This window comes from Eleutherodactylus coqui, chromosome 7, assembly GCF_035609145.1.
Source record: "Eleutherodactylus coqui strain aEleCoq1 chromosome 7, aEleCoq1.hap1, whole genome shotgun sequence".
In the NCBI taxonomy this organism is placed as follows: Eukaryota; Metazoa; Chordata; class Amphibia; order Anura; family Eleutherodactylidae; genus Eleutherodactylus; species Eleutherodactylus coqui.
The window spans coordinates 184,598,931-184,852,677 of NC_089843.1; the positions used below are offsets into that span (position 1 = coordinate 184,598,931).

At 44.5% G+C, this 253,747-nt stretch overlaps 4 protein-coding genes and 1 long non-coding RNA gene across 8 annotated transcripts; 1 reads left to right on the forward strand and 4 right to left on the reverse strand.

Annotated features, from left to right (window-relative positions):
- Positions 1–7,960: 7,960 nt before the first annotated feature.
- EREG (epiregulin) lies at positions 7,961–34,262 on the reverse strand. Its single transcript, XM_066574082.1, has 5 exons — positions 33,985–34,262; positions 18,286–18,369; positions 16,053–16,176; positions 14,750–14,896; positions 7,961–12,245 (listed from the first exon to the last, which is right to left on the reverse strand). The coding sequence occupies exons 1-5, from the start codon at positions 34,025–34,027 to the stop codon at positions 12,188–12,190; spliced, it is 456 nt and encodes a 151-aa protein (XP_066430179.1). The 5' UTR covers positions 34,028–34,262; the 3' UTR covers positions 7,961–12,187.
- A 49,650-nt stretch (positions 34,263–83,912) lies between these two features.
- On the reverse strand, positions 83,913–91,199 carry LOC136573638 (uncharacterized). Of its 2 annotated transcripts, XM_066574904.1 has the most exons (4): positions 91,096–91,199; positions 86,560–86,642; positions 86,322–86,468; positions 83,913–84,927 (listed from the first exon to the last, which is right to left on the reverse strand). In XM_066574904.1, exons 1-4 carry the CDS (start codon positions 91,096–91,098, stop codon positions 84,381–84,383), a joined length of 780 nt encoding a protein of 259 aa, XP_066431001.1. In that variant the 5' UTR covers positions 91,099–91,199; the 3' UTR covers positions 83,913–84,380. The 2 variants fall into 2 exon arrangements, with proteins under 2 accessions (XP_066431001.1, XP_066431000.1); XM_066574903.1 differs by lacking the exon at positions 91,096–91,199 and having other exon boundaries at positions 86,560–86,895.
- A 1,137-nt stretch (positions 91,200–92,336) lies between these two features.
- Positions 92,337–101,657, forward strand: LOC136573000 (uncharacterized). Its single transcript, XR_010785836.1, has 3 exons — positions 92,337–92,994; positions 93,451–93,643; positions 101,471–101,657. It is a non-coding gene; the product is annotated as an uncharacterized lncRNA (long non-coding RNA).
- A 299-nt stretch (positions 101,658–101,956) lies between these two features.
- Positions 101,957–171,735, reverse strand: MTHFD2L (methylenetetrahydrofolate dehydrogenase (NADP+ dependent) 2 like). The gene is made up of 8 exons (XM_066574084.1): positions 171,517–171,735; positions 156,502–156,698; positions 155,385–155,507; positions 139,861–140,013; positions 136,532–136,639; positions 124,831–124,923; positions 115,431–115,556; positions 101,957–102,274 (listed from the first exon to the last, which is right to left on the reverse strand). The coding sequence occupies exons 1-8, from the start codon at positions 171,732–171,734 to the stop codon at positions 102,162–102,164; spliced, it is 1,131 nt and encodes a 376-aa protein (XP_066430181.1). The 5' UTR covers position 171,735; the 3' UTR covers positions 101,957–102,161.
- Positions 171,736–183,797: 12,062 nt separating this feature from the next.
- On the reverse strand, positions 183,798–221,238 carry G3BP2 (G3BP stress granule assembly factor 2). Of its 3 annotated transcripts, XM_066574085.1 has the most exons (12): positions 220,999–221,238; positions 213,555–213,673; positions 211,233–211,314; positions 208,860–209,033; positions 200,715–200,805; positions 200,500–200,602; positions 199,560–199,740; positions 196,863–196,964; positions 196,540–196,642; positions 195,737–195,865; positions 194,146–194,264; positions 183,798–186,643 (listed from the first exon to the last, which is right to left on the reverse strand). In XM_066574085.1, exons 2-12 carry the CDS (start codon positions 213,647–213,649, stop codon positions 186,374–186,376), a joined length of 1,449 nt encoding a protein of 482 aa, XP_066430182.1. In that variant the 5' UTR covers positions 213,650–213,673; positions 220,999–221,238; the 3' UTR covers positions 183,798–186,373. The 3 variants fall into 2 exon arrangements, 1 of the variants encoding a protein (XP_066430182.1); XR_010785837.1 differs by lacking the exons at positions 194,146–194,264; positions 195,737–195,865; positions 196,540–196,642; ... (6 more) ...; positions 213,555–213,673; positions 220,999–221,238 and adding an exon at positions 188,148–193,923 and having other exon boundaries at positions 186,525–186,643.
- Between the last annotated feature and the right edge of the window lie 32,509 nt (positions 221,239–253,747).

Genomic DNA, 253,747 nt, shown 5'->3' on the forward strand with positions numbered 1-253,747 from the left:
AACCATGGGAGAAGACCCGCGGTGCATCGTGGGTGAAGATCCCGACGGCCATCTTGGTGAAGGAAGAAGAAGGAAGAAGGAAGACGTCGCAGAGCGGGGATTCGGGTAAGTAATAAAAAATTTTTTTTTAACACATCCTTTGGGGTTGTCCTGCGCCGAACGGGGGGCCTATGAAAAAAACCCCAAAACGTTTCGGCGTGAGACAACCCCTTTAACGCAACATTTTTTCATCAAACGTTGCGCAGATACAAGCACCTTTACACTTGTATAAGTGACTAGTCAGGCAGCACAACTAATACTGGGGAAAATTTTTGAATAATTGCACACCCTAAGCGGGAAAATGCTGTAAAACTTATTAGTCGTGCTCAGTGAAATACTGAAGCTTCATCCTCTTTTTTGCATTCTGCCCAAATGCCATGTTTTTCTGGCATACAAAGATTGATTAATCTGCCCTAAATTTGGATACTAAGGGCGTCTTCACACTGGCGTTTTTCTCTTGTATTTTCTTTCGTGCGAATTTGCTGCGTTTTTTTTTACGAGAAAGTCAATAGGACTTTCTAATGTTAAAAACGCATTGCGATTTTTGATGCGATGCGTTTTTCACATTAGAAAGTTCCGTTGACTTTCCCGTTAAAAAAAGACAAAATCGTGTGAATAAAACGCGCAAGAAAAATGCAAGTGCGCAGGAGCCTCCAGTGATTCACCCTCAATATCGCTCTCGCAAACCTTCTAAAAAACCCTGGATGCTAGGGGAGAAGATTGTGATCCCCTGTGCATCTGCATCAAATAGCAGCAGTGCCGGCCCCATGGAAAACATAAGGAGAACATTGCGATCTCCTGCCGCTGCTGTGACACAGCAGCAGGGAATTTCTTCATCCCCTCGGGGAGACCCCTCATCACTGAACACTGTGACAACAGCGGCGTGGTGTTCAGTGATGGGGGGACTCCCAGCGAGGATGTAGGAATCCCCTGCCGCTGTGTCACAGCAGCGGCAGGAGATCGCGATGTTCTCTCTATGTTTTCAATGGGACTGGTGCTGCTTCCGGCCCCATTGAAAACAAGTTGAAACCCCTGGATGGAGGAATTGCCTGCTGCAGCTGTCACAGATGCAGCAGAGGATCACAATCTTCTCCCAATGCTTTCAATAGGGCCGGCGCTGCTGCTGCCAGCCCCATTGAAAACAATGAGGGATATCGCAGAAAGATTTTTTTTTTCCTCATAGCATCGCAGGAGTGAAAACATTAAAATTCATTAGTTTCATAATCATGCGTTTTCACTCACTCTCACAGCGCCCTAAGAAAAACATACGGGGCTGAAGTGGGTACAGAAATGGGCAAACAAAATTATAAATGGAATTGGTGAAGTGTGGTACCAAGGCCAGTACAAAGATCTGCCTAGAGATCAAGAGCAATGAGACTATAAAATTCTCTGTATGTTGTCATAGTTAATGTCAGTGGTCTGGATATGTTTCTATAAAGACATACATACTACAGGATATTTGTATTGGATTTTTTAGATGGTCAGTTGACCTACGTGGAATCTTCTGACATACTTAGAGTCAATAGACTACATAGGGGGGTGTTTTTTTTTTTACTTTTTTTGCATCGACATTGTATTGGGTGTTTTTTCCACCTTGCTGACTGCATTATTACTGTATGTGTTATATTTAACAAAGGAATAATGCCCATGCCCATAATTAACTCTAAAATTCTGACCGCTTCCAAATGGTCCTTACAGATTTTTTACTTGCAAAATGGGTATGAGTGCAACTCCCGTGCCCCAGTATATCTGCTTGTCCTGCTAGCTCCAACTTACCCAGACCTACCCGGCTAGCTGTCATTGCTCTTTATTTGGCTGGGCATGACCAGATCACTGTAGTATAGATCCAACTAGTTGCTAAGATTATGGGTCTCTTAAAAGTTAAACTTGCCACAACAATGACACAGAAGTCTTTTTTTTCAAAGTGAGCTATGATGAAATGGTCCTCAACTTAAAGTGGTTTTCTGGTCCGACCTCAGCGTATTTGCGGCGCTGACAGCATGCGCCCGCTCAGCTGATCGGTTGGGGTCCGGCGGATAGGTCATCAGTAGTATTTTCCCTGGAAAACCCCTTTAACCACTGAGGGGGTGGATTGACTGGAGACAGATGTCATGCAGTGGCTTAGTGGCTAGCACTGTTGCTTTGCTACATTGGGGTTCTCAGTAGAGATGAGCGAACGTGCTCGGCCACGCCCCTTTTTCGCCCGAGTACCGCGATTTTCGAGTACTTCCGTACTCGGGCGAAAAAATTCGGGGGGCGCCGTGGCGGCACGGGGGTTAGCAGTGGGGAGTGGGGGTGAGAGGGAGAGAGAGAGGGCTCCCCCCTGTTCCCCGCTGCTACCCCCCGCGCCGCCACGCCTCTCCCTCCCCCCCCGGCGCCCCCCGAATCTTTTCATCCGAGTACTGAAGTACTCGAAAATGGCGGTACTCGTCCGAGTAATTACTCAAAACGAGTACGTTCGCTCATCTCTAGTTCTCAGTTCAAATCTGAACAAGACCATCGCCTAGAGTGGAATTCGTATGTTCTCCGCGTTTCTGTAGGTTTCCTCTCACACTCCAAAAACATACCAATTGGCTAACTTGGAATTCAAATTATAGGCTTCACTGGGGACATAAATTGATATAAGTGACAGCAATCTCTGTACAGTGCTGTGCAATAGGTAAGCGCTACGTAAAGGAGTTAAATAAATGATATTAAAACAGCAGTCTAATTGAGTCACTGACTGTTTTACATCAAGATGCTAAGGCTGGGTTCACACAGGGCGGATTTGCCGCGGTTTTGCCGCGCGGAATTTTGCCGCGGCAAATCCGCCCGCGGCCGCTAATCTCAGGATTAGCCAGCCATGTGGACGAGATTTCTCAGAAATCTCGTCCACACGAGACGGCCAATCCGCTGCAGTAAGTCCGGCTGAAACCGCGGCTGCGGCCGCTGCAGCCGCTGCAGCCGCGGTTTCAAAAGATGCAGCATGTCTATTTACTTTTCTTTTTTGTTTATTTTCGTCGCGGCCGCGCTCTCCTCTATGGAGTGCCGGCCGCAACGGAAAAGCGAGCGGCCGGGCCGCTTCAAAGCCGCCGCGGCTTTTTCCACGGCGGTTCTCCCGGCGGAAATCTCGCAGTTTTTGCTGCGGCCAAATACGCCCTGTGTGAACCCAGCCTAAAGCATCAGCATCAGAGGTTTGCCAGAGTTGATTATTTCATCCCTTCTTGGTCATAGCCAAGACTCTGTATGCCACTACTGCCCAATCATACCATACCATACCTTTACAAATACAGGTTACTCTCAAGCCCTTGATGGCCTGCCTACATACCCATGGGGCTCCATGTAGATGGTGCTTTTCCTTTGGGTTACCAGTAAAGCTCAAAAGCTTGCCATCTGATGTCTGCACTCTGAACTGGGTATAAAAATTAAGCCTGGATAACAAATGACAGCAGCACACACATGCATTAGGAATGTACACACTATGTACAACCATATAGACTTATTGTAAAAAGAAAATGAAACACCTAGAAGGAGTTGTCAGAATTGAATGAACCTTCCTATGTGTGACTGTTACATTGATATACTTGCCTTGTAAGTAAGTGATTACAATACCAGAGCAAAAGGAGAGCTTATTGTGCAAAACTGACACCTTGTAGGGAGGCTCTAGTACCCTGTGATACCACCTCTATCTTGGATACAAGATGTGATACGGGCAGGCATGGAGGCTCTAGTACCCTGTTGTACCGCCTCTAGCTTGGATACAAGATGTGATACTTGCAGGCATGGAGGCTATAGAAACAGAGGTGACAGTGGGTGGGTGTCAAAGGCAGTAAACATAATGGGTGCCATGAGACCAAATGTCCTGCAGCCTAGCACCTGGAAATAGTTCCGACTGACACAGGGGCCGGTAACGATGGTGATACCGTCTCTGGATGGCAGACAATGAAACAGTTGGAGCTGCTGTCAAGGGCGTCCAGAGACAGCTGCTTTGTGTGTGTGCCACCACACTTCCACTAGTCCTAAACCTCCTAACAGTCTCGTCACAACAGCCGAGGTGGCGGCAATTCACCGATATGTACATTTACTACATACAGGTATATGTGCACTGGCTACATGTGTGCAGACATAAATCCTCACTACATACATGTATCAATATCACACTTCTGTGCAGAGCAGTATTTGCCTCTAAGCATTGGAAGTGCTTCCTATAGGAAGTGACATAAGGAAACAGAAAAAAATACATATAATTTGTTCAAACCCTCATCCTTTGCCTTTCATCGGGCATGCAATTAACCCCTTAGTGACGGAGCTTTTTGCTTTTTTCCATTTTCGTTTTTTCCTCCTCCCTTTTAAAAAATCATAGCTCGTTTATTTATCCATCGACGACGCTGTATGAGGGCTTGTTTTTTGCAGGATGAGTTGTATTTTTCAATGGCACTATTTATTGTACCATATAATGTACTGAAAAACTGTTACAAAATTCTAAGCGAAGAGAAATGGGGAAAAAAATGACATTCCATCATCTTTCGGTGCATCCTGTTTCTACGGCGCACAAACTGCAACAAAAATGACCCAATAACTTTATTCTACGGGTCAGTACAATTAGTACGATACCAAGCTTATATAGCTTTTTTTTTTGCTGTACTACTTGTATTTTTTTTTAAGATATTTAATTTTTTAAAATTATTTTCTGTGTTCATTTTCTGCGCACAATAACTTTTTTATTTTCTGTCGACATAGCTATGTAAGGGCTCATTTTGTGCAATATGTACTGTCGTTTCCGTTGGTACCATTTTTGCATACAATAGACTTTTTGATTGCTTTTTATTACATTTTTTCTCGGAGATAGGGTGACCAAAAAAGTGCATTTCGGGCGTTCTTTATTTTTTTTTCGGACTACGTTCACTGTGCAGGGTAAATAATACATTACTTTGATAAATCAGACTTTCACGGACGCAGCGATACCAAACACTGGCACAGCTCTCACCGTGGGGGGTCATTCAGGGGATTTAAATGCCGCTGTCAGAATTGACAGCGGCATTTAAAGGGTTAAAAGCCGCGATCGGCCGAACAGCCGATTGCGGCTATTGCCCACAGGTGTCATCTGTAATAAACAGCTGACGCACACGCTGTATGGAGGGAGATAGCGGCGCTATCTCCCTCCATACACGTCCTGCAACAGCAGGACGTAAAAACACTATTTTTTTTTTCAATTATCACAATTAGATATTAGAAAAAACTTCCTGATAGTGAGGGTGATCAATGAGTGGAACAGGTTACCACAGGAGGTGGCGAGCTCTCCTTTAATGGAAGTGTTCAAATAAAGTCTGGACAAATATCTGTCTGGGATGATTTAGTGAATCCTGCATTGAGCAGGAGCTTGGACCAGATGACCCTGGAGGTTCCTTCCAACTCTACCATTCTATGATCCTTCTCCTACTGAATGGACTCTATGTTACAGTGAGCATCAGGAGCTGGGACCTCCATTTCCTCATCCCCCTGAGTACACATTGTCCACATGCACTGACCCATCCTCATCTTCCTCTTTGGAGGAAAAAATGGTTGGGCATCAGTGCATTCAATGTCTTGGTCTTTTCTCTTTGGTTGTTTGGACTATCAAGTTGACCTACATGACACTGAATGATCAAACAGCTCCTCAGACTGATATGTTTAGTTTGCTTCGGAGGGTGTAGGGGATTTGTCATGGGGTGAAGGAGAAGGAGGATGCTCATGTCCGACTGGTGCAGAGTGCTTTGTGCCTACAATGCAAGGAAGAGGAAGTGGTGGTACTTTAGGCATGCTGTGTCATCCATTCTACAACCTACTCTATATGCTGCAGATGTAACGCATAGGCAAAACCACATCTGATGAATAGCAGTGGGCTTGCCTCACCTCCTGCAGAACATGGAGATTTGCTGCAGTGGGAGCCGCTTGAAGTGCCAACTGGGCCTTTCCTCTACAACCTCCACCAGCACAACTACCGACATGTCCCCTACCTCTTGCATTCTTAATATTTCATTTTTATTTTTTTGGTTTACTTTTTGGTGTGTTGTTATGTAACTTTTCAGTTAACTGTTAGCCACAAAAGGCCTGCAAATAATTTGTAGTGGTCTGACTCATGACTGAACAATGTCTGAGGCCACTGACACACACCAAGTGTATTTGCTGTTTTCCAGTTTTCTTTTTGTTTTATATTAGCAAAAAACATCACTGCTATCTAAATAAGCTGCAATCCCTGAGCAGCATGATTTGTGAGAACAGAAGGCCACAGACTATGGCCTCATGCAGATGGCTGGGTCAGATCCCACTGTGAGAAGTCTCACATAGGGATGCGAGCTGTGGCCCTGCAGTGACCCCCGCGGCTCAACTACTCTGGTGTCTCCTCCACTCTGCTATGTGCTGGCGTCCACCCAGCCAGCATATGCGCAGAGGGGAGCCAGCACGTCAGAGGTGATGTTTCTGTGTGGGCCTCTGTGAGGCTCGCACAGAAATAGGACATGCTGCAATTTGTTTACTGCACGAGTTTTCACACGGTCAAATCGCGTCTGCCTACATAGGATTACATTAACTAATGCAATCCTATGGCAGCGTGCACAGGCGGAAATTCTGCGCGAAGTCCAGTCGTGGAATTTCCGCCCGTGTGCATTTATCCTATAGCTTATATCTTTGTGAACTGTACCTGTTCGGCCAGTGTAATTAAATTGCCCTCACCCCACTGCTAGGTGCATATAGTCTGCAAATAGTAAGTAGTGGCTGGACTGGTGACTTTGAATGACATCTGAGGCCACAAACAGTGGACTGCAATATTCCCCATGCCGAAGTGTAGTTTGTCTGTCTGCTTTGCTGTGTTGAGAGGCTGTAGCAGTAGCCATCAGAAATTGTGAGCCTTTTACCTGTCTCTATCTACATTCTGTTCAGATTATACTTCATTGAAGTCTGTAATTTTATGCTTTCTTCTCTAAATTACCAGCTACAATGACATGATAGAGAATGTTCCACTGTAACTAAGTTTACGTGCTCATCCAACTTCGTATGCATTTCTTTATTGTCTGAATAAAAATGAAATTGTTTAAAAAAAAAAGAAATTGTGAGCCTGAGGTCCGGCGCGGACCAGTCTGGGCCTGTCAGAAGGTATGACAGAGGAGGATGCCCTCTAGATAACCCAGACGGGGAATAGTGACAGACACCCTGTGGGTTGTGAACCCCGGAATTGTTGTATGTTCCACAAGTGTTTGCTGTGTACAAAATAAAAGCTGTGAGATGCCAAAATTTGAAGTGATTCAGTGGTACTGAGTCTCTATGCACATGGTGTCAACCATCCTGAATGGGAAAGATGATGATCCTGTAAGTGAGTAACCCCTGGGTTGATACAATGGCTAGATCTTGTGATACAGGCGTCCAATGAAACTGCTACCCATGGGAAAAATGAAGGACACATTTGGTGATATCATTAAGATGACCTGGCTGTTGATTAGTTGCACACTGACCTCTGTAGGTATTATGCAAAATTCTATTTTCTCACAATTTTTGCCAAAAATTGTGTCAGACTCACCCAAATTCGATTTGGCAAAGATCAGGTTGATTTTTATCACCTGCCGATATCCTCACATGATTCTGTTGATAGAAAACTTATCTGAAAAAGTATAACTAATCTGAGCATTTTTTTTTCTCTCACTAACTGCATGTATTTGATAGCCCCCCTTCATCACCTATCCTTGTTTGTTTCTTATATCCCTCCACTCCATCCTTTCCACACATTTGCATATTTCAATGCAGAGCCAACCAGCCACCCAGTAGCAAGTCCTCAATTGTGAATGGCATCCTAGGTGGCCACCTACCCCACCAAGCGCTCAACTTGCCCCTTATCAGTATTTAAATTGTAATTGGAAAATGTTATTTGCTCTAAGACAACAGAGACATGAAAAATATCACCGACAAGATGTAACAGACAAACATCTTTATTTGGTTGTAGCAGTCTCAGTTTTCAGTGAGCATCTCACACTAATGTAAAAGGCATTTTACGACAAAAAGGTAATTGTGTAACTGATACACTTAGAGATGGCATTGTATAGAAATGATAATACCAATCAGTTAAAATAAAGGAAATCTCCACTGTGAAAAACTTTTCCTCTGTCGCTCCGTATCAGCAGTTCTGATGCGTTCACTGTGTAGTTAATTAGGTTGAAAATCCCATATTTATATATGATTGTTTCCCAAAGAAAAGAGACATAATGGCAGTTGTTAAGAATAGTGTAAACCAGGTTCACACAGCGCAGTTGGTATTGTAGCCTTTTGTTCAAAACAAGGCATTAATATAAGAACAGGGAAAGTGTGAGTTTTAGCTTTATCCCAGGAGTGCATAACATGTGACCAGGGAGCCACATGGGGCCCAAAATGCCATTCTGTGTAGCCCCAATCACCTGGACACAGAAATATCTATGAATGGCGGCTCACATGTAGTTTCCATGTCAGGTTGAAGAGGAGTGGCACATAGTACTTGTCCATTGCTGTTGACCTGCTAAGAGTGCACTGTGTAGGCATGCCTGGGTCCCCTATATATTAGGTCAAGTACTAAAGGTGCACTGTGTAGTCATGTCTAGCTCCTCTATATATTAGGACAAGTACTAAGGGTGCACTGTGTAGTCATGTCCGGGTCCCCTATATATTAGGAGAAGTACTAAGCGTGCACTGTGTAGTCATGTCTGGGTCGACTATATATTAGGACAAGTATTAAGGGCACTCCAGAAAGGAGTATATGAGTTAGAGGCATTGTATATACATGCAGCTCTCTCCATTATAGTTTATAGGACTTCTGAAATTACCTCACCATCCATCGTCTAATATAGAGAGAGCCACGTGCATGGTCTCTTCCTCTTCGGGGTGCTGTCCTTAGTGTATTATGGTATATACCTAGGATATACTATAAATATCTCAGATGGGAATACACTTGCGGCCCTTGGAAGTGGTTCAATATGAAAATGTGGATCTCAGACCAGAAAAAGTTGTGAACCCTTGCTTTATCTCATTTCTACTTTTAGGATCTGGGGAGAGTAAACATGGCCAGAAAAAAAAATTCAACCTCAAAGCAGAATAGTTATAGCTGCTCCTCAGCAAAGGTCAATATTTTATATAAGTTAACCAACCCTAAATTACTAAAATTCACAGAGATGTCAATGATCTCTATCGTGTTGCCATAAATATGTTGTATTATTACTAACATTTAAGGCAGCTCCATAGAAATTATTGATGTTTCTGAGAATGAGAGTAATAAAGCTTATGACTGCTGAGGATACTTTATACGGCATGTATGTGTAGATATCCTTTAAGTGGTTATCTTTATTACAGTGGAGCATTTGTAATGTCACTAGGTGTAGAAACAGATGTAATGACAATTGTAACCCATCTTAAATGAATATTTAAGACATCTATGACCAGCATTCACCAGCAGTTATGTACACATAAGCCAGTATTACTTTAACACATTACATATCTGTTAGCTGAATGCTCTGTTTGCCAACAGTTATCTCTTCAAAGCCCCTCTTAAACGTGAAAGCTCTGACTAGCCAGCCTGCTGACTATTTTTTAGAAAGGGGAGGAGATATTCTACTGTCAGACAGCCTTTCAGGGCTGAATTTCTAGGGTAATAAAAGAATGCCGACTCGTTTTGCCTGTATCCAGACTTTCACCACCAGCCTATGTTAACGGAATCCCCTAGAAACTGATACAAAATTAATCAAAATGGATCCATGATATTTATCATAGAGCCTGTAAAACTTACAATGCCAGTATGAACAATCTAAGACCGACATGTACACAGGAAATAGTTCATAGTAGATCAGGGTAGCAAAGCTAAAATGTTTTTTTGGCATCATTGCAATATTACAATGTTTTAGCTTTGATTTTCAACAGGACTAGAGGTAAATCTATTCAGTGCAGGATTGGGTTTACTTGGGCCCACCAGAGCATTAGATTCTGATCTCCATCCACTGTAAATAAAAAAAACTGTGCACCTCTATATTTAATTGCTTCATACTGATCCTAGTGGTAAGCGATTGTACTTAAGGTCAGATCCAAATACAATTGCCTTCTGCTACAAGCCATTATTGTTTCAGAACTTGGGCCCACCAGAGGCTTTTGCAAAACTCTTGATCTCAACCTTGATCTAACTACGTCAGTTGTCATAATTCACAAAAACACATTGAGAAATTCAGTTCTACTACATCGGTATACATAATGCCACCACAACCCAAAACTTGATAGACTGCAAGAAATGTAGCTTATCCTCATTATAGTCTTAAAAAGTCCAATGAGAATTCAAGTACAGTTAGTTACACTACATTTGATATCAAGATATCAGACAGTATTACATATGTTTAGACTACTTATTGATAAATGTCCGATTAGGGCATGATAAAAAGATAGAGTGGGGTCCTATGCTTGGCACTTCCTCAGTTAGGTCAGGTCCATAGTCAATTGAGTGAGTGAACAGTCATAAGAATGCTTGTTCACTATCACTGTTCTGAGCAAACATGGCAACCATCAGCTCGTTTGACTGCAGATCGTGTCTTTTATACAGGCAAAAAAATCATCCCTTTTTGGCAGCACACCTTTTAGTATGAACAGGGGATGTGCTCCCGACAATATGCAAACTGTATGAGGACAACGTATGGGATAAACGATCATTCAGTCCCTTAATCATGATGATTGTTTCATTTAAATCTGCATGCTATTATCATCGATCAGTGTTCTTCACCAGGCATTAAATCTATTAGTATAAAAGGACGGTTAGCTAAAAGCATAAAACCGCTTAAATGGGTTTTGTCATTTAAAAAATAAAAAAAATCAATACTAATGTATTCCTGCCTGGGCAGTCTTCTTACCGCATCTTCTTGCTGATCTTCTCCAGTCCCCCGGGTCAACTCACCGCAAGCTGGGCGGATCCTCTTCTTGTTATAATGCATCCATTCTTGGCATTCTTCTTCCGGCAGGTCAGTGTAGTTTATGTCAGGAAGGAATGCCGATCTATTGCTGAGACTGCGCATTCACACTGTCTCGACACGGGAGTTCATATACTATTGCCGAGAGACAGCACACATGCGCAGTCTCGGCAATAACTCGATACTCCCTGCTATGCTATGAACGCTATGTCACTAGTGATGTAGCATACATTGCCCTGCAGGAAGGAGAATGCCGGTAATGGACGCTTCATTATCGGAAGACGAAGACTCAGCTGGCTTGAGGTGAGGTGATCCAGGGAACTGCAAAAGAGAAGAAAAGATCGGCGTGGAGAAGATCTGGTAAGAAGGCTGCCTGGGGAGGAATAGATAAGTATAGATTTTTTGTTTTCTAATGACAGAACCCCTTTAATTCCTGGAAGACCATAGATGTCAGCAAGCACCATGGTATAAAGTACTTTCACCAGAGATGATATACTAAAACTTAGCCAAAACTGTGGTTTCTCCTATGACCACAGCAAATCACTTCTCTCAGGGAGTTTAAATATGGGGTCCTCCAAACTGGAAGCCACCTTAAATCCTTTCATACAAACAGTACTTAATTAAATTCTATTTTATTGTAAGTTAATTTTAAAAAAAGCTAACGATGGAATTCATTTCACAGTACTGCATTCTTGACAGACAGCGGCGCAGTGATAGCCTTCTAAGATTTTGCTATGGAAGCAGTAAGAATGGAGGCACACGGCCTACATGAAGATATAGGCAAATAATCATTATCAGACTAATTATACCAGATCTAAACAATAAGTTAAAGATGGAACAGATTTTCCATATTTCTGTACAATTTTAAGAAATCACAGCATGATATGAATATCCATAACGGTAGTTACACTACCTCTCCAAAATTACAAAAATATTTTTTTTTAAATAAATTTACAAAAAAAAGTACATAAATATTTTTAGAAAATGTGGCATACAAAATCTTTACTACAAAATACATGTATGTTCTAGAAGTGTTGGTCACAAATAATATATACAATATTAACACTACCTTTTAAATAACACATTCATGGTTGACCTGCAGTGCACAATAGATACTAAAGACATAAATAATGAACATTAGAGCTGAATGCTTCCATCAAGGTCCTCGCAAACACTGCAAACGCTTGAGTTTTTTCTGCGACTCTTGTGGAAATCAACGATCCCTATATATTTTATGTACTGACTTCTTTGTATTTCTGGTTGGACTGGCTTGATTTCTTAAGTGCATACCTACAAAGGAAGAAGAAACACATTAAGCATTGGTAGCTGGATAAACCAGGAGAAGCTAGCTAAAAGGCTCTACTACAACTCTCAATAGGTTTCTTAGAGACCCTAACCTCTAGTTGTCCATTTTACACAGGATGATGAGGATATTGGAATATTTGGACTTTCTGAATTGACCATGCTGCATCGGAGCATGCTATGGGTGAATGGGGTTCTGGCTGAGTGAGTGAAGTCACTATCATAGAAGAATTGTCATTTAAATTCACTGACTATATTATCCGCTAAACATTTAGCCCTCATCCCCCCCCCCCCCCAACGCACAAAGTACACTACAGAGGGAGCTCCCTCCCTCTGTTCTGCTTTACAGGTCTCCGCCAGGCTGCTCTCGACAGCTATTTGAAGGTGTGTATCTGCAAGCCAATCCTAAACCCTGGCTGTTCCCTGTAGCTCTGGCCAGCTAGCCCATATCTCTACCGGCAACTCTGGTGGAGACAAGATGCTCCAGTACCGTTTTGACTGCTCTATTTTTTTCTTTCTTCAGTTACCAACATTACTTTTGCTGCTTTTTCCCATGATGTATAGGGGTATTTTTTTTGTATTTTTTAAAACTTTATTTTAATAGAAGTAAAAAGCTTAAAAAATATTTTTTTAGAAAATGTATAGTTGTTTATTTTTAAAATTAGTATATTTATGCTAAAATAAAGTATGGGAACGGGTTCCTCATTTTGTTTAGTACATTTTGATATATAGATTGTCTAGTTTTAGATTACAGGGCGCATATGGCAACGGTTTTGGTTGGCAGTGGGTCGTTTTCTTTTTTATATATATATTTTTATTATATTCTGACCTCTTTTTTTTTTACTTATTTGTGTAACTATTTTTTCTAACATCAATGTCCCCAATGATATCATATGTGACCTCTGGGGGTCTTTCACATGGTCTTTTTTTTCTACTTCACACTGTAGCTGGGGCATCTATAGGAGCCCCAGTTACAGGGGAAAACATCCCCTATAGTGACATCAGTCTCTAACAGAGCAGATCAGGGTCTGCTAGGACCCTGCAGCTCTGCTGTGACAGAGGACACCCGAGGATCACATAACTAACACTTCCACTTCCACTTTTTAGTACATAGTGTTCATTGACCACTATGTACCTGGGAAAGGAGAGGGCAGAGACAGTTAAAAAACGCTTCTACGTTCTCCTCCAGGGTCTCAGCTGTGTCTGACATACGAGGACCTGACCTCCTCATGCTTGATTGCAGGAGCAGAGGTTTTAATCCTGCGCTGTATTTTTGCTATTAGCCAGGATTAAAGCCGAAGACCAAGCGGCGTAAATATACAGTGCTTGGTCCTTAAAAAGTTAAAGAGGTTTTGTCATTAAAAAACACTTTAGCCAAAAGTAACTTTCTCTTATAAAGAATGTGCATAGCAACTTAAAGTCTTTATTATAGAGGTCTTTCTTATCAAAATACCAATGACCACCTGTCCATTTGTGCATGTGTGAGTGAGTTACATGCTCCGCCCCTGAACACATGACAGTGATGTCATCAAATGTCCTTCATCCAAAGTGAGTGTGTTACGTGCTACCCCCCTGATCACAAGGTGGTGACATCATCACAGGTCTTGTACACGCCTGGCTACTCTCCGGCTAGGTGTTTGTTAGTATTCCATAGCAACTGAGTCCACAGGGTTTGTAAGGGATGGAATATTAACAAGTACCTACAGTAGCCATGTGCTTACAGGACCTGTGATGATTTCACCGTCATGTCATCAGTTACTTGTGTGGGAGGAGTCCAGGGGTCACATAACAAGGGGGTGATCACTGTGTGCAGGACTCTGCTATGCTGCTTTTGATCCCTTTTGTATGAAGAATGTATGTAGCAGAGCTGTATGTGACGTGCATGTAGAAGAGTTGTGTGGGATGTACATGTAGCAGAGCTGGGTGGCCCATGGCGCCACCAGAAACACTGGTAATTTATAATTTCCTAATAATTACTAGTAATAATATGTGTTTTAAAGATGCACAGTACTGAGATTGCAAAGAAAAAATGCCAGCTAATTGGCACAACAAGTAAATATCCGAAGGAGAGAATCAGTGAGGACTGGATTTAAAGTAGTCTTAAAGTCTCATGCACACAGAAATGACATGTAAACGATCTGCATTAGTGTTCTTCAGTAAGGACCTGTATTGCACTTGGTGAGCCGCCATGTGATGCTTTATTGAGGCACCAAATCCTATACTAGTAGCAGTATGTCTATGGAAGAATACCTTCATAATACACTTCCAAAAATTCTGAGGAACCCCTAGGAGCCTCCATGGAAAAGTGGACGCACAGAGAGATCAAGTATGAATCCATAGGATTTTTTTAAAATCTGAGACTAACTAATCTCTTAACTACTTTAAGAAAAGAACATGGCATTCCTGCATTAAAAAATACAAAGTTGCTGTAATAAATGTATGTTGTTCATTATCCAATTAAATGGCGTGATAATAACATTAACACCACTTACCATTTGTATGCAAAAAACACTACTAGTAGAAGTGCTAGAAGAAGCATTGATGTTAGAAAGATAGTGAGGGCCAACTGTTGCTCATTCATTGTATTCCTCACAATATCTGAGTCAGTACAGCGAAGACCCATATAACCACCATCACACCTGAGGAGCAAAACATACTTATTAGCTGAGATGCAAATCCTTGAATGCAATAAGTACTTATTAATATCACCATCAATATTTTAATTTTGTTAAGTGAGAACAGAAGAAAATTACGCTATGATTTATCTGAAATTAGATGAGGTGGTGATTATGGGGGCAAACTTTTTCTCTACTTGCTTTGTAGTGTTTTTAATAGGATTAACAGATAGCCTTAAAGTGTTGGTTAATTTTAATGGCCAGTCTTTTTGTTCTCCATTGAGATAAGCTGCTGCCAGAGGTGTCTAGTACCAATTTAAGGCCCATTTACATGCAAAGACAATCTTTCAAACAATTGAAAGATTGACAATTTTAGTGATCCTTTTGCATAAACTGCTAATGGACACTAATGTCCATTAGCAGTTAATTACCTTCTATTACATGTAAATGAGCCTCCAACAGCTGTTTGCAAATCCCAGCATGTGGTCTAGACTTTGCCCTCAGCTGCATGGTCGTCGCATGGATTTTAAGCTCACCAAAAAATTATCATTCAACCGAAGAGTGAAAGATGGAAGCATTTACACGCAACGATTATCACTCAAAAGTTATCGTTTGAACGAATTTTGAGCAATAATAGTCACGTGTAAATAGGCCTTTACTCCTCTCTGCCTATTGAAAAGACATAAACAATTGTCTGACCACAGGATTTTGATGCTCTCATCAGTGAAAAGAAGGTGATACCAATGGCGGATCTGCCAATTCTGGTTTTCTTTGGCAAATGTCAATTGAGCTGCATGATGCTGGACTGCGAGTACAGCTCTAATTATAAGACATCCGTAACTCATGCCACACTCATGGAATCTGTTTCTAACACTGTGGTCAGAAAAATGTAGACCAGTAAGTAGCCAGCTGGTGGTCATTTTCTAGGCCTCTGACAGTGCTCCTTATCATTCTCCTCACACATAGGAGCCAATACCAGTCTTATTCAGATACTGATCTTAAATCAGATACCGGTCTTAATGATTGAAACCTTGCAATTATCTATGCTTCCTGCCTGGACAAATTGATATCCCTGATATTTAAGTGATTTGGGGTTCTACTGTGAAGCATTACATTAATATATATATACATATGAACCCTATGAACCTCGAGCTAAAGTCTCTAGGCTAGTAATACATACCTGCAGTAGTGTTCGTCCATATCTAACAGGTACAAGCATTGACCATTCACACAGTATTTACTTATTTCTTTTGCACACTTTACTATTCTCATGGCTGTCACATTCGGTTTTGCAGTTGCATGAACTATAAACAAAGCAAAAAAAAAAGTAAAATACCTGCAAGTTATATAAGTGTGTGTATCCATATGACATATCATATATTTCTAACGACAACTAGAAAAGCAAAAACACTAATATGGGTATCAGTCTAAGTAAGCCTAATACACTGTTCTGTTATGTGGTGAAAATAATGATTTTCAATGCTTTATTGCAAAAATAATCTTTTTCGATGTGCAGAACTACACGTATTGTCATATGTGCTCATTTAAATTATTGTTCCCTTTTTAGACATCATTTTTATTATATTTACAATTTATAACATTCTGGTCACAAATGTAATACGTTTCCTTTCAGTAAAGCCGGGTTCACATCTATGCTGGAACCTCAATTCGGAAAGTTCTATCGTAGATCCGGCGCACAATATTTGAAGAAATAGCGCTGTATGCAACGCTTTTTTCCAGTAAAAAGCTGGGCACCAGACAGAAATCGAACGGATCCCATTATAGTCAATGGAATATGTTCCGTGCTCTTCGGTTCCATCATAAGGTCCATCATCGGTCAGGGGATGCCCCTTTCCTGCTCCCTGAATGGAGCAGGAAAACGGAACCCACAGCCACAGATATGGAAGCAGCCTATACCACTCTATCCTAAAGGGCTTTTATTGGTTTAGATCAGGGGTGGGCAATTAATTTTCCCATGGGGCCACATGAGAAATTGGAATGGTTTTAGAGGGCCAGACCAACATACGAAGGCTCCATGCACATTGCCTTAATGGGGCCGTATTCCAGCCGCCTGATTTGCGGCCAGAATACGGCCGCCATTGAAAATGAATGGCGCTGTAATACGGCGCGGTGAACACCCGGTGTTTCACCCCGTTTTACGGCGCGGCCCCCGTGTCTGCCAATGGAGAGGAGAGCGGTAAGGAGCACTCCCATCTCCACTCAGAAGTTACAGTGGCATCACTTAGGGCTCATGTCCACGGGGAAAAGAAGAATTAAAATCCGCAGCGGATTTTAACTCTTCTCCCGCGCGCGGATCCGCACCCCATAGGGATGCATTGACCACCCGCGGGTAGATAAATACCCGCGGATCGTCAATAAAAGTGATTTTAAAAAAAATGGAGCATGAAAAAATCTGGACCATGCTCCATTTTCATGCGGGTCTCCCGCGGGGACGGCTCCCGCGGGCTTCTATTGAAGCCTATGGAAGCCGTCCGGATCCGCGGGACACAAAAATCACATTTTACTTACCCGCTCCGGTTCTTCTCTTCGGCGCCGCGCCATCCTCTCTCAGCCGCGGCCGGATCATTTTGCTTCGGCCCGGCGCATGCGCGGGGCACGTCACCGACGTCATCGTGCACATCCGCCGAGCCGAAGAATGAAGATCCGGCCGCGACGAGAGAAGATGAAAGAGGAGAGAAGAAACGGAGCGGATGGGAGGTGAGTTTATTGTCATTTATTTGTATTTTCAGCGCTCATGTCCGCGGGGCAGGAGGGACCCGCTGCAGATTCTACATGTAGAATCCGTAGCGGGCCCGATTTTCCCCGTGGACATGAGCACCGGACTCATTGGTGAGTCACCAGGACACTCTTTGCGGGCCGGTCCGAGCTATTCAGCGGGCCGGATGTGGCCCGCGGGCCGTGCTTTGCCCAGGTCTGGTTTAGATAGCAGTTCACGAAAGGCAACCTGATTGCAAGCATGTCAGTGCTATGAGCTACAACAACCTACTGCTTTCTGCGTAAGGGGCCACGAGGACACGGTTTTTGTCATGTTTAAAACCAATATGCCTCAACCCTCTTAGCTTCAATATCTACCATAGCCGGAAAGCGCCCATAAACGTTTGATCTCCAGCATATCCAGCCAAAGTTGTCAGGTTTGGTCTACTGTTATCTTATTTTCTTGGCCAGCATCCTCTAGAGCTGTGAGCAGTGCTGGACTCCGCATTGGCTATGTATTCCCTAATAGTACACACTACAAGAAGTTGTCCATAGCGGATCATTTACTGTTCACCTGATCTCTATACTGACTATTATATATATATATATATATATATATATATATATAATAGTTGGGTTCATAGGTTAGAAGCCTGTGTACAATAACTTATCATGATTTAATATAAGACATATCTTACTTGAAACACTTGTACAGTTCTCTCCAGGTTTGCATGAAGGGGCAACTGTTGTTTCACACCACACAGTCTGTAGAATGTGAAAACCTATAAGAAATAGAAAGAAAAACCTTCACATTACTTTTAGCTGATGGAATATAAATATAAAAAGGGAGAGTATGTTTACTATAGTGGACAGTGGCAAAAAATAACCCGCCAGAGTGTTGTAGAGCATTGCAGCATCTCTTGGGTACATGGAGAACATGGCTGTGTCTGGTATTAGCATTTAGCCCCCTTCACATAAGCTTATGAGTTTTTGCGCATGCGTGAATGCTGCATATTTGTGGAATGAACAAGGCTTTTTTTGCATGTGCATTGGCGTATTTTACTGTACTTTTTGCACCCGCAAGGCATGTTCATTTGTGCACGGCAGACAAAGACGCACCGATCAAAAAGACAGCTGAGGGGCACCCTAATAACTATGTATAAATATATCAGGAAAGAATACAGAGATCTCTCCCATCATCTGTTCATACCCAGGAATGTAACTATAACAAGGGGGTGCCCTCTACGTCTAGAGTAAAGAAGGTTTCATCACCAACACAGAAGGGGGTTCTTTACTGTAAGAGCAGTGAGACTATGGAACTCTCTGCCTGAGGACGTGGGGATGGCAAACTCGATATAAGAGTTTAAGATTGTTATTATCATTAATTACTGCAGAAGGGTCGGTGATCTGGAGATTATTCTTATTGCCTGATTGGAGTCAGGAATGAATTTTTTCCCTTAAATAAGTAAAACTGGCTTCTACCTAATTGGAGGTTTTTTTTTGCCTTCTTCTGGATCAACATTGGAGGAAATAGGCTGAACTGGATGGACATATGTCTTTTTTTCAGCCTTACAAACTATGTTACAGAGTTCCAGATGTGTTCTTCTTGCATAATTAAGCAGGAAAAAAATATGCGAATGTGAACGAATCCATTGGAATCAATGGCCTCTATTCTTTGCGTATTGCACATGCAATCTTTGTGTGTGCAAATACGCACACATGTGTGAATGGGCCTGAATGTAGATAAGCTGCAATGCCAGAGAGAGCCCAGTAACCAGAGTGGCGCCATTTCTAGTAATAAAAACAACAGGTCCCTTTTTTTCAATTTTAGACAACCTCTTGATAATTTAACTTTTTATTACATTTTAAAGCATGGTAAGAACTTTTATAGTGACCATAAAAAAGGTCAGGTAGAATTCAAGATCATGAATGCACCTGCATGCCATTGCTGAAGTGTCAACCTTATGGCATCAAATACTTTGTAGTTATTTGCAAAGTAAATTTGACTCTAATCGGAAGCCTGGTGTGAGCCCATAATGTTTGACAAATTCAATATTTGTCCTTGTCGTATATGTGTAGTCCTAAGGCTGCGGGAGTGCCACTGCAGTTATCACATCCACAGCTTCCCGGTATCCAACAAGCTCAAAAAACAAACAGAGCTGCAAATTCTCTAGAAAGAAGGGTGTTAGTGGGTTTATAGCAAATATGAGGAAATCGGACAAGCAAACACGAGTTCAAACATGTCTTAACATACTTCTTATTAGCATGCAAATGATGATCTTCCTATGCTGAAACATCTGGCTGCCCCAGGTGTCTTGAAGAACTCTTTGCCTTTACATATCTAATTACAGTACATTGCATGGAATAGTGATTCTGACTGTACATTATACTCTCACTGCACATTATACAGACTGGAAGGAACTGCTTGCATAACTTCATTAGTCAGTCTGTTTCCTTGAATAATCCTCCTTGCCGTAGTATGAAGAAACCTTTTGAATATTACTGCCAAAAATCCAAGGAGGACGCCTGAATGCTAACTTGCAATTTGTAATTCTGAATGCTAAATGTCCAATGCTTTTCCTGCTGACTTACTGTATCCATAGAGAATATTCCTGTATTGCATTTCAAATTTTAATGACAGAGTTTTTTTGGGCACAAAACCATTGATGACCGGATCACCGGATATCCCTGTCGATCGACTGATATGAAGGAGACGCGGCTGGTTGAAGACTCAAAACACCATCCACTATAAAGTGGTCTGGTGTAGTGCTGTAGCTCTTTCCCATTGTGTTCAATAGGAAAGAGCTGCAGTACCGTACTAGGCCACTACACAATTGATGGTGTTTTGAGTCTTTTGGCCAGCCGCAGCCCCTTCACATCAGCTGATCGATCGATGTGTTGAGTGTTGATGGACAAAGCTTCTACTGATGACCTGTCCTGAAGATAGGCAATCAATAGTTTTGTACTGGGAAATCAATTTAGTCTTATATATTTCCACCCTGTGATCTATTTAGCTGAAACTGACAATAAATCAAATTCTATTTTATTTTATAAACGTCCACCAATGGTCAAATTTAGTAGGAATATTGAGAAAATCCATATTATCTTATATGATACATTTTCATCTCTTAGTAACTTGTTCTCAATGTGACAAATGTCATTATTGAATAAGTTTACTTTATATTATTTAATACCTGAGCAATGCAAGTAATATGAATACTTACGGCCATCAGAGTGCAAAATAGTGCCAATGTTTTGGCAAGCTGAAGTCCAAGTCTGCTTAGTCCAAAGCAAACATTGGCTCCATGCTTTGTAACCAATAACATACTCTCCATAGTTACAATGCAAGATGTTTATCAGTACTTTTGTTTGCTCATGTATTAATATTAAGGCAAAGATTTCCTTTGCATACTTTCGAAAGCCTGCCCAGTATTTGTACATGGAATACCTTTGGGCAAGAGAATTGTCATCAGCAATTGTTGGATTATAATAAATGTATTTTCTTTACATAATGCTAGAGAATAAAAAATCCAGGATGTTTTCAAAGTCCTGGGTTCAGGTCTATAATCACCTGGAAACTCACCCATAGACTTTAGTGATCAAATGTTCACAGGAATGTTCGGTTGGCATATGTTCTTGCCGGTATGGTATAAGTCATATTTAACTATGTATATATCTGGATCATACGCTTGGCATGGACGTGCGTAGACGTGGTATGAACCCAGCCTTATGTGCTATGGGCGTTACTCAACACTACATATTTACTATGGTCTCTACATTCTGATGGAAACAGAACTTTGCTCTATTTCCATTGCCCCTAATGTACACTAGGCTTTTCAAGTTCATGCTTCATTGCAGTGTTAGCTTTGGTTTTCCCACAATTCATCATTGGATAATATGGCAGTTAAAAAAAAAGCTATTTTAGTCATGGAAAGTGATTGAACAAGGTAGCATGAAGGTAACACTGCTGCAAGCTACTGTAGCACAGGGGTCATGGGGTAAATTTGATCGGTTGATTACCAACTCCATGAAGTTAACATTTTCTCTCAATGTTTGTAGAGTTTTCCCACAGTAGACAGTCATACAGCTAAAGGTGCTTTTGTCATTGCGGAATGGCCGCGAGTCAGATGGCATCCATTGACTGCAATGGAAGCTGTCCAAGCGGAATCCTCACTGAAATAGAGCATGCTTCCTCTGTAAGTGGAAATCGCGATTGATTTCCGCTTGTGTACAGGAAAAACCGCTTTCCCATAGCATGCTATGGGCAGTATTTGCTGCAGAATTCAGAGGTCCAAGTCAAAATTGCTGATATTTATATGCTTATGGTTGGCTGGTTTTTGAAAGGGCTTGTTGACATCAGCATTATGGGGTTCCATTTTCCTGTTCCATTCAGGAAACAGAAAAATGGCACTTCCTGGCTGAATGAAAAAAATCTTATGATCGAACCAAACAGCCACGAATGGCCCCTCATTGACTATAATGGAGTCCATTCAATTTTTAACCTGCAGCCCAGTATTTTTATGTAGTTTACAAGACAAAATGGCGCACTTTTTTGTAGTATTTTGTCCTGTTTTCTAGCGGAAATCAGAGATGAAGGTTCCTTTTGGGACCTCCAACCCTCATGTAAACAAACCCTAAATAAGTTAGAACTCCTGATATTAAAGCTTGATAAGATTGTAGAGTTTGGTCCTGCATAGAGTAATTTATTCATTGAAGGGGTTGTCTAAATTTCAAAAAGGGGTGTGTATTTTTTCCAATACAGCGCTAGTCTTTTCATTAGACTGAGGACTTCAACAGATGGGCATGTTTTAGTCCTATTATCACAGCCGCAAACCAGGATGCAACAAAACCATTGATTTCAATTAATTCTTAATAGTAAGCACTAGAAAAGATTAGACTTGCCCTATCTTTCTCACGCGTAGTATTAACTACGTGCGAGAAGATAGGACAGGCCCTGTCTTTACGCTTTTTTTTCTCAAACTTATGTGCCATACCACGGAGTTTGAATAGTCCAAAAAAGAAACCGGTTCATGCTCTAATACGCTTCATATCGGTAAGCATATTACTGCATGCACCATGTGTTTTTGCCCTTAATCTGGTATTGCAGTTCAACTTCATTAACTTGAATGTCCATATATAAAATGATGCTGTATTTCTGATATCGGACGACCCCCTTAAATATTAACTAAGGCTCCTTTCATACAAGTGTAGTATAGGTGCACTTCTGCAGTTGTATTATGCATGGGTGTCCCTGCCTGACTACAGGTCTACTAAAACAAACTCATAGCATCATAAGGATTAATGATACTATAAGTTTGGGTAGGCTCAGCTGAGACACATCCTTGATACCAGCACAAATATGTGCATATATATTACGACCGTGTGAATGCAGCCGTAGCTGGAGAATTGACTGGAAGTCTTCAGCAAAAAACAAAGCAAATACATATTTTCATTGACATTGAAGGTATTATGAAGGTAATGATTGTAGTTCATATAACTAAAATGACAAAGGGGCTGAAGTGACTGCGGTATATAACTCATGATTACATAACATTATAAGAAAAGCAAGTGTTAGCTGCTGCACCCGGCTGACATGATAGTAGTAGTGTCAGCATTTTCACAAGCCTACATGTAATGGGTGAGATCAAAGTTTTCACCCAACCCTGTTTTGTTTCACCTTCTTGGAGTTGTCAGCACTTTGAAGCTTTAGACTATGAGAATTAGATAGCCGTCATAAATGACTTAGCACACACCTCCACCCGTCCTGCATGCTATATGACTGAGAGTCAAACCGCACGAATGCAGCTTTCTGCATCTTTATAGCAGTTTTCTCTTGAAGAACAAGAGCATGTCTATGTCAGAGTCAGTTGCTAATTAAACAACTATTATTTTTATTACTTATGTTAAAGCATCATTAATTCCAGGCCGCTGTATATATGAAGGGGTATAAGTGCACAACATGAGACAGAAACAAGTACAAAAATGTGAACTAAATGAGTGACAGACTGGTGCAGAGGGAGAGAGGACCCGGGCCCAGGAGCCCTAGGAGGCCCATAAGTACTCTCTTTTCCATATAGGAAGCCCAGTACAATATGAATAAAGCATTATAGTTGGGCGGCCTGTTACAGATTTTGTATTGGTGCCCAGGAACTTCAAGTTATTCCTCAAGGTATTGGTAGAGGTACAGGGGGGAAACTGAGCTGAACTTTTGCACCCGGGCCCCTGAGCCTTTAGTTACGCCCCTGACTCTGCCCATGACTTCATAACTATAAACCTTCTCTTTATACAAGCAAATAGATCTTGATTATACTGTAGAACTACATGATTGATTCGGCTTATTCACAATTATTATTTTTTGGGCTAGAGGAACTTGGGACACCTGATACTTGATACATTAAAGATCTATCCAAAAGTCACTTCTATGTGGAGTTTAAGTTTGCTGGAACTTAAGGTCCTGTTGGGTTGGGCCCTATTTGGGTGTGTCAGAATTTGGGCCCTTAGAATATTATGTGGCAGACCAGTCCAGCCCTGAATAGCACTCATATAAAACTGCATCTACTGCATCGATTAACAAAACTCTCAGGAATAATTTAGATTGGACTACAAAAAATAACCTAAATCTAATATGGCTATATCAAGTCTATTTAACTTTTTGGTCCACTATAGATAAGACTAGAGATCACTGTATTAAGCATCTGACATTATTTGTGTAAAAAGGTAATCAGTCCTACTACCTCTCACCACCAATGTGGTGGCATATCAGGTCATAACCAGAAGCTTCAATGACTTGGAATGCTCAAAGGGGTTTTCCAGGGACAATACTACTGATGACCTATTCTCAGGATAGGTCATCATTAGTTGGTTGGCTGGGGTCCATCGCTCGGGACCCCGACCGATCAACTGAGCGGGCGCATGCTGTCAGCGCCGCAAATACACAGAGGTCGGAGCAGAAGCAGCGGAAGTTTCCACGCCGACCTATGTGTAGTGGCCGGTGCTTATAACTGCAGTCACGGCTCTCATTGAAAAATATACACACACACAAACACATATAATTAGTAATCACTACTGCCTCACAATTAAGAAATTGACCTTAAAGGGGTTGTCTCGCGAAAGCAAGTGGGGTTAAGCACTTCTGTATGGCCATATTAATGCACTTTGTAATATACATCGTGCATTAAATATGAGCCATACAGAAGTTATTCACTTACCCACTCCGTTGCTGGCGTCCCCGTCTCCATGGCTCCGTCTAATTTCAGCATCTAATCGCCCGATTAGACGCGCTTGCGCAGAAGGGTCTTCTGCCTTCTGGTCGGTCCGGGCTTGAGCGGTGTTCTGGCTCCACCCCCTTCTACGCGTCATCGTGTAGCTCCGCCCCGTCACGTGTGCCGATTCCAGCCAATCAGGAGGCTGGAATCGGCAATGGACCGCACAGAGCCCACGGTGCACCATGGGAGAAGACCCGCGGTGCATCGTGGGTGAAGATCCCGGCAGCCATCTTGGAGGAAAAGAAGGAAGAAGTTGCAGAGAGGGGATTCGGGTAAGTAAATTTTTTTTTTTTAATTTCAACACATCCCTTGGGTTTGTCCTGCGCTGAACGGAGGTCCTATGCAAAAAAAAAAACCCTTATCGGCGCAGGACAACCCCTTTAAGTAAGACAGCTACGAATACACTCCATTAGATTATGCACTTTCATTTCCAGTTGGCTGTGGGCAATGAATGACTGACACAATGCATCAACAGTTACTGCAGCCGGTTACATCATGTTTCCCAGCAATGCAGAATAGAGCACTTACTGAACACCATCTTCTAAGTGGAATGCCATTCACAAAAGTACAGCAAACACTCATGTGGTTTTGTGGAATGTGATTACAATAGCAGAGTATTACAGTTATTAGCACAACTATAGAGATAGCACTGATAGGACAAATCTGAAAATAGCTGTTCTTATTGTCTCTGCTGCTCTAAATCACCCTATAAGTACAAACACGGTGACGATGACGATGAGAAAAGCATTGGAAAGAGCGATGATTGTTAGTTGTTATAACTACAGCCTGGCACAGTGCGGCATTATATTAATGAGAAATATACAGCACGACTCTATAGGGGTGGAGGTGCTTAGTCAACAAAAGTTCTAGTCAACATAGAAAAAGTAGTTAAAGGAGATGTCCCGAGGCAGCAAGTGGGTCTATACACTTCTGTATGGCCATAATAATGCACTTTGTAATGTACATTGTGCATTAATTATGAGCCATACAGAAGTTATAAAAAGTTTTTTACTTACCTGCTCCGTTGCTAGCGTCCTCGTTCCCATGGAGCCGACTAATTTTTGGCCTCCGATGGCCAAATTAGCCGCGCTTGCGCAGTCCGGGTCTTCAGCAGTCTTCTATGGAGCCGCTCGTGCCAGAGAGCGGCTCCGTGTAGCTCCGCCCCGTCACGTGCCGATTCCAGCCAATCAGGAGGCTGGAATCGGCAGTGGACCGCACAGAAGAGCTGCGGTCCACGGAGGCAGAGGATCCCGGCGGCCATCTTCAGAAGGTGAGTATGAAGACGCCGGACCGCCGGGATTCAGGTAAGCGCTGTGCGGGTGGTTTTTTTAACCCCTGCATCGGGGTTGTCTCGCGCCGAACGGGGGGGGGGTTTTAAAAAAAAAAAACCCGTTTCGGCGCGGGACATCTCCTTTAAGAAAAAATCCAAGGCCATTTATCAAGTCGAATGTGATAAGTCTAGTTTAAGGGGGAGTTTAGACATGATGGAAGTATCTCAACAAAAATCCATGTCCATTTACAATGCAATGGATATGGACGAGCGTTTCAAAATAAAATATGTGAGTAACTCAGGGAATGCAGAAAATTCTCTCTTTCTCTCTCTCTCTCTCTCTACTGAAACTCCACTACTGCTGCCAATTCTTTCTGATAATCGGTGGCAATGGGACCAAGCTGAATATATTGCTGCTGGCCTATCTTAAAGTCCCATTTTGGACGTTCATGAAATATGCACAACATATTCCATAAATGTCTGACAGATGTGGATCGCAGCTCTGAGACCCTTACCTATCACTAGAACAGGGTCTCCTGGCCCCGTCCTAACTCACCGCTGCAGACACTGGCTGCTGGAATTTCAGAAACAGCTGAAATGTCTGTTCTACACTGTTTCTGTGATTGAGAATTATAGAAACAGAAAGTTACATTGTTTCCCCAACTTGGAAGTTGGGTTTTTATGCTGTTTTTGTAGCGCCTCTTCACTTCTATGGGAGTTACAAAAACAGCACAGAACAGCCAGTTTAACTGTGTCCATATTCTCATCCACTTCTGGCTGTGGTGAATGGGATGGTATTCCCATATCAACAATGTTTGGCTAAAATGAGAATACCCCTTTAAGAATAGCCCATCAATGTAATATCCTGGGGGTTAAATTGGCCCTAGTATGTTTGTGAGGTAGGGGAACCATATAGTAAGCCTCAATGAGTTGAAGACTGATGTATGTGTTTAAAATCTATATTCTACATCATGGAACATGCTGGCATAGTAGAGGCAAAGGGGAATAATCAGTGTGACTCTGCTATATATAATATGTATACCATTGTAAAAACATACCGTATTCTAAACATGGCTGTCCCCAATCTGTATTCTATTTATATATTCATAATAATAATTACCTAGATAGTTTTGGAGATCTTCTATTTATGATCGTGTTACTACTGTGATGTGCATAGCTTTTGAATGTGACGCAACATTGCTTTTTATAACACAAATGTGATGTCAGAAGTGAAAAGGTGAAGCGGGTTAATAATAAGCTAAAAGAAAACTGACCTTGGACACTGCTTGTGTAGCCTAGTTAACAGGAGTGCTGCTCTGGTAGTATTTAATGATCCTTACTCTGCACTTTGTACATCATGGCTGATTGCTTATCTTAACATTAAAATTAGAAATGAACTCACAGTCATGAATACTGACTCTAAACCTGGGCATACATGTTAGATAGCTGTCAACCAAACAATATATCCTACCAACCAGGGGTGTAACTATAGGGGATGCAGTTGCACCTGGGTCCAGGAGACTTAGGGGGCCCATAAGGCCTCTCTTCTCCATATAGGGAGCCCAGTACTATGAATAAAGCATTATAGATAGGGGGGCCCTAATTACAGGTTTTGCATTGGGGCCAGGAGCTTCAAGTTACGCCTCTCCTCCCAACTTTCCATACAGATGCACGCTCAACTCCGCCGAGTGTACATTTATGTTCTGAATAGGGCGAGGGCTGTAAGCCATTGCCAGACACCTTTGGAGGCTGCTTATCTCCCATGAGAAAAAAAAGAATAGTGCATAGTAAACTCCAGCTGTCTGATTTTTCTCTTCCCCAAAATCTCATTGGAGGAGAGCCAGCAGGGGCCCCTGTACACATTTATATGGTCAGTCAACATTGTATGGCCAATTTCACATAAGAGGCCATAAATATACAATACTCTATGCTAGAGGTGATCAACCATCTACAGGTGCTTTTACACAGGACGACCTGTCGGGCAACAGATACCCAACAAGTTGTCCCAGCGATAATTGTTCCTGTGCTTTTACACAAGAACGAGCATTGCTGACTCCAATGACTGAATGGAGGCGGAGTGGGCCAGGGATCATTCTGGCTCGCCTGCCTCCATTCAAAGTAAGCATTCAGTCGTTCATAAGTGAACAACTGCCTGTTTACACGGAACGATACATGGTTCAATTTTCTGCATGCAGAAACTGAACAACAAACAAGAAGTGAAAAACATCTCATTCTTCGTTCAGTCGGCGCATGCATTTACACTGGACGATTACCGGTCATATCCTCGCTGGATTGCGGGAATCCGAAGTTAATCATTTAGTGCAAAAGCAGATTAACTAATGAAAGGTATGAGTGAAGATAATTACTTGCAGGCCTCTTTAAAACAGCCTGAAGGTCAATGATGACTTTTAGAAGTTTTTTTTTACAGGCTGTACTTTATCCCATATTTAGTACTACTTCCACCACATGAAGCCTATAGTACAACCATCTATGCAATGCTCTTCATGTAGATACCTGTTTATGTATGTATAAGGCAGCACAAACTGCAATATACAGTGCACTCCTTACATGCAAATTGTGAAATAGAGAAAATGAGGTCATAACATGGTTATTTGTTGAGATTTCTGCTCATATGTGAATACAAAAGCCACCAGAAAAACAGAAACTATGGTAGCTCATATTTAATGTGGGTTTGGTTAGAAATGTAATTTGCAACCTATAATTATGAACATCAGTGTCCAAAAATGTAGCCAGGTTTAGTAATCTGGCTCATTCTGGATCTCAGACATTTTTGTGTTTAACCCTTTTCCTTTGTATTAATGGGTGGGATAGGTAAATTTGCTCTTAGTCAACTAACATTTCCAAATACCTGCCTGGTATGAGAGATATAGTTCAACAGCAGCTACAACAGGATGTTGCCTGTGTTTGTTCTAGTAGAAACTCAAAAATGCTGTTTGTTCTAGTAGAAACTCAAAAATGCTCCGTCCTACGGAGAAGACTCAGGTTCCCATCCAATTGCTGGTAACTTAGCTCCAGTTCAATTAGTTTTATTATACTGAGGAATGTGAGATAAACAGGGCACTCCTGAATATTGCCTACCTGCAGTCCAGCTAGATCAGATTACAAACATTTTCTTCATTGTGTCCTAATCTATAAAAGCATTAATTTTGAATTCAACCTTCAAATTTCTTTTGCGGCTGATCAGTCATTAACCCCTTAAGGACATGGCCTATTTTGGGAGTGGTGGAGCGGAACTTAGCTCGCCCCTGTCCCGCCCCCTCCCATTGCAAACAGTGGCAAGGGGCGGAGAGAGCTCAATGCACTAGCTCCTGGCCCATCCTGTCTCCCCTTGCAGAGAGGGGCAGTGTATATCAGTCGGACGTGAAAACCCGACCGATATACAATCGGTTAAATAGGTCTTTCATTATGCAGCATGAATTACACAATCCATTTTTTCTGCGGGCCGCTACGATTACAACAATACTAAAATTCTTATATTTTATTTAGGTTTTTCCACTTTTTTGCGACAAAACCCCTTTTTTTGGAAATCTTTTTTTTTTCTACATCGCTGCATTCAAAGTCCTGTAACTTTTTTTATTTTTCCATTTACAGAGCTCTGTGAGGGGTTATTTTTTGCGAGACAAGCTGTAGTTTTTATTGGTACCATTTTGGTTACATACGGCTTTTTTGATCACTTTTATTGCGTTTTTTTGGGAGGCAATATGCTAAAAATTTGCATTTTGCCTCAGTTTTTTAGCGTTTTTTTTTACACTTTTTGCCGTGCAGGATAAAAAGCATGTGCAACTTACTGTACACGTCGTTCCTGACACGACATTTTTTTATGCTAATAAGAGAAAAAGCACCTAATAAGGATTTCTTTACATAGTTTTTTTTACATTTTTCTTTTTTGTACATTATTTTTATCTTTTTTTACACCATTTGTGTCCCTGTGGGGGACTTGCAGCATAGTACCGATGATCGCTATGATTAGGCATTGCAGGACTTCTTTTCTGCAATGCCTTATCACTAGTTACAGCGATCACAGGCACTGGCAATACAGGACGCTGGTATCTGGCGATTATATCACGAGGGCCCGATGACATCACAGAGGGAGCGCACTTCCTCTGGGAACCCTTCCCATGCCGCGATCTACATAGATCGCGGCAGGGAAGAGGTTAACAGCGGGGTCGCATCTCTGATGCACCCCCGCTGTAGCAGTGGGAGGCCGGCTGTCACTAAGAGCCGGCTCCCGCTGCTGGATAGTGCAAGATTGCCTACAATCTTGTGCTATCCCCAGGATGTAAGTTTACGCCCTGTTGCAGGAAGTTCCCCGCTGCCAGAACGTCAGCTGACACCCTGGAGCGAGAAGGGGTTAAAAGTGGCAATTTCCTCCAATGTTATGTTCACACTAACCATTATGAAAATGCTAAAGTCCCTTAGGCTGCTTTCATATCTGCGTTATGAACTTCTATTTGGAGGTTCCATCTTAGATCCAGCACAAAATACAAGAAGAAAAATTATGCATGTAGGACTATTTCATCCGGTAAAATGTCGGACAGCTGAATGAAGAATAAATGGACACTATTAAAGTCAATGGGGTCCATTTGGCGTCATTTGATTCCATTATAAAACTGATCTGTTTTGCCAGGAAAATCCATAATGGATGGTGAAAACGGAACAGCCGAATGCAGCCTTTGAACTAGATCTTTGCGAGTTATTGCGGTCATTGATATTTGACTCCCTCATACTTGTCCATGATAAAAGCAGGACATGTCAGGTTTGGATGCAGTGCCCCCATACATGTCTTCTTCAGGCCATAATCAACCTCAATTGGGTCATCAATGATGTCTTAAGTCTCACTGCTAAAGCTTTTCTTAGGCCTTCTAACTAATGACTTAACGTGCCACTTTATCTAGTAATGATATTCTGTACGGAATCCATATACCATAAAATGTATACAATATATACTCTTGAATAGTGAAACAGCGCCATCAAGAATGAATATATTATTTTCTATTTAGAAACATGAGCTTTGCCACTGGTTCTCTTTAAGGCCTCTTTCCTAGGTGACTTGGTGGATTATGGGCCCTAGAGTTTTTAATACCCTGTTAAATTTTTACATCTGCAAACCTTATGCTATGTCCCTCTCTGTAGATTATTTAACTGCTTGATGTCATGTATAGTATACATATGGCATGGGTTTAAGGTTACTGCTCGTGTGGAGCAGAGTGTTAAGGCAGCAGAAATGCAGTCCTAAGCTCTCGCTCACGACCTGAAGGTTGCGAGTTCCATTCCCGCATGGTTCAGGTTGACTTAGTCTTCCATCCTTCCAAGGTCAGTAAATTGAGTACCCACCCTGGTGGTGGTGGTGGTGGTGGTGGGGTAATAAGTAAAATAAATTACCTGAAAGCAATGCGGAATAAGTTGGCACTATACAAATAACAAAACCCCAATCCACCCACTCCCCTTGAGTGATCAGTTGGCTGAATGTTGGGTCGCTAACCCTGGGGAGATGGCAGAAGGGGGGAAAACGTCTGTTCTCAAGTATACAGCACTCAATGAGCAATGTATAAATGTGCATAGAATAGAGGCACCCCTGCCTCTACCCATCCAAGATGGTATTGTGATTGATCACATGACCACTGGGATGCTGATAGGAGGAGGCTGCTGCTGGGTCTAACACAGCCCTAGCAGTGACTAGAATTTCTCTACAAGTGTCTCCAGTCTGTGTCACAGATCCATCCAATGATAACCCTTCTATCATTAGGGTTATTCTGCTGCTATCATGAAGTCGAACAATGGATATACAAACAAAGATGTAAACAAAACCTAAATTATATAAGAAATACATATAAAATGCCCCTAAAAAAGACCCCACCACCACCAATCATTGTCGTGATGCTGGCTCAAACCAAATTACCTTAAAATAGATGTATATATATATATATATCAAAATTAACAGAATACAAATAAATGCAAGTAAATATTTTACTTTTAAGGTCGCTCATTATGATTACCATAAAAATTAAGTAGAATGTAAAATCAGGCTTTTTTTACTATTTCTTAAAAGTATAAGCCTAAATATGATGAAAAAATGGCTAAACTGCGTCTGGTCCTAAAGACCAACAAAAGTGTCCTAATGCTTTTGTTGCTACTATATGCATGAGAATTATGGAAAGTTGAGACAATTTCAGACCAAAAAAAAGTTCTAGTTCAGACAGTTGCAATTCAGCTACAGTTTTGGGGTCCAGACTGCTGTGACCACCCAGAACTTAGGGTGATCCAAGTACAATTACCACTGCCTATAATAGGTGGCTGAGAGCATTTTATTACGGGGTGATTTTGCTGTATTCTTATATTCTCAGGTTTTCTATTCCACAAGGAAAATTGTGGGTGTTTACAGAAATTAACATGGGTAATCAGTATGGGAAAAAAGACCTATCAAATATGTGGAGATCATACAAACTCTATGCAGGTATTATCCAGGTTTCATTCACACCCAGGGCCAAAGTGCATGACTAGAGTGCTAACCACCGAGCCACCATACTGTCTGAAATGTATGGAATTTATAGCAGTTGGGGATAGATAGACTGGTTATTTCAAGGTTATTTTCGAGAATTATATAGTTAATCAAAGAAAATTGTTGCTTAAAGATGCTCCTAATAAAGCAGGGAGTGAAACAAGAGATAATTAATCTGTTTACATGCTCATATGTCAGTGCGCTCACCAAAACTAGTCATCTACTTGTTCCCACACTCAGAAGATCATACTGGAGTCCCTGTCAAGTAGTTTCAGTGACAGTGCTCTACCATCGTTACTGGATTAGCAGATTATGATGTCATTATTATGAAACTGATCATTGAATTACGGATAGAATATTATGCAGTATTGTAAAAGTAGAGGTGGCCATACACATTGTAGAGCTGTCAGACAAGAAACTGCTTGGACGACAGCTATTAGCCTTGGCCAATACTGTATGTTATGTCTATAGGTATATGATGGGGGACCCCTCTAGCACCAGTCACTCTTGAAAAACTGAAAAAGTCCAACACAAAAAAGTGCAGATTGTATGTATATATATATATATATATATATATATATATATATATATATATATATATATATATATATATATATATATATATATATATATATATATATATATATATATATATATATATATTAATATTAGAATAATGTGAATATTTATGTTATTATATAAATATTTTAGAATATAATTATTATATTATTTTTATTGTATATAAGTGATTGCAAACTCGTTTGTAATCGTTTAAATTCCAATGGAATTTCAAAGAGGACATTTTGAACCCCCAAAATGACATTAATGAAAAGTATAAAGAGAGAGAGAAATAGGAAATGTATGGAAGTATCAGAGTAGCGGTGCTGCTCTACTTATCAATGACAGAAGCGCCACTAATTCTTTTATACATTTATTATTTGATATACTTGACCTGACTCCTTATGCCCTACCTGGGTCAAGGCTGCAGCTGCCCCATTGCATCCCCCATTTAGCGCTCCAAGGCTTTTTCCTGTTTTTTTCGTAATATCTATGCTATGGAAGTGTTTTTTCTTAATTCATTTTCAGATAGAAGTGGTATCCGTAGTAACACAATACATTCATATTGAGTCCTCAAACATACATTCAATATATTAATATGAAATTGTGTTATGTGAATCAGTAGACTGGAAGCTGAAAGAGTATTAAGGTATATTTTACGGGATTGGAAATTTACATGTCTATAATGGTGCAATTCTAAATGAATGTACTTTGTAATAGGAATATAGTTCACTGTAGTATGTGGGGAATAGTATATATAAAGAGAATAATAATTTATACTCACATAAGAAAACCAGTGAGCTGGAAATCCTTCTCCAACAATTCATGCTGGTAGGTGGTCCTGAGAAGTAGGAGAACTTTTGATCTTCAAGCTTAGTGTCAAGCTCTTCTTGAATGGTACTGGCAGGCTTTGGAGAACCTGGAGTATTCCTGCGGTACTCAGAGGAGTGACTAATAGGGCTTAGTGTTCAGGCAGGTTTCCCTCTCACTTTGGAATGCTACTCTTAATTCTTCAGCTCTACTGTGACCTCTGAGCCAGCAAGTCATTTATATAACCAGTCCTGCTAGATAACTGGCTTGGCTCAATTTCCACTGCAGACGTACAATACAGGAGGAGGAGATTTTTTTCTCCCACTCATTCCAATTTTTTTTTTCTTCAGCCCACCAGCCGGAAGTTATTTTCTTTAACCTAAGAAAATCATCTGATGACATGCAGTAAATTTGTATAATGGGATTGGTGGTTACAAATAAAAGTAGTGTAGGAAAAGTTTTTCATTCTCTCTTTATTACCTTCACTCCCATCCAGGCGGAGGGCTCACCTACTGAATCTCACTCCCTAATTAACTCTTCCCAATTCCAAATTCTCTAAAAAAAATAATAGTTTATTTAAAGAAGCACTCCAGCTTTTTTTTAACATGTATAGCCTATTATTAAAGTAGATCTTTCAGCTTATATGCTGCCCAATGCAATATATATATATTATAGTTACATGCCTCTACTACTAGTAGCCAAAATGGCACAAAAAATGTTGTGCTGTTTGGCTACTTAGGGCTCTCTCACATGAGCTTACACCACAGGCTTATCTCTCGTGTGGGGAACACGAAAAAGTATGCAATGCATTGAGTACCAACAGATTCTCATACACTATCTTGGCATGGGTACTGGTGCATCTTATCTCCACCAGAACTGTGGATGGAGACATGGGTTGGCCTGGCTCTTTGATAGAGGACTGTCCCCACCTGTGGATTGGCTGCAGCGTTCTGTGCTCCGCTGCCATCCAACGCTATAACTGTGCACTCGGCCTCAGCGGCAGTGCAGGAGGACTGGAGCACAGTGCCACCCATACTCACAATGCTGGAGCCACAACACCAAGGGAGAGCGCACAGGAGACGGGAGGGAAACTGCTGGTACTACGGCAGCAAAAGTCAGAGCAGCCGGCAGGGGGAAACTTACAGCAGACAGGAGGGTAACGGAGGCAGAGAGCATACCTGCATCAGTCAATCTACTGGTGGGGGCATCTCCTGGCCCTTCCCTTTATCAGCCAATCCACTGCTGGGGGCATCAGCTGTCAGTAAGTCAGGCCAACCCATGTCTCCACCCCTAGTTCTGGTGGAGACAAGATGCACCAGTACCCTTGGCATGTATGCACAAGTAATATGCACCAAGACATTCTTTTTTGCACGCACATTTCCTTTGCTGTGTGAAAGAAGCACCTTTTGAAAGTAATGTAGATTTTGTTACCATGTGTGTAACACATGGTATGAAACGCTTTTTTTTCCTGTTTACGGAGAGCACCTAGATGGTGAGTGAGGAGACTTAAAAGGCCATTTACGCTCCTCTAGGTAATATGCAAATAAGGAAGATGGAGAGGTATTGTTCCATCACCCTTATTTGCATAATACGTGGTATAAAACGCTTGTGTGAGAGAGCCCTTACAGGGCTGAAAGAATACACTAGGCACATAGTTTATGAGTCCAGTACATGGGGCAGCGTATAAAGAGGACAGATCCGCTTTTAAAGATAAATGTTTATAGCTGTTTTAGTACCATTTATGGGTTGTCTGCCATCTGCGCTCCTTCTTCCTCTCATGTGATTCTTCTAATGCAGTTTCACATACAACCCTGTAACCTACATTTTCCATTATGCCTCTGGCTTTGCAGAGAGGGTGTGGTCAGTCTCCTCCCTACACTGCACTTGTCCTATCTATAGTAGTCCATGATAGATCATAGTAACATAGTGTGTAAGGCTGAAAAAGACACATGTTCATCTAGTTCAGCCTATTAACCCCCAATGTTGATCCAGAGGAAGGGAAAAAATGAGGTAGAAGCCAGTTTTCCTCATTTTAGGGGGAAAAAATTCCTTCCTGACTCCAATCTTGCACTCAGGCCAACAGAACCCCTTGAGAAAGCAGGTGGTGAAGCGCACGTCGGTGCTCAGGAACGCACTACTGGTATATCTGTACTCCTGCTTTTTCTTTATGCGTATTGGATTGAATGTTTACAGGGTGGAATTTAGCTCTGCCCCCAGCCCTCCTATTGCAAACAGTGGCGAGGGGCGGAGAAGGGGTGGGAGCTCAGTGTACTATCTCCCGTCCCACCTCCTCCCCTTGCAGAGAGGGGCAGCGTATATCGGCACGTCTGAATAAGCCCTAAAACGGAGAACTGAGTACCCATTTATTTGCATTGGCGCCTTCAGACTTGCGTTTTTCACGTTTTTACATTTAAAAAAAAATTTGCAGCATGTCCTGTTTTGTTCTGTATTACGGCCCAAAATAGCCAATCACAGTCAATGGGACTGCGCAAATCCTGCATGCGTATTAACTGTGCATTTGAACGTAAAATCAATGGAAACTGCTTGCTTTTTTTGGCGAGCGTGAAGAATGCCAAAAAAAAACCCCACAACCAGAGCCAGATGAAAACTTCATACGCTTGTATGAATAATCCCTTAGAAGAGTTTTCAAAATTCCATTCATACAGTGCAGTCAGGATTTTTGGATTTTGTCATGCCCTTTCCACATTAAGGATTTTCTGTTGTTTTTTCCCCCTGTTATATGTTTACATTTACATGTATTAAAGTGGGGCGTTGTTGTGTTTCCCCATACAGTGGGTGGCCAGGAGCGCCACTGTTCTGGGAATGTAAAACCAGTGCTGCAGCCCCTTCATTATAAGGATTGGCGGACAAACACCCTCCAATCATAAAGGGATGCCATATCCTGGCGATAAGGGTGCATTCCCACGAACGTATATCGGCTCTGTTTTCACGTCGAGCCGATATACGTTGTCCTCGTGTGCAGGGGGGGGAGGATGGAAGAGCCAGGAGCAGGAACTGAGCTCCCGCCCCCTCTCTGCCTCCTCTCTCTGTCCCTCTGCACAATTTGCAATGGGGAGAGGTGGGCCATGGGTGGGGCTAATTCTCTGAATTTAGCCCCGCCCCCGCCTCTGCCCATTGCAAATAGTGCAGAGGGGCAGAGAGGAGGCAGAGAGGGGGCGGGAGCTCAGTTCCTGCTCCTGGCTCTTCCATCCCCCCCCCCCCCTGCACACGAGGACAACGTATATCGGCTCGGCGTGAAAACCGAGCCAATATACATTCGTCTGAATGCAGTCTAAATGAATGAAATGAAAAATGCCATTAATTACCAATTATGTCGAAAATAATATATTTTTACTCTCTAAGTTGCTGCTGGAGACATAATATAAGGAGCACATCTTACTTCACTGTAATTCCAAAATTTTCTAGTTTACATTGTTCTTCTTGTGAATGGTCAAGTATTCTTGTTCTTAAGTAGTTTCCACAAAGTTGATCTTACTCATAATTAGTTTTATTCTATTTAATTTCCCTTTTAATCTATAGCATAAAACCCAACAAATAAGGATCTTGATGAGGCTTTCCCCAGCTGGTCAGCACACAAATTGCATTCAACCTTGAAAAGAGATTGAGTGTTCTTTCACACGGGCGACAGCGATTTTACGTTTGCCCGCCAGCAACATTAAAATGTGTGAACAGGCGCACAAAGCTAACGTTTGTGCGCCCGTTCAGACAGCCATGGACCAGCGCATATACGCCGAGCCCACTATGCTGTTGGGCAGGGGGAGACAGTTTAGCTCTGTTGAGCTGTCTCCCCCTTCCCTCCCTGGCTCTCAGCAAGGGGAGGAGGTGGGATGGGGTGGGAGCTAGTGCGCTAAGTTCCCAGCCAGCAATGGGAGGGGGCAGGAGCTTACCAACTAGCCCCTCCCCCTCCCATTGCAAACAACCAGCAAGGGACGGAGAGGAGGAGAGAAAGGGTAAGGAATTTAGCAATCATGCTGCTAAACTCCCTCCCACCTCCCCTCTCCGGCAGCTGTCGTATTTCATCCGGGAAAGATAGTTCCAGGACTATCTTTCCTGCCCATCGTAAAAGCACTATATTGGCCGACTGGGCTCTTTTACGCCGTGGGAATACGCCTGTGTGATCTGATGCATTGGAATCCAATGCATCAGATGGTAGCATATATCGGCCGGACTTGAAAACGGCAGCTGATATACGCTTGTGTGAATAATCCCTCAGGTAAATAGAGGAAGAGGGATAGTTACAAGGGGAGGGGGAAACAGACAAATGACAGGAAGGTACAGGATGCAAGGTAAAGAGCTTTGGCGTGAGCTGAAACATAGGCCTTACCAAAACTTGGAGTAGCAGAAAGCACTTGCTCAGGGCTCTTTCACATGAGCTCTTTCTATATCAGCCCGTTTTCATGGCCGGCCAATATACGCTGTCCATCTGATGCATTAGTTTACAATACATCAGTTCAGATGGGTATTTTGCCACTGCATAAAAAGGCCTGGCTGGCCAAGATAGCGCGTAAGGTGAGCATTTCAGCCGGGCGATTTTATTTCGTCCAGGAAAGATAGTTCAGGAATTATCTTCCTGGCCGGAATGCGGCTGCTGCCATAGACTCCTATGGGGGCCTATGGGAGCTGCCAGAGAAGGGAGGTGGGAGTTTGGCAGCGTGTCCGCTAAACTCCTACCCCTTCCCTCCTCCTCTCCGCCCCTTGCAATGGGAGGGGGTGAGACGGGGCAGGAGCTAGTTGCGGAGCTCCTGCCCGGCCCCTCCAATTGTTGGCAGCCGACAAGGGAAAGAGAGGGGGCAGGAGCTTTGCACACTAGCTCCCGCCCCATCCACTTGCCAAGAGTCGGTATGTTATCTTGGGCTCGGCGTATGCTCGCCAGATCCTGGCCGTCTGAACGGACGCACAAACGGGAGGTGCAGACTTGACTTGGTCACGGCTGCCTCTCGTTCATGTGATTTTCGGTTGCGCTGTTGCCGTGACACGGCCGACCAAACATCACCTACGCTCGTGTGAAACAGCGCTCACAATGTAAAATCTTATATAAATTACCCTGATTATTGAATTACAAGGTCACCCCATGATCACAGAGATCCCTTGCTATAATAGCCAGGGTCAGAGAAAACTCTGATCCCTGTCATTTAACTCCCTAGATGCGCAGTCAGTAGTGACCATAGCATCTAGGTGGTTAAACAGATTGAGGAAGCTCCCCTGTCTCCATTGACCGTCAGCAAATGCAATCGCAGAATACTGATAGGTAACCTTGGCAGCCAGAGACCTAGGAAAGACCCCCAGGCATGCCACAGCTGAATAACTATTAGGCCGACCCTTCAGCACCACCTAATAGACTGCTTTGCAGTTTTAGATTCACTGGGAATAATTCTTTGCTATAAACAGTATCGCAAAGATCACATTGTGACGTCTCTAGTGGGTCTAAATAGATAACAAATTTATAAGAATTTTAATAAAAATGACAGTTAAAAGGTTTTATTTTGTAAAAGTGACATATGTGATATCACTGCATTCATCATGACCTGTAAAATTTCCACCATATGTCACGGTACAAAAACTACTAAACTAAGACCAACACTACCAAAAACAGCACTGCATGAGGGCCAAATAATCCCGCCGCACCATGATTACATATTAGCACCACATAGTGATTAGTAACATAATACTGATATTGAATAAAGACCACTACAAAGATCAATAATAACACTATACCAGGGTCAAATAATACCCACAGACTGTGAACATATAATACCACCATAGTGTTACTGCAAAAAAAAAAAAAAACACTTAACAAAGAGTATTGTTACCTCTACACAGTTCTACCTCTGACTATATGCGTAAATACTGTATGTTATATCCAGTGATCACAGATGACATCCTCTTACTGGAGTTTTTCACTTTTACTTTTCTTCTTCATCTGACCTAGACCACCATGACAACTTCTTCCAGTCAAACCTTGCCTCTGCTGAATCTGACCCATAGACATCTTTGATTCCTGAATTTTCCAGTGACTTGGCTTTGTTTTCCAAATGTCTACATAACCTCTCTATCCATAGTTCCCCAGCTAGTAATAATGTCACCCATGGTGGCCCACACAATAATAGTACCTCCTTTTTGTGCTCCTGTAAGTGCCAGTTTTAGGGCTAATGCCCACGGCCGGAATTTCACAGCGTTACACCACAGCTATTAGGTTCTGTCCGCAGCACCCTTGCAAGCACCAAAGCCTTTTCAATCTTTACATCTGAGCATGCTCCTATAAGCGCTCAGAATGCCTTACTATATATAGCAGCTGTTCAGAGTACCACCGGCTTTAACTCCCATTAACTTCAATGGGAGAAACCTGTAGTTCTTAGTAAAAACAGGATTGCGCTTACATATAATAATTAAAGAGGCTGTGGCACTTACAAGAGGGCTGTGGATCTTTCAATTAGCTGATCATGGGGACATGAGCAGCGGGCCCCACCTATCACATATAACCTTTTAAACGCTTTTGCCTCCCCTAAAAAATGGAATAAAAGTGATTAAAAAAGCTGTTTGTATCTCAAAAAATAAGCCCTCACAGAGCTCCATCCATGAAAAAATAAAAAAGTTATGGGACTTTGAATGCAATGATGTAAAAAAAAAAAAAAATATATATATATATATATATATATATATATATATATATATATATATATATATCCAAAAAAAACAATAAGAACCAAGTTACAAAAATAAAATAAATCCCTATTTGTATAAAAAAATTAAAATTCTGAAAAACCCACATATTTGGTATCATCATATCCATAGCGACTTGTACAATGAATTGAATGCTGCCATCCAATAGGTGGCACTGCAGAGGTATTTTTCCATCTCCCTTATTTGCTTGAACACATACTATTTATGTTTTAAAAAGTTATGGGACTTAATAATTTAAAAACTTAATGGTGAAAACCATAAAAAAAACACAAAGGAACTAAAATATGGAGGCAAAATACTTATTATGTTTATTTTGCCTCCCTAAAATAATGCAATAAAAATGATTAAAAAAAGGTACGTTCCCCAAAATATTACCAATGAAAACTGCAGCTCATCACACAAAACACAAGCACATGCAGAGCTCCGTCCATGGAAAAATAAAGCATTCATGGGACTTTGAATGCAACAATGTAAAAAAAAGGGTCTTTATTGTGCAAAACTGAAAAAACCTTAAAAAATGGTGTTGTTATAATTGTACCACCCCGCAGAAAAAATATGTTATGTCACTATGCGGCATGATTAAGAGCTTTTTTACACAAGCGTGTATCGGCCGAGTTTTCACGGCCGGCCGATATATGCTTCCATCTGAGTCCAAACTTTCCCTCTCCCTCACCGGCTCTCTTCTCCACTCCAAACAAACAAACGAAATGTAGTGGCAGCATAAAGCAAAAAAATATTTTTAAAAATTGAAAAGCTTTATTAATCCATGATCTTTAAAAACAGATAAGCAAGATACGTTTCGGCCAGATGTGGCCTTTCTCAAGTTTGAGGTTCGGACTCCTGTTGCGGCTTACATTGCTTCCACCTCAATTATGTAGGAGCTAATTGAGTGCCACTGTAACTCTCCATTTGTATGTCTCTCCTCCACTCTGGCGTTTGCAATGGGAGGGGGTGAGGCAGGGGTGGAGCTAAGCTCAGCTCTGCCCCGCTCACTCCCATTGCTGGCTGTGGACAAGGGGCGGGTAGAGGGGGGAGCTTAGCTCTGCCCCCGTCCCGCCAGCATCTATTGCAAACCGCTTGAAGGGGAGAAGAGAGACCAGTGAGAGAGAGGGAAGGGAGGGACTGCTCAGATAGAAATATATATCGGCTGGCCATGAAAATGCCGGCCGATATACACTCGTTTAAATAAGCCCTCACACTGTAAAAAAAAAAGACAAAATTTATGTTTTTTCTCCCTGCCCTCTAAAAAAATTAATATGTTTTACAATATATTACAGTTACCCCAAAATGGTACCAATAATAACTACAGTTCGCAATGTAAAAAACAAGCCCTCATACGGTCATGTCAACGTTATGGCTTTTGAAAAGTGAAGAAGAACATCCCCCCAAAAATTATTGTGCCCTTATGGCCAAAATAGGCTGTGTCCTTAAGGGGTTAATGATGAAGACATCTGATGACATCTTATCATAGGGATCTTGACTGTTTTTAGCTCTGTACTAGTTGTTATCTACTGTACATTACTTGTATTTTAGATGACTTATTTCCGTAATATACCACTTAAAGTGGTGCAATAATCAAAGTTCCAAAGAACAGAAGCGTGGCCATCATGTTGCCTCACCGACAGGTCATACGATCTTCCTAGCAAGGACGCTCACACAAAACATATTGCAAAGTCAGGATGTATTAGTTAGGCACGACAGAAGATGGAATGTAAACATGGAAGCGCTCCCGCCGGTTACCCAATCTGTAGCACTACACTGCAGCTGCGGGTGTTTACAACAAAATTTACATGCAAAACAACAATTTATACAACACAATAAAAAATGAAACTTTCCATGCCGAGTTTCCACTAGTCACCGGATATGACTTTCCAATGTCGTATTCTCCCAGTAGCGATTTATTTCTCAATATTTTAGTAAAATAAATGGCCAGGATGACACCATTGCTGGAGCAGAGGGCAGTACAACAAGCATTAGACCCAATATATCCGTGGGCAGCCCATTTATTTGAATGGGACAATGTAATGCTTCATATCTCCTGATACTGCAGGGATACTGAAAACGTGTTTCCAGGTTCACCCACAGATAAGTGAACACTGGGGATTCCAGCTATGGGAGACAGTGATCAGGGTGTTTTTGATGGGCCCTGCTCACAAAATTATTTATGTTTTTATTTATAGATTTAAAATCGAAATAGTTCACATTGAGTTTTATTTACTGCTTATATTGAATGCAGCATCTAAAAAACAACAGTAGTTTCAAGATTAGACTTTGTGACTAAGGTCTAATAATTGTACATAAAGTTGTTCTGCTTGCTGCTGCCCATTGAAGGCATCGAACAACAGGCCAAAAACTGATGGATATGGCTTCATACAGTTTGCAATAACTGTGCCGTGCCCCCAAAACCACAATGGTTTTTTTTACTTTGAATAAGATTTTTTAAAACTACATTGTTCTTCGACTTTACAAGTCACTGGTGAGACCAGCTATTGCAAACAGCAGAAAGAGGTTTATGTGTCCAAAATAAAATACAAGGCAACAAAATATAGTTTAATTGTTTTAGATTGTATTTTAATGGTATCTAAATCATGATGGGGAGGTATGTTGAGGTTGTATGCCATATGTGGCCATATGTTAGGGCATGTAGCCTGAAATGCATAGACTTTAGCTTCCATCTGTCTGCTGGTCTTCTTGTTCATAGCTGTGTGGATGCTATATACCATGAGGCTTTTTATGCTGCATTGAATAAAGAATGGATGTTTTATCTACACATCATGATGGATCTTTCTTTTCCCTTTATTGCATTTCTTGGATTCTTTGGATTCTAGCTTAGTTGAAGTGAGCAAGCTCAATCTCCGCTTTTCTTTAAACCGGCTGTTCTACTCTGCAGTAAATAGAAGTTATGTAAATAGTGTAGCACATCAACCTACACTGTTTCTGTAACGTCAGGGATATTGAAACAGCATAATTCACTGTACTACACTGTTCACATAACTTCTTTTCACTTCTATGGAAGTTACGGAAATAGCGTACAACAGTCTGCCTGGCTATTTCCATAACCACGGCCATCTTGGGTGAGCTGGGATGGGGTTTGGGAACAATTAAGGAGGTAAATGCAGGGGTCAGGGTCAAACCTTTGGGTGAGGGAGAGAGTGGGGAACAAAATGGTGGGTCAGGATGGCTCTACCGTCTTCTTTCATCACATCCCAAAACACGGTCTGCCCTGGCAGCACGTGAGGTGGAAAGCTAGCAGTTGCGCCAGCAGAGAAATGATAGCTTAACTGTTCACGTGATGCCAGTTCTCCTTTTCCAGTAACGGGTCGACGTAACCAATTAAATAGTCCACAGTGAAAACCGGAGGCACACGGTTTTTACTTGATATTTCCAACTTTGATTTTCCAAGTACATAACTGCAACAGTCTCAAGTACAATATTACTGGCACCTTTTCTTTTCACCATCTTCCAACACACTTGCGTTAGACAGACAGTCCTTTCCCGAGATACCGGTGTCATCAGTCCCAGTTATCTGATGCGTCGTTTTGGGGAGAGCCCTCCTGACATGGAGAGACAAACATGAACAGTCCTCTCTCACTCTTCACGCCCTTTCCTCGCTGACCTAGCAACATTTAAGGGGCAAAACACTCCCGTCAGACTTGTCCTATGATTTACAGTAGCAGTATCAGTACTGTCCCTCTACTCCGTAGTTAAGCAGGGGAGTGTGTAGCATTCTCCAACGACTCCTACTCCAAGAACTGATGCTTACCTCAGGTCCCCTGAGGGAATGCATCTCAAAGCTGAATGAGACGAGTCCATGCCTAACCCAGACGGAAGCGTCAGAGCCTCAGCCTCCTGCTCACACGTCTCCCTTCAATGACTATATGTTTCCTTCTCTTCTTGCCAACTAAACTCTGCCCCCAACCACTCCACCAATCACATCACACACAGCAGGAGAAACCCATATGAACACCACCAAGACTGGTGACACTAACACAAGACATTGACCTCAAAAGGTCACCTCCAATGACATAAAAACCAACAAGCACATAGACACAAACACAAAAAAATGCTCAAGGACAAATCCATATGGGTGGACAAGTACAGAACTAAAGGGTTCCTAACTCTAGGGCAACTACATAGGCAGGTGTCTCAAAGGTGAGACTCGCATTTATCAGGCATGCATGGCACAGTCTCTGGATATATCATGGGCGTATCCCTTTAAACATGATTACTGTTGAATGCGCAATCGTTTAGGTACCAGCTAGGGTTAGGGCCCTGGTTTGCCTTCTTAGTATTCACCCTTGAGTTTGTGGAGCATGCAAGTTTTATCTATGTGCATAACATTCATATATATTTATGGTTGTAGCAAATCATTGTGCTTGAAAGTAGAAAAACATTTATTATTTATTGGCATTTTGTTAAATTAAAAATTTTACACCCTGTCTCCTTAGTTTGGCATTAGTGGCCATCTACGCTATCCTTCAGCCCAGCCCTGCATTTCATAAGAGTCTGAAGATAAAGCTAGTTTCTTCCACTCTCAAGTATGGACCTGAAAAAGTGGCCGGTGGGCAATCAAAACATCCAGTGGGTTCCATGCTCCCTTAGGGCTAATGCCCACGAACGGATTTTCACGTAAATTCGTGGCAGAATTCCGCTGCTAATAGGTTTTATTGAACCTAAATGCTCAATGCGCACGTGCATGATTCTGCCGCGGATTTCCGCTGCGGGAAAAAAAATCACACATGTTCTAATTCACCACGTTTTTCCACCATGGGAGGTCTCCATTAATATAGTATTAATGGAGACCTCAGGATTACTGCAGCGGAATTACGCGATTGCTAGCGGGCACTCGCATTTTTAATCGCCATACTCCAGCGGCGGAAATCTACGGGCGTATCCCGCTCTGTCCGTGGGCATGAGGTCTTAGGGATCCTATTCAAATGTCCAAAATACCCCTTTATCTATGTTGTGTAATCCCGAAGACACCAACCTGTAGCCCCAGAATGCAAAGATGCCAACCCGTAGCCCCAGAATGCAAAGACGCCAACCCGTAGCCCCAGAATGCAAAGACGCCAACCTGTAGCCCAAGAATGCAAAGACGCCAACCCGTAACCCTAGATTGCAAAGACTTAACCCGTCGCCCCAGAATGCAAAGACACCAACCCGTAGCCCCAGAATGCAAAGACACCAACCCAAAACCCCAGAATGCTTTTTCGTGGTAGTTCTCTAGTGCTGTTTTGAACATCTTCTACCAACCTCTTATTCATAGTAGACATAAGGATTAATTTGAATGTGAATTTATTACATTTGCAAAATGATCCACCAGGCTTCCTGATGATCCATGTCTCTTTCAGTAATATTACTTCTGGACTGACATCATTTACATTTGCTTTTCTTAAGAAAACAAAAGTATTTCCCCAATTTCATCATGCGGAGTGAAACTTCCTTGTCTTTTCAGCCTCCAGCATTTTTATGTCATAAATGAATTTTAAGCGGGTTGTCAAAGAGACTCGTAGAAACACACTAGGCAGTAATTTTGGCAGTTTGTTTGCACAGCACTCTCTAAGTTAAAATGTCCCTACATTTTTAGGACAAAATTGTGTCCCCAGGACCAGAGGAGGGTGGGAATGTATTACCTGTTGTTCTTCTCAATTTTTCTTCTGACCAGCTGGTAAAAGGTCCAGTTTTTATCCATCCAAGATGTCCGATGCGTCTTTAGACTACCTAATCCCCATAACTGCATTGATAGTGTTAGACTGCCAATTCACTATAACTGCTCTCTGATTGGCCAGTGCTGCTCATGTTATCAGTACTGGCCAATCATAGAGCAGTGCACAGTGTGCATTAGGTAGTAAAAAAAATTGCTGCGGCCATTTTTGAAAGAGGAAACATGGCTCCAAACTGCAGAAGCGGAGGGGTGGCAGAGAAGAACAAATGCAAGTTATATACGCCCCTCCCCCTCATGTCCCAGGACAGAATATTTTCCCAAAACTGAAGGGTCAATAAAGTATATGATGCAAATATTTTATACTTAGTGCATATTAATGCTGGGATCAGACCTCAAGAGAGCTGTGCATAAGTGAATGCCAACAAACAGCAATGAACTAAAGCAACCTTTTAATAAAACAGCCCGAATTCCTCCAAATGATGTGAGAGACTGATAAGGTTATAGAAAGCAATTACTTCAAAATTTTGCTGCTAAAGGTGGTTCTACAAGTTATTGTTTCATGGGGTGCGCTTAATTTTTCACACACTGCTTCTGCATTTTGGCCTAGTTTTTGTTAAAAATAATAATGACAGTGTGTAATCTGCTATGTCATTTTGTTCATCTGACATTGTAATTACCTAATTTTAAGGGCTCCTTCACATGAGTATATGCATAAAAACGCTTGAATCAGCTCAATGTATTTGCACAGTGAATGAATTCAGACAATGTAAATTTGCACACATATTGGCGCAAAATACTGTAATTTTTGTGTACGCAGGGCTAGTTCACACTTGCAAACGACACACCCCCTTGGTGGTTTAAAAGGCTATTTAGCTAAATGAGGTCCATATTCTTCTTTTCCTCGCAGTTTTGCGTAGCATATTGCCCATTTGTGCACCTCAAATAGACTTCTAGGGGGTTTTTGATGCGCAAATATGCACAAAAATAGAGCATGCTGCGTGCAAAAAAGAGTAATGAGAATGAACCCATTCAAATCATTGCTTTCTATTCTCTGCTTATTGCACGCCTTAAGACCTTCAAAAGATCAGATATTTTTTTATTATGCGTAAAACCATAGAATTTAAAAAGGGCGTACTTAGTTTTTCTCATGCCTTTATGACTTTTTCACATAGCTGTATTTGCAGCTGCTGTTTTTTGCATTTAGGATATATAGCTCAAAACAAGTTTAGGCTTACCAGAAGACACATATCTTCAGTGAACAAAGGCTCCAGGCATAAAAAAGGTCAAACATAGATACATACTCATAAACAAATACACAACAAAAATCTTGGAAGTGCAAAAGACACCACAGTGCACCCATAACAACAGAGAAAACAGAGAAGCTTCTGCATTCTGTTCTTGCTGTTCTTTATGTTTGGGCAGCTGTGCATCACCTGCCGGCCGGCACCAGGTATTCACCAGGTGTGGAATCAGAGAAGATGTATAACTTTACTCTTATCTATATATTAATGCCCATTACAGCACTTTGCATTTTTTCTATAGATACGAAGTTTATATATCTTTGCAATTTTATGTTTTTGTGGCATTTCTGAAAGGTCTAGAGCCTGCAGCAAAATTCCTTTTTTTAGCGGTTAGCGAATACTTCACATATCAAGCATAACTAGAAAACATACAACACATAATACAGTTGCCATAATTCTGGCCATAAATTTGTAGTTTACAGTGACATCCCTTCACAACTATATTCATTTTTCTAATAGCAAACTTATAGATTCTGGCTGACACCAGTTTTTTAAAGGAATGACCAGAATAAAGGGAAATAGTGTCATCAGTACATGAGCATTAGGGCACCCACCCACTGGCAATTTTTTTTTCTTTGCGTTTTGCGTTTTTTCTCAAGAGCAATTAGAATTGAATGTGCTCCTGTCCACTGGCGTTTTTTTTTTTTGGTCCGTTGCGATTTTTAACATAGGAACTGTCAGTTGCATATGTGTCCTTATTTTTCTCCTAATGCACCCATGAATGTCAATGGAAATGAATGGAAAAGGCGCAAAAAGCCGCGAAAATGCCGCGAAAAAGCCGCAAAAAACGCCGCGAAAAACGCGTGGAAAACGCGCCGAAAACGCTGCGTTTTTCACGCACGAAAATTGCAAACGCCAGTGGGTGGGCGCCCTTAAACTGAGGGCTGGAAATGCCAATGACACGGGCAACAACAAGTTCCAATATTCTGTGGCAAACAGTTGTATTGTAGGGTGCAGCATGTGCTATTGAGGGACAGTGCTAGACTACACATATACTGTAAATACACTCTTTGAATTAAAAATGTAAATGTCGCTCCTAAAAGGAATTGTCGTTTTGCTTCTAACTTGGCATGCAGTTACATCTCAGACAGATATGCCAATGGTTAGAGCTGTGGCGTGATTAAATAAACGGTCTTGCCAACCTTGGACTATACAAAGGCTCTGAGAGGCTCCTTGTGTGTAGTGACCTCTTTTCCCACTTGTGTACAGCTTGTTGATCACTAGATGCCTCTACGACGCAGAGAAGAGATTTTGCCCAGTGAACAGTTTGAGAGGGGCGCATTATTGGAATGTGAAAAGCTGGATGGTCGTATCAAAACAATTGGCCGTCAACTGGGCTGTTCTAATACAAGATATTACATCTTGTATCCAAGCTGGAGGCAGTTCAACAGGGTACTAGAGCCTCCATGTCCATCTGTATCACATCTTGTATCCAAGCTAGAGGTGGTACAACAGGATACTATAGGATTCATGCCTGACTGTATCACATTTTGTATCCAAGCTAGAAGCAGTAAAACAGGCTACTAGAGCCTCTATGCCTGCCCGTATCACATCTTGTATCCAAGTTAGAAGCAGCCCAACAGGGCACTAGAGCCTCCATGCCCACTTGTATCACATCTTGTATCCAAGCTAAAAACAGTACAACAGGGTACTATAATCTCCATGCCTGCCCATATTGCATCTTGTATCCAAGCTAGAGATGGTACAACATGGTACTAGAGCCTCCCTTCAAAGAGTTAGATTTCTGCAATATATGATCCTTTTGCTATGATAATGTAATCACTTACTTATATCGACATTACAATCACACAGAGAAAGTTTCATTTGATTCTAACAACTCCTTCTAGGGGAGGGATTGTTTTTTTTACCATGAGTGTATATACCAGTGGCTGACACGCACCACCGTCGGCCACTCACCACGTTAGTGAATACTGGCAGGGGCCACGGCTCCCCTGCCACTATTTACTCAGCTGCGCTGCTAGCGGCGCTGATCCTGGTGCACACTGTGACGTCAGTGTGCAGCCGGGATCCTCCTACCCCCTCCTCTGACGTCCCCTCTTAGGTTCCGCGGGAGCAGAGGGGAGGAAGCGTCCGGCAGCACACGCTGATGTCACAGTGTGCACCTGGGATCAGCAACAGCAGTAGCACCGAGCACAGGAGCAGCAACACTTCCACAAGGAGGGGGGAAGTATATGGGTCTCAGGGGGGCACTACTCCTACTGGGGCCGCTGTGGGATGTCACTATTACTACTGAGACCGCTGTGGGATGTCACTATTACTACTGGGGCCGCTGTAGGATGTCACTATTAATACTGGGTCCACTGTGGGATGTCACTATTACTACTAGGGGCCACTGTGGGATGTCACTACTACTATTGGAGCCACTGTGAAATGTCACTATTATTACTGGGGCCGCTGTGGGGAGTCACTATTACTTCTGGGGACTGCTGTGGGTGTACTATTACTACTGGGGCCATTGTAGGATGTCACTATTACTACTGGGGCCACTTTGGGATGTCACTATTACTATTGGGGCCACTGTGGCATGTCACTATCACTACTGGGGCCACTGTGGGGTGTCAATATTACTACTGGGGGCCGCTGTGGGGTGTCACTATTATCGCTGAGGCCGATGTGGGATGTCACTATTACTACTGGGGACTGCTGTGGGGTTTCACTATTACTACCGGGGGCCGCTGTGGAGTGTCACTATTACTACTGGGGGCTGCTTCTGGGGGTCACTATTACTGCTGGGGCCACTGTGGGGTTCACTGTTACCGCTGGGGCCGCCGTGGTTGTCACTGTTACTGCTAGGGGCCACTGTGGGGGGGGTCTCTATTACCGCTGGGGCTGACGTTAGAGTCACTCTCACTGCTGGGGTATGTTTACACGTGGCGGAAATGCTGCAGAATATCCGTGGCAAATTCTGCAGCTTTTTTTGTATCCAAAAAGCTGTCAAACTCTGCACCCTGTCTATTTTGAAGCGGCCCGGTCTTTTTTATAATGACGGAGGTAAAAATCATACGGCCTGATAAGCCCCGCCCCTGATGTGTTGGTGCTTTGCTATAAATAAGTAGGTTTTAGGTTGCAGTTTGGGCACTCAGTTTCTAAAAGGTTCGCCATCACTGGTTAATAGTTGATCCAAAGGAGTAAAGGAATAAACACGCTTCAGCAGTCATCTATCTGAATTGTGGCAACTCCTGTTCATGTAGCTTGGGCCACAAAAATATTTTTCAAGTAAAGGCCCTCACTCATAAACTATTAGCCAAAGTCAAGAGCGCTTACAGACAGTGTCTCTTGCTTTGGAGGACCCAGCACTTATTTGTATCACATGGACAGCCTATTGATTGTCGGGTGCTTTATTTCCCCTGTTGGGGTGCAGCTGCACAATTGAACTTTTGGTGACAGGTTTCCTAATTCGTTCCACCTAGGACCTCAGGAGACACAGAGCAGACAACCCCTTTAAGTATAGGTAGACATTTTCTGACTACCAATTTTGATGTGGAACTGAATGACGTAACTCTTGTCCTTCCTTTTGGATTTTGATTATCAATGATTGTTCTTAGATTTTCTACAGTGACAAAACTGAAATAATAAACTGGGAATTATATTTCCACTATTGTTACCAGCAATCTCATACTTCCCCCACTGCTCCTACTACTTCTTCATGTGTCCTGACTAGAGATGAGTGAACGTACTCGTCCGAGCTTGATGCTCGTTCGAGTATTAGGGTACTCGAGATGCTCGTTACTCGAGACGAACACCACGCGGTGTTCAAGTCACTTCCATTTTCTTCCCTGAGAAATTTGCGCCCTTTTCTGGCCAATAGAAAGACAGGGAAGGCATTACAACTTCCTCCTGTGAAGTTCCAGCCCTATCCCACCCCCCTGCAGTGAGTGGCTGGGGAGATCAGGTGACACCTGAGTATATAAACTGGGGCCAGCCGCGGCTTGCCACAGATGCACGCTGAGAGACATTAGGGAAAGTGCCGTCCTGCTGTAGCTGCTATAGTGAGAGTGTTAGGCTGTTATCTTTGTCTTCAAGAACACCAACGGTCCTTCTTAGGGCCATATCTAACCGTGTCCAGTACTGTTGAGGCTGCTTTTAGCAGTTTTGCACTTTTTTTTTTTTTTTGTATATCGGGCGTGCAGACCATAGCGTCCTCAGTCTGCAGTCATTTTACTGAGTATAGGGGCAGTACTGGTGAGGCAGGGACAGTGGTACAGGAAAAAAGATATACTGGCTATATAGGCAGTGGGCTTTTTCAAAAAAATTGGAAAAAAAAATCTTTGGGCTGCCTGTGACCGTGTTCAGTTTACTGCGTGTCTGCTGGGGGTAGTAGTCGCTCACTATTACCCAGCTAGGTGTTACTGCAGCCTTGCGCATAATTTTTTCTGGCTGCACTGTGCTTCCAATAACCACAGTCATCCTCTAACAGGGAAATCCATATACAGGCTATATAGGCAGTGGGCTTTTTCCCAAAAATTGGAAAAAAATACTATATTTGGGCTGCCTGTGACCGTCTTCAGTTTACTGCGTGTCTGCTGGGGGTAGTAGTCGCTCATTATTACCCAGCTCAGCATTACAGCAGGCTTGCGCATAATTGTTTCCTGGCTCTGCTGTGTCCGTTACATGATCGCCGTCATCCCGCCAGAGGGAAAGAGCATACATATATACGCTGCATACGGTGTCTGTCTGGTTTTTCACCTCACCATTTAAAAAAATTGAAGCAAAATACTTAAGGCCTACCACTAGCCTTTGGCCACTTGACTGGTTCTGCCCTGTGAATTCCAGTAGCTCAGTCATACGCACCTAGGTCTCACTACAGGCTTGTGCAAAATTGTTTCCTGGCTCTGTTGTGCGTTCCGTAAGCGAAGTCAGCCTCCAACCACAGGCCAATAAGCGGCACATTTAATTACAGCGTTCTGTTTGTGCTCTACTCGTAATACACCATGCTGAGTGGTAGGGGTAGGCCTAGAGGACGTGGACGTGGATGTGGGCGAGGACGCGGAGGCCCAAGTCAGGGTGTGGGCACAGGCCGAGCTCTTGGTCCAGGTGTATCACAGCCGACTGCTGCGGGATTAGGAGAGAGGCAAGTTTCTGGGGTCCCCAGATTCATCTCACAATTAATGGGTCCACACGGTAGACCTTTATTAGAAACTGAGCAGTGTGAGCATGTCCTGTCGTGAATGGCAGAAAGTGCATCCAGCAAACTATCCACCGTCACCACACAGTCTTCTACGCCGTCCACTGCTGCATCCCTGAATCCTCTCACTGCTGCTCCTCCCTTCTCCCAGCCTCCTCCCTCCCAGCAAGTGACACATTCAGAAGAGCAGGCAGGCTCCCAGGAACTGTTCTTGGGTCCCGGCCTTGAGTGCGAAAAAATGGATCCTCTATCACCTGAGGAGTTTCTCATGACCGATGTCCAACCTTTGGAAAGTTCCCGGGATCCGGGTGAGGAGACTGGGGACTTCCGGCAACTGTCTCAAGAGCTTTCAGTGGGTGAGGAGGACGATGATGATGAGACACAGTTGTCTATCAGTGAGGTAGTAGTAAGGGCAGTAAGTCCGAGGGAGGAGCGCACAGAGGATTCGGTGGAAGAGCAGCTGGACGATGAGCTGACTGACCCCACCTGGTTTGCTAAGCCTACTGAGGACAGGTCTTCAGAGGGGGAGGCAAGTGCAGCAGCAGGGCAGGTTGGAAGAGGCAGTGCGATGGCCAGGGGTAGAGGCAGGGCCAGACCGAATAATCCACCAACTGTTTCCCAAAGCACCCCCTCGCACCATGCCACCCTGCAGAGGCCGAGGTGCTCAAAGGTGTGGCAGTTTTTTACTGAGAGTGCAGACGACCGATGAACTGTGATGTGCAAGGTTTGTCGCACCAAGATCAGCCGGGGAGCCACCACCACCAGCATGCGCAGGCATATAATGGCCAAGCACCCCACAAGGTGGGACGAAGGCCGTTCACCGCCTCCGGTTTGCACCACTGCCTTTCCCCCTGTGCCCCAACCTGCCACTGAGATCCAACCCCCCTCTCAGGACACAGGCACTACCATCTCCCGGCCTGCACCCACACCCTCACCTCCGCTGTCCTCGGCCCCATCCAGCAATGTCTCTCAGCGCAGCGTCCAGCGGTCGCTAGCGCAACTGTTTGAGCGCAATCGCAAGTACGCCGCCACGCACCCGCACGCTCAAGCGTTAAACGTGCACATAGCCAAATTCATCACCCTGGAGATGCTGATGTATAGGCTTGTGGAAACGGAGGCTTTCAAAAACATGATGGCGTCAGCGGCCCCGCGCTACTCGGTTCCCAGTCGCCACTACTTTTCCCGATGTGCCGTCCCAGCCCTGCACGACCACGTCTCCCGCAACATTGTACGCGCCCTCACCAACGCGGTTACTGCCAAGGTCCACTTAACAACGGACACGTAGACAAGCACAGGCGGGCAGGGCCACTATATCTCCCTGACGGCACATTGGGTGAATTTAGTGGAGGCTGGGACTGAGTCAGAGCCTGGGACCGCTCACGTGCTACCCACCCCCAGAATTGCGGTCCCCAGCTCGGTGCTGGTATCTGCGGCGGTGTATGCTTCCTCCACTAAACCACCCTCCTCCTCCTCCTCCTCCTATGCAACCTCTGTCTTGTAATCAAGATGTGTCAGCAGCAGCACGTCGCCAGCAGTCGGTGTCACGCGGCGTGGCAGCACAGCAGTGGGCAAGCGTCAGCAGGCCGTGCTGAAACTACTCAGCTTAGGAGAGAAGAGGCACATGGCCCACGAACTGCTGCAGGGTCTGACAGAGCAGACCGACCGCTGGCTTTCGCCGCTGAGCCTCCAACCGGGCATGGTCGTGTGTGACAACGGCCGAAACCTGGGGGCGGCTCTGCAGCTCGGCAGCCTCACGCACGTGCCATGCCTGGCCCACGTCTTTAATTTGGTGGTTCAGCGGTTTCTGAAAAGCTACCCATACTTGTCAGACCTGCTTAGAAAGGTGCGCCGGGTCAGCGCACATTTCCTCAAGTCCCACACGGACGCTGCCATCCTGCGGACCCTGCAACATCGGTTTAATCTGCCAGTGCACCGACTGCTGTGCGACGTGCCCACACGGTGGAACTCTACGCTCCACATGTTGGCCAGGCTCTATGAGCAGCATAGAGCTATAGTGGAATACCAACTCCAACATGGGCGGCGTAGTGGGAGTCAGCCTCCTCAATTCTTTACAGAAGAGTGGGCCTGGATGGCAGATATCTGCCTGGTCCTTGGAAAGTTTGAGGAGTCCACCCTGATAGTGAGCGGCGATGCTGCAATCATTAGCGTCACCATTCCCCTGCTATGCCTGTTGAGAAATTCCCTGCAAAGCATAAAGGCTGATGCTTTGCGGGCGGAAACGGAGGCGGGGGAAGACAGTATGCCGCTGGATAGTCAGAGCACCCTCATGTCTATATCTCAGCGCGTGGAGGAGGAGGAGGAGGAGGGGGAGGAGCCTGAGGAGGAAGAGACAGTTGGGCCCACTGCAGAGGGTGCCTATGCAGCTTGCCTCTCTTCCATTCAGCGTGTATGGCCTGAGGAGGAGGAGGAGGATACTCAAAGTGATCGTCCTAGTGAGGACAGCTATATGTTGCGTCCAGGTACTCTAGCACACATGGCTGACTTTATGTTAGCATGCCTTTCTCGTGACCCTCGTGTTACACGCATTCTGGCCACTACGGATTACTGGGTGTACACACTGCTTGACCCACGGTATAAGGAGAACCTTTCCACTCTCATTCCCGAAGAGGAAAGAGGTTTGAGAGTGATGCAATACGACAGGGCCCTGGTGGACAAACTGATGGTAAACTTCCCATCTGACAGCGCTAGTGGCAGAAGGTGCAGTTCCAAGGGCCACGTAGAAAAGGAGGCGCGGAGATCAGGCAGCATGTTCAGCGTAGGCAGGGGAACACTCTCCAAGGCCTTTGCCAGCTTTATGGCTCCCCAGCAAGACTGTCTCACACCTCCCCAGTCCAGGCTGAGTCGGAGAGAGCACTGTAAGAAGATGTTGAGGGAGTACGCAGCCGATCGTACCACCGTCCTCCGTGACGCCTCTGCTCCATATAACTACTGGGTGTCAAAGCTGGACACGTGGCCCGAACTCGCGCTGTATGCCCTGGAGGTGTTGGCGTGCCCTGCGGCTAGCGTCTTGTCAGAGAGGGTGTTTAGTGCAGCTGGGGAAATCATCATGGACCAGCGTACCCGCCTGTCAACTGACAGCACCGACAGGCTTACACTCATAAAGATGAACAAAGCTTGGATTTCCCCAGACTTCTCTTCTCCACCAGCGGACAGCAGCGCTACCTAAAGAACTTAATCTGTGTATGGTATTCGTCCTCCTCCGGCTTCTTCTCCTGAAACCTCTCGTAATCACCGCGAATGGGCAATTTTTCTGTGGGCCAAAAGGCTTTTCTAAATAATATTTATCTGTTTCAATTCTCATTAAAGCATTGAAACTTCCACCTGAACCTATTGTTTTTTAGACTGGGTTGCCTCCAGGCCTAGCCACAGTACGTTAAGCGATTAATGGGTTTCACCTGCCCTCTGGGTTGGGCATGGGCGATTTTTCTGGGGTACATTTGTACTGTCGGTACAACAATTTTTCGGGCCCTCGCCTACAATGTAATCCAAGTAATTTTTATAGGCTTCGCCTGCACTCATGGTACACCACTGTGTTTGGGGTTGGCCTACACATTTGCTACAGAAATGTAACTCTGTTCTGCCTACCTATACTTCTGCCACAGTAATGCTACAGGGGTCTGACTATACTTCAGCAACAGAAATGTTACTTCGGTCTGCCAATACTTCTGCTCCTGAAATGTTACCTTGGTTGGTGTATACTGTTACTACTGTAATTTTACTAATACTGGGCTCTGCCCATAATGCTTCAACGGAAATGTTACTGGGGCAGGTCTATACTGCTATAACACAAATGTAACTAATAGTGGGCTTTGCCCATACTGCTTCTACGTTACTGTTGCTGGGGCTTGTCTATACTCCTACTACTGAAATCTTACCAATACTACGCTCTCCCTACACTGCTGCCAGGGAAATGTGAATCTGCTGCTTTGTCTCTACTGCTTCTACGTTGCTGTTGCTGGGGTCTGTCTATACTGATACTACTGAAATGTTACTGGGGTCTGTGTATACTGCTGCAAATGAAATGTTAGTGGGGTCTGTCCTCACTGCTGCCAATGAAATGTTACAGGGATTTGTGCATACTCTTACCGCTGAAATGTTACTAATTCTCGGCTCTGCCTATACTGCTGCTACTGCAACGTTACAGGGTAGTGGAAACGGAGGCTTCCCAAAGACATGATGGTGGCGAGGCCACGCTACTAGGTTCCAAAGGCGCGACAACTTTTCAGCGACGCGGTCACTGGGAAGGTGCATATAACCTTGGACACGGGGACAGGACACGTACTGCCTGAAAAACTTTCCCGTCCTCCTCCTCCAACTATGAAAACATTCTTGGCCGAAGCCCACCTGCATTTAATCTGACGTTAGCTCTGCTGTCCAGGGCACTGCAATGGGATATATTTATGTACCGCCGGTGGCTTCCTGGGACCCACGCATGCTGTCGGTCCACACGGAGTTGTAACTGCATGTGTCTACTTATAAAGAACCCCAGTCTGACTGGGGCATGCAGTGTGGGCCGAAGCCCACCTGCATTAAATCTGACGTTACCTCAGCTGTGCTGGGCACTGCAATGGGATATATTTATGCACCGCCGGTGGGTTCCAGGGAGCCACCCATGCTGTCGGTCCACATGGACTTCACATTAGTGAGTTGTACCTGCCTGTGTCCATGTATTAAAAACCCCGGTCTGACTGGGGCATGCCGTGTGGGCCGAAGCCCACCTGTATTTAATCTGACGTTAGCTCTGCTGTCCAGGGCACTGCAATGGGATATATTTATGTACCGCCGGTGGGTTCCAGGGAGCCACCCATGCTGTCGGTCCACAGGGACTTCACATATGGGATTTGTACCTGCCTGTGTCTATGTATTAAGAATCCCGGTCAGGTTGGGCATGCAGTGTGGGCCGAAGCCCACCTGCATTTAATCTGACGTTACCTCAGCTGTGCTGGGCAATGCAATGGGATTTATTTGTCCTGCCGGTGGCTTCCTGGGATCCTCCCATGCTGTCGGTTCACACGGACTTCACAATAGGGAGTTGTACCTGCCTGTGTCTACTTATAAAAAAAAACAGTCTGACTGGGGCATGCCGTGTGGGCCGAAGCCCACCTGTATTTAATCTGACGTTAGCTCTGCTGTCCAGGGCACTGCAATGGGATATATTTATGTACCGCCGGTGGGTTCCAGGGAGCCACCCATGCTGTGGGTGCACACAGAATTCCCATTGCGGAGTTGTACCTGCCTGTGACTATTTATAAAAAACCCCGGTCTGACTGAGGCATGCAGTGTGGGCCGAAGCCCACCTGTATTTAATCTGACGTTAGCTCTACTATCCGGGGCACTGCAATGGGACAAACTACAGGAGCAATACAGCGCTAATGAGACGTGCACAGCTACGCTAGCATAGGAGTCCGCTGTAGGCCCGCGATTGCTGAGGGTTTGTGCAGAGGCCTATGTCCTTGGTGCAGTGAAAGTCCGCTTCCTGCCTAGGATTGCTGAAGCTGTGGGCCGAGGCCTATGTCGTGGGCGCGGTGCAAGTCTGCCATGTTTGGCCGCTCAGATCAATTTTTTGTTCATGTCTTGGGCTTCCTAGGACCCCCCTATGCTGTTGGTGTAAACTTAGTTCCCATCGCGGTGTTTGACCTGTCTGGCACAAAGACACTGACTGACTTGGGTAGAGGGCAGAGCGCTGACGGCTTTCCGCTTGCAGTGTGGATTGAGCTATGCGACACCTTGACAGAATGAATACTGTGTGGCACACGGATTCCCCATTGCTATGCCCACGTTTGCAGCTCCTGATGGAGGTGGCACAGGATTGGATGTCTCATTGCTTCTGTACAGCATTGTGGGCTATCGCCCTGCCACTTTTAAAGAGGGTCGCAGCCTGGCCCTGCCAACCCTCTGCAGTGTGTGCCTCCGGTTCCTTCTCATGGCTGACGCACTTATAAATAGACATGAGGGTGGTGTGGCTGTGAGGCAAGCGTGTGGCATGAGGGCAGCTGAAGGCTGCGCAGGGACACTTTGGTGTGCGCTGTGGACACTGGGACGTGCGGGGGGGGGGGGGGGGTTGGGCAGCATGTAACCCAGAAGAAGTGGCAGGGGTGTGTCCCGCAGGCAGTGCTTGTGCTTTGTTGGAGGTAGTGTGGTGCTTAGCTAAGGTGTGCCTTGCTAATGAGGGTTTGTCCGAAGTAAAAATTGGTAGGGGGTGGGCCCACTCTTGCCGCTATTGTGGCTGAATAGTGGGACCTGGGAACCTGAAATGCAGCCCAGCATGTTGCCCCTCGCCTGCCCTATCCGTTTCTGTGTCGTTTCCAGCACTTTCTTGGGTTTTGCAGATTTTCACCAATCAAAACCTTAGAGAGCATCGGCGATATACAAAAATGCTCAAGTCGCCCATTGACTTCAATGGGGTTCGTTACTCGAAACGAACCCTCGAGCATCACGGAAAGTTCGACTCGAGCAACAAGCACCCGAGCATTTTGGTGCTCGCTCATCTCTAGTCCTGACGCGATGTTCATATCAGCGATAGGTCAGCTGACTGGTATATTCCAGCAGTATCCGTGGCAGCCCGGTGGAATTCGTAAGGTTATCATATTGATCCTATATACATTGGAAAGGTAATAACTCTCTTTACGAAGATGCAGATAGTAGGGAGTCTTCAGGGCAATGATTTTCTCACTATGCGACAGTGCTACAAATCGCATGTATATGAAGCCCTTGTTTTCGTAAGCTTTCCTTCACATTAGCGAAGTTTTTAGCCTGCGACATTGTGAGGAAAAAAATTGTGGGTTGCTAAATATTACTGTGATTTGTGATGTTTTGTAGCCCATGTTCCCTATGGAGACTTCCTATGTGTTGCGCGCAAAAACACGTTTTTTTGTGCGGTGCAACTTTTACAGTAGGGAATCCTACTGCAAAAGCCCTAAACTAAGCCCTAGCTGCAAAAAAACTAAGAAAAAAAGCACTGGCTGTGATTGGTTCTCAAGCGCCTCAGCTCAGCCAATCTGAGCCAGGGTTTGACGTCATGCCTGTGCGCTGCGGACCAACCATGGCTTCCTGCCACATCAATATATAAGTAAGTGTGCATCTTTTAGTCCATTAGGCTTGAGAAAGGGGGTTCTTAATCCCGAACACTTTGCCTTTGTATATATCCACTACAAGCTGTACTACTACTTTGTGTGAAAAAAAGGACATACCAGCGTCTATATTGTTTGAAGCTGAATTGGAATGGGGGGAAATGGTTGGGTCCAGATCTCCTCAGTGAAGTAAGTTCTCTCCAATCTATGATTTTTTAATACTCTGTAAAGGTGCATTGTAGCGCAAAAGGACCTGCACATTTTTCTTATTGTTTTCCATTAGGTCCTAAATAGGAAAAGTAAAGGGGTCACAACTCGATTATTGAATGCTAATTGCAAAAGTATTGGCACCCCTATGTAATGTAACTTCCCGTTGTTGTACAAACATGAAATTTGGCAGGAGCATTCTTTAGGTCCTAAATAGGAAAAGTAAAGGGGTCACAACTTAATTATTCAATACTAAGTAAATGACTCTCTATGTTATGTAACTAATAACACAAATCTGAACCTCACAAACATTAAATTTGCCACATTCATTCCTTACATCAAAAATCAGTACAGTAAAAGTATCAAAACTTCAATCATCAATACTAAGTGCTAAAAAATGCACGATACATAAGATACTTCTTTTCTCAGAAACCTTAAAGCCTAGGGAAATGATTTGTATACTGAGAAGAATCTACCTCACCTCTATGTGTATATACTAAGGACAATCTAATGGTCTTCTATGTGTATATACTGAAAAGAACCTAAGTCACCTCGTTGTGCATTTACTGAGCAGAAGAAAGTGGCCATGGACTGCAGAGATGGAGCATGCCTTTAAGGCTAAGAGGGGGCTGCAACCTCCAGTCTGGGGATAAATTTCAATAAAAGGGGGCATTACTTTTAAGGGTAAAAAGTGAGGAGAGTGGGAGGGGTGGCACATTCTGCAGAGGGACATTGGTACATGCAGCCTGAGGAGAATCTAACGGTCCTCTATGTGTATACATATTTTATTCCTCAGTTCCTCTAAAGTAATCTTGGCTTTATAAAATTTTCCATACTAACAACAGGTAAACACCTGTACCAAATTAACTCGGGCGAAGCCGGGTATATCAGCTAGTTGCTAATATTGGTCTTTGTATAATTTGTTTTTATTTAATAGCGGTATAATATTTTCTGGTTAATATTTAGCAGTGATCATGGTGTGGCAGTATTATTTGGACCTTGTATAGTGGTATCATTGGTCATGTGTTCCTTTGTATAGCCCATTTGGTTCATTAATAGTAAGAATGTAATTTTACTGTATGGAGGTGATATGTGGACCAGGTATAATGGTTACGACGTTTTATGATAATTACAAATGTCTAGAGATCAAATACATTTGCGGGGGCGGGGGGCTGATATATATATACCTTGGAACTAGTATCCCTGATCTTTTAAAACCATAACAATGCCCCTGCAGTGAATAGTCACTTTATTTGAGCCACTCATCTAGTAATGTATTGGCCTTCAATTGACTTTCAAAACCACAGCCATTCATCATGGCCACCCGGAGTAGCCACCCACTAGGCAGATTCCCTCTGGGCCGCTGCTCTGGACCTTCCAATGGGTCCGCCACTTTTAACTACTCTACTTTGCTGTAATTTGGGCCGCCCATATGATTGATCACATAAGCTCCTGGAGCTATAATCAGGAAACGGCCTGCTGGTGACCGCAGTGCCCCCGGCATGTAATCTCTGCTAGAGCTCAGCGCTGAATAACCTCGTATCATTTTTGTTCTGCCTCCTGCTCCCTGGCTCAGCTCGATTAAGGGCTCCTGAGTCACCCTGATGAGTCCGGAATGAGCACTCACTGAGGCTAACTTCACACGTGCAAGCGAGACATAGAACCAAAATGTGATTTTCTGTGTATGCGAGGCGTTTTTATATCAAAACCACCTCACATCATTTCAGGAAAATGGCAATACTTCACCACAGCTGGATTCTGAAGTTTCCCTTGATTGTTTTCAATGGAATGGGGAGACTTTGCATCGCACTCATGTGCACCTGGCATGCGGTGCGATGCTGCTGCCGGCTCCATTGAAAACAATAGTGATGCAAGGACATGCCCAAAGATAGGACTAGCCATGATCGGTGGGATGCAATGCTGGAAAAAAATTCCTCATGTGCATGACCCTATTCTAAAGAATGGGCTTCATATTCGTGCAAGATTTGTGCATCTCGCAACACACAAATCTCACATGAGATCTGTGTGTTGCCACATACACAAATATGAACCCATTCTTTTCAATGGGGTTATACACATGAGTGATTTTTTTTCCCCGCATGGCACCGCGATGCGATGTGTTAATCAAATCATGGCATGTCCATGTGAAATTAGCCTAAGGGTGCCTTCACACTGGTGATAAAAACGTGTGAGATTTGTGCGTTGCCCCATTGAAAACAATGGGAGAAGTTCGCGATCTCCTGCCACGGCTGTGACAGCTGCAGCAGGGGATTCCTTCAGCCCCGCTGTGATGCCAGGCTGCTTCCATGTGAAGTCGCCACGCATCAAGGGATTTTCAAAAGGATTGCGAGGGCGATATCAGAGCGTGAATCACAGCCTGATATCACCCTCGCCAGTGTGCAGGAGCCCTTAAGGCTGGTTTCACACGGGCAAAAAAATCGCACAATTTTCACCTGACGGAGAGTTCGTAAAAAAGCAGATTATGAAACCAATGATTTACAATAGCTTCCTTCCCATCTGCAATGTTTTCACTGCTGTGTTGTTGAGAGTACAAAAAATCACGGCATGCTCTATCTTTCTGCGTTTTGCTTTTTTTATCGCCCATGTTTCTTTTTGGAGCTTGCATTTTATCGTATTGCAAGGCAACAAACTTGTGTTGCAATACGTTTTTAACATTAGAAAGTCCTATTGACTTTCAGGGTAAAAAACGCACAATCTTTTTGCACGATTTTAACGCAGGCAGCAATCCGATTAGTCAAAAAAAAAAAAAGCATCGCTGACGCTCAAAAATCACACAAACAAAGATGCAATTTTACAGTGATTTTCTCGTAGTAAAATCGTGTTCACCCATGTCTAACTATCCTTAGAGTGCCTTTCCACTTGCAATCGCGATATTGTTGCATTTTTTAAACATGACTGTCAATAGGACTTTCTAAAGTTAAAAACGCATTGTGCAAAAATCGCAAAGCACAAACTTGCGAGTTTTGTGTGATACGTTTTTAACATTAGAAAGTCTTACTGACATTCGCGTAAAAAAAACGCAGTGATATTACAATCGCAAGTGGAAAGACACCCTAAGGCAGATCCTATTGCTGCCCACTGCAGAGGGTCTGTTACTGCTGTATGAGGTTGGTTGGGAAGGGTGCTGACTAGAGATGAGCGAGCACGCTCGGATAAGTCAGTTACTCAAGCACGCCTCGCTCTTCTCGAGTAACTGCATTCTTGTCTGAGCGTGTTGGGGGGGGGGACGGGGGTGAGCGGGATGCAGCGCTGGGTAGCGGGGGGAGAGAGAGATCTCTTTCGCTCTCTCCCCCGCTATCCCCCGACGCCCCCCCCCCCCGAGCACGCTCGGACAAGAATGCAGTTACTCGATAAGAGCTAGGCTAGCTCTAGTAACTGACTTATCCGAGCGTGCTTGCTCATCTTTAGTGCTGACGGATCACAAAAGCTGATATGGATTCTTTAGAGGCCTCATTATCAGCCCCTGTACAACTCAGCTTTAAGAAATGGAATGTTCTGGCCCAGTTTTCATATGAGCTCCTGTAAGCTATGTTCACACAGAGCAGATTTGCCACAGATTTTCTGTGCAGACTCTCCAGATGGAAAATCCATAGCATTTACAGTAGGAGCAATGGGAATAAGATTTTAAAAATTTCATCATGCTGCGGAATTTGCCATGTGTAAACATACCAGAGCAGTAATAGTGACCCCCACAGTGGCCTCAGCAGTAATATTGACCCCCACAGTGGTCTCAGCAGGAATAGTGACCCCCCCACAGTGGTCCCAATAGTAATAATGACCCCCCACAGTGGCCTCAGCAGTAATAGTGACCCCTACAGTGGCTTCAGTAGTAATAGTGTCCCCCAAAGTGGCCTCAGTAGTAAAAGTGTCCTCCAAAGTTGCCTTCGTAGTAATAGTGACCCCCACAGTGGCCTCAGCAATAATAATGACCCCCATAGAGGCCCCAGCAGTAATAGTGACCCTCACAGTAGCGCTAGCAGTAATAGTGACCCCCATAGTAGTGCTTGCAGTAATGATGACCCTCACAGCAAGGTCAGCAGTAATAGCGATCCCCATAGCAGCCTCAGCAGTAATAGTGATCCCCACAGCAGCCTCAGCAGTAACAGTGATCCCCACAGCAGGGTAAGTAGTAATAGTGACCCCCAACAGCAGCCCCAGTAGTAATAATGTCTCCCACAGTAGCCCCAGCAGTAATAGTGTCACCCACAGCAGCCCCAGCAGTATTAGTAACTCCCACAGTGGCCCAGGTAGTAATAGTGGCCCTGACAGTGGCCCCAGTAGTAATAGTGACCCCCACCGCGGCCTCAGTAGTAATAGTAACCCTCCACAGTAGCCCCAGTAGTAATAGTGACTCCAACAGAAGCCCCAGTAGTAATAGTGCCCTCCCACAGTGGCCCCAGTAGTAATCCTATCATTACTGGGGCCAATATAGGGGATGCTATTATTAATAGTATTCCCTATATCAGCCGCAGCCCCCTGAGACCCATATACTTACTCCCTGCTCCTCTGCTCGGCACTGCTTAGCGGTGCTGATCCCAGGTGCACATAGTAACATAGTTCGTAAGGCCAAATGAAGACAATGTCCATCTAGTCCAGCCTATCCTCCTGTGTTGTTGATCCAGACGAAGGCAAAAACCCCAAGAGCAGAACTCAATTAGCCCTTTTGGGGAAAAAGTTCCTTCCCGACTCCCTAATGGCAATCAGACTATTCCCTGCCCTACCTGCCTGTATACCCCGATTAACAATTAACCTAAGATTTATAACCTATAATATCCTTCTGCTCCAGAAAGACATCAAGTCCCCTTTTAAACTCCTTTTGCCATCACCACATCCTCAGGCAGAGAGTTCCACAGTCTCACTGCTCTTACAGTAAAGAACCCCTTTCTGTGTTGGTGATAAAACCTGCTTTCCTGTAAACGTAGCGGATACCCTCTTGACACAATCGCAGTCCTGGGTATAAACAGATCATGGGAGAGATCCTTGTATAGTCCCCTCATGTATTTATACATAGTTATTTGGTCCCCCCTTAGTCGTCTTTTTTCTAGAGTAAATAATTAGAGATGAGCGAACGTACTCGTCCGAGCTTGATATTCGTGCGAATATTAGGGTGTTCGGGATGCTCGTTACTCGAAACGAATACCACGCGGTGTTCTGGTTACTTTCAGTTTCCTCTCTGAGACGTTAGCGCGCTTTTCTGGCCAATTGAAAGACAGGGAAGGCATTACAACTTCCCCCTGTGACGTTCAAGCCCTATACCACCCCCCTGCAGTGAGTGGCTGGGAAGATCAGATGTCACCCGAGTATAAAAGTCGGCCCCTCCCGCGGCTCGCCACACATGCCTTGTGAGTTAGCTGAGGGAAAGTACTATCGTGCTGGTGCTGCTGTAGGGAGAGCGTTAGGAGTCAGTGTAGGCTTCAAGAACCCCAACGGTCCTTCTCAGGGCCACATCTACCTGTGTGCAGGCTGCTGCTAGCAGTGTTTTTTTGTTTTTTTTTCTCAAAATCGGCAGTGCAGAGCATTGCACCCGGCATTAGGGACAGAAGTGGTGCATAGACAGGGAGAGTGTTAGGAGTGAGTGTAGCCTTCAAGAACCTCAACGGTCCTTTCTAGGGCCAAATTTAAGCGTGTGCAGTACTGTGCTGGCTGCTGTTAGCAGTGTTGCATTTTTTTTTTTTTCTAAAAATCGTCTGTGCAGAGCATTGCACCCTCCATTGATACTACAGGGACAGAATTGTGTAGGCAGGGCCACAACACAGTTATTGTTCATTGAATACATGCAGTGGGGTCTTCCCCTTGCTAAAAAGGACAAAAAATTATATTTGGCCAGCCTGTGTCAGTCCTAAGGTCTCCGTGTACGTGTGTGCTGCATGGACAACGTACAAAAATCAGACGCAACCAGCTACGGTTTACTGCAGGCTTGCGCCATTGTCTTTCCTGACTGGCAAATACCTGCTCTGCTAGAGTTAATAACTCTGCTACACTATAGTTGTGTGACACTTTTTGAGGGCCACACCACAGATATTAAACTTCTTGTTCATTGAATATACGCAGTGGGGTCTTCCTTTTGCTAAAAAGGACAAAAAATTATATTTGGCCTGCAGGCTTGCGCCAATTTATTTCCTGCCTGGGAAATCAAATCACTGGTAATACAGCATGCTGAGGGGTAGGAGTAGGCCTAGAGGACGAGGACGCGGCCAAGGACGCGGAGGGCCAAGTGAGGGTGTGGGCACAGGCCGAGCCAGTGTGGTGGCCAGGGGTAGAGGCAGGGCCAGACCGAATAATCCACCAACTGTTTCCCAAAGCGCCCCCTCGCGCCATGCCACCCTGCACAGGTCAAGGTGCTCTACGGTGTGGCAGTTTTTCACAGAGACGCCTGACGACCGACGAACAGTGGTGTGCAACCTTTGTCGCGCCAAGATCAGCTGGGGAGGCACCACCAACAGCATGCGCAGGCATATGATGGCCAAGCACCCCACAAGGTGGGACGATGCCCGTTCACCGCCTCCGGTTTGCACCACTGCCTCTCCCCCTGTGCCCCAACCTGCCACTGAGATCCAACCCCCCTCTGAGGACACAGGCACTACCGTCTCCTGGCCTGCACCCACACCCTCACCTCCGCTGTCCTCGGCCCCATCCAGCAATGTCTCTCAGCGCAGCGTCCAGACGTCGCTAGTGCCACAGTTTGAGCGCAAGCGCAAGTACGACGCCACGCACCCGCACGCTCAAGCGTTAAACGTGCACATTGCAAAATTGATCAGCCTAGAGATGCTGCCGTATAGGCTTGTGGAAACGGAGGCTTTCAAAAGCATGATGGCGGCTGCCCCGCGCTACTCGGTTCCCAGTCGCCACTACTTTTCCCGATGTGCCGTCCCAGCCCTGCACGACCACGTCTCCCGCAACATTGTACGCGCCCTCACCAACGCGGTTACTGCCAAGGTCCACTTAACAACGGACACGTGGACAAGCACAGGCGGGCAGGGCCACTATATCTCCCTGACGGCACATTGGGTGAATTTAGTGGAGGCTGGGACAGAGTCAGAGCCTGGGACCGCTCACGTCCTACCCACCCCCAGAATTGCGGGCCACAGCTCGGTGGTGGTATCTGCGGCGGTGTATGCTTCCTCCACTAAAGCACCTTCCTCCTCCTCCTCCTCCTCCTCCAACGCAACCTCTGTCTCGCAATCAAGATGTATCAGCAGCACGTCGCCAGCAGTCGGTGTCACGCGGCGTGGCAGCACAGCGGTGGGCAAGCGTCAGCAGGCCGTGCTGAAACTACTCAGCTTAGGAGAGAAGAGGCACACGGCCCACGAACTGCTGCAGGGTCTGACAGAGCAGACCGACCACTGGCTTGCGCCGCTGAGCCTCCAACCGGGCATGGTCGTGTGTGACAACGGCCGTAAGCTGGTGGCGGCTCTGCAGCTCGGCAGCCTCACGCACGTGCCATGCCTGGCCCATGTGTTTAATTTGGTGGTTCAGCGCTTTCTGAAAAGCTACCCCCACTTGTCATACCTGCTCGGAAAGGTGCGCCAGCTCTGCGCACATTTCCGCAAATCCCACACGCACACTGCCACCCTGCGGACACTGCAACATAGGTTTAATCTGCCAGTGCACCGACTGCTGTGCGACGTGCCCACACAGTGGATCTCTACGCTCCACATGTTGGCCAGACTCTATGAGCAGCGTAGAGCTATAGTGGAATACCAACTCCAACTTGCGCGGCGCAGTGGGAGTCAGCCTCCTCAATTATTTACAGAAGAGTGGCCCTGGTTGGCAGCCATCTGCCAGGTCCTTGGAAAATTTGAGGAGTCTACCTAGGTGGTGAGCGGCGATGCTGCAATCATTAGCGTCACCATTCCTCTGCTATGCATCTTGAGAAGTTCCCTGCAAAGCATAAAGGCAGACGCTTTGCGCTCGGAAACAGAGCCGGGGGAAGACAGTATGTCGCTGGATAGTCAGAGCACCCGCCTGTCTATATCTCAGCGCGTTGAGGAGGAGGAGGAGGAGCATGAGGAGGATGAGGAGGAGGGGGAAGAGACAGCTTGGCCCACTGGTGAGGGTACACATGCTGCTGGGCTGTCATCCTTTCAGCGTGTATGGCCTGAGGAGGAGGAAGAGGAGGAGGAGGAGGATCCTGAAAGTGATCTTCCTAGTGAGGACAGCCATGTGTTGCGTACAGGTACCCTGGCACACATGGCTGACTTCATGTTAGGATGCCTTTCTCGTGACCCTCGCGTTACACGCATTCTGGCCGGATTACTGGGTGTACACACTGCTCGATCCACGGTATAAGGAGAGCCTTTGCACTCTCATTCCCGAAGAGGAAAGGGGTTCGAGAATGATGCTATACCACAGGGCGCTGGTGGACAAACTGATGGTAAACTTCCCATCCGACAGCGCTAGTGGCAGAAGGCGCAGTTCCGAGGGCCAGGTAGCAGGGGAGGCGCAGAGATCAGGCAGCATGTACAGCGCAGGCAGGGGAACATTCTTCAAGGCCTTTGCCAGCTTTATGGCTCCCCAACAAGACTGTGTCACCGCTCCCCAGTCAAGGCTGAGTCGGCGGGAGCACTGTAAAAGGATGGTGAGGGAGTACGTAGCCGATCGCACGACCGTCCTCCGTGACGCCTCTGCCCCCTACAACTACTGGGTTTCGAAGCTGGACACGTGGCCTGAACTCGCGCTGTATGCCCTGGAGGTGCTTGCTTGTCCTGCGGCTAGCGTCTTGTCAGAGAGGGTGTTTAGTGCGGCTGGGGGAATCATCACGGATAAGCGTACCCGCCTGTCAACCGACAGTGCCGACAGGCTTACACTCATCAAGATGAACAAAGCCTGGATTTCCCCAGACTTCTCTTCTCCACCAGCGGACAGCAGCGATACGTAAGCAATACGTAGGCTGCACCCGCGGATGGAAGCTACGTTCTCTCTCACCATCCAAAACGGGGACATTTCTGCTTCATCAATCTGTGTCTAATATTCCTCCTCCTCCTCCTGAAACCTCACGTAATCACGCTGAACGGGCAATTTTTCTTAGGGCCACAAGGCTCACTCATATAATTTTTCTAAACAATTTTTATATGTTTCAATGCTCTTAAAAGCGTTGAAACTTTAACTTGAACCAATTTTTCGTTAAACTGGGCTGCCTCCAGGCCTAGTTACCACTTAAGCCACATTAACCAAAGCGATTAATGGGTTTCACCTGCCCTCTTGGTTGGCCATGGCCAATTTTTTGGATGTACATTAGTACTGTTGATACAGCAATTTTTGTGGGCCCTCGCCTACAGTGTAATCAAATGAATTTTTAGCCCACCTGCATTACAGCTGACGTTACATCCGCTGTGTTGGGCAATGCAATGGGATATTTTTGTGTATCGCCGGTGGGTTCCAGGGAGCCACCCATGCTGTAGGTGCACACGGAGTTTAACCTACATGTGTCCACTTGTAAAGAACCCCAGTCTGACTGGGGCATGCAGTGTGGGCCGAAGCCCACCTGCATTAAGCATGACATTACTACCTCAGCTGTGTTGGGCAATGCAATGGGATATTTCTATGTACCGCCGGTGGCTTCCTGGCACCCACCCCTGCTGTGGGTCCACAGGGAATTATAAATGCATCTGTTTCCACTTGTAAAGAACCCCAGTCAGACTGGGGCATGCAGTGTGGGCCGAAGCCCACCTGCATTAAGCACGACATTACTACCTCAGCTGTGTTGGGCAATGCAATGGGATATTTCTATGTACCGCCGGTGGCTTCCTGGCACCCACCCCTGCTGTGGGTCCACAGGGAATTATAAATGCATCTGTTTCCACTTGTAAAGAACCCCAGTCAGACTGGGGCATGCAGTGTGGGCCGAAGCCCACCTGCATTAAGCACGACATTACTACCTCAGCTGTGTTGGGCAATGCAATGGGATATTTTTATGTACCGCCGATGGGTTCCAGGAAGCCACCCATGCTGTCGGTCGACAGGGACTTCACAATAGGGAGTTGTACCTGCCTGTGTCTATGAATTAAAAAGCCCGGTCTGACTGAGGCATGCAGAGACACCTTGACAGAATGAATAGTGTGTGACACATAGGTTCCCCATTGCTATGCCCACGTGTGCAGCTCCTGATGGCGGTGGCACAGGATTCTATTTCTCATTGCTTCTGTACAGCATTGTGGGCTATCGCCCCGCCCCTTTTAAAGAGGGTCGCTGCCTAGCCGTGCCAACCTCTGCAGTGTGTGCCTGCGGTTCCTCCTCATGGCAGACGCACTTCTAAATAGACATGAGGGTGGTGAGGCATTAGGGCAGCTGAAGGCTGCGCAGGGACACTTTGGTGTGTGCTGTGGGGGGGGGAGGGGGGGGTTGGGCAGCATGTAACACAGGAGAAGTGGCAGTGGAGTGTCATGCAGGCAGTGATTGTGCTTTGTTGGAGGTAGTGTGGTGCTTAGCTAAGGTATGCCATGCTAATGAGGGCTTTTCAGAAGTAAAAGTTTTTGGGAGGGGGGGGGCCCACTCTTGCCGCTATTGTGGCTTAATAGTGGGACCTGTGAACTTGAGATGCAGCCTAACATGTAGCCCCTCGCCTGCCCTATCCGTTGCTGTGTCGTTCCCATCACTTTCTTGAATTGCCCAGATTTTCACACAAGGAAACCTTAGCGAGCATCGGCGAAATACAAAAATGCTCTGGTCGCCCATTGACTTCAATGGGGTTCGTTACTCGAAACGAACCCTCGAGCATCGCGAAACGTTCGTCCCGAATAACGAGCACCCGAGCATTTTGGTGCTCGCTCATCTCTATAAATAATCCCAATTTTCATAGCCTCTCTGAGTATTCCAGTCCCTTCATTCCATGTATTAGTTTAGTTGCTCTTCTTTGAACCCCCTCCAGTACTGTAATATCTTTCCTGAGCACCGGTGACCAGAACTGTGCGCAGTATTCCATGTGGGGCCTGACTAGTGCCTTATATAATGGAAGGATAATGTTCTCGTCCTTCGCCCCTATACCTCTTTTTAATGCACCCCAAGACCTTATTAGCCTTTGCAGCAGCTGACTGGCATTGGTTACTTCAGTTTAGTCTATAATCCACTAGTACCCCCAGGTCTTTTTCCATATCACCTTTCCATAGCAGTACCCCATTTAGAGTATATTGGTGACATCCGTTTCTGCAGCCCATGTGCATAGCCTTACATTTAACATTGAACTTCATTTGCCATTTTTCTGCCCTGAGCTTATCTAGCTCCATTTGTAGTCGTACATTGTCCTCCGTTGCATTGATTATATTGTATAATTTTGTGTCATCTGCAAATATTGATATTTTATTGTGCAGCCCCTCTATCAAGTCGTTGATAAATATATTGAACAGAATGGGGCCTAATACTGAACCCTGTGGCACCCCACTAGCGATGGTGGCCCAAACAGAGTACAAACCATTTATTACCACCCTCTGCTTTCTATCATTGAGCCAGTTCTTTACCCAATTACACATGTTTTCACCCAATCCGAGCTGTCTCATTTTGTATATTAGCCTATTATGTGGCACAGTGTCAAATGCTTTACAGAAGTCCAGATATACAAGATCAATAGATTCTCCCTGGTCCAGCCTAGAGCTTACTTCATCGTAGAAACTGATCAGATTTGTCTGACATGAGCGACCCTTCATGAATCCATGCTGGTGAGGAGTTATTCCCTTGTTCTCCTTAAGGTACTCTTCAATGGCATCTCTCAGAAACCCCTCGAAAATATTTCCTGTTACTGAAGTGAGACTTACTGGCCTGTAGTTACCAGGCTCACTTTTGGTCCCCTTTTTGTAAATTGGAACCACGTTGGCAATGCGCCAATCCAATGGTACAATCCCGGTCTTGATAGTATCCAGAAATATTAGATATAGCGGCCTAGCTATCTCATCACTTAGTTCCTGTTACGGCACTCTGACCCCCGAGCGCCAGATGGGGTGCCCTGAACTTACCGCACCCCACTGTCCCTGCCTACTTGCCTCGACCTGGCTAACCCCAGGCGGACAACTGGGCGGCGGTCCCTACTCTGGCTAGGGACCTGGCGACTATCTAGATGAACTAACTAATGGGGGACAGAGTGCCGACAAGGAAGGCAGATGGAGTTACCAAACAGAAAAATTCTGAGCACTAGACAAGCTAGGGAAAGGAAGCTGACGAGCAGACTAGCGGACTGACTGGAGGGAACTGCAGACAGAACTAACTAGTAGCTGACAGAACCAATAACTGGCAGTGAGCTCAGGTCACTGCCAGCCTTATAACTGCGAGACTCCGCCCAGTGGTGGAGAGTGGGAGGAGCCAACTCCCCCACTCACAGTACAAGACAGAGGAAGGGGTGCGGGCGGCGCTCTACGGGCGGACCCGCCCACGCCGCCGCACACTGGCCGCCCCACGTCGCCGGGAGAGCCCTGTCGTCCCAGCTCCAGGATGCCGGAGCCGAAGCCGGAGCGGCGCGCGCTGACCGCGGGACCCCGCGCCGTGCTGCCTGGTAACAGTTCCCTTAGTACCCTTGGGTGTATTCCATCTGGGCCTGGCGATTTATCGATTTTAATCTTCTTTTATCGGTTCCGCACTTCCTCCTGCGTTAGGTATGACATATTTTATGAGGGGTTCATTTTATTCCCCTGCATCTCGTGTGGCATTTCCTTTTCGTTTGTAAATACGCTTGAAAAGAAACTATTTAATAGGTTTGCCTTCCCTCCATCATCTTCAATGATTTCTCCTGCATTATTTGTTAAAGGGACAATGCTCTCGGTGCAAATCCTTTTGCTGTTAATATAGTTGAAAAATAGTTTGAGGTTTTTTTCGCTCTCTTTGGCGATTAGTCTTTCTGCCTCCTCTTGGCAATTTTAATCCTATCTTTGCATATTTTGTTTTTTTCCCTGTACGATTTTAGTGCTTCTTCGCTGCCTTCTTGCTTTAGTAGTTTGAACGCTTTTTTTTCCTGTTTATTGCCCCTCTTACTGTCGAGCCACATTGGTTTCCTTTTAGTTGAAATTGACATTGTATTGTCAGTGTGTGCATCCGGATGCCTCCTCTCTTGTGCTCTCGCGAGAACCAAGGAGGAGGTGTCAGGGGAGGAGGATCCTGGGTGCACACTGATGTCACAGTAATTGTGGAATCAGCTCTGCTGAGTGAATACCGGTATTCACTACTGTGGTGAGCAGCCACCCGCAAAGTGCCAGCAGGGAAGGCTCTGTGTGCCACCTCTGGCATGTGTGCCATTGGTTCACCACCACTGGTTTAGGGGATATGGTATGCCTCCATGAAAAGCTGCATTTTTAGAGCATGTCTGAAGTTTTGTGTGTCAGGATTACCCGAATAGATTTGGGTAGCATGTTCCAGAGGACTGATGCTGCTCTGGAGAAGTCTTGGGGGTGGGAAAGAGAGGTTCGAATTAAAGGGGCACTTAATCTGATTTCAGGAGTGGAACGGAGGGTGCAGGCTGGGTGGGGGATTGAGATAAGGGAGGCAATGTAGGGTGGCACGGTGCTATGGAGAACTTTATGGATGAAGGTAGTGAGCTTAAATTCAATTCTATATTTCATGGGCAGCCATTGCAGTGACTGGCACAGGGCAGAGGCATCCGAGTAGCAGCTGAAAAGGAAGATGAGCCTGTCTGCTGAATCAGGATGGATTGGACAGGGGAGAGTCTGGTGCAGGGGAGGCAGATCAGCAATGAGTTGCAATAATCAAGCCGAGAATGGATGAGGGCAACAGTGAGCGTTTTTAGTGTGTCCATGATGAGAAAAGATCGGATTCTTGTGATGTTCTTGAGGTGCAGCTGACATGTTCAGGCGGGAGATTGGATATAGGGGGTAAAGGAGAGATCGGGGCTGAATATAACCCAAAGACAGCTGGCGTGCTGTCTAGGAGTTATGTTTGTGCCACACACTGAGATGGAGATGTCAGGATGAGGTCGCTTAGCAGAGGGCAGAAACACCAGTAGGTCAGTTTTTGAGAGGAAAGGTGCTGTGATGTCACGGGAAGAGGTGTATAACTGGGTGTCATCAGCATAGAGATGGTATTGAAAGCCAAAATGTCTGATGGTTTGTCCAATAGGGGCTGTGTAGATGGAGAAGAGGAGGGGGCTTAGTGCCGAGCCCTGGGAGACTCCAACAGCAAGGGGAAAAGGAGAGGAGGTAGAGCCAGCAAAGCAAACGCTGAATGAGCGGTCAAATAGGTAGGAGGAGAACCAGGAGAGAGCAGTGTCCTTTAGTCCAGTGGAGCGAAGCATACTGAGAAGGTTGTAGTCAACAGTGTCAAATGCTGTGGAGAGATGGAGGAGAATCAGTAGGGAGTAGTTGCCCCTCGATTTGGCTGTCAGTAGGTCATTTGACACTTTTGTAAGGGCAGTTTCTGTCGAGTGTAGAGGGCAGAAGCCGGACTGTAAGGGGTCAAGAAAAGAGTTTTCTGATAGATAGCTTGTAAGGTGGGAGTAAACTAGGCATTCTAATAGTTTGGAGATAAAGGGGAGATTTAAGATGGGTCAGTAGTTGGCAGCATCGGACGAGTAAAGTGTCGGTTTCTTTAGGAGTGGGGATATGATGTTTGAATGAGGAGGGGAAAATGCCAGAGGTCAGAGAGAGGTTGAACATAGTGGTGAGATGCGAGATGACAACTGTGGAGAGGGATCGGAGGAGGTGTGAGGGCAGAGGGTTGCTAGCACAGGTGGTGGGGCAAGCAGAGGAGAGCAATCACATTATTAATACCCCATGGTGAACACCGTTAGAAAAAAAATTGCAATGCCAAAATTGTGCCTTTATTAGTCACCCTGTTTTCAAGGAAAAATTGAATGAAAAGTAATTGTTGTGACATTAGATTGGCGCATTGCCAATGTAGTTCCAATATACAAAGAGGGGACCAAAAGATCGCCTGGTTATTACAGGCTGGTAAGTCTCACTGCAATAACTGGAAAAATATTCGAGGAGTTTCTTATAGGCGCCATTCTAGAATACCTCAAGGAAAACAACGGAATAACTCCTCACCAGCATGGATTCATGAGGGGTCAATCATGTCTGACCAATCTGATCAGGTTCTACAATGAAGTAAGCTCTAGGCTGGACCTGGGAGAGTCTATTGATCTCGTATATCTGGACTTCTCTAAAGCATTTGACACCGTGCAGCATAATAGGTTGATATATAAAATGAGACAGCTCAGTCTGGGCGAAAACGTGTGTATCTGAGTAAAGAACTGGCTCCGAGATAGAAAGCACGGGGTAGTAATTAATGGTTTAAACTCTGATTGGGCCACCATCGCTAGCGAGGTGCCACGGGGTTCAATATTAGGCCCCATTCTGTTCAATATATTTATCAATGAACTGATAGAGGGACTGCACAGTAAAATATCAATATTTGCAGATTACTCAAAATTATATAAGATAATTAATGCAACGGAGGAAAATGTATGGCTACAAAGGACCTAGATAAGCTGGGGGCTTGGGCAGAAAAATGGCAAATGAAGTTCAATGTTGATAAATGTAAGGTTATGCACATGGGCAGGAGAAATGGATGTCACTGATATACACTAAATGGGGTACTGCTAGGGAAGAGTGACATGGAAAAAGACCTGGGAGTACTAGTGGATTGTAGATTTGCTGGAGCAACCAATGCCAGTCAGCTGCTGCAAAAGCTAATAGAGTCTTGGGGTGCATTAAAAGAGGTATAGGGGCGAGTGACGAGAAGATTATCCTCCCACTATATAAGGCACTTGTCAGGCCCCACATGGAATACTGCGTACAGTTCTGGACACCAGTGCTCAGCAGAGATGTTGCAGTGCTTGAGGGGGTTCAAATAAGGGCAACTAAATGAATACATTGAATGAGGGGACTGGAATATCAAAATTGGGATTTTTTAACCTGGAAAAAAAGACGGCTAGGGGACGATCAAATAACTATGTATAAATACATGAGGGGACAATACAAGGATCTCTCCCATGATCTGTTTATACCCTGGACCAGGACGGTAACAAGAGGGCATCTGCAACATCTAGAAGAAAGCAGGTTTCAACATCAACACAGAAGGAGGTTCTTTACTGTAAGAGCAGTGAGACTGTGGAACTCTCTGCCTGAGGACGTAGTGATGGCAAGATCCATAGAGGAGTTAAAGAGGGGACTAGATGTCTTTCTAGAGCGCTATGATATTACAGGATATAGACATTAGGTGACCAGCGGTTTGTTGATCTGGGTCTTACAGACAGGTAGGAACTATCAGGGGTTGATTCAGGGATTACTCTTACTGCCATTATGGAGTCGGGAAGGAATTTTTTCCCTGAAAGGGCTAATTGGCTCCTGCCTCTTGGGGTTTTTGCCTTCCTCTGGATCAACAAGGAGGCTGAAACAGGCTGAACTAGATGGACATTGTTTTCATTCAGCCCAACATACTATATAATCAAAAAAGTTGAAAGTTTTCTCTCACTCTCTCTACCGACCAGCACTCACTGTTTAGTTGTCTGTGACGGTACTCTCTTAATCCTTCCATGATAACTCCAACACTCTAGACCAACCAGGGATAAAACGGGGTATTCTCCATTCTTTAGTAGATGGGATATCGCTCCGCGTCTTCTATATTGGATAGACTTAGATGGGGCTTTCTCCTTTCTTTCACTCTCTTCTCAAACATATTGTAATTTACAGGTAGACTGTCTGGCTGTAGACACCATCTAGACTGATTGTTTAGACTTATAGCCCATTTAGATACAACGGTTATCACTCAAAATTCACTCAAAAGCCATCGGACCCACCGCAATGTGATCAGGGGGTCCTGATGGGTCTCTGTGGCACCCGGAGGCTTAAATATAGCCTCCGGGTCTGCAAGCTAAATTAGGCTTTAATGCTCAGACTCTGTCTGAATGTCATAGCCTGTCTAATACCCTGCTATGCTGAGGCATAGCAGAGTATAAGAAGAATAAAAAGAAAAGTACTATGCAAGGCCCTTAAAGGGACAAAAATTTTAAAAAAGTTAAAAAGTAAAAAAATAGTAAAAAAAATTATAAAAGAATAAAAACGCCAAAACCCCACCTTTCTTTAAAAAATTAAAAACCAAATTACACATGTGGTAGCCCTGCGTTCGTAATGACCCAGAGAAGGAAGTTAGTACATTATTTAATGTGCAGGGTGCACGGCATGGAAAAATAAAATAAAATGTGGCATCTTACCATACAAAATGCTGCATGGATCAACAAATGGTACTAATAGAAAGTACAACTCATCCCGCAAAATAAAAACCCTTACACAGCTCCTTTGATAAAAAAAAAAAATAAAATGCTGGGGGTCTTTGAATGCTAGGGGTCTTTGAATCTTTTTTTTTTTTTTTTTTTAAAGTGTGAAAAAGTAGCAAAAAAGAAAAACACTATTACAATTTGGTATTGGCATAATCGTACTGGCGTGTAGAATTACTTTAATATATTATTGATACTGCTCAGAGAATGCAGTGAAAAAAAAAATGCCAGAATTACAGATTTTCTTAATCTTGTTAATTATCTCTGTTATTCTGCACGCTGAATACCGTAAAAATAAAACCCAAAAAACAAATGGCAGAATTTTTTTTTTTTCCCCCCAGCCTCCATTCAAATTTTTTTACAAAAGTTATGCAATACATTGTATATACCCCAAAACAATGCCATTAAAAAATACAACTTGTCCCACAAAAAACAAGCTCTCACATGGCTGTGTCAATGGAAAAATGAAAAGGCTCCTGGAACGCGACTGAAAAATTAGTTGAAATTAAATGATTGGCCCATTTAAAAAACCTGCCCTGGTGGGTTTGACAGGGTGGTGAGAAACCCGCCACTCAAGAGGTTAATCATTGCGTGTAAGCCTGGGTTCACACAGGGCGTATTTGCTGCTTATTTGCCGCGGATTGCCGTTGCATATCCGCATTGCAGCCATTCCGTCGCATTTGCAGTGCAATGCAGTGCAAATGTGTTTGGCCAAAATGTCGTTCTCACAGGGCGTAAAATTTACCGCAGAGCCGCAGTGCGGATAAGCAACTGCGTCGCGGTTTTGAAAGATGCAGCATGTCCATTCTTTCGACCTTTCCGCAGCGCTTTTTTTTTCCATAGGGCCCCATGGACGCAGCAAAAACCGCTATGAAATCCGCTATTGCTTTTTTTGTCGCGGTTTTTCCAAGCGGTTCCGCAGCAGATTGTTCGCATGAGAAAAGAGAGGCAATAAAGTTTGTTCACAGGAAGTGGTTCAGCAGCCATTTTAGCCGCTTGGCGCCATTTCAGCCTGGTCTCCATGCACAGAGGAAGCAGGGAGCAGGAGCTCAGCCGGCAGCACCACACCGAGCGGCACCACACCCCCCCAGCGGCAACAGAACATCCATTGGGAGCAGCACCAGCGGTAGGGACTTCCCTCGCGGCCAAGGGAAAACCCCGCCAGTGGCGGGAAAAGCACCGCCAGCAGCGGCGTCACCACCACTACCCCCAGCGTCACCACCACTACCCCCAGCGGGTCCACCACTACCCCCAGCGGGTCCACCACTAGCCCCAGCGGGGCAAGCAGCTGGCCCACCACAACTACCACCACCGGCGGCAGCACTACAACCCCCAGCAGGACCACGCCCAGTGGCGGGAAAAGCAGCGGCGTCACCACTACTACCCCCAGCGGGTCCACCACTAGCCCCAGCGGGTCCACCACTAGCCCCAGCGGGGCAAGCAGCTGGCCCACCACAACTACCACCACCGGCAGCAGCACTACAACCCCCAGCGGGACCACGCCCAGTGGCGGGAAAAGCAGCAGCGTCACCAGCACTACCCCCAGCGGGTCCACCACTAGCCCCAGCGGGGAAAGCAGCTGGCCCACCACAGCTACCACCACCGGCAGCAGCACTACAACCCCCAGCGGCACCATGCCCAGTGGCGGGAAAAGCAGCGGCGTCACCACTAATACCCCCAGCGGGTCCACCACTAGCCCCAGCGGGGCAAGCAGCTGGCCCACCACAACTACCACCACCGGCAGCAGCACTACAACCCCCAGCAGGACCACGCCCAGTGGCGGGAAAAGCAGCGGCGTCACCACTACTACCCCCAGCGGGTCCACCACTAGCCCCAGCGGGGCAAGCAGCTGGCCCACCACAACTACCACCACCGGCAGCAGCACTACAACCCCCAGCGGGACCACGCCCAGTGGCGGGAAAAGCAGCGGCGTCACCACCACTACCCCCAGCGGGTCCACCACTAGCCCCAGCGGGGCAAGCAGCTGGCCCACCACAACTACCACCACCGGCAGCAGCACTACAACCCCCAGCGGGACCACGCCCAGTGGCGGAAAAAGCAGCGGCGTCACCACTACTATCCCCAGCGGGTCCACCACTAGCCCCAGGGGGGCAAGCAGCTGCCCACCACAGCTACCACCACCGGCAGCAGCACTACAACCCCCAGGGGGACCACGCCCAGTTGCGGGAAAAGCAGCGGCGTCACCACCACTACCCCCAGCGGGTCCAGCACTAGCCCCAGCGGGTCCACTACAACCCCCACTGGGTCAAGCAGCTGGCCCACCACAGCTACCACCACCGGCAGCAGCACTACAACCCACAGCGGCACTACGCCCAGTGGCGGGAAAAGCAGCAGCGTCACCACCACTACCCCCAGCGGGTCCACCACTAGCCCCAGTGGGGCAAGCAGCTGGCCCACCACAGCTACCACCACCGGCAGCAGCACTACAACCCACAGCGGGGCAAGCAGCTGGCCCACCACAGCTACCACCACTGGCAGCAGCACTACAACCCACAGCGGGGCAAGCAGCTGACCCACCACCGCTACCACCACCGGCAGCTAAACCACAACCCACAGCGGGAACACCACCAAGCCCCCACACGCTACCATTACCACCAGCGTCAGCAGTGGCACCACTACCCACAGCGGGACCACCAGCTTGACTACCACCACCGACAGCAGCCATACCACCAGAACCATCAACAGCTATCCCACTACCACCGGGAGAACAACACCCAGCGGGACCGCCAACCGCACCAGAGCCACCACCACTTTCACCACCAGCATCACAACCACCACCACCAGCAGCGGCACAATCTTCAACCTCGGCTGAAAAAGGTAATGCACTACTTCGCCATCTCCATTGCAGGCAACACGAGCGCAGCTCCACCCCACCTTCTTGTGGTCTCTCCTCGCAGCATCGCGTTCTTTAGCGTCCTTCTTTTTTGAGCATTGCAACCCGCGGTAGTCGCTGTTTTACTCCCCTGCATTGCTCCACAGTTGCATTGCGTACCTTTCCAAGGGGCAAGGTTGGCGTTAAGTAGGGCATTTCCACCATTGTATGGCCACCCACCCTGGTGCATGTCATTCCTTTGCACAGGCGAGGCCACGCGTCCGGTTTTGCATTGCTCAGCCTGTGACACAAATCGGAAGCAGCAAAGTATTTTTTAACACGTTTCCTTTTATAAAATTGCTCTCCCTTTGGCATGTCACTTGTGTAGATGTGAGCCTCGGCGTTCTTTTTGGCGACTTCCCATTGAGCGCTAGTGGCCCATAATGTTGTGTATCTGATGAAATGTAATCATATGGTGATTTTTCACAGGAAGACCTACATTTTCTGCAGTCGCCAAGTACATTCCTTTCACACAGTCATCCCTCTTTCCGGACAATGGCCTGGTATCAACGAATGGGGATCAACGTTGGCAGGATGATACTCTTGGTGAGTGTAGTGTCCGCTGACACAACCATATTCTCCCCCCTCGGAATGCAATTCAACTTGTTTTTTTCTTTCTTCCCTCCTTGCAGGTTGAAAGTAGGCCTGAGATTTGGGACCCAGCTGAGCCGGGCTACAGTGACCGTGACTTAAAGGCGGACGCCTGGATTGCGGTCTGCTCAGGGATGTATCCCGATTGGGACTCAGCTACTGCTGCCATCCAAAGTCAAATCCGTAAGTTTACACTATTGGTTGTAACGCTTTGGGTGTTATTGCGTGGATGTACTTAAAACTGTCCTGCATTTAACCACACTGTTTATTGCAGCGTTCTGTGGATTAAATATAATAAAAAAAAGTCTGGTACTGTGTTAGCCAGTAGAGCAAAATGTGATTGTTCTCAGCAAGAGAAACGACGTAATCTTGTAGATATGATACCTTTTAATGGCTAACAAAAATACATGATGTAATAATAGCGAGCTTCCGAACCAACGCATGGTTCTTCTTCAGGCTTATGGATTGGATCTGAAGAGGCATGGATATATATACACTTATAACATACATACTTATGACAAGGCACAGAAATGCATTGGTTCGGAAGCTCGCTATTATTACATCATGTATATTTGTTAGCCATTAAAAGGTATCATATCTACAAGATTACGTCGTTTCTCTTGCCGGGAACAATCACATTGTGGATTAAATAGTTTTGCAGACTGCTTTTAAAAGCCATCTTTAAATTCCCATCTGTAATTCTGCAGTTAAAGACGTCAAGAATCGCTGGCGTTCAGTTCGGGACCGGTTCAAGAAACACGAAAAGGAATGTGAAAAAGCGGCAGTTCCCTGTCAAAGAAAAAGTGTCCACATCATGACGTTCTGCTGTTCCTCAGGACCAGTCGAGCATTGCGTCCGTAAGTGTACATTTTCTTCCAAGCTTACAGCTCCGCGTCACTGACGTTGCATTTTGAGGTTGTACGTCTCTAAAACGGTACTATTGTTTCGTCCACAGATCCAGCAGGAACCTCACGGCCGCGCCTGCCACGGACGAAACTGCTTCAGTCGACACAGAAAGGCCGGAACAGGAGTCGCGTGATGATGAGCCCCGAGAAGGTACCCCAACCTTGGAAGACAGCCAGCGGAGCACGCCCGATTTGTACCCCACTTCAGTAACACCGGAAGTGGGGGAACAAAACGTGCCGCTTAGCAGTAGTACTGCCCCTGGCAGCCGAGCAGGCAGTAGCAGGGAAGTGAGTTCCGAGCGGACGAGCCACAGCGTTGCTGCTCGTCCGTGCCGGAAGAATGACCAGACAGTTGCCGCCCAAGAGGCTCTAGCATTATTGCGCCGGGCTGACACGGAGGATCAGTGGGACACAATGGGTGCCACTATGGCGTCACGCATTCGGGAACTGACCTCGGAGCGTCAGTGGGCTATTGCGCCCGTTCTTTACACTGTGCTAGAAGTTTATGCTTCTCAAAGGCCCATTGCCGATAGCTGTGCCATTATTTTGGCTATGAAAAATGCAGCCTTTGCAGTATCACCATCAAACCGCATGTTGCCTCCACCCCAATCTTTCCCTGACCAACCAGGCCGGGTTTCTAGGACAACGGGATACCCCATGCACCATGTCTCTCAAGACACTGGCTACGGTGACACGGTCTCTGGCGGGTCCCCTTCCCAAACGTCGTTTCTGTCACTGATGAGCAGCCCTCTGCATCAGACATCGCAACACACAACCTCAGTATTGTACTCGCCACCAACCGCTTCTCAATCCAGTACAGGAGAAGGCTCTTTTATTAGTTATACGACATTGCAGTGATCACAACTGTTGCATGGGGATAACTGCAATGTCTTAGACGCTGGTATTGGAAAGTGCTGGTTCCGTTGTGATGCTGCCCTGTGTAACACTGCATGGAGTTGCCTGGTGTCCCAGAAATTCTAACGGATGGTCATCGGAAAGATTGGGGTGCAATTTCTTACATCGCTCACTGCCAGCTACTATCTGCTCTGCTGCTATATAAGCAAGGCAGACACATTCCTTCCTATCAGTGGCATGACCGTGAAATTCTTCGCAGGCTGTGCGACTGTACGAGAAGGATTGTGTTTGTGCGTGTAGTGGTATTTTTTCGCTGCCTGGCTGTCCTCCAAGGTTGGGGTAACTCATTTCTCGGTGTCATTGTTCCTTTTTTTTTTGTTTTGCTTTATTTATTTTCGTGTGTATCTTCATGTTCGCTCCAGTGTAATGTTTGTTACCGGTGTTCTAACATGAAAAAAACTAAAAAAAATGCTGATGAGAACAGTATGTTGGCCAGTTCCCATCAGCATTTTCACTTGCGGTATCTCCGTCAAGTATGGATGAAAGCCAAATTGGTAGTGGATCGGCCTGCGACGCACAAAAACGTAAGAGCACAGAAACTACTACTGTCACCACGTGCCAAATGTGTGCAACTGCAGGCCCTCCATATTGTGACGAGAAATATAACAGCAAACACAGAATTCCGCTACCCGACAGGGAGGTTAAATTCTGTCAGGATTTTAGTATCTCCGTCAAGTATGGACGAAAGCCAAATTGGTAGTGGATCGGCCTGCGACGCACAAAAACGTAAGAGCACAGAAACTACTACTGTCACCACGTGCCAAATGTGTGCAACTGCAGGCCCTTCATATTGTGACGAGAAATATAACAGCAAACACAGAATTCCGCTACCCGACAGGGAGGTTAAATTCTGTCAGGATTTTAGTAAAAAAAAGGTGGAAAAAAATGTGTGACATACATTGATTTCATGTCCTCCTGGTGCGTGGCTAATATAAAGCTAGGTTATGGTGTTGCGTCAAGCTTGCGAATGTGGTTCCATTGCTTGCGCAAAATTTCGTTTCCTAGTCATTTTGTGGTACTCGTTAACTACTTATATGCTTAAAAAGCATACGTTTCAACACCAATACACCAGCAATGTTCCTTAAGCTGTATTAAGATGTATTAAAATACCACATAGCCTTACAATTTTCTCCACTTTAATGGAAAGTTGACATATTTTGTGCGGCGACAAAAAGGAAGAACAATGTTTTTCTTGATATTTATTCAAATTTTTTTGCGCAAATTTTATTTATACAATTTCTTAAAATGGTGTGACCAATCTGGCATTTGCCATGGAGTGCCTTTGCTGTGTCTTGAATAAAGAAATAACTTTTTTCCACCTCTGTTTTCCGCGTCCTTCTGGGGCTGGGCGCCGGGGGGGGGGGGTCACACTGCAGTTAGGGCTGCACACCACCAACACAGGAGAACTGCCATGGCACGGTGCCTTCGTGACTAAGGAAATAGTCAGTGAAGAGTTCTCGTACCTGCAATGCGGAAGCAGGCGGGCGACCTACCCCCCAGTTGATGACCGTGTCAAAGGCAGGATCGAGTTCTTCGACATCTACCTCGGGGCGATAGTCCCGGAGGTAGTTGTGAAGAACACAACATGCCTTGACAAGGTCATCAACTGTGGTAGGGTCTACCATAAGGGTAGTCCCTAGAACTCTCCACTGACTTACCATAATCCCGAAGGCACACTCAACCATGCGACGTGCCCGGCTCAGCCTAAAATTAAAAATCCTTTTTCAGGCATTCAGTCCTCTTCGTGGGTATGGGCGCAACAGGTTTGGCATCAACGGGAAAGCCTCATCCGATACCATCACAAAGGGGACTGGATGTGTGGTTCCCGGGAAAGGTTGTGGGGCTGGGAGCGTAACGCCATCTCGGAGAATTTGCATCCCAATCTGTGAAGTTCGCAGCACCCGAGAATCTCCAGTGCTGCCATAGGTGCCGACGTCGATGCAAACAAATTTGCAATGTGCATCAGCCACCGCCATCAGGACAATAGAAAAAAACTTTTTGTAGTTGTAGAACTTTGATCCTGAGTGGGCTGGCTGAAGCACACGCACATGTTTGCCGTCAACCGCGCCTATGCAGTTAGGAAATTTGGCAACAGCTTGAAAGCCTGCTGCAACACGTTGCCAAGTGTCCTCGGTAGGTGAAGGCATCACGATGGGCTGCAACTTCTGCCAGATGGCGCTGCATGTGCACCTGACAATTTCGGTGATGGTAGATTTACCAACACGAAATTGGAGATGCAGGGATGCATAGCTCTCTCCTGTGGCCAGAAAGCTGAAAAGAAGCAGAGAAGAAAAAGAAAAGTTAGTACACTATGCAGACTTATATTGCCTCAACACTTCAATATATACAGTATTCAGATCTGGTTCTCAACACAAAATTTGTAGGAGAACGCAGTAAAATTCGTGTGAAGGAAATAAGATGTGCATTGCATAGGTAGCCATGGGGGAGGTTGAATTTTCACTTTACACGCTACACATAGTTCAGAATTTCATTCTCCCCATCCACAACATTATAGGTGGGGAGAGAGAATGAGAAAATGCAAACATGTTCCTGCCACGCTCAGGAACGTAACAAGGGTCCGTTGACTGCCGGTGCACAACAAAGGTTGCCCAAGTTTGCTGGTATGGTAAGTTCAACAATCTCTCTTCTGCCAATTTGTTTCGGAAGACAACCAGCCACAAGATGATGATGGCTGTGTTAGGTAGCAGAGGAGAGAATGCTAAAGACAACGAACAGTTCAACCTGCCTCTCCGAAAGTTACCAGATCAATACCCGAAAACGAACAACTTTACATATTCTGCTACGTGGGCTGCGAATTTAACGATGTAGTCTTCGGCTGGATGAACCCCTTTGTGACGGGGCAATAGTTAAACTATGTCCAGCAGTTGCAGGACGTGTATCGCGGGAGCTAGCGGCGCTGTCTCCCTCCATGCAGCAAGGGCGTCAGCTGGTTCTTGCAACTGAGACACGCAGTCAAGAACCGCGCACGGCCACTGGGCCGATGGCGGCTATTAACCCTTTAAATGCCACTGTCAATTCTTACAGCGGCATTTACATACCCCGATTGCTGTTCAGGGGTCAAGCATGGGCAACTACCCACCCGCCCCGTGAGATCGGGGTAGCCGTGCAGGTGTCATGACGGCCGGGGTGCTAATGAAAGGGGGGCTCGATAGCCTGGCTGTCCAAAAGCAGTATGACGTAATGCTATATCATTACGTCCTACTGCCGGAGCGATCACAGCATCGTATGTTGCTGTTCCAACTGAGGAACTTCCAAATAAAGAAAAAAAGACAATTTTGAGAAAAGGGGGAAAAAAGCAATCTTTTATATCCCCCCACCCCACCCTTTTTCTATATGTAATATTAAAAAATAAAAATAACTTAATTTAGATGTTTTTTGTATCGCCGCGTCACAACAAGTCCGATCTATCTAAGTAGCGCATTATATTTCCACGACGTGAAACGTCCCCCGAAAAAATAAATATTTAAAAAAAAGGTTTAGGTACCTAACAATAGTCCCTTGGTCTACCACGTCGCCTAAAAAATTAAAAGCGGTATTGCGCAAATATTGCAGAAAAAAAAATTATACACCGGACGTCCATGCTCTGCAGTCGCAAATTACATTACAGATATAACAACTGTGAAAGGATAACAAAGGTTACTTACCGAAGGGTGATGAGCAGCCTTTCTTCTGCAGTGATCGCCTTCCTCATCTGCGTATCCTGGTACGTCAGGTCCCGGCGCACCAGCTCCAGGAGGCGCTCAAAGGCCTCCATAGGCAGCCGGCAGAAGGCTACAAACTTGTCGGGATGGCTGCAGAGAGAGAGAGAAAGTGAGAGCGGGCTAAAATAAATAAAATTTCTTTGCGCAACCTCAAACCTATTCACGTGCTACACTTACTTACTTTTTCAAATCATGGTACAGGCTGGCGAAATGGCCCTTCGTCCCCCTCTCCGTCAGTAGAGGATGGACCCAGTGAGCAGAGGCCTTAGGGAGAGAGGGTAACATTTATTCTTTGGCTAACATTATTAGATGTTAATGCCATGTTGCCTGCAGGGAACACACAAATCAATGCACACTATGCTACTAGGACCTGCCAGCCTCGACCCAATCGGGTGTGAGAGGGGCGTTCCTCCCGTCAAACCCCTAGCTTCCGGTGGCGTCAGGATATAATAATACCCATAACTATTGTCACCAACGTAAAAAGCTGACCTCAGCAGAATGTGCGCTTTGAAATGTTTTCCTGGTACTAATGCCCAACAGAAATCTAGGAATTATTACATAGAACTAATGTAATAAGTTTTGAAGTTTCACATTTTCTCTTGTGCTATGAACTAGAAATATTTTGCCATAAATAAGGTATTTTAATGACGTCAAGAAAAATGTGTAAATGTGCAACAAGAATGTAAAAGTGTTTAAGACGTTCTGCCAAACATTGCAGATAGAAAGATAAAAGTTGTGTAACTTTGATGTAGTGATCTACAGTATTTCAGGTTTTAGAGGAAACCATCACAAATTAGGAGTTTATCAAGTTGCAGACAGTTTCTCCTACAAGAGTATAAATAATGTGTGACACCTTAAAACTGAATGCTGCTTGTGTTGTGTATAAAGGGGAAAGGTTTCTGGAGGCTTATCAAGCGAAATGCAGAAATCGCTGCCTGGCCGCGTCAAATGTGCCTAAGGCAGCGTGGATTTTGCATTTGAGTCATAAACCAACCGCCTCCACAGCTCTACAGATCAATCATTTTCTCTTTTACTTAGTTTCTCAGGTGGAATATTACACTATTACTTCTATATTAATATGCCATTTATGTTTCTCTGTCTGCACTTTTCCTCCTCTATGGTACTGTTAGAGATGAGCGAACGTACTCGGTAAGGGCGATTTCGCAATCGAGCACCGCGATTTTCGAGTACTTCACTACTCGGGTGAAAAATACTCGGGTGCACTGTGGGTGAGCGGGGGGTTGCAGCGGGGAGTGGGGGGGAGAGGGAGAGAGAGAGGGCTCCCCCCTGTTCCCCGCTGCTACCCCCACTCCCCTCTGCAACCCCCCCCCCCCCCCCCGCCCCACAGCGCACCAGAGTACTTTTCACCCGAGTAGTGAAGTACTCGCGGTGCTCGATTGCGAAATCGCCCTTACCAAGTACGTTCGCTCATCTCTAGTACTGGTGTATCTTGTCGACACAGTCGTGGAGGATTCTGCACTGCTGGCTGGCCGCTAACACAATGACAGCGGCCGGGAGCAGATTGTGGAGGAGGACGGTGACACTGCTCCCCGCTGGACTCCAATCTGCATTTCTGCCGACCCCGTTATTCTCTCGCCCTGCCAGGGTGGCATGTCCGCTCCCCACCTCCGGGATGGCATGCTGCCATAGCCACTGAAGCCGGGTCCCCTCTTGCTGCCTCATCACTCCGTCAGCTGTCTCCCTGGGGCTTCCCCTCGATGCTTTGGCCCTCCAGTCCCATCCAGGCCTGCCACTGGGTACGCCAGCAATCCCCCTGAGAAGCGCTGACATGTGTTCCCCTGCCGGAATCCCCGCCGACGCCGCTCTCACACATGTCGCTGCTCCCACTCCTCTCTTCCTTCCCTGAAGCTCCTGAATGGCAGCTGCTCTCTGCCCCCACCCCCACCCTTCCTCAGGCGCTGTGCGCGCCAGCCAATCCACATGTGGGAGTGTGATCAGGGCTTTCTCTCTCAGTGATGCTTGTCTCCACCCATCCCTTCCGGTGGAGACAAGATACACCAATACCCTCCTCTATATTTGCATATAACAGATAAGTCTGTATTTTCCTTATGTGTATGGAAATACATATTATGTTGTTACTTTTATTTCTAATTGCCCTTTTTACACGGAACAATTATAGTGCAGATTCTCTTTAGATTATGCGAATATGAACGATAATTGTCCAGTGTAAACGCTGCCGGCAACTGAATGATGAACAATAATTAATTCACTTAATGATCGTCATTCAGTTTGTGCAGGCATCGAAATCAAATCACCTGTGTAAACAGACATTCATGAAGGCATCTTCATTCGCTGAGCAATTATCGCTCTTATGTCAAAGCTCAGGAGCTTGGACGACTGTTCGATAAACTGACTTAAGTGCCCAGTAATTGTTCTGTGACTCTAAGGGATCTTTCACATGGGCCTAGGCGTTTTTACGTGCACCCGCCATTGCTGTAAAAACATGTGAATGGGCGCACAAATCTGCAGTTTGTGTGCCCTTTCAGACGGCCTGAGCCCGGCACATATACGCTAAGCTCGGATTGCCGTCGGGCGGAGGAGACAGTTTAGCTCTGCTAAACTGCCTTCCCCCTTTCCATCAGCTCACTGGCTCGCAGCAAGGGGAGGAGGCGGGACAAGGTGAGAGCTAGTGTACTAAGCTAGTTCCCGCCCCCTCCCATTGCAAGCACTCCCTCCCACCTTCCCTCTCTGGCAGCTGTCATTGAAGTCTATGGCAGTGGCCGTATTCCGTCTGGGAAAGATAGTTCCAGGACTATCTTTTCTGCCTGGCGTTAAAGCGCCTGGCTAAAATACGCTATCTTGGCTGGCCGAGCGCTTTTACGTGGCGGAAAGTCGCCTGTCTGATCTGTTGCTTTGGAATCCAATGCATCAGATGGTAGGGTATATCAACCAGCCGTGAAAACGGCGTCCGATATACGCTCGTGTGAATAAAGCCTAAGTCTGCAGATTGACAGATTTACCATTAGAGCCCTGTTTAATTATTCTCAGACTTCGGTGAATGCTCACCATTAAAGAAATCTTTTCTATGTAAATAGGCCTAACATTCTTTGTTTAATACTTGTTTACAACCCTCAGAGCTTCATTTAACTAATACAGAACTTCAAACTCCCGCATGCATATAAAGGTAAATGATAACATTTTAGCTACTTTCAGCTCCCACTATGATGAGCTTGCTAGTATACATCTAGAAACAGAATTTCATCATTTACCTCTATGTCTATTTAGATGGTTTGGCACATTGTATCAGAAAATCAGAGCTCTGAACTCCATAAATATATACAGTATTATGAAATTTCTTCAAATGTTTGATATGAATCAGCACAGAATCTTGGACCTAAAATGGCATGGTGTAAAAGGTAGATATTCAAGTTAAATATTTCAGTCATATTCCGCCAGATATGAAGAAAGGTACCCTCCCCTCTGCATTCCTCTAAAACATAGGCCTGACATCCTTGGAAACATGCTGGAGATTCTTTTAGGAACAAGCTACCAACGCATTAGAAGTTTATAACCCGCTTCTGTAATTGATAAGTTAATAGAGAGTTTTGCAGGCGATATTGTGATTTTATGGCACTTCGAAATAGACAATTCCTCACTTAATTCCCCTTCCCACCTCTCATGTAGGGGAATTTGTCCTTGGGGGTTATGAATTTGGAGTACAATTTGGCAATTATTCCAGGGCCCCTGGTATTTGTGTTACAAAGGCTTTCGAAGATAGATAATGCAGCCAGATTTCGTCTATTTTCGGTAAGGGCCAATACATAATGCTAAATTTGCTGTAGACGAAAAATTACCGCATTTGTCATGGCGTGAACAGCACAAAAGAACTCAAATTGTCTGAACCTAATCTATCCACAAAATCAATCATTCTGGTGAGATTGTTGGCTATCCACCATCCAAAGTTGGTTTTGTTCATGCCAGAGGGGAAGGCAGGATTACCAAATATACTGGACATAGGGATATGTTTAGATTTCAGGCTATATCTGTTTGATAATATACCCCAGAGCGCCAGGGACGAAGACAGAACTGGGTTCAAGATTGCTTTTTTGTATTCCTTTCTATGTCAAAATATATCTTCCAATGATTGGGTGGTAACTGCCTGTGCCTCAATAGATATCCAGTGTTGTTTTAAACCTGTTTATACAAAGCATATTTGATTGGACATTATTTATCCAGTTCTAACATTTATGAGTATAGTCACATGACCACTACTGTAAAATCTTGGTTTAACCAAAACTTGGTTATGGCATGGTGTGAGGAGTTGTCTATCTTTTCACTGACAAATCCATTAAGAGACGTGTATTCCCTGGTATGTCAGGTGCACAGATTTGTCAGGGAGATGTGTCTGCCATATCAAATTATGCAAAATCATAGTTTATATGAATATTAAAGGGAATCTCTCAACTCAGAACAGCACTATAAACTAAATTATGATGCTGTTCCAGGAGGTGACAGTTCTCTTTGTGTTTATTTTTGTTGTTCTTCTCCTCCTCCGGAGCAGAATAGAATAGTGTGGTGGCTCAGTTGTTAGCACTGCTGCCTTGAAGTGTTAAACTTCTATGTTCAAATCTGTCCAAGGGCAACATCTGGATGAAGTTTTTCAAATTCCATGCAGATGTTATCCTTGATGGAATTTAAACCTAGGACCTGCACACTGAAACACAACTGAGACAAGGGCAAGTTAGTGAACATCTACCATATTTTGGTTGGTTGGGTCTCTAAATCTGTTTGGTTCTTGCTTCTCTTTTTTCTACGACTGCTTTAAATTGCTTGATGTCCGTTCCTGTGTTGTTCTTGATGGTATCTAGACAACTTGTCTTTTGTCTTCCCTGCTTCCTGTTACCATTGACCATTCCAAGTAGTATCTCTTTTTCCAGCGAATTTGCCCTCATAAAATGTCCAAAGTAAGTCAGTCCCTGTCTCATGATCTTGCCTTTCAGGGACACTTCTGGATTGATACAGTCCAGGACAGGTTTTTTGGTGACCCTAGCTGTCCAAGGGATTTGTATACGTTTTCTCCAACACCACAGCTTGAAAGCATCAATTTGTCTTCTGTCTGCTATCCTCAGTGTCCACATCTCACAGCCATATGATGCAATCAGGAAGACAATGGCTGTGATCAATCTTTGTTTGGTGGTGACTGCGATATCCTTGCACTTCCATATTGGGTCCATGCTCAACATGCCCGTGTGCCTCACTGCTAATCAACACTTTATCTCAGCTGTGGGGCTGTCACTATGAAGGACCCAAGAAATACAAAACTATTAACCACTTTGATTTCCTCGTTGTTGACCTTTATGTGGACTTTCTTTTTGACAGCGGTCATGATCTTTGTCTTCTTCATGTTCAGGTGAAGTCCCATCTTCTCACTTTCTTCTTTCAGCTTCAGGATCAGCGTCTTCAGATGCTTTGCCGTCTTTGCTACAAGGGTTGTATCGTCTGTGTATCTTAGATTAGTGACGGTTCTTCTACCTATTTTCAATACCCTGAAAATTTAAGTCCAGACACCTCATGATCACGTCAGCATAGAGGTTGAAAAGGAAAGAAGAGAGAATGCATCCTTGTCTTGTGCCCTTTTTGATATTGAAGCATTCTGTATCCCCATACCCGGTTCTCACTGTGGCTGGTACTCCTACCTTCCTCAATGTTTCCCAAAGCTTATCATTCTCAAAGCAGTCAAAAGCCTTGGTGTACATCATCCTGGTCCCCTCCATAAATGTTATACATGTTTGTCTTATGTTGATGCACTGTGCAAACCTGTCTTGTCATTTCCAGTATGAGTCTTGCACAGCTGCAGTGCTAGAAGGGTTAAGTGTTGAACAAAATCCAAAGCCTGCATGTAAATGTATCAAGTCTGTCATGTCATGTAATGTAATGTGAGAGGAGGTTATAAAAGGGCGTGTATGAGAGCAGGAAAGAGTTAGTCCATGTCTTCAGGAATGTTGCTGTTCAGGAGGTCCAGGTACATGGGGACACCTTTAGTCCTCATGTACTGAAGCATGTAGGAGAAGGAGAGATTTCCCGTGCCATGTATGATTGGATGTTAACCCTTTCCAATCCACTGTCTGACCTCTGAAGACATTATGATTTAAGGCTGTACAGCTCTGATGTTGGAAGACGTCCGTCGGGGTTCTCTTATTGTATATTGCCAGCCTCTCTGCTGTCAGAGCCTATCCAATGTGTCACCTCATGCAGTACTGGCTTTAGCCAGCAGATAGCGCCATTGTATAACTGCAGAAAAAGAGTAAGCCTCCTAGGAAAACCAGGATACAAATTGGATTGGAACGGGTTAATGGAGTGAGCCCCAGAGAGAGAGAGAGAGCAATTATAAATAACTACTTCTCCTCAAGGCCAGTGCAGAGGTACTACTTCATTGTCTAATTTTCCTACGCGGCCATCTGAAGTCTGGATCACCGCGTAGAGGTACACTCTTTAATTGTCACATCCATGCATCTTCAAGACTGGGTGGAGGTACTGCAAGATAATAATCTCTGTTCACACACATGCGTCTTTGAGCTTGTGAGAGCTGTGTGTAGGTACTACGTTCTGAAGACTACCCTTTTACCGGCACTGTGAAGTCTATGAGTGAACACAGGTAAAGATTCTTCTGATACTCTCATGCCTTTTCCATGATCCACTTCAGTTTTGCGATATGGTCGTGGGTCCCTCAGCCCTTGTGGAATCCGGCTTAAACATCAGCATGTTCTTGGTCAATGATGGCTTTTGAAAAGTGGAGATGAAAATCCTCCAAAAATTGTTGCATTCTTATGGCCAAAATAGGCTGTATCCTTAAGAGGTTATACCCGCCTTTCCATACATGCCTATCTATCTGACCAAGTTAGCATTCTCTTTCAAACACCTTGATGGCACTAGTGATCAGCTATAATTTCAGATGCTTCAAAGTGACTATGTGTATAATAATATACAGGACACATATGATACACCAAAATCATTGATAAGTAAAATTAGTAACCTTCCACATGTCAGTACTTAGAATGCAATGTATAAATCCATTGCTAAATTCACACTTGCTTTTTTGTGTCTCCTCCAGGTATTACAAGACTGGTCAGGTGAAGTTTTCCCTATTCTCTTATATAGAATGCCAAATTATGTGATTTCTCCAACCAGACACAAGTGTCTGAACTATCAGGAGGCAAAGATGAAAAAAAAAATTACCATGTCAAAAAGGCCAAAACTGTCTGCGTTGACGGGCAGATCTGTTGCTGCTGTTTTGGTGCCATGCGGTAGGTCTCGTGGAGTCTTGGAAAATTGTTTGGGCAACATGAGAGGAACCTACATAATATTAGATAAGTGTTTTTTAATATTACAGCTCATCAGTGCGTATATCTGGCATACAATTTATGGCTCCACCTAGTCAAGTATAAATGGATCACCTTGATAATCCCCATCACAAATATACTGTGTAACTAATAACTACTTCTTGCATCACATGTTAATTGCATTTTGATGACAAGTTTCCTTCACCGTGTTTATACATACCTGAGACGTAGCCAGGTATACTAAGTATAGCCATAGGGTACATATATATTAAATATTGTAATACATATCATATAATTACATCTAGGATATCATATCATAGTTATTTGTAATATTAAGGTGGGTCCAAGAAAGCAATGGTGTTTTCTGGAAAAATCTGAAAATAAAAATTACTGCTATTATAATACATGTTTTCACATGTGTATAGTACATGGCTGGATGTTTCCAGGACTGGATCACTATTGGTGTGTTGAAGCTCCTCTTCCGAGTCTCCACTTTTCCCTGAGCTCCTTTAACTACAAAAACTTTTATTGACTTCAGTGTAGGTTTCAGTTTCAATCCAGTTTCAATTAAAAGCTTGAATGTGGAGCTGACCATGCTGAGGTTTAGGAGATAATATGCTGTTTTTGGGCACTGTCAAGGGTTAACATCGGACTGTCAATCAAGTCAATGTTACCTTATGCCAATGAGTGGTGGGGTTCGCCTACTTGACACATTGACAAAGCCAGGAGCTGGACCTAAGAAGATCCCTTCTGAGCAGAGAAAAGTACAGTTAATTGGGCTGTAACTGCAGAGCTATACAGCTAACACCACTGTCTACACCATGACGGGTTCGCTTTAATAAACAGCTAAGTCTGGGCACTGTTTAATGTTCTTATGTTCACTTTGCACGGGTGTAAGGGGAAGACAGACCAGCCCGATAGGGGAGGTAGTGCAGACAGCCACCCGACAAGAGAATACAGTTACCTATGTTCTCAAAGGAACATTGTATTCCAAGCCCCTACAGCATAAGGGGCATATAATAGAGAATTAATCTGATTCATCGGGCATGACCACAGGATGTAAGTTTACGTCCTGGCTGGGGGTAACTTAATGTAAAAGGATGTAAACTTACATCCCGTGGATGACAGAGGCTCAGACATTAGCTGGCTGTGTCCGATAGTTGGCCTCCTGCTGCAACAGCAGGGATCAGTTAGACCATCAACTCCTAATATTAACCCCTTACATGCCGCGATCGATGTAGATTGCAGCATGTAAAGAGTTCACAGAAGTAGCACTCTCCCTCTGCTATTACATTGCAGAGGGCTGATGGGTTACCATGGCAATCCAGATGCCAGACGCTGGTGTCCAAACCTGCCATGGCCTGTTATGCCTATTGAGAGCTATAATGCATTGCAGTACAAAAGTACTGCAATGCATTATCATAACGATCAGAGCTCTTATGGTTCAGGTCCCCTACAGGGGCATAAAAAATGTAAAACTAAAAACAGTGTAAATAAAAAACTTTTTGCGCACTTTCCTGTTTGTATAAAAAAAATCTAATATTTTTTTAAATCCACATATTTAGTATCATCATATTCATTATGACTTGCACAGTAAATTGAATACACTATCCTGCATGTCAAAATAATAATAATAATAATAATAATAATAAATGAACACAAAATGCCTATTTTGCTCCTTTTGCCTCCCCCAAAAATGCAATAAAAGTGATCAAAAAAGCTCTATGTAACTAAAAATGGTACCAATAAAAACTGCAGCTCGTCATGCAAATAACAAGCCCTCATAGAGCTCGTTCCATGGAAAAATCAAAGTGTTATGGGACTTTGGCCCAATGTCCACTTGCACACCTGGATTCCACTGCTTAATCCCGCAGCGGAATCCATCCGTGCCCGCGGATATGGAGAGAAACCCCTCCTTCTTACACCAGCTCCGGAGCCACTTGTTTACCTCCCTAAGATCATGCTGCCTTTCTAGTGTGGCTTTAGGAGCAGGTAGTATTTCCAAGAAAACTACCCTAGAGGTCCTCGCCCTAAGCTTGAATCCTAGGTCCCTGAAATTTTTGAGGGCCCTCCATTGACCTCTAATTTGTTCATTGGTGCCAATGTGAACCATGACCGCTGGATCCTCACTAGCTGCTCCCATTAATCTGTCAATCTGATCCGCGATGTGTCGAACTTGAGCACCAGGAAGACAACACACCGTTCGACGATCGCCAAAATAGACTGTGTCCTTAAGGGGTTAATGCTCTAAAAAAAGTTTGAATTAAAGGGCAACCTTTAGTGTTGAGCTGTAGCCCATTAGCTAAGGCAGAATAATACAAGCCAGGTTACGGCTTGGAACTCCTTATTTTCAGGCCTCCCATTCTCTGGGGTAGCTGAGATAAACAGGCGTCAGTTTTGATTCTTCTGCTCCAAAGCTAGGCGCAGCCACAGTTGCTGGACAATTTAAACACCTCTGTCCAGCATAAACTCAGTAGCATTCTCTCCAGCGTTCCTCACACTCCACTTCTTGTTCTGTGGGCAAACCTGCTGAATTCCCTATTTCAATTGAGCTTGCCTCTTGCAAGATCCAACTGATCGCTGGGGCGTCACGTTTGCACTTTTGGCATTTTCCTAAAGGGGCCAAAGATTCACAGTATCATCAACAAGCAAAATAAACAAGACAAGTGCAAATACAACCATCCTGCACCCTCCATACATGGGCATTGTATGCCGCTATGAAATAGATAGAAACTGGTGGGTTGGTGAGGCTACTCTGTTCGGGAGAGCATGATATTTGTTGTGTCAGAGGCCTACATCCATACCTATGTTCGACAAGTAACACTTTCTGTGTATAACAAGCAAAGTAAAATCACACTGCCATGACATGGTCACACTCTTTGAAATTGACATTGCGCTGTCAACTTTAGAACGGTTCTGAAGACAGAAAATAATTTTAAAAAATTAAATATCTTTAAAAATATATATAAGTAGTACACCAAAAAAAAAACTATACAAGTTTGGTATCGTAGTAATCGTACTGACCCATAAAATAAAGATATCATGTCATTTTTGTTGCAGTTTGTGTGCCCTAGAAACAAGATGCACTGAAAGATGGCGGAATGTCATTTTTTTCCCATTTCAGTACATTATAAGGTACATTAAATAGCACCATTGAAAAATACAACTCGTCCTGCAAAAAACAAGCCCTCAGATTGCCTAGTCGGATAAATGAAGGAGTCATGATTTTTTAAAAGGGAGGAGGAAAAAACAAAAATGGAAAAAAAGCAAAAAAGTGTGGTCACTAAGGGGTTAAACACAGTAAAGGGAAATAACCCTAATCACAAATGAAGTTTGTGTGTATAAACATAAGCTACACCAAAGCACTAACTCCAATGCACTTAGTTGTTTGGTGAAGGGTTATATGGGGCATGTGACAGGGATGATGATGTCATAATGGATTTTGTCAACTACATTGCCTGACATTTTCTAATAACGGGTGGTTATAGTGGAGGTGGCCACATGGGTGACATACTGAGATACAGCCCCATAATTCGAGCATTGGATCTGCTGATGTTAGACAGCCATGAAGACTGAACTTGGGAGGAGGGATTGCCTATGCCAAATACGTGCTGAGTCTCCCATAATGATGCCTCTTTGCTTGATATCAGAGGGGAATTAAAGCCAGGTTTTGGTATCTTTTAAAGGGGCATTCCGGGCAAATGCTTTTGATGACCCATCCTCAGGGTAGTCCATCAATAGTTGATCGTCGGGAATCCACCGCTCAGAATTCCCGCCAATCAGCTGATGCCTGAAGTGTCTCTTAGGGCTCCAGAACAGGTGGAGCTGCAGTCCTGAGATCACAAGGGTTAATGTCAATGTCTTGTTGCCCTCAGCATTAATAAGGTCATTGATGGGGAAAGGTGATCAGTTTGTGGATACTAATGCATGTAATGATATTAAAGGGGCAGTGCCAGTGACATGGACTAACATGCGCGCTTTACGCCTCCAGAATGACATCATTATGACTTCACCCAAGAGCATCCACGGCTTATAACATTAAATTTTAAGAAACGTTGTCAGATGACCAATAACAATGAATTTCCATTTTAAAACAGCGTTACTTGAGGCTTTCATTGTTCCTTTGGCACAGGCTGATCACAATCTAGCTAAGTAAAGGAAGATAAGCTGTTCACCAGAACACAATGCCTAAGGCCGCCTGCAGACGAGCGGAAATCCCGCCGCGGGATTTCCCGCGGGATTTCCACTGCTGAAAGTCTGCATAGGAGTGCATTACAATACGCACTCCTATGCAGACGGTCGCGGTTTGGCCGCGCGAAATCTCGCGCGGCAAACAAACCGCGGCATGTTCTAATTTTCTGCGGGGCTCGCACTCACCTGGCCGCCGGCTCCGGTCTGCGCATGCGCCGGCTGCGCGGCAGCCGGCACATCAAAGAGCCGGGGCCACCAGGCGCGGGTGAGTACGCGCTCGTCCCTGCAGGCTCTGGGGTCGGATCGCGCGGCGAGATTTCTCGCTGCCGGATCCGACCCGCTCGTCTGCAGGCGGCCTAAATCATGCACTCAACAATCATCATGTTTCAGAACTCTTCCTGCAAAAAGAAGCCTTCAGACAGCTTCGTCAGTGGATGAATAAAAGTTATGATTTTTTGAAAGTGGGGAGGAAAAACCGAAAACAAAAATGAAAAAAAGGGCTGCGTCCTTAAGGGGTTAAACATTCTTTTGGAGTATGACTTGTGTGCTTTGGGTTGCTGTCTTGCCGCATGACCCACATTCTCTGGAGATTCAGCTCGTGGTCAGATATACTAACAATTTCCTTTAGAATTTAATGGTATAATTCAGAATTCATTGTTCCATCAATGATGGCATGCCGTCCCGGCCCAGATGCAGCAAAACAGACCCAGACCATGATACTAGCACACCGGTTGCAGTGTGGGTGCAGGGAAAGGAGGTACAGAGGGGCCAGGGCACACTATCAATGTGTGTGAGCACGGAGAAGCAAGAGCACACTAACTATGTGTGAGCACTCAGGGCACATTACAATTGTGTAGGGAACACAGGGCAGGAAGAACTGCACTGTAAATGTGGGGGTTAGGATTGCAGATGGAGGCACTATAACTTTTTGGGGGGGCACAGAGAAGTGGGGCATGGAGGAATACACTATATCTGCAGGAGACACAAAACTATGTGTAGGGTAGAAAGAGACGTACTGTAATTGTGAAGGTTAGGGAGGGGTGCACTAATTGGGGGGTAGACATAGAAGGATCCACTGTAACTAGGTGGGGGTTATGGAGGGGTGCACTGTAACTGTTTAGGACTAGCAGAGGAAGATAACATAACATTATGGGGTTCGGAAGTGAGGCACTATCAAACAACATTCCGGGCAAACCTTGGCTGACAACTCTGAAGAGCAGTAAAAGGGGGGGGGGGGCTAAACTGAACTTAAAGCATCCTGACCCATGGGCCTGTAGCTATGCTCCTGCCTGAAAATAGGTCATCACTGGTTCAAATCCTGGTTTATCCCTTTAAACTCATCGACTTTGCCCAAAAGAGATATCAGGCATATTCATTTTTACATTTTGAGCATGCTCAGAGTGCAGAACACATGATCTGTCTGTTCTTCAATAGAGGAGAAAACTGGTGAAACATGCAGGGTACAAATCAACTAATGGTCAGATTTAATGTTATGCCTCATGTACACACTTTTGAAAAGCCACCTGAAAAGTCAGATATGGTTTAACTAGTGCATTCTGCTACAAAGCTTTCTAATCCTAAATGACAGGGCCACAGCAAGTTTTATCATCAGACTGATGCAATTACATTCAGCTGTTGAGGGCAGCAGTCATCCATAGAATGTCTGAGGGGGTCTTCATATGTACCATTTTGATGCAATTTTTAAAGCCAATCTCGAATGGATAACAAGGGTGGAATTACAGCAAAGATTCTGCTTCTTTTTCTCAATTTACTCCTAGATATGGCTTCAAAAACTGCATCAAATCAGTACATGTGAAATCACCCTAAGGCTGGTGATGCACTGTCGTATTTTGGCCAGAAGTGTGTCTTGGCATGACCATGAGACTCTTGACCTGATCTCCAAGCATCATACATCCCTATGATGCATGGAGTTCAAGATCAGGAATAGAGATGAGCGAGCACCAAAATGCTCGGGTGCTCGTTACTCGAGTCGAACTTTCAGTGATGCTCGAGAGTTCGTTTCGAGTAACGAACCCCATTGAAGTCAATGGGTGACTCGAGCATTTTTGTATATCGCCGATGCTCGCTAAGGTTTTCATTTGTGAAAATCTGCAAAACACAAGAAAGTGATGGAAACGACACAGAAACGACTAGGGCAGGCGAGGAGCTACATTTTGGGCTGTATCTCAAGTTCCCAGGTCCCACTATTAAGCCACAATAGCGGCAAGAGTGAGACCCCCCCCCCCCCACTGTCAGCGTAAAGATCATTCTCCTCTGCCACAGCTGTAACAGCTGTGGCAGAGAAGAACGATGTTAGCCCATTGAATTCAATGGAGCCGGCAATACAGCCGGCTCTATTGAAAGCAATGGGCTGCCGGCGTACGCGGGATGAATTGTCGGGAAGGGCTTAAATATATAAGCCCTTCCCTACAATTCATCTAGAAATGTGTAAAAATAAAAAATATATATATACTTACCTGGTCCCGGCAGAACGATGTTAGCCCATTGAATTCAATGGAGCCGGCAATACAGCCGACTCCATTGAAAGCAATGTGCTGCCGGCGATCGCGGGATGAATTGTCGGGAAGGGGTTAAATATATAAGCCCTTCCCTGCAATTCATCCAGAAATGTGTAAAAATAAAAAATATATATATACTTACCTGGTCCCGGCAGACGGAGTTCAGCGCGGCAGGCTGCAGTTCTCCTGAACTGCTCTGAACAGCTGTGAGTAGTATTCAGCAGCCGGGGATTTAAAATCCCCAACTGCTGAATGAGAGGCCTCTGATTGGTCACAGCCTGACCAATCAGAGGCATCCCTCACTCACACCCATTCATGAATTCATTTTTTTAACCCCCCCCCCGTTCGGCGCGAGACAACCCCGATGCAGGGGTTAAAAAAACAACCCGCACAGCGCTTACCTGAATCCCGGCGGTCCGGCGTCTTCATACTCACCTGCTGAAGATGGCCGCCGGGATCCTCTGTCTCCGTGGACCGCAGGGCTTCTGTGCGGTCCATTGCCGATTCCAGCCTCCTGATTGGCTGGAATCGGCACGTGACGGGGCGGAGCTACACGGAGCCGGCATTCTGCACGAGCGGCCCCATAGAAGACTGCAGAAGACCCGGACTGCGCAAGCGCGGCTAATTTGGCCATCGGAGGCCGAAAATTAGTCGGCTCCATGGGAACGAGGACGCCAGCAACGGAGCAGGTAAGTATAAAACTTTTTATAACTTCTGTATGGCTCATAATTAATGCACAATGTACATTACAAAGTGCATTAATATGGCCATACAGAAGTGTATAGACCCACTTGCTGCCGCGGGACAACCCCTTTAAGTCCCAGTTTGCTATTTCTGTATATAGTTGTCCCCTTTTATGGTCAGGATAGTCCTGTAAAAATTTAGAAGAATTAGTATTGAGAAAGTACAGGCTCATAACATGAAAGAATCTGTCTCAAAATGGCCACTAGATACAAAATGGAGCATTATAAGATGTAAATAAGCTTGTGTATAGTGAAACAATAATTCAAGCAGAAATAGCTTTAGAGCAGTATATTCGGTGCAATGTCTAATGATGTGTCTCTCTGTTCTTTTTCATGAGAACCAAGTCTGGACACAGTTCTTATCAGAAAAAACCCTCCCACAACCTCCAGAGAGACTCGGACAAAGGAACTGACTGTGCTACAACCACCTGAATAACAAAGTGAATACAAGGGAGGACCAGGGAGGACCAGATAATGCTGAAGAGAAACAGACGTTGAGAACATAACAGATTTATTCTCACTGCGCTGATTGTTTTAACAAAGCACAATTCTTGATGTTTTTTCTAACCCAATAAGATTAACCCCATGACTAATGACGTATTCCTTTCCTGTATTAGAACTATACTCAGTCAATAAACGCTCAGTGTACGCGCCTTAAGCAGAGTGGGCTGTATACTTGCCGCGGCTCATCTCTACGTACCTGTGGGAGCCAATTACTATAAATCATATAGTTTTTGGCCTCTCTGATGCATCCAAGTACGAACTAATTTGGAACCCAAGGCTTGAAAGGTTAATGTGACCGGTCATGTGTAACGGTCCTTAACAGTATCAGATGAAGTGACTAGGAATATAGTCTCGTTGACATACTGTCATTAGACCACAGTCATACATATTATGATCTGCTAGTGAAGGTTTGATATTATGGCCAAAATGCTGATTTCGAATCCTAATTTGCATCATTGTTTTATTAAATGGTTTCCTGTTCCAACTTTCTGTTAGATCTTTTAATCCCAAATAAGAACCGTCCTTTTAATAAATTGTTTTTTTGGCAGCCATTAGAGTGTTCTTCAAAAGCATTGCAACTGTCATTGGTCCCACGCCTCCAGGAACTGGTGTAATATAACCTGCTTTTACTTTGACTTCTGAAAGACAGAATAAAAAAAATATGATGTAATCATAGAACTTCTTCAATGGTAAGATTCAGATTTGGCACATCCATCAGGGATTCCGATGCAGATCTATTCTTGCCATCAAAATGATGAAATCTTGACGAAACCCCAAATAGGTGCAAATATAACTCAATGAACTTTATCGGGCACATTGGTAGGTGTCATATGGCAAAACTGGCAAAGCGTCACAATCTTACATTTTTAAACTGTAATTTCACCACAATGCTAGATTACATTCCCAGGTGCTGGGTTGAAGGACATTTGGTCTCACAGCGCTCATTACATGTATGGCCTTTGACACTTACCCACCGTCACCTCTCTTTGCAGTGGTGTCATGAACTACGAAACTGGACGCTACGGAGTGGAATCAAGTTGTCTTTAGTGACGAATACACGTTTAGTTTGAACACTGACGACATATGTATTTGTGTCTGTAGACCTCGGGGTGAGCACCCCAATCCTGTCTTTGCTGTGAAGCAGCACACTGCCCCCTGATGGTGTGATGGTCTGGAGAGGGGGGGGCTATTACATATGACAGATGGTCACCCCCAGAAGTAGTACAAGGGACAATGACAGCTCAGTGATCTGTTCAGGACATCCTGCAGCCACATATGTTCCTCATGGCTGTTTCCAGGAAGCATCTTCCAGCAGGATAATGCTTGGCCGACCACAAGGGTGTCACAGGAATGTCCACACAACATTGTCAAACTTCCAGGGCTGCCCGGTCACCAGATTTATTATCAATACATCATGTTTAGACCATCAGGGACACCAACTTCGACAGCCTACGAGTTTGCATGCTCAGTTACAACAAATGTGGAGTGCTATGCCGCAGGATACTATATGGAACCTGTATCCCTTTATACCCACCCATAACACATCGTGTATCTAGGCTAGAGGAAGCCCAACAGGGTATTAGAGCCTTCATGCCCCATGTATCACAACAGGGTATACAACAGGGTACTAAAGCCTCCATGCCCACCAGTATCACATCTTGTATCCAAGCTAGAGTCGGTACAACAGGGTATTAGAGCCTCCATGCCTGCCTGTATCACATCTTGTATCCAAGCTAGAGGCAGTAGAACAGGTTACTAGGGCCTCCATGCCCCTCCCCCTGTATTACATCTTGTATCCAAGCTAAAGGCGGTACAATAGGGTACTAGAGCATCCATGCCTACCCGTATCATATCTTGTATCCAAGCTAGAGGCGGTACAACAGGGAACTAGAGCCTCCATGCCCCTTCGTATCACATTTTGTATACAAGCTAATGGTGATACAATAGGGTACTAGAGCCTCCCTTCAAGTGCTCAGGTTTACACAATAAGTTATCCTTTTGCTCTGATATTGTAATCACTTCCTTATATCAACATCACAATCACACATCACATAGAAAGTTTCATCCGATTCGAACAATTCCTTCTACGGGAGGAATTTTTTGAGTGAGTGTATATATGATGTACACATTATCTATGACATACACATTGTGATAATTAAGTACTGGATGTCACCAGGATTTAGTTTCACCATTTTCTAATCTGTACAGTACACCAGTGCACATAAGGTAAAGAGTAAAAGGTGTCATACTGTGTTAGCTAGTAGAGCAAAACGTGATTTTTTTCTCAGTAAGAGAAACCCAGTAATCCTATAGATATGATATCTTTTAATGGCTAACAAAAATACATGATGTTATAGCGAGCCTATTCACAGTTCTTCCTCAGGCTTAAATGGGATAGATCTGAAGAGACGCATATATATATATGTATATACACACATACATATAAAAAGAGGAGAGCTTTAAACTAGAACAACATAGGAAGGGAAGTGAAAAGCCACGTAAAAATATACAGCTAATTAATACATTTGAGACCTTAGCTGTTAGAAGTGGAAAGAAAGAACAAAGACAAAAAATTCATCCTTTGGAAGTGTACCGGAAATATGTAGATCAGCTCTCCCCAATATTAAGGGACACTCTCCCGTCTTCCTTTTATGAAGCATCATTAAAGGAGATGTCTCGAGGCAGCAGTGAAATATTTTTTTTGCCCAGTCCCCCTTCTTCAGTATACAATACTAAGTACCAATGTAAATGGCTTTTAAAGCCGGTTCCTACTTACAGTTCTGGCGTTTCATGAACTTATAAAAAGTTTCCCAAAGATGGCCGCCGCTTCTTCTCCCTGCGCTTGCTTCAGCCCGACGTGCTCGCTCCCGAGACGCCGGTCACGCTTCGTATTAGCAGGGAGCTGTCCAGTGCTGATCCTTTCCCCCTGCACAAGTAACCCAGGCTTCGTAATAGGAGGGAGCTGTCCAGTGCTGAATTCTCAGCAGAAGGTACTGTAATGCCTCCCTGCAATTCACTTTCCACTGTTTTAGATGAAATAGTTTTTTCACCTAAATATATATGTGTGTGTATATATGCGTGTACACATTTTATATATATATCTATCTATATATATATAGATAGATATATATACAGTATACGTGTGTATGAGTATACGCATACGCGTATTCGTGAGTGTATATATACACACACATTTTATATATATATATATATATATATATATATATACACCCACACGTGTTTGTATATGTGTGTGTATGTGTGTATATATATATATATATATATATATATATATATATGTGTGTGTGTATATATATATATATATATATATATATATGTGTGTGTGTGTGTGTATGTGTATGTGTGCGTGTGTGTGTGTGTATGTATGCGTGTGTGTGTGTATGCATGCGTGTGTGTGTGTATGTATGCGTGTGTGTGTGTATGTATGCGTGTGTGTGTATGTATGCGCGTGCGCGTGTGTGTGTGTGTATGTATGCGCGTGTGTGTGTGTGTGTGTGTGTATACGTGTGTGTGTGTGTGTGTATGCGTGTGTGTATGCGTGTGTGTGTGTGTGTATGCGTGTGTGTGTATGCGTGTGTGTGTATGCGTGTGTGTGTGTGTGTATGCGTGTGTGTGTGTGCGTGCGTGTGTGTGTATGCGTGTGCGTGCGTGTGTGTGTAGGCCCCGGCGGCAGGCTCCGGAGGCAGCACGGCGGCAGGCTCCGGGCAGCAGCACGGCGGCAGGCTCCGGGCAGCAGCACGGCGGCAGGCTCCGGGCAGCAGCACGGCGGCAGGCTCCGGGGGGCAGCACGGCGGCAGGCTCCGGGGGGCAGCACGGCGGCAGGCTCCGGGGGGCAGCACGGCGGCAGGCTCCGGGGGGCAGCACGGCGGCAGGCTCCGGGGGGCAGCACGGCGGCAGGCTCCGGGGGGCAGCAAGGCGGCAGGCTCCGGGGGGCAGCACGGCGGCAGGCTCCGGGGGGGCAGCACGGCGGCAGGCTCCGGGGGGGGCAGCACGGCGGCAGGCTCCGGGGGGGCAGCACGGCGGCAGGCTCCGGGGGGCAGCACGGCGGCAGGCTCCGGGGGGGGCAGCACGGCGGCAGGCTCCGGGGGGCAGCACGGCGGCAGGCTCGGGGGCACGGCGGCAGGCTCCGGGGGGCAGCACGGCGGCAGGCTCGGGGGCACGGTGGCAGGCTCAGGCAGCACGGCGGCAGGCTCGGGGGCATGGCGGCAGGCTCGGGCAGCACGGCGGCAGGCTCGGGGGCAGGGCGGCAGGCTCGGGGGCAGGGCGGCAGGCTCGGGCAGCACGGCGGCAGGCTCGGGCAGCACGGCGGCAGGCTCGGGCAGCACGGCGGCAGGCTCGGGGCATGGCGGCAGGCTCGGGGGCATGGCGGCAGGCTCGGGGGCATGGCGGCAGGCTCGGGCAGCACGGCGGCAGGCTCGGGCAGCACGGCGGCAGGCTCGGGGGCATGGCGGCAGGCTCGGGGGCATGGCGGCAGGCTCGGGGGCAGGGCGGTAGGCTCGGGCAGCACGGCGGCAGGCTCGGGGGCAGGGCGGTAGGCTACGGGGCAGGGCGGTAGGCTACGGGGCAGGGCGGTAGGCTACGGGGCAGGGCGGTAGGCTAACACATCACCCCCGACCCCTCACTTACATGGGCGGCTTCTAGGCAGGGCTTCTCAGCTGGGCGGCTGGGCTTCTCGGCTCCGCTCGGCTGGGCTTCTCGGCTGGGCGGCTCTGCACCTTCCTCTAACAGAGGATGGTAGCAGAATGGCCGCTCCAGCGCGCTCCCGAGAGGTTACAGCTCTTCTGCGCATGCGCAGAAGAGCTGTAGCGGCTAACACACTGAAGCGGCTCGTGCTGAGCAGAAGACCGGACTGCGCAAGCGCGTCTAAAAAAGCAAGCCGCCAGCGAATTCAGACGGAACCATGGAGACGAGGACGCTAGCAACGGAGCAGGTAAGTGGAATAACTTCTGTATGGCTCATATTTAATGCACGATGTACATTACAAAGTGCATTAATATGGCCATACGGAAGTGTATAACCCCACTTGGTTTCGCGAGACCACCCCTTTAATAGTATTGCTGAAGCCGGGGAAAGAGCCAACTAAATGTGACTCATATAGACCAATATCACTACTTAATGTAGACTATAAAATACTGACTAAAATATTAGCCACCAGACTAAATAAGGTAATCCTTTCCATAATTCATGAAGATCAGACAGGGTTTATGCCCGGGAAATCAACCACAATCAATATACGCAGAACCCAAACAATAGTACAACTGGGCAGAATGCATAACAAACCTTGGGCAATAGCATCGTTGGAAACTAAAAAAGCATTTGACTCTGGAATTTTCTAGAAGCTTGCCTGATTCGCTTTTGTTTCGGACCAAATTTTTTGGGATGGATCAGATTGCTATATAGGTCACCCATGGCAAATGTGATAGTTAATGGCATACCATCACTGAAATTTCCATCGTCACGAGGAAAGTGCCAGGCATGCCCTTTATCCCCGGCTCTATTTGCAATAGCAATAGAGGCCCTGGCCATTCGCCTGCGCAATACCCCCACTGTGACAGGAGTGCAATGGGGAGACAAGGAGAGTAGGGTCGGACTATATGCAGATGATATGGTTCTATATTTCCGCAACCCCGAATGCTCTTTTCCGCGAGCCCTTGAGATAATAAATCTTTTCTCTGAATACTGTGGATTGTATATAAATTGGTCCAAATTGGCAATAATGTATACGGCCCATAATCCAACAGCAATCCCTTGTGTGCTTGCCAGTGGATTATTGGAAGTATCCAAATTTAAATATCTGGGAGTAAACATAGTACAAGACTATGAAAACAAAATAATTGAAAATATAGACCCATTATATGATTCAATAAATGCTAAAGTTAAAATTTGGTCCGGATTCCCTTTCTCAGTGGCTGGCCGCATAAACCTGATCAAGATGGTAATCCAGCCTAAATGTCTATACTCTCTACAGCACACTTCAGTTAAGGTTTCAGAGAAATTTTTTCAAATGTTGAACTCCCTGATCACTAGATTTATATGGGGCTCATCCATATCCAAACTAAATCTTACTAATCTGCAAAGACCCAGAAAACAAGCTGGAATGGCGCTATCTGACTTTAAATTATACTATTTAGCGGGACAACTGAGGAACCTCCGATTTTGGTTTGCTGAAGAAATGCCACTGACCGACTATTATTTGGCTAGCGAGGTGGCGGGGCAAAATTTGATTGGTTTTTTGGAACATCCAGAGTATATTAAGCCATCAAAACTCCTACCCCTACATAAGCTGGCTTTATTAGTGTGGCAAACAGCCAAAAAGGTTCAACAATATACTGATACAATGACTGATACCCCCCTATGGGGAAACCCTACCTTGTCATCAATGCAGACACTGCAGGACATTGGATATTGGGTTGCGTTGGGGATGAAAGTATTGGGTGACATATAAAAGGATAACATAATGCTGTCCTATATGCAACTACGGGAGAAGTTACAAACTCCCGGATTACAATGCTTCAGATATTTTCAATTAAGACATACTTTAAATGCTCCATTTCCACTGAATGTTATTAAAATCTCTAAGTACGCAATAGTGGGGATCCTCAAAACACAGGGTCCTAAAGGATTGATATCGCAACTCTATACGTATTTGTTATCGGCCAAAATAGACCATGATCCACTGCTAGTCTATGACAAGTGGAAAAGTAACATCCCCACGCTTACAACAGAAGATTGGCAGGAAGCAATGGGGTCACACCTACTGGAGTCACAATCAATAATAAACTCATACAATTGTATATTATACACCAGGTGTATCTTATGCCAGTCCATTTGAACACAATGGGCAGAACTAACACAACATGTTGCCATAGGTGTCATCAGCCAAATGCTGATTTTTGGCATTTCATGTGGGAATGTGCCTATGTTAAAACCTTCTGGGAGGAAGTCTTCACCTTTATTTCTGGACTCTTGTCGGTCCCTTTGGATCTGGATCCCAAAATAGCGGTGTTTGGGCTGATAGATGAGGAGGCGTGGACCCATCATGATAAGATATTTATTAGAAAGATACTATTCATGGCTGGAAAAACAGTGGCTATACGATGGATAGCAACGAGACCGCCCTCCATCTCATACTGGATGAGAATGGTAGACACTATAATTCCCTATGAAAAGGTGATTTATCAACACAGAGGATGCCCCGATAAATTTGAAAAAGTATGGGGGATATGGACAAGCTCGCACAATACATTATAAGTTGAATAAATATAAGTTTGATAAATAAATGAGGAAGAAATAAGTATACACATACACAATGAACCAAACATATTAAAGGTTTTATTTCGAATGTTAACAGTTATGAAAATGATGCTGTATTATTGAATTGTGATGTAAGATTCAGAACAAATTAGAAATATATTACACAGAATTGACTGTAATAATTGTCTTACAATCTGCTAATAAAACAAAGTTAAAAAAAGACAAAAAATTCAGAAGGCAAGTAGAGGAGCAAGAGACACCGATCACAAACTAAAATGTTTTTATACAAATGCACAGAGCATGAGAAACAAACAAGGAGAATTGGAGCTCCTAACACAGGAAGAGAAATATGAATTCATAGGCATCACGGAAACTTGGTGGAATGATACACATGATTGGAACACAAAGCTTGAAGGATACAACTTATTTATAAGAAACAGGCCAAAAAAAGGGGAGAAGGTATTGCGTTGTATGTTAGGAAAACATTAATCTCCACAGAGATTCAAGCTTCAGAGCATGGAAGTTCTATAGAAACTGTTTGGGTAAGAATACAAGGAGAGAATAACAGAAAGGACACCATTGTAGGCATTTACTATAGGCCACCTGGACAAGCAGAAGATATGGAAGAACTCTTTCTACATCAGATGGCCAAGCTCTCCAAAAAGCTAACAAAGTGATTATGGGAGATTTTAACTATCCAGAAATTTGTTGGGAATCTCTCTCAGGTAAAAGTAATGGATCCAACAAATTCTTATCAGCTCTTGCTGACAACTTGATCTTCCAAAAGGTCAAAGAGAAAACAAGGGGATCTGCTATCTTGGACCTAATTCTTACCAACAGGGAGAAGATGGTTGAGGACATAAGGGTGGCTGGGTCCTTAGGAGACAGTGATCATGCTATCCTTGAATTTTGGATAAAAAGGGGAGGAAGACCTGAGAAAACTCAGACCTCAAGGTTGGATTTCAGAAAGGCAGATTTCAATGAATTCAGAAAGAGGGTATGAAGAATCCAATGGCCAGATGTTCTTAAGAACGGAAATGCCCAAGAAGGTTGGAAAATATTGCGAAGTAAGATTCTCAAAGCACAATCGTTAACAATCCCTAAAAGAAGGAAGAATGGGAAGCATTTAAAGAAACCAGAATGGATGAACACAGAACTTACACACATGTTAAAAAGGAAAAAAAATGTGTTTATCAAATGGAAAGAGGGGATAATATCTAAAGAAGAATATAATGCGGTCTGCAGAAGCTGTAGGGCAAGTGTCAGAAAAGCTAAAACTAATAATGAATTGAGGCTTGCAACAGAGGCCAGCAATAAAAAAGGATTTTGGGGGTATGTCAAAAGCAAAAGAAAAGTCAAAGATACTATTGGATGCTTACAACATGAAAATGGTGAATTGGTTAAGAATGATGTTGAGAAGGCCGAACTTTTAAATTCCAATTTTGTATCTGTTTTCTTTCAGAAAGTAGATAGAACATCAACTGATCTTCCCTGTGCTATTGGGGGAATAAAAGAATGCAGGCTATCTGTAAGCAGAGAGATGGTGAGGGAACACTTAGCTCACTTAAATGAATTCAAGTCTCATGGTCCAGATGATTAACATCCGAGGATACTAAAGGAAGCAGCGGAGGGAATTGCTGAACCACTCGCCATAATCTTTGAAAATTCCTGAAGAACAGGAGATTCCAGAAGATTGGGAAAGGGTGAATGTTGTGCCTATCTTCAAAAAAGGGAAGAAGGTGGATCCAGGAAACTACAGGCATGTGAGCCTGACTTCTATACAGGGAAAGATCTTTGAACAAATTATTAAACAGCATATATGCAAGTACTTGGATGAAAATGGAGTAATTAACCAGAGCCAGCATGGGTTTGTAACAAACAAGTAATGCCAGACTAATCTAATTTCCTTCTATGATAGTATCACTGACTGGGTTGATCAGGGAAATGCAGTGGATATAGTTTTTCTTGATCTTAGTAAAGCATTTGACAAAGTATCTCATACTATACTTATTGAAAAAATGACCAAATATGGGATTGACAAGGCAACTGTTAGGTGTATTCAGAAGTGGCTGAGTGATCGTACTCAAAGAGTGGTCATAAATGGCTGCACATCTAAGTGGAAGAATGTATCAAGTGGGGTACCACAAGGCTCTGTCTTAGGCCCAGTGTTGTTCAATATTTTTATAAATGATCTGTGGAAGGGAATTGATGGGAAACTGGTCAAATTTGCTGATAACACAAAGCTAGGAGGGATGTCTAACATTAGGGAAGATAGAGAGAGGATTCAAAAAGATCTAGAAAAGCTTGCACAGTGGGCAGCGACTAACAGAATGGTATTTAACAAGGAAAAATGCAAAGTCCTACATCTGGGCAAGAAAAATGAAAAAAGCACATACAGAATGGGAGGAATTGAGCTAAGCAGCAGCACATGTGAAAACACTTGGGTATACTAATAGATCATAGACTGAACACGAGTCAACAATGTGATACAGCAGCCAAAAAGGCAAATACAATTCTGGGATGTATTAAGAGAAGCATAGAGTCTAGATCACTTGAGGTCATTATCCCCCTTTACTCTTCCTTAGTCAGACCTCATCTGGAATACTGTGTCCAGTTCTGGGCACCCCACTTTAAAAAAGATATAGAAAAACTGGAGCAAGTTCAGAGAAGAGTTACCAAGATGGTAAGCGGTCTGCAAATCATGTCCTATAAAGAACGGTTAAGGGATCTGGGAATGTTTAGCTTGCAAAAAAAGCTGAGAGGAGACTTAATAGCAGACTACAGGTATCTAAAGGGTTGTCACACTGCAGAGGAATCAGCCCTATTCTCATTTGCACAAGGAAAGACTAGAAGCAATGGGATGAAACTGAAAGGGAAGAGACATAAATTAGATATTAGAAAAAAATTCTGGCAGTGAGGGTGATCAATGAGTGGAACAGGTTACCACGGGAGGTGGTGAGTTCTCCTTCAATGGAAGTGTTCAAACAAAGGCTGGACAAATATCTGTCTGGGATGATTTAGTAAATCCCGCACTGAGCAGGGGGTTAGACCCGATGACCCTGGAGGTCCCTTCCAACTCTACCATTCTATGATTCTAAAAGGCACAGACATGATGTGACTAATTTGCACTTAAAACAATACCAGAACAGGATGAGTAGAGGAGTAAATACTTAATTAGTCCACTTATATGAATGTGAAAGTTTTATGGTCCCTAAATTGGTGTTAGGGAGTCACCAGGCCTGTGTGTTATCTCTGCTACAGACTTATCATATTCTTCAATGATGCATGAAGCCACTTGAGATGTTGCTGCCTGTGTTGAAATTGTCGAAGATGGTTTTAAACGTGTACTCCCAAATTCTTCCATGACACTGAGATCTAAAGTTGCCTTTTAATATAATAACTTTTATATTTTCTATGTTGTGTCCATGACTAGAAAAGTGCTTGGCCACAAGTAATTCTGTCTTTCTCTGTTTAATTGTGTGACGATGAGACCTCATCCTCGCTTTCAGTTTTTGTCCTGTTTCTCCAAAATAAAGAACCCCAACAGGACATTTACTGCACAGGATCAGGTACACAACATCAGATGTGGAACATATGAATGGCCCCAGGATCTTATAGTTCTGCAGTGTGTTGGGGTTATGTAACCTGACCAAGGTTCATACATGTGAGCAGGTCTTACAGCTCCTTACATTACGGGGATGAGGTTTTTTTTGTGTCAGAGGGCAATGCACTCCTGATTATAAAGTTCCTCAAAGTAAGAGGTTGCCTGTAACACAGAAGGGGAGGGTCCGGGAATATGGTTTTCAGACGGTCATCCTTGTGTAGCTAGGATGGAGTTTCTTTGCGGTTTTCCGTAGTACCTCTAGCTGTGAATTGTAAGTCACTACTAGAGGCACACAACAGTTTTCTTCCTTCTCCCTTTATTGGAGTAGTTGATTTCTGGGTATCCTGGTGACTCTGGTGATTTGGTCATGAATTGAGGTGGGATGGTAGCCCTGATTTAAAAATGTCCTTTTTAGATGCTGTAAATGTTCCTCTCTATCTGTTGGGTTGAAGCAGATCCGGTTCTATCTGATGGTCTGGCGTAGACAGACTTTTTGATGTGTTTAGGGTGGAAGCTGTACCATCTGAGGTATGTGGGACGATCAATTGGTTTTCGGTATAGGGATTTCTGTATTAATATTTATTGTGGTGTCCAAAAAGTTGATTTCTGTATACGAGTAGCTTAATGTCACGTTTATGGTGAGGTGAAATACACTGAATCTCTCATGTAATTTTATTAGCTCTTGTTCGGAGTTGGTCCTGATGATTATGATGTCGTCAATGTAGCGGAAGTAGGCCCATGGTTTGCTGGAGCAGGAGGCCAGAAAGTCACTCTCCAGTTTTGCCATGAAAAGGTTGGCATATTGAGGTGCCATTTTACTGCCCATGGCGGTCACAGTGTGTGAGGATGAATCTTGTGAGTAGTAACACGGATTCAGAGGCAACCCCAATGGCTTCAAGATGTGCCTTGCAGGCAGTCCATTTTCCTGTGGGATGTTGGAGTATAAGTATTCCACATCCATGGTGGCCAGAGTGGTGCCATCGGGGACCTATGGTTGACAGTTTGTTCAGTAGGTCCATGGTGTCCTGCTGGTAGCTAGTTGTATTTCTCACCAATGGTTTGAGGACACCTTCCACCCATCCAGAGATTCCTTCAGTGAGGGTTCCCAACACCTGAGATAATTGGCCTCCCTGGGTTGCCAGCTTTGTGTAGTTTGGGAAGCATGTTGTACATTGTACATGTAACATCACTGTTGCTATTAGTAACAGCCGACTCCCGCTGCGGGATAGCATCGGCTCACAAGCCCATGGTGTAAGTTTTCATCCTGTTGCATTAACTTACGTCCTGTGGCATTAAGGCATTATGGACAACTTTTGGAATTGTTCTTGCGGATTTCTAACATATAGGAGATGTAACTCCACAATTAAAGTCTGCAAAAAAATGCAATAAATTCTGCGAGACATTCCGAAAGAATACATTCCACAGTTAAAACGCAACAAAATCTGCGATAATTAACAAAATCCGCATCTGTGCTGCATCCTGAGGACATCTACGTCCCGTGTGAAAGGTTCCTAAGTCAGCTGCATGTGATTCTACAACTACATCTCTGGTCAGGTTTGCTAGCAACAAATTTTTCATCACACTCTCCATTCATTTGGGGGTTATTTAATTTCCATCGCAAACTCAGCAAGTACTGCAACATAATTATCACTTTGTTCAGTTTCCAGCACATTCCTCTCACACACACCTTTCTCTCACCTGTAGGCGTGGGAGTCAGTTGGTGACCACATCACTTACAGCCGAGACACTCGCGCAACAGTAAACTTTGGGTTAAATTTGGTATCTGCATGTTCCTGACACAACTCACTTCCATTGTTGCTAGATACCCGGACTTCTGGAGTATTTAAGCTGCACAGAATTAATAGTCTTTTGAACGGCCTCACCACTCTTCTTCTGATGGTGCATCTTGTCTGGATCCACTGACAAGACCAGAAGACCACAAGACTCCACCTGCGATCCGCTTAGGGACTTTTTTCTTGTCCCCTGAATATTGAACAACTAGGTGCACACCGGTCTGGTCCTCTGCACATCCAGCAAACATTTCTTCCTTCACCTACGACAACTGTCTGCTGCTGACATTGGTCAAACCTGGTAACCACATTATTCCACTCGGCTTAGTAGACTCCAGAATACTCCAGTGGCGTTGCATTGGCCATTTTATCTCCGGACATCTGGATATGCATTGGTACATATTTAAACATCCCCAGTACTCGAAGGATGAGCACTCTCTGGATTCCCGTGCAGACCCTCAGTCTTGTTACTTCAATAGCAAGGACTGTTTGCATGTCCGACTTTTTTCTTATTATTTGGCCACTGGTCCTTTAAAAATTTCTTTTTGCAATCACCACACTTCGTGCTCCATTTTTTTTGCATCTTCTACCACGTGACAATAGAGGATTAGGCACCATACAGAATTGCCATCTTCTTCATCTAAGACAGTTGGCGCCACTTTCAGGAAGACAGTGAACACTTGGTCTTCGATAAGTCTGGCGGCTGCCAGCATTATTGCACTCAGCAGCCATTTCACCATTTTCCAAACTGTACATTACACCAGTAGGCATAAAACAAAATCCTGCTCATCTGACCACTGACTGTACATTAATCTAATTCTGCCTAATGCTTTAGCATCACGTCAACAGTCTCATAGCATAGCACTGTCTGGGTTTCACTCTCTAGCCTCTAGCTACCTGTTTAAAAAAACAAGCAAGGTGCAACTTCATTATGATAGAAGCACCTTTTTCTACCTACACACTAATAGCCCTCTACTGGCCAACTCCGGTATTGTCTCTTCACCAAAATATTAAAACAGGAAACTCTAGTGGTGACATCCGGTAGTTTTATATCACAACATATATACAATATCAGTATATTAGCATATACAGTATATTATACATTTGATGGTAGAAACGGATTACCTTCAAAATCCACATCTCCAACTAATATTGTTTTCCCAGTAACTGGATCTTCTATGTGATTGATGCCAACGTCTATTACAGCAGCCCCATCTTTAACCATGTCTGCTGTGATCAATTTTGGAATACCTGGAAAAAATTACTTAGTTTGAGAACACAGAAATTAGGAGATGTATAATGATACAGAACTTGTTAATTATGTTTCCCACCATGAAAAAGTTTATTTAACCCAATAAGGACCAAGTGCCGTAAACGTATGGTGCTTGGTCCTGGCTTTTAATCCCACGTTATAGTAAAAATATGGTGTGGGCATAAAGCACCGGTTCCTGCAGTGTAGCAGGAGCAGATGAGGACCTTGGCTATTAGTTATATCCGAAGACTTGGAGGAGAAGGCAGAATTATTTTTTAATCGCTTCTGCCTTTCTCTTGCAGGCTATATAGCGCTCAATGAGCTCTATGCACTGAATACAGAAATCGAAAGTGCTGCATTAACTATTCAACCCGGAGATCACGTGATGGCTAGCTGCCCCCTGCCACGGCAGAGCTACGGGGTCCTAACAGACCCAAACCAGCTGTGCCATTGACTACTGCTAAAACAGGTGAATGTTTTCCCCTGTAACTGGGGCTCCTATGGATGCAGCTCCTATGCATGTGCCAGCTACTGTGGAAAAGTGTGAAAATAAAGAAAAAGAAGACAATGTGAATGACCCCCAGAGGCCTTAAATAATGTCATGGGGGACATAGATGTTAAAAAAAGTAGTTATAAAAATAAGGTTTGAAAAAATTACAGAATAAAATAAAATAAATAAATTATATATATATAAAATATAAAGCGTAAATGACCCACCGATGACACCATCCTAAACCATCTCCATATGCATCCTGTAATCCGAGACCATACAAAATCTACATCAAAACGTCCAAAACAAAATGAGAAACCCATTTCCATACTTTACTTTAGCATAAATATACATTTTTTTAAAAAAACAACTATAAATAATAAAAAAAAGTTTAAGCTTTTCATCACCTAATCAATTATAAATAATAATGATTATAAAAATTTTGTGAAAAAAGATTTAAGAAAACAGCCCTATATGTCATAGGAAAAAAAACACAGCAAAAATAATTTTGGTAGCTGAAGAAGAAAAAATAGAGCTGAAAAACCACCACATGGGTAGAATCCCTAAAAAGTATCTGGTACTTAAGGAACGAAGCACCCTGGTCCTTAAGGGGTTAAAAAGGACTGTGCTATAAAAATATTAGATATATGGATGGAATAGACTGCATCTCTCGCCCAGAACGATACTCCAGTCACACCCTACTGAAATAAACAACATCAAATCATCCAAGCGTTATAAATGTGGAGCATGAGAAGAGTGTAAGTACCCCATAGAGGCGTGGTGAGTGACCCCTGGGGTACATGTACAATACGATGAGAGCTTAGGCTATAGAGGAACTAGCTCATTCACGCCTTACACAGATGGCCCAAGGTGATTGACGGGTCTTTTATTTATGCTTTAGGTTAACAGTTCTATTCTCTTCTATTTATTAAAGGTCCATTAACATGGGACGACTCTCAGGCAAGCGATGCCTGACACTCGTTTCTGTGTGTCCACACTCGTGTGCTGTCACACGGGAGCTAACAGAGCTTTCTCGCTCACGGAGCGGGCAGTGCCTCTCACTCCCCCGCCCCTCTCCACTGAGATAACACAGCGGCCGTTCACTACTGAACAGCCGCTGTTTAAACTGAACGATGAGCGATCACCTGATCGTCCATCATTTATGCAGAATAAACGATGGACGATGAGCATCATTCAAACATGTATGACAATTATGGAGGGGACCAGGATGATGTACTGGGCCACTACAACATACTCTGTTAACCCCCTAGTGGCATGCTAATATTTTGCCTTAAGGACCAAGTGATATATTTAGTGATGAATTGCAAGAGCCATAACTTACTGACGTTGCTGCATGACGGATTTTTTTTTTTGCAGGACAAGTTGTATTTTTTTAATTGTTGGGGCCTATATAATGTGCTGTAGAACTTTTATTACATTTTTGGGGGGGGGAAGATGGGAAAAAAAACGTTCCCATTCACTTCAATGGGGCTGCTCACAGAAGCATCAAAACGCAGCGTCTTCAACGCTGCGCTTTGACAGCAATGCATATTCTATCTTTGGCCTTTTTCAGCCGAGCGTCGCCCATTGAAATGAATGGGCAGCGTTAGCAGCGCTGTCGAAAATGTGTCACAACTTTAGTACCATATTTCTGACAGCGCTCAACGGCAGCGCTAGCAGTACAAAAAAAAAAGTTAATACTCACCTAACCAGAGCCCTCCAGAACCCTGCCACAGTGCTCCGTTGCTCTGTGTAGACAGCCATTTACTGTCAGCAGTGATAGAACATGTTTCACTTGTGACGGGATTTAAAAACCCCACCTGCAGCAAAACAGTCCTCTGATTAGTCTCTCTCTCCCTCTCCATCCATCCTTCTTTGCATCCATCCATTTATCCCTCTTTCAATCCATCCATCTGTAGTGGCCTGAAGTGAGTGGGGACCCTCCATAATGTTAAATGGTTGTCTCGTGCATTTGTATTGTCAGTGTCTTACATGTAGTGTGTATCTGTGATGTGTATTTTACCTCTGCAGCACTGAATGGGTTAATGTCTGGGTTATGTCTGAGAAATGTATCTTCTTGTATGTCATGTGACTGTCATTTATATGTGTTTGCAAGGTGTATGCAAGGGGGCTTTTTGCAAGAGAGAGAGTGGGAGTCTGAAGTGGTAGTCTTGCAACCACAGTGATCGTCTGGTGTGTGGAGAATGGAGGAAGTGGAGCGATTCCTACTGCTTGGCCTGGGACTAGCTTACCCAGAGTGTTCCAGTACTGAGTGTGAGAGAAGGACCGCTACATGGCCAGAAGCCAAGAACCAATAAATGTGAGTGTGGACTCTTTCAATCCATCCATCCCTCTTTCAATCCATCCATTCTCCCCTCCCCCCTAAAAAAAAAGTTGCTACTCACTTAACGAGAGCCCTCCGGGACCCTTCCACAGTGCTTCGTCGCTCCGTGCAGACAGCCATTGGCTGTCAGCAGTGATAGAACATATTCCGCTAGTGATGGGATTTGAAAACCCTGCCTACAGTAAAAGAGTCCTCTTATTGGTCAGTCTGTCTGTCTATCTCCATCCATCCCTCCTTAAATCCATCCATCCACCTCTCTTTGCATCCATCCATCCCTCTTTGCGTCCATGCATCCATCCATCTCTCTTGCCTGTGTAAGGGAGGCCTAAGACCCATAGAATTTTTATTTTTCTGACAGTGAAACTACATGAGGTCTTGTTTTTAGTGTGAAGAGTTGTAGTTTTTATTGATACCAGTTTGAAGCACATGTGACTTTTTGATTGACTTTTATTGTGCTCTTTGGGAGGCAAACAAAAGAAAAATAACAATTCTAGCATTAGTTTTCTAAATAATTTTTATAATTCACCAATGCTTGATTAATAACAAAATATTTTCACTGTCTGGGTTGTTATGAATGTGGTAATACCTATTATGCGCTGCTTTTTACATTTTTAAGTTGTACAAAAATGTAAGTTTTGTTGGAAAAATGTGGATTTTATTAAGTGGATTTGTTTTTCTTAGGGTGACCACCCACTACAGTTTTTTTTCACTGTGAAATTCGCAGCATTTTTTTTTTCTGCAGGGGTCTATGGGACTTGTAATGTTAAAATCGCAATCGCGCAAAATCGCAATTTACAGCAAAATCGCGATTTTGCACGATCGCAATTTTAACATTACAAGTCCCATAGACCCCTGCAGAAAAAAAAACCCTGCGAATTTCACAGTGAAAAAAAAAACTGTAGTGGGTAGTCACCCTAAATGTAAATGTTTTTGCACTTTTGTTGATGCTGTTTTTTTTAGTCCCTCAAGGAGGCTTGAAGATGTAATTGTTTAATCTCTAGGATAATACACTGCATTACTTATATACTTCTGCCATGGGAACCCATTGGTGCCTTGTAAGCGTACTGTGGGGTACTGATGGATAAGAGAAAGTGCCCCCACTCCCCGTCCTCTGTTTACCTGCTGATCGTGGCATGTAAGGAGGTAAACTGCCAGGATCTGAGGTTTCTCTGTTCCTGACTGTCAGAGCAGGAGCCTGGTGGTCAATCATCAGCTAAACCACTACTTTAAAGGCCCCCTGTCCATGGGCGTTGCATGTTTGTCATGTGCATTTATGCTGTCAGGAATTTCTGTGTACATGAAGTGTATATGGTGCACCTCTGCAGTGCTGAAAGGGTTAATGCCTGCAAATGAGCTATCTCTGTCTGGAAATGTATCGTTTTATGTTGTGAGTTTGTGGTCACCTGACTATGCTTTATATTAATGTTTGCAGAAAGTGAGTGCAAGAGAGTCTCGTCTAAGGCCGCCTGCAGACGAGCGGGTCGGATCCGGCAGCGAGAATTCTCGCCGCGCGATCCGACCCGAGCGCCTGCAGGGACGAGCGCGTACTCACCCGCGCCTGGCGGCCCCGGCTCTTTCATGTGCCGGCTGCCGCCGCATGCGCAGACCGGAGCCGGCGGCCGGGTGAGTGCGTGCCCCACAGAAAATTAGGACATGCCGTGGTTTGTTTGCCGCGCGAGATTTCGCGCGGCCAAACCGCGGCCGTCTGCATAGGAGTGCATATTTTAATGCACTCCTATGCAAACTTTCAGCGGCGGAAATCCCGCGGCAAATCCTGCGGCGGGATTTCCGCTCGTGTGCAGGCGGCCTAAGTCAGTTGGAGAGAAAGTCAGTTCTTGGCCTAGTCTAGACTGAAACAGTCTGAGGGTGCGTTCACACGAGCACATAAACGGCGCGTTTTTGCGCCCAATCGTATAAATATGACCATCTGAGGCATTGGTTTCCAATGTATTCGTTCGCACGGGCGATTTTACGGCGCGTAAAAACGGCAACCCGAAAAAAAAACGGAACATATGCGACCGAAATACGCGCCAACGCATATTCGATGGCCGAAAAGATAGTTTGCAAAGTAGGAACAAACGATAATACGCTTTCTAGCTCTGGTCATGATCGCCGAAAAACGTTCTTTCCGGCGATTAAACGCTGCGCACGTGCGAATGTAAATACGCCTACACTCGTGTGACCGTGCCCTGAGAGCCAGGACTCTTGGAGTGTCGGTCGATGTGTCTTTCAAGCGTTCACAGCATTCCCCTGTGCTGTGGAAGTGAGAATGGAAGAAGCCGAAAGGTATCACCCGTCTCCCCTGGATATCCCTGATACTAGGAGACCCCGGGATAGCTGCAAGCCCCTGTGAGAGAGAGGAGATGTTCTGCTGAGTCGAGTGCCTGCCGTCTTTGCTGCAATCGTGAGTGTGAACAGGGAGAGAGAAAAAGAGAAAGGAAGGTGGAAATATGTGTCCAGGACCCCGCAGACAACTTTGACTGTAGAATATTCTTCCGTGAATTCTGTGTATGCCTCCCTGCCCTCTCATGCAGAGTGGAGCAAGTTGTACTCCGTTGCAAAACTTGTAATGCACTTATTGGACTGTTAGTAAACGAGTTTCACTGACCGTTCCCGGTATGACGCTTAAATAGACTTCTCCGTGTATGGATCCTTTATTAACCATAGGTCGCATTCGCCATGGAAGAAGGAACGGTGGCGTCATCCATGACAACCCCAAAGAAGAAAAAGGTAAACCTGTTCCCGATTACCAACTCCTTTAATAGCCTGCCCTTGGCCCTGTTGGACGTGTCCTGGCTACCCTCTGGGTGGGAGACAGTAGTGCCACTGTGACAAGGCCTACAACTCATCTCCACTGTCTCCTAGGCTAGGGCCTGCTCGGAAGCTGCAGTAGGGCCCTGTAGATGTCTATGATCACCATATTACAACTAAGTAGAACTTGCAGAATACATGGTGCCAGGATATACTCATGTGCAAAAGGTTTTGTAGTTTATGTTGCAACGCTCACAGGCAGCACAAATGTTTTCTTTCCCTGCAATTATTTAAGGTGTGTAGACTACAGACGACTGGGAGTGTAATAAACCAGTTTACAACACATTGGATGTTTTATGCAAATATATATATATAGGACTGAAAAACATCAATAAAATACATTAATCAGATTACCAAATTGTGTATCCAACTTTCACTTCTTGTTCGTCGTTCAATTTCTACATGCAGAAAAACTGAATGTCGTATCATTCTGTGTAAGGCCTAATGCCCACGGCCGTATTTGCACTGTGGGATCCGGAGTGGGCATTCACCTCCGAATGCCGCAGCAAATACTGCCCATATGGCATGCTATGGAAAATGCTCTTCCATGCCCACGAGCAGAAATCAACAGCAATTTTCCGCTTGCAGGGAAAAATAGCAGCATTTCCTATCCTAGTGTTGGTCTCGCACGGACGGCTTCCATTGCAATCAATGGAAGCCATTCGTCCTGCGGAGAGTCACAGTGGATCTGCGTCATCGCCGGCACAACTCTCTGCACTGCATATGAGCAACAGCATGCCAGCTGGCACATCAGCAGAGCAGAAAGAAGACAATGCCAGGGCACAGGGTCTGATTCCGCTGCGAGATTTCGCAGCCGGAATTTGAACCGGCTGTGTGCATTTGGCCTCAAGGGGCAGTCGGTCACTTATGAACGACTGCCTGTTTACTGTGGATGGAGGCAGGCCAGCCGGAACTATCCCCGCTTGCCCCGCTCCTCCTCCATTCACTACCGCTCCTACACTGTGAGTGATGCTCATTCCTGTGTAAAAGCATCTCTGGGATGACTGTTGGGCATCTATTGCCTGACAGATCGTCCTATGTAAAGGCACCCTTAGGCCATGCTGAGACTTTTCGTAGCAAGACTTTTTTTCCCCCCAGAATTATCAATTGGTGACCGCACGCAAATCAACATGGCCATTGAGTCCCCTTACTTAATACGTTCATGTATTACACGCCAAATAGGGCATGGGGATTGGCGGCACAGAGCAAGTATGCATGTAATTGCGCACTTGCTGCTTGCTCATGCATCGGGGTAGGGGGGGTCACATCTAATAACTACCATAGAAATAGATTGTTGTCATAGTTATCACTAGTTTACCATATATTACTAATGTTTCCACAATCCTGCCTTTGTCTTGCCTGCATTAAGTAATTGGATTGCCTGTGATTGTTAAATCCTTGTACGTATTATATCTGGCACCAGTGGCCAAACAGACATAAAACACCTTTGGTTTCACTAGACAACCCACATATCAGATACATGTGTCTCGCAGCTTGGGCAGATCCTGGGAACATCGTTCCAGAAGTATTTAAAGATCTCTATGAGCCAAAGGCTTGTTCCAGTAAATTAACCTATAAGTGCCAAACCTATTGAACTAGGGCATTAAATGTGATTATAAAGCTACAGTAATGCGCTAAAGGTTTACATTTAGAAATCTTTACAAACTATTTAAAGCTCTTCTTAATTATATTCAGATGATCATCCTGGGATCCCTTAGTGGGTGTTAGAAATTGAAATGTATGGTTTTACTTTACGATGATTCACAAGAGACTATAAACTGAAGGTAATTCATTATATTAACCCCTTAAGGACGCAGCCCTTTTTTATTTTTTTAAAAGGTTTTTCCTCCCCACTTTTAAAAAATCATAACTCTTTTATTTATCCATCGCCACCGCTGTATGAGGGCTTGTTTTTTGTGGGACAAGTTGTATTTTTCAATAGTACTGTGTAATGTACCATATAATGTACTGAAAAACATTAAAAAGTTGAGTGAAATGGAAAAAAACCCCACAATTCTGCCATCTTCGTGGGTGTCCTGTTTCTACGGCATACACACTGCACCAAAAATGACCTGATAACTTTATTCTATGGGTCAGTACATTATTTAGATTTTTTAAATTATAAATATGGCTAACTTTTATTGCCTTTTATTTTTTAAAAACAGATTTGTACACTTTTTTTTAGTCCCCAGAGGAGACAAGAACATGTGATGGTTTGATCAGTTTCTGCACTATGATGTTATACCATTGTATTACATCATACCACGATCTGGCAGGCTGTTGCAGGTGAGTGTCAGCTGTAAGAAACAGCCGCAACCTGCATTGTATGGAGCGAGATCAACCCTCGATCCCCATCCATACAAATCCTGAACCTCCATGATGTAACTGTACTCCATGGAGTGTTCAGGGGTTAAATAGTCTTTTTTATATGAAATGGAATTAAACTTCTCCAAGTCACACGGCCTGACAATCTGTGACATTTATTACTACCTCAAGTCTCAAAGCTGACCCTGGTTATATGTTGCAAAACCATCTGACGCTATGATCTATATTGTAGTTCTGATGTAGAAACAGATTTTAAAAATGGAAGCATTATGAGCTTGTATATTTTTTAATCAACCAAATATTAGGCTAACTTCACACGGGCGAGCGCGATATGGAGCCGTGAATCCCACCCCCTACCATGCTTGCCATCAATGTGAAATCCCTGTGGATGGGAGGCGTTTTCATGTCAAAATGCCATAGCTGTCACAGCTGTGGCGGAGAATCACAGAGTTTCTCCCATTGTTTTCAATGGAAGACCTCACATCGCGTGTACCTAGCACATGGCGCAATGCTGCCTTTGGCCCCAGTGAGAATTTTCAGCAAGGTAGAACATGTTTGTTTCTCGAATAGCATTGCAGTACCAAGCAGGAAAACATCGCTCATGTGTATGTCCCCATTCGAAACAATGAGGTTCATATTTGTGCATCTCGCAAAGCACAAATCTCATGCAATTTTGGCGCTCATATGAAGGCAGCCTTAATGTGTGGAGTATAACTGAAAGCGGTATTCTGGTTAGTGGACAAAATTACAAGTTTTAACCTATTTACTGGATGGGTGAAAACTGATAGTTCGTGGGTGTCTATTCGTTGGGACCTACAGCAATCCCAAAAACGGGGGACCTGTGACCCCCCCCCTCCCCCCTAATTCACAATGCAGATCCATTTTCCCTAACATAGCAGCAAAGGGACTGCCAGTCATGCAAGCTCTCTACTCATTTTAATGGTGCAGATAGAGATAGTCGAAAATAAAGCACTTGGCTGTTACCGTCAGTTCTGTTGAAATGAATGGAGCGGCCGAATATAGCCGAGCGTAGCGCTTGCCCCTTTAAAATGAATGGAACTGTGCATGTGTGACCAGCAGCCCATTCACTGCTACGTTAGGGACATGGAGAGAAGAGATACTGCATTGTGAATAAGAAGGGACACAGGTTCTCCCTTTTCGGGATCCCAGTGGTTGGACCCCCACCAATCTATCAGTTTAATTCAGAGGATGGGTGAAACCTTGAAATTTTGTCCACTAACTGGAATACTCCTTGAATATTATTTAAAGAGTGTATTTAAGAAAAGAGAATGGAGATACGTACCCGCTGCCACAATAATTATATCTGCTATCTGGGTGTGGACCTTTAGCAGCTCTCTTGGGGTGTATCTGTGTGTAATCGTCACTGTTGCATCACCTTAAAGGAAAAAAGATGTCAAAAGATTCAACAACTTCCAAGCAGTTTCCATCATTAAACACTGCAGAAGATCTCTGACAAAAGAGGGCACGAATGTAATGTTAGTTATATGAAACTTGCTATTCATGACCCCCAATATTTCTGAGGTGTTACATCAATATATTACACATCAGAGATATCAACATCGATGGTTTTAGTATCCTGAACAGGGGCTTAACTATAGGGGATACAGAGGATGCAGTTGTACCTCCTTTTCCTGCTGAGTTAGAGAAGACAGAGGCACAGGGTGCTCCTCATCACCGGAACACACAAGGGCAGGCGACGCATGAGCGGTCACTGTACACCGCGTTGCTGACGCACTTTCCCTACATGGTCCCCTAGTCTGCTCCTGCACATCATTGAACTTCTTCTTGTGCAACTAGCTCTTCGCTGGCCATATGGAAGAAGTTCAATGTGCAGCAGCAGACCGGGAGACCATATGTGCGGTGTACAGCTTCTGTGTTGCCCGTTACTGTGTGTCCCGGTGATGAGGAGCACCTTGTGCCTCTGTCTTGTGCGACTCAGCAGCTGCAAAAGTACATGACACCTGATCACAGACAATACTTTATCCAGTCATTTCTGAGGAAGGGGCTGTGTCCCTGAAAAGCATCATACTGGCTGCAAATTAATAATGAAGAATTGGGTTAATTCTCTCGTCTTAATGAGCCTTCTGTTCTAAGGGTTGTGCCTGTGGCCTATTGTTTTTAGTTTCCTGTGATTCAACTTATCATGCCACGTTACATACGGTGGCGACATTTTCACTAGCAGCCCCTTGTGGTTTTCTTCAAAAATCTCTTCTCTACCATTTGGATCAGATTCCTAGTAGAAGTTGTTTCACCATCTTCTTTTCTTCTTTGCATTCTAAGGGCGCCTACCCACTTGCGTTTGTGATTTTCGTGCGTGAAAAACTCAGCGTTTTCCGCGCGTTTTCCGCGCGTTTTCACGGCCTTTTTCGCGGCTTTTTCGCGCCTTTTCCGTTAATTTCCATTGACATTCATGGGTGCATTAAGAGAAAAATAAGGACACATATGCAACTGACAGTTCCTATGTTAAAAATTGCAACGGACCGAAAAAAAAAAACGCAAATGGACAAGAACACATTCTATCCTAATTGCTCTTCAGAAAAAACGCAAAGGAAAAAAAATCGCAAGTGGGTAGGCGCCCTAATAGTAAAACTGTCTTTGCCAATAGCAACCAATCACAGCTCAGCTTTCAGTTTACTAGAGCAGTATTAGAGAAACGCTGTGCTGTGATTGGTTGCTATGAGTAACAAAGACAGATTTACTGCTAGATAGTTTTGATAAATGAGACCTTTTGCCTGATAAATTTTGTCTCATTTTAAAGTTCTCGCTCCCTGCACAGCATCACGTTTGCATGAAGGAAAATGGCAACTCTAAAACAGCGCGCACCAACAGTAGTGTGGTATGCCAAAACAAAGTCAATCATTTTTAATGCAAAGAAATTTCTGATGAGTTTACAGAGGAGATTCACCTGATGGAAGAATAATCAATATGTCATTCCAGACGTTTCTTGTCACTACAAGTGTTCAAGAACAGTCTGGAGGAGCTCATTGAAGTTTTTCCAATGAGAAAGTAGAAGAAATTCAAGCGGGGGTATCAGAGAAGTCCAGGGAAATCAATTTGCCAAGCATGAAAACAAATCAGCATACCGTCACTGACAGTGCATTGAGTTCTGCATAGGTAGCTTTGTATGTATTGAGTGCAAATTGTCCAACAGTTGAAGCTAGATGACGATCCGCGTAGACAGGAATTTCTTACTAAAGTGCTTAATTGTATCAATATGACAGTCACTTTATTGGAAACATCTTGTTCTAAGACAAGGCCACATTTTATCTGTCGGAATATGTCAATAGGTATAATGTTCAGAAATGGGAAACCGAAAATCCCCATGTCTACAAAGAACATGTCTGATATAGCCCAACATTGAATGTTTGGTGTTATGCAATGAATGACAGGGTTATTAATTAGTTTTGTTTTTGTGAACATATAGTGGTTTGCCCCAGACAACTTGACATGTTGGAATAGTTCCTGTATGCCGCATGTCAAACTTAAGGCCTGCGGGTCGAATCTGGCCCAAGAAGTCATTTTATGTAGCCTGGGAGGTCCAAATGCAGAAGAGCCTCTTCTAGATCGGAGGGTACTGAGCTGTGCCAGGAAGAGTCTCTGGCGCACTCTGGACTCATTTGCGATCTTCTGCTGGGTACTAGGATCGCGGTCACCATCTACACTGCAATGTTAGGTGCATGCGGACTGAGCACTGTGCCGCTTACTACAGCCCATGGAGCCTTTGGTGTGCATTTCCCTATCTGCTTCCCCCGCTGAGCCTGCTGCACGGATCAAAGAGAACAATGTTTTATACTGCTGCTAAGCCCAGTGAGTAAGGAATTCCCTAAGGCCTCATGTCCACGGGGAAAATCAGGCCCGCCGCGGATTCTCCTTGCAGAATCTCGCAGTGGGTCCCTCCTTTCCCGGGGACATGAGGCTAAAAAGAAGATTAAACTTACCTGTCCGGACGCTGCGGATCTTCCCTCCGTCGCGGCCGGATCTTTTTTCTTCGGCCCGGCAGCGTGCCGCGCACATGCGCCGGGCACCCAATTTTTTTTTAAACTCCTGCTCTCCCGCGCTACCACGCCGGAGAGCAGAAATTCAGGTACGAGTGTTTCGCGGATCCGGACGGCCTCCGTAGGCTTCAATAGAAGCCTGCGGGAGACCCGCACTAAAAATGGAGCATGCCGCGGGTGTTTTCCCGCAGACGCAATCTGTGCCTCAAAGGAAAATGACATCCACAAGTATTTAATTACCTGCGGGTGTCCAATGCATCCTTATGGGGCGCGGATCACGCTGCGGATTTTAAATCACATTTTTCCCGTGGACATGAGGCCTTAGGCCTCCCTCACACAGGGGGCTTTCAGCAGCATTTTCAGCAGCGTTTTCAGCCCTGTTCTAAACGCTGTACACGGCTCCCATTCATTACAATGGGGCTGCTCACACAGGGCTGAAAACGCTGCTTTGAAAAGCACTGCGTTTTGAAAGCGCTGCATGTTCTATTATTGGGCATTTTCCGCTGAGTCTCCCATTGAAATGAATGGGCAGCGTTTTCAGCTGGGCTGAAAACACAGCTGAAAAGGCAGCTGAAAAAGCAGCGTTTTGCAAACGCCCTGTGTGAGGGAGGCCTTAGGAATATTTTGAGAACCTTTCAACAGGTTGTAACTCCCATAATTTTTTCTTCTGTCTGACTACCTGGCAGTTTAGAGTCAAGTGTCTGTGTTGAAGGACTTGTGCCCTAATTTTTCTGAACTAGAACCTTGCCCTGGTCCGTCTGTTCTCCTCTTCCCCAACCTTTTTAATATATCCTTTAAAATACAGTCTTACAATTACAATTGTCCCTTTGACGGGAACCATAATGCTGATGTGGCTCGCAGTGAAAAGGAATTTGACACCCCTGCAGTATACCCAAGTAGCTGATCTGCAACCTGACATCTTCCAGCAAGATGGGGCTCCCCCTACATTTGGAGTATGGATGTTTGCCGTTCCTTCAATAACATTTTTCCAGGTCACTGGATGGGACTCGGTGAATGATGAAGGACCATATGTTCGCAACTACAATGAATGATCTCCCAGATTTGCAAGCCAGCATCCATGATATGATTGTTACTGTAGCAGAACACACATTGCAGAGAATGTGGCAAGAAACTGAGTACAGGCTGGATATTGTTCTTGCTACCAATGGGGCACATGTCAGGTTTATTAGTATGCATCAGAATAAATTATGAGTTGTTCTTACATTTCCTGTAGATTCATTTTCATTTTCCTACCAGTCATACTTTATGCTCTGCAAACTGAAAATGTGGTAGGTTTGAATGAAACACCCTATATTTAGTACTCCAGACCGCGTATAGAATTATGAACTTAACCAACACATTCCAAATATGTAACTAATACCCTCATGAGAATAAGGTCTATGAGTGAAAATATCTGGTGTTAAAGGGGCTGTCCCACATAGATTATTTTAAGTTAAATTCAGCTCATAAATAAGAACATTTTTGTATTTACACTTCTTCAAAAAACGTTTCTATCCTCAGATGTTCCAGGATTAATGTTATAATAGCGCCACCTGCTGTTGTTATTCTGTGCCCAGACATGGTAAATGTTCCAAGGTGGTCACTGAGCTCTGTCATTGGCTGCAGCAGCCTCTTTATGAGATGGCTCAGGCAGACTGTAAATATAACGTCAGTGAGGAGACCCAGAGTTGTCGACAGGGAACATGCTGGGAGTGGGAGAGTGCACTCTATGAGCTCATTATTATCTTTACATGAGCACTTGGGACTCGATTGTAAAAAAAAAAATATTTAATCTTGTACAACCCTTTTAATTATAAACAATATTTTTCATGACAACCCCTTTAATCATGCTATGAATATGAAAACTCCATGTAGAGAGGTCGTAACAGCACAACTATCCCTCCTTGCAAATTTCAAAACTTACAGGGTGAATCATGACTCAGAGCTTGGAATTCAAGTCTCTTTGCAGTTTAGTATATTCTTGGCAGAACAACATTTGTTCATGATACAAGCAAGCTCACGCTCAATATTTAAACATATGATGCAATATCTACGAAGTTTGTGCAATAATTCCTGAAATGACAAGTTATATTTACACTAAAACGACAATAATAATAATTTCTTTGTGAAAAGTACATTATAGTAAACTAACTACCGTATATACCGGCGTATAAGGCGACGGGGCGTATAAGACGACCCCCCAACTGTCACCTTATACGCCGGTATTCAGTGGAGAAAAAAAAAAAAATTTATTACTCACCTCCCACGGCGTTCTGTCGCGCTCCGGCAGCATGTCGCTCGCTCCGGCAGGCTGTCGCTCGCTCCTCGTCCCCGCCGCAGCATAGCTTTCTGAATGTGGGGCTTGAAATCCCCGCTTCCAGAAAGCTAATACACACGCCGGCAGCCATGACATCATTGAATGGCTGTGATTGGCTAAAGCACACGTGGCTTCAGCCAATCACACTATTCAATGACATCATTGAATGGGTGTGATTGCTAACACGTGCGCCTTCAGCCAATCACAGCCATTCAATGATGTCATTGAATAGTGTGATTGGCTGAAGCCACGTGTGCTTTAGCCAATCACAGCCATTCAATGCTGTCATGGCTGCCGGCGTGTGTATTAGCTTTCTGGAAGCGGGGATTTCAAGCCCCGCATTCAGAAAGCTATGCTGCGGCGGGGACGAGGAGCGAGCGACAGCCTGCCAGAGCGAGCGACATCCTGCCGGAGCGCGACAGAACGCCGTGGGAGGTGAGTAATAAAATTTTTTTTTTTTACACTTTTTTTTTTTTTGTATTACCGGCGCATAAGACGACCCCCGACTGCAGAGCAGATTTTTCGGGGTTCAAAAGTCGTCTTATACGCCGGTATATACGGTATGTATGTAATTTCCTGTTTTAAGCCCACCTGTTTTGGTCTTTCTTATGCAAAAACTATCAATGGTAATTCAATGCCAGCTATGTACTTCCCAAGTTTAATACCAGGGCACATCACATTTTATAATTCAAGGAATATATATATAGGATCATGAGTACTAACAGAGAGATGTATGCTAGCAATTCATTACATCTGTGGATGGTTGTTCTCTACAGCTTTCCTAGGTGCATTTCTCTTGCATTAAAAAATGTGGTCTGAATTTAATCTAAGTCACAATTATAGACAGACACGATCTAACTAAACGACTAACACACAAACAATTGTATTGTTTGGGAAGTGTGGGCCTTACGGGGGCTTTATACATTAAATAAAGGTGAACATTAGAGATGAGCGAGCATACTCGTCTGAGCTTGATGCACGTTCGAGTATTAGGGTGCCCGAGATGCTCGTTACTCGAGACGAGCACCACGCGGTACTCGTCTCGATTAAACGAGCACTGACCATTGAATTCAATGGAGCCGGTAATACAGCCGGCTCCATTGAAAGCAATGGGCTGCCGGCGAGCGCGGGATGAATTTTCAGGAAGGGCTTAAAAATATAAGCCCTTACCTGAAAATCATCCTAAAATGTGTAAAAATAAAAAAAAAATGTATACTCACCTTTCCGCTGCAGCCGAAGTTCAGCCGCGTCTGGCCGGCAGTTCTCCTGAACTGCTGTGAGTAGTATTCAGCAGCCGGGGATTTAAAATCCCCGCCCGCTGAATGAGCTGCCTCTGATTGGTCACAGCCTCACCAATCAGAGGCAGCTCTCACTCACACCCATTCATGAATTCATGAATGGGTGAGTGCTGCCTCTGATTGGCTCAGCGCAGGGACCAATCAGGGGCAGCTCTCAGCTGTCATTCAGAGAATCGTTATGCTGACAGTGGGGGGGGGGGTCTCACTCTTGCCACTATTGTGGCTTAAGAGTGAGACCTCGGAGCCCGAAATGCAGCCCTGCATGTTGCTCCTCACCTGCCCTATCCATTTCTGTGTTTTTTACATGACTTTGGTGATTTGCTAAGATTTTCACAAATGAAAACCTTAGCGGAGCACCAGTCATATACAAAAATGCTCGAGTCGCCCATTGACTTCAATGGGGTTCGTTACTCGAAACGAACTCTCGAGCATCACTGAAAGTTCGACTCGAGTAACGAGCACCCGAGCATTTTGGTGCTCGCTCATCTCTAGTGAACATAGCCTGGTTAGTTTCAAATTTCTTCTCCTGAAAAAAGACTGGATAATGTTAAGTATTCCTTGATACAAAGAACTTTCAGAAAACATCAGAAGACACAGTCTAAAGAGAAATAAAGATACAAAAGCATTTCTAAAGACTTGTGGGTCAGAAACAATCTTTTCTCCTTAGGGAGAGCAACTATATACTATAAACTAAGTGAGGAGACTCAAATGGCCAAGCACGCTCCTCTGGGTAATATGCAAATAAGGGAGATGGAATAAATCCTCCACAGTGCCACCTATTGAAAGGCAGCATTCCTTCAAGTCAAAGTCAGACTTGTATAAAAAGTCTGACTTTGACTTGAAGGAATGCTGCCTTTCAATAGGTGGCACTGTGGAGGATTTATTCCATCTCCTTTATTTGCATAAAGACTTGTGTGTACATCTATATATATAAAGCTGAAAGCCCTCACTGACTGACTGACTCGCCAAAAGTTCTCCAACTTCCCGATGTCGTAGAAACATGAATTTTGGCGCAAGCATAGATTATCTCCAAAATAGGAAACATAATTGGGTCCCAACTCAATTATTCAATTCTAGTGCAAAAGAATTAGCGTCGAAATTTAACGTACATAATCTAAATCTCTCACTTCCCAATGTCATAGAAGCTTAAAATTTGGCACGGGCATTGAATATGTCATAAATAGGAAAAGTTAATAGGTCCCGACTCGATTATTCAATTCTATGCGCAAAAGAATTGGCGTCCAAATTTTACGTACGGAATCTAATTCTCTCACTTCCCGGTGTCATAGAAACTCGAAATTTGGCAGGAGCATTGATTATGTCATAAATAGGAAAAGCTAATGGGTCCCAACTCGATTATTCAATTCTATGTGCAAAAGAATTAGCGTCCAAATTTTACGCACGGAATGTAATTTTCTTACTTTCCGGTGTCATAGAAACGTGAAATTTGGCACAAGCATTGATTATGTCATAAATAGGAAAAGCTAATGGGTCCCAACTCGATTATTCAATTTTATGCGCAAAAGAATTAGCGTCCAAATTTTACGTACGGAATGCAAATTTCTCACTTTCCGGTGTCATAGAAACGTGAAATTTGGCACGAGCATTGATTATGTCATAAATAGGAAAAGCTAACGGGTCCCAACTCGATTATTCAATTCTATGCGCAAAAGAATTAGCGTCCAAATTTTACGTACGGAATGTAATTTTCTCACTTTCCGGTGTCATAGAAACGTGAAATTTGGCACGAGCATTGATTATGTCATAAATAGGAAAAGCTAATGGATCCCAACTCGATTATTCAATTCTATGCGCAAACGAATTAGCGTCCAAATTTTACGTACGAAATCTAATTCTCTCACTTCCCGATGTCATAGAAACTTGAAATTTGGCATGGGCATTGATTATGTCAAAAATAGGAAAAGTTAATGGGTCCCAACTCGATTATTCAATTCTAAGTGCAAAAGAATTAGTGTCCAAATTTTACGTATGGAATCTAATTCTCTTACTTCCTGATGATATAAAGGAAACGTCGCATGGTTGCCTCCACGTGGTGTTTCCTGGGTAACGCAGAGAACTATGCAAAATGGTGAACATATGTTTTTTCGGTATCTCTAAAGTAACCACGACCTCATAAGATTTTCCGTGTGAACACCAGATAAACACCAGTACCAAATTAACTCGGGCGAAGCCAGGTATATCAGCTAGTCAATTAATAAGGGAGATGGAATAATACCTCCATAGTGCCTCCTATTGGAATGCAGCATTCATTTAAGTCTCACCCTTTATACAAGCCTTGTAACAATGACTGGGAATTAAAGGCAAAGCCAGACTCTATGCTCAGACAGCTGTTTCAGGGTATTTGCCCTACATCAGTAGAAGTCTGGCTTTGCTAGTGAGAGGTCTGGGACGGAGGTCAGAAACGCTATATTTTCTCCTTAGGAAGAGCACAAGCCATGATTTTAACTGCTTTTTGGATGCGGAAATACTGCAGAATGTCCCCAGCGGAAATTTCTGTAAAAAATTCTGCAGCATTTCTGCATCCAAAAAGCAGTCAAAATCTGCACGCTGTCTATTTTGAAACAGCCCTGCCCATTTCTGCCGCATGTAAACCCCCCCCAGCAATAATAGTGACATCCCACTGCGTCCCCCTAGCAGTAATAATAGTGGGGGTCCGCTGGGTGTCCCCCAGTGGCCCCCCAGCAGTAATAATAGTGACAGCCCCCAGCAGTAATAATAGTGACATCCCCCAGCGGCCCCCTAGCAGTAATAATGCCCCCCCAACGGTCCCCCAGCAGCAATAATGCCCCCCCAGCGGTTCGCCCCAGCAGTAATATTGCCCCCCCTCCCCAGCGGTTCCCCCAGCAGTGATAATACCCCCCAGCGGTCCCCCAGCAGTCATAATGCCCCCCCTCAGCAGTCCCGCAGCAGGCCACCAACAGTAATAATGCCCTCCCAGGGGTCCCCCAGCAATAATAATGCCCCCCTCCCCCTCAGCGGTTCCCTCAGCAGTCATAATGACCCCCCTTCCCCCCAGCAGTAATAATGCCCCCCCAGGGGTCCACCAGCAGTAGTAATGCCAACCCCTAGCCCCCAGTCCCACATACTTACCCCTTCTCCTCGCGAAAGCACCACTCCTTTTCTGCCTGATCGCTGGTGCACACTGTCGGATGCCTCCTCCTCCTGCTCTTACGGAACCAAGTAGGAGATGTCGGGGGACGGGGAGGAGGATCCCGGCTGCACACTGACGTCACAGTGTGCGCCGGGATCAGCGCAGATAGCAGCGCTGGGTCAATGCCTGTAGGGGAGCCGCGGCCCCTGCAGGCATTCACTAATGTGGTGAGCGGCCGATGGTCACGCGTGCCAGCAGGGAGGGCTCTGCGTGCCGCCTCTGGCACTCGTGCCATAGGTTCGCCACCACTGGTCTAGGAGCTCTCCCTAAGGAGAAAAGATAGCGTACATCAATCCTAGTTTGAGGGAAATGATCAGTGCACATCAACACCTCATCCCAACTGTGAAGCATGGTGGAAGGAGCGTCATGCTTTACTGTCTCTAGACCTAGGCACTTGTGATAATTTAGGGAACAATAAGGCTGCTTTCCCACCTGCGAGGGTCATTTTTGGGTTAACGTCTCTCTCTGCTCTGTTTTGACGGAAAGAAGCTGAAATAAAACTGAAAGAAAAACAGATCCTGTCCGCCCCTTCGATCTCAGTGGGGTTAAAAAAAAGAAAAAACAGAAAGCAAACAGAAAGGCTTCAATTTGCTTCCATTATGTTGGGTTTCTGTTTTTTTGGACGGGGAAAAAAAAATCGCAATCTGGAGCGTTGCTTTTCCGTTGCTCAAAACTTTTTTGAAATCGAACACCTCACGGAATAAAAGCAAGCAGAAGCCTTTCCATTTGCTTTCCACTTTTTTGAGACCCCATTGCAATCAATGGGGTAAAAATAGATCAGTTCTTTTCGATTTTATATCAGTTTCCTTCAAAAACGGAGCAAAGAGATGGAAACCCTGAACTGACCCTAATGCAGGTGTGATAGCAGACTAGGTCAAATACATTTTTTTTTTATTTTTTTTTTAAAGATGATGATTTATGTTTTGGTATGGCCAAGTCAGAGTCCTGACCTTAAAGAGTTTGTCTAAGATAAGTTTTCGATGTGGAAATCTGAAGCTCGCTGGAATGCAGCGGTGGCGCAGGTTGGCAAAAATGTTCAGTTTAATGATTTAAATGGAAATGTGGAATAATGCAAGAAGTCGAAACATTAGGGAAATTATGAAGATTGTGCACAGTCTTTAGAATACCCCTTTAAATCAAGGGGTTTACTTACTTTTTCTTCCTGTATTCTTGATGTTTACCCTATGTGCTCAATAAAATAAACTTGAAAGATGCGACTGTGCGTTCTTTAGTTAGATTGTTTACTAAGGGTGTGCTTACATGGGGCAAATATTGTTTGAATAATTGCTGGAAGTATGGTAGTCATTACAGCGAGCTCTTAGTGTATGAACGATTACTGTGCTTTTACACAGAGCGATTGTTCTTCATGTTTACAGCTGATAAAGCGCACACCTCCCGGCAAAGTTCATTTGCTAGTTGTTGAAAGATAAACGATTGCCTGTTTACCTTGGCGGTAATTTATCAACTAAGGACTATTTTTAAGGGAGCTAAAATGGAATGACTAGTGACTATTGGTAGTCGTGTTTACATGGAACAACCATCAATTACATGGTTTGGACAATAGTTGTTCCCCTAAGGCCTCATGCACACAGCTGTAAGCATATTTTGGTCCATGAATCTTCAGTGTACTTACGGGCTTAAAATCGCCTATTCCTTTGTGGATTTCGGCCCTTCAACCACTTATGTGCATGTGTAAATACACAGCAATTTATGCGCGCAAAAAAATATGCAAAAGTGCCCGCTTTCATGCGTACTTAATGCATATTTAATGCACTTTTCTGACTTATTTAGGTGCGTAATATCAATAAAAATAGGACATACTGCGTATTTTTTAATGCAACTGAAAAACACGCACATATGAATGAACCCATTGAAATCAATGGGTTTCTATTCAGTACGTTTTATGCCTATATGAATGAGCCCTGACTCAAAATTATAGACAAACACAACCAGTCCACTTAATTCGTAACCAATGCTGAAAGCCAGGTAATTTCAAAGGGTTTTACGTTTTCCTGCAACTGCATAGTCTAAGCTGGCAGTAAAGATTCATCTACTGGAGTGTATTACCATTTCACACACAAAAATATATACGTATACATTGTGATTCAGGCTCTCTTCATGTGGCACACTGTGTTGGGAATTACCCCTTAGCATTGACAGTACTTGTGCTATGTAGTTCATGAGTTCAGTGAAAGTCTTACCCCCTGGTCTCTCATGTCTTCCATCTGTGTGCAGTAGCATTGAAATAGGCATTCCTACATTCTTTGATCTTCCGGCAACGACCACATTTTTACCAAAAGTTGGTATCCCTAAAAAGACATATGTTTTCACTTTTATGGAATTGTACTCGTGCAAGTAATGGAAAGATAACACCATGTCCACCTTTATAACCTATTTTTTATCGCTCCAAATCATATAAAATGAAAATGCCCTGAAAAATCCCAGTTGCATTTAGAACAACACAACAAGAGCCGTATCTGCTCACAGGATGCTATCTGGAACTTGATATCCGCATTACCTGGGCAGCATCCTGTAGGTGCGGTCCGGCAGGGCCGCTGCTGAGTCTGTGACTGCTGACCTCTCCTCTTGGCATCTGCGCTGCGTACAGGACGGCGCTCTCAGATGTGGGGGGGTCAGCAGTAGCAGACTCTGCGTGGCTGTAAGACCCCAGCTGCAGGCGGGGTGAGTAGTATTCCTGTTAGTTTGATACACGGCCGATGGGACACATAAAATGAAGCGGTGGACAGGATTCAGCCCGTGGGCCTTGCATTTGCCATGTGTGCATTAGAGTATATTGCCGAATCCCGCTTTCCTTGAATGTATTTGGAGGCATTGGTCCAAAGAGAGGTGAGCCTTTCAGAGTAGTATTCCATTTATAAGATGTCGCCTTTCCTGGCAGATGAGCTCCCACACTTTTATCAAAATGAGCACTAAGAGCCTCACATTTGTGCAGTAAACAAAACAGTTATATAGTTTTAAATAAAATTTTAGATGTTTGTTGCTGCCTCTTGTGTCTGCTTGTACTGTATTGTTGTAGCCATGGCGTATGTGCACTTGCACACATTTGTAGGAAGTGCTGACTAAATTTGTTTTTTATTGTATTAGCAAAGTTAGGGTGCACTCACACAAACAATTTTCTCCTTCAGATTTTCCGACCAAAAAAATGGTCTGAAATCAGGGGGAAATCGAATATATTCATTTTAATATGAATATTGAAATGGGCTTAATTTAATTGGTTATAGTCAAAGTAAATAAAAAAAATCATGCTGAAAATTTGCAAAAACTGAACTTCACTGGTGTAAATATACCCTAAAGAAGAGCACATATCTCACAACAAATTTGATGAATTTGACAATGTCCATCAGTCAGAAAGCCAAATCTAAGCCTGCTATCATCAGGTCTAGAGCTGTACCATAATTTTCTGCCATTTTCATGCTCTGTTCAATTCATTTGACAAAACTTGATAAGCTTTTTACACAAATTTGTTACACATTATCATTTGCAATATTTTTTGTAACAGTTGATCACAAACTGTTAACTGCTTAGTAAATGTGGGCCATTGTCTTTATTTTTCGTCTTTTAGAAGCTCCACCCAGTGGTAGCCGAAGCCTAAGACTTCAAAATATGAAAAAAGACCCATCAATGGAACAAGATAGCCTGGATGGGTGTGAACAGTTGTGCTCCAGGACTTTAACAAGATTATGGTGGTTTCACATCTCCGTTTGGGGGGCAGGAAAGGGGAATCCCCTGGCTGAACAGGTTTGTCTTATGATGTAATTGAACAGCATTGAACGGGTGCCATTGACTATAATGAGGTCTATACGGTTTCCATTCAGCTGCCCAGCTTTTTGCTGGCAGAAAAGTCCTGCAAGCACCGCATTTTCTTCTGGTCTTCTGTGCCAGATCTGCGACAGAACCTTCAACCGGATGTTCCAGTGCAGATGTGAAATTGCTACATAATCGTGGTATAACACTCCCATTGATTTCAATGGGGCCTCGCAGACGTGTACTCGAACACTGAATTTTCCAACGCAGCAATTTTTGAGCATTGTCTTCTCTATTTTGCCACGTTTTTTGCGCTTTTAACGCACCTTATCACCCATCACAATGATGGGATGCATTAAAAACCACTGTCAGACACAGTAACCTGCGTTCAAAAACAGCGGTAAATTTGTGGAAAAGTGCTGAGATCGGAATTGCGGCACTTTGCGGGACGTTATGTGTGAGAGTGGCCTTAGTAATGTAGTCAAATAGTAATACAAACAACAGCATGGAATTGCAACAACTGGTCATGATCAACAGAATAGCTCTTGCAGTGGTCAGTATATTTATACTGCACAATAAGGGCAAGCACCCACTGGCGTTTTTTTACCTGCGTTTTGCGTTTTGCGTTTTTTCTGCACAGCATAGAGATAACATGTGTTCCTGTCCACTGGCGTTTTTTTTGCGTTGCGTTTGCGTTTTTAACATAGGAACTGTCAGTTGCATATGTGTCCTTATTTTTCTCCTAATGCACCCATGAAAGTCAATGGAAATTAATGGAAAAGCCGCGAAAACACCGCGAAAAACGCGTCGAAAACGCTGCGTTTTTTTCCCGCGGAAAACGCAAACGCCAGTGGGTGGGCGCCCTAAGGCTGCTGTCACACCTGTGTTAGGGTCAGTTCAGGGTTTCCATCTCTGCTCCGTTTTTGGCTCAGAGAAACTGAAATTAAATGGCAAACAGCTGATCTGTTTTTTCCACATTGATTGCAATGGGGTTTCAAAAGAACAGAAAGGCTTCCATTCACCTCCATTCCGTCAGATTTCCGGTTTTTTGGACAAAAAATAGCGCAGTCTGCAGCATTATTTTGCCATCCAAAAAAATTGAATGGAAGCAAATGGAAGACTTTACGTTTACCTTCTGTTTTTTGAAACCCAATTGAAATCAATGGGGGAGAAAAAGGATCAGTTTTTTTCTGGTTCATTTCAATTTTTATCCTCCAAAAACGGAGCAGAAAAACAGAAAGCCTGAGCTGACCCTAACACCAATGCGAGAGCAGCCTAGTAAGTGTAGAGGCATATAGGAATTAAAATGTTCTTTAGGGCGCATTCATACAACCCTATATCGGCCGGGTTTTCACGCCCAGCCGATATACGGCGTCCCTCTCTGCAGGGGGAGGAGGCTGGAAGAGTCGGGAGCAGTGGTCTGAGCTGCCGCCCCCTCTCCGCCCCTCTGCACTATTTGCAATGAGAGGAGGCGGGATGGGGGCAGGGATAAGTTCCAGGAATTAGCTCCGCCCCATCCCACCTCTCCTCATTGAAAATAGTGCAGGGGGGTGGAGAGGGGGCAGGAGCTCAGACCACTGCTCCCGACTATTCCAGCCTCCTCCCCCTGCAGAGAGGGACACCATATATCGGCTGGGCGTGAAAACCCAGCCGATATACGGTCGTCTGAATGCGCCCTTAGAAGTGAACCAACCATCTGACTTGCAGAGACAAGCAGACCTTCAGCATACTCAATGTTCATCCATAGATGTAATTGTCGATATACCTGTTCTCTTAATGATTTCCCATACAGCGGCAGCAGTGGCAGGAATAATAGACGATTGATCCAGGCAGAGTCTTCCAACATTTACTATGTGAAAACCATCCACATCTTTTTCTGGAGCGACAGCATTACATATATCTCTTTCATTGATATGCTCTAAAATGAGAAGGATTTTATTTTTGAACACATATCTTGCAGAGAAATATAGTATAAAAAGACATTTGCGCATATCTATTATGCCCTGTATGCCAGCTTTCTGGTTTATAAAAGTTGCAATTTTGGGGTATGGGGCAAAATTGCAAATTTAGTTGTATTAGTTGTTGAGTACACTCCTGGGAAGATTACTGGCCTAGTACATCTATCCTATGATAAATGGCGCGTGTGCGAGAATTGTCGACAGTTACGCCCCACGTAGATCGTTCGATTTCCATCATTGCCACTTATTCTCTCACTTCCCGGTGTCGTAGAAACGTGAAATTTGGCACAAGCATTGATCATGTCATAAATAGGAAAAGTTAATGGGTCCAACTCGATTATTCAATTCTAAGCGCAAAAGAATTAGCGTCCAAATTTTACATACGGAATCTAATTCTCTCACTTTCCAATGTCATAGAAACTCGAAATTTGGCACAAGCATTGATTATGTCTTAAATAGGAAAAGCTAATGGGTCCCAACTCGATTATTCAATTCTAAGCGCAAAAGAATTTGCGTCCAAATTTTATGTACGGAATCTAATTCTCTCACTTCCTGATGTAATTTGGCACGAGCATTGATTATGTTATAAATAGGAAAAGTTAAAGGGTCCCAACTCGATTTTTCAGAGTCGAAATTTTACGTACGGAATCTAATTCTCTCACTTTCCAATGTCATAGAAACTTGAAATTTGGCACGAGCATGGATTATGTCATAAATAGGAAAAGTTAATGGGTCCCAACTCGATTATTCAATTCTATGCACAAAAGAATTAGCGTCCAAATTTTACGTACGGAAGTTTTTTTTTCTTACTTTCCGGTGTCATAGAAACGTGAAATTCGGCACGAGCATTGATTATGTCATAAATAGGAAAAGCTAATGGGTCCCAACTTGATTATTCAATTCTATGCGCAAAAGAAGTAGCGTCGAAATTTTTCGTACGGAATGTAATTTTCTCACTTTCCGGTGTCATAGAAACGTGAAATTTGGCACGAGCATTGATTATGTCATAAATAAGAAAAGCTAATGGGTCCCAACTCAATTATTCAATTCTAGTGCAAAAGAATTAGCGTCGAAATTTAACGAACGGAATGTTTTTTTCTCACTTTCTGGTGTCATAGAAATGTGAAATTTGCCACGAGCATTGATTATGTCATAAATAGGAAAAGCTAATGGGTCCCAACTCGATTATTCAATTCTATGCGCAAAAGAATTGGCGTCCAAATTTTACGTACGGAATGTAATTTTCTCACTTTCCGGTGTCATAGAAACCTGAAATTTGACACGAGCATTGATTATGTCATAAATAGGAAAAGCTAATGGGTCCCAACTTGATTATTCAATTCTATGCGCAAAAGAATTAGCGTCCAAATTTTACGTACGGAATGTATTTTTCTCACTTTCCGGTGTCATAGAAAAAATGGATTATACCTACCTGATAATCAGGTTTCCAGTAGTCTCCACGACAGCACCAATTGAGATTGCCTCCTCCTGATAGGACAGGAACATACTGAGAGGTTAAAAGCTCCCCCCCTTCCCCACTTTCCTCAGTGGATTCTAACGAATTGCCGGGGTAGGAGCTCAACTTAAATTTTTTCCCTTAACCGGGATTTTTTGGTTTTTTTGTTTTTTAGAATAAAGTTATATTATATATATGTTTTTTTATATTATATTACATAGTTTCTTTTCTATCAATTTAGGGGGGGGGGAAGGTACGGGTGCTGTCGTGGAGACTACTGGAAACCTGATTATCAGGTAGGTATAATCCATTTTTTCCCCCAGTCGTCTCCACGACAGCACCAATTGAGACGTACCAACTAAAGTTTCCCTAGGGTGGGATTGCTGCCGAGAGGACTTCGCGGCCGAAGGCCATGTCCTCGTCCTGCTGCACTTTTACCCTATAGTGTTTAACAAACGTGTGGGGTTTCTTCCAGACTGCGGCTTTGCATATCTGCTCGACCGAAGCTGAGCTATGTTCGGCCCATGAGGATGCTACTGCCCTTGTAGAATGGGCTTTAAGAGCTAAAGGGATTTCCTTCCCGAGGGCTTTATAAGACTCTATGATGGCCAGGCGGATCCACCTGGCTATGGAGCTTTTTGCTGCTTTGCTCCCTTTATTTGGGCCACTGAACTGGATGAACAAGTTGTCGTCCCGCCTCCAGTGGCTTGTCGCCTCTATGTAGCCTAGGACTGCTCTCCTGACGTCCAGGCAGCTTAGGGTTTTTTTCTTCCTCGTTTTTAGGTTTACTAAAAAAATGAGGGGATTATTATGTCTTGGGACCTATGACAATGTGATACTACTTTTGGCATGAAGGCAGGGTCCGTTTTAAATACTAATTTGGTGTCCGAGGTTTTCAGGAATGGGTGGCGAATGGACAAGGCCTGCAGCTCGCTAACCCGTTTTGCGGAGGTGATGGCTACTAAGAAAATGGTCTTGATAGTAAGCATTTTTATGGGTAGTGCTTTGATCGGCTCGAATGGTACCGCTATCATGGCCCTTAGGGCCCAATTAAGGTTCCAGTCTGGAAAAAGATTTATGGGTCTAGGCCGTAATCTAGTTGCTGCTGCTAGGAACCTGTTGACCCATCTGTTGTCTGCGAACTTTGTGTCACATATGGCGCAAAGGGCTGCGACCTGGACCTTCAGGGTGCTTGGAGAGAGGCCCATCTCTAGGCCCTCCTGCAGGAACTCTAAGATTAGAGGGATATCCGGGATAGAATCCCCGCGATCCCTTCCCTGTCTCCATGAGGAAAACCTTTCTCCAAACTTTCTGGTAGATAAGGTGGGTAGTCTTTTTTCTGCTGGACATTAACGTTTCTACTACTCTCTCTGAGAATCCCTTCTCTTTTAGTGAGGATTCCTCAAGAGCCATGCTGTTAAGTGGAGCTTGTCTAGGCGCGGATGGCTCAGTGGCCGCTGCGGGCCAGAAGGGGGTCACCAGGATTAGTGTGCATACCTGGGTTCTGAAATGTTGTAAGACTCTGGGGATCAATGGTATAGGAGGAAAGGCGTACACCAGCCCCTCTCCCCAGTCTTGGCCTAGGGCGTCTACTGCTGTCGGACGATCTCCTGGCCGGAGGGAGAAGAAATTGCTTACTTTGGCATTTTCCCTGGTTGCGAACAGGTGCAATTGTGGGGTCCCCCACTGGTTGATCAGGATTCTGAATGCTTTCAGGGAGAGAGACCGTTCTCCTGGGTCTATTTGCCTCCTGCTGAGAAAGCCCGCTTTTTAGTTTAGCGTCCCCTTCAAATGGGTTGCCGTGATCGAGAGGATCCGGCCCTCTGCCCAGTGGAAAATTTTCTGTGCGATATTTTGCAGAGCGGGAGATCTTGTGCCCCCTTGGTGTCGTATATGGGCGACCGTGGTGATATTGTCTGACAATATCTTTATATGCTGGTCCCGTAGCGAGTTCCCCAACTGCTGTAGGACCTGCCATACGGCCTGTAGTTCCCTGTAATTTGAGGACTGTTCTTTTGTCCTTTGAGGCCATGGGCCCTGAAAGAACTGGTTCCCCACATGCGCTCCCCATCCCCAGGCGCTTGCATCCGTTGTGATGTGAGTGGCTGGGTTTTGTAGCCAATGAACCCCTCTCCGCAGATTCTCTGGGGATGTCCACCAACGCGGGGATGTTTTCACCATGCTTGGGATGTACATTCTTGTCCCTAGGGAGGACTGCCTTTTGTCCCACGTGGATAGGACTGAGGCTTGCAGGGCTCTGGTGTGAGCCTGGGCCCATGCCACTCCTGGAATGCACGACATCAAGCTTCCCAGGAGAGACATGGCTTACCAAACTGTGCATAATCGTCTCCGTAAAAAGGTTTTGACTAGCCGTCGGATTTTTTGCATTTTCTCCTCGGGTAGGCAGGAGCATTGCGATTCTGAGTCGAGCGTTATACCCAGAAACGTTTTCTGTTTGTCGGGATCTAGGCTGGATTTTTCCCAGTTTATGATCCATCCTAAGGATTGGAGAAGTTCTAGCACTATCCTCAGGTGTTCCGTTAGGAGTTCTCTGGACTCTGCTATTATTAAAATATCGTCCAGGTAGGGTATTATTAGGACCGACTCTTCCTCAGGTAGGCGGCTACCTCTGCCATAATTTTGGTGAAGATTCTGGGTGCTGAGGAGATCCCGAAGGGCAGGCATCAGAATTGGTGGTGCTCTATTCCTTTGCCCATATCCACTGCGAACCTTAGGTATTTCCGGGACCCCTCGTGGATCGGTACGTGGAAGTAAGCATCCTTTAAATCGGTGGATGCCATGTAGGCTCCTTTGGGAATCAACTTTATCGTTGAGGAGATGGACTCCATCTTGAATTTTCTGTATCTGATGCGGGTGTTCAGAGGTTTCAGGTTCACTATCATCCGCTGTTTCCCGCAGGGTTTCCTTACTAGGAAGAGCCTGGAATAATGGCCCTGGGTTTCCTCGTTTTGCGGTACGGGGGATATTGCATTTAGTTGTTGCAGGTCCCCAACGCTTTGCCTTAGTAGGTGTAACTGTTGTTTGGAGCCTCCCGTGATAATGAATTTTCTTCTGGGGAGGGACACTAGTTCTATCCGGTATCCCTGCTGTAAGATCTTTGGGATTCATGGGCCTTCGGAAATTGCAGCCCCTTGATCCACAAAGCCCCCCAGCCTTGCCCCTACGGGGATGGCGTCAGGGTCTCTGCTTTGGCTCCCCCTGGTGGGGGTTAAAGAGGATGTTCCTTCCTCTGCCCCCCTTGGGGTAACTCCAGTGGCCTGTCTTGCCCTTGCCTCGGTAGGCCTCTGGCTGTTGCCTTGGGGCCCGGAAGAAGGTCTTCCCTCTCTGTGGCTTTTCTTCCGGGAATCCCTTCTTTTTGTCGGCCGCCTTCTCTAGAATCTTGTCAAGGTCCGGTCCGAACAAAACTGGCCGTAGAACGGGAGGGCGCATAGCTTATTTTTTGAGGCTAGGTCGCCTGACCACGATTTCAGCCATAACTCTCTTCTGGCTGAGTTAGACCGGGCTGTAGCTGTCGCTGAGAGTTTGACAGTTTCGGCCGCGGTGTCCGCTTAGGAAATTTGTTGCCATACGCCGGATCGGAAGGGAATTTAGGATCTGTTCCCTCGGCATCTTATTGGTTAGGTGTAGCTATAGCTGTTCTAGCCATACCCCCAGGGTTCGCACCACACAAGTGGCTGCGATCCCTGGCCTAAGTATGTTTGCCACTGCCTCCCCTGATTTCTTAAGAAGGCCCTCAGCTTTGCGATCCATGGGATCTTTTAACTGTGCGGCGTCCTCAAAGGGCAGGGTCGTTTTCCTGGCTACTTTGGCCACTGGGACGTCTACCTTAGGTACCTCCTCCCAGCTTGCGCAAACTTCCTCCTCGAATGGGTACCTTCTTTTTACCCCTCTAGTGGAGAAGGAGCTTGCGTCTGATTTCCTCCACTCTTTCTGGATTATTTTGGTGATATTCTTGTGGACAGGGAAGGTATGCTTGCGCCTCTCCCCTAGTCCCCCAAATATCTCATCTTGTAGGGTACGCCCTGACTGACTTAATTCCCTTAAATCGTCCTGATGGAATAAGTATTTTTTGTAGTCCTCCTAATCTGAGGACTCCTCGTCGCCTGTTCCTCTTGCTCCGACCCGATACGGAGTCGGAAGGCTCGTCAGGAGCATACGCCCTTTTATGGCGTTTCGCTGGTGGCGCCAGGTGTGACGTTAGGGCTGATCTACCTCTTCTTTCACCAGCTTCCTAACGTCCTCCTGATTCCTCTTTAACTAGCCTAGCTACGTATGCCTTGCATAGAGGCCCCTGGTACATAGCTGGCAGTTTTATCCCGCATTCCACGCATTTTCTGAGTTTTGTTCTGGGGGGGATGTCTTTTTTTAACCCCCTGACAAATAAAGCATTTTTGCGTGTAAATATGCAATTTTTCCATACACAATACACTGGATGTTTGCATCGTATTTTTTGCGGGTAAATATGCAATTTTTCCATATACAATACATTGGATTTTGCATTTTGTATTTTTTGCCGCACTGGCTACTTACGGCCGCTGAGGCTGAGGTTTCAGCTGTCTCTGGGACTGGAGCACTCATTACTATACCGATGCTGCAGACACCCTGCGACCTGTAGTGCTGGTTTGTTCTGGCTTCTCCCAGGTTCCTTTTTTTTTTTTTTAATTTTCGCGCTCCTGCGCTAAGCCCCGCCCCCTCCGCTCCTGATGCAGACGCGATGACGTGCAGGGAGGACGAGGGGGACTGAGGCTCCCGCTTTGTACCCCCCATGGGCCGCCGCGGGAGGAACCTGGCCCGGGGGTTACCACCCCATGTGGCGTCCCGGGAGTCGTCTGGCTGGGAAGGGAGGACAGGCTGACCCACTGCCCTCCGATCCGCCCGTGAGTAGGCTTCCGGCTGGCTTCTCCACCAGCTCCTCTCAGAGATCCTGCCTCCTGGCAGGACAGGAAGACACTGAGGAAAGTGGGGAAGGGGGGGAGCTTTTAACCTCTCAGTATGTTCCTGTCCTATCAGGAGGAGGCAATCTCAATTGGTGCTGTCGTGGAGACGACTGGGGGAAATGAGAAATTTGGCACGAGCATTGATTATGTCATAAATAGGAAAAGCTAATGGGTCCCAACTCGATTATTCAATTCTATGCGCAAAAGAATTAGCGTCTAAGTTTTACGTCCGGAATGTAATTTTCTCACTTTCCGGTGTCATAGAAACGTGAAATGTGGCACGAGCATTGATTATGTCTTAAATAGGAAAAGCTAATGGGTCCCAACTCGATTATTCAATTCTAAGCGCAAAAGAATTAGTGTCCAAATTTTACTACGGAATCTAATTCTCTCACTTCCCAATGTCATAGAAACTTGAAATTTGGCACGAGCATTGATTATGTCATAAGTAGGAAAAGTTAATAGGTCCCAACTCGATTATTCAATTCTAAGGGCAAAAGAATTAGCGGCCACATTTTATGTACGGAATCTAATTCTCTGACTTCCCCCATGTCATTAAAACTTGAAATTTGGCACGAGCATTGATTATGTCCTAAATAGGAAAAGCTAATGGGTTTCACGACCCCGGGAAAGCAGAACAGGAGCTGGCTTTGCTATCCCCGAGAGAACCACCGGACAAGCGGGGGAGATACTCACCAACAACAACGGGCACAAATGAACACTGGCAGGCCGACACCCCAGATCGCTCTACTAGACCAAAAGAAACGGCAACGCCTAAAGAACAACGACGCAGAAACACCGCAAGGGCCATTTCTCCCTCCTGAGATCTTCTGGCCGTGAGTGCATGACACTACAAGAGACCTATCTCAGGGCAATGAAGAACTAATTAAGGACACTTGATATAAACAGAACATTTAACATTTAATAGTTCTAAAATTGTACCAATTGCCATGAAACTTTGGGAAGTTGTTGAGTACACTCCTGGCATAGTACATCTATCCTACGATAGGTGCCGCGCGTACGAGCGTCGTCGACAGCTATGCCCCCCAGACAAAGATCGTTTGATTTCCATCTCAAGCACAAAAGCAAAAGGCATTACGAGCAACGGGATGCATGTTCAACTACAAAATGATGCATCAGCTGAACGTTTCGCAAGACAATTGCTGGATATTGAGAATGCTGAGGTAAAATAAAAGCTGCGCTGTGATTGGATGCTATATATTATACCGCTGAGGTAAAATGAAAGCTGTGCTGTGATTGGTTGCTATTTCTTATACTGCTGAGGTAACATGAAAGCTGTTCTGTGATTGGTTGCTATATATTATACTGCTGAGGCAACATGAAAGTTGTGCTGTGATTGGTTGCTACTTCTTATACTACTGAGGTTACATGAAAGCTGTGCTGTGATTGGTTGCTATATATTATACCACTGAGGTAAAATGAATGCTGCGCTGTGATTGGTTGCTATTTTTTATATTGCTGAGGCAGAATAAAAGTTGCGCTGTGATTGGTTATTTCTCTTACTGCTGAGGTAACATGAAAGCTGCACTGTGATTGGTTGTTATATATTATACTGCTGAGGTAACATGAAAGCTGCGCTGTGATTGGGTGTTATATATTATAAAGCTGAGGTAACATGTAAGCTGCGCTGCGATTGGTTGTTATTTATTATACCATTGAGGTAACATGAAAGCTGTGCTGTGATTGGTTGTTATCTAGTAGAGATGAGCGAACGTGTTCTAAACGAACACTTACGCACCCAGACACCGGCTTTACCGAGGACTTCAGTGTCCGCGCGTAAAGATTCGGCCGGCGCCGGGGGGCGGGGAGAGGCGCGGCGGCGCGGGCGGCAGCAGCGGGGAACAGGGGGGAGCCCTCTCTCTCTCCCTCTCCCCCCCACTCCCCGCCGCACCCCCCCGCGCTGCCACGGCGACCCCCGAACTTTTTTCGCCCGAGCACGGAATTGCTCGCAAAGTTCGGTGCTCGGGCGAAAAGGGGCGGAGCCGAACACGTTCGCTCATCTCTATTATCTAGATATATAAAAACGAATGTATGTATATATGTCTGTCTTCGCAGCAACGCGCGACGGGTAAGCTAGGTAAAATAATAAAAAATATAAGATCACAGGAAGTTTTGGGGGGACTGAAGTTGAAGAAATAGTACACCCTCAGCCACCACTCCACATTGTTTTTCATGGTGTGTGATGAAGTGTTATAGTTTATGACAACATGACACATGTTCTTCGGAAGCTAATCGCTAACCATTTCAAGTACGGTGATCACTATACATCATCACACACCACTGGAAACAAAGAGCTGCAAGTGGCACAGAAGATAAGTGGCAGGAAACAGAGAACAATAGTTAAATGGACTAACATTTCAAACAACATGTGCTTATATGATAGCCAATGCGATAACTAGCAAAACTGCTATTTACTTTACGAAGTGAAAATGACTCTAGTGTGTTGTCTCCCTTACTTCAACTGATAGACAAGAGAGGTGTAGACATAAGAATAGGGGTGGGGGAAGTGGATGAGTCATCGTGCTCATTGAACTGTATAGACAGCAAAATAGAGGGGAGGAGGGAAAGAGAGATTTACAGTCTTGCTGTACACTGTCCTACAACATGATTTTATATTTCTGTGTGTTACAGTCATTTAGAGAGCAGGATCTGCATTTCTCTGCGTACAATCTATAAAATACAGCACAGCAGCCAAGCTCCTCCTCCTACCGATCCTGAGAAGATTGAGAATTGGATGTACACCTTGCAGAGGGGCAATTGGGAAAAATACAGGATACAAGTCATAGGTAGGGAAAAAAATAGGGGTGGAGCTAACTGAATGACTGATTTGGATAAGTAGATGTAGGGGAACGTGCAGATGATGTGATTCTTCTCTCTCGCTAAGATGCTGGGTCGTGGAAAAGACCTTGTTCGGGTACAGCCAACCCAATGCTAGTCGCACTGGCAGGTGAGACTATTCCGATGGATTAGGGAAGAAAAAAATGTGATGGGTGTAGGCACAGCTGACCGAAACGCGTCTTTTCATGCTGGTATAAAATAGAACGGAGAAGCTAAGCTTACTTCTTGCATTGTTATTAAACTTTATATTTCAGTCAGTTGTGCCTACACCCATGACGTTTTTCGTTTCACTAGGATACTATAATATAATGGCCAGAAATAGTGTTATTCCTCATGTCCACACGGTAGCTTAGTGCTCATTCACACTAGCGTTTTGCTTTTGTTCACGGTTTACGCCTCTCTGTTCTGTTTTTGGAGTAGAGAGATTTGGAACCAAGTCCTACTTTACCCCCATTGATTTCAATTAGGTTCTAAAAAACGGAAGGAAACAAAAAAGTTTTCAATTTGTTTCTATCTCTTTTTTGGTTTTTAAATGGGACAAATAGCGCAGTCTGCAGCGCCAGTGGGGGGCCTGTTTGGTCCAGAGGGGAATCCATATAGGTTCTGGACATAACAGAGTGTCTGTGGTAATACCCCTCATCACATACGTTGTTCCTGCTCACACCGAGTGCTTGACACCAGGGACCAGAAGAAGCCATCACAGCGGTGTCATGTTTCACAAATAATAACACTTCATCACAGGTGACCCGTGCCCAACAATGAAGAATAATGGGTAATATGGGTATTTGTAAAAAAATGGTACTCTTCCTTCAACTTTAGGCACCAAAAAACGTGATCTTACAGTTTTTATTCTTTTAGTGTTGTACTTTAGATTGGCTTATATCGCCCTCTAGTGATTATACACATATATTAAACGTTCACAATAAAAAAAATATCTCTGCCTCAAAGCAATTGGTTGCCATTAGATGAACTAGGCATGTGAGCAAAGTAATAAACAGCAAATCAGAAGTGAAGTTTTTTAAATTGTATTTACTGTATTTTTTGGACTATAAGACACATCTCAGCTTTAGACAATAGAAAATGGGTAAAAAATATTTCATACTACCTAAACTTCCCTGGTACTTTTAGTAAGTAGAAGGGTAATTGTCGATCGGGGCATTTAAATGCACTGTCAGAATTGACAGCAGCATTTTGAGGATTAACAGCTGCGATCAGCTTCAGCTCCAATCGCGGTGATTGTGGGCATCTGCTATCTCAACCCACCTCGTATGGAGGGGGATCGGCTCACAATCCTGCTTCACATAAACACCACACGGCCAGGGAGTAACTGTACATCTTGTCTTGTTAAGGAAACATAGGTGGCAGAAGCAGCACACCAAGGAATTCTTTTCTTTAAAATTTGTGTAGCTTCTACTACCTATGTTTTGCTGATATTTATTTTGGATCCAAGGAGTCACGGATTCATTGGAGCGTGCACCTCCCTGAAGTGAACAAGTGAGTGGGAGTGAATATTGCTGTGCTGCTGTTTTTTTCCTTTTTCTGATTGTTAAGGAAACAGTCAGGACAGGGGGGGGAGGGGTATATGGCACAAGGACGTTTTAGCAATTTTTTTACTTGCTAAAAGTGCATCTTCTAGTCCCGAAAACACTGTACTGCTTTTCCCTTGGTGCGTATTTTAATTGCCCAATTTTCAAAATAATGACAGTAACTTCCCCTATATTGCAGGAGCGAGAGCTTAGTGATTCAAGTAAGAAGTCATTGTGTGTAGACTTGAGTAATGACTGTATTGCTGGTCACAATGTCACCTGTATCATATATTTTAGCAATTGTTCACATATGCAAGATCCTTTTCTTATCGGCTTTTCTTGATGTTATCTTGTAGAGGAATAGGCACTACCAGCTATCATCTTCTCCCCCACTCCAGTGTACTGAGTCCCTGTCCGCCAGCCAACAATTTTGTGCGCACTTTTAGTTTCAACGGTTTTTATTGAAGGTTTTTTTTTTTTCCAAGAGTGAGGCAATATTATACATACTTGTGTCCCCATGCAGGGGGCTTAAGTTTGGCAATTTGGCACAGATTAGTTTATGATACAGTCTTTTTACTCTTGGCATGGAATATTGGGTGGGGATAACAGGGGGAACAAAACAGGGGGTCGTCGAGGATCCACATCTTCCCCACGGTATGTTTTATTGGGAGTCTAAAGTCAGTTTATGTTGTATAGTCTTAAACGGTAGAGGAAATGTTAGGCAGTCCTGGTACCGCTAAAGTTTATCCAGGGTTGCCGTGTAGTTAGAAAGTTTGTTAAAGTATCCGTCCAGATAGCATGGATTCTTTTGTATAACATAATTGTGGAGATTTTGTTTGTCACCTCTGAAAAGGAGAGGCTTGGTGATTTCCATCTGGATGCGATGTGGATCCTCGCGGCCATACAAACAACTTGAATAAACTTGTGAGCTTTAAATCTAGTCCTAGGTTCACGATTTCCTAGAAGGAATATTGTGGGTGATTTAGGCATCTTTGGGAGGGGTCTCTTGTACAGAGCTTTTCAAGTGGGGTAGGCGGGGGTAGTGTAGGGGACGCTGATAGGGAGCGAATAAAGTGGAAAACTTGATTGATCCTGAGGTACTCTTGTATAGGTGCTTTGAAAGTGTCTATAAATTGTTGTATGGTGTATAGTTTTATTTTGTCATAGAAGTGGCTAAGCATATATTCCTTTCCTTTGTGGGCACTTTTAATTAACTAGATCCCCATGTACTTTCTGACAAAATACTGTGATCAACAATTTGATCCTTCATGAGACATAATAACATAAGTGTCGGCAGATACAGCTGTATTGGAGTGTTACTGAAAACTGAGCAGTGTTGCGGTCAATCAAGTAGTGGTGTAAAAAAATACATGTTTAGGACTGTGTGTACAGGCATACTCCCTCCCTCCCTTTCTCTCTTGCGCTCTCTCATAGTCTCTTTGTAGTTCTGCTCTGTATAACATGATCAATTAGTGAGACTGAAAGCTTTGACCGTTCTCAGCCTTTGCTATTTTTCAGCGAGTGCTGAGTTTCTGAAAAGTTACAGACAGTACAGTATGAACAAAGAAAGCGAGGAAATTCCGGACCAGGTGTTGCATTAAAAGCTTTCAATTCTTTAGGCCGCTGCTTTCACACGGGCGACAAAATCGTGTGATTTTTCGGTGATAACCCATGCTTTCCAATGGGTTCCTTCACATTAGCGATGTTTTCACTGATGCTAATGATGCGCATGTGGAATCTAGCAATGTGTAGGCGGCCTTAATTTGGTAAATTAAAGTTAATTATTATTTTTATACATCTTAACTTGTTTATTTATTCTATGCTTTTAATGTAAAGTACATTTGAGACATTAAACTGTAAATATCAATAAGAACTGGAAAAATTGTGGTGTTCTAACACTTCTGGCAGGTAGTGTAGGTCACTTTCTTCCAGTGCTTCAATTCTTGCTATCATAACACTAGTATTAGAGTGTGTTAGAGGGCTTCTTATGACCCATCCTAAATATGTTTTGCTTTAATATGCCCCCTGCATGGGGAAATTAGGCAGTGTTATGTAAAAAGTATTAAAGGAGATGTCCCGCGCCGAAACGGGTTTTTTTTTTTTTAACCCCCCCCCCCCCCCCGTTCGGCGCGAGACAACCCCGATGCAGGGGTTAAAAAAACCACCCGCACAGCGCTTACCTGAATCCCGGCGCTCCGGCGTCTTCATACTCACCTGCTGAAGATGGCCGCCGGGATCCTCCGTCTTCGTGGACCGTAGCTCTTCTGTGCGGTCCACTGCCGATTCCAGCCTCCTGATTGGCTGGAATCGGCACGTGACGGGGCGGAGCTACACGGAGCCGCTCTCTGGCACGAGCGGCTCCATAGAAGACTGCTGAAGACCCGGACTGCGCAAGCGCGGCTAATTTGGCCATCGGAGGCCAAAAATTAGTCGGCACCATGGAGACGAGGACGCTAGCAACGGAGCAGGTAAGTAAAAAACTTTTTATAACTTCTGTATGGCTCATAATTAATGCACAATGTACATTACAAAGTGCATTATTATGGCCATACAGAAGTGTATAGACCCACTTGCTGCCTCGGGACATCTCCTTTAACCCCTTAATGACCACCGATACGTCTTTTGACGGCCTGTATTGGAGGCCTATGTATGAGGAGAGATCGCGGGGCGACCTCTCTTCATACAGCGCGGGCGTCAGCTGTTTATTACAGCTGACACCCGCGGGCAATAGCTGCAATCGTCCATGCGGCCGATCGCGGCTATTAACCCTTTAAATACTGCTGTCAATTCTGACAGCGGCATTTAAATCCCCAAACAATGTTCGGGGGTCCCATACGGCCCCCAAGTGAGATCGCAAGGAGCCGTGCAGGTGCCATGGCAGCCAGCGTCCTTCCGAAAGGCCCCAAGGCTGCCTTAGCAGACTGCCTATCAAGCCGTCCCCGTGGAGTAGCTTGATAGATTGCCTGTCAGGTTGCAGTATGATGTAATGTTATGGGATTACATCATACTGCAGGAGTGATCAAAGCATCGCTAGTTGTGGTCCTCCAGGGGGGCTAAAATAAAAAAAGGAAAAACAAGGTCAATAAAGTTTTATTAATTGTAAAACAGGAAAAAAAGTAATAAAAGTTTAACTCACCCCCCTTTTGCCATATCTATTATACAAAATTCTAAACTTTAAAACAAAAATACATATTTGGTAGTGCTACGTCCATAAAAGTCCGATCTATCAAAGTAGCGCATTATTTATGGCGAACGTCCGGAAAAAAAAAATGAACGCCAGAAATACACGTCTTCAGTCACCCTGTCTTCCAGAAAAAATGCAATGAAAAGCGTTCAAAAAGTTGTCTGTATTCCAAAATGGTACCAACCTAAACTACAGGACACCTTGCAAAAAATGAGCCCTCCCACAACTACGTTGACGGAAAAATTAAAAAGTTATTGCACCCTGAAGATGGGCACAAAAAATAATTTTAAAAAATTGAAAAAAATACAAGTAGTACAGCAAAAAAACTATACAAGTTTGGTATCGTAGCAATCGTACTGAGCCATAGAATAAAGATATCATGTCATTTTTGTTGCAGTTTGTGCGCCGTAGAAACAAGACGCACCGAAAGATGGCAGAATGTCAGTTTCTTTTTCATTTTACTCCACTTAGAATTTTTTAAAACTTTTTCAGTACATTATATGGTACATTAAATAGCACCATTGAAAAATACAACCCCTCCCATAAAAAACAAGCCCTCATACAGCGACATCGATGGATAAAAGGGGAGAGGAAAAAACGAAAATGGGGGAAAAAAGGGCCTTGTCATTAAGGGGTTAATGCAACCCTAATAAAAAGTTTGTGAAACTAAAAGTGGAGCTACCAGCTATCCTCACAGGTCTGTTTTATTTATTTCTTTTATTTCCTATGAAATAGTTCCAAGGGTACCTATTTTTGAAGTTTGTGGGCTTCGTAATGTGATGTTCCTCTGTTATACTTCCAGGAAATGTATGAATAAATTGTCAAGTGGTTGTTTCAATTCCTCTTGTCAATAGCACTTTTGCCTGTGCAGTCTGACAGTGTCTGCGGCAACTGGATACTGTCAGAGTTTGTAGGGCACTGGCGTAACTACAGGGGTTGCAGAGGATGCAGTTGCACCCGGGCCCAGGAGCCTTAGGGGGCCCCTAAGACCTGTCTTCTCCATATAGGGAGCCCAGTACTATGACTAAAGCGTTATAGTTGGGGGCCCGGTTACAGGCTTTGCATTGGGGCCCAGTAGCTTCAAGTTACGCCTCTGGTTTAGGGACACACCCCATCCACAACTATATGGACAAACCTGTAGTATATAAATTGTATGTACAACAACCAAACAATTTCCATAATGATCTGTATCAACACGCTAATATCATTAGTTAATTTACAAAACGCATAAGATATCACTAGAGAAGTGCAGTATATGCTCATATCATGTAAAAAAAAGGTCTTATTCAATATATGAGAGCAGAAGGGTTAATAAATAATCAAGTACAATGTGATAGGTGGCACTCACCTGGCAACGGCAACTGGACAAGTAGGCCGCTAATATTAGAGTCATGACTTAACTTGCTTATGATATCCAACAATTCGTCTTGAAAAACATTGCTGGGCTTAAGTATTACTTCACTGGAAATTCCTAAAATGAAAAAGATTCATAAACTGTGCAAGAAGCAAATTATTCATTTCCTAATTAAAGGGATTGTCTGAGTTACTCAATCTTTACTTAAACATGCTCCCCTTGTGTAAAAATGACAAACACACCTATACTCACCTCTTCTAGGTTCACACAATTCCCTCATTGGCAGCACCGAGTCTCCTCTGTTATATATTGTTTGCAGGCTGCAGTAGCCTGTGTATGGGATGCTGCTGCAGCCAATGACAGAGCACGACGCTAGATCACCAAGCTCTCTAATTGGCTGCAGCAGCCTGTGACATACTGTACACAGGCTACTGCAGCCTGTAAACAATATTCACAGTGAAAACCTGAAGCCATGTTACTGGACATAGAGGAAAGCCAGGAGAGAGGACTATAGACTTCTTTGTTCTTACAAATAGGAACATTTAAATACAAATTCAGTAACTCAGACAACCCCTTAAAGCTAAACACAGATAATAGTCTAGAATCAGGTCTATATAGTACAAACGAGAGAGCCCTTCAATGAGTAAAACCTGAACAGCAGGTGTGCCAAAAATGGGGGTCGACTTCCAAGAGGCATGGCTTATATTAAAGGGTATGGCTAACTGACAGTGGCTGTAGTACTTCAGGTTACAGTAGTAATATGCAAGACCGAGACTGTAAATTCAAATAGGGGCATACATAAAAGCTTTATAAGTTGTATACATCTCATTCTGATTCAGTGAATATACTACAGATATGACACTCAATATTGATGTTTTTAATACGTCAATCTGAAATATATATTTTTTTCTTCGCCCATCATAATGAGGGGTATGTATTCAATTTCTTGTACCAGAAATCTGGCATCAAGAAGTAGCAATTTTGTCGCAAATGCTAAAATTGTAACTTTTTGAAGATTCACACCAGGTTCAGCCACTATTTTACACATCTGGTTTGTTCCATTACTTTACAATGTAGTAAGTATCTATAAACCATGCTATTATGTTATTACCTACAGTAGCCGCAGCTTTAATCTTGTTCTTCACATAGGAATGGCTTGCAGGATTGTCGCCCACTAGAATGACACTAAGGTGGGGCCTTTTGTTCCCAAGTGATAGCCAAGATTCTACGTCTTTCTGGATTTCTTTCTTTATTTCTTTGGCAAGTATAGTTCCTGAGATAACATGCGCTTTGGACCTGTAAAATGTTCTGAAATTTAACAAGAAAACGTGTTAAAAAGAAACATTAGGAATTTATGCTTATTTTATGTAGTGTGGATTCTGTACCACTTACACCAAATTAATGATAAACAAAACTAACTAGACCGGGTTAGGGTGGTTTCACCTCTACAGCAGGGATTCCGTTTTCCTGCTCCAGTTGGGGAGCAGGAAAGGGGAATCCTCGCGTATGAACGGCTCCGGATGGATCCCACAGACTATAATGGGGTCTGTCAGCTTTCCACTCACCTGCCTGGCTTTTAACAGAAGAAGCACTGCATGCAGCACTTTTTCTTCTAGTATCTTTGGCCGGTTGAGCGACGGAACCTCCGGACAGAGGTTCGGACACAGATGTGAAGCCGGCTTCATTTTTAAATAAGTTACCTGAACGATTGTTTACAATTTTTCACAAACTAAAAGCCTAAAAATTCTAACAATACCACATATGTATAAAATATACATTCTTTATTCACATAACTTTATATGTGTTCAATTCCTCTTTGGTGCTCCTACAGAGGAAACCATAGAAGAAATGCAGAGGAAATTAATGAACTGTTCGTGCACTGCATATACATCGTGGTTCATCCAGAATGAGATATGATCTTTATAGCTGCTGTGGGTCTGGGTACACCCCCCCTCCCCACCCCACTTCCCCCGACTCACAATAGCCGGTAATTATTTACTAAGGTCAGTGACGGTATTTATTTTTTACTGGTGATGTTTATTTGGAGGTTTAACCCCTTAACGACTGCCCCATCGGGAAACTACGTCCTCAGAAAGTGGGCTTTAATCCTAGAGGACGTAGTTTTATGCATCCTCTTTGGATTGATGCCCACTTGCCTGAGGACGTGACAGCTCCATGCTGTCGGTGCCTGCAGGTAGCCGACAGCATGCAGCTGTCATCCCAGGATGCGGGCAGTCCCCCCCGGCATTGCGATCGCAATAAAGTAAATAAAACAGTGAAAAAAAGTAAAGATTCAGCTGCCCTGATGGATCAGGTCCATCAGGGCAGCTGAAAATGCTCACCTGCCTTCTCCGCTCTGCCCCCGATGAATCTGGTCCTCCCGGACCCGCCGGCGGTCTTCTGCGCATGCGCACCAGACGATGACGTCACGCGCACGCGCAGATGCCTGGGAGCCCCCGGCAAATTTAAATTCTCCTGGCTCCCGGCTCCTGAAGGTAGCCGGGAGGCAGGAGGTGTTACTGGGGACCGCGGTGAGTGGTCCCCGGGCCCACGATCGCTGCTATCCATTGGATAGCAGCGATCACGAAAAAGATAAAAAAGTTTTTAAAAAGTGTCCGTTTTACCTTCCCTCATGGATCGGATCCATGAGGGGAGGTGAAAATACTCACCCTCGGTCCTCAGCGGTGTCCCGATGTTCGGGGACCCGAACTCCCCCTCTGCGCATGCGCGCCCGATGATTGACATCGGGCGCGTGCACAGAGGGGCTCGAGCCCCGGGAAATTTAAAATTCCTCTGCTCCTGGCTGCCATGTGTAGCCAGGAGCAGAGAGATTATACCGGGGACATGATCACTGTCATCCAATGGATGACAGTGATCATGTAAAGTAAAATAAAGTGTAAAAAGTGAAAAAAAAGTGTAAAAAGTAAAAAAGAAAAAGTTTTTAAAAAGTTAAAAAATCTTACGTCTCATCACCCCCCACGGATCATATCCGTGAGGGAGGATGAAATGACATACCTAAGGCCCGCGGAGAGCCTGGAGATTTCACGGGGGGGGGGTGGTGAGCGGTTTCTGGTCACGTGTTCGCCGTTATCCAATGGATAATGGCGATCACGTAAAAGTTAAAAAAAGGTGAAGGAGATGAAACTTTTTAACGGAGGCCTCTGTATTTGCACCCTGAGGCGATCCTCATCCGTGAACTTTCCCGGATTCTACGCATGCGACTGCCGGCAAAATACCGGACACATGCGCAGGAGGCGGAGAGCCCAGGAAACTTAAAATCTCCTTATTATTCAGACCGCTACCTGTAATACATAATTTACAAGAAGCCCCGGGAACGTTCGCCTTCCTGCAGTTCCAGGAGCAGCTTGTTGAGCGTCTTCTGTGCGAGATTGCCGCACCTCAGCAGGCTTACGGAGACTCACAGAGCGCCACTTTTTACACCCCATACCCGCTACTGAGGTCACGAAATACCCCCAAAAAGCATGAGAGGAGGGGGATACCCGTTTTGATTTCCCCATGGGCCCATCCCAACCAACCTCCGTACTTACCCCTGTCTTCGGAAATACTACACAGTTCACATTATTACTGTTATCTAAGATTTGGGGAACGCCGAAAAGGGCGTGGGGGGGATATTTTTAGGGAGTCAATTTTTTTTCTGTACAAGTGGGCAATGGTTCCTGGAATTTATTCAGTTGTGCCCAGAAATCCAACGGGTGCTCCTTCCATTACAGGCCTTGCCATGTGTTCTATAAGTAGATTAGGGCCACAAGGGGTATGGTTCTGAACACGGGACAAACAGGGGTATCCATTTTGGGGTGATTGTCTTCATTCCTATGTACACTGTACAAAAAAAACTGTTTTTAAATTGACAAAATTGCCAAAAAAAGGAAAATTGTTATTTTTTCCTTCTGCTTTGCTTAGATTCATTCAAATACTGTGTGGTCAAAATACGCAGTACACCCCTAGATGAATTAGTTAAGGGGTCTAGTTTTTAAAATGGGGTCATTTGTGGGGGTCCTTTATCATTTTGGACGCTCAATGGCTCTATAAGTGGGCAATGGGGCCTGGAATTTATTCCGTTATACCCTGAAATCCAACGGGTGCTCCTTCCATTATAGGCCTAGCCATGTGTCCTTTAAGTAGATTAGGGCCACAAGGGGTATGGTTCTGAACACGGGACAAACAGGGGTATCCATTTTGGGGTGAAAGTCTTCATTCCTATGTGTGCTGTACAAAAAAAACTGTTTTGAAATTGATGCAACTGCCAAAAAAATGAAAATTGTAATTTTTTTCCTACTGCTTTGCTTAGATTTATTCAAAAATTGTAGGGTAAAAATACATAGTACACCCCTAGATAAATTTGTTAAGGGGTCTAGTTTTCAAAATGGGATCATTTGTTGGGGTTCTCTGTCGTTTTGGCCGCTCAAGGGCTCTACAAGTGGGCAATGGAGCCTAAATCACCTTCATGCTAAATTTCATTTCTGAAAGCTGATTACTCCTTTCATTTTGGGCCCCCGTTGTGCATCCAGACAAAAGATAAGGGCCACAATGGGTATGACTCTGAACACGGGAGAAACAGGGGTATCCATTTTGGGGTGCAAGTCTTCATTCATGTGTGTGCTGTACAAAAAAAGCAGTTTTTAAAATGATTGAATTGGCAAAAAAACGAAAATCACATTTTTCCCCCTTTGCTTTGCTTGAATTCATTCAAAAACTGTGCGGTCAAAATGGTCATTACACCCCTAGATAAATTCGTTAAGCGGTCTAGTTTTCAAAATGGGGTCACTTGTGGGGGTTCTCTTTGGTTTTGGCCACTCAAGAGCTCTACAAAAGTGCTATCGGGCCTAAAAGGACTTCAAGCAAAATTTCAGTTCTGAAAGACACCGACTACTCTTTTCATTTTAGGCCCCGTTGTGCATCCAGACATAAAATTAGGGCCACAATGGGTATGTTTCTGAACACAGGAGAAATTGGGGTATCCATTTTGGGGTGTAAATCCTCATTTACATGGGCACTATAGTAAAAAAATATATCTTTAAAATGACATATTTGCAAAAATATGAAATTTTAATTTTTCTCCTCTAAATTTGATTAATTCCTGAAAAAAAACGGTGGGGTCAAAATACCCATGACACCCCTCAGTGAATACATTAAGGGGTGTAGTTTTTAAAATGGGGTCATTTAGGGGGGTATCTATTATTCTGACACTCATGAGCCTTTGCAAACTTGGCTTGCTGCAGGAAAACAAAGTGTTCCTCAAAATGCTGAAAAGTAATGTTAAATTTGTACGTCATCTAAATGGTTAAAAAAAACACAAAAGTTTTTCAAATGTACATTCAGAATAAAGTTAAAAGATGGAAATATACACTACCGTTCAAAAGTTTGGGGTCACCCAAACAATTTTGTGTTTTCCATGAAAAGTCACACTTATTCACGACCATGCGTTGTGAAATGAATAGAAAATAGAGTCAAGACATTGACAAGGTTAGAAATAATGATTTGTATTTGAAATAACATTGTTTTTACATCAAACTTTGCTTTCGTCAAAGAATCCTCCTTTTGCAGCAATTACAGCATTGCACACCTTTGACATTCTAGCTTTTAATTTGTTGAGGTAAGCTTGTGAAATTGCACCCCACGCTTCTAGAAGCATCTCCCACAAGTTGGATTGGTTGGATGGGCACTTCTGGCGTACCATACGGTCAAGCTGCTCCCACAACAGCTCAATGGGGTTCAGATCTGGTGACTGCACTGGCCACTCCATTACCGATAGAATACCAGCTGCCTGATTCTGCTGTAAATAGTTCTTGCACAATTTGGAGGTGTGTTTAGGGTCATTGTCCTGTTGTAGGATGAAATTGGTTCCAATCAAGCGCTGTCCACTGGGTTTGGCATGGCGTTGCAAAATGGAGTGATAGCCTTCCTTATTCAGAATCCCTTTTACCCTGTACAAATCTCCCACCTTACCAGCACCAAAGCAACCCCAGACCATCACATTACCTCCACCATGCTTAACAGATGGCGTCAGGCATTCTTCCAGCATCTTTTCATTTGTTCTGCGTCTCACAAACGTTCTTCTTTGTGATCCAAACACCTCAAACTTGGATTCATCCGTCCACAACACTTTTTTCCAGTCTTCCTCTGTCCAATGTCTGTGTTCTTTTTCCCATCTTAATCTTTTTCTTTTATTGGCCAGTCTCAGATATGGCTTTTTCTTTGCCACTCTGCCCTGAAGCCCAAAATCCCGCAGCCGCCTCTTCACTGTAGATGTTGACACTGGTGTTTTGCAGGTACTATTTAATGAAGATGCCAGTTGGGTACCTGTGAGGCGTCTGTTTCTCAAACTAGAGACTCTAATGTGCTTATCTTCTTGCTTAGTTGTGCAACGCGGCCTCCCACTTCTTTTTCTACTCTGGTTAGAGCCTGTTTGTGCTGTCCTCTGAAGGGAGTAGTACACACCGTTGTAGGAAATCTTCAATTTCTTAGCAATTTCTCGCATGGAATAGCCTTCATTTCTAAGAACAAGAATAGACTGTCGAGTTTCAGATGAAAGTTCTCTTTTTCTGGCCATTTTGAGCGTTTAATTGACCCCACAAATGTGATGCTCCAGAAACTCAATCTGCTCACAGGAAGGTCAGTTTTGTAGCTTCTGTAACGAGCTAGACTGTTTTCAGATGTGTGAACATGATTGCACAAGGGTTTTCTAATCAATTAGCCTTCTGAGCCAATGAGCAAACACATTGTACCATTAGAACACTGGAGTGATAGTTGCTGGAAATGGGCCTCTATTCACCTTTGTAGATTTTGCACAAAAAAACAGGCATTTGCAGCTAGAATAGTCATTTACCACATTAGCAATGTATAGAGTGCATTTGTTTAAAGTTAGGACTAGTTTAAAGTTATCTTCATTGAAAAGTACAGTGCTTTTCCTTCAAAAATAAGGACATTTCAATGTGACCCCAAACTTTTGAACGGTAGTGTATATCTTATCAAAAATGTGTACAGTATGTTTGGACATATTTGAGATATTACAGTTGAAAATGTGAAAAAAATGACAATTTTTTCAAAATTTTCCCAATTTTGGCGCTTTTAATAAATATACACAAATTATATTGGTCTCTTTTTACAACCAAAATGAAGTACAACATGTGGCGAAAAAAACAATGTCAGAATCACTTGGATATGTAAAGCCTTTACGAAGTTATGCTACGTTGAACGACGCATGTCAGATTTCCACAATTTGGCTCCGTCACTAAGGCGCAAACAGGCTTCGTCACTAAGGGGTTAAAAAAATTGTTTTATAGCCATATGGCAGCATTTGCTGTTCTCCGCTCCCCTCCCTGAACCCCATATTCAGCGGCAGCATTAGTCACACAAGACTGCTGCCAGATGCCATGTTGTAATATTCACAGCATAAGCCTCCATCTGAGTGCGGCATATGCAAAAGACTAGCGAAGGCAATATCTAAAGAAGAATATAATGGGGTCTGCAGAAACTGTAGGGCAAGTGTCAGAAAAGCTAAAGCTAATAATAAATTGAGGCTTGCAACAGAGGCCAAAAGCAATAAAAAAGGATATGGGGGGTATGTCAAAAGGAAAAGAAAAGTCAAATATGCTATTGGATGCTTACAACATGAAAATGGTGAATTGGTTAAGAATGATGTTGAGAAGGCCGAACTTTTAAATACCAATTTCGTATCTGTTTTCTCTCAGAAAGTAGATAGAACATCAACTGATCTTCCCTGTGCTATTGGGGAAATAAAAGAATGCAGGCTGTAAGCAGAGAGATGGTGAGGGAACACTTAGTTAACTTAAATGAATTCAAATTTCAAGGTCCAAATGAATCACATCCTAGGATACTAAAGGAAGCAGCGGAGGTAATTGCTGAACCGCCATAAGTTTTGAAAATTCCTGGAGAACAGGAGAAGTCCCAGAAGATTGGAAAATCGCAAACGTTGTCCCTATCTTCAAAAAAGGGAAGAAGGTGGATCCAGGAAACTACAGGCCTGTGAGCCTGACTTCTATATAGGGAAAGATCTTTGAACAAATTATAAAACAGCATGTATGCAAGTACTTGGATGAAAATGCAGCAATTAACCAGAGCCAGCATGGGTTTGTAACAAACAAGTCATGCCAGACTAATCTAATTTCCTTCTATGATGGTATCACCGACTGGGTTAATCAGGGAAATGCGGTGGATATAGTTTTTCTTGACCTTAGTAAAACATTTAACAAAGTATCTCATAACTATACTTATTGAAAAAATGACAAAATATGGAATTGACAAGGCAACTGCTAGGTGGATTCATAACTGGCTGAGTGATCATACTCAAAAGAGTGGTCATAAATGGCTGCACATCCAAGTGGAAGAATATATCAAGTGGGGTACCACAAGGCTCTGTCCTAGGCCCAGTGTTGTTCAACATTTTTATAAATGATCTGGAGAAGGGAATTGATGGGAAACTGATCAAATTTGCTGATGACACAAAGCTAGGAGGGATAGCTAACACTAGGGAAGATAGAGAGAGTATTCAAAAAGATCTAGAAAAGCTTGCACAGTGGGCAGCGACTAACAGAATGGTATTTAACAAGGATAAATGCAAAGTCCTACATCTGGGCAAGAAAAATGAAAAAAAGCACATACAGAATGGGAGGAATTGAGCTAAGCAGCAGCAAATGTGAAAAAGACTTGGGTATACTAATAGATCATAGACTGAACATGAATCAACAATGTGATGCAGCAGTCAAAGAGGCAAACACAATTCTGGGATGTATTAAGAGAAGCATAGATTCTAGATCACGTGAGGTCATTATCCCCCTCTACTCTTCCTTAGTCATCTGGAATACTGTGTCCAGTTTTGGGCACCCCACTTTAAAAAAGACAGACAAACTGGAGCAAGTTCAGAGAACAGTTACCAAGATGGTGAGCGGTCTGCAAATCATGTCCTATGAAGAATGGTTAAAGGATCTGGGAATGTTTCGCTTGCAAAAAGAAGGCTGAGCAGAGACTTAATAGCTGTCTACAAATATCTGAAGGGCTGTCACAGTGCAAAGGGGTTCAGCCCTATTCTCATTTGCACAAGAAAAGACTAGAAGCAATGGGATGAAACTGAAAGTGAGGAGACACAAATTAGATATTAGAAAAAACTTCCTAATAGTGAGGGTGGTCAAATATATATCTGGGATGATTTAGTAAATCCTGCACTGAGCAGGGGGTTGGACCCGATGACCCTGGAGGTCCCTTCCAACTCTACCATTCTATGATTCTAAGAGATGGATTATGCTATGACTAAAACAATAGGGCCTGCAGCAGTCCTGTGAGACAGAGTGGAGCGAAGAACTAAACTTAAGTGGAGCTATGAAGGGGGTACTGTCACCTAAATGGGGCCACAACAGGATTGTAAACTTATGTTGGGCCACAGGCAGGAAAATTATCACCCCAGTGGGGCCACAGAAGGAGGACAGTATACTTAAGTAGGGCTACAGAGGAGCATGCTATACTTATGAGGAGCCTCAAAATGGAACACTATTACCTAAGTGGGGCCACAGATGGGGGACGGTATGAATATTGGTTTTCTGAACTAGACAACCTCTTTAATCTGCAATTCCTTTTTTCTTTTTACCCTCCCTGCATACACTGGACAAGCCTATTCAACCAGGGAGGAGCTGGTGAGGATCCAGCGGTCATGCTGCACATTGGGACCATTGAACAAATTAGAGGTCAATGGAGGGCCCTCAAAAATGATTTCAGGGACTTAGGGTCCAAGCTTAGGGTGAGGACCTCCAGGGTAGTTTTCTCGGAAATACTACCTGCACCTAAAGCCACACTAGAAAGGCAACAGGATCTTAGGGAGGTAAGCAAGTGGCTCCGGAGTTGGTGTAAGAAGGAGGGGTTTGGGCTCCTGGAGAACTGGGCTGACTTTGCTGTCGGGTACAGGCTCTACCGTAGGGACGGGCTGCATCTCAATGGGGAGGGTGCAGCTGTGCTAGGGGAGAAGATGGCTAGAAAGCTGGAGGAGTGTTTAAACTGGGGGGGGGGGGCAAAAAGAGAAACAAGGGAGTTGCCAGTGTAGCTAGTGACCTGGGTCTAAGTAATGGGAATGGGGGCTGAGCAGGGGGTGGGGTTAGTACAGTTAGAACTCACAGATCAGCCAATAGTACCATTAATAGCAAAATGAATTTAAAGAACAAAAACAACCATATAAGTCGTATGGCTATGAATGCAAGAAGTCTGATTGGCAAAGTTGGGTAGCTTAAAGCGTGAATGACTGATGAAAACTATGATATAGTTGGAATAACGGAAATATGGCTCGATGACAAGTGCGATCGGTCAGTGAATTTACAAGGTTACAATCTCTTCAGAAGAGACCAGAAAAGAGGAGGGGTCTGTACGTTAAATCGTACTTATTGCCAAGACTACGGGAGGATATAGGGGCAGGAGATGAACACGTGAAATCTCTGTGGGTAGAAATACAGGGAGGAAGAAATAATAAAATCCTGATAGGGGTTTTCTATAGGCCATCAAAAGCAACAGATGAAGCTGAAACCTTACTATTAAGGCAGATAGAAGAGGTGTCAAACCGCAACAAAGTAATTATCATTGGAGACTTTAATTATCCAGATATAATATGGGATAACGAGACCTGCAAATCTCACAAGGGTGATAAGTTCTTGAGAACAAGATAACTACCTTACCCAACTTGTGCTGGAACCAACTAGAGGGAGGGCCACTCTGGACTTCGTATTAACTAACATACAGGACCGAATAACGGGGGTACAGGTTGAAGAGCACTTGGGGAACTGTGACCACAATATAATTAACTTCCAGCTGTCATTCAATAAGAAGCCATATCAGGGAGCGACAAATAAACTAACCTTTAGTAAAGCAAAATTTGATAGGCTTAGAACTACTATCAGTAACATTAATGGGGACAGCATTTCCAAAAATATCAGTACATAGGACAAATTATAAAAGTTCAAAAGCATCCTAATCACCTCATGTGAGCAGTTCATTGCCTTTAAAAATAAAAGAAGTGCAAGTAAAAGGAAACCATTGTGGCTCGATAAGATGGTAAGGGAGGCAATAAACTAAAAAAAGAAAGCAGCGAAGAAGCGCTAAAATCATACAGGGAAGAAAACAAAATATGCAAAGAAAAGATCAAAATTGCTAAGGAGGAGGCAGAAAGATTGATCGCCAAAGTGAGCAAAAACAACCCTAAATTATTCTTCAATTATATTAACAGAGCACTGGCCCTTTAACAAATAATGCAGGAGAAATTATTGAAGATGATGGAGGGAAGGCAAACTTATCAAAACAGTTTCTTTTCAAGTGTACTCACGAACGAAAAGGAAATGTCACACGATGTGCAGGGGAATAAAATGAACCCCTCGCAAAATATTACATACCTAGCACAGGAGAAAGTGCGGAACCGGTTAAAGAGGATTAAAATCGATAAATCACCAGGCCCAGATGGAATATACCCAAGGGTTCTAAAGGAACTTTGTGATGTGATAGCTAGGCCGCTATTTCTAATATTTATGGATACTATCAAGACCGGGGTTGTACCACTAGATTGGCGCATTGCCAATGTAGTTCCAATATACAAAAAAGGGACCAAAAGAGAGCCTGGTAACTACAGGCCAGTAAGTCTCACTTCAGTAACTGGAAAAATTTTCGAGGGGATTCTGAGAGACGCCATCGATGAGCACCTCAAGGAAAACAACGGAATAACTCCTCACCAGCATGGGTTCATGAGGGGTCGATCATGTCAGACCAATCTGATCAGCTTCTATGATGAAATAAGTTCTAGGCTGGACCTGGGAGAGTCTATTGATCTCCTATATCTGGACTTCTCTAAAGCATTTGACACCGTGCCGCATAATAGCTTGATATACAAAATGAGGCACCTCGGATTGGGTGAAAATATGTGTATCTGGGTAAAGAATTGGCTCAGAGATAGAAAGCAGAGGGTGATAATAAATGGTTTGTACTCTGATTGGGCCACCGTCGCTAGTGGGGTGCCACAGGGTTCAGTATTAGGCCCCATTCTGTTCAATATATTTATCAATGACCCAATAGAGGGGCTGCACAGTAAAATATCAATATTTGCAGATGACACAAAATTATACAAGATAATTAATGCACCTGAGGACAATGTACGGCTACAAACGGACCTAGATAAGCTGGGGGTTTGGGCAGAAAAATGGCAAATGAAGTTCAATGTTGATAAATGTAAAGTTATGCACATGGGCAGGAGAAACGGATGTTACCAATATACACTACATGGGGTATTGCTAGGGAAAAGTGAGATGGAAAAAGACCTCGGGGTACTAGTGGATTGTAGATTTGACTGGAGTAACCAATGCCAGTCAGCTGCTGCAAAAGCAAATAAAGTCTTGGGGTGCATTAAAAGAGGTATAGGGGCGAGGGACGAGAACATTATCCTCCCACTATATAAGGCACTTGTCAGGCCCCACATGGAATACTGCGTACAGTTCTGGACACCGGTGCTCAGGAAGGATGTTACAGTGCTGGAGGGGGTTCAAAGAAGAGCAACTAAACTAATACATGGAATGACGGGACCGAAATACCCAGAGAGGCTATCAAAATTAGGATTATTTACTCTAGAAAAAAGACGGCTAAGGGGCGACCAAATAACTATGTATAAATACATGAGGCGATAATACAAGGATCTCTCCCATGATCTGTTTATACCCAGGACTGCGACGGTAACAAGAGGGCATCCTCTACGTCTAGAAGAAAGCAGGTTTCATCACCAACACAGAAAAGGGTTCTTTACTGTAAAAGCAGTGAGACTGTGGAACTCTCTGCCTGAGGACGTGGTGATGGCAAAATCCATAGAGGAATTTAAGGGGGGACTAGATGTCTTTCTAGAGCGGAAGGATATTACAGGATATAAATTTTAGGTGACCAGCGGGTTGTTGATCCGGGTCTTACAGACAGGTAGGAACTATTAGAGGTCGATCGAGGGATTAGTCTGACTGCCATTAGGGAGTCGGGAAGGAATTTTTTCCCCAAAAGGGCTATTTGGCTTCTGCTTCTGGAGGTTAAAACAGGCTGAACTAGATGGACATTGTCTTCATTTGGCCTAACATACTATGTTACTATATTATAAATGGCATATTTTGGCATTTGCCATTGATTACATTGGCCAAGAATAAAAGGTATACTGGTTTTTGGTTAGAGTAAAACGCTCTATGTGGAAAATTTACTAAGCATGGAATTTCCCACACTCGGCTTATAGTATAATTTTCCTTGACGCAAGGTGCGCAGAATACATGAAGAGATATACGCCTCTTCATGGATTAGGCGCATCTCAGCACCTCCGTGCGCCTTCTCAGAAATGCACGCCAGGTTCGACCTGTTGTACTTTTCTGGTATAATTTACTCCAGAGGCAAATTATACATAAATCTGTCGGTTCGGGTCAACCGAACCCCCTCTTGAAAGAGGCACGGTCAGTGCAGAATGAATATATCTTGAGTTAAAATGTGCTACTTTTTAAACACAGAAACGGACATAAAAACCATTATAAATATGCCCTTATGTATTTTGTGTGTTATATTTAGTTTTCCGCTATTTTATCAATTACTAATTTGTAATTACTTTTAACGTACACTATATTTATCCAGGGTAAGGAATGGTCACATGATAAAACTGCATTATTATTATACTAAAAGATGCCAGGCTGATCAAGCCTTGTTTCATTAATGACTGCAATCATGGAGCTGGACTAGAAATATAAATCAAGTGACAGAAGGGGGAATAAGATAAGCATTATCTAGTCTGGTTATCCAAACAGCTATAATAGTCATCCCACACAGTAAATATGCCCCCCCACCCACACACACACCCACACACACACACACACACACCCACACACACACACTGATTAATGCTGCTGTCTAGTTGCTTTCGAATATATTTTGAAAACAATTATAGCTCACATTTGCTAATTAGCATCAGAAGCAAAATTCAAGTAGTATGAGGTAAAATGTTCTAAGTCCAAGCTTCAGCACTAAGTAAGAGTCTACGGTGCTGCAGATTATCTGAAGATCCGACCATAAAGCTTCAGAGCGATGACTGCAGATTCATTTATGGCCATTATTCCTCTGCATCCATTTTTCCGTACGCGTTAAATCCTCGTATGGTGATATTGAAAGTGGCATTTCTAGGTCTGTATAGAACCGGTAGACGATCACATGATTTTCATACTTATGTGTCTGGACATTTCTACACTGCAAATAAGAAATTGTCATCTGCTATGATATCACAATTGGTATTAGAAAGAACTCATCACATTGAAAACATGGTCCATTCTGCAAGCAGCGCGGTATCGAGCAAGAGGAACTGAGCAGATCGATACAAAGATTTGTGGTAATTATTGCTTTAACCCCTTAGTGACCCTTCATATGCCTTTTTACAGCAGTCACTGAGGCGCCTTAAAGATGCATAATCGACTTCTAACAGCAATACAGGTTCAAGCCGGTAAGAGCCACTATAATGGCCAGGTGCGGAGAAATCTGCATTCCTAACCATTTAACCCCCTTCATGGGCTCGTGGCATAGCGATCGTGGCATGTAAGCCGGTGACGGGGGAGGATGCTCTCTCTGGTGCCCACCGGCACCCCACAATGCCAGATCACTAGATGTTGATGCGCTTTCTGTGGCAGCAGGAGGCCAAATAAATGCCTTCATGTTTGCCATGTAGTTCAACCTACCAGACCCTGCCTCTGGTAGAGTCCAATAGGCTAAAGGCATATGTGTAGTATACTGCATTACAGAAATACAGTGATCACATCTCCAAGTCTCTGTAGGGGCCTAAAAACTAGTGTAAACATTTTTTGATAAAGTTTAGTTTAAAAAAAAGTGTAAAATTACAAAAAAAGATTACCCCCTACAAAATACTTTTAATATAAACAAAAAAAAAATGAAAGCACACATAATAGGTATGGCCGTGCTCGTAATGAGCTGGACAATAAAAATATTTGGTTATTTATCCTACATGATGAACGGCGTAAAAAGTATTATGGTAAGCAGCCAATCTATACAATTTAAGGATCCATAAGAATGCTATATTGCATTCACCAATTACTAGGATGTTGTATTAGGTAGCCATGCACTTTACTCCCTGCTTATGAGTAGTCTTGTGTCTTCACCCATTTATACAATATACTCTCATTCATGACTTTCCATCTAATCTATATAGATTCAGAGGTCATGCTGTATAATGACATTTTACTGGTTCCAGTTGTAACTGTAGATATATAAACAGGCTACGAAATAGCAAAATATGCAACAACACAAAGGAAAGGGTGTAAATAAAGGGGCTGCCATATGGAGAGGCTGTGCCTTTTCTACATCTTCAGTTCTGCAGTCATCATTTTAAACTAGTGGAGTGTGAAGGGGAAGCTGCAGCTGCAATAAACATTATAAGCCCTAATCTATGACCGAAAGACAAAGCACCGTAATATGAAATAAAGAACAGAAAAAAATAACCAGCAAGATAACAGCAAACAAAGAGGAATACACATAAAATGTATCCATTCAAGTTATCTATATGTACATTATGTTGTACTTTACATTCTATTCTAGAATTTAGTTTAATACTGATATAATAAATTGTATCTCTAAATAATAAAAATGTATATTTTATTTCATCTGAACAATTGCAAAAATCATTTTAACTGTTAAATAAAACATAAACACAGGAAATCTTAATTATCTCAGCAAAACAAAAATGTGAAATATATAAGAAAGGTATTAAACATTAAAAGAATAAAATGTAAATAACCTTGATGATCTGCAGTTACATCTATAAACCCATAAAATACATAATGGTAAACTCAAAAAGCAGAGCCAAACAACATCCTAAAAAATAAGAAGATAATAAGGTATACATAAAATATAGACAAGTGTGTAATGTGAAAGAAAACATACTTGAAATGTGCAAGTATAAAAGTAAATCTTCCGTAACTCCATTATAAAATAGGCAGATTTATTTTATACTGTTATCAGTATGTGTTTGTTATTATGTACTAATACTAAATTGAACTTTTTCTATAGATGTATGTATAGGTATAGAAAAGGAGATATAATACGTCCTCACCTGATACATCCCCGGCTTATATAGGAGCCCCTTTTCCAGTTGGTCATGTTGGATTTTGCAGTTCCATATATTGTCCTCTGTAGGATATAAACCCTGCTTATTATAGAGGTCATTAGCTCTGTGTACACCGATAGGATACACCGAGGAGAAAAGCATGAAGGAGCAATAGATAATCTAGACCATCTCCCCTGCAGCAGCAAAACCCTTGTAAGCATCATTTGCAGTACAGTCAATGGTACCTTCAAGGACCACTGGCTGATGAGGAACGAAGCAAATCACTGAGTGAAAACTCCACCTCTCCATACCCCTGATTGGATGATGAGTACACCTGTAGAGACTAACAGCAATCTAAATGACTGCTAGAAATGTTTTATAGTAAATGTATCGTGAAATGCAATCTATTATAAGAGATACACATGATTTATGTTCAACTTTATTTTTTTGCAAAAAAATTTTTTTAATCATCCATGTCACTAAGTTAACCAAGGCGCCCCCCCCCCCCCCCAAAAACAATTACACGGACTACTGAAACATCACTATAGGCTAATACGATGTGTCATTTTTCAGCTCATTCTGGACAAAGTTTGCAGTCATCCAATTATTATCAGATTGCAGAAATACAATAAAAAGGTAACAAGGTAAAAAGGTAACACTATTGACCAGTTTTCATTCATTAATGAAAGTTATACATGCACTGACACCGAGAACGCCTCTGACAATGACACTGACAACAACTGACTAGTCATATCAAAGTTAAATGTCGGTGTCATTGTCAATGTCAAGGGTCATTCTCAGAGTCACCGGTATCATTATCAGAGTCAGTATCAAGTAGAAATGAGCAACCTTATAAAAAGTTTGCTTTGGCCGGCTCACCAAATTTCATTAAAAAATTCTGTTCAGTCCAAATTAGTTCCAACCGAGTCAGGAATTCAGGAAAAGACTATGGCAGTCCTTTGATGGATGTGACTCAGTGATTAGCATTGCTGCCTTTCAATGTTGGGGTGTTAGGTTCAAATCTCACCAAGGACAACATATTCATAGACTTTGTAAAACTCTATATACATGTTGTTCTCAGTCAGATTTGAACCTAATACTCCAGCACTGCAAGACATCAGTGCTAAGCACTCAGCCACCAGACAATAAAAACCAAACATACAAAAAAACACAAAGAGAACATACAAACTCCATATAGATGTTGTCCTTGGTCAGATTTGAACCTGAGCCTCCAGCACTGTAAGGCAGCAGTGCTAACCACTGAACCACTATGCTTCTTCTGCGTTCTTTCTTCACCATCCTACTCTAGAAGAGGAGAAGCAGAAACACAGGGAGACCATACAAACTCTATGCAGATGTTGATCTTGGGGCCCTGGCGCTGCTAGGCAACAGTGCTAACCACTGAACCACCAAGCCTCTTTTACATTCTTTCTCCTCCTGCTTCTTCCTCCGGAAGAGAAGAAGAAAAAGAGGAGGAGAATATGATCTTCTCTTCCTCCTCCACTTTCTTCTTCTTCTTCTCCTCTTCTTCTTCTTCTCCTTCTTCAGAAGAGTGAAGAGGAAGGAGGAGGAGGAGGAGGAGGAGGAGGAGGAGAAACAAAGAAGAAGCATGGTGGCTAACTCGCTAACACTGTTGCCTTACAGCAATGGGATCTTAGTTTCAAATTTGACTAAGGACAACATCTGCATGGAGTCTGTACATTCTCTTTGTGTTTCTTTTCTCCGTTCTCTTTCTACTCCACAGACAGAAAAAGAAGGATGGTGGCTCAGTGGTTAGCACTGGTACTTTGCAGCGCTTGAGTCCTAAGTTTAAACCTGATCAATGACAATATCTGCATGGAAATTGTATGTCCTCTTTGTGTTTCTTCTTGTTGTTTTCCTTTTCCTCAGAAGAAATGTGATGGCTTAGTGGTTAGCGCTATTGCCTTGTGGTGCTGGAGTCACAGGTTCAAATTGGACTGAGCACAACATCTGTATGGACTGTATGGAACTTTACAAAGTCCATGCAGATGCTGTTCTTGGTGAGATTTGATCTTAGGATCCCAAAGTGGCAGTGCCAACAACTCTGCCACATCCACTTAACCTCCTTAGGCCCAAGGTTCACATGGCTTCAAGCCGTGAGGCCAGCCGCGAAATGGTACTACCATACGCAGTGCACTTTTTTCTGTTCATATTACATTCCCTGTATAAGTGACTGAGAGGGACTGAACGATTGCTGTTTAAAATAAATGATAAATGAACAAGCCAACGATGGGTTTTATGCTTGCATAAAATGAATGACAATCAAAAAGTGAATATCGTTCGTCATTCAGTTATTGGCTCATGTATAGACTGAATGATTAGTGTTCACATTAACTCGTTAGAACAATCTTTTGATCGATTATTTGCTCCGTCTAAAAGCACCTTAAGTGCAATCAGGAATGTTTTGTAAAAGGGTGAATGTTAGACCAGCCGGCCACCTTGCATATCTGTTCCACTGAAACTTTAACACGCTCAGCCCAAGAAGATGAGACAGCCCACATAGAATGAGCTGTAAAACTCTCCAGAAGGAATATAACTTGAGCCTTATATGCCTCCCTGATTGCCATTCTAATCCATCTAGCAATGAAGTTTTTTGAGGCTGCCTTCCCTCTATTTGGATTTGAATTGAATGCATAGGCTATTATCCCTCAGAAGCATCTAAATAGGCCAGCATCTAACTTACAACAGCACTCTTTATCGTTTCTAGATTCTGACAAAAGGAAGGTAAAATTATTTCCTTTCTCTTTGTAATGTGGAAACCACCTTGGAAAGGAATGAGAGATCAAGTCTAGGAATTATTCTTTCTTCTAAAACTGATAAATAGGGATCTCTGCAAGAAAGAGTCTGAATCTCAATAACCCTTCTAGCTGATGTAATTGCAAACCAGGGATATAACATTCAGGGTGAGAAACCTCAAAGATAAGGACTCTATAGGTTCAAAGAGGGAACTGAAGACTGTTTAGTACTAGGTTAAGATCCCAAGAGGGAACTGATCTAATAAAAGGCTGAAGCCTATCTGCTCCCTTGAGAAATCTCCAGATCCATCTATGCTCTGCTAGATGGACATAAAAAAAAACAAGCGCTAAAAGCAGAAAACTGCACCTTACAGGTTCTAGGAATCAACCGCTTCTCTAGATCTGCTGGAAGAAAGTCTAGTATCATAGGAAGGCTACGATTGTACAGATCAAGCTGATCTGAGCCACACCAAGAACAAAATCTCTTCCATATTCTAGCATAAATAGAAGTAACAAATTTATGACTCTCAAAGAATGGTTATTACCTTACTAGAGACCCTGATCTAAGAGTCTCTATTTTTCAGCATCCATGCCATCAATTTTAACATCTTGACCCCATTTGGCCTGGGGCTAGATGTTCCTGTCTGGGAGTTAGAGGAATAGGGTCTTGGATTGAGAAAGATATCAATAGCGGGAACTGAGGCCACTTTGTCCATGATGCTGCAATGAGGGTCACTGCAGCACTGCTCTCTTGGATCTTCCACAATGCTTGGGGAATAAGAGGCAGTGGGGGAGAAGGCATATGCTAGGTCCATAGTTCCCTTTTGTGTGTAAGGTCGCTTTCTGCTGCTCTCATATGGTTCCGGGCAGCTTCAAGCTTCTCTGCTCTCCCTGTCTGCTTTCATCCAGCACTGAAAGGGTTAACCAGCTCTCTGTCTCTCAGCTCACCTGTGGTGTTAAACAGGTGTTACTCCGCTATTTAAGCTGAGCTGTGGCACTTCCCCTTGGCCTCAGAATTGGTGTGCGTTAGGTTCTGACACTCAGCTTTCTTTGGTCACATTCAGTCTGTTCTGTAGCTCTGTCTATGCCTTCTCAGTTCTGTCCTGCAGTCTGGGTTCTGTCTTTATTCCTGCCTCTGAGTTCTGTCGGTATTCCTGAATCTGAGATCATTCGAAATTCCTGGCTGCAGTCCCTCTACCCGAGGAGTCCGCTACCGACCACTCCCGAATAGGTCTCAGCTTAGTTGGTTGGTTGGTCCAGTCTATCCACATTCCGTAAATCTGTAACATTGTGAGAGGCCATCTAAGCCTGCTGGGTTGTTCCCTAACTCTAGTGAAAATAATGTTTGGCATTTTGCATTTCTCCTGAATTAAAATCTGTCTACGTGAGCCTGTCTCCATTGTTTTATGATGAAGACCTCACAGTTTAGCGACTACTCTCCTGGTTCTAGCCTCTGCCGACTCAAGAAGTCCGCTTTTCTATTCTAGGAGCCCCTTAAATGTACAGCTGTAAAGGACATCACTTTTTTTCCACCCAGGAGAAGATTCTTTCCACAAGTTTTTGATGTTGAGAATGTTTGGTACCACCTTGATGGCAAATAAAGGACATTGCCGTTATATTATCAGAAAAGAGCTTAGCATGCCTTCCCCTTACTAATTCCTTTGCCTGTGTGTCTCCCATGTTGCTCTTAATTCCCTAAAATTTGAGAATTAGCATCTGACATAAGCCGACCAAGAGCCCTAAAATACCTGGTCCACAACCTGCACTCTCCAGCCTGTTCGGCTTGTATCTGTAGAGACTGATTCAAAAGGGTAATGGAACCACTGTAGCCCCTTCCTAAGGTTAGAAGGTGATATTCAGCAGGCAAGGGAATCTTTTAACTTGATGGGATAACTTAATCTAACTATCTATAGAAAATGGATTCCTATCCCGTGAAGACAGTATCAAATTTTGCAAGGGTCTGAAATAAAGGAACCATATGTATACACAAAGTAATCTGTCCCAGAATTCTCATTGCTTCCTATATTGTAAATTTCTGTCTTCCTCGGAATGCGCTTACAGGCTGGATAATGCTTTCCTCCTTAGTCTGACCAAGCAAAGAAGAACCAAGTTCTGAATCAAGGAAAACTCCTAGGAAGATTTTCTAGGCTCTTAAAATGAGACTGGATTTCTGAAAGTTAATAATCTGGTCAAATCTAGAGAGAAGATCCATTGTCTGTTTCAGTGGACTATACATGGTCTCCGGTGTATTACATACAACCAGGAAATCATGGAGGTGTTGGATAATGGTTTTCCTATTCTCTCTAAGATAAGCCACCAGCTTAATAACCACTTTAGTAAATTGCCTAGGAGAGGTAGAAATCTTTGATTTGCTTCTAACGACAAACCTAAGGTATTTCGGATATATTGGCTCTATAGGGATGTTATGCATGTTTAAAAGGTCAATTGTGCACATAACAATCCTTATTAATGAACGGAATTGTAGATTTAATGGTCTCCATTTTAAATCTATGATAAATGTTATATTGAGAGGTTTCAAACTAATAGTTCTAGAGAAACCATAAGGCTTACTACCTAAAAATAATGTAGAATAATAGCTTAATTAACAGTCATCCTTGAGAACTGGAATAACCACACCCATGGTTAATAGGTCTTGGATACCTTCTAATCTTTTCTGAAGAAAGGAAAACTGAGAGGGTGATATTTGAAATCTTCTGGGAGAGTTCTGTAAATTCACATACAGAGAAAATGGTCTGTAAAAACCCAAGGTTTTTTGGTTACCTATCTCCAGTAATCCAGGGATAGAGATAGTCGTGCTCCCCTCCCTTCCGTCCCGAAAGCCCAAAGTCATTGTCTGGACTCTGGCTGTATTGGATTGAGAAGACGACCATCTTCCCAATTTACCTTTGCCTCTCTGCTCTTTGGGCTGAAATCTAGGTTTATAAAAGGATAGATTTATTTTGAATTGTCTATCCTCTGGAAATACCTCATTCCTATCAGTTGATTGCTCAAAGATTTTGTCCAGTTCAGAACCAAACACATAACCACTCTGAAAGGGGATTGAGCAAAGTTTGCTCTTAGAAGCCATGTCTCCGGCCCATGACTTCAGCGATAACCTTCTTCTGAGTAACCTAACACAGCAGTCTTAGCTCCAAAATGTACTGTCTCAGCAGAAGCGTCTGCTGTAAACCCCGTGGCCATCTTGAACAACCTCAGACATTCAATTATATTCTCTGAGGTGTTTTTTTCTGCCTTAGATGGTTATCTAATTGAATGAGCTATATCTACATGGAATTAAGACTGGGGTAGCAGTAATCTTTTTTTCTCAAGGATACTGGAGACCTTAAAGAACTCAGAGAAAGTTAGCAGAGATGGCTGGATGGAGATGTGAACACCTGGGAGAGTGAAGGAGTGGGCCATCACACAGAATGGACGGTCCCTGCCTTTTGATTTGCAGGCCTCAACAATGATGAACGAAATCCAATGCGTTATGCAGGTCTTGAATGCTGCCAGGTTCCCCCCCAAGACACTCAGGAAGCACAAAGAAGGAATCTGATCAGTGGAAAGAGGTAGTCTGGAAAAGGTAAATCTGCAATGCCCAGACTACATCCAGTTTATGAAGGGAACATTCCCTCAGGTAGGAGGTTGAAACTAAAAGAAGGAAAAACAACACTCTTCATTAATGTGAAAAGCTGAGACCACCTTTGTCAAGAAAGATAGGGCTGGGCAGAGTAGGACTTCTTCCAAATCCACCTTCACAGTGATTAATCAAGACAAACAGGCTGCCAAATCTAAGACCTAACAAATGGAGGAAATAGCCTTAAAAAAGGCTAACTTCCAGAAGAGGAAGCGAATGAAGGTGCTGATCAACACTTGCCCTTAAAGAGAAAGAAGGCTCAGGCTTGCTTGAAGGAAGAAAAGAAAGCAGTTAAAGTAAATAAAAATGCACTGGCAGAACATGGTGCTCATCACACTAGAGAAAACTTGATCTCAAACTCCTGTGAGACCGGAGTAGAAGGCCGCTTTCACACCTTAAGAATAAGCCTGAATGACTTTTTATGCGAAAGAATATGCCCTTAGGATGGAGGCTTCAACAGGTATGCCATTAAACATAGATGTTAAACTAAGGTGGAAAAGAGGTCCCTGGGAAAGAAGATCCTGCCAGAGAGCAACAAAGTCAAATGTACCATGCTCAGTTAAAGAGTCTGCGGTGATGCGGAGAACTATGATGCTGTTTTTTTTACTTTCTTGAGTTCCCACTTGGAAGAAGACGCAGGTGGAAAAATGTAAAGCCGCACAAACTGACTCCATGGAACGCTTAGTATATGTGGCCAATCTAGTGTTTAGGATACAAAACTGGGCAGCTCGTGATTCAATCTGGAGGCCATGAGATCTATTATCTGTCTGGAGACCCCCCCATTTGATCGAAGATGTCTGGATAGAGGGCTCAGTCTCCTAGATGGATGGGTTCATGGCTGAGAAAATTATCCAGTTTACTCCCAGAATGTGTACTGCCAAAAGAGCTGGAACATGGTATTCTGCACAAACTAGGGGCTTAGCCACTTTCACCAAGGCTACAGAGCAGCATGTCCTCACCTGATGATTCAAGTATGTAACAGCTATTACATTGTCTGTTTGGACTCTGATGGAACACCCTACTAGTTGATGAGTCTGGTATTAAACAACAATGCCTGTATTTTAAGAACATTAAACGGAAGGGAGGGCTCCTGCGAAACCCACTCCTTTACACTATGAGCTGTTGAAGGCCTCCCCACTCAAAGGCTGTTTGTACGTGTTCGCCAAAGAGCGAGCTCATCTGGAAAATTTCATTTTGTTAGTCTCACTGAATTCAGAATGAGAACGGAGAACCTTTGGTGAGCATCTAGGCTGAGGAAACCCACCTCTTGCGAGGTAAAGGAATCCTGATCCTGCAGGTGTACAGTTTTCCTTGAGGGCCACAATAAGGCTGTTAATGGTAGAGGACTTTGGATGACTGATCCTCATCCAGGAAAGTCAGAATCAAAAAGTTTCACTTCTGAGTTGTCCTTAGAGGGAAAATCCAATCAGGGCTTCTGGGGAGGAGGGGATGTAAATGAAGTAAGGGGTCATAGATCTTTGGCGAGTTTGAGATATGGCCCTTTTGTAGTCTACTGCACAATCGGTGTGCGGGAGGAGACTTTGCATGGGCCAAGGGAGCAGGTGGACCTTGTATTGGCAAACAACCGAGTATGTCAACAATGGACTATGATACCATAGCGAGGTCAGTCTGCCAAAAATATGAGATTGGGCCCATTCCTGTTCAGGACTCCTAGTGGATTGAGTGGAGGGTGCCTCTAGTCGCTAACTGTCCCAGAAACATAGCGCAGAGGAACCCTTGACTGGCCCCATGGAAACTTACTCTTGTGATGAGGACAGGCAAAATGTGTAGTTAAAGTTGAATGCTGCTGAAGAGCCTTACTTCCTGCTTCTGACAGTGACTTCCCCAACTACATGCCTCTATGCAAAGGGGAGGACTGCAGTACATGGAGATGGGTTGTGTGGAGTCCCTAGAGAAAAGACTATCCATTCAAAACACAGGATAAAGATTAATTCAATGCTGGTTGTCTGCTGTGGAAACTGCCTGGAAGGGGGTCAAATGGTTGCTGCTGAAGGTGGTCACATGACCAGAAGGCTGGCTGCATTGGGAGCCAATAGGGTGGCAGAACAAGGGTGCATTTTATGGATAGTGGTGGGAGAGATTAAAACCTCACTATGTTCACACTAACCAGAGGTCCTGACCCCTTATAGCGAGCTGTGTAGGAGAAGAGTACATCATGCTGATTGGAATGTCAGACAAAGAAAGAGTGCCACCAATGAAAGCCTGGTGTCTTGGAGAGGTAGAGTATCTCTAGAGCCAAAAGGGATCAACAACAACATAGGTTCTGCAAGACCATCAAGGTGGTTGGACAGGAGGGACTAAAAGGTGCTTTATACATACTTTTCAAGTAGGAGCAGCCCCAGGCTCTTAGGACTGCAGCAGGATTAATCAGGTGCAGGGAAACAGGAAAGAACAGAGGAGCTTGGTCAAATCCATGGTTGGCAAGTTACACTGCAAGCAGGTACCTTTTTAGAGGTAAAAAAAATACTGGGATTACTTCCTCCTTAGTGGGGGAAGCAAAGTTATTAAGGTTAACCTGTATTCCAAGATTGACAGTTAGAGAATGGATTTGCTGAATATTTTAGAAACTACCTTACGCCAAACAGATTTAGCTGACCATCTGCACATCTGCGGAAGAGGTATAGCTGATGCAAGGAGTTAATGCTTTTTTGCTTAGTATCCAACTCCCAAGGGCAGCAGCTTTACCCAAAGTATCATCTGTGTTTGCCAGTGACAGACAAGAAACTGTTACATTGGAATCTATCAGCACCACTATTAAAAGCAGGGGTACTTGACTAGTTTTGGTAAAGGCCCACTTATCCAGGTCTTTGGTCATTTGAAGGTCTGGCTGAAAATTAAACCGTTAGAAGGTAGAACTAGTTACATAAAAGATATAGCATTGGTCATTAAAAAAAAGCAAAACAAAAACATTAGACCCCAAAACTCAATCACACATCCTATATACATAAGGGCCGATAGAGAAAGCACTAGGGATTGACTCTTGGTAAATCAGTCTATTATAACCCCTTAAAACTATATGACATAAGGTTACATCATGGCAGTGAGATACTTAACGCACCAGGGCATAAATTTAAGTCATGTGGCTGTTGCAGGATCAGAAGCTGAGCCCGCACCATCTTGCAGTGGGAACCGCAACATTAATGTTCGCTTTTAACCTTCATGCGTACTCCCTCTGACATCAGACCCCCAGAGTGTAATCATGAAGGGCCGATGGGTTGCCATGGCAAAAGAACACCATATACTGGCATCCTGGCTTGAAATAGTCTATGATGGCTATTACAAGCGATAAGGCATTGATCATAGCCGTTATGGTTTAGGTTCCCTACAGGAAGGAGGGTGAAAAAAAAAATGCTTATTTTCTTCATTTTTCTTGCCAAAAAACGCAATAAGAGTGATATGTAACCGAAAATGGTACCAATAAAAACTACAGCGTGTCATGCAACAAACAATCCCTAAGAGTTCTGCCCAAGCAAAAGAAAAAAAAATTAAAGTTATAGGACCTGGAATGCAGCGATGTAGAAAAAAGTAGGTTTTTGGTTTTTTTTCCACAAAAAAACCCCAAAGAATTTTTGGTATTTTCGTCATCACACCGACGCACTGAAAAAAAAAAAAAAGGCATTCGTGGGGGAATCAATACTCACCTAGCTGGCGCTATCCGAGTCCCTAACTCTGCTCTCCAGAGCTCCTAGCACTTGTTATCGCCGACAGAGGATCTTTTGCTAGTGATGGGGTTTGAAGCCCCTGCCTTCAGCAAGAGATTGCTCCGATTGGCTGAGCACCACTGAGTGTCAGCAGGCTCAGCCAATCACAGCCAGTGCTGGATGCACCAATCAGAGCAATCTCTCGCTGTCACAAGCAATAGATGCTTTGTCGGCTTGACAAATGGCTGGCAGCCTGCCAGGAGCTCCGGAGAAGAGAGTCAGGGACCCCGACGAAGCCACATAGGCGAGCATTTATTTATTTAGGTAGTGCAGCTAGCACTTGCATTTAGCGCTACCAAAAACGTGGTACAAGTTCAAAAGCCAAAGATGGAACTTGCATCGTTGTCCAAGCGCAGCGTTGACGCTTGTGTGAACAGCCCCATTGAAATGAATGGGAGCGTTCTACAACGTTCAGCACAGCGCTGAAAAGGCAGCACTAAACGCTGTACAAAAATGCCTGCGTGAGGGAGGCCTTAGTTTTACAATATAGTATATATTTGCCTAAAAATGGTACAAATAAAAACTGCAGTTTGTCACACCAAAAGCAAGCCCTCATACGGCCACATCGACAGAAAAATTAAAATAAAAAAAGCTATGGTTTTTGAGTAGTGGAGATGAAAATGCTCCAAAAAATCATTGCGTCCTTATGCCCAAAATAGGCAGTGTCCTTAAGGGGTTAATGTACATACCGTGTTTCCCCAAAAATAAGACAGTGTCTTATATAAATTTTTGTTTAAAAAGGTTTAACTTTTTTACATGTATAGCTGCCTGGACACTATTTAAATTGACTTTTTAAATTAACCGTTAGCAGGGCTTAATTTTGGAGTAGGGCTTATATTTCAAGCATCCTCAAAAAGCCTGAAAAATCATTTTGCATCCTCAAATTCTGGAAAATCATGCTGTGTCTTATTTTCTGGGTATGTCTTATTTTCAGGAAAACAGGGTATATACTTTGGTGTCACTGGATGTGCAAACAATTTGTGTATGCCAAGGTTATTTTTACGGCAGCATTAGGAGAGTATTGAATAAGCAACTCTGTTCACATAAAAGCCATTTCCATTTTTATAGGAACAGACAGCAAACGGGATGGATTCTTTTTTCCCTCCATTGCTCTAAGATGGATCAGTCAGGTTTCTGGCTGTATCTTTTTTTTCCATCTAATACCACAAGTGTGTTACACTCGTCTGTCAAAATAAAAAAAGCTTAAAAGAAAAGCTGTAACGCACAGCGCCTAAACTCACCACTAGATTGTCAAATTAACTGACCTCAAATTGTCACCATTATTATGGCAGGAATGCAGCATTTAACTGGGGTATTTGATCAATGAACAGCTTATTTAAGACTAGAGATGAGCGAGCATACTCGCTAAGGACAATTACTCGATCGAGCATTGTCCTTAGTGAGTATCTCCCCGCTCGGAAGAAAAGGTTCGGCTGCCGGCGCGGGTGAGTTGCGGGAGTGAGCAGGGGGGAGCGGGAAGGGGGGGTGAAGGAGAGAGCGATCTCCCCTCCATTCCTCCCCGCTCTCCCCCGCCGCCGGCAGCCGAATCTTTTCTTCCGAGCGGGCAGGTACTCGCCAAGGGCAATGCTCGATCGAGTAATTGCCCTTAGCGAGTATGCTTGCTCATCTCTATTTAAGACATTAAAGAATGCAATGGTCTCCTAAATTTACCCCTAAAGGGGGTGGGGGGTATATTAACAGGCATACTTCTAACTAAATAGGACTGTAAATTGTACATTGAATATAGGTATTAATTGAGCACTATGTAAGGTCATATGGGGTGGCAGCATTATTGGTAACTACAGTTGCATTCCTCATGTTAGATGTCACTCATTGCCAAATGTGGAGGGCTCACCTCAATTTCTTACCTTTCTTAATACTTACAATAGATTAGTGATTGTTCTGTGCATGAATTGGTAAAAAAAAGATGAAATAAAGGCCAACCTAGATGGTACGTGCAGTCTTTTTTGTCAATTTTTTATGTTTCTACTTAACTTTGCTAAAGATCGCAAGTCATAGCCTTGGAGGACACTTGGTTCAAACATCATTACCCCCCCCCCCCCCCCCTGTACACAGTTTGGAAAACTTAAAAAAAAAAACTAAAAAAGACCAAAAACACAATTACAATTCTTCAAATCCTTCAAAATTGAATTAGGGAGATCAGCCATGCTGTAGACATCAGTAGTTTATTGTCAAATGTTTTAGTTTCAACACATTCAAAATATGGAAACTGAAGTAAAAATACTATCCAAAAGGACTAGAGATTCTACCGGCATAATGTTTAACACATTACAGCAATAAAGATGGGGAAAAAAATCCTAAATTATTCACCACTGTCCTCTACAGCTAGGTAATCATACTACGCCAATTGTGCTGAAACAGAAGTGCAATGATAGGTTACTACAATAAACCAACTGCCCAACACAATGAAAGGGGAAAATGCAACAATGTTGGATGAGGTACATTTACTGAGAGATTAAGACAATAACACTTAAATGTACACAGTAAAGTAGGTGAACAGTCACCAAGTAAACATTTCAGATGTATAAGGTTTATTCAAGGTATTCAAATATGAAGCAGACTTGAAAGCTTAATGGCTCTGATGCTCCTCTAGTACAGTATGTTATACTGAGTCCCGTTCTATTTGCCGATAGACAGTTCTGGTTGTGACAGGGGGTTGAACAATAAAAAACACAAAAAAAGAACTTTAAAGGAAAGAAGAAAAAAAAACCAACAAAGAAAAAAAACGAACTGCTGGCAAACTTTCCCATGATACATTGGAATGACATGAAAAACCAGTCCAAGCTTTGCTGTATACTAGGGAATTCAAGTACAATACTTCCAGGTAACAGATTGCAAATGTAAAACTTTTATAACACAAAATATATATATGTATATATATAAAATTATAACCATGAGAAATCTGTGTCTCAGAAATGTATGAAATAGTGCAAGACTTGCTATCAAAAACAGAAGACCTCAAGTGACAAAGTAAAAAGGGAGAAAGGGGGGGGGGGGGGGGGGACAAAAACACAAACCTGACATATGCAAGAGTCTGATTTTGCCTAGTGGACTGGAAAAATACCTTTGTGCACAATCATTAGTTTCAAGAGGCTCAGCAAACAGTTGCATAAGTCAAAAGCAGCATGTTACTCCATGTGCATTTTTCCTTTTTTGCTAGTATGGATTCGTAATGTTTCCTGCGCTTCCAGAGGCAGCTTTAAGTGTTCACACTTTCTCTTTCAAAGTCATCACTGAACATCACTATACCGGGTTGGCGTCTTCAGCTACATCAATCGTTTATTATGGAATGTATGGTTATAGGCAGGTGGCTGTCCAAAATCTGTGCAATCCCACAATTTCCACTTGAAGACGTGTGCATCGAAGGAGCAAATGGAAAAAGTAGAAAAATCTCTGAGGTTATGAGAACTGCATTTCAGGACAGTTTCTTCCATAGTTGTACAAATTTGAAGAAAAAAAAAAAAACAAGAAGTGTGAAAAATGAAATAGTTTACAAAATGACCCTGTATTAGAATATAAAGTGCATACACTTAGAGCTGCTGTTCGATTAAAGGAGCACAGACACAATTCCTCTGCTTCCAAGTACGATAGGACGCAGAGTGGTTAACAGAAATGTGCAACTGGACATTTGCAGGGCACCATTTACAGATCATCCACTTTAGATGCACTTATGGGAGTTACAATTTGGGCTTTAAGAGACATGACCATAGTCCTTCTCGTACACGCTGTAGCCCCCAACTATTGGTAACTGTATACCAATGGTAGTTACGGTGGAAGAATAACAAAAAAGTAAAATTAAACAAACAAAAAAAAGTCTACTGATGTACACATACTGCAGTTTGGTTAGGCAGATTCTTGAATGTACTGAAGCAGTTTGGCTTTGCAGCACAGTAAATCATTCACTGTACAAAATCACCAGCAAGGACTGGAATGATGTATTCATAGAAGGCACCATCATGCTTATTACATTACCAGAGAACTAAATACAATTGAGTACACTTTGTTATGTTGTTTCACTGTACAAAGCAGGAAAAAAAGGGCTTGCCGGGCAGGCTGAAGTCACGTGAACAGCCTGCCGTCTCGTAGCACAGAAGGGCAAGTGCAAGAATTCTTCATTATGAAACATTGGACTACTTCTGACCGTACCCTCTGAAGGTGGGTTAGGGTTAAGTTCGGAATTAAATTACACCCCAGAGGACTAACTTTTTGATATGCACAGCACAGGTTCTTTGTGGCAACAGACCAAACTGCCATCACCTCACAAAAAAACTTTTATTCTGTGTTCGTGGTAGAAGCTCTTTTGTGGGTGGTAGTAATTAACTGTTCGTTCCTTCACTGACACAGGTTACTAACGGGGAGGGAGGACACACTGCACTACTTTTGTTTCCAATAAAGAAACTATAATACTTGCAAAGTGCAACAGAACTATTAGGACATGGGCCTCCAGTGTCCTTGGAAATACTTGCAGTGCTAACGGTCATCTCAGTCACTGAGTCGGGAATGTATAAATTAACATTTTAAATTTCTGTTGAAATCGGCAAAAAAGAAAAACTTCATTTCAATTGAAAAACTGCAAACAAAAAGATGTTTTCACATCAAAGAACTTATGGGGAAGAAAAGGGGAGAAAAAAAAGGCTGTGTCACATTCCAAAGCTAAAAATTAACAAGAATGCAAACACGACGAATAATGTACCACTGTAGGTTTGACTTTGTGTTAATGACTGATTTCAGCGACGTTGGCCAGTAAAGCGGCCCTCCATAGGAGCGGCTCCTCTGCCCGTATTCAGCTTTTGTGCCATTCCACCTCGTGGAGGAGGGCCCCTTCCATCTCTATCACGCATCATCCCGCCACTGATGATTCCACGGGGTCCTCCTGGACCGCGGTCATTGCGACGTACATCTCGGCGATCATCGCCGCCTCGAGTTTCTCTTTCACGGGCAGCTCTAGTTTTCTTTTCTTCAACATTCAGCCGAACTTCACCACGGAACATAATTGGCTACAAAAGAGAAGAGAATAAAAACTACATTAAAATTCTACAGACAGGTGTGGCTTGTTTCTGTCAAGACAATTTAGTTCATGTGTGTTGTGGTATTCAGTGTACTTGGGAAAGGGTCTGTTGCCCTGCAGGCTCGGCACATGCAGCTTTTGGAGAAGAAAGAAAAAGGATCCTTCAGGAAGTTTTTTTTTTTCCCCTTCCCTAGTGCTTTAAAACAGATAACTTATCCCTTAGGCTGGCTTTCAATAGTTGGCTGTATTTGAAGGGGCCCTGGCACTAGGGTCACTTGTTTATCATGCACAGCTCTGCACTTTTAGTAGTGTCCATGGCTGGTATTACAATTTGCTATGGAGCTGAAATTCTAGGTACAGAAGATACTAAAAGTATGGAGTTGGACTACATAGAGCAATATACTTATGATGGGGCTCAGCACTCGCCAGAGCAACATGGCCCATCCAAGCAGCTAAACAAGAGTGCCGAGAGTTAAAATCATAGGGTTATAATAATTAAAACCCAGACGAATGTAAAATTACAGCGGGCATTAACCCTTTCCAATCCACTGTCTGACCTCTAAAGATATTATGATTTAAGGCTGTACAGCTTCGATGTTGGAAGACATCTGTCAGGGTTCTCTTACTGTATATTGCCAGCCTCTCTGCTGTCGGAGCCTATCCAACGTGTCACCTCATGCAGTACTGGCTTTAGCCAGCATACAGCGCTGTTGTATAATGGCAGAAAAAGAGTTAGCCCCCTAGGAAAACCAGGATACAAATTGGATTGGAAAGAGTTAAAGCCTTTTACTTCTGCAATCAATCAGAAGCAGGTCCGGTTGTCAGCTGTTAGTCACAGCTGATGACCCAGAGGGGGAGGGAAAAGTGGGTTTTAACCTTTTCTGCCTCCTTTATTTAGTACACATTTCTCAAGGAGCGTGATGTACTAAAAAAAAAAAAAAAAAAGTAAAAGTGGAATTCTTTTACTACGCAAGCGAGCAGTCAGTGACTGCTGGGTGACCTCTGGCACAGCAGAGCTACAGGGTCCTATAAAGCCCTCATCAGCTCTACGAGTGACTAAAGTCATTACAGGGGATGTTTTCCCTGTAGCTGAGGGTCGTATGAATGCCCCAGCTACAGTGGAAAAATGTCAAACATGTGGATGTCCCCCAGAGGTTTTATATGATGTTATGGGGGACATAGATGGTAAAAACATTATTAAATACAAGTTTAATTAAAAAAAAAAATTACAAAACAAATCTATACATAAAGAAAATAACCCAAAGCTGACCCCCTACCAAAACAGTCGCTTTATGCACCCTGTAATCCAAAACCACACATATTATATATCAAAATGTCCAAAACAAAATGAGGAACCCGTACCCATATGTATATATTTTTTTAATTACACAAAAATAAGGTAACTATATGTTAAATTTTTTTTTAAGCTTTCTACCCCCAATAAAACTGGAAAAAAAGTCAAACAGATATTAAAAAACGGGAATTTTTCTTACCGATAATTCCCTTTCTTGAAGGCATCATGACAGCATACATCTGGAGGTTGCTCACCTGCTGACCTGATGGGACAGGAAAAGGCAGAGCATAAAAGAAACCTCCCCTCCACCAAACACCAGTGCGTTCCAAATAACCACAGTGACAGAATACTTAACCAGAAGGTGTGTTTTTATTGACATCACACACCTCAGACAAAGAAACATAAGCATACACATTACCTCATGTGTTAGACAAAACAAGGGTAACCATGTCGGTAGGGGGGGGGGGGAAAGCCCGTATGCTGTCATGATGCCTTCAAGAAAGGGAATTATCGGTAAGAAAAATTCACGTTTTCCCTTCGACATCATGACAGCATACATCTGGAGGAATACCAAATAACGGGCATGGGCTTTTTTAGGGAGGGATTACCGCTTGGAGCACCTTCCTACCGAAGGTTGCGTCCTGACTACATTTAAAGTCCAGCCTGTAGTGTTTAATAAAAGTATGGCCAGAAGTCCACGTGGCTGCGTTACAAATCTGCTCGATTGACACGTGCACTCTTTCTGCCCAAGAAGATGCCACCGCTCTCGTCGAGTGGGCCTTCAATCCATCTGGAGGAGGGATGCCCTTGGCCTTGTAAGCCTCCTGGACAGCTCTCCTGAGCCACCGGGCGATCGCATCTTTAGAAGCGGCCCTTCCTTTGGCCTGCCCCTGAAATTGAACGAAAAGTTTATCAGTCTTTCTGAAACTTTCCGTTGCCTCAAGGTACGCTAGTACAGCTCTTTTGACATTTAGATTATGGAGCTTCTGCTCCTTTTCGTTTTTGAAATCTTGGCAGAAGGCTGGAATGACTATTGGCTGGCCTCTGTGGAAATCTGACAAGACTTTAGGCTGAAAGGACGGGTCTAAAGAAAATACTATTTTGTCTGGGTGAATAGTCATATATGGGGCCCTTCGTGAGAGGGCCTGGATTTTACCCACACGTCTAGCCGACGTGACTGCCACAAGGAGGGCTACCTTATACGTCAGCAAGGCGATGGATAGATCTCCAATAGGTTCAAATGGGGGAATCGCAGAAGGCCTGAAGGACTATGGTCAGATCCCAGGGGGGGTGCCGTAAGCCTTGTGAATGGATGCAATCTACTTGCCCCTCTAAGAAATCTCCTAATCCACCTGTGCTCCGCAAGCGCGAGATCAAAGAATGCCCCCAAAGCCGCAACTTGGACTTTGAGGGTATTCGGACTCAACCCTTTATCCAGGCCCGCCTGGAGAAAATCTAGGATTTTACGGATGTCTGCCTGATCTAACTGCTGGATGTCCTGGCCCATCCACTGAGAATTTTTCCCAGACTTTGGAATAGATCTTTTTTGTCGAGGGTTTAAGGCTCTCGCTAATAGTGGAAATTACGTTAGGAGAAAGACCCTTCCCCAAGAATTTTACCCGTTCAAGATCCAGGCCGTAAGCCTGAACTTGTGAACCTCCGGGTAAAGAAGAGGGCCCTGCAGCAATAGGTCCGGTCTGGGTGGAAGGTGGAAAGGCTCTCCTACTGACAGATCTCAGGAGGGGAAACCAAGGTCTTTTGGGCCAATAAGGTGCTACCAGAATTACTGACAGGCTTGACCGCAGTAATTTCCTTAGTAGGAGCGGAATTAATGGTAAAGGGGGAAAAGCGTACGCCAAGTCCCAAACCCAGGGGTGAGAGAGAGCGTCCGTGCCCAAGGCCTGTTTCTCCGCGCCTCGGGAAAAGAAAAGCCGGCACTTGGTATTTGCGTTTGACGCAAATAGGTCTATTTCTGGTACCCCCCATTTCGTCACAAGCAGGCTGAACACCTCGGGATGGAGTTCCCACTCTCCTGGGTCCACTTTCTTCCTGCTTAGAAAGTCCGCGGCTGAATTCTCGGCTCCTTTTATGTGAAAGGCCGACAGTGACTTGGTTGTGAGTTCCGCCCACTGAAGGATCCTTCCCGCCAACTGCTGCAGTAGAGGATTCCTGGTGGTACCCTGGTGGCGAATGAGTAACACTGTCGTCATATTATCTGAAAAGATCCTCACATGCTTCATCCCTAAGAGCGATTGCAGGCTACGTAGGGATTTCCACACCGCATTAAGTTCTCTAAAATTAGACGAACCAGATCTCTCATGAGCGTCCCAGGTACCCTGAATATGACCGCCTTCAAAGTGGGCCCCCCACCCTTTGGCGCTGGCATCTGTTGTGATTATTATTGCAGGGTCCAAGTTCCATTCAGATGCCCGTGACAGGTTGTCCGATGACAACCACCAGCGGAGTGAAGATCTGGCTTTAGCAGAAATAGAGATTGTCTGGTCGAGTGAGGACTGTAACTTGTCCCAATTCTGAAGGATTAGTGACTGGAGACCGCGACTATGGAACTGGGCCCAGGGAACCACACCAATACACGAAGTCATTAGCCCCAGGATCCGCATTGCATCTCTTACTGTTACTCTAGATTTTTTATAGAGAGTGGAACATTCCTCTAAAATAAGCTGTTTTCTTAGAGGAGGAAGGGACGAATTTTGGAGACTGGAATCCAGAATGACTCCCAGGAATTTTTTCCTGGTTTCTGGTTCCATGTTGGATTTTAGATCATTAATAATCCAACCCAGGTCCTTAAACAGTTGAAGCGTGGAACCCAAGTGTGACCTCAGAATAGTAGGGGAATCTGCCACCAACAGGAAATCGTCCAAGTAGGGGACGATAATAATCCCACGATTGCGCAAAAAGGCAACCATTTCTATCACCACCTTGGAAAAAATCCGCGGAGCAGAGGAAATTCCAAATGGGAGGCAAATAAACTGAAAGTGACAGATTTCCCCTTCCATTCTCAGCGCAAACCTCAGGAACTTTTGCGAGTTGGCGTAAATAGGGATGTGAAAGTAAGCATCCTTTAGGTCAATTGTAGCCATTACATTATCCCTGGCAATTAGGGGAGTTGCAGTTCTGATAGTCTCCATTTTAAATTTTCTATACTCAATGAATTTATTCAGTTCTTTGAGGTTAATTATTGTGCGGTGGGAGCCATCTGTTTGGGAACCAGAAAAAGGGAGGAATAAAATCCCTTCCCCTGTTCCTTCTTGGGGACGGGGATAACCGCGCCAAGATCCAGCAGGTTCTGTACACCTCTCAACAGAGCCTGCTCTAGGGCTGGAGACTGGATTGAGGTTACAATAAATCTGTCAGGGGGGCGAGATTCTAGTTCGATCTTGTAGCCCTCCGCCACCAGGTGTAGCACCCACTCGTTAGTCGTTATGTTACGCCAACTAGTGGCAAAACGAGCCAGTCTACCGCCCACCGGGCACAAAGATGCAGGCTGAGGGACAACAATAAGAGTCTTACCCCTTCCGCCCTTCGGATAAGACCATCTTCCGGTCTTCCCTTTCCCAGCGTATGTAGACGAGGGACGTGGAGTGAAGGGTCTCTTGGGCGGTCTGATGGCTGGCAGTCCCTGGTTCTTGTCAGCTGCTTTTTCCAGCAGGCGATCCAGGTCCGGTCCAAAAATGAGTGCGCCCCGAAAGGGTAGGGTACACAGCTTGTTTTTGGATGTTAAGTCCCCCGACCACTCCTTTACCCAGACTGCCCTTCTGGCGGTGTTGGATAGGGCTGCCATGCGAGCTCCGAAGCGGACCGTTTCCATAGAGGCATCCGCCAGAAACCCCGTTGCCATCTGTAGCAGAGGGATGCCGCTCGCAAACTCTTCCCTGGAGGCTTTTTGGTCAATTAGGGACGCAAGCTGATCCAGCCAGACCGCCATGGAGCGAGCCACAGAAGTGGCCGCGATATTGGATTTTATAATAAGGCTGGACGTGGACCAGGCCTTACGCATGGTTATGTCCACTTTATTGTCCAAGGAGTCCTTTAAGTGGGACGTATCTTCAAATGGTAATCCAGACTTCCTGGACACCATAGCGATAGCCGCATCTACCTTCGGCATTTCGTCCAGAAACACCACCTCGTCTCCCGCAAATAAAAGGCGCTCCCTGAACTCCCTAGGGATTAGCGGAGCCTGATCCACACAATCCCACTCATTCAGGATTAGTTGTTTGAGTGTGGCATTTACAGGAAATGAAGATTTCCGTTGTGGAAGCAATCCCGCAAACATATCGTCTTGCGCTCTGCGGGGTTGCTGCACATCTTCCTCCACCTGCATGGTTCTACGTACAGCTCTTAAAAGTTGATCCATGTCAGCGGTGGAAAAAAGGTACTTTTTCTCCTCCTGCAACACTTCCAAGATTATCAAGCTCCAAATCTTCCGCCATGTCAGAGTCAGACTCTGACACAGCCAGAGCAGACCTTCGTGTAACCCCTGAGGGTCCAGGTTGGAGGTCCGAGAGGGAGGACTGAACTTCTTCCCGGACGACCGACCGAATTTCGGACATAAGGGAAGATTTTTCCTCCTGCAGAACTTTTGCAGAACAAATGGCACATAATGTTTTGGTGTAGGAGTCGTCGAGTTTGGCCAAGCACACTGGACACTTTTTACTCCTCCTCCTAGCCTCCCTAGGTTTTTGAGTATCCCTGTCCTGAAATGACAAGGGAGAACTCTGTTAGTCAGGAAGTGTATGTAGTGCAGGTGTCTGTAGGTTGGCCCACTGGACCACTTACAGTTTGGAGATTCTCTGGGTCCTCTCTGGCCGACATCCTGCGCTTGTGGGATCAACTCCTGTACTTAGGATCGATTCCCGGCGTGAAGAAACACCAGCCGTCTTCCCTGGTGCAGAGGAGCTTTAAAAATTGAATCCGGCGCCAGGCCACGCCCCCTTTCACGCTAGGCCACGCCCACTTGCGGAGCGTCTGACGTCACTGCGTCACTCCCGGAGCTCCGCTGAGGCCACGCCCCCTTGAGGAATGCTGCTGCTCAGCCCTGGACCCAGAGATGGCGGCCGCCGCCTAAATGACGTCCGCAGTGGTGCCGGAAAGCCCGTACTTGGACCCAGGCCTACGCAGTCCCCGGTTAGCTCCCAGATGAGGTACTTCCCACTGGGGCAACCGGGGCTGCCAGGAGAGATGCCGCCGCTCACCGGTAAGCCCTGGAACCTCCGGCATGGGACAGCATCGCTGGAGCTCTGCCGCTGCTGTCCTGGAGGGACAGGAAAAGCACTGGTGTTTGGTGGAGGGGAGGTTTTTTTTATGCTCTGCCTTTTCCTGTCCCATCAGGTCAGCAGGTGAGCAACCTCCAGATGTATGCTGTCATGATGTCGAAGGGAAAATAGCCCTATAGGCTAAAAAAAAAGAAAAGAAAGAAAGAAAAATTTTGATAGCTAAAGGAAAAAAAGCTAGAGAAATAAAACCACATGGGTAAAATCCCTAAAAAGTGTCTGGTCCTTAAGGTACAAAACAGCCTGGTCCTTAAAGGGTTAAGTAAACAGGTGCAAACTTAAAGGGGTTGTCCCGAGGCAGCAAGTGGGTCTATACACTTCTGCATGGCCATAATAATGCACTTTGTAATGTACATTGTGCATTAATTATGAGCCATGCAGAAGTTATAAAAAGTTTTTTACTTACCTGCTCCGTTGCTGGCGTCCTCGTCTCCATGGTGCCGACTAATTTTCGCCCTCCGATGGCCAAATTAGCCGCGCTTGCGCAGTCCGGGTCTTCTGCAGTCTTCTATGGGGCTCCGTGTAGCTCCGCCCCGTCACGTGCCGATTCCAGCCAATCAGGAGGCTGGAATCGGCAATGGACCGCACAGAAGAGCTGCGGTCCACGGAGGAAGAGGCCATCTTCAGCGGTGAGTAGAGAAGTCACCGGAGCGTGGGGATTAAGGTAAGCGCTCCGGTGAGCTTTCTTTACCTCCCTGCATCGGGGTTGTCTCGCGCCGAACGGGGGGGGGGGGTTGAAAAAAAAAAAAACCGTTTCGGCGCGGGACAACCCCTTTAACTTTGTGTGACCTGAAACAATGAAGTAAGAGGGTAAGACTTTTTTTTTTTTTAGGTTTCTTAACATTATTTTATTTTGCAAATATTGTTTCACACGTTCAAAGATGTTCCCTCAATAAGCATACATACTTTGGCAAGCAAAATCCTTTGAACGGGTTCAGAATCGTCAAACACGACAAAACCAAAGTTGGGAAGTTTCCCTCCAACACCTTTGGTATTAATGCGGAGTTCCATTACATTTCCATAACCTGCAAAAGTTAATGTTGAGTTAGAAACCTTTAAACTTACAGGCGTTTAAGGATAACCCACCCTATCCCAAGGATAACATAACCGCCAAAAGTCAGCACGATTTCAGCTACAACATTGAATCAAAAATCTAAGCTCACCAGTAAACATTTAAGATATAAATCTACATAAAAACGGTCAATAAATTTTACAAACTCTGTACTCTACTTATATTGATCCCAAGTGAAATGGGATCTTATGCTTACTATTGTACACTGGATAGGCATCACTACTTTCTGTGCTGCAATGCATTCTGATAGCTTTTCCTACCTGCGTTTAGAGACTGAACAAGCAGAAAATCCTGGAAGATTTGAGCTTAGAAGTCTGCTGAATTAAAGACTGAAATGTAAAAATGATTTAAAGGGGTTTTCTGGGCAAATCCTATTGAGGGCCTATTCCCTAATCGGGTGCCCGCTGTCCACGCCAAAACGCAGAGGTACAGAGTGGAAGCCAACGCTCATAATTCCAGGTGCAGCTGTCCGATTTTAATGAGCTGCCTCTACAAATTACCACCCTCGACCGCAACATATTAGTCACAGCTAACTACCCACACTGCATACCCATGTGTAGTGTGATGCTGACAGTAGGCACCCGATCTGCTGATTAAACAGGGTCCAGAGCAGAATATCCCAGCCAATCTGCTATTGATAACCTCTCCCAGGGACAGGTAAGAGTATTTGCCAGAAAAGCCCCTTTAAAACAAAGATAAGCAAAGTTCTCGCAAAATGTATTGAAGGGTGTTATTGGGGAAACTATTCTTTCCCCAGGGTGCTGTTATCTCCCCACAGTATGCACTGTATTACAACATATAAAGCATTTCCTATATTGATGAAATAGCCGCTCTGGTGCCCCTTGACCTGCACTTTGACTCGTTGAATTCTAGCGCAGGTCAGAAGTTGCCAGCTCTATTTTCATGAGACTCGCATTATGGTTCTTATAGGAATGAGTAGAAAGTGGCTTCTGGTCACACAGCAGACACTATGATTCAACTACTCATCGTGAAGTTCATGTGGGACAACAAGGGAGTGGAGTTGTCATTTCATCAATATAAGGATCAATATGTCACTATTCCTAGAAACCAGTATAGCAATTACCCCATGTGAAAGGGATCGAAGTCTCACCGGATAGTAGAAGACATAGATGTAGCAGAGTTGTAGGTAATGAAACGTATTAAAACAAACACCTATTTGCATAAATGGATTGCACTCACACTAAGCAAATATATGCTCACACTTATCCCACACTACTTGCCTTATTACTTGTGTGTCAATTCAATTCATGAAAAATAAGTTGAGACCTACTAGTGTAAAGATTCTACACAATTCACTTCTAAAGATTTCATAAATGCAAGTGTAACACAAAATTCTGGTAAAGGTTTCAGTTGTGATATGTGCCATATGAAGTTCTCCTTTAAAATGACCCAAAAGTTACTCACTCATAAAAAATTCCTTCAGTTCACTTTCATCAATATCGTGAGGCAAGTTCCCAACAAAGAGCTGGTGACTGTCGGGGTAGCGGAACATGCGACGGTTGTCAGAATCCCCCTGTTCTGTCTCACCTCGACCTAAAAACACAAGAAATCGTTTAACAAATTTTAACTTTCTATGGTTTTGTAAGGTTACTTAAAATGGTTCCCCACCTAAAGTTATCTGCTTATTACCACAGCTTCAAAAGAATGGTGCGGCTGGACTGCTGGAGAACGCATCAGTTTGAGAAGTACAGCAGAGGTCACTTTAATGTAGGGTTTCCCAAATGTAATGGGCGCCAGTACAGATGTAGCAAGCTTAACTTAACTGTGATAACTTGCTGCAACATGTTGTCTGAATACAACAAAATTACAGGGGTTTTCCAGAACAAAAAACAAAACAACTTGACAGGCCTATAAATGTGTAAGGCTGGGTTCACATGGGATAGAAGTCTCACGGAATTGTCCACAGCAGGACTGCATGGAAATTCTGCACGATTTCCACAACTCAAGGCTGCTCCAAAACCTGCACCATTTGGTGCGGGTTTTAAAGCAGCTTTTCAGCCTGTATTCCACTGTGCAGCTTTGTCTCAGTTTTAAAAATGCATGCAGAATTTCTGTGCGGATGGTCGACATGTACTAAAAAAGTGAACCCAGCCTATGAATTTTTTTTTCTTTTTTTAAGTATTAAAACACCTTTAACTCAAGTTACATTCTGCTACATCTGTACATTGTCACATGTAAATATGAATATTGTGCAACGATATCATTACCTGATCTTGGACCCCTTGGCTGAAATGCAGGGCGCTCCCGCGGACGCTGTTCCCGAGTACGAGGCGGCTGAACTTGAGTTTCTGGTTTACCTTCAGCACGTGTCTGCAAGTAACCGCAAGATAAAAATTGAATTTGTCAGCTATATAACTTAACTAGAAGCGATATATGGGTGGACCATATTAACTGATAAGTGGATGAATTCAAATACCCCATAGACAATGGAATTAGAAGAGCTTAAAAACTTTAGTTAATTTTTTTTAAATTATTCATTCATCCAAAATTTTAGGTTAAATGTAAAAAGTTTAACCTATCAGACTATTACCTGTGAGGCAGGAGCTTTAATTACATGGGGTGGAATTCCCGATGATGGGACAGTCCCACTGGGAGGCAGGTTTTTACTGGTCACTGATGCCCACGAAAAAGCCTACAGAAAATGATGAATGCTAAAACTTAGGAAACTTTACACTGAACTCTATCTGGCTCAGTGACAAGAATGCACACTTTCTGTATCTAAAATATACTTTAGGACAACACTGGAATAATCTAGATTTACTACAGCCAAATATATATTACACCAAAACTTTGAAATAACAAAACATTAACAGCAAGGCCTCTCACACAGGTGTTTTTTGTACAGCATCTAGCACTGCCTTTTCAGCGCTGTGCTAAACTCTGCTTACACAAGCGTCAAAACACAGGGTCTTCAACACTGCACTTTGACAGCGATGCATGTTCTATCTTTGGGCCTTTTAAGATGTGTCACCCATTGAAATGAATGGGCAGCGGTTTCAGTGCTGCTGAAAACGTGGCACAACTTTGTCCGAGAGCTCAGCCAATCAGAGCAATCTCTTGCTGGAGGTTGAGGTCTTTAAGACCCATCACTAGCAAGAGATACTCTGTTAGCGATGACAAGTGCCCGGAAGCCTGCTTGGAGCTCCGGAAAGCAGCGGCAGGGACCTGGACAGCGCCTGCTAGGTGAGTTAATTTTTGTTTCAAGCTTCCTTGGCTGCGTTTTCATCTGTGCTGAAAGCGCAGCCAAAGTGTTGTCAAAAATGCATGACAACGCTGCTGAAGCTGCAGTAAACGCAGCATTGAAAAAGTGTTTATGCAAACGCCTGTGTGAGGGAGGCCTTAGATGAGAGCAGTTATGGCTCCAGGCAAAGACCACCAGGTCTGTCATTTTAGAATGTGCTTTAGGGCCGATCAATGGAAAGTTATGGTAGACAAGAGCAACCACTAGCTGATGCTATATTGCTGCATGAATGAAACCTGAAAAAGTTCTGACAGTGCTTCAAATGCTTGAAAAAGACCACACAGAGGTCGAAACGTTGCAGTCTGTATATTGCTGAGAAATAAAGAGGTTTTATTTTTGGATATCAAGTTCCTGAGTGCTGATCCATTTCTGGGCTATTCCGGAGGTGCCTTACATGAATTGTCCTCGAAGAACGTTAGACTTCTGTAGACCTCCATGCGTCTTTCAGCTGCTGAGAGGAGCCAAAAGGATGAGTGTTCCAGCTCCTAAATTTGAAATATCACAAAGTAACTCAGCAGAAGGACCCCCCACTGATCTTATAAACTTTTGACATGCCAGTGATATATCAAAAGTTTAGAAGTGCAGCTACTCTGACTATAAACAATATTTTTCAGGGAACAACCTCTTTACTGCATATACCCCAACCTTATTACTGCAGGGCAACCTGCAGAAACTCAGGCAGAGCCTCTAAGGCCATTCCTGCCTCAAAGATTGGTACAGGATCAGGTAAACCACCTATATAATTCTTGTGCAGTGTTATTATTTGGCCAAGATTTATTTACTGCTTTGCAAATCATCTTTGAGAAGGCCGAAATCAGTTTATCTTCCCTATTGTCAAAGCGAGAAGTCCTGTTCTTGTTATGTTCGGAGAACCTTGGTTGGGACATACTGGTTTAATCTCCTGGCACTGCAGCCAGTTTCCATTTTTTTACATTGATTTTTTCATCCCAGTCTTCCAAGAATTATAATTTTAAAATCGACATAGCCATACGAGGGCTTGTTTTTGTGGGAAGAGTTGCATTTTTTCCCAAATGGCACCATTTAATGTGCCATACAATCTATTGAGAAATACATATGTAAAACTTACAAGGGAGAAAAGCTTTTTTTTAAACTTTTTTTCTGTGTCGCCAAGTCCTGAGGCCCTTTTCACTGGCTGCACAGCCACTTAAGGCATTGTGAGTTTTCTTTTTTAAATTTACTATTACTGATTCTACACCACTAGATTTCCAGAGCTTCTTGGGTCCTCTGCCAGTCTCTCTACCTCCTGGTGTCTGTCAACAAGAATATGCAACCACTGCGATCACATTAAGGTGTTGCCAGGGACCAGGAAAAATAGACTCGGGGGTGGGAAACACTAAGTAACAGAGGGCACTCCTTCCCGTCGCCTAAGCACTAAGATGCCACGATTGCCATTTCTCGCAGGCATCAGCTGCATATGGAGCTGGCTAACCTCTGCAGCACTAGCCATAATATATATTATATAGGCACACACAGTTTGGTTTCTCTTGTCTACCATTCCTTTTCTGAAGCTTGGATGTAGAATACAGGGTATCTACCACTGGACCAAGTGCTGTTTTTAAGTCATTTTTAGTTTGTCAGTAGGACCATGATTAGTTGAGGGTCTGTCCAGAAGAATCATTACAAGTGCGGAAAAGCCAGAATGAATTGAGGCTACCATCGCAAAGCATGTTGTGAATGCAGGCACTCTTCACTGGAAGTAACAAATTTCAGTATGTGTAGATCACTGCTAAATACTGTTTGGACATGTTCTAACAGTCATGAAAAATAATGTAATTCACTGTAATAAGCAAAATTTCAATGAAACCTTGCATGGTAATATTAACTAATAAAATGCCAAACAAATTATGTTCAATATGTAGATAGACATAATCAGCCTAGGCAACAGGACAATAATGCGGGTAGTATCAAAAACAAACAAAAAGCAACATTGACATTCATGAACCAAAAGTAAAGTGTTAAGGTAACCTTGGGTGGTTCCTGTGGGAGAGCGGCCGGCTCAGTAGGTGGGGGTGTTGGGGATTTTTCTTCAAGTTCCGCTATGTTCTTTTCCTCTTGTTCAGTTTTGATCTCCTCATTCTTTCCTTCTGGTTCTGCTTCAGGCTCTGGCTCAGTGATGGTCTCTTCCAAGGATTCCTCTACTCCATTGCTGGAAGAGTTTGAAGAAGTCAGGGAAATGAAAGTTATTGTAAATTAGTAATACAAATAAACCCGGAAACAAATCTGAAAGGGTAAACGGATTTCCAACTTAAGGGGTTTTCCAAGGAGAATACTACTGATGACCTATCCCCAGGATAGGTCATCAATAGTTGATAAGCCGGGATCCATTGCTCGGGACCCAGACCAATCAGCTGGGCGGTCGTAAGCTGTCAGCACCAAAAATACACAGAGGTCAGAGCAGAAGCAGCGGACGCCTCTGCGCCGACCTCTGTAGTGGCCGGCACAGAGACTTCTGCTCTGACCAACATAAGACCATAACCTTCCTAACCCAGTGTCAGACCTCGCCCCAACATTAAGACTTCCCTGAATAGCGCCGATACATATACAGAACAGCTAGATGAAAAACTAAAAAAAAACCTAGTGTAAAATTGTCCTAACCAAGTCCCATTGGTGATTTTACTGGATCAGTTTTTCCATTTTTCTGCTCCCAGTATTGAACAGGTATACTGAAAACGCTGATGTGAAAGTAGCCTTAAAACGGGTAACAAAAAAATGTATTAAAAAATCCACGATAACCCTTTTGGGGAAAAAAAACAAAACTAGAGATTACAGGATTATGCACATTCTGATTGTTCCTAAATTTAGTTTATTATCTATCCATTAGTTCTAGTTTTTAAGGTGAACATTGCAAAATGAATAAAGAACAAGTTATGGTAGGCAGCACACAAACCCTAATTGGCAGACTTACGACACTGGGTGGGCATCATAATATGAGTTGTTTGTATTTTCTTGCACCGGTTCAGGAGATGGCTGCCTCTCCTCTTGTTCCTCTTCCACTTCCTCTTCAGATTCTAAAGTCAGAGGAAAAATTAAAAAAAAAAATATATATATATATTAGTGTGGCAATTATTCAGCAGCCCCAGATAGTGTGAGGACACATTACGGCACTGGCCAATCACTTGCCTTCATCCATCTCTGCTTCAGAATCACCAAAGACTTCATCCTCGTAGCGAAAGATGTCGTTGTGGACATAGAACTTATTTGGTACAGATCCCTACAAGAAAATGCTCAATTAGCTTACAGAAAACCTAACTAGTGAAAAAGGTATGAAACCAAAAATCCTATGATGCAATCACATACATTCAGAAGTTTTGGAAGGCCATACTGCAGTCCAGAAAACTCATTTAAAAGAGACCAGATTGCCTGGTACCGGTTCTCTGTATCACCATGTATGGAAGACCAGCTTCTAAGTGCAAGATTAGTTGTCTGTAAAGAGGTTTCACTGTATTTCAAAAGGGAGTCTGTCAGCTTCTTCGATCCTCATAAGCTGAACATATTGGCTCATAGGAGTAGACGTGCCGAGTCCGGGGCTGTGAGTATTAGACCTTCCCTGCACTTTTCCCTTAGTGTGCTGTCCTAGCCGCCACTGAATGTGCCCAGTGGCCTACTTGTGTGCACACAGAGAGAAGTAATCCTCTCCTATGTGTACGCAGACATAGTCAGCTGAATGCATTCAGCAGAGGTTTTGACTCACGGCCCAGACTCAGCTTGTCATCTCTAATGAGCCCATAGGTTTAGTTTATGGGGCTCCCTTTAACCCCTTGAGTGGCGGGTTTCCTACCATCCTGTCGTGCCCACCAGGGCAGGTTTTTTAAAATGGTCTAATCATTGAATTTCAACTAATTTTGCAGTTGCGTCTCAAGAGCCATAACTTTTTCATTTTTCCATTGACATGGCCATATAAGGGCTTGTCTTTTGCGGGACAAGTTGTGATTTTTGTAAACAGGGGGAGGAAAAAAAATGGGGGGAAAAAAGAAAAAAAGGGGCCATGTCATGAAGGGGTTAAATAATGCATTAACTTCCTTTCTGGGTCATTATGACGCATGGATACCACATGTGTGATTGTATTTTTTATTTTTTACAAAGTAAAGGGAGACAAGTGTTTTTATAATTTTTTTTTTTAGAATTTTTTTTATTTTTTTTCCCCCTTGTAGGGGACTTCCACAGGGACCCATCAGGACCCCCTGATCACATTCCGGGGGTCCGATGGTGACAGCCCTTTACATGCTGCAGTCACATAGTGTTGAGTTCCTCTCAGGCCCCGATCTGTGTTTTCAAAAAGCCATGACCAAGCAGTCCCCCCACTAACTCCTGGGCAGCTCTTCCAACCATAAAGTGGCTTCCCACACAAAAAGTCTTGATTTTTGACAAGAAAAACCCTCAGGTGCTGCAACTTGTTTTACGTTCACCTCGCAGCATAAATATACGTTCCCTTTATCCTCGTATGAACCTGCAGAATATCAAATGTATATTACCCTCTCAGTAAGGCAGGGCTCACAGGGTTGTGTGCAATTGCGTTTGGGCGAGTGTATACATGCAACAATGGGCTCCATGATGTGGATGTATGTGGCCAAATAGAACATTGGGTTTTTTTTTTGGTTTTTTTTTTACACACACACTTGCGCACTACACAATTCCAACACCCTAATTTGAGCAGAAATGCGCAAGGCAGTGTAATTAATTGCCTGCGAGTTACCACATATCACACAGGCGTACAGAACCCACGTAATATGTGGTAACATACACCCATGTGAGCCTGGCCTAACTGCCTGGTTTTATACTCCAGCAATTTTAATTTCATTGTGGCATTGCATGCTTTATTTTTTTTATCCTGTATGTAATTGGAGTATGGTCCCATAGGGACACCGTTAAACCGAATATTGGTGATCAAGGGGTTAAAACAATTAAAATGAAGTTTGTGTTGCCACATTCCATGACCTACAGTAACCTTGCGAAATTATTCAACGCCCTCCCCTGCCTCCTGTTTTGTTGCATTAGAACCCGGAATTAAAATAGGATTTTTTGAAGGTGGGTAATACTTGATTTACACAACATGCCTACCAATTCAAAGGTGAAAAATGTTTTTCTTGCTCATGTCATTGGGTGACACCATGGGTATAGACTGTTACCACTAGATGGCTGACACCAAGTACAAGAATGTAAGTTTCTCCTACCAGACTATAGCCTTCCTGCAAACAGCTAAATCACTTTTTGCTCGGGGTCTGCAGGTGGTAGACCTCCCTACTTTTGCAGTTGGGCTTTATCTTGGTCTATTACATTCTTTCCTCTATAGATTTGAAATAGGAATGACGCTGTCCTCTTCTTGCCCTCCTGGGAGCAAGGACGTCAACCCTACTGCACCACTGACACTCCAGCAAAGACTAGCAGAGCGGCTCTGTCGCCCACCAACCCAAGGGTCATCCAGCTTCCAGTCTTCTCCCTCTCACCACCAGGTGGTGCACAGTGAAGGGGTATGCCCTACTGGTCTCAGCTGAGAGCTGAAGTTAAAAGGATCCAGGGAAGTAGTGTGTGAGGCATCATCCCTCCACCTCTATAGCTCTTCATTCTAAGGAAAGTGGTCCAAGGGATAAGTTTCTGCTCACCAATATGCTGCAGCTGACTGTTTCACTGTCTAGGGAATATAAAATGGGATGACAGTCAGCATGCTTTGGCCTGCAGGCCCCAGCTCTCCCTTTGTGCTTAGGTTTCCATGCTGTATTCTGCCTGTCAGAAACCAGAGGGAAATCTTCCCATAAAGCAGTAACTATCCATTATGCCTGCTTATGTTGTAGCACTAAATTTGTTGGCAAGCCTGAATCCTACTGCATGGCGCCTATACAACTGTCCACGGCTCTGCCATGCCGAGTGCTGGCCAGGCCTTTCAGGAATAGTGCTGAGGCATTGCTACTCCACCTCCATTCATTCTAAGGAAGGTGGTCCAAGGGGCTCGTTCTGTTTCCAAGGCTGTTGGTGATATCACCATTTCCCATTCCATGCTGGGCCTCCTGAGCTACAGGTTTCCCTTCCCCAGGGCTCTCAAAAGGAATAGGCGTTCACACCTACTCCTCGCATTGCCACTCCTCCACCCTCAGTGGCTTGGTCCAAAATAGAGGGCAATTCAATGCATGAAATTTCCAACTCAAACTTGGATGCAAAACAGACCTCCAAGTTGACCTGTATGGTCAATACCCTTAGTGCAGCAGTTAGAGACCCTCTCCAGATTAGGGATCCAGAGAAAGTCCTGTTCCAGCCAGGACACCATTTAAGATTTTCTTTTGCAGTCTTAGGTGGATCAACTAGGTTCTTAGCTTCCAATTCTGAATTTGAGGACATTATCTCAAGAAAATGGAGAAACATCTAGCTTTTGGAGAGAAAAAAAACAAACTGCGCATACAAACATTTTGGACAAAGTGTTTGAACCTCGAGAATCCTTTGCCCGATTATATTTTTCCCATCTGGTCAAAGTCTCTAAATCTCAACTCTCTAATGTCTATTCTACCCAAGACAACCTTACTTGTGGTGGATGTTGGTTCCTTTTACTATACCTTGGAATACCACATGAAGTACTTTATCATATCTGTCTTCAAGATAATACGCTGTGCCCTTCAACCCAACCCTTACTTCTTCCTGGGTGAGTACTGCATCGCCCAAGCAGCTTATGCAGGAAAACTTTGTAGCTCTGCGTTGGTTGTAGATGGGCTTGTTTCTCACACTTGCACAGAATGGCTTGGCTCAAATCTTGGTCAGCAGACAGCCCCCAAACATGTGACAGCATTACTTTTTCCAGGTCCCCACCTTTTTGGGACATGAATGGATAAGATTTAAGAGATTACCAATGGAGAGTTCTCATCTGCCCCATCATAGTTTCTGGCGTTCCAGTCTTTCCAGGAAAATGAACACTTGTTTTCACTTTTTATAAGTTCAACTACAATCCTTGCTATCCCCCTTAGCAAGAAGTGAAGCTGAAACCACCTTTTAAGCCATACTTGTCCTGGCACACCACTTCAAACAGGGCTCTGATAGGACCACTACTGTATGCGCGGCAACCCCACTAAAACATTTTCTGTTCCCAGGAAACCTGGCCTTCTCAGGTTTTGGATGCCTCTGTCCAAGGGGTAGTCGCTTAAGGCTACCACATCAAGTTTTCTGACCTTCAATACAGTTGTTTCCAATCCCTCCCAACCTTCCTTCTAAGGCTTCCACCTTTTTCAGGCAGTGTAAACATTCCTCCAGCAGGGGGTGAGCATCCCTGTACCTCTAGAACAGATTTCAAGGGCACTACTGTAATCTTTTTGTGGTCCTCAAGGAGGACTGCTTAGTTGGTCCCATTCTGGATCACAAGTGTTTCAATAAATATGTACGTCTGCCACTTCCACATAGAGTGAGAGGTCAGCGATTGCCTCCATAGAGCAGGGACTCTTCCATGGACATTGAGATGTGCAAATAAGCATCCTTTATCAGTCCCTCTCATTGGTGCTTACAGCACTTTAAAAAAATTCTCTTCTAGGCAATTAAGATTTAAAGGAGATGTCTCGAGGAAGCAGTGAATTTTTTTTTTTGCCCAGTCCCCCGCATTAAGTACACATTACTAAGCCCCCCTGTAAATGACATTTCTAGCTGGTTCGTACTTACCGTTCCAGCGTTTCAGCAACTTATAAAAGTTTCCCCAAGATGGCCGCCGGCTCTTTTCCCGTCGCTCGCTGCAGCCCGACGTGCGCGCTCCCGAGACGCTGCCAGCTGTGTCTCCATGGCAACCAGACGCCCCGCAGCCGCCGACCGGACCCACCGCAGCCGCCGACCAGTCACCCACCGCCAGGCAGCAGGTAACCGGCGCAGCCCCCCCCCCCCCCCCCCCATCACAGCGGCAGCCCCCCCGGCGCAGCGACAGCAACCCCCCCCCCCCCCCCCCCCCGGCGACAGCCCCCCCCCCGGCCCAGCGACAGCCCCCCCACCCCCGGCCCAGCGCTAGTTCCCCCGGCGCAGCGGCAGCCCCCCCCCCCCCCCCCGGCCCATCACTTACCAGGACAGCTGGACGGCGGGACAGCTGGGCGGCTTCTCCGGACAGCTCGGCACCTTCCTCTAACAGAGGAAGGTACAGAATGGCCGCTCCAGCGCGCTCCCGAGCAGTGACAGCTCGTCTGCGCATGCGCAGAAGAGCTGTAGCGGGGAGCACACTGAAGCGGCTCGTGCTGAATGGAGAAGACCGGACTGCGCAAGCGCGTCTAAAAGAGCAAGCTGCCGGCGAATTTAGACGGAACCATGGAGACGAGGACGCTAGCAACGGAGCAGGTAAGTGGAATAACTTCTGTATGGCTCATATTTAATGCACGATGTATATTACAAAGTGCATTAATATGGGCATACGGAAGTGTATAACCCCACTTTGTTTCGCGAGACCACCCCTTTAAGATACTGGGTTAACACTGCCCCCTGCCAAACGCTGAATGCCATTTTGCCTCATATAGGGAATGGTGTTCTTTATGATCTAAACTGGAATGTCCTACCCTAGCTTCTTGCCCTTTTCTTCCATTACTTGCCCATGTGGCTTTGATAACTGAAAATAAATGCTTGCCCATCAGGATTTTTAGGTAGAAGGTGCTAATATTCTTATACCTGGTGTCAGCCTTCTAGTGGTAACAGCCTATAGCCATTGTGTCTGTGTCCCTCAAGGAAATAGGCAAGAAAGAATTTTACAGTACCGAAAAACCCTTACAGTGAATAATTAAGACAAAAACAGAACATGTTAATGTGCATAAGTAATGTGTGATTGTTCTCAGTAAGAGAAACCAAGTAATCTTGTAGATAGGATAGCTTTTAATAGCTTAGAAAAAAAAAACCACTTAATGTTACAGCAAGCTTTTGGGGATATCTCACCCCTTTTGTCAGGCTAATGAATGAAACTATTTTTAATGGCATATAATTATAACATACAGATGCAGAGTGCATAAGTATTCATGCTCTGAGAGTCAATACTTCTATGGCACCTCCTTTTGCTGCAGTTACAGATGCATGTCTCTTGGGGTAGAGGTCTTTCAGTTTAGCACATCTAGACACTGGAAGTTCTGCCCGTTCTTCCAGGCAAAACCGTTCTAGCTTCAAGTTAGATGGGTTGCGTTAGTGTAAAGCAGTTTTTTCAAGTCACGCAGATCTCCGTTGGATTGCTGTCTTGGCTTTGACATTTCCCCCTTCCACCACTGCTTTAGCTGTATGTTTAGGGTCATTGACCAGTGGTGTTGCAGATACAGGGACCTTTCAGAACAGTTCCATTTATACTGGCAGATCATGTGACTGCATACAAAAGGGATCTTATTGGACTAAATCAGTAAATTCTGTGGTTAATTGGTAGAACCAGACCTTATTTAGACATTTCATAGCAAAGGGAGTGAATACATATGCACTCACAACTTTCCAAATTTTTTTTTTTTTAATGTTTTTATTCCAATGCAAAACTACGGACTATTTTGCGAAGTCCCTCCAGTATATCAAAATTTATTTTAATCCCAAGTTATATCGCAACAAAATAAGAAAAATTGCAAGGAGTGAATACTTACACAAGGCACTGTATAAAATGTTTACTTTACTATTGATTGAGAGGGTTTGTGTGTTTTGAAGGATAAGCAGCAGTTTTTATTTGTACCATTTTAGGCTCCCTGCACACAGGCAGAAATTCCACAGCTGGATTTTTCCGCAGAATTTCCGCCCGTGCCCACCGCCATAGAATTACATTAGATAATTCAATCCTATGCAGACAGCTGCAATTTGACTGTGTGAAAACTCGCGCAGTAAACAAATCGCAGCATGTCCTATTTCTGTGCGAGCCTCAGAGGCCCGCACATCAATGTGACGGCTGACACGCCGGCTCTGCACTGTGCGAGCCGTCACATCGCAGTGCAGAGAGAAGACGCCGGATCCCCCACCCCTTCATTAGTCTTACTATGTGACGAAACCACTCAATTGTCTATATACACACTAACATTTCTACATATACATTATGCTGACAGGAGTCATTAAAAGGGGCTAATAGGATTACAAAGATGGTATACAAGAGGCCTTCATTAGGTCTCCAGTTGCCATCAGCACCCTGTAGTCACACTGAGGAAGTGTCAGTAGACATATGGAGCTTCCTCCATCAGCCCAACCACTTAAATGCCCAGTTGCTATTGACAGCATCTTCTAAGGGGTATGTTATAGTTGACCCCCTGTTGCTGATGGTGCAGGCTCATCTCCCGTGCCTGTATCACCCCACATGGAACAAGTACAGTGGTTTAGGTGAGTGGGTAAAATGGAACTTGTCACCTCCCAACATAACCAACTACGTAATAGTGCTGTTAAAAGGAGGTGATGGGGAGCCTAATAAATAACACACACACACACCTTTTCAGACTGCCATGCACTCTTCCACAGACTTCTATGGAAGAGTGCTCGTATGGCAATCTGAAAAGATTCGGGTTTTCGTGCGGTGCGTGATCTTCAGTGGATGACATCAAAGGATCAGGAGAGCAGTAGAGTATATAACATAAAAAAAACAACATCACCGGACTCCATGTCACCTCCCATAACGGCACCATAATTTATTTTATGATTATGTTGGAAAGCGACTGGTCCCCTTTAAGAACCTATTCCTCCCCAGTCAGTCTACTCACCGATCTCCTCCTGGCTCCTGCAATCCCCCAGATCAAATCACCTCCACCTACCTGGATCCTCCTCTTCCTGTGACGTTATGTACATTCTCGTCAGTCTCCTTCCAGTAGGTCAATGTACACAACGTCACTAGTGACATAGCGTTTAATGCAGACTCCTATTCCGTGCTATTGCCGAGACTACACATACGTGCTGTCTCACAGCAATAGTATATGAACACTCCCAGCGAGACAGCGTGCATCTGTAGTCTCGACACTAGCCCGGCATAAGAGAATGCATTCCGCGCTAGGCAGCGAACGCAGTGACCGGGTACACTGACCTGTAAGTAGCAGAATGCCGTGAATGGACGCTACATAATAGGAAGACTACAATCAGGCTGGAGGCAAGGTGACCCGTGGGACTGGAGGAGCAGAGGAAGATCAGAAAGGAGAAGATGTGGTAAAAAAAACTGATGGGGCGGAAAAGTATAGATTTTTTCTTTTTTAATGAGAACCCCTTTAAACAGTGCTCTTTATATGCTAGGTTTATGCACAAGCTTAAAATGTTAAACTTTTTTTTCAAAAGAAGAAAAAAAAAAAAACAAGTGGCACCGAGCTGTATGAAGGTGGTCATAAAACAAACACTTACTTCTGGAGCAAGGACAAAGGTCTGCATGAATTTCCGCATTGGCTGACCATTGTTGGAAAGTTCTCCCATAACTTGGACAACTACTCCATCACTCAAGGTAGCATGAGCATCAACATGACGGATCTTGGTGCGACATTCACTGAACTGAAGGGACATCACCTTTTTGTGAATCTCCTGTAATTACAGCATAACATAGCAGCCACATAAACCTGCGTAATAAAATACACTTAACAGGTTTTATAGTCCAAATCTTTTTTTCAGTCCTATGGTAATGTAGGTACTACAAGTTCAGATCCTTAGCAACTCATCCATCAGGCAAACTAACCTGATATAAAGAGAATAAATCTTTTAAGTTATGCATATATACCGAAACATACTGGGGCAAATCAATACTGCAACAGAAAAACAGACCAGGTTGCCCACAACCCACCAGAGCACAGCATCCCTTTTCATGTAGTCTGTGCTGCTCTTGTGAACAGCAGTACAGAAATTTGCTTTACAGCAGATACCTGGATATAAGAAAGCTCAGTAAGAAAACCGCTGTGTGCAATAGTGTTTCAAGCATGCTCTGTAACTTTTCCAGAGTTAGTGTGCAGGGAAGGGGGAAGAGGTAAGCTGTATACATCACCTATTGTCAATGGTTACCAAGTCATATGCCTCCAGCTTTGTAATAGAAAAGCTACCTTCCATTGCAATCATGCCTGATGTGTTGGAAAGGTCAGCCTGTTTAGTGTGAAAACTACAAGATTCCAGGCCATTTTCATTTATGTTTAACAAATACATATTTTAGAAAGTGAAAATGTCAATGATAGGACAAAATGCTCCCTCCCATCACTAATGCTAGTAGCCAAAAGTTATGAAAGTCAGCCATTGCAACCTGTGAACGACAAGTGAGCGATTTTTGTGCATTTATACTGCACAATTATCGCTCAAATTTGTTCGTCTGAAGGACTTGGGAGCGATAATTGTTCCATGTAAGCGGCCCATTACTTTGTTTCTAACACATCAGCTCCATAAAGCCCAGTGTTCAACCGATTTGTCTCAGGCAGCTGACCACTGATCTATTCCAACAAGTTATAAATAGTTCACTCCTACTAAACCCTTTTTAACCCCTTAATGACCAGGGTGTTTTGGTCCTAAAGGACCAGACACACTTTAGGGATTTTACTGCTTTATTTATTTTCTTCATTTACCAAAATTATTTTGGGTCCCTCATTTTAATATACAATTTGTATCGTTTTGGATTACAGAGTGCAAATGGCAATAGCTTTGGCTCGTGTCAATGGTGGGTCATTTATTTTATTCCAAATTTTTTAAATACATATATTTAACTTATTTTTGTAATTCTTTTTCTGCCATCTATGTCACCCATAACTTCATAGGACTTCTGGGTGTCATTCACTTTTTTTTTTCCTCCACTTTCACACTGTAGCTGGGGCATCCATAGAAAACCCCACTAACAGGGAAACATCTCCCTGTAGTGATATCAGTCACTAACAGAGCAGATCAGGGTCAGCTAGGATCACACAGCTCTGCTGTAACAGGGAGCACCAGGCGGTCATGTGGTCACCGGGTCACATAGTGGAATACATAATTCCACTCTTTACTACATAGAGCTAATTGAGCACGATGTAGTCTGGGAAGGATATGACGAAAGTGGTTAAAACAGCTTCTCCTCTGGGTCCTCGGCTGTGCCTGAAAGCTGAGGACTCGACCTGCTCCATTGCATGAGCAGAGGCTTTAATTCTGCGCCGTATTTTTGCTACTTGGCCAGTACTAAAGTCCAGGACCAAGATCTGTATATATTCACTGCACTTGGTCCTTAAGGGGTTTAACGCGTCTGACATATTGTCCCCACAGTCAACTGGTTTGTGGCATTGCCCCCCCCCCCTCACAAATCCACCTCATATATACTACACTGCTGTACCAACCTAGGTGCACATATTACCCCTTTTTATATTTAGGCATCACATAATGCAGTTTAGATAATCTGAGAATAGCAAAGATTATGGGACTATTGCTTTTCTTTTTTGTTACACTGTTTTGTAATGCAGTTTTTGCAGCTAGAATTTGTTCCACACTTCCACTTACATTCTCAGATTCAAGAGGAGATCCCTCTGCTTTTAACACATCGCTATATTGTACATGTGAAACAACTCTGCTGTATCATACTACGTACAATCATCTTGGTTGTATTTTGTCAAATTATGTTTGTATAAAAAAGTGAGATCTCGCTCTCTATTTAATAACTGGTCACTTACTGTTGATGGAATCCCTTTAAGGAAATGGCCTAAGTGATACAAAGTAGAATACAATTCTAATATTACAGTAAAGTGCTGATGACTTAGCATTGCTTAGCAAAAACAGACATACCGCCTGACCATACACTGCTTCCTGGGGTTTTCCACTGGCATCCAGTCCTCCATGCACATAAGAAGAGTTCCTTCCATAAAACCTGATTGAAAATAAGCATAAGGTGTGAAGTTGTTTAACACCTGGACTTGTCTTGTTAAATAAGAGTTTGCACTGTCAAAAATGCCAAGTGCTTCAATAAAGAAAAAAAAAATTTAAGTGGTTTTCCCACTAACAAAAATTGCTATTAGTACTGGAGCCATATTTACTACACAGTAATGATAATTATTGTATAACCTTGTAAATCTCATTTTTATACACCTTTAGTACCCCCATGGTTTCTCTTTACTACCTGGTTCACTCCTGTGAAAGGGGGCGGTCTTCGTGACTGCTCTGACATCATGAAGCTCCCACAATCTACCACTGCACCCTTTGTGTGCCATTGTCAAATACTTTCACAGCCCCTGCAGTCCTTTACTTCTCTGCATACTCCTTGCTTCCTCCCACAGAAGAAATCTGGACCAAGTCAGCTACATGTGAATGTACCCCAATACATACACATATATAAATGGGCAAGTTCACACATTGTGCATTTCAGCATTAACTGCACCAAAATCCACAGCAAAGCTCCCGTTGCAGACTTTCACACTGATCCACAGTAGATTTCACCCTTGCAATTCAAGAGTGCCATATCCACAACACTCTTAAATTGAAAGTGTGAAATCTACTGTGGATCAGCGTCAAAATCTGCACCAAATGCTGCAGAAGTTTATGCTGAGCTTGATGGTTTTGCAGTGAATCTCCTGCAGCAAAATCTGCTGCATTCAAACCCACCCATATTGTATATGTAGTTCTGCGGTTAGATGAGCTATAGAATACAGTAATGGGCCGAGCATACATAGTAAGCACACATCGCGGCGCAGAGTGTGGCTGCACCTGCTTGGCTTTCTTTTGCCTGTAACGCGGTCGGGCATGCGCTGTTTATGTTTTGGGAGGCTGCTTATTTCTGTTTACATGCTAGAAGAATACAACAAGCAGAATTCAGATCTGACAGCTGTCCCGGCAACACTCAATCCAGGCTCCACTTATTACAGGCTTCTGTGAGCTCCATTGATTTCAATAGAGCCCATAGAAGTTTATAGACACAGCCAAGCATGTGCTGTAAGTGGAAATACTCAGGATTTAAATGCACAACGCAGACAACTGAGCATGTGCCAAGCTAAAGGAGTGCATTGTACAGACAGGAGAAAGTGGGTTCCAATTTGAGACTCGACCTCTAAACAGGGCTGCAGGAGAACGAAAAGGTGATCAGCGTTCTTCTACCTGCTTTTGACACACAATGCAGCGTTTTTAAAAGGTGTGAATTACAAAAAGCTGAGGCCAGTGACTTACCGCAGCTGTCCAAACGACTGATTTGTTTACTTCACCTCTTGCCCTGCTCTGGGTGGTTTTGGGAGCAGCTGGAAACAGCAGCTGAGTGTCTCAAACCCCTCACCAATGGAACCTTGTTGCTCTGGCAAATGTGAACAACTGCCCAGCAGCATCAGTATTGTATTACCTCCACAAGTCTTACTGAAATATGATTTATAATCCCATGTAATTTAAGGCATGCATTTCATATGGAGTTTCAATATTTTTGTCCACCCCCTGTATATTACACTATGTGTAATAAAATCGTCACATCATTTTTGTTAGTTTCTGTTGAGTAATTCTAAGGAATCCACAACAAGCTTTTCCACCCCAAAATAAGTAAGAGCTGGGGAGCGTGCGGGTGGTAGGAAAATTGGATTGTAAAGGGTAAAAGGCTATGGAAAGTTCATGGATCCATTTTTTTTTCACTCAAAAGGCATGTACTTTGGGCTGACCATCATTTTTGCAGTAGAGTTTAATTAAAAATTTTACACCATTTCTCTTCTGCATCTTCAACATATCACAGTATAATAGACATTGTTGTGAAATTTGCAGTCCCAGAATTTCGCAGTATTTTGATACGGAATCGCCAGCAAAATTCTGCTATTTTCAATTGTGCATAAAAATGCACACGTTAGCAGTGCAGCCTTTGGTGCTGAATATCTGCAGGAGGGCACACTCGGTCCCATCCCTTAGAGTGCAGTATATGTATACAGTGATATCTAGAAGCTGCAGAAGACAACCTGTGCAACATTGTAAACCCTATTGCAAAAATTACTGTCAGCCCAAAATACATGCATTTAAGTGAAAGAAAAACATTCCTGTCCCCTCCAAAGGTGACCACAAAGTTTAAACAACCATTACACATTACATTTCATCCCGATCAGCATTTAAGCAAAGCTATACTGAAACAATGCAAGGAGATGCTCTTACCTGTGCAAAAAGTCTGGTGCTTTATTTAGGAGGGTGTAGTACTGCCTGACAAACTCCCGCCCTACAAGCAGGGGACTTGGCTTCTCCATCACCATTTCTTTGGTACAAGAAAGGATAAACTGCAAGGAAAAAAACCCCAAAAAACACGTTAAGTGACTTCCAAGGACGAACGTATATGAAAGCGTAATAAAATGCATTTACTACTTCACAGCATCCAAACCTTTCAGTTTTGAGCAGCTTATAGTGGAAAGATTTAGTAAAACTACTTTAAATATCTCAATGGTAACTTCAAACATGGCGAAAAAAATAGCTTGTGGATCTTATCACAAATCCAGAGGGTTTGTAGCCGATTCTGTAAGAAACATCTCACTGTGGATATAGAAGTCAGAGCATACTGCTGATTTTCAAGCGGATACGAGGTTTTGAAAACCCAATCCACTTGTGTTGTGCAGCAAATTGCTGTGGATTTACGGTGCACAACTGGCACTGCAGATAAGCCGCATTGATAGGCCATCAGAGGTCGCACTAGATGCTTCACAGAAGATTGGACAGACTGTTCCCAGCATTGTTAAGGTATAGATTTATCCAAGGAGGAGTACACAATTTGTAATAGTTCAAATTTACAGTATGGGTGGTATAAAAAAAACTCGTTCTAACAAAGGTGCATGCATACAGGTAATTTTCCTTCGCAATTTCTGAGCGTCACAAGATGCAAGGAAATCGCATGGGTAGAGAACAGATTGCTTTTCATGGGGTATTTACATGGGCAATTTTTCACTCGCAGCATTGTGAAAAGAGGCGATGAGAGAGGAAAAACTGCATCATGTCGTATTTTTGGGCGATTCTGTTGAATTGCCTATGGGTAAGAATTGCCTATTCTTACCCATAGGAGCAAAGAACAAATTGTGCCCACATATACATGCAATTTTTAGTGCACATGCAATGCTTTTTTGGCTCTTATAGGGAAGAACGGGCAATTTGCATGCATGTGAAAAATCGCAAGTGCAGCGATGCATTTTGCAAGAAAAATCACGCTTGCATCGCATTCATATAAAAATCATGTGTCTTCCCAGGGCGATAGCTATCTGAATTGTTTTTAGGACGCCTGCCTGTTTACATGGAACGAATGTGGTTTGGTTTTTACGCATTTATAAACTGAAGGACAATTGAACAAATCTCTCTTGTTGTTTCCAGATTCTCGCTCATCTCCTGTGAGAACAAGAGGATGGGGCATGTAGGAGAAATCCTACCCCATCCCTTCCCAGATGTCAACAGTCCGGGGACAGTTGCAAGGTGTTAATCACCGAGCTCCGCTATTAGCTGCAGCGGGCAGGATAACAGGACCCGAAGTCACCATCGTGGGACGAGCTGCAGCGGTGAGGATGAGTTTTTTTATGTTTTGCACATAAGGGTCCCATTTTTGCAAAGAAGCTATCTTGGAGAATCCCTTCAAGGGTGCGTTCACACGTCACCGACTTGCTGCGGATTTTGCCACGGACTGTCGTGCAAACCTGCAGCAGATCTCACTCCTTCAGTTTTAATTCAGTTGAAGGGCTGAAATCTGCAGCAGAACGTGCCGCTGAACAAAGGATCAGTTACATGAAAAAAAAAAAAAACTTATAGAACTGGAAACCATTTCGCATTACGTCTGCATCTCTTTCCCATCGACTGCAGAGTTTTACAAAAAAAAAAACAAAAAAACAAACATACAATTCGACTATTCCATCGAGGATCTATTATTCTGAATGGAAGCAGCAGTACTGCGGACCACGCCAATTTCTCCATTTAAAGAAATGGAACCACAACAGAACAGATGCGAATGGATGCAAACTGAAGCGATCGGAAGAGATTTTTTTTCCCCTCATTGACATTTAACCCCTTGAGTGGCACGCCCGGAAATTTTCCGGGACGAGCTCCACTGCTCATAGCCCGGAAGATTTCCGGGCTATGTATCACATTGTAACACATTGCAGAGGACAATGCCACAAGCTGTGACACTGTGCTCTGCCTGCACAGACCCACACAGAGCAGTGCAAGGGCTTTGAAAAACCAGCAGAAGGTATTGCCGATATGCCGGCAATCTCCTGCTTTGTTTACAGGTTGCCATAGAGACCATCGGCTTGTCAGAAGCAAGCCGATGGTCTCTGTGGCAGGGAAAGCTTGGTGCTTGGCTGTCAGAGGACAGCTAGGTACTAGCTCTTACAGCAGAGATCAGAGAAAACCTCCGATCTCTGCTGTGTTAACCCTTTACATGCTGCAGTCTATGTGGTATCCGTGTGCATCGTAATGACCCAGAGAAGGAAGTTAATACATTATTTAACCCCTTAAAGGGGTTGTCTCGCGAAAGCAAGTGGGGTTAAGCACTTCTGTATGGCCATATTAATGCACTTTGTAATATACATCGTGCATTAAATATGAGCCATACAGAAGTTATTCACTTACCTGCTCCGTTGCTGGCGTCCCCGTTGCTATGGCTCCGTCTAACTTCGGTGTCTTCTTGCTTTTTTAGACGCGCTTGCGCAGATCTATCTTCTCCATTCGGCTCGTCTCGGCATCACCGGCATTTTGGCTCCGCCCCCTTGTGCGCATCATCGCGAAGCTCCGCCCCCGTCACATGTGCCGATTCCAGCCTCTGATTCCAATCAGAGGCTGGAATCGGCACATGTGAAGGGGGCGGAGCTTCGCGATGATGCGCACAAGGGGGCGGAGCCAAAATGCCGGTGATGCCGAGACGAGCCAAATGGAGAAGATAGATCTGCGCAAGCGCGTCTAAAAAAGCAAGAAGACACCGAAGTTAGACGGAGCCATAGCAACGGGGACGCCAGCAACGGAGCAGGTAAGTGAATAACTTCTGTATGGCTCATATTTAATGCACGATGTATATTACAAAGTGCATTAATATGGCCATACAGAAGTGCTTAACCCCACTTGCTTTCGGGAGACAACCCCTTTAATGACATGGCCCCTTTTTTTCTTTTTTCCCCATTTCTTTTTTTCCTCCCTCCTGTTTAAAAAAATCACAACTTGTCCAGCAAAAAACAAGCCCTCATATGGCCATGTCAATGGACAAATGAAAAAGTTATGGCTCTTGAGACACAACTGCAAAATTAGTTGAAATTCAATGATTAGACCATTTTAAAAAACCTGCCCTGGTGGGCGTAATACATGGTAAAATAGAACATGCTGTGTTCATTACTTGATTATACGAAATTAAAAAACGCCAGCGAGTTTAACCGCGAAAATCAATGTATTTTAATTTCTGTGCTGTACTGCGTATTATATGTACGACATAGCACCTGTAATACACAATTCAAATACGCTGGCCTTAGCGTGCATTCATACGGGTGATTTTCACAAGCAAGATCTGACCGATTGAGATACAGACAGATATCACACGTAAAAATGACCAATTGCTTTAAATGGTGTAATTCACATGAGCGATTTTTCTCTCGCACAGATGGTCAGTGATAGGAGAATGTCCTATGTTTAGGTGACTGTCTAAGAATTGCCCATTATCTCCTATGGAGGAAAAAAAAAACTGCATCAAACTCACATGTTAATGCAAATTTCAAGCAAGTGCAGTTTTTCCCGCACAAGAAATCTGCGTGCACCTCCCCCCCCCCCCCCTTACCCCACTCGCTCTCTGTGACTTTTGATACCATAGATCACCAAATTCTCAGTATGCTGCACTCTGCCAGCCTTAATGGGTGGCGCTTGTTGCATGGTTCTCCTGCTGCCACTGACCGCTCAGTTATTCGCCGGCCCTACTTCTCTTCCCCTTTCTCTCCTCTCTTCCCTCTACACCAGTGTTCCCCCAACTCCAGTCCTCAGGGACCGCCAACAGGTCATGTTTTCAGGATTTCCTCAGTGTTGCACAGGTGATGTAATCATCATCAGTGCCTCAGACATTGCCACAGGTGTTCTTAGCATAGGATATCCTGAAAACATGACCTGTTGGTGGTCCCTGAGGACTGGAGTTGGGGACCCCTGCTCTACACAACCCCCATTGAGCACACTGTCAGACTTGGGTTCCAACACCATCTTCATGCCAACAATCCCTGATTATATACTTCTGGTGACTTCACACCTTCACTACTACAAAACGCCAGTGATGGTCTGTGCGCTAACACCACGTCATCTACCTAAAACGGAACCACTCAAATACCGAACTCGTATCTCCGCCATCTAATGGCCGACCAAAACCTGACATCTCCATCTGTCAGTGGTACCTCCTGGGCAGCGCACACCCGCTGTCTTATGGCCATATTTGATTCTGACCTTTCTTTCACTCCCCATACTCAGTCCCTTGCTTGCTCCTGTCACCTCACCTCAAAGACATCTCCTGAATCTGCCCTCTCCTCACTGCAGAAACAACAAAAACTCTGCTTGTCGCCATTATCTATTCTCTGTGCGATTACAGCAACTCGCTGATTACTGCAACTCGCTACTGACCAGCAGCCCCTCAGTCAACTCTCTAATCCATCCTTAAGGCAGAAGCCAGGCTCATCATTTTGTCAAGCCGCTGCACTGCTGCCTCCACCCAGCGCCAGCCCCTAAGCCGCTGCCCCCCCCTCTTACCGAAAAGGCCCTCCACAATGCTGTGCTACCCCATAACTCCTCCCTCATCTTTGTCTACCACCCTACCCACTCCCTCCGTTTTGCTAATGGCCTTAGAGCAAATTCCTCTCTAACCTGGACCCCACACTTTCGCGTCCAAGATTTTAAGAAGGGCCCACCATTTTAAAAGGGGTTTTGTTATTAGAAGAAAAAAAAATACTTGCCTATTCCTCCCCTGTCAGCCTGCTTACCGTATCTTCTCCTGGCTCCTCCAGTCCCCGGGGTCACCTCACCTCCAGCCGGCCCTTCCTCTTCCTGTTTTGGAGTATATTAGCTGCAGTTCACTTCCTGCAGGTCAGTGTACCCGGTCACTAGTGACAGTGTTCACAGCCTAGCAGAAAATGCTGAATCCTCAGCAGCCTGCTCAAGTGCGCATATGCAATATCTTGCCACTAGTGTTTCATATAGTATATGAAACATTAGCAGCGAGAAACTGTGCATGCGCAGTCACGGTAAAGCAGGCTGCCGAGGATCGGCATTCCCTACTGGAGGTGAGGTGACCTGGGAGACTGGAGGAGTCAGGAGAAGATTGAGGAGGAGAAGATATAGGAAGACGACTGCCTGAGGAGGAATAGGCAAGTATAGATTAATTTTTTTTATGACAAAACCCCTTTAAGTGTGTCCTAAAAACACATCTTTGTATGGAGGCCAGCCATATTCCCTAACCTAAACTCTTCTCCATCTACCCTGCCTCTACACTACCATTCTTCCTACAGCATCCCTCACACACTACATTGTACCTCTTACCTGTCTATGCACAAACATAGGTGGTGATAAACCTACACAGCTGTGCGTATATGTGTAGTATCCTGTATGTATACTGCCTTAGGCCACACACACTTTTTAATGCGGCGTCCTGAGCGCTGTGCCAACCACGGTACAACGCTCCCATTGATTTTAATGGGGCTTCTCAGGCCTGCGCTCAAGCTTGGCGTTTGTACCGCTGTGATTGTCGAGCGCTATCCATTCTATTCTTCAGCGTTTAACGCACCTCAATCACCACAATGACAGGGTGCATTAAAGAGCGCTGCCAAACACTGACATGCCTTCAAAAATCCCGCTGAAAATCTCGGTAAAATGCCACGGTTCTGAGCGACATTTAACTGAACGCAAACGAGCGCCCTTATAGACTAAGCTCCTGCGAGCAGGACTCCTCCCCATGCAAGACGTGCGCCCGTTTATAGTATCTTGTGTCAGTATACGTCGGTGCTGTATAACGATAACAGCACTTGTTTCCGGTACTAACCAAGTTAAAACCTTCAGGCTGAGGTCACACGGGTCGGAATTGCTGCGGAATGTCCGTGCAGACTTTCTGTCTGCGTTTTTAATCCCGGGATTAGCCAGCAAAGTGGACGAGATTTGCAAAAATCCTGTCCACATGCTGCGGACGATCCGTTGTGGCCAAACCGCACTAAAATTGCCATGCTACGCGGAAATCAAAAACGCAGCATGGCAATTCTTTCTCAGTTTCCGGAGCAACCGCTCTCCTCTATGTGGAGAGCTGCGCGCAGCGGAATGACGGCCAAGCTGCTCCAAAATCCGCGGCTAAAGGACACGGGTTTTGAAACTGCGCGTAACCTGCGAAAATCTCACGTTTTTCCGTGCGTTCATTCCACGAGATTTGAACCCAGCCTTAAAGCACAATATGGTAGTACATTATTACTACTAACAATAATTAAGGCGAAATGCACCTCACTTGCACAGAAAAATTGCTTCTTTGCACAATATACTCAGGTGCGTTCAGCACGGGGAAATCACACACAATCCGTGCCCACGGCCGGCGACCCTGCGTACCGGTCCGTGTCTTGCATCTCCGTATTGCGGACGTGTGTGGAAGCGCTGGCCGTCGCACATGCACAGTACAGATTTTTGTTTTTCAAAGTCCTGCTGAATCGGCGGCCTTTCCACAATTATCAGACGGCTTCCATTGACTTAATGAAAGCTGTCCACACAAGAGCCGCAGGAAAATAAGAGCCTGCTGCAATTTTTCATCCACGAGTGGAAGCCACAATTGGTTTCCGCTCGTGTGCGCGTGAAGAATCATTTTCCCGTAGCATACTACGGAGGGTTATGGCTGCAGGATGCCCGCTCCGGACTCCGCAGCAAAAAACCGCCCGTGGACTGGAGGCCTTAGATGACCATTTTTTCAGCTGTGGAAAACCGGCACCATTTGCGCTACGTGTGAAAGCACCCTAAAGCCACTCTCCACGACCAGAAGACGCTCACATTTTCCCACAGCGTTTTTGAATGCATGGTGCTGTGCTCAACAGCATTTAACCCTCACAGGTGAGGTGCGTTAAAAGGCGCTAAAACGCGGCCAAGTGGTGCAGACGAAACTCAAAAATCGCAGCGTCACAAAACTCAAGTCTGCGAGCTGCATCGAAATCATATTTTGAAAAAGCGTATAAGTGAGGGTGGCCTTACGCTGAAAAAAATACTACAAAAACGGCCAAGTTTACCACTGCAGATATGAAAAATACACAGAAAAAAAACGGCGGCGGCAGCGGCACTGCTGACACGGAACATTTCGCCGCCACTCCGCTATTGCAATATGCCGTGTGAACGTCACCACCAGTGACATCACTTAACGGCTGCAACTCTGACTGTGCTGCCCTTTCATGCAGGGGTAGTGCTGGTAGGTGGCCCGGGTAAGTACAAGCCCACCAGCCGGGGCTGCACCGATAACCTTCACGGCCGGTAGGGGTCAGAGCAGCGGCGGTCCCTGCAGCGCGGCTTGCACACAACAGCCCCAGCCAGCAGCGCGCCCGCTCCCACTCGGCGCACAAAGGCCGCTCGGTCTCGGCTATGGACGTCGTGTCGCACTCACCTCAACCAGAGCCGGTGAGACGGCCGCTCTGCCCACACACACAGGAGCCCCGGGCCCCAGCGGACGGTACAGGCACCTTGTTATTGTTGTGTTCACCCTCCGGCTACGGGCGTCAGCTGCAGGGCGGGGACAGTGCTGTCGTGCCAGTGACGTCACCAGAGTGACGCAGCGTTCGGTCAGTTACGCGCCCTCCGTGAGATCAGAACCCAGCAGCCTTCGCGCGTGTGCGTGCCCCCACAGGCGTACAATAAACGAAGGAAGCCACTCCTACTCCGACGTCATTGCGCACCTGGGCGGAGCTAACTCATTACCTAGGTGCTGGTTGTCTTTTTTTTCCTCTTTATAGATTAAACTTTATTGACAGCAAATAATAATGTACAATGACAGGAAAATAAAGAAATGTTGATGGGCATAACCAAAATAAATGTAGAAATGCATGACAATTATTGATTACTCGCTGCCAAATTATTGAACAGTCTGCTGACTCCCTGGCAAATATTATGTTTCCTATCACCAACTACTAAATGTTACATCACCAGACATACCTGGGTATATAACAGAGCCCACTGGGCTTGTGCGTTCATAGCTTAAACATGTTCTGCGCATGCCAAGTTGGGGCAGACAGGTGCCTGCTGCGACTCGGTTGTAGTGTTGCAGTGTATATAGAGCCGATGCTCGCAGTTTATCTGCCGCGTTGTATAGGAGGACGATGTACTAGGCGGTGCTAGGATTCCTTCATTTGCATAGGCGTATTGTCATGCGCATTCCAGTCATGCAAAAAAAGCCACCCAAAAAAAGCAGCACGCTTTATTTTCCTGCGCAATTGCGCACCAAAAGTCCCGGTAGAAGTCCATAGGGATGTGAAAATGCATGCAAAACATGCAAGGAGATACGTGAAACACTGTGTGACTGCACATCTGGAACTCATTAGATTAGCCATTTCAATAATTGCGTATTTGTTTGCTGCGCCCAAATGCATATGCCGAAATGCATAGATACAATAAAATACACGGATGCATGCGCAAAAAGCACTGTTTGCTTCACAAAATTGCTGTGCTCATGCACACGCAAATACGCATATGCCTGTGTGACGCTGGCCTCAATCTAGGCCAGTATTTTTCGGTGACCCTAGACCCCGTTGACGAAGGGTCCTGTACGTGGCCCCAATAATAACGCATACTTGCCAACTTTGTAACTCCCCTTGCGGCTTTCTTCAGACAGTCTTGTGGTCAGTGTTTTAGGGTGAAAATAAAAACTGCCGGAGAAATCGCATACGTTTTTAAACAAGGTCTGCATTTTTTCTACTCATACTTCCGCTGCTTTTTTTAGTCGCTCATGTTTTTTCTTGGCCAATTTTTTTTCTAAGGAAAAACAGCACAAAATGGCAGATCAAGAACATGCCGCAATTTGAACAAAATGCCATGGAACCCAAAAAAGGGCGCAAAAGGGAGAAAAAAACACCACTACAAAAAATGTAATGCTTGTATGGCTTTTTATATTTTACTGTTGACCTACAGCTATATCTGGGCGCAGTGATTTTTTTCTCTCAAAAAACACCACCTCATCAAAATGCAACAAAAGTGGCGTTTGTGTGAAATAACCTTAGGCCACTCTCATGCCAGCCGCTACTTACCGTGATTAGTGCGGCATCCCAAGTGCCGTGCTAATCGTGGTACAATGTTCCTACTTATTTTAATAGGGCCTCGCAGACCTGCGCTCGAACGTGGCGTATCTAACACCCTCGATTATTTTCTAGCGCTATCTGTTCTATTTTTCTGCATTTTCGTTTTTTTTTAACACATCCCATAACCCGTTGCAGCGTTAAAAAGGGCTGTCAAACGCTGTACAATTAGAGATGAGCGAGTATACTCGCTAAGGCACATTACTCGAGCGAGTAGTGCCTTAGCCGAATATCTCCCTGCTCGTCTCTAAAAATTCGGGTGACAGGTGAGTTGCGGCGGAGAGCGGGGGGGGGGGGGGAGGGAGAGAGAGATCTCCCCTCCGTTCCTCCCCCACCCCTCCCCGCCCCCTGCTGGCCCCCGAATCTTTATAGACGAGCGGGGAGATACTCGGCTAAGGCACTACTCGCTCGAGTAATGTGCCTTAGCGAGTATACTCGCTCATCTCTATGTACAATGCGTTTAAAAGCACTGCTTGAAATCGTGGTAACATGCCGCAGTTTTGAGCAGAGTGGGAGTGGCCTTAGGCCTCATGTCCACGGGGAAAATCAGATCCGCTGCAGATTCTACATGTAGAATCTGCAGCGGGTCCCTCCTGCCCCGCGGACATGAGGGCTGAAAATGCAAATAAATGAGAATAAACTTACCTCCGATCCGCTCCGTTTCTTCTCTTCGCGGCGGCGTCATCTTCTCTCGTCGCGGCCGGATCTTCATTCTTCGGCTCGGCGGATGTGCACGATGACGTCGGTGACGTGCCCCGCGCATGCGCCGGGCCGAAGCAAAATGATCCGGCCGCGGCTGAGAGAAGATGGCGCCGCGGAGAAGAGAAGAACCGGAGCGGGTGAGTAAAATATGATTTTTGTGTCCCGCGGATCCGGACGGCTTCCATAGGCTTCAATAGAAGCCTGCGGGAGCCGTCCCCGCGGGAGACCCGCATGAAAATGGAGCATGGTCCAGATTTTTTCATGCTCCATTTTTTTTTAAATCACTTTTATTGACGATCCGCGGGTATTTATGTACCCCGCGGGTGGTCAATGCATCCCTATGGGGTGCGGATCCGCATGCAGGAAATCCGCTGCGGATCCTAAATCCTATTTTCCCCGTGGACATGAGCCCTTAGGGTATGTTTACACTAAGAAGAAATGCTGTGGATTTTCCACAGTAGAAAATTCCACAGCATTTCCGGAAAAGACAGAGTTCTTTCTGCAACCGGTTACAAAAGATACCGCACTCCCCACAACCTCTGAACTCTTTGCTCTTGGCGCTTCCTTCACTGGGCGTCCAGCAGCCTTTAATGAGCGCAGCGTCACTGGTCAGGTGATGCAGAAGTGGCCAGTGACACTGCACTCACTAGAAGCGCAGCTGATTTCAAGTCAAAATCCGCACGGCTGCATTTTTGTCCTCGAGATGTTTTTTCTGTCAGCAATGCTTTTTCCTGAAAATAATCTTGCATCCCTACCGCTTGCGATTTTCTCTCGCGATAGATCGCAACAGGTGTTGCTAATGTTATAAACGAATTGCGAGAACATTGCAAGTTCGTGTGCAGTGATAGAGCGGAGCCTCCATTGGGAATCATGGGCGAGAAAAAAAAAAATCGTGAAATGCAGAAAGAGAGAGCATGCCGCGATTTCCAAATCTCACAACATCGCAGGACAGAAAACATCGCAAATGGGAATTAAGCCATTGAAAATCATGGGTTTTATGATTCTGCATCTTCACGCAATCTCGGATCACATGAAAAGCACACGATTTTAGCGCCAGTGTGAAGGCAGCCTTAGGGTACTTCAAAGAATTTCTGCAGAGGAAAATTACGCCACAAATTCCGCAGCATTTCCACATCCACAACAGAGTCACAATCTGCACCAATCCAAAATCAAAATCAGTTGTGCATCTGCTGCTGATTTCGGAAAATTCACCTCCCAATTGTTCGCACTGTCAGCACAGCCTTTCTCCCTGTACTTGGCGGCCTCTAGGGAGCGCAGCGCCACAGGTCAGGTGATGTGGAAGTCACAGGCTGCTGGGTACCAGGAGGAAGGCTGCACTGACAATGGGAAGAATTCGGAGGTGAGGGGAGCGCTGAATCAGCCAAAATCAGCTGCAGATTTTGACTATGTATAGTTCCCCCATGTAGGTGTTATTCTGAAACACTGTGACGCTTCAGAATGAACACACTTTAAAGCTTGAGTCGGAACGGAACTCTGGAGTCAAACAGTCAAACTTTAAAGAGTGTTTGTATTTCAGAATAACACCTACATAGAGGAACTGTGCATACCTGTTCAGGGGTCCTGCTGCCTCTGGTTAGGATATTTAATAATTTAGGGTGCTGTTGGGGGTGGTCAAACTCTGACCGTTGAGCGGATGCTGTCTGCTTCCAGATTATTTTCAGATATGAGTACTCATAGACAACGCAAATTAGACAGTCACAGGCACCATGGATTGTCAAAAAGCGAAGTGAGTTTATTCAGAGTATTACAGAAGTTATAGGGAAAGTTTGCTGACGTATGATTTGATTACTGCGCATGCCCCAGGCATGCTCAAGGCTACATAACATCTGCAGATTTTTAATTGAACAATATATCTTTCAACAATATTTCTTACATCAATGTCCGGTGACAACTGTATCAAAACATAATGTCCTTGGACGCGCTTCTCGGAACATGAACAAGAAAACAGGATAACATATATGGGAGGATGGTTAGTAAAAGTTCAGGGTCGTATAGCGGGAACAGAACAGATAAGGAGTGAGCTTGTAAGAAGAAGAAATTAAATGTATTTTCTTATTTTTATTAAAAGGGGAAGAAAGTCTAGAATTAACCCCTTACACATGTATTTAGCAAAGGCAAAGAATACAAAATGGAGTCGCTGTAGTCAATAAGGCATAAACGTGAATTAACCCCTCACATTCCCCCGTTTTGGACATGGGGTCAAGACAAGTATGACTCCTAGTCCATAAACACGTGATTCATATCGGCAAAGAGACAGCTTTTTCAGTACATTTAGAAATACATGAAATTATAACCTTAATTGCTCTATAAATGCATAATAAAATCATCACAACTTGTAATATACTTTGTAGGATCCCCATAAATCAACCTCCTAAACCAGAAAACCAATTGGCAGGGTTCAAAGCACTAAATGTGTTACCCCACCAGCTATCTCTGGTTTCTGAGTTTTCATTTGTCCATGCAAACAGTTCTTTTGACGGAACAGGAACAGCCAAGAAAGGAAAACCAGTGGCACTAGGTGTGTGTACAAGTCCAACAGTACTTGGTGGTGCCTAACAAGGTGGTTTTGGGCATTGTCCCTTTGCACCCTCTCACAAGGGCGAAGCATGGAGTGAAGAGTCCAAAGTCCATCAATAAACAAAATGTCCTTCATTTTCCTTCTCATGGGGGGGGCAAAGGTAGGGCGTGAAAAGTCCATTAGTCCTAAAACAAACAACAGTTCTTTACAACTTTACTTAAAGTAGGTGTGGTCAGCAGGACTTGACAGGGCCCTTTGACTCTGGGCCCTAGGGATTTCCGGACACGTCTCTTTACGACCACCCAATCTCCAGGTAGTAGGGAATAAGATCCCTCTAGGTTGTCTGGGCCTGGAATGGGAGAAAAAGACTAGATTCTGGGTTACCATTAGTTGGTCACACAGGTGCTTTACATATCCGGCTACTATGTCATAGCCCTGCTGTAGGGCCTGTGGATGATACAGCCCCAATCTTGGCATAAAACCAAACAACACTTCCTTTAACTTAAGCATACCATTTAGTCTGTTAACTTTGTCTAAGCTCTGCAGGTGTGAAGTGTGTACCTTTGTTTGAGTCAATCACTTCCGGTGCCCCATATCTGCAGGTTACCTCATTCATCAGCTCCTGTACGATTACCTGCTTATTTACCTTGATAACAGGGTAGGTCTCCGACCTGGAAAGACATCAACAACAACAAGCACGTATTCATACTTCCCAACAAGTGGGAGCTGAGTGTAGTCAAATTGCAATCCCTGAAATGGGTAGAGTGGTCTAGGCAAGTGTTATGTGGCAAATTTACTTCTGCCCTGTTGCTTACGGCAAAGGTCATGCAAAATTGGACAAGTGATGATGCAGCAACTACAGGAAACCCAGAAGCCATCCGTCCGTGTTCAAGCGTCGACCTCATTGCTGCTTTGAACGGGGTGCTGGATGAGGCAAGCATCGCCACCATGCTGAAGGAGATGCTAGAAGGCCTGAAGTACCTGCATAAGAACGGCCAGATCCACAGGGATGTTAAGGCTGGAAACATTCCCCGGGGCGAAGACGGCTCCGTGCAGATCGCAGATTTCGGCGTCAGCGTGTTTCTAGCCACAGGGGGCGACATCATCAGGAACAAAGTCAGAAAGACCCTTGTGGGCACGTCATGCCGGAACGCACCGGAGGCGACGAAGCAGGCCAGAGGATACGACCTCAAGGCGGACATCTGGACCCCCGGTAGGTGTGTCTTTCCGTGCATTCGCTGGGCCATCATGGGGCACAGGGACCTTGGTGGGCAAGTTCTGTTGACTGTTCGCCATTCACCGTCCCATTTCTGCTGCTTGTAACTGTAAAGTCTTTAGCATATCAAAGTCCAATGTTTGTATCAAAGTAATTCAAAGTCCAAGTTCATATCAAAGTCCAAAATTATTGTTAAATTCTTCTTTTCTTCTTTTCTTCCACGGCTTAAAGGGGTTGTCCCGCGCCGAAACGGGTTTTTTTTTTTTTAAACCCCCCCCCCCGTTCGGCGCGAGACAACCCCGATGCAGGGGTTAAAAATACCACCCACACAGCGCTTACCTGAATCCCGGCGGTCCGGCGTCTTCATACTCACCTGCTGAAGATGGCCGCCGGGATCCTCTGTCTTCATGGACCGCAGGGCTTCTGTGCGGTCCATTGCCGATTCCAGCCTCCTGATTGGCTGGAATCGGCACGTGACGGGGCGGAGCTACACGGAGCTACACGGAGCCCCATAGAGAACAGGAGAAGACCCGGACTGCGCAAGCGCGGCTAATTTGGCCATCGGAGGGCGAAAATTAGTCGGCACCATGGAGACGAGGACGCTAGCAACGGAGCAGGTAAGTAAAAAACTTTTTATAACTTCTGTATGGCTCATAATTAATGCACAATGTACATTACAAAGTGCATTATTATGGCCATGCAGAAGTGTATAGACCCACTTGCTGCCTCGGGACAACCCCTTTAAGGGCCGCTGCCTTTGCTGTGTGATCTGTGATGGCGTTGCCTCTTGTTTCTCTGCTGTAGGAATTGGTGTGAGCTTTCCACTTTGTCACCGCTGCACCATTCTTAACTGGTTGTCTGGCCTTCCATGTTAGGCCGTAGTCATGAGCTATGCCAAATGCATACTGGGAGTCAGTGTAAATGTTTGCCGTCTTACCTTCTACCACTCCACACGCCTCAGCGAGGGCCTGTACTTCCGCTTCCTGTCCTGGGACATGCGGAGGCATTCTGCTTTTAGGACATCTTGTTACGTGATCACTGCATATCCAGCGTGGAGTCATCAATTACCCTGGTACCATCTACAAAACAACTCAGAATATGCATTATTAACAAAAACTTTCAGTTAACATAAAGAAGAGACAGTGTCTGCAATTGCATCTTCCTGGACATGTGCCAGGGGGTACTGACGGACCAAGGGGGCTAAGAGCTTGTTCCTCTGCGTGCGTAAAAGTGAGGACGGGTAGAGGTGTCGCTTGGTCTGCTGCCATCCGACATAAGGTCGGGTGACTTTCAGACCCGGGGTGTATACGAGCCTCACCGGACAGGTGAAGTTTGATACAACCTCCCAAGGGTCCCATCACGCAATTCTCAATATGCTTTCAGGACCTTCCAGCATAAGGAAGTGAGTGAGGTATCGTGACCCTTTAAACATTACCTCAAGCGGTTCAGTTTCTGCCAGCTGAATTGGCACTTCTGAAACCCCTTGCACCGATTACCGCTAGACAATCAGGCTGGTATTCTATTTCAAATAGATCATAACCTTGTTGTAAAAAGGAAAAAAAAAAAGAAAAAATTAAAAATTTAAAAATAGCTGACCTGCAATACCTAGATCACCTATATCTTCTCTCCCCCCCTTTTGAACTAGGGTACTTAATTGGAAGGGTAACCGAGTTCAAAGTAGTAGAAGAATGACAAGAGCACATTGTAGCTGGATTTGACGGGCCAGAAATAAGTGCTTGGGTTGCACTTGCGTGTATATGCTCCGGGTGTCATGGGGGAGGGTGAGGACCACTAGGGGGAGTTGGTTCAAGACCAACTCCGAAGATTTGTTAACCATTGCCTGTACTGCTGCCACCGCACAAACACATGAGGGAGCTCCTCGAGCCACTGGATTCTGGATAGCATCCAGGTGGCCGTGGTCGTCCCCTGGACTTTTGTGTCAATACTGTCACCTGGCCAGAAAATTCAGTACAGAAAAGAACAACAGATGAAGTATAAAAGGGTGAGAGAAAAGAATGAGTGGTTGTATAAGAGCGAAAACAAAGTGGACCAATGGGGGCAGTATGAAAACAAGGCCCAGAAAGGTGCGGAGTTTGGCAGCAGGTGTAAGTACAGGTATGGCCGTCCGCACGTTTCTTCTATAATTGTGACTTGTTGGCAGGCTTCCAAATGATCAGCACACAGCGCCTACATCACACACATTATGCATTCATTACAGTCTGAACACGGGTCATTAATTCTCATCCGTTCATGCGGTCAAGTCTCATTCAAATATTAGTAAGAGTTCACACAGGACGTAACGGTATGATTCAACTGTAACACACATTTAGCAATTATGCACACGGCCGACCAGTGACAGGACTGACATTTACACGAAGAACAGCAAAAACAGTAAAATTCACTGGATTCATTACGGGTTTCATTCTATTCAAGCAAGCAGAGTTACTCGTCCAGTGTTTTCCGCTCTAATCTTTTTGGCTTTTAGAGGCATGCATTCCTTCTCTGTAAACTCTCAATATACCCCCCCCCCCCCCTTTTGGAGACAAGGGGTGGGGGCGACTTGCAGCTGCAGCTTTCACAAGAAGCACACATTCCTCTGTACTTGTATTCTTCCATTTTCAAACCATACAATTCACACAATACATTCAACGTCTGTCTTTTTCCTCTGACTTTCATTTCTGGAACAGAACAGTCTCATATTTTTGGCAAACAACCAAAAATATATTTCTCTGTACTGACTATCAAACCCAGACAGCAGAGAAATGGTTAAACACATAAAAGAAAGGACAAAAGACTAAATGTATAACAAAAATTAGGTTACATAACATGAAGACACACAGACAATATTGGTTATTTGACACATAATTATTCACAGATTCTACATGAACTTGCTTTATGTCCCAAAGGAACACAAACTATAAAAGAATTCCCTTTTTCTGATAATTACCGTATCCACACGTTTCTCAATCCATCTATTCTAACTTACTTTCACCAACTTTTGCTTATCTCTGAATCTGTGAGACCTTGTGGGTCTCAGATCCCCAAAATTCTAACTTGCTTTGTCTGTCCTTTGTTATTTCTCTAACTTGCTTTTCCATATAGGCATACTCTTTGCCTTAAACATTTCTACTATTTCACATGAATTTTTGAGACAGGATTTGTAGCCCCAGTGTCTATAAGGAAGGGCACTTCCTCACTTCATATGGAAACAGGCTCGAGAGTCTGAGTGCCTCTATCCTCTGTTTCCACGGTAGGGATACTGGGGCTGGATCGCCGGGACTTCATTGGGACGGATTCGGGCGACGCGGCGTTGTCGCTGGGAGTGGCGCCCTGATCCGTCTCCTGGTTACAAGGTTTCTTGGGACAGCGGCAATGCTTGGCCAGGTGGCCTACCTTGCCGCAGTTGTAACACTTGCGTGTTTTGTTGTTGGATTTGTCTTGGGGCTGCACCTTCCCCCCCCCTGGTTGCTATAGTATTTGACCGCCACTGCAGGGCGCTTCTCATCCATAGCAAACCCTACTGCCTTTTTATACAAGTCTCCGGGCTTGGCTTGTCGCCAATCAGGGGTGCATGCTTTTATTTTATCTGCCAATGATGGGCCAATGCCTTGCATGAACGCTTCACACATCATTGGGTAGTACACTTCATCTGTACAGAGGGTGAGACCCATGTCTCTAGCCTTTGTTTCTAGTCTGCCAAAATAGCATTCAACGGTTTCATTCTTTTCCTGTTTACACATAGTTAAAGCTGTTTTTTTTGTAAAGGGTGTCGTTGTCCGCATCTGGGACAATGCCAATAAGGTTTTTTTTCTCTTTGGGGCTCTTGTGGCGGAGTTGCAGCGGTACAACTCTGATACTCAGGAAGAATTTCAGAGCTGCTTGCGGTTGGTAAAATCGGGTGCATTGTGGCTGAATCACGCACCGGGGGTGCATACACAAGTATGCCCTCAAACACCGGCTCACAATCCCACCGTTCTACGTTTGCCTTTCTACTATATTTGATTATGGCCTCTACTCCTTTATCTAGACCGGCGTCTTTGATCGCTTTCTTGTGTTTTGTTCCGTACTGCCGCCAGAACTCATAGTTAAGAGTTCCTGCCTTTTTAAGCCCTATCAGCTGGTAAACTTTACGGGCTTGTTTATAACTGTCCTCCCCCTCTCTCTCCCTAATTATCTCAATAGGGGTCAAGAAAGTCTGAGACTGTCTGGACCCCATACTAATAATTGGACTTGCCATTTTTGATTTACCACAATCACGGAGTAGTGAGGATGTACAAAACGTCCTCTGGGTAAATCTGGCGGTCGCGATGACCTTTTAAGTTCCTTCTGCCAGGTCGCGGCTGGCAGGACACAAATGTGTACTATGGGCAGGACACAAATGTGTACTATGGACTTTGATGTCCGCTGTCTCCACCTCAGTCCTTCGGGTAGATCAGGACAGTCCCTTCTGCCAAGCCTACGGCTGGCAGGGTATGAATATTCACTTATTAGTATTATGGACTTTGATGTCCGCTGTTTCTACCTCAGTCCTTCGGGTAGATCAGGACACAGTCCCTTCTGCCAAGCCTACGGCTGGCAGGGTACGGATGTTTACTAGTAGACCTTTTTATGGAGAGAGAGGAGACCACGTCTCACCTTTATACGCGGCCTCTGTGATCTTATAACAAATGACAGCTAGGAAAATGAGTGCGGCAGTCAGAGTACAGCAGAAAGTTATCAGTTCAATGGTTACAGCAGACAGCATGGCAATATACACATGTGGGTTCTTCCGTCTAACACGGTTACCAAGAACACCGTAAATAACACAGGCAGAAGTATCCTATAAACATGCAGCAACAAACCTTTCTGTCGACACGTGGCTTTTGAAGACAGGGGGGCTCAGATCTTTGAATGGCAAGTCAAAATGGCTTACCTTACACCGGTGTTTTGTAGATCTGAGGTCCCGTGTCCCCTAGTCCGGATGGTCGGCAGGCAGGGTTGTCAGATATCGGCTGCAGGTAAGGAGTTAAATTCTGGCCCTCGTTGATGCGCCAAGTAATGTTGGGGGTGGTCAAACTCTGACCGTTGAGCGGATGCTGTCTGCTTCCAGATTATTTTCAGATATGAGTACTCATAGACAACGCAAATTAGACAGTCACAGGCACCATGGATTGTCAAAAAGCGAAGTGAGTTTATTCAGAGTATTACAGAAGTTATAGGGAAAGTTTGCTGACGTATGATTTGATTACTGCGCATGCCCCAGGCATGCTCAAGGCTACATAACATCTGCAGATTTTTAATTGAACAATATATCTTTCAACAATATTTCTTACATCAATGTCCAGTGACAACTGTATCAAAACATAATGTCCTTGGACGCGCTTCTCGGAACATGAACAAGAAAACAGGATAACATATATGGGAGGATGGTTAGTAAAAGTTCAGGGTCGTATAGCGGGAACAGAACAGATAAGGAGTGAGCTTGTAAGAAGAAGAAATTAAATGTATTTTCTTATTTTTATTAAAAGGGGAAGAAAGTCTAGAATTAACCCCTTACACATGTATTTAGCAAAGGCAAAGAATACAAAATGGAGTCGCTGTAGTCAATAAGGCATAAACGTGAATTAACCCCTCACAGTGCCCACACACTTGTGTTTTTTTATCGCAGCATTTTTTTAACGTGTATGTCAATGGGACTTTCTAATGTTAAAAACGCATCGCAAGTTTATGCTTTGTGATTTTTGTGCGATGCATTTTTAACATTAGAAAGTCCCATTTATATTTGCGTTAAAAAAACGCAGCGATATCGCAGCGTTAAAAAAAATCAAGTGTGTGGGAGCCCTTAAGTGGACATAGGTTAAGTAGTTCCATATATAGCAGTAGGTGCCTCACGAGAAAGACCCCCACCAATCAGTGCAATTAACTCTTGCACCTGAGGTCCAGCCATAGCAACCCTTCATGAGCAACTAAACTGATACATTGAATGAAGGGACTGGAATACCCAGAGAGACTATCCAAATTAGGACTATTTACTCTAGAAAAAAGACGGCTAAGGGGCGATCAAATACCTATGTATAAATACATGAGGGGACAATACAAGGATCTCTCCTATAATCTGTTTATACCCAGGACTGCGACGGTAACAAGAGGGCATCCGCTACGTTTAGAGGAAAGCAGGTTTCATCACCAACATAGAAAGGGGTTCTTTACTGTAAGAGCAGTGAGACTGTGGAACTCTCTGCCTGAGGATGTGGTGATGGCAAAATCAATAGAGGAGTTTAAAAGGGGACTTGATGTCTTTCTGGAGCGGAAGGATATTATAGGTTATAAATAGAGATGAGCGAACGTACTCGTCCGAGCTTGATATTCGTGCGAATATTAGGGTGTTCGGGATGCTCGTTACTCGTAACGAGCACCACGCGGTGTTCCGGTTACTTTCAGTTTCCTCTCTGAGACGTTAGCGAGCTTTTCTGGCCAATTGAAAGACAGGGAAGGCATTACAACTTCCCCCTGTGACGTTCAAGCCCTATACCACCCCCCTGCTGTGAGTGGCTGGGGCGATCAGATGTCACCGGAGTATAAAAATCGGCCCCTCCCGCGGCTCGCCACACATGCCTTGTGACTTAGCTGAAGGAAAGTGCTGCTGCTGGTGCTGCTGTAGGGAGAGCGTTAGGAGTCAGTGTAGGCTTCAAGAACCCCAACGGCCCTTCTCAGGGCCACATCTACTAGTGTGCAGTACTGTGTTAGCACAGTATTTTTTTTTTTTTTTGTCCAAAATTGGATCTGCAGAGCATTGCGCCCTGCAATAGGGACAGAAGTGGGGGTTAGGCAGGGAGAGTGTTAGGAGTGAGTGTAGGCTTCAAGAACCCCAACGGTCCTTTCTAGGGCCACTTCTATCCGTGTGCAGTACTGTCCAGGCTGCTGTTAGCAGTGTTGCATATTTTTTTTTCTTTCTCAAAACCGGCTGTGCAGAGCATTGCACCCGGCATTAATACTACAGGGATAGAATTGTGTAGGCAGGGCCAGAAGACATTTATTATTCATTGAATACACGCAGTGGGGTCTTCCCTAAGCTAAAAAGGAAAAAAATTATATTTGGCCTGCCTGTGTCAGTCCTAAGGTCTCCGTGTACGTGTGTGCTGCGTGTACAACGTACAAAAATCAGACGCAACCAGCTACGCTTTACTGCAGCCTAGCGCCATTGTCTTTCCTGACTGGCAAATACCTGCTCTGCTAGAGTTAATAACTCTGCTACACTATACTTGTGTGACACTTTTTGAGGGCCACACCACAGATATTAAACTTCTTGTTCATTGACTATACGCAGTGGGGTCTTCCCTAAGCTAAAAAGGAAAAAAATTATATTTGGCCTGCCTGTGTCAGTCCTAAGGTCTCCGTGTACGTGTGTGCTGCGTGTACAACGTACAAAAATCAGACGCAACCAGCTACGCTTTACTACAGCCTAGCGCCATTGTCTTTCCTGACTGGCAAATACCTGCTCTGCTAGAGTTAATAACTCTGCTACACTATAGTTGTGTGACACTTTTTGAGGGCCACACCACAGATATTAAACTTCTTGTTCATTGAATACACGCAGTGGGGTCTTCCCTAAGCTAAAAAGGAAAAAAATTATATTTGGCCTGCCTGTGTCAGTCCTAAGGTCTCCGTGTACGTGTGTGCTGCGTGTACAACGTACAAAAATCAGACGCAACCAGCTACGCTTTACTGCAGCCTAGCGCCATTGTCTTTCCTGACTGGCAAATACCTGCTCTGCTAGAGTTAATAACTCTGCTACACTATACTTGTGTGACACTTTTTGAGGGCCACACCACAGATATTAAACTTCTTGTTCATTGAATATACGCAGTGGGGTTTTCCCTAAGCTAAAAAGGAAAAAAATTATATTTGGCCTGCCTGTGTCAGTCCTAAGGTCTCCGTGTACGTGTGTGCTGCGTGTACAACGTACAAAAATCAGACGCAACCAGCTACGCTTTACTGCAGCCTAGCGCCATTGTCTTTCCTGACTGGCAAATACCTGCTCTGCTAGAGTTAATAACTCTGCTACACTATAGTTGTGTGACACTTTTTGAGGGCCACACCACAGATATTAAACTTCTTGTTCATTGAATACATGCAGTGGGGTCTTCCCTAAGCTAAAAAGGAAAAAAATTATATTTGGCCTGCCTGTGTCAGTCCTAAGGTCTCCGTGTACGTGTGTGCTGCGTGTACAACGTACAAAAATCAGACGCAACCAGCTACGCTTTACTGCAGCCTAGCGCCATTGTCTTTCCTGACTGGCAAATACCTGCTCTGCTAGAGTTAATAACTCTGCTACACTATACTTGTGTGACACTTTTTGAGGGCCACACCACAGATATTAAACTTCTTGTTCATTGAATATACGCAGTGGGGTCTTCCCTAAGCTAAAAAGGAAAAAAATTATATTTGGCCTGCCTGTGTCAGTCCTAAGGTCTCCGTGTACGTGTGTGCTGCGTGTACAACGTACAAAAATCAGACGCAACCAGCTACGCTTTACTGCAGCCTAGCGCCATTGTCTTTCCTGACTGGCAAATACCTGCTCTGCTAGAGTTAATAACTCTGCTACACTATAGTTGTGTGACACTTTTTGAGGGCCACACCACAGATATTAAACTTCTTGTTCATTGAATACACGCAGTGGGGTCTTCCCTAAGCTAAAAAGGAAAAAAATTATATTTGGCCTGCCTGTGTCAGTCCTAAGGTCTCCGTGTACGTGTGTGCTGCGTGTACAACGTACAAAAATCAGACGCAACCAGCTACGCTTTACTGCAGCCTAGCGCCATTGTCTTTCCTGACTGGCAAATACCTGCTCTGCTAGTGTTAATAACTCTGCTACACTATACTTGTGTGACACTTTTTGAGGGCCACACCACAGATATTAAACTTCTTGATCATTGAATATACGCAGTGGGGTCTTCCCTAAGCTAAAAAGGAAAAAAATTATATTTGGCCTGCCTGTGTCAGTCCTAAGGTCTCCGTGTACGTGTGTGCTGCGTGGACAACGTACAAAAATCAGACGCAACCAGCTACGGTTGAGTGCAGCCTTGCGCCAATTTCTTTCCTGCCTGGGAAATCAAATCACTGGTAATACAGCATGCTGAGGGGTAGGGGTAGGCCTAGAGGATGTGGACGCGGCCGAGGACGCGGAGGGCCAAGTGAGGGTGTGGGCACAGGCCGAGCCAGTGCGGTGGCCAGGGGTAGAGGCAGGGCCAGACCGAATAATCCACCAACTGTTTCCCAAAGCGCCCCCTCGCGCCATGCCACCCTGCAGAAGTCAAGGTGCTCTACGGTGTGGCAGTTTTTCACAGAGACGCCTGACGACCGACGAACAGTGGTGTGCAACCTTTGTCGCGCCAAGATCAGCAGCGTCCAGACGTCGCTAGTGCCACAGTTTGAGCGCAAGCGCAACTACGACGCCACGTACCCGCACGCTCAAGCGTTAAACGTGCACATTGCAAAATTGATCAGCCTAGAGATGCTGCCGTATAGGCTTGTGGAAACGGAGGCTTTCAAAAGCATGATGGCGGCGGCTGCCCCGCGCTACTCGGTTCCCAGTCGCCACTACTTTTCCCGATGTGCCGTCCCAGCCCTACACGACCACGTCTCCCGCAACATTGTACGCGCCCTCACCAACGCGGTTACTGCCAAGGTCCACTTAAAAACGGACACGTGGACAAGCACAGGCGGGCAGGGCCACTATATCTCCCTGACGGCACATTGGGTGAATTTAGTGGAGGCTGGGACCGAGTCAGAGCCTGGGACCGCTCACGTCCTACCCACCCCCAGAATTGCGGGCCACAGTTCGGTGGTGGTATCTGCGGTGGTGTATGCTTCCTCCACTAAAGCACCTTCCTCTTCCTCCTCCTCCTCCTCCAACGCAACCTCTGTCTCGCAATCAAGATGTGTCAGCAGCACGTCGCCAGCAGTCGGTGTCACGCGGCGTGGCAGCACAGCGGTGGGCAAGCGTCAGCAGGCCGTGCTGAAACTACTCAGCTTAGGAGAGAAGAGGCACACGGCCCACGAACTGCTGCAGGGTCTGACAGAGCAGACCGACCACTGGCTTGCGCCGCTGAGCCTCCAACCGGGCATGGTCGTGTGTGACAACGGCCGTAAGCTGGTGGCGGCTCTGCAGCTCGGCAGGCTCACGCACGTGCCATGCCTGGCCCATGTCTTTAATTTGGTGGTTCAGCGCTTTCTGAAAAGCTACCCCCACTTGTCATACCTGCTCGGAAAGGTGCGCCAGCTCTGCGCACATTTCCGCAAATCCCACACGCACGCTGCCACCCTGCGGACACTACAACATAGGTTTAATCTGCCAGTGCACCGACTGCTGTGCGACGTGCCCACACAGTGGAACTCTACGCTCCACATGTTGGCCAGACTCTATGAGCAGCGTAGAGCTATAGTGGAATACCAACTCCAACTTGCGCGGCGCAGTGGGAGTCAGCCTCCTCAATTATTTACAGAAGAGTGGCCCTGGTTGGCAGCCATCTGCCAGGTCCTTGGAAAATTTGAGGAGTCTACCCAGGTGGTGAGCGGCGATGCTGCAATCATTAGCGTCACCATTCCTCTGCTATGCATCTTGAGAAGTTCCCTGCAAACCATAAAGGCAGACGCTTTGCGCTCGGAAACAGAGCCGGGGGAAGACAGTATGTCGCTGGATAGTCAGAGCACCCGCCTGTCTATATCTCAGCGCGTTGAGGAGGAGGAGGAGGAGCATGAGGAGGATGAGGAGGAGGGGGAAGAGACAGCTTGGCCCACTGGTGAGGGTACACATGCTGCTGGGCTGTCATCCTTTCAGCGTGTATGGCCTGAGGAGGAGGAAGAGGAGGAGGAGGAGGATCCTGAAAGTGATCTTCCTAGTGAAGACAGCCATGTGTTGCGTACAGGTACCCTGGCACACATGGCTGACTTCATGTTAGGATGCCTTTCTCGTGACCCTCGCGTTACACGCATTCTGGCCACTACGGATTACTGGGTGTACACACTGCTCGACCCACGCTATAAGGAGAACCTTCCCACTCTCATTCCCGAAGAGGAAAGGGGTTCGAGAGTGTTGCTATACCACAGGGCGCTGGTGGACAAACTGATGGTAAACTTCCCATCCGACAGCGCTAGTGGCAGAAGACGCAGTTCCGAGGGCCAGGTAGCAGGGGAGGCGCAGAGATCAGGCAGCATGTACAGCGCAGGCAGGGGAACATTCTCCAAGGCCTTTGCCAGCTTTATGGCTCCCCAGCAAGACTGTGTCACCGCTCCCCAGTCAAGGCTGAGTCGGCGGGAGCACTGTAAAAGGATGGTGAGGGAGTACGTAGCCGATCGCACGACCGTCCTCCGTGACGCCTCTGCCCCCTACAACTACTGGGTGTCGAAGCTGGACACGTGGCCTGAACTCGCGCTGTATGCCCTGGAGGTGCTTGCTTGTCCTGCGGCTAGCATCTTGTCAGAGAGTGTGTTTAGTGTGGCTGGGGGAATCATCACGGATAAGCGTACCCACCTGTCAAACGACAGTGCCGACAGGCTTACACTCATCAAGATGAACAAAGGCTGGATTTCCCCAGACTTCTGTTCTCCACCAGCGGACAGCAGCGATACGTAAGCAATACGTAGGCTGCACCCGCGGATGGAAGCTACGTTCTCTCTCACCATCCAAAACGGGGACATTTCTGCTTCATCAATCTGTGTCTAATATTCCTCCTCCTCCTCCTGCTCCTCCTCCTGAAACCTCACGTAATCACGCTGAACGGGCAATTTTTCTTAGGGCCACAAGGCTCACTCAAATAATTTTTCTGAACAATTTTTATAAGTTTCAATGCGCTTAAAAGCGTTGGAACTGTAACTTGAACCAATTTTTCGTTACACTGGGCTGCCTCCAGGCCTAGTTACCACTTAAGCCACATTAACCAAAGCGATTAATGGGTTTCACCTGCCCTCTTGGCTGGCCATGGCCAATTTTTGGGATGTACATTAGTACTGTTGATACAGCAATTTTTGTGGGCCCTCGCCTACAGTGTAATCAAATTAATTTTTAGCCCACCTGCATTCCAGCTGACGTTACCTCAGCTGTGTTGGGCAATGCAATGGGATATTTTTGTGTACCGCCGGTGGGTTCCAGGGAGCCACCCATGCTGTGGGTCCACACGGAGTTGTAACTATATGTGTCCACTTCTAAAGAACCCCAGTCTGACTGGGGCATGCAGTGTGGGCCGAAGCCCACCTGCATTAAACATGACATTACCTCAGCTGTGATGGGCAATGCAATGGGATATATTTATGTGCCGCCGGTGGCTTCCTGGCACCCACCCATGCTGTAGGTGCACACGGAGTTTTTAACACATCTGTACACTTGTAAAGAACCCCAGTCTGACTGGGGCATGCAGTGTGGGCCGAAGCCCACCTGTATTACGCACGACATTACTACCTCAGCTGTGTTGGGCAATGCAATGGGATATTTTTGTGTACCGCCGGTGGGTTCCAGGGAGCCACCCATGCTGTGGGTCCACACGGAGTTGTAACTACATGTGTCCACTTCTAAAGAACCCCAGTCTGACTGGGGCATGCAGTGTGGGCCGAAGCCCACCTGCATTAAACATGACATTACCTCAGCTGTGATGGGCAATGCAATGGGATATTTTTGTGTACCGCCGGTGGGTTCCAGGGAGCCACCCATGCTGTAGGTGCACACAGAGTTTTTAACACATCTGTACACTTGTAAAGAACCCCAGTCTGACTGGGGCATGCAGTGTGGGCCGAAGCCCACCTGTATTACGCACGATATTACTACCTCAGCTGTGTTGGGCAATGCAATGGGATATTTCTATGTACCGCCGGTGGCTTCCTGGCACCCACCCAGGCAGTGGGTCCACAGGGAGTTTAACCTACATGTGTCCACTTCTAAAGAACCCCAGTCTGACTGGGGCATGCAGTGTGGGCCGAAGCCCACCTGCATTATGCACGACATTACTACCTCAGCTGTGTTGGGCAATGCAATGGGATATTTTTGTGTACCGCCGGTGGGTTCCAGGGAGCCACCCATGCTGTAGGTGCACACGGAGTTTTTAACACATCTGTACACTTGTAAAGAACCCCAGTCTGACTGGGGCATGCAGTGTGGGCCGAAGCCCACCTGTATTACGCACGACATTACTACCTCAGCTGTGTTGGGCAATGCAATGGGATATTTCTATGTACCGCCGGTGGCTTCCTGGCACCCACCCAGGCAGTGGGTCCACAGGGAGTTTAACCTACATGTGTCCACTTCTAAAGAACCCCAGTCTGACTGGGGCATGCAGTGTGGGCCGAAGCCCACCTGTATTACACACAACATTACTACCTCAGCTGTGTTGGGCAATGCAATGGGATATTTCTATGTACCGCCGGTGGCTTCCTGGCACCCACCCATGCTGTCGGTCCACAGGGACTTCACAATAGGGAGTTGTACCTGCCTGTGTCTATGAATTAAAAAGCCCGGTCTAACTGGGGCATGCAGACACCTTGACAGAATGAATAGTGTGTGGCACATAGGTTCCCCATTGCTATGCCTACGTGTGCAGCTCCTGATGGCGGTGGCACAGGATTCTATTTCTCATTGCTTCTGTACAGCATTGTGGGCTATCGACCCGCCACTTTTAAAGAGGGTCGCTGCCTAGCCGTGCCAACCCTCTGCAGTGTGTGCCTGCGGTTCCTCCTCATGGCAGACGCACTTCTAAATAGACATGAGGGTGGTGTGGCATGAGGGCAGCTGAAGGCTGCGCAGGGACACTTTGGTGTGCGCTGTGGGGTGGGGAGGGGGGGCGGTTGGTCAGCATGTAACCCAGGAGAAGTGGCAGTGGAGTGTCATCCAGGCAGTGATTGTGCTTTGTTGTAGCTAGTGTGGTGCTTAGCAAAGGTATGCCATGCTAATGAGGGCTTTTCAGAAGTAAAACTTGTTGGGAGGGGGGGGGCCCACTCTTGCCGGTATTGTGGCTTAATAGTAGGACCTGTGAACTTGAGATGCAGCCCAACATGTAGCCCCTCGCCTGCCCTATCCGTTTCTGTGTCATTCCCATCACTTTCTTGAATTGCCCAGATTTTCACACATGAAAACCTTAGCGAGCATCGGCGAAATACAAAAATGCTCTGGTCGCCCATTGACTTCAATGGGGTTCATTGTTCGAAACGAACCCTCGAGCATCGCGGGAAGTTCGTTCCGAATAACGAGCACCCGAACATTTTGGTGTTCGCTCATCTCTAGTAATAACGTATACTGTGTGGTATGTCGGAGAACAGAAGTTATTACAGAGGTCTGATTGGGATGGGCACATGGGGCAATAACACCCCCCCAAGGAAAGACTAGAGGCAATGGGATGAAACTGAAAGGGAGAAGACACAGATTAGATATTAGAAAAAACTTTCTGACAGTGAGGGTGATCAATAAGTGGAACGGGTTACCACAGGAGGTGGTGAGTACTCCTTCAATGGAAGTATTCAAACAAAAGCTGGACAAATATCTGTCTGGGATGATTTAGTAAATCCTGCACTGAGCAGGGGGTTGGACACGATGACCCTGGAGGTCCCTTCCAACTCTACCATTCTATGATTAACCGGGTAACCCTCCTCCTCCCATGCTCGTTGCAAACCCAACACTTTTTTGGGAGGTATTTCTTGACCTCAGTTTTAGGGATGGGGAGTAGAAAGTGTCGCTCTGTGAGCCTTTACACCTCCTCAGGCTTGAAAGCTTGCTGAGGTGTGGCGGTCTCAAACAGAAGGCACTCAACAAGTTGCTCCTGGAACTGCAGGAAAGTGAGCGTTCCTGGGAACTTTTTGTAGAGTACGTAGGCATTGCAGGTAGCAATCTGAATAAGGTAGATCGCTACCTTTTTATACCATTGAATAACGGCAATCATGTGACCGGGGACCGCTGCTTCAGGCTCTCAGCTATCTTTCGTAGCCAGGAGCAAGGAGATTTTGAAATTCTGGGGCCCTTCCTGACATCTGCGCATGCGTCTGACATTTTGACTGAATTCGAGGAAGATCCATGCAGAAAGATCACGTCAGGGATCATGCCTTAGCTAAGCTAAGTTTCATCTCCTCTCACGGATCAAATCCATGAGGGGAGATGAAACTTTAACTTTTCAAACTTTTTTCAAAACTTTTACGTGATCGCTGTTATCCGTTAAATAATGGGGATCACGGGACTGGGGCTAGCACAACGCAGCCTCTAGTGACATCTCCAAAATATCGGCTACCTCTGGTAGCCAAAAGCAGGAAGCTATCACGCTTCCCAACCCTGCAGCTTTATTCTACAGGGCGAACGCGGTTTCACGGCCTTGTAGAATAAAGCCCAGATATTCAAGACATGAAAACACGTATGGGCGATCACTAATGGGTTAAGGCGGTTTATTACAGCTGTCCTCCCATTGGTGATCGCTGGAGAACAGTGGCTGAGCCTGTAGGATCACCTAATAGTAAGTCAAGGTGCTTCAACGACTTGAAGCTTTTGCTATTACCTGAAAGTGCAGGTTCATTTTTGTATATCTTTTATTTATTTCTTAACATAATATAAATGCTTTTGGGTCCGAGCGCCGACTATTTGACAAAGCTCTGTACACACTTGAATTTAAAGACTTTTCATCAAGGTATTTTTGACAGCATGAATACTGCAGTTTGTAGAGACATTCTTTCCATCAAAAAAATACTGACAACCCCAAAAGTCAATAGCGTTTGTAATAATTAGTCGGTATCCGCTTGAAAACAGATCTAGAATAGGTTACATTACTCCATTAGAAGCCATAACATTAATCTGAACAGAACCCTATACATGTGTTATCCATATAGTCAGTACATAAACCAGTCAGCGGCTGTATGTTACAATACTGCTATTTTCAGCTACATTCTAATAGTATAGTCATAGAAAGCCTATTCCAGTAGTTCATCAGCATGAGGAATGGCTAGTTGTAAGTTTAGTCCATTGAAGACTTTGAACAGAAATACCTTATTAAAGTCACAGAGCCACGTGTAATTATAAATTTCCTGCAGTGGCCACTAGGTGGAGCTTACCTAAAATAGATTGATACAACTCCAAATGAATAATAAATCCATATGCCATAAACTCCCCCCTAGGATTGAGTGCTGTGTATTCCTAAATAGGTCCAGTGATAGTAACTAATTAAGGTTTAACCCTTTCCGATACAATTTCCCTGCCATCCGCACACTCCCCAGCTTTTATTTATTTTGGGTGGAAAAGTGCGGTGTCGATTCCTTTGAATTACCCCTTAGAAAAACATAAAAATGAACTGTCATGATGATTTTAATAGCAATTTTTTTTAATTAAAAGTGAGTTAATATGTATGTTACACTACGAAGGAGAGAAGTCCGACATCGCAGTTCTTTTCTGTATATGTATATTACAGAGGAAAGGTCGGACATGGCAGCAGTACTCTACATACTGTAATATACATTTACAGAAGAGAACTGCGGTCGGACGCCTCTCCTGCATACTGTAATATACAGAAGAGAGCTCCGATGACTCTCTTCCTCATAATGTTAGAAACATGTGTCGGACTTCGTCCTACAGGGGAGCTATGCAGGAAAATCTCAATACCGGACGAGGTCCAACACTGTATTGGAAAGGGTTAAAACCACATCATTACTTTAGCCTATATATACGCTCAGAAAGTAACAAAAATATAATTTATACTAATGAATTGTATTTTTAACACATTTCCTCATGTTACATCATTTCTTTTAATCAGTTAACAAAGCAACAAGTCAACACCTTGTAATAAACTGTCCTTTTGTAATTATGTACGGGCATTAGGCCTCGTTCACACAGGCAACAAATCTTTGCTACAAATCGCATGTATGATTAGCCAATCACAGCCAGCACTCAATGAATGGCTGTGATTAGTTCAATCATTGCCATTCATCAAGCGCTAGCTGTGATTGGCTAAGCTTCAGCCAATCAAAGCCAGCGCTTCCAGAAGGTGAGGATTTTTGAATCCCCGTCCAGAAGAGAAGATGATCTGTTCCAGGGACCCGGGGAGAAGATGCGGCCGGGCTGACAGCGTGGGACAGGTGATGTATGTGTGTTTTGGTTTTTTTTCTTCTTCAGCTACGGCGTATTTTCGTGGAAGGGCTTCTATTTCAAACCTCCCCCGAAAATCCTTGCATATGGTGCTACAAAGTGGCACGACTTTGTAGCACCAAATGCGACTTTGTGGTGCTACAAAGTCACCGAGAGAAATAGCAGCGATATCGCACGCTGCCCTGTCGCCTGTGTGAATGAGGCCTAACTCCTAATCTATACTGGGTGTATACTTTCAAGGCTTCATTTTCTCACTATAATTATTTTATGTTACATCACTGATAAGAAATTCTCTATAAAATGCTTATTAATGTGCTCACACCATAACCTAACTATGTTTCATTGTTTAATACTTATTACATTTCGATTGGATACTAAACAGTTCAGGTACAGTTACAACAAGTCAGAGTGGTGGAACAGGGAGGATACTTGGGGTATTTGGATAGTCCACAGTCAAAGTTATCTGTGCGATCCCACTACCGGCGACTCTCTCTCTACCGGTCAACACTCACATTGTCCTCTTTCAGCTATAATCGGCTCCATTCCCCAGCACTGAACAGGGGTGTTGAGGCTACTGGGTGCTCACAGGCCCAGGGTGAGCTTCAGGCCATCACTCAGCCTCCTCCATTCTCCGCACACAGACCGACCAGAATCTGTGTGGCTCACTCACTGTCCTCAACTCTCAGGCTTCTGCTTTCTCTCAGATTTTTTCTTCTCTCTCCCACTGCATTCTTGCAAATATATATATATATATATATATATATATATATATATATATATATATATATATATATACACACACACACACACACACACATATATACAAAAAGTTACATTTTTCAGACAGGACACCACATACCAGACATTAACCCATTCAGTCCTGCAGCAGTGCAAAACATAAACCAAATGCATACCACAGACAATATACTGACAATATACACATACATGTCAGGACTGGGGTCTGGGATACTGGAAGTACCTGAAAGCCCGCAACCCCTGTCCGTATCTACTTGCCCCCCTGGGCTAAGCCGCAAGGCGACAACTGGACCACAGTCACTACATTCGCTAGAGAAGAGGGTCAGGCAAAGGCAAGTCGGGTCAGAAAGCAGAGAGTCAAAATACAAGAAAGACACAGGTGCAGCTGGAAGACCAAACTGATACTGACAAAGATATGAGCACACAGACACATTTAAATGCTGTCAGATCTCCCGCCCCAGCAGCTGATTGGGGCAGGGAGTCTGACAGCAACAGAATACACACAGCTGTGCTAGGGGAACCCGCCCCCAGCCCTGCAGGACAGGCGGAGATGAAGATGTGTGCCTGCTTGCCATGGTGCAGAGGACAGGGCGTGGGCAGCACCCAACGCGTCCCTAACAACCCAGCGGCGAGGAGGAGTGCAGCTGCCAGGGGAGGTAACCAGGACCAGGGCTCCCTTGGGCCGCACGGTAGCCGCCTGGGTGCCAGGACCGGTGAGCCGCTGGTCCTGACAGTACAGACATAAAACATTATAGAGGGGCCCAATTAACTCTGGGCCACTACACTTGGAAACATCACTTGAGTGTTTCTCATTGTTTTCTTCTCCGATGCATCAAATAATAATTACTCACAAGGTGCAGACAAATCTACCTCAAAATTCACGTCTTATATCTAATGAAAGTTCCAGGCACTGTGATGCTCTCTTGCCGAATGTATGGAATTTAGAGAATGTACAGTACTGTGCAAAAGTTTTAAGCAGGTATGAAAAAAATGCTGCGAAGTAAGAATGCTTTCAAAGATAGAAGTTTTAACCCTCTCCAATCCACTGTCTGACATCTGAAGACATTATGATGTAAGGCTGTACAGCTCCGATGTTGGAAGAAGTCCGTCGGGGTTCTCTTACTGTATATTGCCAGTCTCTCTGTTGTCAGAGCCTATCGAATGTGTCACCTCATGCAGTACTGGCTTTAGCCAGCATATAGCGCCATTGTATAACAGCAGAAAAAAAAGTAAGCCCCCTGGGAAAACCAGGATACAAATTGGATTGGAAAAGGTTAATAGTTGTACGGTCAATCAAAGAGGTTTTCCAGGGAAATACTATCATCAGTATAGGTCATCAATAGTTGATCGCTGAGGTCCGTCGCCACAGGTCCTTCAGCCCACCGGATCTGTGTGGTGGAGGTAGGTCATTGTGTTCTGTCAGGACATAGTAACATAGTAACATACCGTATTTTTTGCCTTATAAGATGCACCGGTCTATAAGACGCACCCCCGTTTTAGAGCGGGAAAATAGGGGGGGGGGGGAAAATCAGGGCTTGAAATCCCCACCTCCAGAAAGCTAATACTGTGATTGGCTAACACACGTGCGCCGTATGATGTCATTGAATGGCTGTGATTGGCTGACGGCGTGTGTTAGTGAATCACAGTATTAGCTTTCTGGAGGAGGGGATTTCAAGCCCTGCGTCCAGAAAGCAATGCTCTGCCGGGGACCAGGAGGTAGCGACAGCCTGCAGCAGCGCCGCAGAACGCTGGGGGAGGTGACAGGAGGAGAGAAATCTTCTAACTGATCGCACATTTGTTCACGTGATCGTGAATTTAACGCGCAATCGTGCCAAATAAATCGCGTCCACGCGTTAAATTCGCGATCACGCTAAAAATGGCGATCAGAACGAATTTTCGCCACATTCGCTTTATAAGACGCAGGAACTCCCCCCCCCCCCCCCCCCCCGCTTTGGAGGCGGAAAAAGTGCATCTTATAAAGCGAAAAATACGGTAGTTCGTAAGGCTGAATGAAGACAATGTCCATTTAGTCAAGCCTGTTTAGCCTCCTGTTTTGTTGATCCAGAGGAAGGCAAAAAACCCCAAGAGCAGAAGCCAATAAGCCCTTTTTTTCCCAACTCCCTAATGGCAATCAGACTGTTCCCTGGATCAACCCCTAATAGTTCCTACCTGCTTGTATACCCGGATTAACAAAAAACCTTAGATTAATAGCCTATAATATCCTTCCTCTCCAGAAAGACATCAAGTCCCCTTTTAAACTCCTCTATGGATTTTGCCATCACTACGTCCTCAGGCAGAGAGTTCTACAGTCTAACTGCTCTAACAGTAAAGAACCCTTTTCTATGTTGGTGATGAAACCTGCATTCTTCTAATCGTAGCGGATGCCCTCTTGTTACCGTCGTAGTCCTGGGTATAAACAGATCCTGGGAGAGATCCTTGTATTGTCCCCTCATGTACTTATACATGGTTATTTGGTCGCCCCTTAACTTTCTTTTTTCTAGAGTAAATAGTCCCAATTTTGATAGCCTCTCTGTTTATTCTAGTCCCGTCATTCCATGTACTAGCTTAGTCGCTCTTCTTTGAACCCCCTCCAATACTGTAACATCTTTCCTGAGCACCGGTGACCAGAACTGTGCGCAGTATTCCATGTGAGGCCTGAAAAGTGCCTTATATAATGGAAGGATAATGTTCTCATCCCTCGCCCCTATACCTCTTTTAATGCATCCCAAAACTTTATTTGCCTTTGCAGCAGCTGATTGGCATTGGTTACTCCAGTTTAGTCTACAATCCACTAGTACCCCCAGGTCTTTTTCCATATCACTTTTCCCTAGCAGTGCCCCATTAAGTGTATATTGGTAACATCCATTTTTGCTGCCCATGTGCATAACCTTACATTTATCAACATTGAACTTCATTTGCCATTTTCCTGCCCAAGCCCCCAGCTTATCTAGGTCCGTTTGTAGCCGCACATTGTCCTCCATTGCATTAATTATATTGTATAATTTTGTGTCATCTGCAAATATTGAAATTTTGCTGTGCAGCCCCTCTATCAGGTCATTGGTAAATATATTGAACAGAATGGGACCCAATACTGAACCCTGTGGCACCCCGCTAGCGACGGTGGCCCAATCAGAGTATGAGCCATTTATTACCACCCTCTGCTTTCTATCATTGAGCCAATTTTTTACCCAATTACACACGTTTTCACCCAATCCGAGCTGTCTCATTTTGTATATTAACCTATTATGTGGCATGGTGTCAAATGCTTTAGAGAAGTCCAAATATACGAGATCAATAGATTCTCCCAGGTCCAGCCTAGAGCTTACTTCATCGTAGAAACTGATCAGATTTGTCTGACACGAGCAACCCTTCATGAATCCATGCTGGTGAGGAGTTATTCCCTCGTTCTCCTTGAGGTGCTCATCGATGGCGTCTCTCAGAATCCCCTCGAAAATTTTTCCCGTTACTGAAGTGAGACTTACCGGCCTGTAGTTACCAGGCTCACTTTTGGTCCCCTTTTTGTAAATTGGAACCACGTTGGCAATGCGCCAATTCAATGGTACAACACCGGTCTTGATAGTGTCTAGAAATATTAGGTATAGCGGCCTAGCTATCTCATCACTTAGTTCACTTAGTACCCTTGGGTGTATTCCATCTGGGCATGGCGATTTATCGATTTTAATCTTCTTTAATCGGTTCTGCACTTCCTCTTGCATTAGGTATGACATATTTTGCGAGGGGTTTATTTTATTCCCCTGTATCTCGTGTGGTATTTTCTTTTCGTTTGTGAATACGCTTGAAAAGAAACTATTTAATAGATTTGCCTTCCCTCCATCATCTTCAATGATTTCCCCTGCATCATTTGTTAAAGGGCCAGTGCTCTCCCTGCAAATCCTTTTGCTGTTAATATAGTTGAAAAATAGTTTCGGGTTGCTGTTGGTCTCTTTGGTGATCAGCCTTTCCGCCTCCTCCTTGGCAATTTTGATCCTATCTTTGCATATTTTATTTTTTTCCCTGTACGATTTAAGCGCTTCTTCGCTGCCTTGTTGCTTCAGTAGTTTGAACGCTTTCTTTTTTCGTTTATTGCCCCTTTTACCGTCTTGTCGAGCCACATTGGTTTCCTTTTTGTTGAGATTCTTTTATTTTTAAAGGAAATGAACTGCTCACATGAGGTGATTAGGATCCTTTTAAACTTTTCCCATTTGTCCTCTGTACTGATATTTTTGAGGATGTTGTCCCAATTAATGTTACCGATAGTAGTTCTAAGCTCATCAAATTTTGCTTTACTAAAGTTTAGTTTTTTTGTCGCTCCCTTGAATGACAGCTGGAAGTTGATTATATTGTGGTCACTGTTTCCCAAGTGCCCCTCAAACTGTACCCCCTTTATTCGGTCCGGTTTGTTAGTTAGTACTGGGTCCAGAGTGGCCCTCCCTCTTCTTGGTTCCTGCACCAGTTGGTTCAGATAATTATCTTTAATTACTCTCAAAAACTTATCACCCCTATGAGATTTGCAGGTCTCATTTTCCCATATTATATCTGGATAATTAAAGTCCCCCATTATAATTACTTCATTGCGGTTTGACACCTCTTCTATCTGCCTTAATAGTAAGTTTTCAATTTCTTCTGCTACTTTTGGTGGTCTATAGAAAACCCCTATCAAGATTTTGTTATTTTTTTTCTCCCTTTATTTCTACCCACAGAGATTCCACCTGTTCGTCTCCTACACCTATATCCTCCCGTAGTCTCGGATTTAAGTTCAATTTGACGTACAGACATACCCCTCCCCCTTTCTGGTTCCTTCGGTCTCTTCTGAAGAGATTGTACCCCTGTAAATTCGCCGCCCAATCGCACTTATCATCAAGCCATGTTTCCGTTATTCCAACTATATCATAACTTTCATCAGTGATTCTCGCTTCAAGCTCACCCACTTTACCAATCAGACTTCGTGCATTTGTGGTCATACAATTGATATCGTTATTTTTGTTCTTTAAATTCGTTTTGTTGCTATTGTGCTAATGGCTGACCTCACAGTTCTAACTGTACTAACCCCCCCCCCCCTGCTCGACCCCCATTCCCATTTCTTTGACCCAGGTCGCTAGCTACACTGACTACCCCACTATTTCTCTTTTTGCCCTCCCCCCCGGTCCCTAGTTTAAACACTTCTCTAGCCTTCTAGCCATCATCTCCCCCAGCACAGCTACACCCTCCCCATTAAGATGCAGCCCGTACTAAAATAATTGTTGTTTGGGGAGAGGGAGGGAGAGGGAGAAAGAATAGCGTCACCATGGTCACGGAATTAATTATTGAACATGCCACGGATCAACACATGGAAAATCCTCACAAACAAGAAGAGTGGATCAAGAGAACAGCGGACTTATCCTCGCGGCGCGTGAGAGACTATTTGGGATATGTTTTAGTGTTTTGTATTGTTACTTAAACGTCTTCGGACGAGGAAAATTCAATAAAAAATATTTGAATTAAAAAAGATGCAGCCCGTCCCTACGATAGAGCCTGTAGCCGACAGCAAAGTCAGCCCAGTTCTCCAGGAACCCAGATCCCTCCTTCTTACACCAACTCCGGAGCCACTTGTTTACCTCCCTAAGATCCTGCTGCCTTTCTAGTGTGGCCTTAGGTGCAGGTAGTATTTCCGAGAAAACTACCCTGGAGATCCTCGCCCTAAGCTTGGACCCTAGGTCCCTGAAATCATTTTTGAGGGCCCTCCATTGACTTCTAATTTGTTCATTGGTGCCAACGTGCACCATGAACGCTGGATCCTCACCAGCTCCTCCCAGTAATCTGTCAATCCGATCCGCGATGTGTCAAACTCGAGCGCCAGGAAGACAACACACCGTTCGATGATCCTGGTCTTTATGGCAGATTGCCCTATCTGTCCCCTTAATAATTGAGTCCCCCACCACTAGGACCTGTCTAGCCTGCCCTACGCTCCCCGTCCCCTTCTCACTGGAGCAGTCATCCCCCTGGCGTTCAGAGGACATGTCGTGCTGCAGCGGTGCTGGCTCTGTAATCGCACCCCCCTCATCTGCCAACTTTGCAAACTTGTTGGGTTGTGTAGGAAATTATAATACCAGTGTTTCTGGTGGCACAATGCGCCACACAGCTCTGCTCCATGGTACATGCATTATGATCCCCATACATCACACACAGCTCTACTACACCCCACACCTCACCACACAGCTTGGCTCCTCCCATAGCAGTGACATCACCACAGGTCCTTTAGCCCACTGGCTCTCTGTGGTGGTGGTAGGTTGTTGTTTTCTGTCAGGACTGCTGAGTTGTGTAGAACATTATACTACCAGTGTTTCTGGTGGGCAATGCGCCACACAGTTCTGCTACATGGAACATGCATTATTATCCCCATACATCACAAACAGCTTGGCTCCTCCCACAGCAGTAACATCACCACAGATCCTTTAGCCCACTGGATCTGTGTGGTGGTGGTAGGTTGTTGTCTTCTGTCAGGACTGCTGAGTTGTCTCTTCTGAGATAATAATGGCTTAGTTGTATTCTCATTTTGTTATTCTTGTCCTCCCCTTCCAAGAACCCTAACTGTGTTGCTCTTCTGTCGGTCAGACTCTGTGCTTTATATATGTTGTAGGACCTTTAATGGCAGCACCAGGGGGCGGAGCGAAGATGTTACCAGGGGTGGAGCATGAGAAGCACGCACACACATACCTACAGACAAGTGGTCGTTAGTAAGGATGAGCGAGTATACTCGCTAAGGCACTACTCGTTCGAGTAATGTGCTTTAGACGAGTATCTCCCTGCTCGTCCTTAAAGATTCGGGGGCCGCCGCAGGGCGGGGAGCTGCAGGGGAGAGCGGAGAGGAACAGAGGGGAGATCTCTCTTTCCCTCTCTCCCGCCCACTCTCCCCTGCTCCCCGCCACGACTCACCTGTCAGCCGCGGCGGTCCCCGAATCTTTATGGACGAGCAGGGAGATACTAGTCTAAGGCACATTACTCGAACAAGTAGTGCCTTAGCGAGTATACTCGCTCATCGTTAGTAGTTTGGCTGTCTTAAAGTTAGACAATGCAAATTGAGACTAGATAGTCTGAAAATGTACCAGTTTTATCACTGAATGATAAATGCGTTAAATTTTAAGACTGTCTAGTTTAAGCTTAGAACACCTATTAGTTTAGTTTACGTAAAAAATTGTGCCAAAATTTTGGCTCAATTTGCAACGATTTGATGCAATTTTTGGCACAATTTGGGTCACTTCACTTTTTTGGACAAGTCGGAAAAACTGTCTAAAGACATATGATAAATTTGGCGCAAGCATGTAAGACAGTTTTCTGGTGTACTTTGAATAGTAAATAAGCCCCATTGTGTTTTAAGACAACCCTGAGTAACGTTGGACTTCGGTAGTTCCCAGAAGGTGCTAAAGAGCACCTGCTCGATGTTTTGTTGAACTTAGTCTACTTTTAATTAAAAGTAGATTATGGGCAAAAATCCCAGGCGTGGGGCGTGGCTTAGCCAGCAGAGGAAGTGGTCGCACAGAAGCTCAGCTCCTGTGACCCGGGCGGAAAAAAACCTTTTGTAGGCACACTCGTCCGAGGGAGACACCGCGGAATACCTGCATCAGCAGCTCTGCAGGCTAAGGAGCAGGAGGAGACGCTCCGGACAGTTGAGAGACGCCGGTAGCGGTCGGGGCCTACTTCCGCTAGTGAAGCCGGGGCCTAAATTTCCGGAGGGCCGGGAGGCGTGCGGTGCACCGGAGGCGCGGTGAAACGCTAATCGGCGCCAGCGGCGGACTACCACCCGGAGACCGGAGAGGGACCTCCAGGAACAGGTTTGGAGGTGGTTGCAGGGTCCGCGCTCGTCTCACAGAGCGCTACACAGCGGAGGCCCGCGCAGAGGCGGGAAAAGAGTGAAGTGGCGGCAGTGGCACCTCTGAGACCGGAGGCAGGGGAAACCCCCCCGATACGGGCTCGGGGCATTACTGTTAGTGCCTGGGGATTATGAACAACTGACACCCGAAGGAAATAGAAAACTACCCATCAGGAGTCTGCCATCGGGACTGGGTGCCACTCTCCCCCCCAGTCCCAGTAAAAGGGCAGGCTGAGTGAAGGGCCCCATCGCATGATTAAGATTAAACCGTAACCCTCGCAATGGGTAAAAACAGCAGAGACAAAAGCAACGACTCCTTATCTACACCACGTCCTTCTAAGAGTCAATCAGATATGCAAAAATTCTTAAAAGAAAGAGTTTCAAGATCCCCGTTTCCCTCCAGCAAAAAGTCATTGACTCTAACAGCCTCAGCTCCGCAAAGCAGTGAAAGAGAAGGAGAAGAGTCCTCAGAGGAAGAAGATAATGGCCAAATATCAAAAAGCTTTATGAGGGAATTAATGTCTAACTCTTGTGAGGGTTATGAACATATTAATTTATATATGTATGTATCTTTGATATACGTTTCCGGAGGCTGTAGGCCTAAATTGTACATTCTATTCTGTGTCCTATAAAAAGCTCCTGTACATTTAGGTTAGTACTTAATTACATTAAGTAGAGGTGTAATCTTAAATGTCCATCATGTCTCCAAGAGCTTGTTTATCTCGTTACACTGATCAAAAGGTTGTATGGAATGCTTTGTTTCTTACTGCTGTCTAGGTAGGGCATGTGATTAGAATGTAGAGTGTGATGATAATCAGGGTACCAGACACGATGTCTACATACAAACAAATAAAGCATTGTTTATAGAGAAGACAAAATTATGTACCAGTAAAACAGGTCAACCTCTGTAACACTAGCCTACTGATACG

Coding starts and splice junctions, on each gene's coding strand:
- G3BP2 (XM_066574085.1), bottom strand. CDS start 213,649: ATGGTGATGGAGAAGCCAAGTCCCCTGCTTGTAGGGCGGGAGTTTGTC. Junction 200,806..208,859: donor CCTTTGTCCTTGCTCCAGAA/GTAAGTGTTTGT, acceptor ATTTTCTTGTAG/GGATCTGTACCAAATAAGTT. Junction 186,644..194,145: donor AAAGGATTTTGCTTGCCAAA/GTATGTATGCTT, acceptor TCTCTTTTGTAG/CCAATTATGTTCCGTGGTGA.
- LOC136573638 (XM_066574903.1), bottom strand. CDS start 86,663: ATGTTACCCTCTCTCCCTAAGGCCTCTGCTCACTGGGTCCATCCTCTA. Junction 86,469..86,559: donor CTGTACCATGATTTGAAAAA/GTAAGTAAGTGT, acceptor CTCTCTCTGCAG/CCATCCCGACAAGTTTGTAG. Junction 84,928..86,321: donor AGGCTGCTCATCACCCTTCG/GTAAGTAACCTT, acceptor GCTTCTTTTCAG/CTTTCTGGCCACAGGAGAGA.
- EREG (XM_066574082.1), bottom strand. CDS start 34,027: ATGAATTGTTGGAGAAGGATTTCCAGCTCACTGGTTTTCTTAT. Junction 18,370..33,984: donor CAGCTCACTGGTTTTCTTAT/GTGAGTATAAAT, acceptor TATTTCTTATAG/GTTTTCACATTCTACAGACT. Junction 16,177..18,285: donor GAACTGTACAAGTGTTTCAA/GTAAGATATGTC, acceptor CTTTGTTTATAG/TTCATGCAACTGCAAAACCG.
- MTHFD2L (XM_066574084.1), bottom strand. CDS start 171,734: ATGATGCTTACAAGGGTTTTGCTGCTGCAGGGGAGATGGTCTAGATTA. Junction 140,014..155,384: donor TGTCCAGTTGCCGTTGCCAG/GTGAGTGCCACC, acceptor TTCTCATTTTAG/AGCATATCAATGAAAGAGAT. Junction 115,557..124,830: donor TATAATTATTGTGGCAGCGG/GTACGTATCTCC, acceptor AATTTTTTCCAG/GTATTCCAAAATTGATCACA.